Source organism: Bufo bufo, chromosome 7, assembly GCF_905171765.1.
Source record: "Bufo bufo chromosome 7, aBufBuf1.1, whole genome shotgun sequence".
NCBI classification, from domain to species: domain Eukaryota; kingdom Metazoa; phylum Chordata; class Amphibia; order Anura; family Bufonidae; genus Bufo; species Bufo bufo.
Window position 1 is genome coordinate 63015200 of NC_053395.1, and position 288358 is coordinate 63303557.

The 288358-nt window shown below is 42.8% G+C and overlaps 1 protein-coding gene across 1 annotated transcript; it reads left to right on the top strand.

Moving 5' to 3' along the window:
- The first annotated feature begins 102451 nt into the window (after positions 1-102451).
- Positions 102452-226720, top strand: LOC121008756. The gene is made up of 30 exons (XM_040441452.1): positions 102452-102562; positions 105470-105604; positions 107290-107439; positions 108153-108269; positions 110706-110879; positions 115895-116102; positions 121381-121541; positions 123523-123635; positions 139463-139544; positions 152224-152361; positions 153169-153331; positions 153456-153577; positions 170249-170389; positions 172975-173088; positions 174207-174335; positions 190868-191029; positions 191114-191275; positions 191875-192043; positions 194516-194700; positions 196746-196838; positions 210504-210708; positions 211915-212102; positions 212840-212934; positions 215735-215919; positions 217791-217993; positions 218102-218264; positions 219334-219443; positions 219604-219726; positions 222773-222914; positions 226514-226720. The coding sequence occupies exons 1-30, from the start codon at positions 102530-102532 to the stop codon at positions 226516-226518; spliced, it is 4170 nt and encodes a 1389-aa protein (XP_040297386.1). The 5' UTR covers positions 102452-102529; the 3' UTR covers positions 226519-226720.
- The last annotated feature ends 61638 nt before the right edge of the window (positions 226721-288358 follow it).

Genomic DNA, 288358 nt, shown 5'->3' on the forward strand with positions numbered 1-288358 from the left:
TGGTATTTACTAATCATTGGGAGAGTAGAATGGAAAGAATTGTACAGAAATGAAAGAGAAACAAACGAGAAACGGAGATCATGTTTTAAGGGGTTGTCCTCAGAACAGGCCATCAATATCTGATCAGCAGGGATCCAACGCTGTTGTACAGTACTGTTACTGGAAGTCAGCACCAAACTACAGCTCTGTCTACTGTGTAATGGACACCGTGCCGGACAGGGCTGTCTAGGGCCCACCAGTAAAATTTATTTTGGGGGCCCACCATATGGATACATCCAAATATTACCTTCTCACACAGCAGCTGAACTTAGGCTGGTTGAGGTGTTGTACACAGCCTGTCTATATGTAGTGCAGTAAGTCTACTGTGTTATGTGCCACTTGTGCAGGGGTTGGATGACAAGGGGCCCACCTTGCTCAGGGCCCACTGGGAAATCCACCTGTACCCCTGTGGGCCAGTCCGAGCCTGGAAGGACAAAGCTGGTTACTGCAGTGCTGCTCCCATTGGAGTCAATGCTGTAACCACTACACAATAGACTGAGCTGTAGTCCTGGCGCTGGAGCTACCGCAGAACAGCTGATTGGCGGTGGTTTGGTGTGTCGGACCTCTGTTATTGGTGGCCTATTCAGTATTATAGGACTGGAAAACTCCTATAAGGTAGTGGAAGTTTAAAATGAAAAAAAAAAAAATAGAGGATAAACTCCACAAAATATAGTACTGTGAACTGCAGATAGTAAGAAACCAGGTCTTTCTTCATTTCTTATGTCAGGGAAGAACATGAGGCAAATGTTCAGAGTAGAAATAACAAACCTTCTACAACATTCTGCAAGTAAAACAAATTTGTCTGATAGATGATTCACTCCAGTATTACTGTATATTTAAGCTACAACCTCGTTTTGTTTCTTTGGCAGACCATCATTACAGATGTAAGATTTATTCTGTTGCTCGGTCAATAATCACTTATCTCATAGCCTCTGATTAGGTCGGCTCTTACATGTTCCTGCCATTGCCATGGATTACATATAATTATTCCTCATGCAGCTTTGTTGGTTTCATATTATCCCTGTTGTCTTGGTTTGTCTTTTCTTTAACAAAAATTCTAATAAACCATAATGCAAATAAAACACATTTGCAGAACTACAGTACGCGTTTCTTAGGCCAGGTCCACGCTTGCACATGTTGCCGAAACCCCATCCACGTGTAGTGGCCAAGGGTAGCACAATTTTATGGGTAAACCCAATGTATTAATATCAAAATTGTGCATCCATTGGTTGCCAAGGAGGGTTATGGCCACATTTGGAACATACAGTATATACCTGGTCCTAAAGCAAAACAATAGATATCCTTCAAGTGTTAGTGGTAAGATACACCTGTGTTACTAGATATGTACCTACACATCACACATGGATGTATGTAATAGGGGCTTGTGTCTAAATAAGGAGGTCCTGGAGGTCGCTGAGGATTGCAAAGTCCAAACCAAAGTGTGGGGACCTTGGTATTGAGGTGCAGTATTCAGTTAGGTAGCATAATGGGCAGCAGTCCCTACTTTTCTGAAGAAAAAAAAACAACAAAAGAGGTCATCTCTGAATATTAGTTTAAACAAGTACCAGCTATGGCATAACATCCATTACATAGAAAGGCTACCCTTTATGAAATACCCCTTTCCCTTATATGTAGTCGAAGAGGGTAAGGTAGCCCTTTATTATAAAGTCCCTTAGGAGCATCCATAATGCTGGCCACCATGACTCTGCAGCGTATATGTGCTCTTATTTGATACCTATTCAGAGCAATGGTTGACCATATAATACATGATCATGCTGATCCCTTTCTATAGTATTAGATGTTAACAGTTAGTCCCAACAGGGTAAATTTAAAAGTCCTGATGGGACAGTCCTTCTTATAGTTTTAATAGAGCCCCCCAGAGGGCTGAAAAATAGCTTGGTCCTACAAAATGTAAAGACCTTATAATTGATTGGATGCTAATTTGGGCTGCCTCTTCTAGAATCTTTACTTGTTTTAAATGGTCACTGAGTTTTCTGAAAACTTTTGATATGTCATAGAGACATATCAAAGGTTAAACCGCCAACGATCACTAGAACGAGGAAAGGGAAGTGTTTTCATATCATGCGCTGCAGGAGATGGACAAGAGATGGGTCCATAGACTTTCTACTAAGTCTGTCTCCTGCAGTGAGGAGACAAAGCATGATGTGCAAACACCTCTTTCTCCTTGTTCTCTCAATTAGTGGAGGTCTCAGCATTAAAACCCCACCAATCAAAATTTTTGATATGTTTTTATGACATATCAAAAGCTTTTTGAAAATTCCGGGACACTTTAAGTGATAAGAGTCAAAAAGGATAGTTTTCCAAGAGTGGCAGCTTAGAGGGCTCGTCCGGGATAGAAAAACATGGCTTCTTCAAAAAAACCGTGCCACACCAATCCACTGGTTGTGTGTGGTAATGCATCTCAGCCCCATTCACTTCAGTAGAGCTGAGTCACAACCTGTGGACATGTTTCTAAACCTGGACAAACCCTTTAAACAATAAAAATAGGATATACATGTAACTACAACTGTTACTGTAATTTAGGTATTGATTAATTGATTGAATAATTGATAAAAAAAATCTGTGGTTTTTTTCATTGAAAACAGGAAGAATTGAATCATCAAGAAATTCTAGAATGGACACTTGAATTAATTGGTGGACGACAAGGAGATCTATTACATTAAAGTATTTGTTTTTCACATTTTTTTATATTATAAAACTGATATCTATTTCTAGTCTTAGAAAAGCATTCTATAATTATTTTATTTCTCTGCAGCTAGCATTTAGTTGTAGTTACAATTTAAAGGGTCACTATACTTTCATTAAACTTTATCAAAAGTTGATATCTTTAGACTGAGGAGAGAGAAGCACTTACAGCACACTCTCTTCCTCACTACAGGACAGGAAGCGGGAAGTACTCAATAAATAGAAAGTCTATGGGCCTGTCTTGCTCCCATCTCATGTAGTGAAGATGGAGTGTGCGCTAGGCAAGCGCTTCTCTACCCTCGTACTAGAGATCTATCTCAGCGCTCAGACCCCCACTGTGCTCAAGACATATCAAAAGTTTAATGACAGTACAGTGACCCTTTAAATCCATTGCCTAAAAATCCATATGAAAAAAAGAGAGAAGGTGTCCATGAGCCGGATGAAGGGTTGTATCCTCATAAGGTTGTATGGCTCACCAGCATTGACTTATTATTCCAAAGTATGAAGTGTTAAATAAAATCACTTGAAGCTTACCCTACATATGGAATGCTGTTCCTGTTCCATGCTTTTACTTTTTGGCTTTATGCTAGGATGGGAAGTAGTCGGCCCACCTGGTTTGCACCTCCATGTACCTCGACATTCTCAGTAGTCATGCTTGGTTTCTACAGTATTGTACGTACTACTGCTGTACTGGAATCCTCCGCTACTTCTGAATGGTTTAGGCACTTTTTGGTTTTCAGCACCATGATCTGTTCTGTTTAGGAATGGGGTCCCAATTTACTATCCCAAATACTAACCAGTAACATATTACATGGTGTAAGGTGGATTGCTATAGTAATGTGCAAAGTAAATTTCCAGCATTGTTTGATATCTTTGGACCTATGTTTACCGTGCTGCTGCAGTATGTTGACACTGATATCAACAGCATATACAGCATTTACAAGCAGAAATAACCTTTAAAAATATTAATCACATACTAAAACAAACTTGATAAGAGTTAGGTGATATTAAATTAAAAGAGTATTCCAGTCAGGAATATTTATTACATATCCACTAGAATGGTGGGTGGGTGACAGCTTGGACCCCACTGATCGCCAGAATAGGGTCCCCTTGTCCTCTGTTCCCCCAGCTGCAAGACTATGTCTAAGTGAATTTTAAAGAGGTATTCCAGTTGTTAGAAGTTATCCCTTATCCACAGGATAGGGGATAGCAATTAGATCAGTGGGGGTCCTACCGCTGGGACCCCCACGATCATGAGAACTGGGGCCCCAGTACCTCCTGCAGCCCCAGTGAACGGAGTGGCCAGTCGCACTATTCATTTCTATGAGAGTTCTGAAGATAGCTGACTACAGGGGTAGGACCCCCACTGATCTAATAGTTATCCCCTATCCTGTGGATAAAGGATAACTTCTAACAACTGGAATACCCCTTTAAATAAAGCTGAGGTCGAGCATGGGCACTACCACTCCATTAAGCATTCTGGCACATGCAAAATTAATTAAATACATTAGTTTATACCATAAAAAAGTAACTAATGATGGACTATGTATATGTAAGAGAGAAAAAAAATATAAATTACAAGACATATTGTAAGATTATATTCACTTTAAGTAATATCTGAGATTAGAAAAAGGGCGCCACTCCTCGCCGTTGGCTGGGTTTGGTATTGCAGGTTAGCTCTATTCACTTGAATAAGAGAGGCACTTTTTAGGAATAAACCCTTATAAGCATAGAACAGAATAGTTAAAGGGGTTTTCCTGGATCAGATTATTGATGGCCTGTCCTGTAGTATAGGTCATTAATATTATATTGCTGGGGGTACAACTCTTGGCACCCCTTATGATTAGCTGTTAAAGAGCTGTGGCCCCCATGCTGTGGCCTCTTAATTGTAAACAGGACAAAGCTACAATCTCCGGCACCACCACCACTAAGCATACGGGTAGTCAGACCGAAATAAGCGCCACTGACCCTTCAAATAGCTAGTGAGGGTGACGGGAGTCCATCAATCTGATATTACGGTCTATCCTGAGAAAACCCATTTAATCCCTTAGTGACTGCCGTAAAAAGGCATATTGGTGATCACTAACTTTTTTATGGCGGCCCAGTCTAAGCGCTGCATTGGTCCCCCATGCAGCAGGGAGTGGGGGCTCAGCTCTCACATGAGAGCCGCGCTCCTGCACTAACAGCCCAGACCGGCAGGAGTGCCGATCCGGGCTGTTTAATGCTTTACATGCCATGGGCAATGGCGCCCGCCACATTTAACGGCTGGCTGGGGTCTGATATAGGCCCCAAGCCAAACTTGAGTATTTTCCATCAGGCTGTGCCTCTTTGGTGCAGCCTGCTGGTCAATGTCAGTAAAGCACTGACATTAAAATGCAATGCACTGGATAGTGCAATGTATTTTGAAAGCAATCAAAATGCAATCAAAATGTTTTTCCTTGTTGCCATAGTCCCTTGTGGGACTATTAAGTGGTAAAAAAAAAGTTAAACAAAAAAACATTTATTAAATAAAAAAAAATTCTAGTAAGAAAATGCTTTTTTTTTTACATTAAAAATACGCTTTTTAATTAAAAAAATTAGCAAAATAAAATATCTCCCCAATCTCCTTAATGACGCGGAATACATGAATATCATGTAAATTATCCCCTAAGGTGAACACCGTAAAAAAATAAATAAAAAAAAGACAGAATTGCTCATTTATTCTTAGTTGCCTCCGAAGAAACTTAATAACAAGCAATCAAAAAGCATAATTTACTCCAAAATGATACCAATGAAAACTACAAGTCATCCCCCAAAAATCAAGCCCTCACACAACTTCATAGAAAGAAAAATAAAAAAGCTATTGGTCTTGGGAGGCAGCGATGCAAAAAGATTTTCTTCCCTTCGTAAAAAAATCTATATGTATTTGGTATCGTTGTAATCATACTGACCCATAGAATAAAGATATTATGTTATTTATACCTAAAAATTAACACCGTAAAATTTATAAAGTAAAACTCAGTGGGAGTATTGCTGTTTTTCCCATCTCCCTCCCAGAAGGAGTTAATAAAAGTTAATTAAAACTACAACTTGTCCCGCAAAAAACAAGCCCAAATACAGCTATATAGACCGAAAAATAAAAAAGTTATAGCTCTTGGAATGCGACAAGGAAGAAAGGAAGAAAAGCGCTTGGTCAGTAAGGTCCAAAACAGGCTGGTCACTAAGGGGTTCAGGATTATTATAATGGTTATTATTATTAATATTGTTATTATTATTAATATTATTACTGTTAATAAATGTGAGTAGATGCTGAGTCACTGAATGATAACAAGAGTCTGAAGAATGTGAATGTGTCCACGTCCATTGCAGGGAATGACAGATTTGCAGACAGTGGGTGGAGAACAGCGATATTCTGCAGTGGCAGAACTGAAGTTGAGCAGACACGGCAGCCCCATCATCCTCGCAGGAAACATTACTAAACAGCTTGGGAAGAAGATGGCGTTTTCTGCATCACTAAATAACTTACTCAAGGATACTGCCTTTATTACAGGTTTGAAGTTATTCTTGGTTTATTATTGTTGGTATATATAACTCTTTCGCTACGGCGCTGGAGCGATGTGGGAACATGATGCCCGCTCGCACGTGCAGCGGGCATCATGGCCGGCAAGTCTCTGCTGTTTCAAACAGCAGAGACCTGCGGATAATTACCGTGACCGGCAATAATGCCAATCGCGGTAATTAAAGGCTCTAGATGCCACGATCAAGAAGGATTACGGCATCTAAATGACCAAAAATCCGGAAGCTCGTGCTTCCAGGCTTCCAACCGACACCCCCCTGCAGCCAATGAAGGCATCGGTAGTTGCGCTGCACACTATGAGCCTCGCTGACGAGGCTGATAGTGTTCATGTTGCAATTCTTATTTTGGCCACCAGATGGCAGGCCAGGATAAGAAATGAGCAATTTTCAATCCAAAACCCATTTTTAAAATCCCTGATGCAAAATGAAAAATTTAAAAACATAATTTATAGGCTCATATATGAGCTTCAAAATCATCACAAAAAAATGAAAGATTTTGTAAAAATATATGAAAAAATATAAAAGAAATATAAACGTTTAAAACACCCCCTTTCCGTATAATTAGAAAATAAAATACAATAAATATAAACATCATGGGTATCACCACGACCGAAATTGCCCATTCTGTTAAAATATTTTAAAAAAATTTCAATGCGGCGAATGGCGTAACGGAAAAAAGGGTCAAAATGTCCGATTTGCTATTTTTTCATTGCTTCTCTTAGGGCTCTTTCACATGAGCAGATGTGGTGCAGATAATCTGCTGCATGCAAGACAGCCAAGCCCCGTTCCGGACAGCAGAGACACGGAGCATTAACATGATTAATAATGCTCCATGCCTCTCGGTGATCTTTTTACTACAAAATCAAGTTGTCACCGTGATTTTGTAGTAAAAAAGTCACAGAGAGGCAAAGAGCATTATCAATCTTGTTAATTCTCCGTGTCTCTGCTGTCCAGAGCGGGGCTTGGCTCTCTTTCACGCAGTGGATTTCACGCACGGGATCCGCTCGTGTGAAAGAGCCCTTACCCAAATTTTTTTTATAAAATGTGATTAAAAAGACTCTAAAATGATATCATTAGGGATTGTCCCGCAAAATTGAGTTCCTAAACAGCTCAGTAGACATAAGTATACAAAAGTTAAGGAGGTCAGAATATGGTGATTTATTTTTACACTATGTAGACATAAAAAACATATATATATATATATATAGGGTATCATTGTAATCGTACTGACCCAAAGAATAAAGGACATGGGTCAGTTTTGCCACAAACAAAACGCTGTGGGAACAAAACCCATAAAACGGTGGAGGAATTGCGTTTTTTCCAATTCCACCTCATTTGACATTTTTTTACCGCTTCCCACTACAATTTATGCCATAATTAATGGTGGCATTAAAAAGTACAACTTGTCCCGCAAAAAAAAAAAGCCCTCATACAGCTACGTGAACAGAAATATAAAGAAGTTATGGCTCAAGGAATATAGGGAAGAAAAATGAAAATGCAAAAACGAAAAAAAAAAAAAAAAAAACTCCGGTAGGGAAAGGGTTAAAGGGGTTATCTGGGATTTACCTATTAATGGCTTATACTCAGGTTAAGTCATTAATATGAGATCTGTGGCGGTCTGACACCCGGCACCCCTACCTATCACCTACCCCTATCTTTGAAGAGGCCCAAGTACTTCCGTGAGCGCCACAGTCTCACAGTTTACCAAGCCGTACGTTGTATAGTGGCTGTGCTTGGTATTGCAGCCCAGCAATCACATCACATGACATCACATGGCTTAGGACCGAGATCAGCAACTTCCGGCACTCCAGCTGTTCTGAAACTACAACTCCCAGAATCCTCCTTTTACTTGTATGGAAGTCTATGGGACAATTTACCCCAAAATCACAGACAACAAACATTTTTCAGTGGACAAGTTGGAAAACCATAATGAATGATAAAGGTTATAGGAAAAACCTGTATATACGTATATTAACTCATTACCAGCATTTGCTGTGAACTGTCAATAATGATAATTACATTCACGGTGATCTGTTCTAGTACCACCAGCCTCAAAAAATCACGGGCTCAACTTTTTTTTAACGGACACTGGAATAAAGTCTCTTATTTTCATGGACTGTCTAGAAGTAACCTATTATAGCTCCTTACAAAAACGAGCCATAATATAGCCATGTGCAGGAAGTCTTAAATAAAACCTGTCAACTGCTTGAAAACAGTGAAACAAGCACTTACTGGCTCATCTTATACATTGGGGGCATATCGCTAGGATATGTCCCCAATGTCTCATAGATGCAGGTCCCACCTCTGAGACCCACATCCATCTCTAGAATGGAGCCCGCAAAGTGAAGGTGAGCAGGCTGCCCATACGCGGCTGCCCTCCATTCATTTCTATGGGACTGCCCAAAATAGATGAGCGCTGGCTCAGCTATTTCTGTCTGTCCCATAAAGTAAATGGAGCGGTGACTGCACTTGTGCGGTGCGCTTCCCATTAATTTCTATGGGACTTCCAAAAATAGCCTAGTGAACTGCTCAGCTATTTTTGGCACTCCCATAGGAATGAATGGAGGATGGCCTTGCATGCGGGCTCTGTTATAGAGATAGGTGCGGGTCCCAGAGGAACCTATCAGACATTGCACCTATCCTAACAATATGCACCCTATGTAAGAGGATCTGGCACCGACATAAGTGTTCTAAATCTCGATAGCAAAGAGTACAGCGAGTCGCTGGTGCAGAGGAAGGGAGTGGTAATGGCCCTCATGAGGTGTTGATTCAGGGTGTACTACCTCAGGCTGTCGCTCCCTGGCGATCTGTACAGTGGAAAGGTAGTTTGAAGAATCAGGCCAGAAGTAAAAGTGTAACAGTCTCTCTATAAAACTTGTGAGGCATTCAGCAACAGTAAGTGCAAAGTTCAAGTTCGCTCACCAGGTGATGAAGTATGGTGGCTGGTTAGGTGGCAATTAATATCACAATGTGATATAGGCTTGGTGTTTTACTGGCCTAGAAGAGGTCTAGGTGATGGGTGTCTGAGCCATAGTCCCTCACCTGCAGAAGGGTCTGTAAAGCTGTGGTTTTGCTGATCACTCTGTTGTTTAGGCACACTGAAGCTTTTTTGGAAGCAGTTTTCTCGATTCTGACACTCTTCCTGGAGTGAAGGTCCCACAGGAGAATTGGTTACATTCACTTGGAGTAGCAGCTCTGGTGTGTGCTTCCTTTCTCCTCTCTGTCTGGATTTAAAGTCCCCCTCCTGACAGGATGTAGGAACAGCCCTCTCCTCCCAAGAGGGAAGGAACAGGGTGATTATCCCTGTTCCTGCAAACCATTGCTAACCATACCACATCGGCAGAACATAAAACATTATATAGCAATACATAATGTAACAAGCCCCCAGGTCTGGGGTACTGCACCAGCATCTCTGTTTTCTGGAAAGACGCTGCTGCGACACTGCCTCACTTATTGGATAACATCAAAACAATGAACCAGACTTCTCCTGAGGACAACCACAGCCCTATTTACATATAGGGCTACAAAAAAACCCAAAAAAAACAGGGGGGCCGCCGTACCACGGGAACGGGCAGACATGAGTCATAATAATAACTGCAAGACACTCAGAGGAGCAGTGGCAATTAAGGCAAGTGCTTGTTTCACTTTTTTCAGGCAGGAGACAGGTCCTCTTTTACAAATTCTTTTTGTATTCTCTCCTGATTTGAGCTGAAAAATCACAAGGGAAGAACTGCACTGTGTTAACCTGGTGGAAAAGCATTATTTTCCTTTTTTTGGGCTTTTTATAAAGCAAATGTTCTCATTAATTTCGGAATGCTAACATGTGAAACCATTCTAAAAAAAATTGATTTACACAGTATTAAGCCAAATCAGATTTTTTTTTATTTATATCAGTAAATATTGTGCTGTAATACACTACTACTGGTATGTTGTTTTTCATAGGCAGTTATAATATGGCACAGTTTTCTAATTATCCTTTCTTATCTTCTCCTTATCTTCTTATCCAGAAGACATTCATCACAACATTCACTTTATGAATTCTTATTGCTCCTGGTAACATCACGTGTATGTTGTATGTATTAGAGCACTACTTCTATTTGCTCTCAGCAGTTCCATATACCCAGGTTTGCATTTCTTTCCAAGGTCTGGATCCAGAGCAGTGCTCAGTGTAGGAAGCTCAGAAGGAGCTCTTTCTTCTTCAGTAAGACTTGAAGGGTCTTGCACTCTTCTTACTCAAACACAATTGCTGTTATCCCTTCATCTGCTGTAATCTTGTAGCACAGCTACTATCTAAAGTAGCTGTCATTTTTTCTTGTCCCATATCCACCACTTCATCACCATGACGGTCATCCTTTCTTCAGGACACTTTCTTTTTCTATAGACACCAACGTGGCAGCCACCTTAAGATAAAGGTTCTCTGTCACTTTGCATGGTAAAGAGCCACTTAGTTGTCAGACATGACCAGACTCTTCCTCCAGGACAGGAACTCTATATTCTTGATTGCTCATGAGTACCTGACATTGTTCTCCTCCTTGAAGGTAGTACTTGGTTCAGCCTTGTGTATGGAATGTTGTTTGCTGACAAATGGAGATGACATTGTCTTTAGACTGGAGGGCAAGAATGATGACGAAGATTTTGTCTTGATCCAAAGAGCCTTTCAAGAATAGCTTGCACCCTTCTGTCCATGCTGGCCACATCCATGAGAACTTCCATAAGTTCACTCTTCTTCCCCTGATACTTTTCTTGGTGCCTCTTCACTTTCTCCCTGTATTCCTGGTTATTGATGAGTCCATTCAGCTTCATGAGAATGTACTCTGCTGAAATATCACTGACTGTCTTCAGGACGTACCTTTCCAGCCAGAGCATTTTCTTCTCTTGAAGTAAAGCAGTCACTTTTGAGATCAAAGCAACAAAATCACCTGCTGAGCAGAAATGACTGAAGATCCTCAGTGACGGAGAACCTAGTGAGCTCACAGCAGTGACATCACAATACTTTACAGTTGGTAACCATGGCAACCAAATCGAGAAAGAGGCTGTAACCTGGTATATGTAGTCACCTGAATGTATCCAATGGTATATCTCAGCATGAATATAGTAATGGCTTACAGTAGGTTACCATGGCAACCAGACAGATAAGGAACATATATTCTAGTATACATGGTAATATACCAGTACTCCAACAATGTATATCCTACTATATTTTGTCTGTTTCCAGTTTTTGATGTGCTGATTGATTTCTTAATATCTCTTTATAGCACTTGGACATTTTACTGACAGCAGCACTTCTGCTCCTTTGTTTCAGGGATAGGTGGACGTCTCAGTGCCTGGACTCCCACAGATACCACCATGAATGTAGAGGAGGCCGCACATTTGTGGCTTTGTCTATTCACTTCTATGGGAGTTCAGAAAGTGTCCCTGGCTAATTTTGGGACTCCCATAGAAGTGAATGGTGAGAGCCGCCCATGTGCAGCCTCCTCTCCATACACAGTGGCCCCAAGACAGGGCCTTGTTGTCTAGATAGGAGCTGAAACCACAGGTGCGACCCCAACTATCAGACATTTGTGACCTATCCTGTAGATATGCCATACATGTCCTAGATGGGACATCCCCTTGAAGAAACTCCTTCTTATACTAATTAAAAGTGACATTACATGACATCTACAGTTTTACCTGAAAGACTGTGGTAATTTTAGGGTGCACTCTTTGCATACTGACTGGGCAACCTTGTACTGACTGAGAGCATTAGGGGCCCACAGCCAACCACACGAAACATGAAGTTTTAATATATGCAAATGAGCCTCTAGGAGCAACGGGTTTAGCTCTCTTTGTATGGGCAACGCCCCCATTGGTTCTAGAGGCTCATTTGCATATTTTAAAACATCAGTTTTCTCAGCAATGCGGGCACATATGAACATTGGACCAACACAGATGCCTTCAGCTGCCAAGTGCACATGTAACAGGTCAATTAGTTACACAGGTATAAATCTGCTGACAGATGCCCTTTAAGGGGTTAAATACAATTTGACTAAATTATTCACTGGCAAAACTAACAAGACTTTGAATTTGCTAACTGGCATATTTGTACTGTAATGCGGTAATTTGTATTGTAATTTACACTGTCCATTGTTACAAAAGTAATTTTTATTTCATTATTTTTACAGTTTTAATTGACAAGAAGGCTGACGATAAAATGAAGCAGTACTCACTTGAGAGCGAGGCCTATGTTCCAGGAGTATTTGGGTCACATGGGATTGGACTTCTGCAAAAACGAGGAAGTGTATGGTCAAGTGCCATGAGGGTCAAGTACGGACTTTTAGGTAACATGCCGAAAAATAGGCCACACTGGTGTATTTTGCCGCTATTCTTGTTTAACAGGTTGTCAGACTTTGATGAACAATGGTTCACTCATCGCATTCCTGAACATTCAGAGGGGCAGAGAATGAGAAAAAGAAGGCAAAGATGGTGGCTGCTGTCCTTCAGTCCTTTGATTAGTTCAGTGGTTCTACAAGTCTCCCACTTTCATGTGAATCATGAAAGCAGTGTAGTGGGAAAATGTAGACATAAGATACTGTAGTAGCATTCTCCAAATTGCTGTAGTGGGCCATAGGAAGCAGAGTAGATGAAATAGACATCAACGTTTTAAAATTTGCATTGTAAAGCCAAATGCCGACAGCCTTAAAGGGGTATAGGTAAAGACCTTGATTGCATTACACTAGGACATGGCATCAATGTCAGATAGCACCCTCTTCTAACTTTCTGCAGAGGCTGAGTCAGGATTGTTAACTCTGAATGATCTATACAAAGATATGTTGGGACATTACATGGCATTTACACATTAAATAACATTACATAACGAGAACAGTTTGCAAGTACCCTATACTGGGGTACTGCGCTGGTTTCTCCATTCAGCTAAATTGAAAATAAGTGGACCTGAGCAGCATTAATAGGGCCACGTTTATCAGTAGCTTTCCTCCATCAGCAGGCAGGAGCAGATCAGTATTGAAACCGGAAAGGGGGGGGGGGGGGGGTAAAGGGTGGAAGAATAGTGGCATACAATTTTACTTTATTTGCTCACATTATTGACCACTCCCTTGACTATATAAACCAAACTATCTACATGGACAAGTGCATGCTACCACCATGCAAGAATCAGTATAGCCAATAATACCGCCATACATTGACAATGCTGTGGTCCGAGTCCATTACCATGCTGCAGATGATGCAAGAGAATACCTTACTGATCAGACACAGTGACAGGAAGAATACAGAACACTCAGAGGACGTGCCAGCTCCCCTCTCACATGTCTATTTTATTAAACACTCGAGTTTTCCATGAAATAACTATTATGGAATACGTTTAGATGGTTGGCCGAACCCACTATTGCTGGGTTCAGCCAATAATATACTAATATGTATGGGGCCTTTACTGATAACAGAAGAACATCACAACACAGAGTAGTAAGTGAAGACGCTCTGGGATTGTTATTTCAGGGGTAATTAAATACATGTCAAGACTGGTGACAGGTCCTCTTTAACCCCTTCAGGATCCTGCCATTTTTCACCTTAAGGACCAGGCCATTTTTTGCAAATCTGACATGTTTCACTTTATGTGGTGATAACTTTAAAATGCTTTTACTTATCCAGGCCATTCGGAGATTGTTTTCTCATCACATATTGTACTTCATGACCGTGGTAAATTTGAGTCAAAATATTTCATTTTTACTTATAAATTTTTTTTAAGATTTACAAAAAAAAATTGAAAAAATTTGCAATTTTCTAAATTTCAATTTCTCTGCATTTAAAACAGATAGTGATGCCTCCTAAAATAGTTATTACTTTACATTTCCCATATATAGTGCTGCCCATAATTTCTCATACCCCAGGCAAATTTTGACTTAAAGTTACTTTTATTCAACCAGCAAGTAATTTTTTGATGGGAAATAACATAGGTGTCACGGATGATGTTGCAGATAGCTGGAACTTATAAATAAACATCCGACTGGCTTGATCCCAAACTAAGGAGCATATGGGTGAGCCCTATAAAACCCTAAGAGCTCTCCCTGACTGCTATACCCATGCAAGGGTCTGAATGGTAGACGATTGCATGCCTACGTACCTAAGACTGTGTGACACATGAAGACCCTATAATAGTGAGGGGACACGACCACCGGCTCCCTGCACTTAATACGGACGGAGTCAGGGTTACCTAGAATCAAGCCAGCAAGGAAACACAAATAAAGAAAAAGACTTATCTTAGCAAACAGCAGCAGCATTCTCCAGCAGTGAACACCTCATCCAGGAAGTAGAATAAACCAGAAAGTGAGGCATTTTGGGAGGGAATATAAAGGGAGACAATTAGTCTAAATAGGTGACACCTGGGAGAAGGAAAGGAGATGACAAAGTGAAACCAAAACAAAGAACGTCATGCAAGAGGTAGAGAAGAACGTCTGCCAGACCTTCTCACAGAACTGTCGGTGACAATAGGTGTCTCCCAAAAGATAATAAGACGATGTACAAGAGGCATTGTTGTGGGAAAAAAACATTTCTCAGCTTTTATTCACATTTGAGCAAAAAATACAAGATGTTCCACACTGTGGAAAATCTCAGAGGACGTGGTCGGAAGCCAAAAGTGACACCTGTGCTGGCCAGGAGGATAGTTAGACAGGTGAAAAAGAATCCAAGGATCACCACCAAGGCCATCCTCGTGAATCTGGGCTCTGCTGGTGGCAATGTCTCAAGGCAGACAATCCAACGGACACTGCACAATGCAGACCCAGGAGGACCCCATTCTCCAGATAAGGCACAGAAAAGCTCGCTTGGCCTTTGCAAAAGCTTATCTGGACAAAGAAGAAGACTTCTGGTCTTCTGTGTTATGGTCAGATGAACCAAAAATTAAATTTTTTGGTCACAATGATGTTTCCTTCATTTGGCGTAAAAAAGGAGAAGCCTTCAAACCAAAGAACACCATCCCCACTGTAAAACATGGTGGTGGGAACCTAATGCTTTGGGGGTGTTTTTCAGCCAATGGACCAGGGAACCTAATCACAGTAAACGGCACCATTAAAAAAGAGCAATACATGAGGATTCTCAACGACAACATCAGGCAGTCTGCAGAGAAACTTGGCCTTGGGTACCAGTGAACATTTCAGCATGACAATGACCCAAAACACACAGCAAAAGTGGTGAAGAAATGCTTAGCAGACAACAACATTAACGTTTTGGAGTGGCCCAGCCAGAGTCCAGACTTGAATCCAATTGAGAATCTGTGGAGGGAGCTAAAGATCAGGGTGATGGCAAGAAAGATTTGGAGCTCATTGCTAAAGATGAATGGGCAAAAATACCTGTGGAGACATGCAAAAAGCTGGTCTGCAATTATTGGAAGTGTTTGAATGCTGTAATAGCCAATAAAGGCTTTTCTATTGATTATTGAGAAGCGTATGAATAATTTTGGACTGGACAATTTTTGCTTAAATGTAAATGAAAGCTAAGAAATGTTTTTTTTCTACAATAATGCCTCTTGTACATCGTCTTATTATCTTTTGGGAGACACCTATGTCATTTCCCGTTAAAAAATTACTTGCTGGTTGAATAAAAGTAACTTTAAGTCAAAATTTGCCAGGGGTATGAATAATTATGGGCAGCACTGTATCTACTTCATGTTTGGATCATTTTGTAAATGACATTTTCTTTTTTTTGGGGACGTTAGAAGGCTTAGAAGTTTAGAAGCAAATCTTAAAATTTTTAAGAAAATTTCCAAAACCCAATTTTTAAGGACCAGTTCAGGTCTTAAGTCACTTTGTGGGGCTTACATAATAGAAACCACCCATAAATGGCTCAACTTTATGACGTAGACAGAGTACGTGATGACGTAGACAGAGTACGTCGTGCTCTCCGCTCTCCCCACGGCTCGGCTATCCCGCTACTCGGACCTTCCTGATCCTCCTGGCGTCTCTATGATGGTTCTTAGCCCTTCGTTCTCTATGGTCGCAGGGGGTATGTGCTGCTGCCTAGGCAGTGATTCCTCCTTGTCCGCTTGCTGAATGTGCCGCTTCTGCTGATCCTCCCCCCTCCTCTCTGCACCGCTGTGACTAACCAACTAACTCTGCTGTGTTCACCTCGACTGATGGGCTGCTGGATGGGTTGTCGGGCCTCACCTGGGAGCTCCGTCTGACCCCCCTCCTACGTCTGACCTCCTTCCTCATCCTCGTGTTTCCCGGCGCTGCCGATCCTCTTCCCCTCCTGTGATAGTGACTGTGAGTAAACTCCGTTGCGACTGTCAGGTTGCTGGATGGACTTTGTTTGGGGGTTTTATTCTGATTCCCCCGTCATACCTGACCTCCGCTTTGTGCCTCCAGTTCTTGTGGATCCCTCTCCCCTTATCATCTGTACTGCTGGGACTAACCTTGCTGACTAAACCTTGCTGAGATCACTTTGGCTGACGGGCTTCTGGAGATTGCGATCTCTTTCCTTTGTCTGCTGTTTCCCCTATGTCCTCTCCCCTCGATACCAATTATTAAGTAAACCTGCTTTTTCACTCTAGAGAACACATTTAAGGGCTTATTACCATTCATCCTCACTGTTAAGGAAAAAGTGAGGAAGCTATAAAACCAAATTAAAAGATAGCTCTAGATACAAATGAAAAAGGAATAAAGAATAAAGTATAAAGTGGAAAAAAAAGGGAAAAGGGTGAAGAGGAAAAATAAATAAATAAATAAATAAGGGATAAGAGGGAGGAAGAAAAAAAAAAAAAAAGAAGAAAAAGGCGAATGAAATAAGACGAAGAAAAGGGAGGAGGAAAAAGGAAAAATAAAAATAAAAAAAAAAAAATAAATAAAAAAAAGGAGGAGAGTAGAGAAAGGAGGAAAGGGGGAGAAGAGGAGAGAAGGGCGAGAAAAGGAAAAAAAAAAAAAGGAAAAGAGAAGGAGAAGAAAGGAAAGAGAAAAGAAAGAAAAAATAAATAAATAACAAGGAGAGAGAAAAAGGAAAACAGAAAACAAAAGGAGGAAAAAGAAAGAAGAGGGGGAGAAAGGGAAAAAGAAAGGAAAAAAAAAAAAAAAGGAGATCAAAGGATATATAACAACAAGGTATGGCTCCAAAAGCTAGTAGACGCTCGGCCGACTTCTCCGGTCAGAAACCGGGGTCAAAAACTTTTGAAACAACAAAAATAGACCAGTTCCTGAGGTCTCCGAGGGTAATACGAGGGGCGGACAAAAGGATTTGGCCTCTAAAAAAAATTACGACTCTGAGGTGACTGGGTTAGAACCACAAAAAGCCTCCAGACACCCTGAAGAGGAAGAGGGTATAATGGGAGAAGTTATCCCTAATGATAATGATAATTCCTCTCCGCTAGAAGAAATATTGCTAGCGGTCAAACAAAATGGGGATTTAATACAGGCTGTTACAACCCAACTCGGGTTTATCCAAGTTGATGTGGGACTAATAAAAGATGATTTGTCCAAAATGCGAGACAGAGTTACCAATCTGGAGAGCTCCGTCGCCCTGATACAGAATGAATCCCAAAAAACAAACTCTGAAGTCTCCACACTGAAATTAGAGTGTAGCCTTCTGAAAAAAAAGGTGGTGGACCTTGAGGTTAGATCACGAAGATATAACGTGAGAATAATAGGGATCCCTGAGGGTGTTAAAGAGAAGAACTCAACCGAATTCATACAGAATTTAATTTTTGAGAATTTTGGGAAAGATTCGTTCTCCCCACTGTTTCTGATAGAAAGAGCGCATCGGGTCCCAGGGGGCAAACCAATCCCAGGGAGACAACCTCGGACATTTCTTGTTAAGTTACTGGTCATAGGGGATAAAGATATGCTACTGAGAAGGGCGAGGGAATGTTCTCCGGTTGTATATAACGGTAATAGACTGGCCTTTTTTCCAGACTTCTCAAAGGACATACAAGAAAAGAGACGCACATTTATGACTGTTAAAAAGAGGCTAAGAGAAAGGGATATTAAATACTCTCTTATGTTCCCAGCAAAATTGCGGATTATTTCTAAGGATAAAACCCTATTTTTCGATACCCCGGATGAAGCCGTGGATTGGCTTGAACGAAATGATCTGTGATCTAATCGCTTTAGGATTTAGTGGGAACAATAATTGTTATGGGGGGCTTATACCCCCAATTCTGTTTTTCCTTGCTTCTTAATAGGGGTGGCCGAGCGCGGGGAGTGTTGGAGGGATGGTCATAGGAGAGAAATCCACTACAATATGTGGTGGATTACCTGTACGGGGGGGTGGGGGTTAGGGGTGGGGTTGGGCTGTGGTGCGTCAAAAAGAAAAAAGAGGAAAAAAATATTTTTATTTTTTTTTTGCTTTGTCCCACCTAACCGCTTCTGATAATGTCGACCAGAATTATTGCCTGGAATATACGCGGTCTGGGGGACAGAGGAAAAAAACAAGCGGTTTTTGATTTGACTCAGGTACATTTACCAGCAATAGTATGCTTGTTAGAGACCCATCTCACTGAAGAGACCTCCAGGGTGGTCGACAGGGGATGGGCTTCGCATTCGTATCATTCTACTTTTTCCAGCTACTCCAGAGGTGTTACTGTTTTGATACATAGACTGATTGATTTTTCCTGTGAGGCATCCTCTGTTGACCACCTGGGGAGATTCATCTTCCTATATTGTAGATTAAGGGGGAAGACATGTATTTTGGCTTTTGTCTACATTCCACCGCCATTTTCCTTTTCGGTTCTTAATTCTTTGTTATTATTTATGGATAAGTGGCCAGAGTGCCCAACAATGATTGTTGGCGATTTCAACTGTGTCATTGATCCTCTACGTGATAGGGTCTCTACGAGTGTCAAGGGAGATAGTCCGGTTCAGGGGTCTCCCCTGGCACGGTTTTGTTTGGAGGCTGGTTTTGAAGATGTTTGGGGATATTTAGGACAGGGGAAAAGGGCTTTTTCGTGCTTTAGTAAAGCAGGTAAATCTATGTCTAGAATAGATCTTGCATTGATAAGTAGTAAACATGTGAAATTGGTAAAACGAATGAAATATGAAACAAGGTCAATATCGGACCATTCACCGTTGGTCCTCGAACTCTGTTTAACCCAGGAAAGATATACACAAAAACCCCCTTTCAGATTAAACCCTTACTGGTTATCAGTGATAAAGACACATGAAATAATTCAGAATGAAATTGGCCGTTTCTGGGATAACAACTATGGCTCAGCAAAAACTCAAGTGGTATGGGATACCTTTAAGGCGTTTATGAGGGGAATGATGATTAGTAATATTGCGAACCTCAGAAAGGAGTACGGGAAAAAACAGAAAAATTTAGAAGAACTTGCATCATTGGCGACACAATCCTTTTATATGAATAAGACGGAGGAGAATAGGGAAAGTATGCAAAGAGCCACACAAGTATATTCTAACTTCTTATTGGATAAGGCCCAACAATCCCTTTTTTTTAAAGGGCAAAAATACTTTACGGAGTCAGGGCGACCTGGTAAACTTTTGTCCAGAGTAATCTCAAGTCAACAATCTAAAAAATACATAGATAATGTTCGACTGAGTAATGGTAGGATGGTTAGTGGACAGGGTCTGACAGAGAAGGCCTTTGTGGACTACTTCCTGGACTTGTACAAAGCTGAATCTAAGATCACAGATGATAAGATGGATTCGTATCTTGATGGGATTGCTTTTTCAACTATTACTGAGGCGCAAAAGGAAGCACTTGAACTAGAGATCTCAATTCAGGAACTGGAGGGAGCTATTAAATTATGCTCAGCCAACTCCACCCCTGGTTCGGATGGACTCCCATATGAATTTTATACTAAATACGGGGACTGTATTCTCCCCAGACTGTTGGAGGTCTTTTCTGAATCAGTGGAGGATGGGAAGCTGCCAGACTCTATGATGGAAGCCGTAATAACATTAATTCCAAAAAAAGGAAAAGAACCACTAGATATAGAATCTTATAGACCAATCTCACTGCTTAATGCAGATGTAAAGCTTTTTGCGAGGGTTCTCGCAACAAGGCTTTCTAGGGTTATTTCCTCTATTATACATCCAGATCAGAATGGCTTTATTCAAAACAAGGGTACCCATCATAATCTGCATCGGCTTTTTTCCAATATACAGGCCCCTGGGGGGACCGCTCGCTCCATCCTGTCACTGGATGCCTCTAAGGCCTTCGACAGGGTGGAGTGGCGCTTCCTCTGGAAGGTTCTGGCAAGGATGGGCTTTGGGGAAAAATTTATAGCCACTCTCACACTACTGTATAGATCTCCTAGGGCAAAACTAAGTCTAAATGGGATCTTGACTACTAGTTTTGATTTAAATAGAGGTACGCGGCAGGGCTGTCCACTATCCCCATTATTATTTGACATTTATATTGAACCCCTTGCGATGGCCATTAGGCAGGACGATCGGGTTAAAGGATTTGGTACGTTAGGAGTGCAAGACCGCATCTCCTTATATGCGGATGATGTTCTCTTTTTTATAGACCACACGGAAATAACTCTTCCTAGAATTATTCAAATGGTTAAAGCATTTGGTGAGGTGTCCGGTCTTCTTATAAACTGGTCTAAGACCAGTTTGATGCCAATAGACCCCCTGCCACAAGATGAGGTTCTCATGACACAGTTGGACATCGTTGACACTTTTCAATATTTGGGCTTGAATATATCACCTCGGGTGGAAAATTTTGTACAACTTAATTTGATCCCCATAATGGCAAGGATTAGAGCTAAAATAGGGATCTGGCTGAAACTTCCCCTATCTAGAGCTGACCGAGTTTCACTGGTCAAGATGGTGATACTACCACTTCTCTATGTGCTTAGGAATTCACCTATTTGGATTCAAGATAAATACTTTAAACTTATGGAAAGAATAATTAATGATTTAATATGGGGAAGAAAACGAGTGCGATTAAAGTTGGAATATTTGTATAAATCACTGGAGTGTGGGGGCTTAAATCTCCCTTACTTTAAAGGGTATTTTATTGCAGCTCAGTTATTGATGTGCTACGAATCAGAAAACAGTGCACTGTTAGGGAAGTTGGTAGGGAGCTATGCTCATAATAATATATTTACCCTGTTGGAATCCGGGCTATTGAAGACCTATGAGCGGGGCTACAGAGAGACTATAAAACTACTCCTGAAAGTGTGGGTTACTACTAAGACATGGTTGAAGGTAAAGGGCTCACTTACATTCACGCCTCTTTGGCACAATGTGTATTTACAAAGGTTAGATGATATTGCAGCTGACACATTTTGGCAAAGGAACAAAATTTTGTATATTTCACAGGTAATTAAGGATAGAGACATTAAGCCATTTATAGAGATGACACATAATATACAAAATTTTTCATGGTTTAGGTATCTTCAATTGCGTTCAGTACTATCTAGTCTGGACGATAAATTGGTGTTGGATATAGATAGTTCATCTTTTTTGAATGATTGGGTAGGGGGTACACTGTCTAAAATAAAGATTTCAAATATATATAAGCTATTACTCAAGGCACGTTTTAGTGATATACAGTCAACAGGACAAAGAGCGTGGGAGGTGGACTGTCCAAATTTACAACCAGAAGGGTGGGAGAATATTTTTGGTAATTTAGGTTCACTATCCCTGAACTTCAACCATGTTGTAGTACACTTCTATATTTGCCACAGATTATATATTACCCCTTTATGGATGAATAAATGTGGACTAAGGGACACGTCTAACTGCCCTAAATGTGACACTTTAGGAGCGGACTATCTCCATATGATCTGGACCTGCCTAGAACTTAAAAAATATTGGAATAGCATCAATAATTTCATCATATATAAACTAAAAATACGAATCCCTTTTTGAACCACAACTATTCTTGCTTAATGATTTTTCCAAAATAGATAATCCTAAGTATCAAAAGATCTTTCTGGGTAGGATATTGATGTTGGCCAGAGTTTTGGTCAGTCGGACCTGGTTTGCTCGTTATACTCCAGATATAAATATATGGATAAACCTTACTGATAAGGTAAAAAACTATGAGAAAATTATCTTTAAACAGAGGGGAGCCGATGACAAGTGGACTAAGATATGGGGTGATTGGAGGATTTGATTAGTTGTGATAAATGTTTGTTTTTTGTTTTTTTGTTTTTTGACGCACCACAGGCAGGGGGAAGGGGGGGGTTAGGGAATAGGGATATGGGGGGAAAACAGGGAAGGGAAAAAATAATTATTTTCTGTATTCTTTTTTGTCTTGTAATTTGTTTGATATACTAATTAATAAAGATAATTAATTTAAAAAAAAATAAATGGCTCAACTTTAGAAACTACACCCCTCGAGGTATTCAAAACTGATTTTACAAACTTTGTTAACCGTTTAGGTGTTCCACAAGGATTGTGGAGAAAATGGAGAATTTCACTTTTTGGCAGATTTTCCATTTTAATCCATTTTTTTCTGCTAACAAAGCAAGGGTTAACAGCCAAACAAAACTCAATATTTATTACCCTGATTCTGTAGTTTACAGAAACACCCCATATGTGGTTGTTAACTGCTGTATGGGCACACGGCAGGGTGCAGAAGGAAAGGAACACCATATGGTTTTTGGAAGGCAGATTTCACTGGGATAATTTTAAGCTGCCATGTCACATTTGAAGACCCCCTGATGCACCCCTAGAGTAGAAACTCCCCAAAAATTACCCCATTTTGGAAACTATGGGATAAGGTGGCAGTTTTGTTCATACTATTTTAGGGTACATATGATTTTTGGTTGCTCTATATTACACTTTCTGTGAGGCAAGGTAACAAAATATAGCTGTTTTTGCACCGTTTTTATTTTTTGCTATGTACAATGTTCATCTGACAGGTTAGATCATGTGGTATTTTTAGAGCAGGTTGTTACAGACGCGACAATACCAAGTATGACTATATTGTTGGTAGGTTCAGCCAACAATACACTAATTTGTATGGGGGCCTTTACTATATACTATAAATTATAATAAAACACACAATTGGTAATCACATTATTTATTGCACACAGAGAATAGGGGCATAAAACAACTAAAAAAATAATGCAGAAATTGCTGGCTTTTGTCTTGTTTTCACCTCTCAAAACATGGAAAAGTATCCTGCAATGGTATCAATAAAAACAGTAACTTATCCTGTAAAAAATAAGCCTTTGAAAATCTCTGTCAATTGTAAAATGAAAAAAGTCATGGCTCTTGGTATATGGCGACAGGAAAGCACATTTTTTAAAGTATTTTTGTGCATAAATAGTAAGATGTAAAGCTAGAGAATAAAAGTATAATGTTTTTATACTGCACAGTAAACATCATAAAAAAAAATAAACACAATGATGGATTTGCTGTTATTTTTCCCCGTAAAAAAAAAAATCATAAACATTACACAATGGCACTATTAAAAAATACATCTCAAAAATACATCTCATCCGCAAATAGTAAGTCAACAGCTACGCTGACGGGAAAATTTTGGGTTTTGACTGTTGATGAAAAAAATTGCAGGATGAGGACTAACGTGATAAATCCAGTCACTGACAACTGACAACTGATGTAGGGGTGGGTTCACATAAGCGTTATGTATTCCGTTATGGCTTTCCGTTATAACATGGTTATAACGGAAAATAACGGAATCCAAAAGCCTTTAAGAGGCATTCTGTTTTGATCCTTCATAATACAAGTCTATGGGCAGGATAACGGATCCATTATGCAGGAGTCCAGTCCTGCATAACGGAAACCAGGACAGATACGTTATGCTGCCCATAGACTTGTATTATGACGGAATGCAAAAGCTGATATGAACCCTCCCTAAGCTGTGATTGTAGGCATTCTCTTGCCTTTTCTTTTTCAACCAGTTCAGAACACTTTCACTGTGCAGTACAAGTGACATTACTTTTTTCGGCTGGTCATTGTGGTTACACCAATAGCACATTTATATATATTTATATTTTTTATGTTTTTCTACTTTTGCACAATAGAACCTTTTTTTCTTGAATTTTTTTGTCACTGCATTCAGAGACCCAGAATATTTGTATTTTACTTGACATATCTGTATGAGGGCTTGTTTTTGCAGGACAAGTTGTATTTTATAGGGACTGTTAACATTTCATGTTTAACATACAGTACAGACCAAAAGTTTGGACACGCCTTCTCATTCAAAGAGTTTTCTTTATTTTCATGACTATGAAGGCATCAAAACTATGAATTAACACATGTGGAATTATATACATAACAAACAAGTGTGAAACAACTGAAAATACGTCATATTCTAGGTTCTTCAAAGTAGCCACCTTTTGATTTGATTACTGCTTTGCACACTCTTGGCATTCTTTTGATGAGCTTCAAGAGGTAGTCCCCTGAAATGGTCTTCCAACAGTCTTGAAGGAGTTCCCAGAGATGCTTAGCACTTGTTGGCCCTTTTGCCTTCACTCTGCGGTCCAGCTCACCCCAAACCATCTCGACTGGGTTCAGGTCCGGAGACTGTGGAGGCCAGGTCATCTGGCGCAGCACCCCATCACTCTCCTTCATGGTCAAATAGCCCTTACTTTCAAAGTTTTCCCAATTTTTCGGCTGACTGACTGACCTTCATTTCTTAAAGTAATGATGGCCACTCGTTTTTCTTTACTTAGCTGCTTTTTTCTTGCCATAATACAAATTCTAACAGTCTATTCAGTAGGACTATCAGCTGTGTATCCACCTGACTTCTCCTCAATGCAACTGATGGTCCGTACCGCATTTATAAGGCAAGAAATCCCACTTATTAAACCTGACAGGGCACACCTGTGAAGTGAAAACCATTTCAGGGGACTAACTCTTGAAGCTCATCAAGAGAATGCCAAGAGTGTGCAAAGCAGTAATCAAAGCAAAAGGTGGCTACTTTGAAGAACCTAGAATATGACTTATTTTCAGTTGTTTCACACTTGTTTGTTATGTATATAATTCCACATGTGTTAATTCATAGTTTTGATGCCTTCATAGTGTTCAGTGTGAATCTACAATTTTCATAGTCATGAAAATAAAGAAAACTCTTTGAATGAGAAGGTGTGTCCAAACTTTTGGTCTGTACTATATATGCGGGGGAAAAAGGATGCAAAAGCATTGCATACTACACTTTTCCATCCTGCTGACTCCAGCAAAAAAATTAAATAAAAACTTATTTGTAACTAAATGCCTTTTTACACTATGAACACTAGGGTGAGGCATCTGTTTAATGTATACGTATGGGACAAAAACAAGATGTGAACGCAGCCTAAGGCTACTTTCACACTAGCGTTCGGGTGTCCGCTCGTGCGCACCGTTTGAAGGAGCTCATGAGCGGCCCCGAACGCATCCGTCTGGCCCCATTGCATTCTCAGTGGAGGCGGATCCACTGAGAATGCATCCGCCTGCCAGCGTTCAGCCTCCGCTCCGCTCAGTGAGCGGACACCTGAACGCTGCTTGCAGCGTTCGGGTGTCCGCCTGGCCGTGCGGAGGCGAGCGGATCCGTCCACACTTACAATGTAAGTCAATGGGGACGGATCCGCTTGAAGATGACACTATATGGCTCAATCTTCAAGCGGATCCGTTCCCCATTGACTTTCAATGTAAAGTCTGGACGGATCCGCTCTGGCTACTTTCAGACTTAGAAAATTTTCTAAGTAATAATGCAGACGGATCCGTTCTGAACGGATGCAAACGTCTGCATTATCGGAGCGGATCCGTCTGATGAAACATCAGACGGATCCGCTCCGAACGCTAGTGTGAAAGTAGCCTTACTTGTGTCATTTTGGGGCACATATGACTTCGGAATGTTTTTTTTAACCATATCTTGTATAGTGAACAGTGTGAAAAATAAAAAATAGAAAAGCACCAAAATTGTTGTTCTGCTAAAATCGCAACTCTTGATAGTAGATGTAGTCATGCTGAAATACAGCAGGTTTGGATTTCATCCGACTGTCATGTCGTGGTCACAGAACTTGCAGGTCCCAACATGGTTACAGTCACTATTATTAATTGCAACGTAGCAGCGCATCAAATTTTCGTGTGGCCTTAGCCTAATAGAACATATGGACCGGAGTTGACCTGATGGGGCAGCCCCTTTAAGGGAGGAAAAAAAATCTATAAGGAAACGTGGTAATTTTAGGTGCTTGCATCAGGCCTTCTGTAGTTGGAGCAAATTTTTCATTCCACAAATGGCTGCTTTAAATTGAATTTTTCATAGATTACATTACTTCAGGCTCATATATTCACCACATAGTTCGTGGTCCTTGGCACAAGCGCAGCTTTATAGCGTTCATTTATCGTTGATCTTGTGCTTGGCTTGTTCTGGGGAATCATTAGCTGTATTTTATAACCTCGGTTTCCAGCCAGATTCAGCTGTGGTTCAGTGGGATCAGTGCTGTCAAATCAGCTCTTGTAACACAATTTTGATTAATTTTCGTTTCTAGTTCATAACCCTGGACAACGTTCCAGAGGGCACTTTCCTCAGAATTAAGATACAATTGAATGCAGATCTCATTCATTTACATTTGCCTAAGAGTTTGCTAAAATTACGTGACTGTTGTGCGATAAAACTGTTAAGGTGACCTCCCCTCTTTTCCATATTTTCAATTTATGTGCGTAAGTGGTAAATCAATCTCATTTCCAGCTCCTTTAATATGTTACTATAATTTTTTTTAGGACCTTCTTTTCCCTTTTTTGTAGTAAATGCACATTTTTTTCTGAAACCAGAGTTTCTTGCGAGAAGTGTTCATTAGTTCTTCAGACTGTTTCATTAGGGTTCATGCACACGAACGTTTTTTGCGTTCTATATATGGGCCGTATTTTGATTCCGTATACGGTCCGTATACAGAACCATTCATTTCAATGGGTCCGCAAAAAATGCGGACAGCACTCTGTGTGCTGTCCGCATCCGTTGCTCTGATCCGTGGCCCCGCAAAAATGATGAGGCATGTCCTATTCTTGTCCGTTTTGCGGACAAGAATAGGCATTTCTATAATGGGCCTCCTGTTCTGTTCCGCAAATTGCGGAAGGCACACGGGCGGCATCCGATTTTTGGCACACCTGCGCCAAGGTGGTCTCAGTCAGGCAGGTTCTACTCTAAATCTACCTATGCCGTTGGGCATCTATGTTCAGAAGAACAGACTCTGCACATATAGTGTGCTGCTCCTAGTCACCTCTACACTGCGTGCAGAATTATTAGGCAAATGAGTATTTTGACCACATCATCCTCTTTATGCATGTTGTCTTACTCCAAGCTGTATAGGCTCGAAAGCCTACTACCAATTAAGCATATTAGGTGATGTGCATCTCTGTAATGAGAAGGGGTGTGGTCTAATGACATCAACACCCTATATTAGGTGTGCATAATTATTAGGCAACTTCCTTTCCTTTGGCAAAATGGGTCAAAAGAAGGACTTGACAGGCTCAGAAAAGTCAAAAATAGTGAGATATCTTGCAGAGGGATGCAGCACTCTTAAAATTGCAAAGCTTCTGAAGCGTGATCATCGAACAATCAAGCGTTTCATTCAAAATAGTCAACAGGGTCGCAAGAAGCGTGTGGAAAAACCAAGGCGCAAAATAACTGCCCATGAACTGAGAAAAGTCAAGTGTGCAGCTGCCAAGATGCCACTTGCCACCAGTTTGGCCATATTTCAGAGCTGCAACATCACTGGAGTGCCCAAAAGCACAAGGTGTGCAATACTCAGAGACATGGCCAAGGTAAGAAAGGCTGAAAGACGACCACCACTGAACAAGACACACAAGCTGAAACGTCAAGACTGGGCCAAGAAATATCTCAAGACTGATTTTTCTAAGGTTTTATGAACTGATGAAATGAGAGTGAGTCTTGATGGGCCAGATGGATGGGCCCGTGGCTGGATTGGTAAAGGGCAGAGAGCTCCAGTCCGACTCAGACGCCAGCAAGGTGGAGGTGGAGTACTGGTTTGGGCTGGTATCATCAAAGATGAGCTTGTGGGGCCTTTTCGGGTTGAGGATGGAGTCAAGCTCAACTCCCAGTCCTACTGCCAGTTTCTGGAAGACACCTTCTTCAAGCAGTGGTACAGGAAGAAGTCTGCATCCTTCAAGAAAAACATGATTTTCATGCAGGACAATGCTCCATCACACGCGTCCAAGTACTCCACAGCGTGGCTGGCAAGAAAGGGTATAAAAGAAGAAAATCTAATGACATGGCCTCCTTGTTCACCTGATCTGAACCCCATTGAGAACCTGTGGTCCATCATCAAATGTGAGATTTACAAGGAGGGAAAACAGTACACCTCTCTGAACAGTGTCTGGGAGGCTGTGGTTGCTGCTGCATGCAATGTTGATGGTGAACAGATCAAAACACTGACAGAATCCATGGATGGCAGGCTTTTGAGTGTCCTTGCAAAGAAAGGTGGCTATATTGGTCACTGATTTGTTTTTGTTTTGTTTTTGAATGTCAGAAATGTATATTTGTGAATGTTGAGATGTTATATTGGTTTCACTGGTAAAGATAAATAATTGAAATGGGTATATATTTGTTTTTTGTTAAGTTGCCTAATAATTATGCACAGTAATAGTCACCTGCACACACAGATATCCCCCTAAAATAGCTAAAACTAAAAACAAACTAAAAACTACTTCCAAAAATATTCAGCTTTGATATTAATGAGTTTTTTGGGTTCATTGAGAACATGGTTGTTGTTCAATAATAAAATTAATCCTCAAAAATACAACTTGCCTAATAATTCTGCACTCCCTGTATGTGCATACAGCAACCGACGAGAGGAGGAACTCGCACAGCTATATCTACCGCATAATGAAGGTTGCCTGTGGGATAGGCGGGGCAAAAGTGGACATAAAATGCTACTCCCCAGATAATAGGAGTGCATTCACACTTGAAGTTGCCACTCCTTCAAGAACACAATAGATGCAAACATTATACACTCACCTAAAGAATTATTAGGAACACCTGTTCTATTTCTCATTAATGCAATTATCTAGTCAACCAATCACATGGCAGTTGCTTCAATGCATTTAGGGGTGTGGTCCTGGTCAAGACAATCTCCTGAACTCCAAACTGAATGTCAGAATGGGAAAGAAAGGTGATTTAAGCAATTTTGAGCGTGGCATGGTTGTTGGTGCCAGACGGGCTGGTCTGAGTATTTCACAATCTGCTCAGTTACTGGGATTTTCACGCACAACCATTTCTAGGGTTTACAAAGAATGGTGTGAAAAGGGAAAAACATCCAGTATGCGGCAGTCCTGTGGGCAAAAATGTCTTGTGGATGCTAGAGGTCAGAGGAGAATAGGCCTCTGGAATTGGCCAGACTGGAAAAATGTTGCCTGGTCTGATGAGTCTCGATTTCTGTTGAGACATTCAAATGGTAGAGTCCGAATTTGGCGCAAACAGAATGAGAACATGTATCCATCCTCTGATGGCTACTTCCAGCAGGATAATGCACCATGTCACAAAGCTCGAATCATTTCAAATTGGTTTCTTGAACATGACAATGAGTTCACTGTACTAAAATGGCCCCCACAGTCACCAGATCTCAACCCAATAGAGCATCTTTGGGATGTGGTAGAACGGGAGCTTCGTGCCCTGGATGTGCATCCCTCCAATCTCCATAAACTGCAAGATGCTATCCTATCAATATGGGCTAACATTTCTAAAGAATGCTATCAGCACCTTGTTGAATCAATGCCACGTAGAATTAAGGCAGTTCTGAAGGCAGAAGGGGGTCCAACACTGTATCAGTATGGTGTTCCTAATAATTCTTTAGGTGAGTGTATATTGACTAAACCCTCACTCTAGCATGATAAAATCTGAGACTCTCAGCCAATATATTTTGATCAAAACACATCTGTGCCCACCTACCCGCGCCAAGGTGGTCTCAGTTGAAGCTGTAATACCCTCTAGCCCATTACTAAGTAAATTACATGTAGGTAGACTGGTACATGCAAGCAATGAAGATGTCTCAGTGCTCTCATGAGTGCCACAGCTCCTTCAAACAGCTCATAATCATGGGTGGGAATCTAACCCCTACTGATTTGATATTGGTTGGCCATCAATATTATGATCCCAGACAACTCCTTTAACTATGTGATTTTTGAAAGGTGAATGGATGAATGCTTTGCTTCCATTTTTAACACAATGATGTTGGAACATCACCCTTCTCTTACTTAGATGCTACTTTTAATTTTAATTTAAAATAATGTAATTTAGACTGAAAATCTGCATTGTTCAGTGGTTCCTCAAGTTACAATATTATTTGCTTCCGGAACGACCATTGTATATTGCAACCATTGTAACTGGAGTCTATATCTTTATGGAAAACAGATAATTGGTTCCAAAGCCACAAAATATCATCCCAAAATAAGAGAAAATTGAGATTTAAGGAAAATAAGCAGATAATTAATCCAGATAAAGCAAGTCTTTACATAAAAAAGTCAGGGATAGATACTAGAAGCTGTAAATCTCTTTCTATGATGAGAACAGTAGAATGTTTAGGGTCCTGTATAGCACACAGTGTACCAGAAAAATAAAGTGGATGTTATGGCAGTAGGTAAGAAAGACATGGACACTGAACCATAACTGGAACCCTGCCCGCTTTCCCTGCCTACCTGCAGTGAAAGCCCTAGGTGGCAAGTCCGCAACTGGTCGACGTTCCCTATACTACTAAGGTGCAAAACAGACTAAACACAGAGGCAAAACCACACAAAAGCACAGTCAGTGTCACGGCCTTTGCTGTGTGCGCCGTGACACTGGTGCCATGCTTGCTGCTGCCGGTGGCAACGTGTTGCTGTTATGACATGTGGTGGCAGTGTCTCGGCTTTGGCTGTGTGCGCCTTGACATGGTTGCCACGCATGCTGTTGCCGGTGGTAACGTGTGGTTTAGTTTGCTGGTGTGTGCACTTCCCCTTTAAGTGGCTTCCTTCCTCTGTCTGGTGTTGGAAGGGTTAACTCCCTTCCTAGTGTTTTGTGAACACTGGGTTTATGTGTTTGTGGGTGTGGCTGCTTGGGCTATTTAGTCTCTGCTGGAAGCCTGTAGCTGAGTGTTCCTCCAGGCTTGGTGTGTGCTGGTGGTTCACTGCTCCTGGCTTTACCATCTTTCCAGTGAGGGCCACACTTGTGGTCATAGATGTTCTTATGGTGTCTCACGTTTATTGCAGCTATGGATGTCCTGGGTTCCTGTGTGGTTTGTGGTGTGTGCTGTGTCCTTTAATGTTGGTGTGGACACCAGCACTTGTGCACGGGTTCCAGTCAGTTTCTGTGGCAGGTAAGTGTGTTATTGGTTTCGTTTACCTGCCATCTCCTTTAGCTGTATGTGTTTCCCTTTACCTGCTTCTAGGCCTTTAGAGACTCCTGTTCCTCCGTGTTGTGGATGAACAGGTCGTCTCTCCCCTGCTCCTGGGTGAGGGATTTCCAGGGCAACTCAGGATATTAGGTATCCAGGGTATGAGCCGTCCCACCATCAGGGTCCGCTTATACGGTTAGTAGTTAGGGAGAGGATTAGGGATGCAATAGGAGGTGACCTGCTCCCTGATTCCGACGTCCTGGCCTAGTTGCTACCATTATCCTTCTTACATTGTATGGTGGGGGGTTTCCCTCACTCCCCGCCATGACAGTCATACTGTCAAGGACGTCCCAGAGAGTGGCAGGAAATCTGTGAGACTGGCAGCACGTTGTTTGATCTGACATGTTTCCTTGAAGATCAATAGGCGTCTGTGTTGTTTCTGGAAATGGTCACACCTCTTGCCTCCAGGTGTTGCTATTGTGGTCATTTTACCTTCCTTATTTATTGTTGCTTCTCCCACAATGCTGTGCGGTTTATAGCTTCTCTTGGACCTGTGGATATTTGGTGGTTGGATCTTGGCTGAGTTCCTGGTGCTTCCATAGCCCCTTTGAAGTTAAGTCTTTCCTTTCCCTTTTTGTATTTTGTTTTGGTTATCTGTGTGTTACATTTCCCTAATGTTTGAATTAGGCCTGAGGGAGACCCCTGTTCGTCCTTCCTTTTGGAGGACAGTCTCATCCCTGCCATTAGTACCAGGGTCCTATAGGGCTAAATAGGACTCTAGGTATTCCTGCGTATGAACTCACTTACCTTTGGGGTCTGTTCATACTGGTAGTCAGTCAGGATTTTGGTTAGGGTTTTCACTAGGAGGTGTCCATCTTCCTTCCCTAGTTCTCAGGCCTGATTCGCTTTCACCCCCTTCCCTCCTATGCTCGGTGTGGTGTTTCCCTCCCACACCGAAGCGTGACACATACAGAAAGGTGTCAGAACCAGGAGGACTTATAGTACCAAATTCAGAGACAGAGAGTAGTCAAATAACCAAGCCAAGATCAGAACCAGACAGGAGACACAGTACCAAAAACATGAGGCAGAGAGTGGTCAAAAGCAAGCTGCGGTCAATAATATGAGTAATTCAAACGCACAGACATAACTGGACCCAGGAGCACAACTAGGCAGTCACAGACTATTACTGGAACTGGTATAACGCCAGGAAGGGGTTTAAATTGAGCACCGAGTCCCAGGATCATAACCTGACAGATAATGACTCGGCACTGCATTAGCCAGAACACTAGGAATAGATTAGCTGAGCAATTAGCCCACTGCTAGTCTCCTCCAGGACACGCCTGCTATGGGGAGCATCCTTTTGCTAAGGATGCTGTTGTGTCACTGTGGGGCTTGGCCATGCAGCGTGTCACAGGGGGGGGGGGGGGGCATTGTGTCTTGAAGGATCACTGTGATAAGTTGCACCTATCTGTGTAAACCATAGATTAGTTTTAGCATGCTCACATGTTTTTGAAAGTTCATGCTTTGACATTGATTTTGAAACGCCAATAGACATCTACTGTTAACTATTCTGCTATAATTTTGACGAATTTAAGAATTTCAGCTTTTGTAGAGCTGTAAATTGAAAAGCTATGCTTTATGTCAAAGTATAACTAAAGTTATCTATTCTTTGTTGCAGGTGATGCAAAATTTCTCCGCCATGAATGTGACACAGGCCAAAAAATAAAAATCGACACAGATTCTGAAGAACAGTACACTGCTGACTTTGAGCATGAATTTCATTGTACACAAATTCAAGCTTTTAACCACAAGGTACCAAACTGAAATGTATTGTCCTATTTATTTTACTGTACTATATTTATTCAAAATGATCGTTCAGCCCCACACACTAGTGATGATTTCTGCATTTACATGTGCAAATGAGCGGGCAGAGATCAGGAATGAACTTCCTCATCCCCATCACTTCCATCTCTACATAAAGGGTCCTAAAGGGTTTGTGTCAGCAGGAAAATGGTTATTAACCTGTCTGACATTACTGATGTACTGATGTCAGCTGAACATAACTATATTAGTGCCATCTCACTGCCTGCCGCCGTTATTGAGACCAGCGGCTGCCTGGCCTTGTCAATCAAGTGTAGCAGGGCGTGGCCAGAGGAGGGAGAACGGAGCCTCTAGGAGCAGGAGCAACGCCCCCCCCCTGCACCTAGAGGCTCATTTGCATATGATAAAAGTTATTTTTTCTCAATAACGGCGGCACACAGTGAGATGGCACTAATATAGTTATGTTCAGCTGACATTAGTACATCACTAATATCAGCCAGCTTAATAACCATTTTCCTGCTGACAAAAACCCTTTAAATTGAATCTGATGGTAATTGTAAAACATGACATGGTTATTTGTTATGTCTTAACCAATAAAAACTCATAAAGGGAACCTGTTATCATGAAAATGCAATGTGAGCCACAGGCAACATGTTATAGAGCAGAAGTAGCTGAGCAGATTAATATATAGTATAATAGGAAAGCATTCAGTATAGCTAGTATTTTAAACATTAAAATTCCTGCTCTTTCTGGGCTTTGAAGTCCAGGAGGTGGTCCTATCAGTAATTGACAGCCTTCCCTCTATGACTGTGTATACAGAGGTAGCTGTCAATCACTGAGAGCACCACCTCCTTCTGCTTAGCTTCTCCTGCTCTATAACATGCTGCTCTCAGCACAGACACCATGTTCAACATGACCGGTTCCCTTTAGCCCATTGAAAACACATGTACAGTGGATTTTATCTCTTTAAAGATGTTGCCCACTCCGGAGAGGACGCCACAGCCACCGGGTTCCTACTGTTTCACACAGCAGAACCCTGGAGCTAATATCTGCCATAACGCCGATCGCGGACATTTAACTCCTCAAATGCCATGGTCACTTGTGCCCCCAGCATCTAAGGTGGCGTTCCCCAGGGGCACTCTGCTATCACAGGTATATTCCAATGTAGGCCTGCAGGTGACAGTGCTGCATTGGAATATACTGAATTTCCCATAGACCACTGTATTAAATCACAGTAGTATATAGGAAAATCAATCTAATGTTTACAAGTTTAGATCCCTTAGGGGGGCTTAAAAAAAGCTTTAAAAAAGTTAAAAAAGGTTTAGAAATATAAAAAATTCAAATCACCCACTTTCACCATTTAAACAAATAAAAATTTGAAACAATAAAAAATAAAGATCATCTGCATCGCCGCTTCACAAAAATTGAAATATACCTTAGCGGAAAGAAAAATCAAAATGGACTATTTGCTAAGAATGTTTTGCTAAGATGATCTCCCAAGAAATTGAATAAAAAGTGATCAAAAAGTCATACACACTCCAAGATGGTATAAATAAAAACTACAGATTGCCCTGTACAAAATAAGACCTCACACAGCTTCATAAATTGAACTGTGCATTCTATTGCATAGGAAATGCTGTAAAAACTAAACCTATAAAATTATGGCAAAATTGCATTTTTTTCTTAAATGTAAATGTTTAAAGCACCTCAATAATGTGATTGCTATGTGCATTCACGAACCATCCATTATAGTGTACTCCATGATACAGACCCATGTTACCGGTAGATGTCATATTGCTTACCAGGGAACTCCACCTTACTCCGATGCGCCTTACGTCCTTGATTTCCGCATCCGTATGTCCATTCTGAATATATGGCAAAATGCGGGTCATGGACCCACTGAATAAAATAAAATAAAAATATGCGGACGGCACACGGTTGTGTGTATGAGGCCAGGGGCGTAACTAGAAGTGACTGGGCCCCACAGCAAATATTTGTAAGGGCCCCTCCAGCGCGCTTCGCACCTCCCTCCTCCTGTGTAAACCCCACTCCTTTGGCACAGTGTAGCGGTATACTGTATATTGTGTGGCACAGTGGATGCTATATGTGTATAACATAAACATATTTCATATGAAAACTTACAGTTACTTGACCCTTGGGGATCTCGGACACCACTTGTGAACACTTGGCCGGGGGCTCGGCGGAGCTGATGTTGTGCTTTATCCTAATGAGAAAGCTTTCATAATAAGGATTTGGAGAAGGGACAGAGGGATAGCAGAGCAGGGAGAGGCTGGTGCTGCTACTAGGGGGTCATACCATGGGGGAGTAATAAAGCCCACTATAATGCCCCCCCAGTAGTAATAATTCTCCTTATAATATGACAGTGCAAAAATACCCCCTTGTAATGCCCCCAGTTGAGCTAATGTCCCCATAGTGCCCCCATAATGTCCCAGTATAAAATACCCCTATATAGTGCCCCCAGTAAATTCCCCCATAGTGCTCCTCTCCCCCCTTCCTGCTAGTGTCCCCCATAATGTACCAGTATAAAATGCCCCATATATAGTGCCCCAGTAGATGTCCCTCAGTGTTCGGCCTCTGATAGGCTGCCGGCCTAGTGTCCCCCATAATGCCCCCCAATAATGTGCCAGTAAGTGTCCCCATAGATGCCTCCCCATCATCTGCCAGTATCAAGTGCCTCTCTCCTCCCCCCCACATGTCCCAGTATCATAGTGCCATCTCCCCCCCAATGTGCCAGTATCAAGTGCCTCTCTCCTTCCCACCCTCCATGTGCCAGTATCATAGTGCCAAACCCCCCCATGTGCCAGTATCAAGTGCCTCTCTCTTCCCCCCATGTCCCAGTATCATAGTGCCATTTCCCCCCCCCCCAAAAAAGTGCCAGTATCCAGTGCCTCTCTCCCCCCCATGTGCCAGTATCATAGTGCCAAACCCACCCATGTGCCAGTATCAAGTGCCAAACCCCCCCCACATGCCAGTATCAAGTGCCTCTCTCCTCCCCCCCATGTCCCAATATCATAGTGCCATCTCCCCCCCACAAAAAAAGTGCCAGTATCAAGTGCCTCTCTCCCTCCCCCCATGTGCCAGTATCAGGTGCCTCTCTCCCCCCCCAGGTGCCAGTATCAGGTGCCAACCCCCCCCCCCCCCCAGGTGCCAGTATCAGGTGCCTCTCCCCCCCCATGTGCCAGTATCAGGTGCCAACCCCCCCTCCCCCCCTCTCTCCTCCCCCCATGTCCCAGTATCATAGTGCCATCCCCCCCCCCCCCCCCCACAAAAAAAGGGCCAGTATCAAGTGCATCTCTCCCTCCCCCCCATGTGCCAGTATCAGGTGCCTCTCTCCCCCCCCCATGTGCCAGTATCAGGTGACAACCCCCCCTCCCCCCCAGGTGCCAGTATCAGGTGCCAACCCCTCTCCCCCACCCCATGTGCCAGTATCAGGTGCCTCTCCCCCCCCCCATGTGCCAGTATCAGGTGCCAACCCCCCCAGGTGCCAGTATCAGGTGCCAACCCCCCTCCCCCCATGTGCCAGTATCAAGTGCCCCCCGCTCCCACTGGCAGTAACAGTCGGGTATTAAAAAAAAAAATTATAAACACTTCTACTTACCTCCATGTCAGCGATGCGATGCAGCCTCTTCCTGTGTCCCGTCCTGTATGTCCATATATGGAGTCAGTGCTTGTATTTCAGAAAAGTTTCTGCTGGGATTCGAACCCACGACCTTCTGTATCAGAGGCAAAGCACTTAACCACAAGACCATAAGAGCTGCCTTGCTGCTGACTGAAAAAATATGAGACTTCTACTGTTATAGCTGGCTAAGTGTACATCTATACACATGACAGCTGCTCATACATAGAGATATAGCAGAGCTGAGTGTGCTGGGACAGCTGTCATATAGAGATATAGCAGTGCTGGGTGTGTTGGGGCAGCTGTCATGTGTATAGATGTACACTTAGCCAGCTATAACAGTAGAAGTCTCATATTTTTTCAATCAGTTGCAATACGGCCTTTATGGCTGTGTGGGTAAATGCTTTGCCTCTGATACACTGATACATTGGAGGTTGTGGGACACATCAGGAGACTTTAGGAGACAGTAAGATTAGATCACATTAGCGAGGGGGCCTGGTCAGCCGCTGCTGCTGTGAAGGGGCCCTGAACATTAAGACAAGAATCAATATTTAACTAACTTGAAAATAAACTGTCACACACGCTGCCGGGGCGCCGGGCCCCCTTGGCAGCCCGGGCCCCGAAGCAGCTGCTTCCCCGGTAGTTACGCCACTGCCTGGCTGCCTGTGTGTAGTGTCTATGTGTGTTAATAAAAAATAAAAATAAAAATGCGGTCCGGACGGGCCCCCAGTGGCGTAGGGCCCCATAGCCACTGCTATGGTTGCTATGGCGATCCCTACGCCACTGTATGAGGCCTAAGAGTAACGTAGGTTTAAATCTGATTTATGAAATTTCTTGATAATCTTTTTAATGTTGTATAGCTGATTTTGTCAAACCAACAGGGCGTCATTTGTCATTGCACATCATAATACATGCTGTGTTAAGTCTACATAGGACTGCAGGTAATTTTTTTTACTTGATCATGTGATAAATGTTGTTATAGGTACACTTACATCATGAAGAGTTTGCACCTCACATACATTCATACCTGGAGGTGAGCTATGGGAAACACTGGGATGAAATGAACAACAAAAAGAAACTGTTCATCAGTCAGACGTTCAAGAACAACTCAAATCCTTCATCATCCAGCTACTTTATGGAGGTAAGTGACATTTTTGCAACTGACTTTTATCTTTGGTTGATAGAAGTACAGCACAAAATGATCTGGATTTATGTATCTATTTTATATACGATACAAAAATATTCTCTTAGGACAATTACTTAAAATATAGATACTGTATAAATTAATAAAGAAGGGGCAGACTAGACATCAGATTTTTTGCATATGTTTTGTGTTTTTATTTAGAAAGCCCATAATTATGCATCTGAAAATAAGGTAGTGATTCAAGGCACAGCCAGTGTCTATTGGTGTCTTTTTGTATATTTTAACTTTTTAAGTTTTTTCAGTGGCTTTTTTGTATTAAGTATCAATTAAAAGTTTGTTACAACTGTGTTTATAATAATTGTCAAATTAAAGGGATTTTCCATTTTCACATTTGGGAGATATATGGCATATTGATTGGTGCATCTCCCACCTTTGGGTGCGCTTGCTCGGGTCTTTTCAGAAGTCTCATAGCATTGAATGGAGAGGACTCTGTACGTGTGCGCCACGCTCTCCATTTACAGCGGGGCCCTGTTCTTGAGATAACAGTAGGTCCTATCACTATGCCATTAATGTCTAGAGCAGATGACTTTAAAGATTTCTGCATCCTCACCTTCTTCTACTAGTGTAAAATATTTTCAGCTATTTTTAATCTGTTTTTGGACTTGGATCTATCTTAAAGACCCCAAAAATATTATTTCTGTTTTGCAAAGCAGTGCTTGGCTGCTTGTGTGCACAAGGCCTGACAGCGATTGCTTTAGAAACGTTAAAATGTATTTCTTTCAGTTCACCCTACAAGTTGCCGAGAAACAAGTGAACTATAGGACGCAACTTTTACATACTCATTCAGCTCTGGAAAGTAACACCAATTTTAAAGTGCAGTACAATGACCGAACGCCATTTGTTGCTGGACTGCAGTGGAAGGATACGTCGAAAACTGACCTCTACAAATGGGAAGGTAAAATGGAAAGTCTCTGCTAATATTTGCAGACAATATCAGTGGTGAACATATGACAGAACAGAATGGTGGCATCTTTGCCATGAAGAAAGATAGCCTAGGGACATGTTTTTAGGTGTTCTGCTGCTGATTTGCGACTGCGTGGATCAGTTCCGTGGGAATAATGAACATACCGTGGATTACAGAATCTGTGGCATGGTTTTAAATTAGAGATGAGCAAACCGATTCTAGGCGTCCATTGCCAGTTTACTGGGAAAATAGACAGAAAGAAAGAAGATGGAGAATCACATGACTGAGGGGTTGGGGGGGGGGGTTGCCCTGGTTAACTGAAAGACTGACAGACAGCCCGATTAGCCAATCAGGGGCAGAAGTCGTACAGGTCCGGCTGCTGAGAATGCAATAGTAGCACTCTTAGTTTCACTTGTGACCTGAGAGCATGTGCTTTGGGTGTGTCTGCCTAAAAGCAATTGGCGGTAATCAGGCTGTACTAGGGACACACTATAAGCAGAGAAGTAGGGAGATATAATTTGGTAGATTTTAGGGCTTTATTAGGGGAATCTTAGCATAGAGAGTGAGGGACTCAGTTGTGCGTTGTCTTATTGTTTATACAGCTTGCTTGCAAGTTCTATCATAGCTTATACAGCTTGCTGGCAAGTTACATCCTGCTACAAACTCATTTTTCCGTATATGCCAGGGATTTATTATTTTTTTTGTAAAATTAAAAATCTTAAGTTTCTACATTTCGTTAGCTTATTCAGCATACATCCTGCTGAAAATGCTGATCAATTGGCCCTTTTTATTTTTAACCTCAATTTATCATGTGTGATTGGACATTTTCAGCACACTTTGCATCACTATACCCCGTGTTAATGAACACATTGTATTACTGCAAGGTACCATTCAGCTACAGCACAGGCATTTTACTGCAATAGTACCATTAGTATACCATGTTAATGAACGCATAGTATTAGTGCAAGATAGCATTCAGTTACAGCAAAAGTATTTTACTGCATTAACGCCATTAGTATACAAGTATTAGTGAGCACATTGTATTATTGCTAACTACTATTCAGCTACAGCAACGGCATTTTACTACATTAGCACCATTAGTATACCAGTGTTAGTGAATGCATTGAATTACTGCAAGATACCATTCCGTTACAGCAAAGGCATTTTACTGCAATAATGCTACTAGTATACCCCTGACATTGAATGCATTATATTACAGCAAGATTGTTTTCAGTTACAGGCAATTTACTGCAATAATGCTATTAGTATACTTGTGTTATTGAACGCATTGTATTGCTGGCCAGATCTGCTTCAATTGTGCTCAGCTTTGAAACTGGTGAATCAAAATGTGCCAGACCTAGGCCAAGCTTAGCTGCTGCTACCTCTGTGCAGGTATCTCCCGTAATAACCCTACAATGAAAGGGCATAACAGGTGCGTCAGAGAAGTGTGTTTTTAACCATGCTGCCAACCCTGCATTTACCCATAGATATATGTGTCAGTGTCACTCAGTGTCATTGCATTAAACAGCTTAAAAATTCATTTAAAAAAATTAAGAAAAAAAGAGAGAACCACAAGATATAAAAATTCCTAGCAGAGCTCAGAGTGTCACATACCAATTTTCAGGCCAATTATAACACTTCATGTAGAATCAATTCAGCCACAAATTAAATTATTTTTTTTTAAAAATTGGAATCGGATACAACACGAATTTCAAGAAATTCACACATCTCTTTTGTAAATTTATTGTAGAATGGGTAAATGTGGAATCGATAAGCACACGGGCGTCCCGGATTTGCTCTGGGTGCGTCCCGTGTGCATTGCGGGAAAACCTTGTGAGTAGGCACGCAATTGCAATCAGTTTTGACTGCGATTGCGTTCTGATGTTCAGTTTTTTCCGCGCGAGTGCAATGCGTTTTGCATGTGCGTGAGAAGAAACTGAATGTGGTACGCAGACTCGAACCCGAACTTCTTCACTGAAGTTTGGGTTTGGATTAGGTGTTCTATTAATTTTATTATTTTCCCTTATAACATGGTTAAAAGGGAAAATAATAGCATTCTTAATACAGAATGCTTACTAAAATGTGGATTGAGGGGTTAAAAAATATAAAAAATTAACTCACCTCATCCAATTGATAGCGCAGCCGGCATCATCTTCTTGCTTCTTCTTTTAGGACCTGCAAAAAAACCTTTGACGTAATTTTCTATCTTCATTCAGCAGGACCTGTGCTCACGTCACCACACTCACCATGTGGTGAGCGCGATTACGTCATCAAAGGTTTTTTTGCAGGTCCTGAAAGAAGAAGCAAGAAGAATATGCCGCCTGCGCGATCAATTGGATGAGGTGAGTAAATAATATTTTTTTTAACCCTTCAATCCACATTTTTGTAAGCATTCTGTATTAAGAATGCTATTATTTTCCTTTATACCCATGTTATAAGGGAAAATAATACAGTAAAATGACTTTTATCAACTTACTAACATCATCTCCTGGCAACCATGCGTGAAAATCGCATTGCATCCGCACTTGCTTGTGGATGCTTGCGATTTTCACGCAGACCAATTCATTTCTATGGGGCCTGCGTTGCGTGAAAAACGCAGAATATAGAACATGCTGCAATTTTCACTCAACGCACAAGTGATGCGTCAAAATTACCGCTCATCTGAACAGCCCCATTGAAGTAAATGGGTACGGATTCAGTGCGGGTGCAATGAGTTCACCTCACGCATTGCACCCGCGCGAAAAAATCGCCCGTGTGAAAGGGGCCTTATTCAAAAATGAACATGAATCTGAAGTACCAGAGAGTATATCTATGTACATATACTGTACTTACAGATTTATGCAGATTAATTACATCAGTCATTGGCTCTTGTACCTCCCAATGATCAGCGGTTTTTGCCAGTGAAAGCTTAGATCAGCCATACAAACATAGTATTACAGGCCAGCTATTCAAATGAATGGCTGACCATGTAATCCATAGTTGGGCCAGGTTCACCAGAGCAGGAGTTGCTTTTTCATAGCAATTGTTTGTTCTCGAGGAAAGGACCTAAGTGGGGAATCACCTACTATAATGTTCATATTCCCTATGGACAATTGATCTGCTTAATTTCTTTTAGCTGGAAGAATGGACTCTCCACACTTAATGCTACATTTTTGCTTGTCTTCACTTAGGGGCATTCACTATGGACACACCTTGGCTCTATCTCTATTCAGCACTCAAACTTCATCAGCTTCAGCGATATGCTTACCAGACCATAATCGAATTGTCAGCTGGAAAAGCTCTGTCCATCAAGAACCTAGTGCTGGATGTGTTCTACAAAGACTCTGGAAGTGAGAAAGAGGGGAGAATTCATATACACACACCTACGGTTACTTACCTAAGAGTCAGTCTAAGTTTACGATTGTTTTATTGATTTTATTAAATGTGAAATCATTTATAATTCATGTTATGGACTATGCAGTGGCAGAAAATCCTGTCTATATTTGACAAAAAAGGTGTGGACACTATACTACAGGAAGATTATATTGTAAATAGACAATAGCATGAAGTTCTTGGATTCACGTCCCCACCTATTCCTATGGTTGAACTTGAAGGACTTATGTATTTTTTCAACTGTATTAACTATGTAACAAGGTGTGACTGATCCAGATGATCCTCATTAGGTTGCTTTTGTTTGGCTGTTTCCAAAACACCATTCCCCCATACATATGCTTGCTCAGCTCGGTTAGAGGGGAAAAAGCCCTTCCAGAATCATCTGTCATCTCCTGGAGAATAAAAAGGATCAGGCATGTTGAAATCCAAATGCCTGATCCTTCTGTCCCCTGACTAGTGCCATTGGGGAGAATCAGGAGGCCAAGTATACATTAGATATCAATGGGTTCAGTCAACATTTATCAATTGTGATCTACTGTGTTTGAGCAGCTTAAAGAAGTTGTCTAGCTTTTTTATACTTTTTGGTATAATAATGGAGGAAAGCATACAAACCTGCTCTCAAGCGCTCAGCTCTGGCTCCATCAGTCCACCTTTTGTGTTTGCCGCACTCCAATCCCTTCTTGTGAACATCAGGCATGGATAAGACTCACTTGAGCCGCTGCAGCCAATGAGATGGCTCCCAAACAGCATGTGACTGCTGTGGCCAGACATTGGATGTAGGGGCACATATGATCTCCATCCATGCTGGGAGTTTACAAGAGGGGACCAGAGCAGGCTGTGGAACAAAGGAGCTGGAGCTGAGCGGTGGAGAATACCTGTGTATGCTTTCCTCTATTAGACTGGCAAGGAGATGGGAGGTAAAAAGTGTTAAAAAGCTGAAGAACCACTTTAAGGCTCTCAAAAAAGACACAATAATGGGGGCCTCAAACGTCTAGCAAAAGGCAACCTCATTACTAGAGACAATTCCTAGAGTAAATCCACATAGTTTGTTTTGGATTTTGCCACAAATTCCACAGCTACTCTGATTTAACTGGGAATTTACCATAGATTTTATCGCGCTACTGTACATTAAAAGAGGCGAAATCTGCAGAAGACATTTACATGCTGTAGATGGGCAATTTTTTTTTCTGCTGCCTGTGGATAAGATTTATTAAAATCTCATCCACTTCCAATAAATGTGTACTGCTGTGGATTTTCCACTCACAAATCTGAACTCAATATCTGCAGAATTTGCATTATATATGAACCTACCTATTAACATTAGAATTTATTGATATGGCCTGTCTGCATAATACTGTAGGATGTAATTAAAAGTGGACCTGCACTCCTGCACATGTCCTGTGTAGATGTTTTACTCACAGTCCCCTCTAGGTATTCCAGGGCACGTCAATGTGACATTGGAGTAACGGAAAAAAAGATATAGGACTATAAAACTATAGGACTAATATATATATACATATATATATACACTCACCTAAAGAATTATTAGGAACACCTGTTTCTATTTCTCATTAAAGCAATTATCTAGTCAACCAATCACATGGCAGTTGCTTCAATGCATGTAGGGTTGTGGTCCTGGTCAAGACCAATCTCCTGAACTCCAAACTAAATGTCAGAATGGGAAAGAAAGGTGATTTAAGCAATTTTGAGCGTGGCATGGTTGTTAGTGCCAGACGGGCCGGTCTGAGTATTTCACAATCTGCTCAGTTACTGGGATTTTTACGCACAACCATTTCTAGGGTTTACAAAGAATGGTGTGAAAAGGGAAAAACATCCAGTATGCGGCAGTCCTGTGGGCAAAAATGCCTTGTGGATGCTAGAGGTCAGAGGAGAATGGGCCGACTGATTCAAGCTGATAGAAGAGCAACGTTGACTGAAATAACCACTCGTTACAACCGAGGTATGCAGCAAAGCATTTGTGAAGCCACAACACGCACAACCTTGAGGCGGATGGGCTACAACAGCAGAAGACCCCACCGGGTACCACTTATCTCCACTACAAATAGGAAAAAGAGGCTACAATTTGCACAAGCTCACCAAAATTGGACTGTTGAAGACTGGAAAAATGTTGCCTGGTCTGATGAGTCTCGATTTCTGTTGAGACATTCAAATGGTAGAGTCTGAATTTGGCGTAAACAGAATGAGAACATGTATCCATCCTCTGATGGCTACTTCCAGCAGGATAATGCACCATGTCACAAAGCTCGAATCATTTCAAATTGGTTTCTTGAACATGACAATGAGTTCACTGTACTAAAATGGCCCCCACAGTCACCAGATCTCAACCCAATAGAGCATCTTTGGGATGTGGTGAAACAGGAGCTTCGTGCCCTGGATGTGCATCCCTCAAATCTCCATCAACTGCAAGATGCTATCCTATCAATATGGGCCAACATTTCTAAAGAATGCTATCAGCACCTTGTTGAATCAATGCCAGGTAGAATTAAGGCAGTTCTGAAGGCAAAAGGGGGTCCAACACCGTATTAGTATGGTGTTCCTAATAATTCTTTAGGTGAGTGTGTGTGTATATATATATATATATATATATATATATAAAGACTATAAGACTATAGGACTAAAAAACTAGTCGGGATCCTCTGTCCGCCAGAGTAAGATGTGCTTATTAAATGTAGGCACATCTCTGCCATTCCATGCACCAGAAACTTGAATCTAGGAGTTAGGAGCAGGCGTAGACTGGAGCTGCAACTTAAGCCAGTTTCTGGTGTAAATTATAATAAATCCAATGGGCCTCGTGCCTCCATCTAAGTCCCACCTATTTTCTCGCCACTTTAGAAAAGTGTCACGAAGCTCAAAAAGTCACAAATTATGGCATAAATATAACGTGCACCATAATTTGCCACTTTTTAATGTCATAATACAATGTAAAACATTGATAGATGCAACTTTATATTTCTGTCTGTATGGAATAATTTTCAGAATTTGTATCTGGTATGCACTGAAATTGACTATTCTGTAGAAAATTACATTAAAAGGTTACATATGTATGAAATATTATAGTGCCACAATCATTTTGTCATTTTATGGCTATTTAATTATTTTAACCATGCTCTTCTCTGCTCCTCAGGCTTCCACAGTAAACTTTATTGGAGCCAGTTCCGTCAGAAGTTATAGTGAAATGGTGTCGATGTGGAATCAGCTGATTAAGAATGAGATCCACTTAGAAAATAGTGACAAAATTAAGATCTTCTCATTCAAGATCAAGGGATCAAAACAGGAGTTTAATGTGACAGTGGATTATTGGATCACTGATCTGGTATGCTGTATGCCGTGTGTAATTGTGCTTCCAGGACACCTGTATGTTGAGCAAATGGTGCAGTGCTGATTTGAAGGATATTGTTTATAATAACTCTGTATTTAGGAACATTATTATTTTTTCTTTGAAGGGGTTGTGCCACTAATATACATGTTTCTCGCCCAACAGATATGGCTGTTGTATAACTTTCCCAAATATGTACCACCATTTATCAAAACTGCCTTATTCTAAAGTTAATAACCTATAATTGCACCCTGCGGAAAATCAGTTTCCATATTAAATTTCTGTTGGTTGCGTCCTGCATTGGAGCCGTGTAATGTAGGACATAGGAAGCGTCATTTGTAAGAACAAGCAACGTGGTTAGTGTTACATGATCTCTGATGCCAGGACACATCTCACTGCCCTGGCATGATGGGACAGCAGTCACATAACAAACCAGGAAGTAGGATTCAACCATGTGAGATAAGAGAAAACTGCAAATGAGGTAAATTAGAAAAAAAACAAAAAAAAACAAGGAGGAATGGGAGCTAGAGCAATCGATTAAAACACACTTTAGAGCAGGGATGCTCAACCTGCGACCCTCCAGCTGTTGTAAAAATACAACTACAAAACTACTTTTGCAACAGCTAGAGGGCCGCAGGTTGAGCATCCCTGCTTTAGAGGAAAAGTAGTTTATGGCACAACTCCTTTAATTCTCTCCAGTCTAGTTTTGTACAGCTGCAACACAACTGTTTTAGAGTCTGCATTATGGCTGCAACACCCTGACCTGGGCTTAGATCACTATAGTGTTGTATGGTAGTTGCATTTCAGTTTAGTACAACCATCGTAAGTTAGGCTACTGCGGACATAATATGAACAGTAAACTGCTGCCCTATAACTGCAGCTTAAAGCGGTATTATCTTCAATATCCATGGCAACTTCAGGTAAACTTAAATGGGTATCAAAGATCATGTGTGAGTTCAGAATGATTGATTGGTACATTAGTACATATAAATACTTTTTTGTTATTATGTTTTTTATGTCCAGTATTAAAAATAAATATTTCCCTCATTCACCAATTTTTCTTTATTTTGCAGCCAAAGAAGTCTAATTTTTTAATTAAGTCAGTGTGGGCCGGCCAGAGGAACCCCCCTTTAGTTTTACAGCTGAACGGACAGATAGAAGACGTTAAAAAAGAAGTTCTGTTCTATCAGAAGCGTGGACTTATACATTTCAGGTATTTTTTTTACAAAGCTTACTTTTCATTCACATGCCCATTATACAAACGCTAATATTGTAATAGTATTACTGTTACATACTAACTCATGCACCACATTTAAAAATCTAATAATCCATATATTTATACTGAGAAACAACAATCATCTTTCCCTGAGAAATGTATGGGGGTTGGAGTACAGATGAAGCATATCATCATACACCACCCTCCTTAAAGAGGTGTTCCGGTTATTTAAAGTTATCGCCTATCCACAGATACTGCGTTGGGGGTCCTATCTCTAGAATCCCCACCGATCATGAGACTGGGGGTCCTGTACCCTGTGGGGATCCCCAAAGTGAATGGATTGGCAGATCGAGCATGCACACTGCTGCTCTATTCATCTCTACAGGACTGCTGGAAATGTCCAGGCTCCATACTATCTCCAACAGTCCTATAGAGATGAGCGGACCAGCAGCGCATATGTCCAACCTCCTGCTCCATTCATTTTAGGGGACTCTGCAGAGTATGTTCTTGGGATTAGTGGGGTCCCAGTGGTAGAACCCTCACCAAGTTTTTCTCTATCCTGTGGATAAGGGATAACTCGAAATAACTAGGATGCCCCTTGAATGCCTCACCCCCTGTAGTTTCGGACTGGGGTTCTATCAGACCACCAGAGGAAATTATTCTTGGGACCCAACCCCCATGTCATTAATAAAGTCTAATAGATTTTGAATCAAAGACATTGTCCCTGGTGGCAAGTTATTGACTCCAAAGGCATCTCCAAATGAGATCTTTCTCCTCGATGTCTGGAGCCCACTATAATATGAGAGCTGGGGCCCACCAGAGGATGGGCCAGGCCGACACTGCCAGTCACACACCCTTAAAGGGAGTCTGTCATCAGCATTTCACTTTTTTAACCCTTCCCATAGCTCCCTAGAATGCTTACATTTAATAAAAACGTTACCTTTGGCATCAATCCTGGACTTATAGAACCATCAAAAACGATCTTTATAACTTATGCAAATGAGGGCTCTCAAGTGCCCAGGGGCGGCGTTACACTCGTAGGTGCCCTGCTTGCTCAGCCTTTTCATTGCGTCCCCCCGCCCCTTCCTACCCTCCGCCCGCCCATCCTTTCCCTCTGACCGCCTTTCTACTAACTTGTTATTCCGTCAAGATCCCGTGCCTGCGCACTCAGTCCATCGGCCGGCGCATGCGCACTGCGATGCCCATTCCTTGTATGGCATCACAGTAATTAATGCGCATGCGCCGGCTTTGCGCCGTTAGCTGGCGCATGCGCAATAGTTACTGTGATGCCGTACAAGGAATGGGCATCGCAGTGCGCATGCGCCGGCCGACGGACTGAGTGCGCAGGCGCAGGATCTCGGCGGAATAACAAGTTAGTAGAAAGGCGGTCAGAGGGAAAGGATGGGCGGGCGGAGGGTAGGAAGGGGCGGGGGGACGCAATGTAAAGGCTAAGCAAGCAGGGCCCCTAAGAGTGTAACGCCGCCCCTGGGCACTTGCAAGCCCTCATTTGCATAAGTTATAAAGATCGTTTTTGATGGTTCTGTAAGTCCAGGATTGATGCCAGAGGTAACATTTTTATTAAATGTAAGCATGCTAGGGAGCTATGGGAAGGGTTAAAAAAGTGAAATGCTGATGACAGACTCCCTTTAAGTCCAGCCCTGTTTGTAACTATAGCCCTAAAAAAAATGTAACAAAAAACTTTAAAATAAAAATACCCAGGAGTCAGGGAGCTGGGCATTGGCAATTTTGTCTGAAAGTTCTAGTTGTGAGTGACAACACTAGACCTCTGCAAGGCAGCAGAACCTTTTTGTCACCCTCAGCAGCATCTTTTTGTTGCTAAGCATCAACCTGAACAGTTTAATGATATTACTAAGTGTTCTTCAAGTTACCCAGTCTGCAGGGCAGATGACACATGATTTGCAGTTAGCCTCAAGATGCTTTCTCCGGCTAATATAGAAAGGCATATTTCACCAGTGCTTTCTACGCCTCCTAACATGCTCGTCTCTAGCTCTAAATTTACTGCTCTGAACTTTTACACTCCGATAAACTGCAGAATTTCTCTGCACACAGTGAGGATATGCTCCGGATTAGCCTCTCCTATAGACATAGGCATTAAAGGGGTAGTCCAGTTGTAGCAAATAGTGATGAGCGTCAGGGGCAATATTCGAATTTGTGATGTTTCGCAAATATTTGGGCGAATATTCGCCATATATTCAAGAGTTCGAGAATTCGTTATCTCTAGTCATTATTTTCTTGATTGTGGAAATCGGCAATTGAAAATTCGCAATGAAAAATTTGCATTATGAAATTCGCATTACGAAAATTCGCAATCAACACTACTCCTAAAGTCAAAGATATTGCAGCCTTTGCATTGGCCCACAAGCTAGAAGCAGGGAGGGATCATGTGTACTGATTTAAAAAAATCTTGAATATTCTAAATTACGAATATATATCACTATATTCTAAATATTCGTGAATTCTCGAAGTGCCGATATTCGCGATAAAAATTTGCAATTCGAATATTTGTGATCAACACTAGTGGCAAATAAAGTTTATTTTTACGGATTATGAAAAGTTCTACAATCTACCCATATCCTTTCTGGATAAATGTCAAACGCTTCTCCAACTCTTCGCCTGTTGCCATTAAATACAAACCTTCACTATTTCAGAGGATAAAGTCTGTTCGGTTTATGTGATTGGCACTCACAGCCGGCTATGTAATATGTTCTAGGTATAAAATCTCCTCTGGACTTGGGTCTCCCCCACACTAAGCGTGTTAAGGATTGTAGGGGATTTGGTGCTCTGTGTGTCCACAACTATGCCCTCCATATTATAAAATAAAACTTAAAACAGAATTTAACCTTTTCCTGAAGCCACGATTTTCCTTTTTTGTGTTTTTTTTTTACTCCCTGCCTTCCCGGAGCCTTAACTTTTTATTTTTCCGTTCACATAGCCGTATAAAGGCTTGCTTTTTTGAGGGACATGTTGCACTTTCTAATAGCACCATGTAATATTGCATATAATGTTGTGGGAAGCTGGAAAATTCCAGTGGGGTGGTTTTCTTTTTACGGCGTTCATTGTGGGGTAAAACGGACTTGTGCTCCTCTTTCTCCAGGTTATTACAATTATGGCAATACCATATATGTATAGTATTGCCTGTGTTGTGGGACGATCTGTAGTTTTTGTTAATACCATTTGGAGTGTTTATGACTTTGTGATCACTTTTTGATAATTTTTTTGGAGAGGTAAAGTGATGAAAGAACATTAAATCGACCATTTTTTTTGTTTATACCTTTCACCGTATGGCATACTTTTTTTATGTTTTAATAGTACTGCCGTTTTTATAGGCGAAGTTGCCCATTAAGTTTTTTTTTTATTGTTAAGTATTTTGATTTTGAGCAAAGGGGGTGATTTGAATGTATATATATATATATATATATATATATATATATATATATATATAGAAAAACAAAAGTTCAGTGGCAGCACCGTCGATGGTATAAAGGTGGGTGCAGCTGGCCCAGTGTGGATATAAGCCAATCCAAATAGATAAAAATAGCAAGAGAAAGGCTCACATACTGAGCCGAAACGTCGCTTGTCCCATATGGGTAAATAAAGATTTTTAAATTTTTTACTTTCTGGAGTGCTGCCCCTTTTTTGCTATTTTTATATATATATATATATATATATATATATTTATTTTTATATTTTTTTTAAACTTTTTTTTTTAGGTCCTTAAGTGGACCACAACATGTAATCATCAGATTGAAATTTGTAGGATAATGGAACTTTCACCATTAGAAGTATTACTATTCAGTGCTCCACCTCCTGGACTGATTTGTAATATGCAAGTAATGAGCCTGGAAGCCTAGTACAGGCTCAGGCACGATACTTTCAAGGAATGCCTTCCCCGATTTCTGCCGGGTGGAGTTGTTCTTGCCCGTGATGCGCATGCTTCCGGGTTTCCGGCTTCTCAAATGCCATGGTCACATTTGACCACAGCATATAATGGGTTAAATGTCCACGATTGGTATTACTGCTGATTGCAGACATTAGTCACGGGTGTCTGCTGTATGAAACAGCAGGCACCCTCTAGCTATGGCGCTTTCTCTGCTCCAGAGCACACTGTATCTTTAGAGACACGACATCCGCCGTGAAGGGGTTAAAGTATGTGTACCACCTGCTTCCTTATGCACACAAGTTCACCTAGAGAACGAGTACCTTGACCCTGGAAGTTCAGTAGGCTAGACAAATGCTGGTTATCAGTGGTGACTAATGTCCAAATTATCCCTTAACTCGCCCCCGGGGATTGCTACCAGAAAGCAGGACTAGAACTCCCCAATACAATTAGGATGGTTAGGGGGTATATTTGTAACTCATATGGGGCAGGACTGGGGCCTATGCAATAACCAAGACCGAGATGTGAAAAAGTGATACTAGCCAAATTTTGGAAATAAATGGCCTCACATGCACTACCCTATTTACTGTAGCTTTGTACAACCCCCAAGTGGAGTCACAGTACAGCATCCATAGAAAACTATGGCTTTTTTCTGTACATCAATACTCCTCTGATTGAAGGGAAGAATAGCTCTGTAATACAGTGGCGTATAGAGTCACCCTACTTTGGCACGTTTAGAGCCTTTGGCAATGGCTGTCTAGTATGAGTGGTGATTGTGCATGTGTGCAGAAGCTCCACTCAGTTCTATTTGACCGCTGAAGATAGCTGAGCACAAGCACTTGGCTATCTCCGGCAACCCCATAGAGTTGAAAAGCAGCTCTAAAGTGTGTCCGCTGCACCATTTAAATGGGGGACGTGGATGCCGACTCTAATGATCCTGTGGATAGGGGTCAGAGATACGTTGTTGTAATGTAAGATTAAAGGGGTTGTTCCATTACATCTTTAGACTGGAAACCTGAGTGATCATTACTGAAACCTTTTAGTTTTAAAGAGGTTGTCTGGGATTTTAATATTGATTACATATCTTTAAGATAGCTCATCAATATCCGATGAGTGTGAATCTGACTTCAGGCACCTTCACAGATGAGCTAAAGTTGGACCTTCTCTTATCTGATATCCTCAGAATAGATCCCAGAAAACCATTTAAGTATTGATCTAACTTTAAGAGAAGAGTTTATAACTTTCTGTTTCAATGATTAAGATGCTCATATCTCCATAACGGCATTGAGTTTGGTGGCTGAATGGCCCTTTCCTCTAAAATGTCCCTAAGTCGTCATTGACTTTGCGAAGGACTACGTGATGAATGTTGGCTTCATGAAATACTTCAAAAAGTGCTTCATTAATTTTATTCTGCCACTTTGAAAAAAAAACAACAAAGTGAGTGGTATATTAAAGTTCGATGTTCTCCTTGGCTTTAGCATATTTATATATATATTTCTATATAGGAATGTCCTGAATCTATGGTATAGTACCCTCTAATATCAGGTAAATGAAATCCACTAGAGCCTTGCTGGTTTACTTGTTCTGAGTGTATTATAGATAAAATACAATGGCTAATTATCCGTTCAATGAAGTGCTGCTTTAATTGCACTTATTAACCCAAGTTTTTTTTATAGTAGAAAATAAATCTGCTCATTGTTCTGCCCTTGCTGGCTTAATTTGCAGTTTAAATGGAGTTCTTAAATGTGAAAAGTCATAAAAACCTCTCAGCAAATTGGCTGTATACCCTGCTTTGTAATGGGCTTATTGACTTAGAATACTTACACCCGTGTATAAGTGTGTGCTCATGTGTATGTGTATATACTGTATGTATATATATATATATATATATATATATATACATACAGTTGAATCACATTATTATGACCACTTCCTACTTTCAGCATCATGTAGCTCATGAAGGAAGCCATGTGTGTTGAGCTGGCTTGGTGGGTATACAGTGGGGCAAAAAAGTATTTAGTCAGCAACCAATTGTGCATGTTCTCCCACTTAAAAAGATGAGAGAGGCCTGTAATTTTCATCATAGGTACACTTCAATTATGAGAGACAGAATGGGGGGAAAGAATACAGGAAATCACATTATAGAATTTCTAATGAATTAATTGGTAAATTCCTCGGTAAAATAAGTATTTGGTCACCTACAAACAAGCAAGATTTCTGGCTCTCACAGACCTGTAAATTCTTCTTTAAGAGGCTTTTTTGTCCTCCACTCGTTACCTGTATTAATGGCACCTGTTTCAACTTGTGATCAGTATAAAAGACACCTGTCCACAACCTCAAACAGTCACACTCCAGACTCCACTATGGCCAAGACCAAAGAGCTGTCGAAGGACACCAGAAACAAAATTGCAGACCTGCACCAAGCTGGGAAGACTGAATCTGCAATAGGCAAGCAGCTTGGTGTGAAGAAATCAACAGTGGGAGCAATTATTAGAAAATGGAAGACATACAAGACCACTGATAATCTCTCTCGATCTGGGGCTTCATGCAACATCTCACCCCGTGGGGTCAAAATGATCACAAAAACGGTGAGCAAAAATCCCAGAACCACACAGAGGGACCTAGTGAATGACCTGCAGAGAGCTGGGACCAAAGTAACAAAGGCTACCATCAGTAACACACTACGCCGCCAGGGACTCAAATCCTGCAGTGCCAGACGTGTCCCCCTGCTTAAGCCAGTATATGTCCGGGTCCGTCTGAAGTTTGCTAGAGAGCATTTGGATGATCCAGAAGAGGATTGGGAGAATGTTATATGGTCAGGTGAAACCAAAGTACAGGGTGGGCCATTTATATGGATACACCTTAATAAAATGGGAATGGTTGGTGATATTAACTTCCTGTTTGTGGCACATTAGTATATGTGAGGGGGGAAACTTTTCAAGATGGGTGGTGACCATGGCGGCCATTTTGAAGTCGGCCATTTTGAATCCAACTTTTGTTTTTTCAATAGGAAGAGGGTCATTTGACACATCAAACTTATTGGGAATTTCACAAGAAAAACAATGGTGTGCTTGGTTTTAACATAACTTTATTCTTTCATGAGTTATTTACAAGTTTCTGACCACTTACAAAATGTGTTCAATGTGCTGCCCATTGTGTTGGATTGTCAATGCAACCCTTTTCTCCCACTCTTCACACACTGATAGCAACACCGCAGTAGAAATGCTAGCACAGGCTTCCAGTATCCGTAGTTTCAGGTGCTGCACATCTCGTATCATCTGAAGGCAATCGTCTATGCTGTGAAGATACGAGATGTGCAGCACCTGAAACTACGGATACTGGAAGCCTGTGCTAGCATTTCTCCTGCGGTGTTGCTATCAGTGTGTGAAGAGTGGGAGAAAAGGGTTGCATTGACAATCCAACACAATGGGCAGCACATTGAACACATTTTGTAAGTGGTCAGAAACTTGTAAATAACTCATGAAAGAATAAAGTTACGTTAAAACCAAGCACACCATTGTTTTTCTTGTGAAATTCCCAATAAGTTTGATGTGTCAGATGACCCTCTTCCTATTGAAAAAACAAAAGTTGGATTCAAAATGGCCAACTTCAAAATGGCCTCCATGGTCACCACCCATCTTGAAAAGTTTCCCCCCTCACATATACTAATGTGCCACAAACAGGAAGTTAATATCACTAACCATTCCCATTTTATTAAGGTGTATCCATATAAATGGCCCACCCTGTAGAACTTTTTGGTAAAAACTCAACTCGCCGTGTTTGGAGGAGAAAGAATGCTGAGTTGCATCCAAAGAACACCATACCTACTGTGAAGCATGGGGGTGGAAACATCATGCTTTGGGGCCTTTTTTCTGCAAAGGGACCAGGACGACTGATCCGTGTAAAGGAAAGAATGAATGGGGCCATGTATCATGAGATTTGGAGTGAAAACCTCCTTCCATCAGCAAGGGCATTGAAGATGAAACGTGGCTGGGTCTTTCAGCATGACAATGATCCCAAACACACCGCCCGGACAACGAAGGAGTGGCTTCGTAAGAAGCATTTCAAGGTCCTGGAGTGGCCTAGCCAGTCTCCAGATCTCAACCCCATACAAAACCTTTGGAGGGAGTTGAAAGTCTGTTTTGCCCAGCAACAGCCCCAAAACATCACTGCTCTAGAGGAGATATGTATAGAGGAATGGGCCAAAATACCAGCAACAGTGTGTGAAAACCTTATGAAGACTTACTGACACTTATCCTGTGGATAGGGGATGTGTTTGTCATGGGACAACCCCTTTAATAGAGTTATAACATAAATTATTTGGGGCTCTCTAGAGTAAGAAAACTGCCTGGAATCTGCAATCCTTCATGCAGGAAAGAAACTAAATATTGGAATCTTTCTGATTCACATCTAGATGTTCAATATGGAAACCAATGGGCAAATCTGGGGGACAGGAATTAATCTGCACAGTTGTGGCACACAAACACTTGTAAAAAGTGTACTGTTCAAATGAATCTCCTTTGAGATTCACCTCCAGCAAAACTAGAAGGTTTGCTTTTCTCTGAGTGTCTCTACCATTTGATTATGCTGCTAACAAAGTGTCTATATCTCAAGAGTATTAATTTCTACTGCAAATATGTTTAGACGTACAGTTGTGTATCTGGGTATATTTTATGTAAAACTTGATGAAGGATGACATATTTTTCTATGTGGAGTTCATGTGGATATTTTTGAAGTGTCTTGAATTCGTAGCCAGATATGATTTTTCTTGGCATAGAATAAATACACTGCTCAAAAAAATAAAGGGAACACTTAAACAACACAATGTAACTCCAAGTCAATCACACTTCTGTGAAATCAAACTGTCCACTTAGGAAGCAACACTGAGTGACAATCAATTTCACATGCTGTTGTGAATAAAGGAGTGGTTCTGCAGGTGGTGACCTGACCACTTCTCAGTTCCTATGCTTCCTGGCTGATTTTTTGGTCACTTTTGAATGCTGCCGGTGCTTTCACTCTAGTGGTAGCATGAGACGGAGTCTACAACCCACACAAGTGGCACAGGTAGTGCAGCTTATCCAGGATGGCACATCAATGCGAGCTGTGGCAAGAAGGTTTGCTGTGTCTGTCAGCGTAGTGTCCAGAGCATGGAGGCGCTACCAGGAGACAGGCCAGTACATCAGGAGACGTGGAGGAGGCCGTAGGAGGGCAACAACCCAGCAGCAGGACCGCTACCTCCGCCTTTGTGCAAGGAGGAACAGGAGGAGCACTGCCAGAGCCCTGCAAAATGACCTCCAGCAGGCCACAAATGTGCATGTGTCTGCTCAAACGGTCAGAAACACACTCCATGAGGGTGATATGAGGGCCCGACGTCCACAGGTGGGGGTTGTGCTTACAGCCCAACACCGTGCAGGACGTTTGGCATTTGCCAGAAAACACCAAGATTGGCAAATTTGCCACTGGCGCCCTGTGCTCTTCACAGATGAAAGCAGGTTCACACTGAGCACATGTGACAGACGTGACAGTCTGGAGACGCCGTGGAGAACATTCTGCTGCCTGCAACATCCTCCAGCATGATCGGTTTGGCATTGGGTCAGTAATGGTGTGGGGTGGCATTTCTTTGGAGGGCCGCACAGCCCTCCATGTGCTCGCCAGAGGTAGCCTGACTGCCATTAGGTACCGAGATGAGATCCTCAGACCCCTTGTGAGACCATATGCTGGTGCGGTTGTCCCTGGGTTCCTCCTAATGCAAGACAATGCTAGACCTCATGTGGCTGGAGTGTGTCAGCAGTTCCTGCAAGACAAACGCATTGATGCTATGGACTGGCCCGCCCGTTCCCCGGACCTGAATCCAATTGAGCACATCTGGGACACCACGTCTTGCTCTATCCACCAACGTCACATTGCACCACAGACTGTCCAGGAGTTGGCAGATGCTTTAGTCCAGGTCTGGGAGGAGATCCCTCAGGAGACCGTCCGCCACCTCATCAGGAGCATACACAGGCATTGTAGGGAGGTCATACAGGCACGTGGAGGCCACACACACTGCTGAGCCTCATTTTGACTTGTTTTAAGGACATTACATCAAAGTTGGATCAGCCTGTAGTGTGTTTTTCCACTTTAATTTTGAGGGTGACTCCAAATCCAGACCTCCATGGATTAAAAAAATTTGATTTCCATTTTTTTTTTTGGTGTGATTTTGTTGTCAGCACATTCAACTATGTAAAGAACAAAGTATTTCAGAAGAATATTTAATTAATTTAGATCTAGGATGTGTTATTTGTGTGTTCCCTTTATTTTTTTGAGCAGTGTATTACATGTAGGATTGTGAATTTTACAGTAACCTTTATACAGTGGTTCATGTCTTTTATGTTTTGTATTGTTAATTTACATTTCACTTGAGACTCCATGAAGAAAGCAGAAACTGAAAAATGTACATTGTGCACGCAAGAACACATGTTCAATTGCAAAATAGTAATATGAAAGTAAATTCTTTAAAAGCCACTAATGCACATATTTTTTTAAAGGGTCACTGAGTTTTCATTAAACTTATGATATGTTATATCAAAAGCTTTGTTCGACAGTGGTGGTCTGAGTAGGGTGGCCAATTGCATAACCCCAATTATATAGACATCATAGGCCATGCCTTTCCCCATTAAGCCAAGTCCACCAAACTACTAATCCACCCTCTCGCAGTAACAGTGTTGGCAAGAGAGAAGGGGGCAGGACGACTACCACTACAGACACAACCAACTTACATCTTCAGACCATCCTGTCCTCCCAAGACCTTAAGGTGAGCTGTCCGCAGACCCAGCTTGCTTCTCTGACCTTTAGTCACTCAATAGAGCGTCATCTCGTTCTGTTACTGGTTGAGTGTGATGATGCAAACTATTTTCTCACCACTGGATTGGCTCAGCAGTGAGTGAATATCTTAAGTCAGACCAGTCACAGAGTGAAATGATAGACAGCTCTAGTGACTGATAGTGGTGAGAAAATACCTCATTCAAGTCACTTTGTACCTGTAGTGAAAGTTGAATGCAATACTGTTGTCTGAGTGTGGAGCGACAGAAAAGGAGGACACCCAAGTGTCCGTCCAGGCCCTGTGCAGGATGGAGGACAGGGAGCAAGAAAACCAGACTGTCTGGCCTAAAGCCGGATGTTTGGCCACCCTAGTGCTGAGACCCCTACCAATAACTAGAATGAAGAGAGAGAAGTGTTCATATAGCGTGCTCTCTCCTCTCCGCAGGAGAGGAAGCAAGCCGCCCATAGACTTTCTATTGAGTCCATCTCTCTTCCTCTCCTGCAGCAAGGAGAATATAGCATTATAGAGATCGGTGGGGTTCTCCACACTCAGACCCCCAACGATGAAAACATTTTATATGTCTGTTTGACAAAAGTTTTATGAAAACTCAGTGACCATTTAAGGATTGTGACCATTGTGACTTGAAATGTAATCCTAAGGGCTTATTCATAAAAACAATGGCAATTACAGTATATGAATGGACTGACAATCAGGTAAAGGTGGGTTTACATAGTACAATGTACAGCCGATTGTTCGTAAGGAAGCGTTTCTTCAATACAGTCGGCTGCTCATTCAGTGAAGGAGAAAGCTGCATTTATATGCAGCGTTCTTCTTCACAGTATGCAATAGCTATTGCGATCGTTCGTCCCCATTCAGCTGCATTTTTTCTGGCCAGCAGATCGCTTTTTAGACCACATGATCTGCTGCCCAGAAATGATAATTCATGTGCCTGAAAGAACGACAGGATCAACTGATGAACAAGCGTTTTGCTTGTTCATCGGGTGATTGGCGTCACATTTAAACAAGCAGATTGTCGGGAACGAGTGTTCGCAGCAACGTTCATTCCAAATAATCAACTGGATATTCGGGCCATGTAAATCATATTTTATTATAAATATAAACCCAAATACCTTTCATTAGTTATAATGGTTCGCGAGCAATGATTAGGAGAAATAAAATAGCCGCCGTCCTATTATTACACAGAAAACCTGTCCTAATCACTCAGGACTCAGAAGGACAAGTTACTTCACAACACTGAGCCAAAGAACTGCCTCAGCCTCTCTGCTCTGCTTGTCAGAAATTATCCTGAATTCAGTTTAATATGATCTTCAGCTGAATCTCTGTAGAAATGGAGTTCATGAGGTGATGGACAGGACAGATGGTATTAATGTGGGACTGCATGCTGCTGCTCATTAGCCTCACCCCCACCTCCTATCTGTACTTCATGTCTCCTCATGAACTCCATTCTTACAGAGATTCAGCTAAAGTTCTTATCAGCTGTATTCAGGATCATAATCCCTGACAAGTAGGAGAGGAGGATGAGGCAGCATTTAGCTCAGTGTTCTGAATTAACTTGTCCTGCTGTGTGATTAGGACAGGTTTTGTGTTAACTAATAGGCTGGTGGCCATTTTACTTATCCTAATGATTTCTCCCTAGACAAAACAAGCCATCTTAAATAATAAAAGGTATTTGGGAATATATTTATAATAAAGTAACATTTAAATATTTTCATTTTCTTAATTCCGGGAGAACCCCTTTAACAGTAGAGCAAATCATCTCTCACACAATGGATGATTATTTAGGTATTTACAAGGAGAGCTATCATAATCCTTTGTAATGTCAAATCTCTTTAAATGTTTCTTATGTTGTTTAGGCATCCATTTAAGCTTCCTGTCCCACAGAGTATCCTTCTTCAGGAGACCTTCACAGTGGATAAAAGAAAAAAACATTACATACTGGAAACCAAGCTGGTTCTTGACCAGACTGATGAATGCATACAGACCATTGTGCTTGGGTACCAAAGTGACAATCCTTATGTAAGTAACATATCTGTCAATATATATACAGTGTATATATACAGTTATCCTTCAAGATACAATGGCCTCAGGATACAATATTTTCAACATGCAATGGTCTTTTCTACGCCATCATAAGCTGAAGCTAGACTCAACACACCGTGTCTCAGACTCAGATCCAACCAATCAAGGCCACTTCTCTGGTAAAATAGCTGTATTAGTTGCTAGTTATCAGCAATTCCTGACTGTTATATGTAAGGACTTGTTTTATCTGTCTTAGTTGTCTGCTTATTTTTCTTAAATCTTCATTTCCTCTTATCTTGGATGACATTTTGGGTCTTCGGAACCAATTACCCAACTTACAATAGTTTTAACATACAGGACGTCCTGGAACAAATTAATATTGTATCTTGAGGGACCACTTGTATACAGGTGAAACCCGAAAAATTAGAAATATACATTTCCTTTCATGTATGTTTATTCTGTTAGCAATATCGTTGAATACATTTTTGTCAGTTTTTTTTCTACTCTACAATGTCTTCTAGATCTGTGCTAGTCTAAAACATCCTTTCAAGCAATCCCTTGTATCCAGCAACATCGAAGCCTGTGCCTCAACACGAAGATACAACTCTGTACGTTGAGATCTGCTGTTTGTAAATTGTTCAATTGTAGTAAACCATCCAGTTCTCCCCCTCTGATGCCAGTGACCCAAACTACACATGAGAGGGGGTAGTGTGTCTTTATATATTATTTCATCTTATCCACAGGAGGCTTTAAAGGGTGGTCCTCTTTGGAGAATTATTTTTTTGTTAAAAAGTGCCCTCAGCATAAGGGAATCACGGGGTGTTTCGTATTTATGACCTCCCAATGATCAGCTGTAATTTGCTGGAGAAAGTGCCCGCAAATGTTCAAATTAAGTATTAAAACGTGTCCACTGAATGCAATGGTCTTCCTGTGTAGAACCAAAGACAGACTGGGTCCTCCAGAAGGAGATCCTGCAGCTAGTTGACAGAGGTCCTGTATTTAAATGCTCCCCTGTAATAATTCAGAAGGACCTAATTGGGTTTTGCAGAAGATTATACTTTATATATACTACAGGCATATCCTTGCAGCTTATAAATGAAAATAACATATGTATTGGTTTCTGTACCTCAAAAGGGCAAGCATGAAGTTGAAGCTGTGATTAAAGTTAACAGAAAAGATATCTTTGGTCTCACAGGAAAGTTTGAGAACAAATCCACCAAGAAAGAATTGCTGCAAGCTGTTCAAATTGATATGACACATGCTTTACAGGTAATATTATTTGTTTCTTAATGTATGAACTAATATATCACCTGTTGGTCTTTTACAATCCAGCGGAGCATCTTAGGCTAAATGCACACGATCAGGATAGTGTGCGGAAAATCCGCACCGTAGGTCATGTACATTGAATTCTATGAGAATTTGAAATTCTCAATGCACACGATGCAGATTTTTTTCGTGCGGATTTTAAAATCTGCAGCATGTCAATTTATTTTATTTTTCCTGATCGGATTTTCTCCATTCACTTAGTAAAATCTGCATGCGGAAAATCCACATGCAAATCCGCACCAATTGATGCAGACTGACCGCACGGATTTGCCTGCGAACACCTGCGGATTTCAGTGCGGATTCTCCGCACATGAATCCTGAACGTGTGCATGTACCCTAAAGGAGAAATTACCTGCACCTACCGAGCAGGCAATTATTGGGAAGGGAAGTACAAGTTTGTTGACGGGGCCCAAGATTTAAGCCTTGTCACAGTTTCAAGAGCCAGAAAATTATTAATATTTGTTTATCTATTTTTATCCATTTAAAAAAGGATCAGGTTTGAGGTTTTCATAGAAATCTGATAGATTAAAATGTGAGATCCTGAGAATAAAATGTAATCTGCCAAATCTTTCTGATGTTTTCTTGCTCCCTAACAGCTAAGGTTTCCACGCAGTCTGAGGTTTGATGGGGAGGTTTTCTCAAGGGAAAATAAGCAAGATGGGTTTAATCATGGACTACAGGGAAAAGTCAGAATCAATGGCAACAATACGTTACAGGTAGGACATATGATGGTGTTAGATTATACATTTTTAGAGGAGAAAACACAAGTTATAAAGGGCTGCATCACTGGCTTAACCTGAGTGAATAACTAAAATATATTAAGTTAAAGGGGTTGTCCAGCCGTTAATATTGATGAACTATCATCAGAATAGGTCTTCAATATCTGATCAGCAGGGGTCCAACTCCCAGCACCCCCACAGATCCGCTGTTTGAAGAGGAGGCGGGGCTCCATGCGAGCGCCGCTTTCCTTGTCATTACACTACGTCTTGTCTCCCCTGTAGCGGTGGCGTAGTGTAATTACAAGTACTAGCTCTATTTACTTGAATGAAGCAAGTACTTGTATTACACAGCACTTCCAAGACGACGCACAGTGTAATGAAGAGCTGATCTGCCAGGGTGCCGGGAGTCGGACCCCCACTGATCAGATATTGGTGACCTATCCTGACGATAGGTCGTCAGTCTTAACGGCTGGACAACCCCTTTAAGTGTACTGTTCTTCATACAGTACTTTAGAAAAATGTTGCGGATTAATTTAAAATCACTGTTTTAACACAGCACATTTTTGTTCTCTTTTTCTACTTTAATACATTGAGATCATTTTAGAGATGTGTATTACACTGACTGCATGCTTGTGACGACTGGATGTAATATATCACTGCAGTCACGATGAATGCTGTGGTCCTATGGGCTTAGACTGTGGCACTCACTTTTGGCGTACAATATTTTAGAAAAGAGAACCAATGTATATACTCATTTAATAAGGCTCTTCATCATACGATGTTTAGAGCCCCTTCATTTATTGCTGATTCTGTGGGCTTTGAAATATTTCATGTGAAGATTTGTATGTGTATTTTCTTTTACAGCTACATGTTCAGTTCAACAAGTCGCTCAATCAGGTGGGGTTTTACTCTCATCTGTCCCATCCGTACCAGTGGAGACTTCCCCAGAGTCTACAGGTAATGTTGTATCCAAACCCAAACATTTCACAGTCTTAAAGGGGTTGTCCGGGTTCAAAGCTGAGCCCGGACATACCCTTATTTTCACCCAGGCAGCCCCCCTGAGGATAGCATCGGAGCATCTCATGCTCTGATGCACTCCCTTGCCCTGCGCTAGATCGCACAGGGCACGGGCTCTTTTGTTTTCAATAACACACTGCCGGGCAGAAACTTCCGCCCAGCAGTGTGTTCGGTGACGTCACCGGCTCTGATGTGCGGGCTTTAGCGCTGCCATAGCCGTTTTACTGGCTGGGGCAGCGCTAAATCCCGCCCATCAGTGCTGGTGACGTCACCGGGGTTTCTGGCAGCCCCATGGAGAGCCCCGGTACGTCACCGGATCTCCAAAGAATGCCTTTGCCCTGCGCGATTTAGCGCAGGGCAAAGGAGAGCATCGGAGCATGAACTGCTCTGATGCTCATGTCAGGGGGGCTGCCGGGGTGAAATTGGGGATATGTCCGGGTTCAGCTCTGAACCCGGACAACCCCTTTAAGCTTCCATTAAGGGTATGTTCACATCTGCACTGGAGGCTCCATTCAAAAATTGTCCAGAATATCGGAGAGAAAAGTCCTACATACAATCCTCTCTGACAATCGGCTGTACTTTGCAGCATGTAAAGCCGCCTGTACTTGATTGTCAGTCCATTCATATACCATATTTGCCATTGTTTTTATGAATTAGCCCCTAGGCTAATTTTATGCAAAAAAATGTTCTCCAGAATGGAAACCGAACGGATCCCATTATAGACAATGGAATCGGTTCAGGGGCGTAGCTGTAGGGGAAGCAAGGGAAGAGGCTGCTACAAGGCCTGAACTCAGAAGGAGCCCACCCAGGAGGACTAAAAGATTTTATTGTCAGGGCTCCCTCAGCAGTATTATACAATGACATTATATACAGTGACAGTATATACAGTGTTTTGACATACAGTATATACATGTAGAGCGGCTGTCTCTAGTCTAGGAGAGCAATCTTGGCAAGAAACAGGAGTAGGGAATGCATGGGAGGATGGGGTTGCGAAGAAGTTGTTGGGGGGGGGGCCCGATTAAAAATCTCCTGTGGGGAGCTAATCATTTCTAGTTCATTTTAAAAACTACACCCCTCAAAGTATTCAAAACTGATTTTACAAACTTTGTTAACCCTTTAGGTGTTCCACAAAAATTAAAGGAAAATGTAGATGAAATTTCAGAATTTCACTTTTTTGGCAGATTTTTCATTTTAATAAATTTTTTCCAGTAACAAAGCAAGGGTTAACAGCCAAACAAAACTCAATATTTATTGCCCTGATTCTGTAGTTTACAGAAACAACCCATATGTGGTCGTAAACTGCTGTACGGGCACACGGCAGGACACAGAAGGAAAGGAATGCCATATGGTTTTTGGAAGGCAGATTTTACTTGGATAATTTTCAGTTGGCATGTCACATTTGAAAACCCCCTGATGCTAGAGTAGAAACTCCAAAAATGTTACCCCATTATGGAAACTATGGGATAAGGTGGCAGTTTTGTTTGGTACTATTTTAGGGTACATATGATTTTTGGTTGCTCTATATTATACTTTTTGTTAGGTGCAGGTAACAAAAAATAGCTGTTTTGGCACCGTTTTTATTTTTTGTCTTTTACAATGTTCATCTGACAGGTTAGATCATGTGTCATTTTTATAAAGAAGTTTGTTACGGACGCAACAATACCAAATATGACAACTTTTTTTGTTTGTTTGTTTCAGTTTTACATAATAAAGCATTTTTGAAAAAAATTATTTTTAGTGTCTCCATATCCTGAAAGCCATCGATTTTTTTAGTTTTTTGAGCGACTGTCTTATGTAGGGCTCATTTTTTCCGGTATGAGATGACGGGTTGATTGGTACTATTTTGGGGTGCATATGACTTTTTGATCGCTTGGTATTACACTTTTTATGATGTAAGGTGACAAAAAATGGCTTTTGTGAAACAGTTTTTATTTTTATTTTTTTATGGTGTTCACCTGAGGGGTTAGGTCATGTGATATTTTTATACAGCAGGTTGGTACAGACACTGCAATACCTAATATGTATCCTTTATTAATTTATTTATTTATGTTTTACACAATAAATGCATTTTTGAAACCAAAAAAATCATGTTTTAGTGTCTTCATATTCTGAGAGCCATAGTTTATTTTTTATTTTTTTAGCGATTGTCTTAGGTATGGTCTCATTTTTTGCTGGATGAGATGACGGTGTGATTGGTACTATTTTGGGGTGTGTATGACTTTTGTGATGTAAGGTGCCAAAAAACAGCTTTTTTTAACACAGTTTTTATTTTATTTTTTTACGATGTTCACCTGAGGGGTTAGGTCATGTGATATTTTAGTAGACCTGGTTGTTCGGACACGGCGATACCTGATATGTTTTTTTTTTTCACTTTTAACACAATAAAAGCATTTTTGAAACAAAAAAAATCATGTTTTAGTGTCTCCATATTCTGAGAGCCATAGTTTTTTATTTTTTGCCCGATTGTTTTATGTATAAGCTCATTTTTTGTGGGATGAGGTGACAGTTTGATTTGTTTCATTTTTTGATCGTTTCGTGTTGCAGTTTTTGTGATGTAAGATGACAAATAAATGGTTGTTTTAGCACAGTTTTTATCTTATTTTTTCTACAGCGCTCAGGTGAGGGGGTGGATCATGTAATATTTTTATAGAGCCAGTCATTATGGACGCGGCAATACCCAATATGTCTGTTTTTCTTTTTTTTTTGTTCTATTTTTTTTTTTTACAATTTTATGTGTTTAATTTGGGGAATCAGGCTTTTTTTACTAGAATTTTTATTTATTATGAAAAGCACATTTTTTTAAACTTTTTTTTAAACTTTTTATTTTTGTCCCACTCTGGGACTTCTACTTTTGGGGTCTGATCACCTTTGAAATGCATTACAATACAAGTATAAAATGCTGTCACAGGCATCCGTAAAATGCAAGCCCCGATGCCTATGGAAGGGATCAGGTGTGCCTTCTCTGCCATCGGGTCTCCGCCACTGCAGTGCAGCGACCCAATGGTGATGCGGAGGGCACCCATACACTCCGCAAACCCTCTGCATGCTGCAGTCAGCTTTGACCGGGGCATACACAGGCATCAGTGTTTTCACTGATGATGGCGTATGCAGCAGGGGCCCGGCTGTCAGTGACTGCCGGGTCCGTGCCACTCATCAGGCGGGTGCAGCTCCTGCACCCGCCCGATCATCCCACTCTACATGTACGGCGCTGGTCTATAAGTCACGTCCACCAGCGCCGTACAAGTGGGGGTCCTTAAGGGGTTAAAGTAACATCTTTAGTAGAGATGAGTCAAATCCGAGTTTTTTGCAATTCAGCCAAATTTCTCAACATGGCATCAGCCATTTTTCGGATCAGAAGACAAGAAAGATGGAGGATCATATGACCCCAAAAACTACATTTTGGACCATATTATTATTTTTTTTATTCTACAGTGCATTGTGTTTTTAAAGTGACTATTTGTTACCAACAGCAGCCATGCATTTACTTATATCCATATAACTTGCTGTCACTTTAAAGGTTACTAATGCTGTTTGAAAAGAGTTTGAAACGAGTTGCAGACAGTCCTAGCAGACCACAGAATGCCATTCACAACTTTTCAAGGCAATTGGAGCACTTTTAATTGAGGTTGAATTTATTCGGATTAGTGAGGTTATTGCACTTCCACAAATGGCATTTATCATGTAGACAAAGTTAATACAAGGCAATTACTAATGTATTGTGATTTTTCGTTTTTCCATCACACTATGCACTGCTCGTATCCAGGGGTTATGGCCACCTTGCAATCCAGCAGAGATGGCCCTGCTTATGCACTATAGGAAAAAATGCCAACCTCTCTGGTCGCTGGGACTGTGGGATTGCATATAGGCTGGCTCTTTTTCCTATAGTGTGCAAAAACTGCCACCACTCCTGCAAAGTCAGTGTCCTTTTATATTACTCCTTGCCCCTTTTCAGACTATGGGTAGAAAATCTAGATAGGTTCGCCAGATTGCTCCACTTTTTGGCACAATTTATGATCATAGGTACAGTAAATGTGGGCTAGTTTGTGAATCCAGTCTAACATTGACCTGGAAGGTACAAATTTGTTTAATGTCCTATAAAATGCTTCAGGAATAGACACCCCATAATAAAATGATAGCATAAACATATTGCTGTTATCACTTCGTAGGGTAGGTTCACACAGAGATTTGTTGGTGGAGGTTTTGAGTCTGATTTTCCTATGGGTTTTACTGACAAAGCCCGAAGTGGATGCAGCAGGAATGAGAAGTATAAGTCCTTCCTTTATATTTCTGATTCTTCTCGAATCCACTCATGGCTGTGGCTGAAACACTTGCAGGAAATCTGCATCAAAACCTCATCGAAAAACTGTGTGTGAACCAGTACAGTTATGGTTATCTCTGCTAAGTCTTCTGCTTCTGGTTTTGTGAAAATCTACACTATCTTCGGGTTCTGTGCCAAATAAAAATTTCCACATTGCCAATTTTTAGGAACGCTGGATATCCAGGATTGTTACTGTTTATACATATTCACTTTGGACGTTTGATCTAGGTTTATATGGAGAATTTTGAACTAATCTGCAAGTAACATTCACATTGTCCTGTATTTAGATCCAAGCATTAGGAAAGAGATATGGTGGAAGCGGTACAAATGGAAGCCTTATTCTCCACTGTGATGGTAAAGACGTGATATTAATTAAAGTTGATTTAAACCACGAAAGCCGAAAGAACATAAGAATATTTGATGTAAGCGTGTTCATGCAACAAGCTCTAACAGCTGAACTTCAGACTGCTGGCCTTAAAATTATTGGCAAAGTCCTACCATCAAGGTAGTGTAATGATATCAAGCATTGTGCTTTTGTAACTGTAATGATTTCATTCGGAATCATTTTTGCAATTGTTCTTTACTCTTTATCAAAAATTTTCAGCAGTTTTTGTGATACAGGGGTTAAATTTCAGTCTGTCACTTTCTGTTTACTCTGAGACCAGTCATATGACAGCTCATGTAGAGTTTTTATCTTTGATGTCCTGACTTCATAAACACTTATTATAGGTTGTTATCAAACTGATGAGTATGGCTCAAATGAATGTTTATAAGGTCAGGAGATCAGAGATAAGAGCTAAACAAGAGCTGGCACCTGACAGGACTGAAACACAGAAAGTGACAGACTGAAATTCAACCCTGTATCACAAAAAACGCTGTTTAATTTTAATAAAGACCAATTGCAAAAATCCTTTTTAGTCCAAAATCAGTAAATTCAATAATAATAAAAAATGCCCCAAAGGTGTTCATAGCATTTAAAGAGAACCTGTCACCACAATATGCAGTGCAGTCTGCAGGCAGCATATTATAGAGCAGGAGGAGCTGAGCAGATTGACATACTGTATAGTTTTTTAGGAAACGATTCCGTAAAATTTTTAATTTATACGTTCAAATTTCTGCTATATCTGGCTTTGGCTGTACAAGGGGGAGGTGTTATCAGTAATTGATTGCATTTACTATGTAATACTGGATTCACACGGCCTGACCTGGCAGGCAATTATCAGTAAGAGACTGTTCTTTACCGATAACTGCCTGCTGGAAGTGAAGAGCTGCTTTTACATGCTGCAATCCCCTCCACTGTATGGGGACGAGAGATGACTTCTACCGTTGTTTGTCCTTATATAGATTCATGGTTTCTGGGCAGCAGATAGCTGTTCAAACCACACAATCTGCTGCCCAGTAACGATGATTTAATATGCTGTATGAAGATTATTTAACCTGATAAAGAACTTTCTGCTGGTTCATTGGGTGATCTCGGCTGCACATTTACATGGGCAGATTATCTAGAACGAGCGTTCACAGTTATATTCATTCCTGATAATCGGTCCAACAATTGAGCAGCATTAGTGTGTATACAGAGATAGCGGTCAGTCAATGATAGCTGTTCACGGGGGTGTTCTTTAGTTCAGAAAGAGCAGGGATATAAATGTATAAATTACAAGTTTTACAGAATATTTTCAGACAAAAATACTGTATATATCAGTCTGCTCAGCTCTTCCTGCTGCATAAAATGCTGCCTGCAGATTGCACAGCATTTTGTGGTGACAGGTCCTCTTTAATAGTAATAGACGAACATCGGCCAGGACGGTTCGCGAACGTGCACTCGCAGCCAAATGATCGCGAACCGCGCGTTCGCGGCGAGCCCCATTGACTTCAGGTCATATTTGCAGCCACCAAATACTTACTAGAAGTGCACAAATAGTCCCACAACATGGACAATTACATACCAGAGGGGGATCATTGGCAAAAATTCCCACAAAAAATATGTATTTTAATCAGGGGCCATTTTTATGCGTCTTAAAGGGAAACTCTCAAAAATGTGCCCTGCTGCAGCCTAGAAAATTTTTATTTTAGGCCACGGGAGTACAGGCCCCAAAAAATAGGCATTGACCTGACAGAAAATAACTTGTGATTATGTGGCTGGAGGTATATTAGATGGTCACTGGATAAAAAAAATTCTGTAATCCAGTACAGGCCCCAAAAATTCAGCATTCACCTGACAGAAAAGAACTTGTGATTATGTGGCTGGAGGTACATTAGGCGGTCACTGGATAAAATTTTTACTGTAGGCCAGTACAGGCCCAAAAAATTCGGCATTCACCTGACAGAAAAGAACTTGTGATTATGTGGCTGGAGGTACATTAGGCAGTCACCGGATAAAAATTGTACTGTAGGCCAGTACAGGCCCTAGAAATTAGGCATTTACCTGACAGAAAAGAACTTGTGATTATGTGGCTGGAGGTACATTAGGCGGTCACTGGATAAAAAGTTTGCTGTAGGCCACTGAAGTAGAGGCCTAAAAATTAGGCATTCACCTGGCAGAAAAGGCCTTTTATGCCGCTGTATATACATAAGACAAGGACCATTCTTTGTGCTGGGTGGCGGTGGATATGTGTGGGCTGGCATGAGGAATTTCAATTACACGTGGTCATCACAGGTGTTGAATTCCTCAGAGATCCATGCCTCATTCATTTTTAGAAATGTGAGGTAGTCCGCACTGTCGTGAGCTGGGCGAGTACGCTTATCGGTCACAATCCCCCCTGCTGTGCTGAATGTCCTTTCGGACAAGACACTCAACGAGGGGCAAGCCAAGAGTTCAATGGCAAATTGTGCTAGCTCTGGACACTGTTCAAGCCTGCACACCCAGTAGTCCAGGGGTTCCTCGCTTCTCAGAGCGTCCACATCGGCCGTTAACCCGAAGTAGTTGGACACCTGTTGGTCTAGGCGTTCCCTGAGCCTGGATCCGGAGGGCGGCTCTCGATGGGTTGGCTGCAAGAATGATCTCATATCCGAAGTGACCAACACATCTTCAAACCGCCCTCTTCTTGCAGGCGCGGTAGGATTGGTATCCGCACTTGTGTCGCTGTGGGTGGAAATTCCTCTGCCAGCGCCCGCAACATTAGAATGCAGTGTCTCTCGCAGCAAGGCCTGGAAATTCTGCATTCTGCCAGCCCTCTGTGATGCTGGTAACATGCCCGCCATTTTGTGTTTGTACCGGAGGTCTAAGTACGTTGCCACCCAGTATTGGTCCTTGCCCTTTATGCTTTTTATACGGGGGTCCCTCTTCAAACACTGGAGCATGAAGGCCCCCATTTGCACTAAATTGGAAGCGGTGGAGTGCTCTGGCTCCTGCTCATCACCCAGGAGAATGTCAACCTCGGTCTCCTCCCCCTAGCCATGGACAACACCAGGGATCCCCGAAAAGTTTAAAGTCCCCCTCAAAGCTTGCTCTTCTTGCTCCTCCTCCTCCTCCTCCTCCTCTCCCCAGCCACCATCCTGCTCTGACTCCTCTTCAGACTCCTCTTGACTTGTCTCAGATGGAGTAGCCCCCATAGGAATCCATTCAGCATTGCGACTTCTTCATCTTCCAGTTCCTGCTCCTCGACGGCTTGATCAATGACACGACGCAATGCGCTCTCCAGAAAGAAGGCGTAAGGTATGATGTCACTGATGGCATCCTGGCTGCGACTGACCAGTTTGGTGATCTCATTAAATGGCTGCAGAAGTTTGCATGCGTCGCGCATGAGCAGCCACTGGCGCAGTGAAAAGAAACCAAGCTCCCCAGAACCTATCCTGCTGCAGAGTTCGTACAGGTAGTTGTTAACGGCACGTTGCTGCTGGAGCAGCCTATCAAGGATATACAAGGTGGAGTTCCAACGCGTCTGGCAGTCACAAATCAGACGTCTGACGGGCAGGTGGTGTAGCCGCTGAACGTCAGCAAGGCGAGCCATGGCTGTGCAAGACGTCCTGGACCCCGGAGTATTTGGCAATGAATCACTGCGCAACTAAGTTCAGGACGTGTGCCATGCACGGCACGTGTGTCATTTTGCCCTGTTTCAGCGCGCTCAGCAGATTGGCACCATTGTCGCACACCACTTTACCAACTGTCAAATTGAGCGGGGTTAGCCACTGATCGGCCTGTGACTGCAGAGCTGAAGGCAGTGCAGGATCGGTGTGGCTCTTGGCTTCCAGGCACAACAGCCGCAGCACAGCATGGCAGCGTCTCACCTGGCGTGTTGATTGGGTTCTGGGGAGCTTGGGGGGTGCAGTGGATGAGGTGGTAGCAGTGGAAAAGGAGGAGTCACCGAGGATGGAGTAGGAGGAGGAGAAGAAGTGGCATGCATGCACTCCATGGCGGTAACACCAAATCCACATGGGAGCCACGGGTTACATGCTTGACGGTCGTCAAAAAGTTCACCCGATGGGCAGTAAAAGTTATGTGCCTTCCCTGCCCGTGTTTGCTAGACCACATGTCTGTGGTCAGATGTATTTTGGCACCGACACTGTGTGCCAGAGATATATTCACTTGCCGCTGAAAGTGGCCATATAGCTCTGGGATGCCCTTCTGGTAGAAATATTTTCTTCCGGGGACCTTCCATTGCGGTGTGCCAATGGCCACAAATTTTCTAAAGGCCTCTGAGTCCACCAGTTTATATGGCAGTAGTTGGCGGGCTAGCAGTTCCCACAAGCCAGCGGTCAGCTGATATATCAAACCCCTTAATCAGTATTTTGTGGAACCAGATATATCACAGCCCTCAATCAGTATTTTGTGGAAGCAGGTATATCGCACCCCTCAATCAATATTTGGTGGAAGCAGGTATATCAAACCCTTAAAGTATTTTGTGGAAGCAGCTATGTCGCAGCCCTCAATCAGTATTTTGTGGAAGCAGGTATATCAAACCCCTTAATCAGTATTTTGAGGAAGCAGGTATATCACAGGCCTTAATGAATATTTGGTGGAAACTGGTATATCAAACCCCTAAATCAGTATTTTGTGGAAGCTGGTATATCAAACCCCTTATTCAGTATTTTGTGGACACAGGTATATCGCAGGCCTCAATCAATATTTGGTGGAAGCAGGTATATCAATCCCCTTAGGCCTCTTGCACACAAACTTTTTTTTTTTTTGGGTTACGTTCCGTTTTTTTGCGTTCCGTATATGGAACGTATACGGAACCATTCATTTCAAAGGATCCGCAAAAAAAACGGAATGTACTCTGTATGCCTTCCGTTTCCATATTTCCATTCCATTCAAAGATAGAACATGTCCTATTATTGTCCGCATAACGGACAAGGATAGTACTGTTCTATCAGGAGCCAGCTGTTCCGTTCCGCAAAAAACGCAATGCACACGGACGTCATCCGTATTTTTTGTGGACCTCAAAATACAAAAAAAGCCATACGGGGTCGTGTGCAAGAGGCCTTAATCAGTATTTTGTGGGAGCAGGTATATTGCAGCCCCTCAATCAGTATTTTCTGGAAGCAGGTATATCAAACCCCTCAATCAGTATTTTGTGGAAGCAGGTATATCACACCCCTCAATTATTTTTCTGCCACAACAGTTATATCACACCACCCTGTTTATTTGGGGCAACAGGTATATCGCAGCCGTCAATCAGTATTTTGTGGAAGCAGGTATATCACACCCGTTGCAAATAGTTGTTCCAATAGTGTTTGCCCCTCTGTATAGCTGCGGTATCGCAGCAGAACCGCACACAACTGCTGTACAATATAAATGCACTATAATATACTTTCTATCTTAGAAAGTATATTATAAGTATATTACACCCCTCAGTATATCACACCTATCGATAGCACACCTATATTAGTCCTTAAAAGGACTTTTGTGGCCCTATTAGCTAGCGTTTCGTGTCCCTAACAGCCTGTCCCTGCTCCACAAAGCAACCTTTCCCTACACTGGCAAAAACACAGAATGTAAAATGGCTGCCAGATCGGGTTCTTATAGGGTGGGGGGGGGGGGGTGTCCATGTGCTGAAACGTCTCAATTGGCTGTCCTGTCCCACCTCATGGATGTGTCATGGGTCAAAGTTTGGTGCAATGCAAAAGAATATGGCGCCGGCGAACATCGCCATATGTTCGCATGTTCGGCGAATGCGCAAAGTTCGCCGCAAAACGACCGCTGAGCGAACCGCAAGGCCATCTCTACTCTTTAACACATAATTGGTCAGAATGTCTGTTTCTACTGAGATTATTTCTGATGAATAACACATTTTTCTTCCTTTGACAGATTGTCTTTAACATCCAGGATTCATTTCAATGAGAAATCTTTGTTAATTGACTTATCGGGATTGAAAGAGCAGAAAGCGGGTCTTGTGTTGTCCTTTGCTGGGAATCTGGTGCACACCTTTGAAGGTTTGGCTTCTGTCCCACAGCAGCTTTCAATTGATGGAGCTTTGAAGCAAAAAAAGAACATTAATGAAGGTAAGATTCCTACATGAAAAATGCATCCACAAGACCATCCTCAGCTGCCTAAAGCAGCAAGGTATACCTCTAGGTTACACAGGTGCCATCTCTTTAGAAGCACATTCATGTATACTAGGTGGAGCAATGGTAAAGCCCTCATTGCACTAAAGGCTTAATTGCATATTAAGAAAAAGTATCATATCTCGGGAACGGAGCCTTGGATGAACAAAAGACAAACAGCCTTTTAATCAAGTGAACCACAGCTATGAGTCTATGCAAACAGCTAGATAGGGATTTTGCTGGTGACAGATCGCCTTTAAAGGGGTTGACTGCTTAGGCCCCAAATAATATGAAGAATGAAGTCCTAGAGTTCCTGGAGTAAATTCAGTGGCAGTCAGAATATGGGATTGCTGAAGAGAAGCCTAGTGCAACACTTCAGTATCTCTGGAAGTCCTCAGAGTTGAATAGAGAAGCTGCACACTTGCGTTGGGAACTCTGGCACCTCATTTTTATGATGAGTGGGGATCCCCATGGTGAGCCAATCAGATATTGATGGGGGATACACTTTTATGGTTGGGCAACCCCTTAAACTAATAGAAACTTAAAGGGGTTATCCCAAGAATAATGTAAAAAATAAAAATCTGATATCAGATCATACATGACAGTGTCTTTCCAACAAAGCTAGAACCAACTCTGTACCTCACATGGATCCAGAGATCTCCCTGTTCATTGCTTCAATTGCGCTGGTAGACTTATTTCAAGCTGGCAACTCAGGGGGCACGTCCTTTCTGCTGCAGCTGGTGGCAGTTGAAGGATGGAACTGAGCATGCACTTCCATCTCAGTTAGCAGGACCAGGGCTGGCTCCAGGTTCATGTGGGCCCTTGGGCGATAAATCTCAGTGGGCCCCCTTGTGGCAGGGGCGTAACTACCATAGCGGCAGACCATGGGACTGCTATGGGGCCCAGGGCAAGAGGGGGCCCAGTTGGGATCATCCCCTATTCTAATGGGGGTGAAAACTTGGTCAGGACTCTACCCTCTAAAGGAACAACTTTTAGTAAATGAGGCAGTGGAAAAATGGCACATGGGTCATTGAAAAGGGTTTAGGCAGAAACCCTTCTGTGCTGTGTGGGGGTCTGGTTTGATCCATGCTATGGGGCCCTTACTTCTCTATGTACGCCACTGCCTTGTGGCATCTGAGAGTGTTAAAAAACGGAAGCGCGGGGCGTGACTTCGACATGGCGGTCGTGAGGACACGTTCACTGAGAGCTCCGTGACTGCCCGCAACAGACTGGTCAAAGGGAGCACTTCACTAACTCCATTCTGGGCCATGACCAGGGGCAAGAGGTCCAGAAGCCAGCCTGCCGTCCCCTCAGGTCAGACGATCGGCCGGTTCCTCCACTCTGGCCCCGCTTACCCGCCTGCCGCAGAGTCGCCTAAGATGGCCTACTGCACCGCCCTTCTCCCCAGCGCTGGTGTACAGTGATCGCGCCCCGGGCGGAAGTTACCGCCCGGCAGTGTGTTATTAAAAACAAAAGAGCCCGTGCCCTGCGCGATTTAGCACAGGGCAAGGGAGCGCATCGGAGCATGAGATGCTCCAATGCTAGCCTCAGGGGGGCTGTCTGGGTGAAAATAAGGGTATGTCCGGGTTCAGCTCTGAACCCGGACAACCCCTTTAATACCTGGGAAGCCCATAAGTGTTTCATTAGAGGGATCTTCATTAGACTAGGGGCCCGTCTCAAAAAAGAGAGGGCGGAGACCTTGACCGCCCTGATCTCCAAGCTACATGATCTTGAACGGCAGCACAAGTCCACTTCAGTTGATCAAATAGGAACTGACATACGCCTCCTAAGGGAACAGATCCGCTCACTATGCCTGTCCAAAGCGAGAGCGTCCATAGTCAAATGCCACAGACATTACTATGAACACGGGAATAAACCGGGTAGGACTTTGGCTCGGGCACTACACAAATCGAGATTAAGCTCCTATGTCCCCTTTCTGTTTGATAACTCAGGCAACCGGGTTACTTTGCCCTCGAAATTAGCCAAAACTTTCAGGCAATATTACCACTCACTTTACAACATTGACTCTTCCCGCACTGATTCAGAGGGCCACACAGCCGCCATACAAACTTATCTCTCCACCTCTGGCATGCCTCGCCTCCCTCCCAAGGCAGTCACGGCACTGGATTCACCATTAACTGAATCCGAATTAGCTCTAGCCATCAAAGACTCACGCACAGGAACAGCCCCCGGCCCTGACGGCTTGCCATTGTCGTACTATAAGACGTTCAATGACCTACTAGCTCCACAACTCCTAACTGCCTTTAACAGTTTTGACACTCTACGGAACCTCCCACCAGACACCCTCATGGCACATATTAGTTCTACCCAAAGAAGGGAAAGACCTGTCGCAATGCCAGAGCTACCTTCCGATCTCGTTAATTAACGTTGATCTTAAATTATTCTCCAAGATTTTGGCTACCCGCATGATCCCCTATTCACAACACCTCATACATTTGGACCAGACGGGGTTCATGCCCATGAGAGAAGCCAGAGATGATACCACTAGAGCTATCAACTTGATATACCACGCAGTGTCAACTAAACTTCCCATGCTCTTACTTTCAACAGACGCTAACAAAGCATTTGACAGGGTGAGCTGGCGTTTTATGTTCGAAACATTGAAATATATAGGCATAGGAGAGACCATGATGACACGAATACACAACTTATACTCAAATCCCTCTGCCTCGGTTAAAGTGAATGGTCAGTTTTCTACCAGCTTTCCCATTACCAATGGGACCAGGCAGGGGTGTCCCCTTCCCCTCTGATATTCATTCTATGCCTGGAACCATTACTGGGACATATTAGAGCAAATCCTGATATCTCGGGCGTACGCATCAGGGGAACCCACCACAAAGTTGCCGCCTACTCAGACGACCTGCTCTTCTTTCTCTCAGACCCTAGAATTTCGATTCGGAACCTATTACAAGTTCTGAAAACGAATGCCCACTTGTCGAATTATAAAATCAACCTCCAGAAATCTGAAGCTCTCAATGTCACACTCCCCACCACCACAGTTGGTGACCTATCGGTCGGTTTCCCCTTTAGATGGGCACGGACATCTCTGAAATATCTGGGAGTTCGCCTAACTCCCACACTAGCTGATCTTTACCCAGAAAACTACCCCCCCCCCCCTACTCCGTCAAATACGCACTGATCTAGACAAATGGCACACAGGTACATTTTCCTGGTTTGGGAGAATCTCGATCTTTAAAATGAACATCCTACCCAGGATACTCTATTTATTCCAAGCGATCCCGATACACATCCCCAGGCTTTTCTTTCACACCCTGTTAAAAATGCTCACACATTTCATATGGGCTGGGAAAACCCCCAGGATTGCCCGTTCCCTCCTTTTCCACCCTAAACACAGGACTACCTAATTTTGTAGCCTATCATAGGGCATCGCATCTAACGCGCATTGTTGACTGGTGTCGGCACCAATCGCATAAACAGTGGGTCCAATTGGAACAATTCTTCAGCCCCACTCCGTTGCTAGCGACTCCATGGTTGGGTGCCCATGTCCCTCTGCAAGCACGACTCCATCCGACCATTGGTCCGACCCTTCGTACCTTTACCTCCACTGCGGATAACGCAGACATTTCCCCCTTCCCCTCACCGATGTATCCGATCTTAGGAAACTGTCAATTTGCACCGGGGCTCGACCAGGGCCACTTTAGGACTTTATTATCCAACAACACTTTCCGGGCACACCATTTTATTGTGACAAACTCCTGGACGATTCCACACTCGACTACTGACACGCTAGTCTTGAATGACTGGCAGTCTCAAAAACTCTGTCACTTCTTCTCTACGCTCCCCCAGGCGACCTTATATACTAGAAACAAAACTGACTTTGAGAAACTCTGTGACCAGAGGGGTACTCTCCGACACACTCTCTCCAGCATGTACAGTTTACTGAATTCACCTTCAGGTCTCCCACCCCCGAAATACATGACACAATGGGAACAGGACCTGGGAGTGACGTTCACGACTGAACAGAAAGACAGGATCTACATGTGTGCACATAAGACTTCTATAGCTAGTAACATACAGGAAGCAGGATTTAAAATACTTTAGAAATGGTACAGAGTACCCACCAGACTGAATGCCATATTCCCTACGGTTTCTCCACTTTGCTGGCGTTGTGGCGAAGCTAGAGGAACTTTATTACACATCTTTTGGGAATGCCAGGCACTGACACAATTTTGGGATAGAGTTTGGCAGGTCACATCTAAGTTCACCACAGTCGACCTCCCGAGGTCACCTCCGTTTTTCCTGCTCCACCAGTGCGACCTGTCTTTTGCGACTTACAAGAAATCTGTGATACGACATCTGGTTAACGCAGCCCAGGCCTGTATCCCATGCCTTTGGAGACAAACGACAATACCTACGATGTCTCTGTGGTTGGGTAAAATTCAGGAGATCATGAGGATGGAGGATCTAACTGCTTCACTACAAAACACTGAGAATAAGTTCCTTAAAACGTGGAAAAGCTGGATGACATTTCAAGACACCCAGGAGTATAAACTCCTTTTTGCTGCCTGATGCTGATGGTCTTCTGTCAACTGACCGGCCTTCCTTTTTCTTTCAGTTTTTTCTAGACCACTTTCTTTCTTGGTCCTGTCTCTTCCCCCCCCCTCACTTCCCTTCCCTATCTTCCCTATCTTCCCTAGTCCTCCCCCCCCCCCCCCCCACTAATCGTTCGTAGTTCCATGTTTACTGGACTGCGCCTAGTTGGATTGAATTCTACGATGTAATCTGGCATATGCTGGAATCAACCATTTAGCAACTTGGTCGCCATTGGCGCCTTACTGTTATTTCCTATTTGCTTATTTCATATTATACCTTACGTTAATATTTACGTGCCTATATGTCTTATGGGGTAACTCTCTTGGGCTGCGTCCCAGGGTGTCCCCTTCTTGTACTGTGTTAAAATAAAATATACCTAATAAAAAGAAAATTTGAAAAAAATAAAATAAACGGAAGCACCTTTCCCCAGCGGAGATCAGGGAAAGCACCCTGTTCTAAAAATGAGCCGCAGTCTGTACTGGGCTTCCAGGCTCATTGTTAGTATATGCCAGTTCAGGACATTAGATGGCATCACTAAACTGTGATTATAGTGATTTCTATAAAGAATAATGGAGCAATTTCCATTATTCTGTATAAGTTGCAATCTGATGAAAAGTAATAAAAAAAAAGTAAAAAAAAAAGTTCGGAAAATATTAAGACTTAAAATGCAAAATCACCCTACTTTCCCCAAAAATTTGCAAAAAAAGAATAAAATGATGGGCATCGTCGCATGCGAAAACACCCATACTATTAAAATATTTAAAAAAGTTAGCCCATATGGTGAAGGATGTAACGGAAAAAAATTAAAAAAGGCTAATTTGCCGTTTTTTTCATCACTTTATCGCCCAAGAAAATTGAATAAAACGTGATCAAGTCATACACACCCCAAAACGGCATTGTAAAAAAAGACAGATTTCCCTCAAATGAGCCCCCACACATCTCTGTAGACATAACTATAAAAAAAAGTTATGGGGGTCACTGGGGAGTAGGAGTTCTGTTAGGGTTGCCACCTTTCCCAACAAAAAATAATAGTTACACAAATTAAAAAGGTTATGGTCTATTTCAATTTTATTTAGCCTCTATTTTTGAAATGATTATGCTAGGATTCAAGCTCACAGCCTTCTACATTAAAGTCAAGAACCGTAACCACTGGGCTATAGAGCTTCATGTTAACCTGCTGTACATATATTATGGCTAAAAACCTCAGTAGTAGTTTCCCACATATTATGCATTCATATATATCAGAGGTATGATTTTATATATACAGTACAGACCAAAAGTTTGGACACACCTTCTCATTCAAAGAGTTTTCTTTATTTTCATGACTATGAAGGCATCAAAACTATGAATTAATACATGTGGAATTATATACATAACAAACAAGTGTGAAACAACTGAAAATATGTCATATTCTAGGTTCTTCAAAGTAGCCACCTTTTGCTTTGATTACTGCTTTGCACACTCTTGGCATTCTCTTGATGAGCTTCAAGAGGTAGTCCCCTGAAATGGTCTTCCAACAGTCTTGAAGGAGTTCTCAGAGATGCTTAGCACTTGTTGGCCCTTTTGCCTTCACTCTGCGGTCCAGCTCACCCCAAACCATCTCGATTGGGTTCAGATCCGGTCACTGTGGAGGCCAGGTCGTCTGGTGCAGCACCCCATCACTCTCCTTCATGGTCAAATTGCCCTTACTTTCAAAGTTTTCCCAATTTTTCGGCTGACTGACTGACCTTAATTTCTTAAAGTAATGATGGCCACTCGTTTTTCTTTACTTAGCTGCTTTTTTCTTGCCATAATACAAATTCTAACAGTCTATTCAGTAGGACTATCAGCTGTGTATCCACCTGACTTCTCCTCAACGCCACTGATGGTCCCAACCCCATTTATAAGGCAAGAAATCCCACTTATTAAACCTGACAGGGCACACCTGTGAAGTGAAAACCATTTCAGGGGACTACCTCTTGAAGCTCATCAAGAGAATGCCAAGAGTGTGCAAAGCAGTAATCAAAGCAAAAGGTGGCTACTTTGAAGAACCTAGAATATGACATATTTTCAGTTGTTTCACACTTGTTTGTTATGTATATAATTCCACATGTGTTAATTCATAGTTTTGATGCCTTCAGTGTGAATCTACAATTTTCATAGTCATTAAAATAAAGAAAACTCTTTGAATGAGAAGGTGTGTCCAAACTTTTGGTCTGTACTGTAAATATATATATATATATATATATATATATATATATATATTGTAATTACACATTTATTTTGTGCCTTATATTTTTTTATAATTACAAAAAAAAAATATTAAATTATACTTCTGCTGTATGGGAATATCTAATACATGAGAAACTACTATGAGGTTAGCCCAGTTTAGCATTGAGCTTCATAGCTCAGTGGTTAAGGTTCTTGCCTCTAATGTAAAAGGTTGTGAGTTCAAATCCCAGCAGAAACATTTAAAAAAATAGAGGCTAAATTAGACTTAAATAATACAATGGGTGTCCCCAAGCATACTGATCATGCTTGGGGTTACCCCCATACCCCCTTCATGTTCATAGCACTGACTCCATATATGTGGCTGTTCAGTAACACTGGGGGATTCCCTATACAGTGATCTTCAGTAACACTGGGGGGTTTCCTGAACAGCGATTTTCTGAGTAGGCCCCAGCACTTGCACGGGTTTGCTGGGTGCTGACGCAGGACAGAGAAATTAGATAAGGTGGAGCTATACAGCTAGATTTCATCGAATAACTCAGAGGCTACACTAAATGTTTAATTACATGCAGTTACAAAAGTATTCCGATCTAGGAGCTGGTTGGAGAAATATAGTGGTACATAACGTAATATCTTTGTGTTACAACTCCTTTAAGTGATCCTATTGGATAATAATGTTTTTTTTCTGTTTACTGGAAAACTGTTGGAACAGACTAACTTATTCCAAATAATAGCATTCATCTTCTAAAAACCCTAGAGGTCTTAATTGACAAGTTGGATAGTGCATGCTGCCTGCTAGTTGCTCTGTACATAAACCCTAATCCAATAAATTGTTCCAGAGCATTTGGCAGATAAGTGTTTTGCAATATCTGCAAAGCTACAACCATGAAGAATAAGATATGTAATATAATAAATCATAAATTTGGAACTAGGTCCACATGCTAACAATAATATAGATAGGAATTTGCAAAAGAACATACAAACACGCACAATCCATTTCAATAATATATATATTTTTTCATTTAATAATTCTCTAATTTTATTTTTAGGTTACATCATCTTTGCAAAGAATAAGAATTTCTATCAGATCAATATCCGAAATAGAAATATTTTTAGCAATGGCAGCCTTCATAATATTAGTATGAGTTTCAGCCAAAATGGAAGCCGTGTACTGCCTGCAGAAACCAAGCTCAGAGCAAATGTTCACCTTGAGGAACTACATAAGAATGGACAGGTCTGCATCCAGATTGATGCAAAACTCCTATGTGTGGACCTGGTGAACACAGCTGACCAAGAGCACTGTGTTAAAGGAATACTGTCACACAACATAGTTTCATTGCAGAATGCAGGTATGTTACAGAATACTTTAAGGGCTATTCCTATCTTTCACATTCATGGCATATCCGCAGCATGCTTGCGGACTCCAGCATAACGTAATCCTGACAGATCCATTATGCAGGCCATAGACTTCTATTATGACGGAATGAATAACGGAATGCCTCTAAAGGCGTGGTAACAGAATCCATAACGCAATTCAATAAATACCGCAACACTAACCCGCACATGAGCTTCAAAATATGAAATTCGCTCATCCCTAATCCAGATTCGTCCTGCTTTGGACAAATCTAAATCTTTTTGGTGCTTTCAGTAAACATTATGAGTTCCCAATTGCCATACCTTCATTATACAGTATTGGCTCCACTATGGCCAAATAGATGGCTGCCAGTAACGCAAGGCTATGTGAGTCTCATGCATGGGCTGTTACTGTACTGTAACTTGACACATTCCGTTTAAATAGTTATGGGGCCATCATCTTTCAGAAATTTATGGCATATCCTTGGAGAATATACCTTCGCCATTAGATGGGCGTGCTGGAGGTTTAACAAGAGATTTATGGTACAGTAGATACTGTATGTTCCATATGTCTTAAAGCATACCTGAGTTTTCAAAATAAGCTAGCATAATGGTTGTGCTTCTTTGTACAATCATAACTGTGAAGGAACAGTTTTTTGTGGGCTTCTCTAATTTTTTCCCGCCATATTATTCCCTGTTTCAGCTGCACAGCTAGATATATTTCTCTCACAAGCAGGGGGAGGCTCCGTTCTGTGGAATCTGCCAGCACTGTACTGCTGTGACGTCCTTTCCCTTACTTCCCACTATGTTTGTTTTCAGCTACGGAGCTCAGATAAGCATGGGGGAATCACACTTACAGACACACACCTATAATCTTCAAAAACTGTGTAGAAGAAGTTCTTTTATCAGGCTCAGGATCTCAGCTACCTCTGGCATGCCCCCATTTCTTCTCTGCTGTCTTCTGTGTCTCTGTTACTAGGGATGGATCTTGCCTGACACAGCGCAGTAGTGAACTTCTAATTAGGTGGAAGTGAGACCCCTAGTGGCCATGACTTTACAGCTTTTATTTCAGGTGGATACAGGCAGATTTTTTTTAAATGAAGTGATTTAGAAATTTGCTAGTTACACCATTCTCTTTGAAATGAAATGAAATCGTGTGATAGTACAGTGACACTTTAAATACTGTATTTCAGTTGGTTATATCCCTTTAAGTTTTATTTTTGGCCCTTGGGATTGGTTCAGTCTGACAATGTGGCCCCCAGACTGAAAAGGTTATGCACCCCTGCCATAGGGCAAGCAAGATCTGGTCACAAGAGGTTGAACCAAGTGTCTGAGAAGGGTGGTTATGCAAGCCGGGATTATATACCAGGGCAACCTGGAGTAAGGAACAGACTGAAATTCTGACATTAGCAAAAATGAACAAGCATAGAAAACAGGATGAAGGCAGATGAAGGCAGTAATAATATAAGAAAAAGGTAGTAAATCTGTGTAGGAAAATAATAATGTTTTCTCAGAAACAGCAGGAAGCATTAGTGAATCTAATAATGTAAATAAACTATGGGGCTCATTTATAACCAGATATACACCACTATATCTGGCACAGACTCTGTCGTATGCCATGGTGCGGCAGAATCTGCGACTTCTTCCCCGCTCACGCCTGGTTTAGAAAATGGTCTAAATGTAAGACAGCTATGAAGCTGTCTTACATTTTGAATCGACGGTGGATATACCAAGTTATGTATAGGCCGGAGCCTCTATGTAAATTTGGAGATCCACGGCCAGCTACAGGGCTTATTAAAGGGGTTATCTAACCCCTAAAAGGCCTCCGCATACACCTGCGTAGCTTCTCATGCTGGCACGGCCACCACTGATTCTTCCTGTCGCGCGGGTGAAAACCTCTGGCATCGGTGTGGCAACCAATAGCAGGCCACGGCGGGAACGAGCCTCCCTAGCAGTGATGCTAGGAAGGCTTTTTCCCATCGCGGCCTGCTATTGGCTGCCACCCACCCGACGCCGGAGGTTTTCATTCGCACAACAGAAGATGCAGTGGCAGGCGTGCGGGCGTCAGAAGCGACATGGGTGCCGGGAGCCGGATAAGTACAACCTCTGTGAGGGGCCCAGGCATATGGGAAGGCATTTTAGGGGTTGGATAACCCCTTTAAGACCAGCGTCTATATGCTGATATGAGCTTACAGAAAGCTGTGTATGAAAGGTGGCGTGGATAGGTTGACACCAAATCTAAAGAAGGTAAGTAACAGTACAGACCACATTATGGGGCCACCAATATCAACTAATACTTACCGTATGCCAACTAATATTTATCATGTTTTATACATGACGCAACCAGGGCTTTGATGTTGACTGAGAATGGAGTGTCACTACTTATGAGGTGTACTTACTGAGGTGCTACACAACCCACAATATCTGACTGACTGAGGTTGCTGGCCACCATGGTGCACTACACGTAACTGTGTGACTTGCAGCTTATAGAAGTCTTAAGTCTCATGCATACGACAGTGTCTGTTTTGCGCAAAATATGGATACGCTCTGTGTGGCATACGCATTTTTTGCAGACCTCTTGACTTTAAAGGGTCTGTGATCTATCCTTTTGCGGAATGAACATAGGGATGCAGAATGATCCATGTGCCTTTTCACATCCATATGTCCATTCAACAAAAAGATTGAACATGTCCTATACTTGGCCGCAAAATGTGGACCACAGACCCACTGAAGTCAGTGGGTCAGCCAAAAATGTGGATGCAACATGGGCGGTATACGTATTTTGCGTATGAGACCATAATCTGTGTGCATCCAGAATAGTAAGCCTACAACTCCCTCATGGATGTAAGGTTTGTGGACCAGAAGGTTGTACCTCTGCAGTCTCCATCATATACCATTGGAGCTTGGCTGCAATCCTACACTAAACCACTGGTTAAGGGTTCGTTCACACGACCGTATGTCTTTTTCAGTGTTTTGCGGGCCGTTTTTCACAGATCCATTGTTCCGTTTTTTGTTTCCGTTTCTGTTCTGTTTTTCCGTTCCGTTTTTCTGTGTGGCATATACAGTATACAGTAATTACATAGAAAAAATTGGGCTGGGCATAACATTTTCAATAGATGGTTCCACAAAAACGGAACGGATACGGAAGACATACGGATGCATTTCCGTATGTGTTCCGTTTTCTTTCCTGACCCATTGACTTGAATGGAGCCACGGAACGTGATTTGCGGGCAATAATAGGACATGTTCTATCTTTTAACGGAACGGAAAAACAGAAATATGGAAACGGAATGCATACGGAGTACATTTCGTTTTTTTGCGGAACCATTGAAATGAATGGTTCCGTATACGGCCCATATACGGAACGCAAAAAACGGCCCGTATACGGAACGCAAAAAATGTTTGTGTGAACGAGCCCTAACTGTGTAAACAACGAGCAAGCTTTGAGAGGCTTCTATTTTCGTTATAGAAAGCCAAATTAGATTACTACTGTGTATCAAAGGTGTATAAATCCACTATTTACCAGATGCAGTCTGAAATGTATGTTTTCGACAAACTCTCCTCTGAAGAATCAGAACAGAAGAACATCTTGAGTCTTCATTCAGCCTGACCTAAGTTTCTTTTGCAGGAATTCCAGCAGGGACTGCTCTTGAACTGACTTATAACAACACAAGTAACAACAAGACTTGTGGTCTGGTACTGGGTACTGGACCGAGTAGAATTGATGTGTCAATTGGAATAGAGAAATCCACAGTACACACCCAGCTTGGAATGAGCTTCAAGCACAATGTTGAAAATCTTAAACATTATAAAATCCCTTACACTTTGAATGGTGTCTGCCATTATCATGTAAGTAAATCTTGGCCACAGGGGCGTAACTAGAAGTGCCTGGGCCCCACAGCAAATTTTTGTATGGGCCCCCCAGCCCACTGCCCAAATTTTTTTACTATTTTTACCCCACCTGTCCTTTTTATTTTTGATAAAAATCTTTTTTATTTATATGCAAATTACCTTCCTAACGTGCCCAAAGGGCTGTCCCTCCGGCCGTTTGTGCCCAGCTGCGCCCATTATCGCCAAGCCCAGCGCCGTCCCGCTATTAATTATTCACTGCTGTCCTCGTCTTTTCTAAGTGCGCCGTAGTCTCGCGCATGCGCCGATGTTACTCACGTGCGGGCCCGCGCGGTGTCCTGGCAGCAGCCTCAAGTAATGTACTCGCGCATGCGCCAGAAAGCAGAGAAAGCTGGCGCATGCGTGATTACACTACTTGAGGCTGCTGCCAGGACACCGCATGGGCCCGGACGCGAGTAACATCAGCGCATGCGCGAGACTACGGCACACTTAGAAAAAAAAAAGAGACGAGGACAGCAGTGAATAATTAACAGCGGGGCGGTGGTGGGCTTGGCGATAATGGGCGCAGGTGGGCACAAACGGCCGGAGGGACAACCTCTTGGGCACGTTATAGGAAGGTAATTTGCATATAAATAAAAAAGATTAAACTTGACTGACACGCTGTCGGGCGCCGGGCCCCTGGTCAGCCCGGGCCCCGAAGCATCCGCTTCCCCTGCTTCCCCGGTAGTTACGCCACTGCTTGGCCATTTGAATGCAAGACAGAAATGTACTGTCACGCTGCCAAAAAGTAACACCCACCTCTCAAACTGTACGCCCTGCCTCTTGCTGCCTGTATCAAGACCCTCATCTGTGTAGCTAGGATGAATAAGCTGCCATCTGGAGTTGCTGGGCAGGGATATTAGGTAGCGCTCGATTGCCCACTTACCTGCGCTCTGCTGCACCACGGCTTACCGGTATCCGCCTCCACAGGTCCACTAGGAATTGCATGACGAAGGTATGTGTAACATATAAAATAACGACGAGGGAGGTCCTCGAAGCCCCAACAATTTTTGTTCAACTCCTCCTCCACATGGTACTCCATTTTGCCCCCAGCCGATGAGCGCCAGCTCAGAGGCACCACTGATGGAGCAAAACCTGCCATGAAAATACTACCATAGGAGTCCAGCCCCAACTATGGAGCCCTCCCATTCTCCAGAACCTGATATTCCACCAACTCCGAGGACCTCCAGCCGCCAAGCCTGCCATGATGAGAACCCTCTCACCACAAGCTGCGACCCTAAAACAAAAAACAACCTGTACTGATGATATACCCACATTACCCCGTACCCACTATAACCATAAAGGGAGGGAGGGTGGGGGTTAACACTCTGCACTATGCTTCAACCCACTGCTTGCAAATCTAAAATGGCTCCTTCTCCCCTTTCTCCAACCTACTTAAGACCTCCCCTCTTCCCCCCCCCCCCGCCCCTACTTCTTAAAAGCTCCTATCCTCCCTATCCTAACTCGCCGCCACCCCACCTCGTCATGCCGGCCTACCCTAAGGCTAAGCCCTCTAGTTCAGCCACACATGCTGTCCAGAGAAGGGTGCTTCATGATGACAAGGATAATGAACTGTGTAAATCCAGAATAGATGAGTTGACATAAATCCAAGTCACCAAAAAGTGTATATGCTCCAGTGCTGGGAGGTAATCCTGGGAAAGCAGCACACACAAGAGATAGAAGAAAAAATATGGAACACAGACAATCCGGCTGTGCACTACTCATGTAGCTCTGCTATCCAATGACTGGGACACTCCAATTTACAGGGTGGTCAAAAAGTATCGCGACACCTGAAAAAAGGGAACGCAGTGGTTGGGAATGCCATCCTGTGTGTGGCATGTATGTAAGGGGAAGGGTGCAAACCTGTCTGGGGCTATGTCCAACATGGTGGTCATTTTGAAAGCTGCCATCTTGGAACCAAGTTGATATTTTCAAATGAAAAGGCTTACATGTGACATAAGTATCCGACAGAGAATGTGATGAGGAATCCTACTCTGTAAATATGATGTACCTTTATTCCTGCCAAGCTTATTAACAATTGTCTCTTTCTTACAGACACAGATATGGCTGCGAGATTAACACGTGAAGAATGGACAGAGATTGTCCTGATCTCCGAGGAGCGCAGTATCCAAATCATTGCAGCTGATTTCAACGCTTGGCACTCTAACAGACCACCCATTTGCCATGGCACAAGGTTCTTTGTTGGACCTATTAAAAAGTGGATGTAACAAAACTGCCACAACAACGGCCATCCTGGCATGAGCCCACATCGTAGCACCTGTCACAGGAGAGCAGGGTTGGCAAGCAATTTGCCTACTGTGCCATGGCAGATGGGTACTGTACTCCCTTGAGTTCAACACAATTTCTGTCCTCTTTTTGCAGCCATATCTGTGTCTTTAAAAAAGAAAATGAATAACCTTGGCAGGAATAAAGATACATCACATTTAAGATTCAGGTTTGGATTCTTCATAAAATTCTCTATCAGATACATATGTCACATGCACCCCATTTCATTTGAAGATATTGACTTAGTTCCAGAACGGTGGCTTTCAAAATGGCTACCATGTTGGACACTGCCCCCCACATATTTCCCCTTAGCAACATGCTAAACATAGGATGGCATCCTCAACCACCATTTTCCCTCTATTTGTGTGTCTCCATACTTTTGGACCACCCTGTATATTTTTCTCATGACTTTATCCCTGAACTACTACAGAACGCAGTGATTGTCACCTATCTCTAATATCATGTGTTTTCTTTACCTAAAAATGAATCATTCAAAAACGGAATAGTCTCTGCCACCTACTAACCTACATAAATCCGATACTTCTCCTCTTAGTGTGTGGTACTACCATACCTCCCTAGCAGCGTGCCCGATGTCTCGATGTTATGTTTGACACTGATCGTTCCTTTACCCCTATATTCAATCACTCGCCCCATCATGTTGCCTGCATCTAAAAAAAAACATTTTTCTAAGTGCTCATTCAGACGGCCGTATGCCGTCAGCAAAAATGCGGATCCGTTTTTTTGCGGATTAGATGCAGACACATTCACTTCTATGGTGCCCTTTTCTTCCATTCCACGGCTCAGCAAAACAAATGAAACATGTCCTATACTTGTCAGTTAAAATCAGGACGTGGCCCCATTGAAGTCTATGGGTCCGCAAAAAACAAAATGCAGTCAGTTTTTTTGCGGACATGCTGAACTGTCCGCAAAAACAGATCCGCATTTTTGCAGACAGCATACGGCCGTCTGAATTAAACCCTAACTGTGGACATAGCAAAAAGTCTTTGTTAGGCCTCATGCACACGACCGTTGTTCAGGTCCGCATCCGAGCCGCAGTTTTTGCGGCTCGGGTGCAGACCCATTCACTTCAATGGGGCTGCAAAATATGCGGACAGCACTCCGTGTGCTGTCCGCATCCGTTGCTCCGTTCCGTGGCCCCGCAAAAGAAATAGAACATGTCCTATTCTTGTCCGTTTTGCGGACAAGAATAGGCATTTCTACAATGGTCCGCCCGTTCTGTTCCGCAAATTGCGGAAGGCACACGGGCGGCTTTCGTTTTTTGCGGATCCACGGTTTGCGGACCGCAAAAAACGGAACGGTCGTGTGCATGAGGCCTTATTCTGATTCATTCTTATCTTAATTACTGTAACTCATTACTAAGCGGTCTTCCCCTTACTAAACTCTCCCCTCTCTAATCTATCCTAAATCCGGCAGCCAGGCTCATCTAACTGTCCAACCACTCCACCAATGCCTCCACCCTGTGCCAATCACTGCACTGGTTACCAATCCACTATAGAATAACATTTCAACTTCATACAGTCGCAAAGCCCTCCACATTGCTGCACACCTACAAGTCTTCGCTAATCTCTACCACCCTACCTGTGCTCTACGTTCTGCCAAGACTAACATTCTCCATAATCTGAACCTCCAAGGCTTTTCTCAAGTTGCACCAGTTCTCTGGAATTTGCTACCCCAATCAAGTTAATTCTAAACATCCACAACATTAAGGCCCCTTGCAGACGAGCATGTCCGGATGTGTTGCGGATGCGTTCAGTGAAAACTGTGCGATTTCACAAACAAAGCCATTCAGTTTTGTTTGCGATCGCGTTCAGTTTTTATCGCGCGCGTGCAATGCGATTTACTGCGTTTTGCACGCGCGTGATAAAAAACTGAATGTTTACAAACAACATCTCTTAGCAACCATCCGTGAAAATTGCATCGCATCCGCACTTGCTTGCGGATGCGATGCGATTTTCACGCAGCCCTTTCACTTCTATGGGGCCAGCGTTGCGTGAAAATCACAGAATATAGAGCTTGCTGTGATTTTCACGCAACGCAAAAGTGATGCGTAAAAACCACCGCTCCTGTGCACAGACCCACTTAAATAACAAGGTCCGGATTCCGTGCAGGCGCAATGCTTTCGCATCACGCATTGCACCCGCGCGGATTTCTTGCTCGTGTGAAAGGGGCCTAAGGGTGCTCTAAAACCACATATTTTTTTAGGGTTGCCTATCACATTCTCTAATGTAACTCTTCTTGATCCACCCCTGTTACATTATTTCTCAAAACCCGGTCCCTTCATCCAACAGTATCCCCTCACACCGCGCACTCAAATGCACTTCATATCTGTGCATACACAAATACAGGTGGCCGGCTCATGTAGCTTTGTGTGCACCACTCATTTTCATAAAGATGGCCGGACCATTGTACAAAACAATCACTTTTACCCCAGCCCAATTTCCTCATAGATGGTCAGCACTTGCGAATAAATCATTAGTTTGACTCTGTAATGTCCGATGTCGTTTTTACAGGTAGCTTCTGATTGTAACGGGCTGTGGAATGGGTTGCCGCTACATAAAGATTATTATGATGTCCATTCCCAAAGGGGACAATTGTTTTTTACCAAGAAATTAAGTATTTTGTTTTTATTTTTTAGAGCACAAACAAAAAACTCTTTACAGGAGTTAACATTTCCATTGAAGGTGAACACCTCAACATCGACGTTCAGAAGAAAAGTGCAGGAAGCTCGTCTGATATCAGCCTCGTTCTCCATAACGACCTCAGTTCCATAAATGACTTCATACCATCAAGCATAAAGGTTGGCTTCAGACCCACAATAATCAGTACACGAGGCGTTCTGCGTTGTGTAGAGCCATTTGTCGCTCTCCGCTCTGATGTTAAATGGTGGGGTAGTGCAGAGGTCATGCTCATTAAACATATGTTACTGCAAGGGTAGCGCTGCACTCCATCTCTGTTAAATTTATGCTAAGGAGTGGGATCTAATGGTCATACTCGACCTGGAGCCGAGAAACAAACACTGTGCAATCTCGTCCAACAACCTATAAGTCATAGTAACCTTTCTCAGTGCAGTTCTATCCATGAGACTGGTGGGTGGTAGATTGATTTGGACAATGGGGGAGATTTATCAAAACTGCTGCAAATTAAAACCAAACCAAAGGAAAGCAACCAATCAGATTCCACCTTTCATTTTTCAGAGCTCCTTTTGAAAATGAAAGGTGGACTCTGATTGGTTGCTGTGGGCAGCTAAGCTAGTTTTCCATCACACCTTCAGTTTTGATAAATCTTCCCCGTTGACTAATTAATTGAATAAGAAATAATGAATTATAATCCTAGGATCAAAGTCATGGCTGTATGTTCATGTGAAATATGCATACAAATATTATAAACTCTAATCTCACATATTTATGCTGTAGACAGAATGAATAATTTAGGGTTAGTCCACAACATTTTACAATTCCTTTGCTTGCGTTTGACTATTTTTTTTCTCCATATTGTGCATAAGAATGGTAATCTCCATCATTTACATGAATTACATTGAAAGCACATCACAGACATGAACTATTATAATATAACGGTATGGCAGTTACTCATGTGCATTATATTTAGGTTCTACCAGTGATTTGCACCTTCTTCAGGCTGCAGATAAATGTGTATTTCTCTTCTTATGTTGTAGACCATTTGCAATGGCGAATTCACCCCTACATTATTTTATGGACATTGTCATGGTGAACTAACGCGGAAATATGTTGAGGTAAAAGAAAAGTGACCTTAAAATATCAAATGTTTTTTTTAGGAAAGTCTATAGAGATTTTACTGTATATAGAGGACTATAGAGAAATATGAAGGTTTAGTAGTGATTAGTGTTGAGCGACGTTTACAAAAATTCGATTTGGCTGCTTCGCCGAATTTCACAAAGAAACTCGCTTTGTGATAAATTACTTTGTCACGAAGCGCATTTCTTTGTAACTAGTGGGCGCAATGACAGGGAACAGCGATTGCTCCTCCCCTGTCATTGAAACCCTCAGATGACGCGTTCATCTCTGATTACGGCATCTGAGATTAAAAATGAGGGCTTTCAGGGGTTAAAAAAATAATAATACTCGCCTTATCCATTTGAGTAAGAAGAGGCTGCGGCCATCTTGGTTGAAGATCCCGCGCGAAATCTGGCGCAGTGCTTGATGACGTCATCACGCTGGCAGGCATGGTGATGTCATACGTCACCACACATGAGATTTTGCGTGGAATCCCAATCAAGATGGCCGCGGCAGCCTCTTCGCACTCAAATGGATAAGTCGAGTATGTATTTTTTAAAATTTTATTTTAGGGAAAATTGAATTGTTACCACGAAGCATGAGAAAATTCGGCTTTGCGGCGAATCGAGTTTTCCTTGAAATTCCGATCGCAGTCCACTTAGTATACCTTGGTTCGCTCAACCCTAGAAATGATGGAATAACTCCACAGCAAACCAAGGAATTCAAATCCAAGTGGTTTATTCATTCATGTCTATGTGCCGTTCCAGTCGTGTCACAGGACCTTAGTATAGTATAGTGATATATATATACAGTATATGTATATATATAGAGCAAGTCGATCACTACCGCTTATGGCTTTATTGTCTGCCAACAATAAAATACATTTGTTACTTTGCTTTTGACCGATAAAAGGCTGCTGTGTATTTATCAGAAGGCTACATTTAGGGCAAATCCCCACAACATATATATATATATATATATATATATATACCTAGTGTCCTAACTTACCCTACAGGACCCTGGTACTAATGTCTGGACTGATACAACCTGTTCCTCCAAAAGGTCTTAATACAAATGACAGGAAAGTGCAACACACAAAATAACCCTAACAAAATACAAAAGGGAAAGAAGACACTTAACTTCAAGTGGCTATGGCAGCACCAGGAACTCAGCCGAGATCCACACAACAGCTATCCACAACTTGAACAGAAGCTATAAACCGCATAGCATAGTGGGAGAAACACAATAAATAGAGAAGGTTAAATGACCCTAATAGCTACACCTGGGGAAAGAAGATGTGGGAAGCTCCAGAAACAACAGACAGTACAGATAGTTAGTGGGAGATAGTCAGTGTAGGTTATATCCTGATATAGTGTAGCTGATAGCTTCTGCTGTCCATACATACATGCTACAGACATAGTGCTGTGATGTCTCAAGTTCACAACAATACTTAGTGCACCAATCAGTTATATGTAGTCAGACCTTCTAAAATGTGAAGTTGCACGTATTGCGCCAAAATATGTGCATCATTAATTGCCAATTTGCGCAATCGTGAATATATTGGAGCACTCTATCTGCATATAAAGCTATTGTAATGTTCTGCCGTGCCAACCATTTTCTCCAGTCTCAGGAAACTTCTAGCAGCTTGAAAAATGTAGCAACAGTGACCCACGCCTGTATTGGGAGCGCAATACGAGCATATTACATTGCCGATTTTCGCAATCAAGAAGATAATGACGAATTCGCAAATTCGCTAATTTATTACGAATATTCGCACAATTATTCGTGAAATTTTGCGAATTCAAATATTGCCCCTGCCGCTCATCACTAGTGTCAGGTCTACTCCCCTTTTTTTTCATGACTATGTATGATATTATATGGTAAGCTAATGTAATAATATGCATGTTTTCTTAAGATTTCAGGTCCTGTGAAAGCTACATTCAATGGGTCACTTTTAACCACTGGCTACAAGACCAACCTATTTGGACTAGCCTCCTCAGGTGACACATTTGCCCGCCTAAATATGAACACTGAATGGGGCCTGCACAACTCTATTGAGATAGGTTTTAAACATGCCTTACCTCAACTGCAAAGCCTTGGAATAGCCAAGGACAGCAAGATGAGGATTGTGGCCATCAGACAGGGCAAAAATGCTGCCTTGCTCGACGTGACGGTTGGAAAATGTGTCTTCAAAGCCAGTGGTGAAGTACGGGCTGATAACAATGGAAGTGGGGCGTCAAATCTGAACTGGTCCAGCTCAATACTAAACTCGTGCAGCCTTCTTGAGGTAATACAGTAACTCCACTGTATTGGACTGTTTTGTTTTTTTATGAAGAAATAATCTATTTTGTCTATTCAGTGACATTGTGCAGACATGACCTGCGCTCCAGGAGTGATGTCTATAGAAACAACAATGAGGGTTGTCCTTCTCTGGGAACCTACACAGTATTCAGGCAGTGCTATCATAACTGATGAGCTGCATATGAAGTGAGCCCCTGAGGAGCTGGTGCAGAGGATGGGAGTGCTGGTGGCCCTGATGAAGTGTGTCATGTGTACTCCCTCAGGCTGTTGCTCCCTGGGGATCAGTGTAGTGGAATCTACAATCTAAGGCCTCATGCACACGAATGTATTTTGTTTCCGTGTCCGTTCCGTTTGCTATCCGCATCCGTATGTCCGTTCCGTAGCCCCACAAAAAAAATAGAACATGTCCTATTCTTGTCAGTTTTAGGCATTGTTACAATGGATCCGCAAAAAAAGACAGATGGCATACGGATGTCATCGTTAGTTTTTTTTTGCGGATCCACAATTTGCGGACCGCAAAACACATACCGTCGTGTGCATGTAGCCTAAGTTCCTTATCAGTATGTCTTTGGAGTGTGGGAGGAAACTGGAGTACACCCACGCAAACATGGGGAGAACATACAAACTTCATGCAAATGTTGTCCTTGGTTGGATTCTAACCAAGGACCTTAGCGCTAGAAGGCACCAGTGCTAACCACTGAGCCACCGTGCTGCCCTATAACAATATCTTTTTAATAACTGCAAAGTATAACTTCAGGTACATTAAATAGCAACAGATTCAAAGTGCAATTTCTGGCACCAGGAATATGGAGGCAGGTTGGATGGCTACAATTTAGCACTTATGAGTGTAGATGTCCACTAGCAGGTCTAGACCTCAGCTTTAACTGGCCTAGCAGTAGTCTGGGTAATGGGTGTCTGAACTGTAGTCCCTCACCTTATAGCAGTGTCTTTAATGCAGGAGTTCAGCTGTTTACTCTGCTAATTGATTTCTTAAGTATTTGCTTGAGCTATTTAATTATTCTAGAGATATGCAGTTTTATAAAGTATGACATTTTTATTTCTTCTTTTTCAGAAATTACGTTTACCAAAGAACTTGACTATGAATGGCTCATTGCAGAGAACTCATTGTGATTTTGGCCTCTCTATAAGGGTCGACTATGAAGGCAAATATGTCAAACTGCAGTTCAAAACCCTATGTGACCCTTACACCATACAGGGTATAGTGAACCATTCTGTGCCGTACCTAACCACCCTGGGATTGCCACGTGCAAACCATATCAAGCTTTCTGCATTGGCGGGATCCTCTGTTGGTGGCTCAGTCTTCTTTCATTCTGGGACCTGCAGAATTAATGCAAAAGCGGATATTAAATCTAATAATAAAACGGAATGGATATTACAGACAGAAAACGATTGCAAAGTGTTGAAGGTAATAATGTCTTATTCCTATCTTCTGTTCTAAATCTTTGAACAAGTCTGGATTGGACGTTAAAACAAAAATAAAAAATATTCAAAATTAATAATAAAACCAGGGCTTTACTCCCGTAAATGACATCAACCAGGCTACTTCAAACCCATACCCACTGTGTTCAATTGTCTCTCAGGAGATCTCCTCCACAGTGGATAGCCCCTATTCAATTGTCTCCCAGGAGTATTCCTCCACAGTGAATAGCCCTCATTCAGTTATCTGTCAGAAGTTTTCCTCCACAGTGAATAGCCCCCATTCAATTGTCTCTGAGAAGTATTCCTCCACAGTGGATAGCCCCGATTCAATTGTCTCTCAGGCGATCACCTCCACAGTGGACAATCCCCATTCAATTGTCTCTCAGATCTCCTCCACAGTGGATAGCCCTCATTCAACTGTCTCTCAGGAGATCTCCTCCACAGTGGATATCCCCCAAGGAATTATTTCCCTCACTAAAAAAATCCCGTGTGACTTAATGGGGATTAATCACATTCGCATTGTTCAGTCACTACAGTGTAACTAATAGCAGTGTAATAGCTGGCTTACAAGTTTATTGAAGTGAATGGGACTGCTTCTTGTAATTACACCTGCTCGCTGCTGCGATGTCGACGGTGAGCAGGTAAACAATGAAGGGAAGGCTCCGCTGGCACGGCATGCGGCATTCTCTTCAAACCTTCAACCAGCTGATCGGCAGGGGTGTCTGGTGTCTAACCCCCGCCAATCTGATATTAATGACCTATCCTGAAAATAGGTCATCAATAAAAATGTCTTGGAAAGACATGACTTCCCATCGTTAAATAGGGAAAGGCCCATCCACAATGGGTGTGTCTTACAGCCGGGAGCGAATCAAAGATGTCGGTGTGCCCTATGCACATTCTCCTTGTTTCTCACAGCATTTTGTCAATGATTAACCCCTTGTGATAGCGCTTGGTGGTTTGGTTATGTTTTCGAGGACAATGTACGGCGGTTGACAAATATATATGAGTCCTGTATCTGAACAGCAGGTAGGTTAGGGAAGACGTACAGTAGAACATCAAACTCCATAAGTGCATCCACAGCTTAGGTATTAGAAATGAGCGAAGTTCTGAAAAAATAAAATTTGATTTGTGACGAATTACGAAGAGCATTTCTTCGCGCGTAGCGGGCACAATGACGGGGAACAGCGATCGCGCTGCCCCACATCATTGAAATCCTGAGATTCATTGCTGATCGCAGAATCTGAGATTACCATTTGGGCATTTCAGGGGTTAAAAGAGTAAAAATAAAATAAACAAAATACTCACCTTATCCATTTGCGCACAACTGTCAATACGTACCCAAAAAAAAGCAGACAGCACATCCGTATTTTGCAGATCTACGATTTCCTCAACGCAAAACGGATACAGTCATGTGCTTTAAATAAAATGCAGCTCTGTTGGCTCAGAAAGCTGCCATGTGAAGAGCTGTTTGATGGCCCTGTGCCTGCCGGTGAAATGATGGGGACAACATGGTCCTCAGTAATTTTCTTTCCATCAGAAACAAAATTTGGGCGCACTGGGTCAAGGAGTAAAAACTATTTTATTTTACAGCGAAGTCCCATGGCCCAACTAAACCGCCTTACAGCGCATTCCTCCATACAACTCCTCACAGCTCAGCGTCCTAGGACCCTGTGAGTGTGATATGGGGAACATGGGCTATTGGAATTAGAGGGATTCTCAGGGCTACAGATATTGATTAGGTCATCGATATCGGATCGGTAGGGGTCGGATACCCGGCACACCCACCAATCAGCTGTTTCGGGCAGCCGCGGAACCAGGAACTATACAGATCCGTACAAGGTGTAGTGGCCATGCCTGGGTACTGCAGCTTAACTCCCATGCGAGTGAATAGGAGCTGCAGTAATGTACTGCATATGGTGCAGGGACTCCACAGAGTACGGAGCCTTCTGCTTCCGTTCTGTACACAGCGTAGCTTCTGGTGGGGTTGCCTGATGTTGAACCCCCATGATCTGGTGCTGATGACGTGTCCTGTTGGTTATTAATATCTGTAGACCAGACAACCTCTTTGATAGCTAAGGCTGAGTTCACATCACCGTTCAGCCTTTCCGTTCTCCTGCTCCGTTATAAGAGCAGGAGAACGGAAAGGACGGATTGGGCACATAACTGAGCCGAACGGAGCCAACGGACCCCATAGACTATAATATGGTCCGTTAGGGTTAACTCAGAAGAAGATTTTGGAGTGGAGATGAAAGTCCTGCATGTACTACTTTCGTCTCCGCTCCACAATCATCTTCTAAGGGTAAACCTAACGGACCCCATTATAGTCTATGGGGTCGGTAGGCTTCGTTCGGCTCAGTTATGTGCCCAATCCGTCCTTTCCGTTCTCCTGCTCCTGTAACGGAGCAGGAGAACGGAAAGGCTGAACGCTGATGTGAACTCTACGTGATGTTCTACCATATTGCGATAATGTGGCCATAAGATACAGACTCACATTGTGATGTACTCGATGTGCATTTAGAGAAGACCTGTCAGCTTTCCTGACCGGACATGTCTGTAATAATTATTTTCCTCAGAAATACTGTCTAACCATTTTGGTGCATCTTTTCTTATAACTATGTATTATGCCATTACTCTGTTATTCCTGCTAGAAATGTGTAACTAAATTAAGAGCTGTATGCTACATGTTGGGAGTGCGGCCTTACACCATTTGATGCTGTCTTATTAGACTGTGTAGGGAAACCCCTTGTAACATAAGAGAATACTAATCCAGTTGTCAATTTATTCATACTTTTTAAGGAGGAATAACAGAGGAACGATGCAACACAATTAATATTTCAGAATCTTTGTCATGTGGTATGCAATTAGTTACTAAAATTGGCATGTTAGGATTGCAGACAGGTCCCTTTCTATCATCAAAAATCTCCCTCCCGTGGCTGTCGCCCTATCTGTAGAACGACAAGCTCAGTTTTATGTAATCTGGACTTTAATCAGAGGTTGTATATTCTAGTTATGTGGCTTCCTTAGAATGGGCAAATGTCCAAGCTGTAATTAAAAACCAAGGCAGTGAAACATCTTACTACATGCCTTCGCCGTAACTGTCACTGTTGGGTTAGCGTAGTGATGATAATGTCTGTACAGCATTGCAGTATGCAGGGACTACACAGATCTCATAGGGCCCCACTGCAAAACTAAGTATGGGCCCCCTGCACCTAGTTTCCCAGTGTATGTGTGTTGCGCAACGGCCCAGATTTTAGACAAATTTCCTTTTTTTTCCCCTTTAATCAAGTGGAGGAAACTTTAAAGGGGTTCTCTCATCTGAGACAATGGGGGCATATCGCTAGGATATGCCCCCATTGTCTGATAGGTGCGGGACCTATCTCCTAAGCAAAGCCCCGAAAGTGGTGGAGGGTGCACTGTGCATGCGCAGCCTCCCTCCATTCATTTTCTATGCGGCCGATGAAAATAGCTGAGAGCTAGCTCGGCTATTTCCGTCGGGCCTATAGAAGTGAATGGGAGTGGTGGCCGGTCATACGCAGTGCGCTCCCATTAACTTCTATAGGGAGAGCGCTTGGTGGTGGCCGGACCGGAGTCCTCCAGGCACCACTTTGGCCCGCTCTGTTCTCGATATAGATGTGGGTACCAGTGGTGGCACCCACACCTATCAGACAATGGGGGCATATCCTAGCAACATGCCACCATTGTCTCAGATGAGACAACCCCTTTAAGTAAATACAAATTGTAATGAAAAAAAAAGTTGCCTTTGGCCTCACCCATTTTATCCAACTTTTATGTTGGGAAAAATGTAATAGGTGCTTAAAATATATTGCCCTCCTTTTGAGCACCATATTTCTTAAAGAGGACCTTTTACCTTGAAAAACATTGTGAACTAAGTATGCTGCCATGGAGAGCGGCGCCCGGGGATCTCACTGCACTTACGATTATCCCTGGGCGCCGCTCCGTTCTCCCGTTATGCCCTCCGGTATCTTCTCTCACTAAGTTATAGTAGGCGGTGTCTGCCCTTGTCCTGTGGGCGTCTCCTCCTCCTAGGCTGCAGCGCTGGCCAATCGCAGCGCACAGCTCACAGCTCACAGCCTGGGAGGTTTTTTCCTCCCAGGCTGTGAGCTGTGCGCTGCGATTGGCCAGCGCTGCAGCCTAGGAGGAGGAGACGCCCACAGGACAAGGGCAGACACCGCCTACTATAACTTAGTGAGAGAAGATACCGGAGGGCATAACGGGAGAACGGAGCGGCGCCCAGGGATAATCGTAAGTGCAGTGAGATCCCCGGGCGCCGCTCTCCATGGCAGCATACTTAGTTCACAATGTTTTTCAAGGTGAAAGGTCCTCTTTAATGTATTTACACCAGAAAACTGGCGAAATAATTGCCTGCAGCCACCACTGGGGGGAGCTCAGTGAATAGGAATTAATACAACTACAATAGAAGCTGTAATAATCTCTTTGCATTGTGCTCCCCCTAGTGGCAGCTGCATGAAACTTTACTCTTTATTTTTAAGCAGGGAAGAGAAGTACGAGTTCTGTGTCATATCTGAAATTCAAAAGCTCCAAAGTCTATGTAAAACTTGCATTGTCATGCTCAAGAATGCTTGGGAGTTTCCAAGGATCAGTGAGAACGTGACAAGACAAGTGCAATAGAGCAGGATATGGGGTAACGCTGACACCACTTATTCAGTGGGTCAGGATACGGGTGGTTAATAGTCTGTATTTTGTTTGTGACGCCAATTGCAGAGTGCGCAGGGTACTACTCCAGGGCCCTTCCAAGGTGTTATAACGCACGTCCCAGATTGCCAGAGTGGTGTAATGGCTTATAATGTCTCAGTATGGTGGTGATAATTGTGTCAACATTGTCTCCTACCTGGGTACGGCTGGACTCCTGGCTCCTAGCTCACTTGCAATAAATTTGAGTGTAGTGATAGTAGGAGTAATAGAGGAATTTGCAGCAGAAATGATGTCCAGATCTTTAGATAAAGTTCAAACTTTTCTTTACTGAAAATAACTTGTATCCAAGCAGTATACAGTTTTGGTCTCAGGTCTCTGGTCCCAGCAGGTTTTAGCAATGGTTGTCAGGAATGGGTGCTTCTGCACTTTAAATGTGAGCTTGCAGGATAGGACGTCTGCTTGGTAGCTCTGTAACTGTGGCAGGAATTAATCTTCTGCGCTTCTCTATAACTTCTGCTTTGTGGGGACAGACTAGCTGAGGAGAAATGGCTTCTCCTAGGTCTCTGGACTTTACTCACAGAACTCTGGAGATTGTCTGCTTTCTTCATCCAGCTGAGGCTGAAGGTTTTCAGACTGGGTATGTGATCAATGTCTCAGCCGAGGCAAGATCCTTGCTTTCTTCCCTATGCAGGGGGACTGCTGAAGGCTATCACACAGCCTTCCCCAACAGGGGTGGCTGGCATACACTGACTCTAACTTCCTTCTCCACCCAAGCTGCAGGATGTGGGTACAGTCCACACCTCCACAGAGGGGGAGCTAAGCTGGAATAAACCATTTCAGCCTAGATACACTAAACTCGGACTAATACCTGGCCAATGCATTGCTGCCACCTGCTGGTCAACCTGGAAAATTACAGGAAAACAATTACATTTAACATGGTTTTGTATGCACATTTGTGGAGACATAATGTAAATTATATCAGATGTATCGGGGTAGAGCCGTGTAGTAACACAACTCTGGGGTGTTACACATGGGATGCTCCATAGTTGGCCAGACCAGTGTGTAAGGGTGGTTTTTGAAGCCCACATAGTTCACAGCTGTCCACTTCAATGTTGGATACTAGCGTTCTTTGAAAGACATATTTTTGAGAACCATACCCTTACAAGACAGGCCTGAGGTCCTCTCCACAGATTGGCCAAGTAGAGCATACGTTTTTTTTAGCCTCTTGGATTCCATGATGAGCTATTTTGAGGGTGGGCTCAGAACAAAAATAGGTCAAAAAAGAAGTCATACTCACCTCACCATTCTCTTGCTGCTCCCATTCTGTTGCTTCCAAGGTCCCCAAACCGGTCTCCACTTCCTGGTCCCTCTTGACACAAAATGTGACAGCTCAGTAAATTATTGGCTGAGGGGGATCAATACTGCGGCCAGTGATTGGCTAAGCTGTCAAATTTTCTATGGTCAAAATCTCAACCTAAATCAGCGAAGACTGGGAAGTAGAGACAGGCAGAGGACCAATGAAGTATTGGAGTGACAGATCGGTAAGGTATGACTTCTTCTTTATTTTTACCAATTCTAAACCTTTTTGATAGATTTTAATACCACCCAGGCAACCCCTTTAATAAACTATCCTGTATGTATGATCTATCTGTCTCTATATCTATTTATCTATCTAAACACACACATGCTGCCCCAGGCAAACTCCAAACACCAGTTAGACAGATTTAATCCTTGAAATAAGTTATAATGATAGAAAGTTGGTCCAACCTTGGTCTTAAAATGTCCTGTCTCAGGTTTTGCCCCATGTAATCATTTTGAAAGCTTTCAAATCAGTTTGCTCGTCTATGAAGGTTGATCTGTATTATTAATGGGGTGATATTTCATCATAAAGATCACGCCCACTTCAACCATGACATCATCCAGTTGGAAAAGCACATGCCCGCGCCAAAATATAAGTGAACGAGAGGAGGCTAAACACAGTCCTCCTCATTAATCCTATGTTTTGGCAGCTAAATTCAATTAATAAAGCAAACACATTAATTTTTATGAGTGATGGAGATTAATATTCTGTGGTTTTATTCGCTTTGACAGGATCTCAATATCCCGTCTCATACTCGGATTAATGGCTCTGCTGTTATTAATGGTTGTGAAGCGGAGATGCTCTGCGCCCTTACATTAGATGACAACACATCTGTGCTTCAAATGAGGACCGAGTGCCAGCCAAAACTAAAAGTGGAATTTATATTCCGACATAACCTGGCCGTGCTGAAAGAAATCAGTGAGGAAAGCAAGCTGTCAATCGCTGTTGGCAAACAGGCGAACTACAACATTGACATCCTACTGAAGTCTGGAACCTGTGCCATCGAAGTAAAAGGAGATGTTAATGCTGACAATAAATTGCAATGGAAGATGGTTGCAGAGAACAAGTGCAAAGCTATCCAGGTAATGTGTATAAATCATAAGGCCCCTTTTAGACGAGCGAGTTCCACGCTCCGAACTTGCAGGGTGAGTATGCAGCAGTTCCTGTCCTGACCTCCCAGCGCTGATGGGGTCGTATAGCATTATATTGATTTGTGATGCTATGTAACCCTTACAGTTCTGGAATGTATTGGATAACACTGACATAATGCTGTCAGTGTTATCCAATACATTCCAGAACTCTAAGGGTTACATAGCATCATAAAGCAATATAATGCTATGCGACCCCGGCAGTGCAGGGAGGTCACGACGGGTGCTGCAGCATACTCACGCTGCGAGAAAGGGGCCAAAGAGTGAGTGTATGTCTCAGTGACTCGTGTGCATTGTGCAGCTGTAGGACGTTGTCGTGGTTGATGTGTAGAATGTTAAATTAATGGATTTTATATATTTTTAGACATAGGCCCATTTACACATATTTTTTAGAGGACCTCTACCATTTTCAGGTTCTCAATAGTTCAAAAGACATAATAATTCTGGCTCCTGGTTTGACATGTTTTCAGATTGATTTTAACAATCCTGGTGGATTCCAAAGACTTATAATGGGGTCCATCAGGTTTCCATTGGGATTCCGGAGTTTGTGGTGGCAAGAATATTGCTGAAGACTGCACTATACTGGAGGTCAAAAATACTGAAATCGATTAGTGTGTCTATATTTAATTGGAGCTGACCTCACCCTTAAGAGTTATTCTAAAACTGCTTTCTTCTGATCATTCTACCTCCTATATTGCTTGAAAGGATTATGCCAGGTTTTCAAGTTATCTAGTTCTAGTTATAGTGAATAACTAACTGATCGGTGAGAGTCTGACCGTGGGAACCCCACTAATCCCAGCAATAGGGCTCTCATTTCCCCATCCTGAAGGACGGGCAGGCTGTACATGCCCTCCACTCATTCTCTCTAAGACTGCCGGAGATAGGCGAGTATAGCATTAGGCTATTTCCGGCAGCCCTATAGAGAATGTTTGGCTTGCTACTCCTTCAGAATGGGCAACTGGGACACTCAGGATCGGTGGGGTTCCCAGCAGTTGGTCCCTCACAGATCAGTTAGTTATGCTTTACACTGTGGACAGGGGGTAACTTGAAAACTTAGCACAATCCCTTAAAAGGGGTTGTCTATTGGTCGACAAATGGAGAGGGTTGTGCATGACCCTCCAAGGACCTATCATTCTGATCCAGAACAGAGAGCTACTAACAAGAATGGTCCTTGCTTTGGGGAATTTGTATTCCATGATGACCATTCACTTGAAGGCTGCAGTTTGCCTGGGGCGTATGAGAAGCCAGACCCACAGCAATTAGCTGATCACTGGGGTAGCTTCCATCTGAAAAGGGGTTGTGTTTGTGAGTCAACCCCATTAAATCCTTGCTGTGCTGGATCCTGTTGTATCTGTAGAGCAGAACCGCTAGTTACAATATTTTAACCCTTTAAGGACCCTGACATTTTCCTTTTTTGCGTTTTCGTTTTTCACTGCCCGCCTTCCCATAGTCCTAACTTTTTAATTTTTCCATTCACATAGCCTTATAAGGGCTTATTTTTCACGGGACAAGTTGTACTTTCTAATGGCACCATTTACATTTGCATACCATGTGAAAAATGAATTCCAAATAAGGTAGAATTGGGAAAAAACGCAATTCTGATAAAGGTTTTATTTTTGTTTTTTTACACTGTACAATCTGGGGTTAAAATTGACCTGTTATCTTCCTTCTCCAGATCAGTACAGTTACAAGGATACTACAGTTGTATAATTTTTCTTGCATTTTAAAACTGAAAAAATAAATTAAAACCTTTGAGGGGAAAAAAAAATTGTTATAACCATATTCTGACCGTTATAACTTTTTTGTATTTAGGTGTACAGGGCTGTGCGGGACGATCTGTACTTTTTAGTGATACCAATTTGAAGTGTGTGTGACTTTTTCATAACTTTTTAGAAAAAAATTATTGGGTAGTTGAAGTTACAAAAAATGGCGAATTGGCTGTTTTTATTTATTTTTTACCTTTACACTGTTTGCCGTATGCCATTAATATTGTTATATTTTAATTGTATGGGCATTTCCGCACACAGCTATGCCCATGATGTTTATTTTTCTATTGGTTAAGTATTTTTATTTTAAAGAAAGGGGGTGATTTGAACTTTTATATTTTTTTATTTTTTTTTATATTTGTAAAAACCTTTTTTTACTTTTTTAAGTCACCTTGAGTGACAATAACTGGCAATCATTAGATTGCCCATTGTGTTCATTGATGGCTATATAGCCATTAGAGATGAGCGAATTGACCTCGGAAGAAACATCCAAAGTCGATTTGCATAAAACTTTGTTCTAATACTGTACGGAGCAGGAGCTTCGTACAGTATTAGAATGTATTGGCTCTGATGAGCCGAAGTTTTTACTTCGCGAAGTCTCACGAGACTTTGCATAATAACTTCAGAAATGTATTTATACTGTAAAAAAAAACATTTCCCGAACTCGGGTTCTGTTCCTAGTGGTACCCGAAAGTGAATGTGGGAGGAATAATCGCTACTGCAGGTCTTCGTCCCTCATTCAGTTCAAAAAATGATTTATCAGCAGCACATCCCTGATTACACAGGATGATATGCTGCTGATAATTGGGCTTCCTTCATTTTGATCATCCAACAAACAAGCATTTGCTCGTTTATTGGCTGATCAGCAGCACGATTATACGGGCCAGTTATCTGGAATGAGCGATCCTATGAACGCTTCTTCCCAATAATCGGCCCACAAATTGCTCTACTTTGGTACATAACCTCAGCTTTAGTTATACTGTGTATGGACCTATAATGGGAGGCAGGCTGTGTATAATATGTTTTGGCAGATTTGATTTGGAGGTGTAATAATAGTATTTCTCGTTTTCTGCAGGACCTTGGAGCACCCATAAAAGTAGAAGGTTCTGGCTATATAGTAATAAACAAGAAAGCAAATCTGGACTCACAAATGTTAGTGGTGGTTGATGAAAGCACCCTGCAGGGATTACTGATCCTAAAAGCAACAGAGGTATGCAAGATTCTACCTATCTACCAAAATATATTGAATCGTGATGACCATACAGCTATCTTACCAGGAATAACTAAATATTACTGCAGTGAGCCCCTGAGGAGCCTGTGCAGAGGATGTAAGTCGTAGTGTCCCTGTTGAGATGACATGTCACGGTGTACTCCCTCAGGCTGTTGCTCCCAGGGGATCGATGCAGTGAAAAGCAATCAGGCCAGAAGTAGAAGAATAAAAGTCTTTCTTTATTTAGTGCAAAATAGGAGTTGTAGCACATCCAGCAGTAGTTCTATACTGTATAATTTTTCTTTCCAGATGATGAGGTATGGTGGCTGTCCACAGGCTTTTAATGAGTTGGCCTGAACTGGGTGTGATCTAGGAGATGGGTGTCTGTGCTGTAGTCCCTCACCTGCAGCAGTGGCTTTCTGGTCACTATGCTGAATGTAAATGCTGTAGATTTTCAGGTATCTGTATCTTTGGTATTCTTGAAGTCTCTCTTGAGTAGTGATCTCACAGAAACATTTGAACAAGAACTGGTCGCTAAGACAATTGGAGTAGGAGCTCAAGCATGTGCTTTCACACACTTCACTAGCCTATCTAAGACGTTCCCTCCTGGCAGGAAGTAGGACTACTCCTACCAAGAGGGGGGAAATGGGATGTTAAGTTCCATTCCTAATGCTAATCATACCCCAACTGCTGTTGTACAGGGCATACATGAACATAGCAAAGCATATCATAACAAAGTAAACAATTGCAGATACCCCCAGGTCTAGGTTAGTTCATTACCATTGGAATGTTAACCCCCAGTTGTCAATTTACTCATACATTTCCAGCAGAAACAACAGAAAGAACAATTAATGTAATGCAAAGTTTTATAAAATGAGATGATGTAGGGGAATGCAAATACAATTAGTTGTCACTAAAACAAACATGTCACTGAAGTGGTCAGATCTTCTTCGAGGGTATGTTCACACATATTGTGTGAGAAAAACAAAGCGTGACACTTAGATTTCTTTCCCACGGTTGTGCAGGTTGATGTGCGAGATCCGCATGAAGATTAACCCGATTCAGTGGTGCTAATCTGTCGGCTTTCCATGTTGAATCTGTGGGAATAAGTAGCTACTTTCTCTTGCAGATCTTTATTAGAATGTGGATTGTCATTAGATTTGATGTGGATGATGCAGAAATCTGTGTAAAAATCGGACTTGTGTACAGGTCCTAAAGAAGGCACTACTACAAGCCACTACGTTGTGCACGGGTTTTATACTGATGACCTATCCTCAGGATAGGTCATCAGTATCTGACCTGCAGAGGTCCAACACCCAGAACCTCCACCGATCAGCTGTTTGAAGATGAGGTGGTGCTCCATGCAAGCACTGCTTCCTCTTCATCACACTGCCCGTCGTCTCAGAAGAGCAGTGTAATTACAAGTACTTGCTCCATTCACTTGAATAGTGATTACTTGTAATTACACTACGCCACCACTGCAACGGAGAGGACGTGTAGTGTAATGAAGAGGAAGCAGCGCTCACATGGCGCTCCGCCTTCTCTTCAAACAGTTGATCGGCAGATGTGCCTGAGAATAGGTTATCAATACAAAACCCCTGAACAACACCAAGTTTTTTTATTCTTTAAAAGAAAAACAATGCGGCTCTGTCAGTAATATTTATATATTTTGATTTTTCATACAGAAAAAACAAGAGCTAGATGCAATTCTCACCCATAACGTCCAACCTGCAATAACTCTTGGTATACCCACAAGGACCATGGTAGATGTGACAACAGAAAGAAGCAGTGAACTATATAAAAGGTCAATTCACCTTAGCTGGGACAATAAACAGGTATTTAAAAAGCACAATTAATATTAGCAATGCAAACATTAACTATATTTATCACCTGTCGATACAATTTGTTTTTACACATACATGTATATAAATAGTTGCGGTGTGAGGCCCCTAGAGGCAACCCATGTAGAAGAAGAGGGTTGAACCAGAGTATGTGCACAAGCTTAAAATGACCCTCCAGTTTAAGAAAAAAAAAAATCACCTTAACCTCAAAACACTTACATGGTGACCTCCTTTTCATCTGTTTAGCTGCTGATCCGCTAATTATCAGGTCCCTTTTCTGCCATCCAAGACGGCTGCAACTCTTCTCAGACTACCTGGTGCACACTATGCATTGGTAGTCCAAGATACTTCCTACTTGTCCAGCCCTGCTCTTGGATTGGCCAGCACTGTTCATATGAGCAGTACTGGCCAATCCAAGGGCAGCAGGAAGTGACATGGACTACCAAATAATGCACAGGATGCATCAGGCAGTCTGAGAAGCGGTGTGGCCATCTTGGATGGCAGAAAAGGAGCCCAGGAATTGGGGGATCTGGAGCAATTGTAAAGGAGGTCACCAGGTGTTCTGCATCAGTTAATATGCATTTTTATTTTAACTGGAGAATCACTTTAAATGACCTACAATGGTTTCTGAGCAACAGTAACAGTGCATCCGTTGGAAACTTGGTAAAATCACTCGATGATTCTTTTGGTTGAATTTGCGATTGCAGGTCAGTGAAGAAGTGAACTTTCTTCAGAAGGATGAACACGTCACTTTCAGTTACAAGATAACACATAATCTCGAAACCCTAAAAAGGTTCCTGCTTGAAGATAAAGTGGAAGTTCGGGTAAGTTATTTTATTCCACAAACCAACCCCTACTGCTAAGCTAGCTATAGACATTAGATAAATGTTGGCAGAACCTGACAATTTTGTGGGAAATCGGCTGACCTGTGTATTGGGCCTCCTGATGATTTCCCAATTACCGATGTTGGGAGAGATAAGGATCCGGTACGCTGCTGTTGAAGGTGTCTGGCAGCAGCTTTCCACCCTCCACTCCAGGGATCAGCAACCTCCGGCACTCCAGCTGTTCTGAAACTACAACTCCCAGAATCCTCCTTTCACTTTTTGGGCAGTTACAAGAACAGATGAGCAAGTGTGCACGTTGGGAGTTGTAGTTTCACAGCAGTTGGAGTGCCGAAGGTTGCTGACCCTTGCTCTACTCATTCAGGAACCATGCATACCGAGTAGGGATGTGTATTGGGGGAGGGGTCAGGAAAGATAGCTGTCAGCTGAAAAAGAGTTTTGCCAACATATAACAGGATGACTGCTTGTCATGAGATTTTCAAAATGTCAAACTATATCAATGTTCCCCAACCTCCAGCTCTTCAGCTGACAGATGCAGGCTGGGAGTTGTAGTTTTGCACAGGTTAGAAGGTTTGAGATCTCTATATCCTCCAGCTTGGGATCTTTATTTGAGATGTGATGCAACGGACGGGGTCAGCGTCTGGGGTATTCCTTACCCTTTAAGAGGTTTTTACGATTATATGTCCCTCTGACAGAGTAAGCTGTCGTGACACCAATTGCAGTGAAGCAACGGAAGCACAAAGCTCCCTTTAAGTGAATTGTTGGTACCCAGGTGTAGGATTGCCAGTGTGGTGTAGAGGTGGCCACAATATCCCTGAAGATGTTGTGTTGCGCATGTCACGGTGCTCCTTACCTGGATATAGTTGGATCCCAGACGTGGCCATCCAAAGCAGTTCAAAAGGGTAGTTAACTTGGATAGTGTAGGAATAAAGTTGAGTCCAGACTTGGTTGTATGGAAGTTCCATAGTTGCTTTACTTTGCATAAACGATAATCCAAACAATCCACAGAACTTAAAAAAATGGACAGGCACACTCACACATGAGGTCACGGGGAAATGCTAAAAATATATACTCTATTTAATACATAAAATCACATACACCATAAATTAAGTCACAATTGTAGAACTTGGTTAAAAAGAGTGATAAAACAATAATAAAACAATGATCCAGACTAGTGGTACTTGGTACTAACTTCAACTATATTGGAGTCCCGCTTTCTTTTGTAAGACTGACACAAATTGCATACGGACAAGTGGTGTTAGCAAAAGTAGGCTAGCCCCATATGGATGTGCGTGCAGCTAGCCGGGTTAGTTGGTTCAATATAAATAATTCCGATCAGGTTAATTTGTTGAATATAGAACAGGTTAGTTTGTTAAGTATAGAGCCTACTCACTTAACATTCACAATCCACAGAACTTGTCTTGGTTTCCAACAGGTTTTAGCAGGACTTTGGCAGGCACACTCTTCTGCAACAATCTCAGCTCTGCTATAGCTTTCTCAGCTCTACTATGCTGTAGCTTTCTCAGCTCTGCTATGTCAGCAATATTAAATAGGAATGCTTTCCTTTCTGCTTGATGCTGTTGTTCTAAGTCTGTCTCCCACTGTGATCCTAGGAACTTCTTGTCCTGGCTGGCTTTTAGGGAGAGCTCAGTCCCACCAGGGACGAGCGTCTGATTTCCTCCCTACAGCATGGGGTACAGGCACTAACTGGTTCTACCAAGATCGTACTTGCTCCTTGGAGGAGAGTATATGAGAGCTGGAAAGCCAGCTTCCACCCTCTTTAAAGTAGCACTGCCAAGTCTGCTGTCACCCCCTGGGGAACCAGGTTATTACATGAACAATACAAATGCATAAGAAGAAATGCACACTAAATGGAGGACCTGGAATAAAGGCCTAAGATGACATGGTTATTGCATATACAGACAGAAGTAGGGTGTAGGAGTGGTAATGCCACTTGGCAATATCAATTTTCAGTAGGACACAGGAGAGAGTCACTAATAACGTAATTTGTGATTCACATATTCAGATTTTTGCCAATAACAATTCATTTAGAGTTAGTCTACACTCCTCTCTCTATTCAGTACATAAATATGCTGTAAACACTTGAGATTTTCCAGATTATTCCTGTAATCACTTTATCTTGACACTACATGTACTGGAAAATGTCATAAATGCACCCAACCCTCAGCATTTAGGTTTTTTCCAAATTTCCTAAAACCTGCTAAACTCCAGTGACAGATAATGACATCTAGCTGCATTTCTCAGAAATATGCTCTTTTCATGAACACTTGAAACCTCCCATAATCTTCCTATTATTTATTGTAAACATGTTTTTTCCCATCAATGACCTCATGAAAGAAATAGTCAGCATGAGGTGTAATCTATCGTAATATATATATATTTTTTTTCCGTTCTTAGGCTGATATCGAACTCAAAGAAAATAGAAATATGACCCTGGCCACTTACTATGGACCCCACTTCATAAATACCACAGTGCGAATAAAGAGCAATGAGACAAGCTGTAACCTGACCGCAAGCGTCCAGCACAACTGGCCTTGGTTACTACGCAATGGAATTTCTGCTTCAGTACAGGTGATGCGCTGAGATGTTTGCATACAGTGGCATATCTGGCTTCTGACTTTGTACATTTTTCATACTTAATTGTTTTTTCTGTTTTTTAAACAAAAAAAAAGACAAAGACAAGCCAAGTAAATGCAAGACACAGTTCTAATTATTTCATGTATGGAAGGAAAAAGTTATTAAACACAGCTGACACCCCCTTCCCTTCCAAATGTAAAAGGGTTATCCAGCTTTATAAAATTGAAGGGGTTGTCTACTCCTTTACTATTGATGGCCATCAATATCTGATTAGCGGTTCCCACCCATCAGACCCCTACTGATCAGCTGTCTCAGAGTAGCTCCGGCTGTAAGCCAGTCCTGAAACTACACAGCTCTGTCCATTACGGGCCACTGCGCAAGCGTGACTAACCGTCATCGTTTGCTGGAGCTAGTGTCATCGCGTGACTAACCGTCATCGTTTGCTGGAGCTAGTGTCATCGCGTGACTAACCGTCATCCTTTGCTGGAGGTCGTCTCTGGCCCTTAATTTTTCCTTACCCTCGGTGCATGCGCAGTGGCCCGTATTTTTTTCCTACCCTCGGCGTGCATGCGCAGTGGCCCGTAATTTTTACCTACCCTTGGCGCGTGAGTGTGAAATTTGTCTACCCCGTCGTTGTGCGCCTGCGCCAACACACCTCCTTCTCAGCCACTCTGGTGGCGAGCAGCGAGACACACCTTCTTCCAAACCTTCCGGAGCGGCTACGTCACAACAGGAAGTGACAAAGGTAGCAAAATTTCACGGGTAGCAAAAAATAACGGAACACCGGCACTGGAGGTACTGAAGAACAACTCATAGGTGGGTGTGTGGGGTGTAGGATGGCTTATCCATCAGTAGTTAAGGAGTGGCAGACCCCTTTACCTGACTACAAAAATTATAGTGAAGTAGGAGCCAGCTTGTCACCTGATGTAATCATTGAAGAGGTTGCCTCATTCGCAGAAGCTCTGCAGCCCCTTCAAAAAGCTGATCTGCAGGGATGCCGAAAATCCAAACTAATACTGATGACCAATAATTTACAAAGCCGGAAAACCCCTTTAATATTTGCATGTATCACTTTTAGGCTTCTTCCACATCCGGCAGAGGATCTCAAAACCTGAATTAAAAGGATCCGTTCCACTTAAAAACTCCTAATGGCTCAGTTTCGCCCGGATCGGGTTGTATTAAGCCAAACAAACCTGATCAGGCATGAAAATCATTGTAAGTTAATGGGAGCCTGATCTTTGAGATCCTCTGCCAGTTCTAAAAACCTGAATTAAAAAACACAGATGTGAAAGTAGTCAGCTGCAACCAATCCCTCCAATTATTACATAGGTCTTTCTCATCACTGTGGAGAAATTTTTATCCTACTATTCTTTGCACAATTGCATTCAATTAGCCAGACTAAATGACTTTCAGTCATGAACTGTTTATGGTGCTGCTACAGCATTTCATTGGAGTCCAAAATTTACAAACCATAACCCTTTCAGGACAGGGCCATTTTCCATTTTTTACTCCCAGCCTTCCAGGAGGCATAACATTTTACTATTCCATTTACTTAGCTGTGTGAGGGCTTGTTTTTTGAGGAAAAGTTGTACTTTTCAATGGCACCATTTAATATTGCATAGAATGTAGTAGGAAACTGGAAAAAAAATCCAAATGGGTTGAAATTGGAAAAAGAAAAACTACAGTTTTATGGGATTTTTTATGGCGTTCCCTATGCAGTAAAACTTACCTGTTCCCTTCATTCTCTGGGTCAGTACAACAGGGATACCACATATATATATATAGATATATATATATTATATATATATATATATATATATACCGTATTTTTCGCCCCATAAGACCCATTTCCCCCCCCATCCCAAAAGTGGGAAAGAGGGGAAATGCCCCTGCATCTTATGGGCGAATACTAATGAAGCGCTTCCATTTTGGAAGTGCTTCATTAGTACCAGAGGACCGGGAAGTGGTGAAGGCTCTGTACTCACCGCTTCCTGGTCCTTGGCTGTCGGCTGCGCACAGTGTGAGGGAGTGTTGTGACCTCACGCTGTGCGTGCCGGGTCACAGCACAGCAGACTGAAGAGGAGGAAGACCGAGTGCGGGAGGTGAGGAGCGGCGGCATCCGGAGCAGGAAAGGTGAGTGTTTTTTTTGTTTTTTTTTCATATGAGGCTGATGGACGCTGCTGGGGGCATATATGAGGCTACTGGGGGTATATATGTGGCTACTGGGGGCTGAAGAGAGACTACTGGGGGCATATATGAGGCTACTGGGGGCATATATGTGGCTACTGGGGGCTGAAGAGAGGCTACTGGGGCATATATGAGGCTACTGGGAGCTGAAGAGAGGCTACTGGGGCTGATATGAGGCATGGGGCTCTTATCTGAGTTCTGATTGGGGGTCTGATCTGAGGTCTTATTGGGGTCTTATTAACATTGGGGGTCTGATTGGTGGATTGACCTGAGATGTCATGAAAATATTTTTTTTCTTATTATCCCCCTCTAAAACCTAGGTGCGTCTTATGGGCCGTATACGGTATATTTTTTGTGTTTTAATGCTTAAAAAATCACCTCTAAAATAAAATTATTTTGTGTCACCATATTCTGACCCCATAACTTTTTTTTTTAGTTATGTCTACAGAGCTGTTTGAAGGCTTATTTTTTGTGACCACAATAAAACCGTACCATATGGGATAAATATTTTTATATTTTAATAGTACGGGCTTTTAGAGGTGAAAAGTGCTCTCTAGCAAAGAAGCAGACTGGAACTGTATCGTCTAAAGTGGTGAATTCAGGTCCTGTTTGGGATTCCATGACTGAGTCTGAGCATGGAGTCCTTGTGGTAAACCTTTGCTGTGGAGCGACACACTGCCGTCCCCGTCTGTGATTGTCAGGGGAGCCATCACTTATGACATACCGTCACCCCTACTAGTGATACAAGGGACACTATGAGCGATATGTGCAGGACATCCTTGGGCACATGTGTTGCCTTTCATGGCAGGGCTTCCAACTGGCATTATTCAGCAGGATAATGCTCGCCACACACAGCAAGCATTTCCCAGGAATGTCTCCGTCAGATTGCAGCACTTTCTTCACCTGTTCTTTTTACCATATTTATCGCCATCGAGCATATATGGGACCAGCTGGGTCATCAGCTTCAGCAACCTATGAGTGGGCAAATGTGCCGCAGGATAGCATACAGAGCCTGTATCCCTCCATCCCTCCTGTATCCCTCATCTTGTATCCAGCTACAGATGGCCCAACTCTAGAGCCTCCTTTCCTTTGTACAGTTTTTCTCAATTAACTTATCCTTTCGCTCTAATATTGTATCATCAATACTAGAAATGAGCATAGTTTTCAAAAAATTCATTCAGCTGCTTTGTCGAACTTCGACAAGAAAATTTAATTTATTACGAATTACTTCGCAATAAATAGCATACCATTGCATGGAACGTTTGCGCCAAGACATTTAACCCCTCAGATGCTCAATGCTGATCATGGCATCTGAGAGTCACATTCAGCCAGGAGATTAATCAGGGGTTAAAACAAAAAAATACATATTCGCCTCATCCATTTGAGTCACCATGTCATCACGCTGGGCAGGCCAGTGACGTCATCACTGATTTGATCCGCTATGAAATGGATGAGGTGAGGTTGTTTTTTTTTTCTTTACTGCCATTTCAGGAAAAATTGATTTGTTACCACGAAGCGCAAGAAAATTCGGATTTGTGGAGAATCGAATGTTTCCTGAAATTTGAATCGAATTCCAGTTTAACTTCGATTTGCTCAACACTAATCAATACATTCACACATAGAAAGCTTAAATCGATTCCAACAATTCCTTCTTGGTGCATTATTTTTTTGTGTCAAAGAGTATTATGAGGTTGCTTCTAATGATTTACGCAAAATAATGTGAAAAGTACAGTAAGTGACCATTTAAAGGGAATCTGTCACATGGTTTGAGCATATTAAATTGTTACTACTGCCATGTACAACAAAATACCTTATTTTTTGCTGTAGTCTTCATTTTTTGTTTCCTGGTTTCATTAGCAATAAAATCCTTTTTCTGTTATGCAAATGAGTGTCCCAAGGTGCCCAGAGGGGCGTTATTATCCTACTCTGGAGCTCAGGAACTCCCCCGTACAGTGCCTAGCCCGCCTTTCTTTGGAGCCCAAGCACGCCTCTTCCAGCATAAGTAACTGCCCACACCCGAACTCTTTGCCGCCGCCGCCCTCCGCTAAGTTATTATTTGGATGTAACTACGCCCACAGATTCCTTTTGTACGCACGGTCTATAGCAAAGCAGCAGCGAGCAGGAAGAGAGAGACGGGAGACGGCACGTGCGCACGCTGTCTCCTCATGCAGCTGATCGGCGGGGGTGACGGATGTCGACCCCCTCCGATCTGATATTGATGACCTATGCTGAGGATAGGTCATCAATATTAAAGCCCAGATAATCTGTTTAAGAAACAGTCCAAAAATGATCTTTTTTTGGTGGCAGATGTCCTGCTCTCTATTTTCAAATCTGTATAAGTGGTGGTTGCAATTTTGAGAGATTTCTGCATTATAAATCACAAAAGTTTTGGATTTGCCAAATTAGAGTCTTTGGGAAATTCATAAGAAATTTGATTTGTGTAGAGTAGTTCTCATACACGTGGTTGTTCCATATCTGTAGCTGTAGAAGACATAGTAGCTGCAATGGATTCTGGAGGCAGTGGGTGCCACTTTTGCAGAAATGTTGGTAAAAACAATGTAGTAGCTTTCAACAACCTGGAACTTGTTTCTCTGCTAAGTACAAAAAGGTATGTTGCTACTTCCATTACTGCAGTTCAGTTCACAGTCAGTTTGGTGTTCGGCCTATTGGGTTCTTGTACTTGATTTGCATTGGGGTTCATTGCCATGTCAGAAAAAAATAATTTACGGATTACATGTAGAAATAGAAGGAATGCTTGGCCAATTTATCTAGTCACGAGGCACCATCATGAAACCAATAAATTGACTGATATTTTTCTTTAGAGTTCGCTGGACATACAAGCAATGGATGGCAAGCAGGAGGTGTCTGTGGAGGCCACAACAACACAGAACGCCTTTATGTGCTCTGTGTCCTCTCTGTCTGCAGCAAGAAACCACAAGATCCTCTTCAAAAGTGCCCACAACATTGACTGCTTTCTGAAATATGGATACCCTAAAGTCATCCATGTGATGGGAATATTGGCAAAAGAAGGTGTGTAGGTTAACAGACTTATAATGTTATCTTTACTCTTTATCTTGACCCCATGGGTCCCATAGCAGCCACATGGTCTGCCTGTTATGGTATGTATTCCCTTGGTTGTGGGGCATCCAAATGGCCATTTCTGGGTTCTGTAGCTAAAGACTAATCGTTGTTTAATGAAAGTTTATGCAACATACAAGACGCTTCGTGTTTCAGTTCTCCACTTTTTAAAGATCTCTATTTGTGAGGCTGAAACCCCCAGAGGCCTAGCACTACTCCGAGCTGGCCTTACTACCACTGTGTCAGTGCAGGTAATACTAAACTGATACACTTGACATTCAGGGGCGGACTGGCCATAGCCCTACGGGGAAATTTCTCGGTGGGCCAATGCCCAGACGGGCGTCAAAGCCACCCTCACGGCCGACAATCGGGTACATAGCGATCTGATGCTCTCAGCATTAATGAATGCTAGGAGTATCTCTGGTACTTATGTACAGGATGGGCAGAAGAAAGTGACTTCCTGCATTCAACTGTATTGCCATCCTCAGGATACTGCGGTGGGGGCAGCAGTATTTTGTGCTGCACTACGGTAATGCTGGCCCGGCCTACTTATATTGGCTCTGCCTTCTGTCACTTTGGACCTGCCTACAACATGGGGCCCGATTATTATTTTTTATAGTTTTTTTCCAGGGCCACTTAAGCTTCCAGTCCGCACCTGTTAACATTGATGAATTTTAGAAAACTATGAGGACATGAAGGGATAGAGATACTACTGATGTACTGAGCACACAAAGATGATAAATAGAACGGGTAAGAACGGGTCCAAAGGTGGTTTTAAAGGGGTTATGCCATTAATATAAATGTATCCCACCCAAAAGATATGCTATGATATGACTTTCCCCAAATACCACCATCAAACCTGCCCTATTCTAAAGTATTGGCTTATTATTGCGCCCTGTGGCAAATCAGTTTCAATTTCAGTTGCTGTTGGTTATGTACTGTAGTGGAGCCTTGTAAAACAGGACGCACATGCTCACATCGCTTGTTTTTTATATGTAGCGTCAATTATGGATGGATGGGACAGACGGCAGATAGATAATAGACAGACACATAGATAAATATGATGATGAATTTTAGTACAAGTTGTGTCTGTTATAAATCCAGTTACACAGAGCATTTGAATATGTGGAGATAGAAAATGAACTGGTTAGTGTCCCATGTCCTGCTGATGTCAAGACACTTTCACTGCCTTAAGACAAGATGGGACAGAAGAAGTAGGATTCAAGCAAGAACAAATGCAAAAAAAAATCCAAAGAGGAATGGGAGTTAGACTGCATGATGAGAATAAACTTTACAGTGAAAATTAGTTTATGGGACAACCCTTTATACATAGAACTTATTATGAAAAGACTTAGGCCTCTTTCACACGGGCGTTGCGGAAAAAATGTGCGGGTGCGTTCCGGAACACACGCGATTTTCCACTCGAGTGCAAAACATTGTAATGCGTTTGCACTCGCGTGAGAAAAATCGAGCATGTTTGGTACCCAAACCTGAACTTCTTCACAGAAGTTCGGGCTTGGGTTAGGTGTTGTGTAGATGTTATTATTTTCCCTTATAACATGGTTATAAGGGAAATAATAGCATTCTGAATACAGAATGCTTAGTAGGTGATCAATTGAGGGTTAAAAAAAAATAAAAAAATTAACTCACCTTCTCCTCTTGTTCGCGTAGTTCCCAGTCTCTTCTTTACTTCTTTAATGATGGAGGCTGTGGGCTAAAGGACCTTTGGGGACATCAGATCACATGCTCCAATCACATGGTCCATCACCGTGGTGATGGACCATGTGATTGGAGCATGTGATCTGACGTCCACCACAGGTCCTAGCCGGTAGTTCATCTTTTAAGAAGTAAAGAAGAGACCGGGAACTACGCGAACCAGAGGAGAAGGTGAGTTAATTTTATTATATTTTTAACCCTCAATTGATCACCTACTAAGCATTCTGTATTCAGAATGCTATTATTTTCCCTTATAACCATGGTATAAGGGAAAATAATACAGTGAATAGACTGTCTCCTAGCAACCATGCGTGAAAATCGCACCGCATCCGCACTGCTTGCGGATGCTTGCGATTTTCACGCAACCCCATTCACTTCTATGGGGCCTGCGTTGCGTGAAAAATGCAGAATATAGAACATGCTGCGATTTTCACGCAACGCACAAGTGATGCGTGAAAATCACCGCTCATGTGAACAGCCCCATAGAAATGAATGGGTCGGTATTCAGTGCGGGTGCAATGCGTTCAACTCACGCATCCGCGCGGAATACTCGCCCGTGTGAAAGGGGCCTTAGGGTACTTTCACACTTGTGGCAGAGGATTCCGGCAGGCAGTTCCGTCGCCGGATCCGTCAAAACGTATGCAAACTGATGGCATTTGTCAGACGGATCAGGATCCTGATCCGTCTGACAAATGCATTGAAATGCCGGATCCGTCTCTCCGGTGTAATCCGGAAAAACAGATCTGGCATTTATTTTTTTCACATTTTTTGTGGTCTGCGCATGCTCAGACCACTAAAAACGGATTCAGTTTTTCCAGAACACTCAGGGCCGGATCCGGCATTAATGCATGTCAATGGGAAAAAATGCCGGCATTCCGGCAAGTGTCCCCAGAATTTTGGACAGAGATAAAACCGCAGCATGCTGCGTTATCTCCGTCCTGAAAAGGCAAAAAGACTGAACTGAAGACATCCTGATGCATCCTGAACGGATTGCTCTCATTCAGAATGCATTAGGATAAAACTGATCAGTTCTTTTCCGGTATTGAGCCCCTAGGACGGAACTCACTGCCGGAAAAGAAAAACGCTATTGTGAAAGTACCCTTAGGCCCCTTTCTCACAGGCGGGTTTTCCGCACAGGTGCAATGCGTGAGATGAACACATTGCACCCGCACTGAATCCGGACCCATTCACTTCACTGGTGGTAATTTTTTACGCATCTCTTGTGCGTTGCGTGAAAATCGCAGCATGTTCTATATTCTGCGTTTTTGTGACGTTTGATGTCGTAATCGCGCTCACCACATTATTTTCCCTTATAACCATGTTATAAGGGAAAATAAAAAATCTACAGGACACCAAACCCGAACTTCAGTGAAGAAGTCCGGGTTCGAGTCTGGGTACCACATTCAGTTTTTTATCACGCGCGTGCAAAACACACTGCACCAGCGATAAAAAAACAACAACGCAATTAAATTGCGTGCGCACTCGCGTGGGTTTCCCGCAATGCCACACGCGACGCATCCGTAGCAAATCCTAGATGCCCGTGTAAAAGAGGCCTTAGAGAATGTCATTTAAATTTAAATATGTCAAAGGTTTAAAGGAAATGTGTTATCAGAAAATGACCAATGGTTTAAATAATGCATTGCCCTTTTCACACGAGCGAGTTTTCCACGCGGGTGCGATGCGTGATGTGAACGCACAGCACTGCACTGAATCCGGACCCATTCATTTCAATGGGTCTGTGTACATGAGCATTTTTTTTTCACGCAATAGGTTCTGCGTTGCGTGAAAAATGCTGCATTTTTCTTTATTTTGCATTTTTCACGCAGCCCTGGCCCCATAGAAGTGAATGGGGCTTCAGTAAAAAACGCATTTCATCCGGAAGCAAGTGCGGATGCAATGCCGTTTTTGACTGATGGTTGCTAGAGAGGCTGTTTGTAAACCTTCAGTTTTTATCACGGGCGTGAAAAACGCATCAAAACGCATTGCACCCGCGCGGAAAAAACTGAACAGCTCACGCAATCGCAGACAAAACTGACTGAACTAACTTGCAAATTGTGCGAGTTTCACTGAACGCATCCTGAACGCATCGGACCTAATCCGTCACGCTCGTGTGAAAGAGGCCTTAGGCTGCTTTCACATCTGCGCTTATTATTTCCGTTCTCCGAGCAATAGAATAAAATAATGAAGTCCCGGATTCGGCACATAGCTGAGCAAATGGAGCCTGACAGATCCCATTAACTATAATGAACATGCAGGACTTTTCTCTCCACTATTTTAATGAATTCTGTAACGAAGCTTCAGACGCAGATGTGAAATAAGCTTTAACGTTTGTTTGTTTTTATTAGTTTTGTCATTTCGGTTTTCATTTTCTGTGTTCCTAGCTATATTTAAAATATATCCCGTTCTTTGAGAGCTGCCACATGGGCCATACGCATTATAGACTGGAAGCTGCGATATCACCTATTGTGAATGGTGCACCCTGTGTTATCTACAGTAAACAGAGGTGATATCTGGCATCGAAATCCTGGCTGTGATGATAATGCGATGGCTACCGAAAGCTACATGTACAGAATAGGACGTCTCAACATATTAGACCTGGAAGACAGACTGAAAAGTGAAAACTGCATGATTTTAAGTTTAAAAAAAATATATAGATAGTGACATGGAAAATTTAAAAATCACCAAAAAGTTGTAAAAAATATATTTACATAAAAACATGATTTAAACAATATGTCAGTTTCTGATGATACGAAAGTAAGAAAGTACAGTTGTCCCGCAAAAAAAGGTCTTCATGCTGCTATGTGAATAGAAAAATAAAAAAGTTATGGCTCCGGGAAGGCCGGGAGTAAAAAACAGAAACACAAAAATGGAAAACCGCCATGTCCTCAGAGGGGAGCAGAGAAGGAAAGGTTGAGCATGCGTGTCCACCTCTGCACTTTTACTGAAGTGGACACACAGAGGCTGCTGAATAGAAACAGCAGGGAAATGCTAATGTTATTCCTGGAATATCTGGTAATACGTATAAATATTTAATAACTGTACAAATACAAAAAAAATTATAATTATGAGTTGGATTAACTATATAACTTCTTTCGTGTGGCAACTCTTTTAAGTTATAATAGAAAATTAGATAAATAATTAAGCTTTACTTTTTTTACAATAAGGAAATATTCAATCAAAATATGAGCTCTAGAAGCAGAAGTGTAATGACTCTTTCTCGTGAGCGAGTTTTCCGTCCGGATGCCATGCGTGCTGCAAATGGACAGCAGTCCAGACTGAATGCTGTACATGCGTATTGTTTATCAAAGATCAACTGTGCGATCATGAGAAATCTCAGCATGTTCTAGATTGTGCATTTTTTGCTCAGGTCTGCCTCAATAGTAATGAATGAGGCTGGATGAAAAACGGAAGGCATCCGGATGCAATGTGTTTGCCCTATGTTTTCTGCAGTGCAGGGGGAGACTTCAGAGCCTTTTTATGTCGCTGATCATGTTCTTGTTGTTTCCTTTCATAGGAGATAAAGTAAACGGTACCTTGGATATGGAATCTGATAAGAAAAAGTTAAGGGTTGATTTAAAATCCTTTATAGATTTTCATCATAACTTCGGCATTGCTGCAGGAGTGAAGCATTCAGTGCCTACGCTGGTCGCCTGGTCAATACCGAACTCAATGCAGGTAATTCATTGACTGCTGAATGTACCCTGTCATGTGTCACATAAATACACAGTGAGGGACATTTTTAAGGGCTGTTTCACATGAGCGAGTCCATTGCGGGAATCGCGCTCTGTGTGTGAGTGTGATCTCCGCTCTGGACTTGCAGGAGCGCACGGCATGATCATGATTTATAATGCTATGTGTCTCTGCATGGCCTTTTTTCCACAGAATCATAGTGACATAAAACTGTCAGTATGATTCTGTAGAAATAAGGTCAAGCCGAGGCACACCGCAATATAAATCATGATAATGCCGTGCGCTCCTGCAAGTCCAGAACGGAGGATCACACTCACACACGGAGCGCGATTCCCGCAATGGACTCACTCGTGTGAAACAGCCCTAAGTCTACTTTGACATCTGTGTTTTTGCTGGATCCGGCAGGGATCAGCAAAAACACTTCCCTTAGGATAATACAACCGGCTGCATCCGTTTTGAGTGGATCTGGTTGTATTATCTCTAAAATAGCCATGACGGATCTGACACTAAAACCACTGTAAGTCAATGGGTTCTGGATCCATTTTCTTTTGTGTCCAAGAAAACGGATTTGGCATCATTGTGTTTCATGCCGGATCCCTCTTGCTCCAGCATGGGAACGCAAGCAAACGGAACGGATTGCTCTCTAGTGCATTCTGTTCCATTCAGTTCAGTTGTGTCCTCATTGACAATGAATCGGGATAACACTGAAGCGTTTTCCTCCTTTAGTAATTGCCCCTCAGTGTGTATTACGCCTTTCACATTTCCATTCCATTCAATTTTTATACATTTTATTATCCTATATGTGAATATTTTATGTATTTTATTTTTTTTTTTAAATGGATGCATAGTTTTCTGTATATGATTTTTTGAAGTCACTCCATGTATTCCACTTTCTGTCCTGGCTCTTTAGCTTACTTTCTGTTTGGACTTTTAGCACAGCAAACAGCCTCACTAGAATTTCTCAGACCATTCACTGCGGCTATTGAGGAAAGGAGATGAGTGACTCAACAAGAGCACCGATAAGGGTGGATATCTTTATCTAGGTCTATCAAGAGAACAGTAGAGCTGTCATCCCAATTTTATGCCTACTATTATTGTGCGGATAACATCTTCCCCTCACAGCAGCAGTAAACTGACAGTGGATTACTGACCTGTTTAGGAGGTCTTATCATTTGTGCTGACTGCGGCAGAAGAGCAACATTTTGTACTTCATTTTCAATAGCAAAGTACTGCTGAAATGAAAAACAGCCACAAAAAATAGTTTGCTATGGATATTGAGTTTAACAAAGGAAACCTTTTCAGCTGATTGCCCCCGATTTGATACATATGCAAATTACCCTGAGATGAGTCCTGTCCCTGACTCATCTCACGTACAGGACTCATCTCAGGTTAATTTGCGTATGTATCAAATCGTTTTTTTATACAATAAAAGCACACAGAGCTATGGGGACTGGGTATTGCGGATGTGCTAGCGGCCATCCAGCAACCCATGTCCTCAGCTCTATACACAAAATCCCGGTGACAGGTTCCCTTTAAGGCTTCACATCTCCGTTAGGAGATCCGGCAGGTTGTTCCAGCACAGAGCTGGCGTTTCCGGATCCTCTAATTTACTGACAGTTCCCCATTGACTGCAATGAGGTTCGGTTGTGATCCTGCCGATTTCCGGCATAAATGCCTGGTTTTGGCCGGACAAAAACGCTGCATGCATCTGTTTTTTGTCCGGCTAAAACTAGGCGTTTTTTACCATATCAGGCAGCCAGATCTCCAAAATGGAGATGTGAAGACGGCCTTAAAAGAAACAGTGCTTTCTTTATTAGATTGATAAATCCACAGTCATACTTTAGAATGGTTTTATTAAGATATCCATGCCTATAGATTAGACTGGTACCTCTACCGCTGTTCTGCTCCAGACACTCACACTGAAATGTAAGATACATAGTAAAGTGAATTCTGTATTTCTATCCAGGTGCTGTTGCAAGCAGTTTTAACAAATGCAGATATTGGCGGAGCTTTGATATTTAACTGCGATAAGGGCAGCAATGTTTCCTTCACTGCCAATGTCAGATCCCAGCAGCAGAGGTCAGTATATTCATTACATTCTGATTAACCCAAGAAGCACCGATACACTCTACGTAGCATGTACTACTTTGACAGTAAAGATTAGCTGAAGTGGAGACTATGGGGGGCATTTATCAAATCAGATATGTCAGTTTTGTGGTTTGCAACTGCACCGTTTTGTGTGATATGTGGTGGATTTTTGCGACATTTGGTGTTCCTTGCCACTTTTCAATGTGGTCTATATTTAAGGGCTAAGGCTGAGTTCACACGGGCGTGACGGATTTGTTCAGGATGCGTCCCGGGTGTACTGCGGCAAACCCGCGCGAGTAGGTACCCAATTGGAGTCAGTTTTGACTGCAATTGCATTCCGTTGTTCAGTTTTTATCGCGCGGGTGCAATGTGTTTTGCACGCGTGTGATAAAAAAACTGACTGGTACCCAGACCCGAACTTCTTCACTGAAGTTCAGGTTTGGGTTCGGTGTTGTGTAGATGTTATTATTTTCCCTTATAACATGGGTATAAGGGAAAATAATAGCATTCTTTAATACAGAATGCTTAGTAGGTGGTCAATTGAGGGTTAAAAAATAAAAAATAATTAACTCACCTTCTCCTCTTGATCGCGTAGTTGCCGATCTCTTCTTACTACTTTAATCATGAGCTGCTGGCTAAAGGACCTGTGGTGACGTCAGATCACATGGTCCAATCACATGGTCCATCACCACGGTACGGACACGGAAAGAAAATGCGTTCGTGTGCATGAGCCCTAAGGCCTCTTGCACATGAACATTTTTTTTTCCGTTCCATTTTTGCGGATTCCGCTTGCGGTACGTATGCTGAATCTGTATGCATTCCGTTTCCGTATTTCCTTATATCCGTTCCGCTGAAAGATAGAACTTGTCCTATTATTGGCCGCAAATAACGATCCGTGGCTCCATTCAAGCCAATGGATCCGCAAAAAATACGGAATGCATACTGAACACATCCGTATGTCATCCTTTTTTTGCTGATCCATGCCCACTTTGCCCATGTGTATACTGTTAACCCCTTCAAGACCAAGCTCATTTTTACCTTGAGAACCAGGCCATTTTTAGAAAATCTGACATGTGTCACTTTGTGTGGTAATAACTTTACAACGCTTTTACTTATCCAGGCCATTCTGAGATTGTTTTCTCATCACATATTCTACTTCATGACACTGGTAAATTTGAATCAAAGCATTTCATTTTTATTTATAAAAAAAATACCAAATTTACCAAAAATGTGGAAAAATTAGCAAATTTCTGAAAGGATTTGGACCTTTCTGGACCTCTACGACCACCTTGGTTTGATGTCACTGACGTCAGGAGAGATACTTCTCAGCTAGCAATAACATGACACACACACAGGTATCACTGAGAAATACTCTGACTTTATTATGCTATCGCTTGGCCTTATATAGGCAGTAGAAAAGTTTGCATAACATCAGCATTAAACCAATCATAAAAGATAAACATTGGTGCTCATACACATACTACCGGAACATCCTTATATGGTATGTGTACGTGCAGTAAGCAAAAATAATAGGTTTTAATCAGTCACATATAAGAATGTACACAGTTGTGCCGAATGACCCTGAATAAGGCAAGAACGTTTGTACTAGTTCTGGGGGATTCCCAGAATCTGTCCTGGGACAGATAAGCTAACCTAACTCACAGCGGGGGAACTTGAAACAGTGCGTGGGTGAGATGTTATAACAATTCTTTACATATTTAAGGTAAACAAGATGGATTCCCATTTCTCTTCAATCCCCTCTTAGAAACAAATTTCTTAGATAATATGGTTCTTACCCTTGCCCTTTTCCCTGTATACCGCCAGATATTTTCTATATCCTTCAGGTAAGTTGCCTTCAGGATTAGGCAGCAGAGTCTCATAAAATGACATATTTGATACTCCTTTCATTATCAGTTTCCGTACACATGGTATGATACATGCTGCAACTATTGCTATTACTATAATCCTACTGACCCCCAGTATGCGCATCTATTACCCCAATAAGGGTCAGTAATACAGATATAAGCCTGTCCATTCTTATAGTGGTTGCCGCATCTCGTGGAAGGACTGCACTTAATTATGCTGCATAAACAGAAGGAGTAAGTTGCAACGTGAGTACTGGAGGAATTGTACCAGAAGGTAGTGATTCCACCTTTCTGAGTTATAGCAACTTAGGCTACTTTCACACTTGCGGCAGGACGGATCCGACATGCTGTTCACCATGTCGGATCCGTCCTGCGGCTATTTCGCTGTGCCACCGGACCGCCGCTCCGCCCCCATTGACTATAATGGGGATGGGGGCGGAGCTCCGGCGCAGCACGGCGAAAGCCGCCAGACTAAAAAGCCTGACATGCAGTAATTTTAGTCCGGCGGCCTTTCGCCGTGCACCGCCGTGCTGCGCCGTGCTGCGCCGGAGCTCCGCCCCGTCCCAATTATAGTCAATGGGGACGGAGCGGCGGTCCGGCGGCATGGCGAAATAGCCGCAGGACGGATCCGACATGGTGAACAGCATGTCGGATCCATCCTGCCGCAAGTGTGAAAGTACCCTTAAGCTTTGTTATCCTCCGGCCGAGTCATTAGGATCATCAGTAATCCCACAGTCCAAGTGGACAGTCTGTGCCATCTTCCAGAATTGAGGGAGTGCATCCTGGTGGAGGTCAGAGCTGTCTGCTCCTGTTAGTACCTCACTTTGTCCTTTTTCGAGGTCAGGACTGTCTGTCTCCGTTATTACCTCCTTTTGGGGTGCCTCCTTTACCAGTTTTACTGTGGTGGCGTTGACCCAGGTAGGTGCTTCTGTAAGTACAGCTGTGCGGGTCACGGCTACCACTGTAGTCGGTGGTCCGTAGGTGAAGTCTCCTGCGAATTTTCCTTTCTTTAATTTCTTTATCAGCACGATATCTCCCACTTGGAATGGGTGAGTTGGTTCCTGTGGAAGACAAGGAGACTTACAAGCAACTTTTTCCTCAATTTCACTTAGGGCTTTAATCAATCTGGTTACATATTCTTCTCTAATAAGGTCGAGGTCCCCTTCCTGTACTACCAGAGGGTTCTTTGCCCATGGTGTGGGAGAAGGTCTCCCCATAAGTATCTCAAATGGTGATATCCCTAGCTTTTTATTAGGGGTCATCCTGATCTCAGCTAAGACTATTGGCAGTATATCTTTCCATTTCTCAATTGTGCCCCCTGTTGCCTTTCTCAATTTATCTTTTAGGGTTCTGTTCATGTGTTCCACAATGTCGGAGCTTTGTGGGTGGTATGGTATATGAAATTTCCATTCAACCTTAAGGAATCTTGCCAGCTCATTGTTTACCTTTGAGGTGAAAGCTGGCCCTTGGTCAGATTCAATTACCAATGGACACCCCCACCTTGGAATGATGTCATTTGTCAGCATCCTTGCTACTGTTTTGGCATCTTCTTATCTTGTAGGGTAGACCTCTGGCCATCTTGAGAACATGTCAACTATTACCAAAGTGTATTCTTGTTTACCTTTCTGTCTAGGTATGTGTGTGAAGTCTACCTGCAGATGTGTAAAAGGAGTGGTGGGGTAATCAAGGTGTTGATGTGGGACTTTGACATTTGTGTTTGGGTTGTTCCTCAAACATGTGATACACCTTCCCACATAATCTGACACTAACTGTTTAATGTCTGTAATATAGAAATTCTGTGCTAGCAGCATGTGTGTTGTTTGAATGCTGTTGTGTCCTACTCAACATAAAAATGTGCAATGAACAGAGGGGAGCTGTGCTGTGGTATGCATGGTTTCCCCTCTTTGCAGATTAATCCTGTCCTAGGATTCTTCTGCAAGATTGGATAACACCAATCGGCCATTTCATCGTCAGTAGCTGAGGACTGGAGATCCACAAGCATCTGAGTTAACTCAAGTGAAGGAGGTACTAAATTCACCATTTGCAATGTGGCTGGGGCCATCAGTGCAGCCTTCTTGGCCTCCGCGTCTGCCAGGGCATTGCCTTGGGACACATGATCTTTACCACCAGTATGCGCCCTGCAGTGGACAATTGCAATCTGTGAGGGCAATCTTATGGCTTCTAAAAGTTGTATGACAAGTTGTGAATGTGAGATGTGCTTACCATCAGCTGCAATGAATCCTCTCCTTTGCCAAATGACCCCCTGGTCCCAGACCACTCCATGTGCGTACCTGCTGTCAGTGTAAATGGTGACTGGCTTGCCTTCATGTAGTATGCATGCTCTCGTGAGTGCAATTAATTCTGCTTGTGCAGATTGGCATGTGATGGGTCTGCTTCCAGGACAACATCGGGTAGCATAACAATAGCATATCCTGCATGATAAGTGTTGTCATTTGGTCAGCTGCAGGATCCATCAACAAAAACATCAGGAGCCCCTTCTACTGGTACAGATTGTAAATGATGGGGTGATGTCTCATGTTGTATGGCGTGCATACAATCATGTGCCTCTGTCAAGTGATCCTCAGGTCTTTTAAGTCCTAATAGGGCATTCAAGATAGGTGCTGGACCTGAGGTGTGTGTTGCGTATTTGATTTGGAGGGAGGGATTGCTGAGGAGTAGAATCTCATATCCAGATAGTCTTTGTGCAGACATGTGCTGTGTGTGTATGCCTTTGAGAAGGCCTATTACATCATGTGTGGTGTACAGGATAGTCTCATGTCCCATTGTGAGTGGCGTTGCAAGCTCAACCATCAGGCTGCAAGAGATCTCAGACAGGCCGGCATTCCTTGGACGGATGCCGGAACCACCTTTGAGAAAAAGACACAAGGACATAACTTGCTTCCGTGATATTGTGTCAGCACACCCGCCATGGTTTTACAATTTTGTCGAGCATATACATGGAATGTGAGCTTGTAGTCAGGGAGGCCCAAACCCGGACTTGTCATTAAAGAACATTTCAAATAATCAAATGCATTAAACATTTTTTCAGACCACCTGATGAGATCTGGCATGTCTGCCAGAGTGGCTTGTCTCATTACATTGTCATAGTAGGAGCAATCAGGAATCCATTGTCTGCAGTAGTTTATCATACCAAGGAAAGATAACATTTCTTTCTTGGTGTGCGGGGTGACCAAGCCCGCAACAGACTGGACTCTTTCTGTGCTGATTCGCCTTTCTCCCTTTGTGAGAACAAAGCCCAAGTATTCAACTTGCTTTTTACACCATTGCATTTTCTTGCGTGACACCTTGTGTCCACATTCAGACAGCCATTTCAACAAAGATAAACCATCTGTTACATTGGCCTCCTCTGACACACTGCACAATAACAAATCATCAACGTATTGCAAGAGTACAGAACCCTGGGGGGTGCCATCGTTTTAAACTGGCTTGGAGGACAATGCTGTACACTACAGGTGAATCAGCATATCCCTGGGGCATCCTGCACCAGGTGAGTTGACGACCCTCAAAGGAAAAAGCAAAAAAGGAGTCTGGTCTGCTTGTCAATCGGGATAGAGAAGAAAGCATTCTTCAGGTCTATCACGCTGAAACAGACAGCATCTGCAGGGATGGTTGAAAGCAACTGAGAAATGTCTCGGCTGTCTCTGTTTGCTCACAGTGTTGGCTCCTGAACTTTTGTAACTATGTGTGGGGGTCTGTATCTTCCTGATCTCAAAGCATCCCGCTGCCTCCTTCTCATATGTGTTTCTCAAAGTCTTGTATTTTGTCTGAGGTCCATGAGGAAACACTCTGCTTTACAGTCAGCATGAGACTGGGAAGGAGAAGTAGGCTGTCACTATTTGCAGTCTGCATTCCCTATGTTGGGAGGGGGAAACTCACATTTAGATTTTCCTCCACCTACAGTAAGAAAATTCACCAAATGACTGAGTGATAATATTACAGTGAGATATGTTCTTACACTTACCACCAGAACAATAACTCTCACACAAACAGAGGAATCTTAACACTCTATGTATCTTATACTCTAAATATAGGTATGCGTCAAACCAAGGTAAGTCAGGTCTCCCCGAGACTGTTCTCTTACATGTACCCCTGGTACTAAAAAATCTCTGTCGAGAGTTAGATAAAGTAAATAGGTCTCTCTGAGATCCTATAATGTGTCCCTGACACAAAACAAGTTACGGATAGATCTCCCTAAGATCCTTTGCCGTGCGTGGCACTCCAAGTGCCGGCTTCATTCATGAAAGTACTCCAAGTACTTATTATAAACTCCCTGAGTCTATTTTTAAGGCTTAACAATGTATCCCGGATACATAATAAAAAAAAAAAATCACGGGTAGAGATGTGGCCAGTGCCCTCGGACCGGGCAGTGGACAAAAGGGATGTCTCTATGTCTCTCTTACCGGACACGAGGATGGCCTTCTCTATCCCGGACGGAGCCCCCAAACTGAAAGGATTTGGACCTTTCTGGACCTCTACGACCACCTTGGTTTGATGTCACTGACGTCAGGAGAGATACTTCTCAGCTAGCAATAACATGACACACACACAGGTATCACTGAGAAATACTCTGACTTTATTATGCTATCGCTTGACCTTACATAGGCAGTAGAAAAGTTTGCATAACAACATAATACTTCTATAATACATAGTAATACCTCCAAAAATAGTTATTACTTTACATTCCCCATATGTCTACTTCATGTTTGGATCATTTTGGGAATGATATTTAATTTTTTGGGGATGTTACAAGGCTTAGAAGTTTAGAAGCAAATCTTGAAATTTTTCAGAAATTTTCAAAAACCCAATTTTTGGGGACTAGTTCAGGCCTGAAGTCACTTTGCGAGGCTTACATAATAGAAACCACCCAAAAATGACCCCATTCTATAAACTACACCCCTCAAGGTATTCAAAACTGATTTTACAAACTTTGTTAACCCTTTAGGTGTTCCACAAGAATTAATGGAAAATAGAGATACAATTAAAAAATTTCACTTTTTTGGCAGATTTTCCATTTTAATAATTTTTTTACTTTTACAAAGCAAGGGTTAACAGCCAAACAAAACTCAATATTTATGGCCCTGATTCTGTAGTTTACAGAAACACCCCATATGTGGTCGTAAATCGCTGTACGGGCACACGGCAGGGCGCAGAAGGAAAGGAATGCCATACGGATTTTGGAAGGCAGACTTTGCTGGACTGGTTTGTTTGACACGATGTCCCATTTGAAGCCCCCCTGATGCAACCCTAGAGTAGAAACTCCATAAAAGTGACCCCATCTAAGAAACTACACCCCTCAAGGTATTCAAAACAGATTTTACAAATGTCGTTAACCCTTTAGATGTTCCACAAGTTATTGGCAAATAGAGATGAAATTTCAGAATTTTGGAATGCATTGGCTGTATGGAATGCATTGGCTATGTCACATTCTGTATTGGAATGCATTGGCTGTATGAGTAATACTGTGTGTATTACTCATACAGCTTCCGGCCTGTAAGATCCAGCAGGCATCCTGTTCCTATTAACCCCCGCCGCGCCGCAATGTCTTTTTAAAGTTAGGACGTACCGGTACGCCCTGGGTCCTTAAGGACTCGGGAAAGAGGGCGTACCGGTACGCCCTAAGTCCCTAAGGGGTTAAGGACCGGTTCAGGTCTGAAGTCCCTTTGTGGGGCTTACATAATAGAAACCACCCAAAAAAGAATTAAAGGTAAATTGAGTGAAATTTCAGAATTTCACTTTTTTGGCAGATTTTTCATTTTAATCCATTTTTTCCAGTAACAAAGCAAGGGTTAACAGCCAAACAAAACTCAATATTTATTACCTTGATTCTGTAGATTACAGAAACACCCCGTTTGTGATCGTAAACTGCTGTATGGGCACACGACAGGGCGCAGAAGGAAAGGAATGCCATATGGTTTTTGGAGGGCTATGTCACATTTGAAGATCCGTGATGCACCCCTAGAGTAGAAATTCCCAAAAATGACCACATTTTGGAAACTATGGGATAAGGTGGCAGTTTTGTTGGTACTATTTTAGGGTACATGTGATTTTTGCTCGCTCTATATTACACTTTTTGTGAGGCAAGGTAACAAAAAATAGCTGTTTTGGCACCATTTTTATTTTTTGTTATTTACAATGTTCATCTGACAGGTTAGATCATGTGGTATTTTTATAGAGCAGGTTGTTACAGACGCGACAATACCAAATATTTTTTAGTGTCTCCATATTCTGAAAGCCATATTTTTTTTATTTTTGGGCGACTGTCTTATGTAGGGTCTCATTTTTTGTAGGATGATATTACGGTTTAATTGGTATAATTTTGGAATGTGTATGACTTTTTGATCGCTTGGTATTACACTTTTTGTGATGTAAGGTGACAAAAAATAGCTTTTTTGACACAGTTTTTTTTTTTTACGGTGTTCACCTGAGGGGTTTGGTCATGTGATATTTTTATATAGCAGGTGATTACGGATGCGGCGATATCTAATATGTATACTTTTTTTTATTTATTAAAGTTTTACACAATAACAGCATTTTTGAAACAAAGAAAATCATGTTTTAGTGTCTCCATATTCTGAGAGCCATAGTTTTTTTTATTTTTTGGCCGATTGTCTTAGATATGGTTTCATTTTTTGCGGGATGAGATGACGGATAGATTGGTATGATTTTGGGGTGCGTATGACTTTTTGATCGCTTGGTATTACACTTTTTGTGATGTAAGGTGACAAAAAATTGCTTTTTTTACACCGTTTTTGTTCTATTTTTTTTACGATGTTCACCTGAGGGGTTAAATAATGTGATACTTTTATAGAGCAGGTTGTTACGGACGTGGAAATACCTAATATGTCTACTTTTTATTATTTATTATATGTTTTATACACTAATATTTTTGAAACAATAGTCTTCCATAGTCTGAGAGCCATAGTTTTTTGTTTTTTTTTGGGCGATTGTTTTTGGTAGGGGCTTATTTTTTTCGGGATGAGATGACGGTTAGATTGGTACTATTTTGGGGGGCATACGCCTTTTTGATCGCTTGGTGTTGCACTTTTTGTGATGTAAGGTGATAAAAAATGTTTTTTTAGCACAGTTTTTATTAAACTTTTTTTATAGTGTTCACCTGAGGGATTAGGTCATGTGATATTTTTATAGAGTCGGTCTATACGGACGTGGCGATAGGTAATATGTCTACTTTTCTTTTTTTCACTACTTTTTGCAATTTTGTTTTTACTTTATTTTGGAAAAAGGACGCTTTTTATTTCCTTGAAACTTTAATTGTTTTATTATAAAAAAAGATTTTTTTTTCACTTTATTTTACTTTTTATATTTGTCCCACTGTGGGACTTCATCTTTTCAGGGTTTGATCCCTGTTTAAATTCAGTACAATACATTCAGGGTGGTGGTGGGGGGGGGCGATGGAGTCAGAGAGAGCCCCCTCCCTCTGTATAACCCACCCGTCCGATTCCATCACGTTCACATTCGCTCACGTACATGTATGTGATAATGCAGGAAGGGGTTAAAACACATTACTATACATTACATTAATTATTAAAAATGTTGTGTTTCGGTTTGCGATCCGCAAACAACAGATCGGATATGGAAACCATACAGAGATTTTTTTGCGGATCGGAAACGGAAACAAAAAATGGAACAACGGATCCGTTAAAAATGAACCGTATAATACTGAAAGCCATACGGTCGTGTGCATGAGCCCTAAGGCTGATCCGTTTTTCCCTTTTTTTTGTTTCAGTAGTGTTTCCGTTCCGCTTCCGTTCCATTTTTCCGGTCCGTTTTCCATTTGGTTTCCATTTGGTTTCCATTTGTGTGTGTGTATATATAGGGTAAGTGTAGTCTATATAGTTTGTATAATGAGTAAGTATAGTTTACATAGTGTGTATATAGGGTAAGCGTAGTCTTTATGATGTGTATAGGGTAAGTGTAGTGTATATAGTGTTTGTATAGGGTGGCTGTATGGTGTGTGTAGGTGAGGTGGCTGCACATATGCTGCTCTTGCCATTCAATACTCGCCATGTTCATCATAGCCAGGGATATTTTCAGAACTCCCATAGAAGTGAATAGACAAAGCCACAAATGTGCGGCCTCCTCTACATTCATGGTGGTATCTGTGGGAGTCCAGGTACTGAGACGTCCACCTATCCCTGAAGCAAAGGAGCAGAAGTGCTGCTGTCAGTAAAATGTCCAAGTGCTATAAAGAGATATTAAGAAATCAATCAACACATGAAAGACTGTCTGGAAACGGATGAATTATAGTAGTATATACATTGTTGGAGTACTGGTAGATTACCATGTATACTAGATTATATGTTCCTTATCTGTCTGGTTGCCATGGTAACCAACTGTAAGCCATTGCTATATTCATGCTGAGATATACCATTGGTTACAGGCAGATGACCACATATACCAGGTTACAGCCTCTTTCTCAGTTTGGCTCCATGGTAACCAACTACAAAGTATTGTGATGTCACCGCTGTGAGCTCACTAGGTTCTCCGTCACTGAGGATCTTCAGTCATTTCTGCTCAGCAGGTGATTTTGTTGCTTTGATCTCAAAAGTGACTGCTTTACTTTAAGCGAAGAAAATGCTCTGGCTGGAAAGGTACGTCCTGAAGACAGTCAGTGATATTTCAGCAGAGTACATTCTCATGAAGCTGAATGGACTCATCAATAACCAGGAATACAGGGAGAAAGTGAAGAGGCACCAAGAAAACCATCAGAGGAAGAAGAGGGAACTTATGGAAGTTCTCATGGATGTGGCCAGCATGGACAGGAGGATGCAAGCTATTCTTGAAAGGCTCTTTAGATCAAGAAAAAATCATCATCATTGTCACCCTCCAGTCTGAAGAAAATGTCATCTCCATTTGTCGGCAAACAATATTCCATACACAAGGCTGAACCAATTACTACCTTCAAGGAGGAGAACAATGTCAGGTACCTATGAGCAATCAAGAATATAGAGTTCCTGTCCTGGAGGAAGAGTCTGGTCACTTTACCAGGCAGCTCTTTACCATGCTAGCCTTTATCTACGATGGTGTATATATAACGACGACAGTGTCCTGAAGAAAGGATGATCGTCATGGTGATAAAGTGGAGGATATGGGACAAGAAAATGTGACAACTACTGTAGGTACTCGCTGAAGAGGGGGAAAAGGCAATAGTTTCTGAGTGAGAAGAATGCCAGACCCTCATGCTACAAGTCTTGCTGAAGAAGAAAGAGCTCCTTCTGAGCTTCCTACACTGAGCACTGCTCTGGATCCAGACCTTGGAAAGAACTGCAACCTGGGTATATGGAACTGCTGAGAGCAAATAGAAGTAGTGCTCTAATACATACATCATACACGGGATGTTACCAGGAGAAATACGAATTCATGAAGTTAATGATGTAATGAATGTCTTCTGGAAGGGAAGAAGATAAGAAAACCTGAAAGTTATTTGTAAAACCGTGCTGTAACATAACTGCCTATGAAAAACAGCTCAGTAGTACATTACAGAATGTTTTCTGAATTCAATAAAAAAAAAAATCTGATTTAGTTTAATATTGTGTCAATCACTTTGTTTTAGAATTGGTTGACCTGTTGTAAGCAGTGTAAAATTAATGTGGATATTTGTTGTGAAAAAAACAAAACAAAAAAAACAAAACACTTTGGTGAGGTTTGGAGCAGTTTTTTCCTTTATGATTTTTCAGCCAAAACCAGGAGCAGATCCATAAAGAGAAGTAAAACAGGACCTGTCTCCTGCCTGAGAAAAGTAGAACAAGCACTTGCCTTAGGGGCTGTTCACATCTCGTTTTTGCTGCACATCGAGCAGATACGTTGGTAAACAGAAAAAAACTTATAGAAACAACATATGGCTTGACCTACCCATAGACTGTATTTTGGCAAATGTAGTTCAAAAGTGCATACTTTTGACTCAGTTTGTCCTTGTTTACGTTTCCGCATGATTTTTTTGAATTTTTTTTGATGGATAGAATAACGTAGCCTTTCTGTCCGCAAAAAAAAAAAGTATGTTTTTTTGTTTTACGTTGCAGGTGACAATTTTTTCAGGTGATGCCTTAAAAGTTTCAAATCTTTATTTAAAAAAAGAAATGTTCCACAAAAACGTTTGTTTTTTGTTTAAAATAATGGAAGCCGACATATTGAAACATATGCACATCCATCAAACGTGTATGTTAAAAAAAAGGATGGATAACCACAAAATTTCATGTTTGTGTACTTTTTTTTACTGTATGTATGCACTTAGGCGCTTGACGTACAGCAAAAATGAGATGTGAACATCCTCATAAGGGTGGGATTCACACATAGGTTTGTGCCAGTGGCGTAGCTATAGGGGGTGCAGAGGTAGCAGTCGCTACTGGGCCCAGGAGCTTAAGGGGGCCCAAAGAAGAAGACACCAGTATTATAGAAAGTGCATGCTGGTCAAGTTACACCTCTGGCTGGAGGGAAGGAGTTAGTTCAAGAATTTGGCATGGAGGAGATGCCATTTCAATTTTTGCCTCAGGCAGCACAAAAGGGGATGTGCTTCCCTGGCCACAAAGCACTGAGGGAAGGGGGGCCAAAGCTGAACTCTTGTACCAGGGCCCATGAGGATTTAGCTACGCCCCTGGTTTGTGCTGGTGCTTTTCAGCACTTTTGTGTTGAGTTTTTTTTTTTTTTGCACTGGCATTTTGTGGTGTGTATTTGTGGTAAAAACATTTGTTAAGCAAAGGTCTATGGGAAATATGAAATGCAGGACATTTGGCATTTTGTTCATTAGGAGGTGTTTTTTATCTTTCTGGCTTCTTTTAAGGCTACTTTCACACTAGCGTTTTTACTGGATCCGGCAGGGTTCAGCAAAAATGCTTCCGTTACTGATAATACAACCATCTGCATCGGCTATGAACTGATCCGGTTTTATTATCTTTAACATTGCCATCTTCATGAACTCCATTGAAAATCAATGGGGGACGGATCTGTTTTCTATTGTGTCATAGAAAACTGATCCGTCCCCATTGACTTGCACTGGGGGTCATGCTGGATCCGTCTTGCTCCGCATCCCAGGACGGAAAGCAAACTACAACATGTTGCGGTTTGCTCTCCGGTATGGGAACGCAACTAAACGGAACGGAACGGAATGCTTTTTGGAGCATTTCGTTCTGTTCAGTTCAGTTTTGTCCCCATTGATAATTTTTTCCGGTATTGAACCCCTATGATGGATCTCAATATCGGAAAACTAAAACGCTAGTGTGAAAGTAGCCTAAGAAAATCAGTATCCTGTAGATTTTGGTGTTTTTCAGACATATTTCCGTGCTAAGCCCCACCCGTCATGCTAATCTCCACCCTTTTTTTAGCCACTTCAGAAAAGTGGCGAGAAGCTTAAAAAGTGGCAACATGGTGTGTGCTGTAATTTGTGACTTTTTTTAATCCAATCATTTTTTTATTTTTATACAATCCATAATGTTCTACCTATATGTGCCATTAGTCGATATATATCTTAATGAAAATTCCTTTTTTTAACTTAAAGAGATTTTCTCACTTCAGCAAATGGCATTTATCATGTAGAGAAAGTTAATACAAGGCACTTACTAATGTATTGTGAGTGTCCATATTGCTTCCTTTTCTGGCTTGATTCATTTTCCCATTACATTATACACTGCTCGTTTCCATGGTTACGACCACCCTACAATCCAGCAGCGGTGACCTCTCCTCTCTGTTTTAGTAACTACTTTCATTCTCCATTTAATAACAACAGTAGAATATTTTCATGTAACTGCTGTGCCATTCCTCTATTATTCCTGCTAGAAGTTTATGAATTTACTGTCAGCAGTCTGTAAGTTGTGGGGTGTGCCACTGCAGAGTCTACAACTATCCAGTCAGGGCTGCCAGGGTCAGATTGTGCAGGGACGCCTCCCTCCCCCCTTCCCCAACTGGTAAAACTCAGTTAAACCTTTACTGTAGACGCCTGGCAATTCATTCATAAACAACTAGTAGGAATAACAGAGGAATGGAACTACACAGTTATATGAAAGGATGCATTACATAGAGAATGCAAGTTGTTACTAAACAGACGTGTCAGGAGAGGTGAGAGGTCCTCTTTAATTTCAATGTATAGACAGTATGCAATAAGCGCCCTCTTGTGGGGAGTGCAGGCAATTGGAAAGTTTGCCTTTTGCTCCTTGTCTATGCAGGAGACTTGGGACTCAGTATGAGAAAAAAACTTCCAACTACTGTTCTATTAGGTAATCTGTCAGCTGGCAATATCAAGTGTTGTTATTCTGAAGTACACGTGCCTAGGAGAACAAAATAGCTCAGATGTGAAGCAATGGCCACTCAAGTTTATAGAACAGGACCGCTGAAATCCGAAACACGCGTCATGTGCAAAGGTGACAATGTCAGCATAAGCAAAGTGAAAAAAAGACTAGGCACTTAGTGTGCGGTAAGGTTTAAACGCCACAGAGATGAGTGTTTCAGATCTGTATAGGGTAAAAAGGCTTGTAGGATACATTCACATGACTGTATGTACCGGTATTTTGTGGTCCGCAAAATACGGATGACGTCCATGTTGCATCCGTTTTTTTTTTTTTCTTTGCGGACCCATTGACTTTAGTGGGTCCATAAATAGGCCAATTATAGGACATGTTCTATCCTTTGCGGAATGGACATACAGATTGGGAAAGCACAGGCACCGTGCAATAAAATAATGGCTGACAAATGACCACATTTACACTCCCTCCACCCAAGCTTGCCCTAGGTCTGACACAGCTTTTCAGCTTGCACCAACAACCAATACTCAGGTTAGTTACAACATCCATGACACATCTTGTGGCTAAAAGATGCCAGTATCCACAGCCATATTGCAACAGGTTGTGGAAAGCTTGATAAAAGGGAGTCTGTCAGTAGTTTATACAATGCAAACCTGTTGCCATTGTGACGCACGACAACGGTCATGGGTCCCTTAAAGCAAATGTTTTTTGTGACGCCAGTTGCTCTGAAGCAACAAGGGCACAGGGCCTCTTTTAGTGTAGTAGTAGATGGTACCCAGGTGTAGGAATGCCAGAGTGGTGTAGGTTGGCCTAAATTTCCCTTAATATTGGTGCACGTGTCATGGCACTCCTACCTGGAAACACTGGATCCGAGGTTAACCAATAAAGACAGTAGCAGGGTGCAGAAGTGGTAATGCCGCTCTGGGTCATTACAACAGCACTAGGTAGGAGCGGGGAAAGCAGGACAAATATTCATTTTGCAGAATGTTTATTATCAGGACTAGGGTGAATATAACCTTTTATTCTGCTTGGCACTATTCCTGCAAGTGCACTGAAGGCAGAGCTTCACTGTGACGTGTCCTCTGCTCTCTGTCTTGAGTATCTTCATAGACCCTGCCCTCTGCTCTGAACAACAGCTGTTGTGGTCTTCTGGTTGGATGCTACAGCTGTCACACAAACAGAGGAGAGGGTTTGTGAAACAGCTCAATACAGAGAGCACTTCAGTGAAGCGCTGCTTACTGGGTACTAGCAGTAACAGCAGAATAAACATTCATATTCACACTACTCCTAATAAGAAAATATGTCCACACAAGTATGTTTGTCCTGCTCTCCGCAGCTCCTACCTAGTCCTGTCACCAGTTTTGCAGGTTTGAAAAATTAAAAAATAAGAAGTAGCTGCAGGATCAGACTAGACACAGAGTTTGTAGTCTGTAACTATGGAGACAAAGACATCTGCATCAGACCTTTAGACACAAAACGCTAGATAGTTTCTTCATATTTTATTTTTGAATTTTAGATGCCAAAATAAATAATACAAAGATAAATTCTTTACATTTCATGTAAATAACTGACTTGGTTTTTATTCGCCGTTTTATTTTTCCATGATGTGAAGATGTTATATAATAAATGTATTATAATGTAATATATTATTCATCTCATCAATGCTTATTATTTTGTCATCTAGTGAGGAACTAATTGTGAAAGCAACGCACAGTGTACCAGCCCTGCAACCCTATATTCCGAGCCCCAGCACCTTCATCACAGGGGTAAGCATCTTTCTAGTGATGGATGAACAGACAGCAGAGATAAGTGAATTTCTGTAAATTCGGGTTCTGATTCTATAGAATCGATCCGATCATCGCTAATTGAAAATATTGTTATATATGACATATACAGATTTTTCTATCAGGTAAGGCCTATATTTTTTTCCATGTGTGCAGTATTATGGAAATTATTGCGGTTAATGCTGCTATGGCAAAAATATTCCAATTACATGATGTGGATGGTGGCTGATTAGACTCACAAACTGACAGCTAATTTTCCAAGAGGCATGTACGCCCAGAGCAGTTGTCATTTTGCTGGTCATACAAAATGCATTTCTTGGCACATAAAAATAGTGAACACTAAAGCCATTTAACCCCTTAATGACCAGGCCTTCAGAGGCAATTTTTGTTTATGATTGCATGTTACTCATTTTTAGCTACAAATATTTTTTTAATTGGCCTTTATTAAAAATATTGAGCCATTCTGTTACAAAGGGTTACCTGTTTTTCTAGCTGTGTGACTGGTACTTTCACTTTTACTTTGTGCTGGTCATCTAATAAACCTTATCTGTAAACTACTAAGAGGTTATAAACACTTATTGAAGCCACATTCTTATCAGTAAGATAAGAACTGAGCTATAATGAGTGTTTATAAGGTCAGAGAGCAGAGATAAGAAGTCCGTCTGCTCTTGGTCTGACGGAAAAGACAGAAAATCCAAAGGGTGCTACTAGAGCATGTCAGCTCTGTACAGAAAAAGGGAAGCCATATTTCCCATCTAGGACATTGATGGTATATCACTAGGATATGCCATCAATGTCAGATAGGTGCAGGTCACACCTCCAATCTCCAGAACAGGGGCCTCAAAAGTGAGTAAGAGCACACAGTGCATGTGCTTGCTCTTCATTCACCGCTATGGGACTGCCAGAAATACCAAGCCAGTGCTTGGCTATTTTCAGAACTCCCATAGTGATGAAAGGAGGGTGGCCACCCATGCACAGTGTGCTCTCCCTTCACTTCAGAGGCCCCCGTTCTGGAGATTGGAGGTGTGACCTGCACCTATCTGGCATTGATGGTGTCCCTGATGGGAATACCGCTTTAATAACCAGCAATATGTTTTCATTTTTGCCTATCTACATTTCAGCAGTCATAGCTTTTTTATGTGCTGTCTGAGGCCTTGTTTTATGCAGGAGAAATGGTATGGTTTTTTGGCATTGTGCAGGACTAAAAGTAAATGATGGTGTAATTTATATAGGGAGATATTTATTAACAGCTATACACCTCAATCGTTGCGTATTTAAAATGGCGTGCAACAAAATTTGCAACTTTTCCCCACTCACGACACTTTTCTGAAGTGGCAAGAGAAGAGGATGTGGTGTGAGCGGGGAAACGGGCAGGCCGGCAGGCCCAGCTCATTTATCATTTTCCACGCCAGTTTTTGACATGGAAAAAGTCTTAAAGGAAACCTGTCACCATGATTTTGCGCATAGAGCTGGGGACATGGGCTGCTAGATGGCCACTAGCTCATCTGCAGTACCCAGGTCCCATAGCTCTCTGCGCTTTTATTGTGTTAAAAAAATGTTTTGAGTGATATGCAAATTACCTGATATGAGTCCTGTAGCCGGAGATGAGTCAAGCGGAAAGGAGCCCAGCACCGCCCCGCGTCCTCCGAATCTCCTCCTTGCCGGCTGACGTCACAGAGCTGGAGCGCCGAAATCTCGCGATGCGCGAGCTAGCGCATGCGTAGTTCGTTCCCTGTGCTGATGCCAGCACAGGGAATGAACATGATGCCGACACTGCGCATCGCGAGATTTCGGCGCTCCAGCTCTGCGCAGAGAGCTATGGGACCTGGGTATTGCAGATGAGCTAGTGGCCATCTAGCAGCCCATGTCCCCAGCTCTATGCGCAAAATCATGGTGACAGGTTCTCTTTAAAGGAAATGTGTCAACAAAAATTGTATCTGCCAGTTTAAACCAGATAGTAACACACATCTTTTTTTTCTGATTACCAATTTTTTTAATTTCTGAACTTGATCATGGGGCGGCCATCTTGCCTGAGCCATTCTTAACAGCACTTCCAAAGCATTAAAAAATGACTTTATGGGCCATAGACACAATGGTAAGGAGGAGACCTCATTGACTTCAATAGGAGAGTTTTCTAGGCATGCTCTGTGACCTGTGCAGAGGTCATTGTACAAGGAAAGAATAGAGAAGCTGTGACATCACCTATTGTGAATGATGGATCCTGTCTTATCCATACACAGAGGTGATATCATTACAGGCAGGATTAGAATAATATATAACTGCTGTAAAGTAATCTCTACAGACCAAGAAGTGGCGCATGTTATTAGACTTAGTGGTCAGTGTGAAAACTGCAGGATTTTATGATTTTTGTTTTAATATAGATGCTGACATGGAAAATTGAAAATAACATCATTAAAAATTATTTAAAAATTCTTATGTAAACAATAGGTGATTTTCTGATGACACATTCCCTGTTACCTATGCTTGCTGGAGGAAGTGCTAAACATATGTAGAGACCTGTGCCTCTACATAACTGTGGTGCTTCGCAGAGGGACTTAGGCTACTTTAATATTTTCCGGTATTGAGATACCGGAAAAAAAATGCTTCCGTTTTGTCCCCATTCATTGTCAATGGGGACAAAACATAACTGAACAGAACGGAATGCTCCAAAATGCATTCCCTTCCGTTCTCATAATGGAGAGCAATGCTGCGGTTTGCTTTCCGTCCTGGGAGGCGGAGCAAAACGGATCCATCATGACCCACAATGCAAGTCAATGGGGACGGATTGATTGATAAACCCTAAGGTCTCAGAGCTTGAAGCGATGACCCAGGGATAGCAAGATGCACTGCATTTAGCTGCTTTATGCTCCCTTCAAAGTGTCATGCACACAAACATATACGTTTTGCAGTCTGAAAATCGCAGATCCGCAAAAACAAATGTGTTGTCCACGTTTTATTTGCAGACCCATTGTATTTATTGAGTCCACGGTCCGTATTTTACAGACATAGGGGTTAGTTTATTAAAACTTGCGTTGCGCCACAATCCGTCACTGAAATACACCTTATATAGGCGTATTTCAGGATTATAAATGACCACCATAGTCTATCTTTTTGCAGAACGGACATATGGATGCAGAAAGCAAACTGATGATCTGTACTTTCCGCATCTGTATGCCCATTTCGCAAAAAGATATTACATTTGCTACACTTGTCTGTAAAATGTGGACCCATTGAAGTCAAGAGTGGCTGAAGTGCATGCACAGTTTCCTGGACATTTTTTACAGCTCTTGCAGTTCAGTGGAATACTTGAGGAACCATTTGACAATCAGATTGAAGACGTGCGCCATGCAGGGCACATGGGTCAGCCCTCCCTGATGCAGCGCAGCGTTCCTATGTCCATTTGGCGAGGAGATTTCTTTATTGGTGATGTGGAGCAGTTCTTCCCCGGTGTGGCTCAGTTCACCAAGGCTGACCAGGTTCAGAACCGCATGACAACGCCTAGCTTTGCATAGGTGATGTGCAGGAGGACCACTGTGAACTGTGCCTAGAAGGTAAGGACAAGGTGGAGGATGAGAAGGGACGTTGGCGCAGAAATCCCAGCATTACAACTGGGAGGTGGCATTGTCATCACCTGGCCAAGATGCTGGTGTGCCTGGTCTGGACATATATTGTCCTTAACCATAGTTACAACTCCATACGTTAGCGCTGGCGTGAACTATACCAGACACCGAGAGGCCCAAGGACTGGCCCAAATTTTGCTCAACATACGTGTGCATGGCTGGTACAGCATTTTTGGAAAAGTAATGTCTGCTTGGAACTCTTTTTGGCAGAGCAGTCCTGTTCATAGAATTGTAAACTGTTTAATTTCTCTATGAGAAATTGTTGACACTGCTGTGGCTTGTGTGGCTTCTTATTATAAAATATTATTACACTAGTGGTAATGTTTGTCCCGTTTTGGAACCCAAACCATCTGATTTCTAAAGAAATGTGACTTGATGTGGTATTATAGCTACACTTACCTGGTCTTAAACACGTACACAGCTTTTTGACTTGAATAATCCCACAAGCTATAAATGTAAATCATAGACGCTTGCATTATTTTTCAATTTATTTATTTATTTTTTTAAATTTTTATAGCTTTTGCAAACAAGCCACTAAAGACTTACATTCATTGGGAGATTGTGCTGCAAGATAGGAACTTTTCTAGTTGCATAATGTTTATATTGCTTTATAGTTCCCACCACAAATGTTCCATGGATAATCTGTGAATCAGCAGTGATATGTGGGAGGTTTGCATCAGCAATTGATTCGTGTTAAGTCTCACACACATTGGGAGCCTCTTAAAATATTTTCTGTCTAGAGAAGTTTGGAAGATATTTTCATTAATATTTTTTTTATCAAGAATACAATTAGTACTACTATACTACTATTATCCATTGCCATGTCGGTAAATAATAATTGTATAAAATATCACATTCTGATGTGAACACATGACAATTTACAGTGGTGCTACAGTGACTCTGCACTCACAGGTCAATTTTACAGGAAGTTCTATTGATTATCTAACATGTGCCCTCTCTTTAAAAAAAAAGAGGTTCTTCAGCAGCTGCAGTGTGCATTATACAGTGCTGTCCCCAACTGCTACAAAACAGCATAAAAGGGATCCAAATGAGCTCCGAACAATCTCTGCCTCTGATGCCACCAGACGTAAGGCAGCTATCCTATAAGTCAGTGTTCGACCCTTTATATAGGCCTTGAGACATGACTCTGATATTAAATAATCCAGCAACTCATCTGCAGGCAGCTGTTTCGGGGTAAGGCCTATTTAAAGGGTGGAACATTGACTTATAGGATAGTTGTGTTACATTTGGTGGCATTAGAGGAGGAGCTTGGTAAGAGCTCATTTGCATTTACTCCCAGAATTCCAGAGGAGCATGTATGGCCTATACGTCTCCTCACACTGATTAGGATGCTCTCTCTCCAAGGAGAGATAGTACCCCCAAAACAGCATAATGCACACTTCTGTAGACCTTAAAGGGGTTGTCCACAATTTACTTTTTAAAATTCTGCCCCTACCCTGCAGGACCTGTAAAGAGAACTACACTTACCTGCTTGACTTGATCAGTTCTGGCCTTGGTTGGTCCTGGCTGTCTTCACTGCACTTCCAGTCCCCACTGTGGAATACAGGCGCACACATGCATGGGCATATTACAAATCCATGTGTTGTGGATCATTAATATGGCACCCATAGAATGCTCAGGGCCTTTAACGTACTGCCACATGCCTCCATTTTTATATGGGGACATTTGCAGATTCCTTCTGTCAGGAGTTCACCTGAAGGGCTGTACTGGGAGGGATGCCATGCAGACCAGACAAGCCCTGGCTGATGGACCTGTCAGTGTGACTAGAAACCGTCATTGCAAGGATTAATTTCTTCACGATTAAGGAGTCATTCCTGAAAACTTTGGGACAAGACCCCACGCCATCTGATCTCTTCAAGGGCATCTCTATCTACTCAGACCTCTCGGCAGCAACATTGGCCAAAAGAAAGGAATTTGCTCCCATCACCAAAATACTGAGGGAACATCAAGTAAAGTATCGGTGGGGTTTTCCAGTGAAGTTGTTGGTCACCTACAACGGGTCCCTACAAGTGCTCAACTCTCCGAAAATGGCATCCCGTAAGCTACTGGATTGGGGCCTTACTGACGAAGAAACACAGCTGTTGGGGGACGCCACCGCCCGTCCAGACAAGATTACCCCAGACTGGGACACTGCCTGATGCGTGAGTTGCAGAGGTTTGCTGGCGAAATAAAAAATGACCAGATCTAAAGTGTTGGTCCGAGGCAGGGGTGGTTTTCTTTTTTGGCCCACCACCTTATCTTTTTCCTGACCACTGGGTCAGAAGCCCTGATAGGGCTATCTTGCCATGTTGGCTTTTTGTTGCAGATCACCTTTTTTGTTTTTAACTTCCATTTTGAGTTGTTCCTTTTCATTTCTTAAATGTGTTCCTATGATGGAGTCATGCACCAAGTGACATACAACATCAGGCTCCACTCTGTCACTACAATGAGGAGGGGTTGTGCTTGTCAAAGGGAATGTATGATTATATGTCATGGGGTTAAAGGTCTATTTGCTTAATGTGAGGGGTTTGAGTTCCCCGTACAGGCGTACGCAGCTGTGGACAGAGATCCTGAAGTCTAAAAGTGATGTGGCCTTTATACAAGAATTACACCTGCTGGAGGCGGATAACCGGGGGTTCCCCAGAATATTCCACTCCCATGCTGTCAAAAGAAAGAAAGCGGGGGTTATGATCTGTATAAAATCCACATTCACGTTTTCTTTGATAAGTGTATCATCCGATTCCTATTGACGATATGTCATCCTAGTTTGCACGATTGATAGTAAACCATATACATTGGTGTCAGTGTACGCTCCCAATGTCGTCAGCTGACCTTCTGCAGGAAACTATTAAAAAAGTGCAAAAAGAAGCTGTTGGGAAGTTGTAATAGGTGGAGATTTGACATCCCAGTTAACTCAGACCTTGACTACATCTCACCACACGGTAGTCGCCGAGTGGATCTACAGGCTATTCTCCATGAATCGCCTTATCATGATATTTGAGATATCAACATGGAGGAGAGCGCGATTATATGTTTATCTCCTCAGTACACATGTCCCAATCACGGATTGATTATATATTAGTCCTCTAAAAACCTGCTTCATAGGGTGTTGCGGCTGACATTGGGAGCGCTACGTGGTCAGATCACGCGCCTGTGAGCATAATGATTGAAGATGAACATCCTATCCCCCTCCTCCACAGTGGAGAATGAAGCCATACTTACTCAAATGTCCTAAGAGGGTTGAAGGATACTCTGCTACATTACAGGAATTCATGAGCCTAAATGATACTTCAGGAATACATACAGACACTATATGGCTCACACATAAAGCTATATGAGAGGTATGCTTTTATTGTGTAAAAAAACGATTGATACATATGCAAATTAACCTGAGATGAGTCCTGTATGTGAGAATGAGTCAGGGACAGGACTCATCTCAGGTTAATTTGCATATGTATCACATCGGGTTTTTTTACACAATAAAAGCACACAGAGCTATGGGGACTGGGTATTGCGGACGTGCTAGTGGCCATCTAGCAACCCATGTCCTCAGCTCTATACACAAAATCCCGGTGACAGATTCCCTTTAAAGCAGGGGTGCACAACCTGCGGCCTGGGGGCCACATGCGCCCTTGATACCATTCTGTGCGGCCTCCAACCATCTGGTAACAGACATGTATGTCTATGTCTTGTGGCTGCTCACATGTATTTTTTAATGTATTCTCCCATTAGATGGAGTCCTAGAACTGTAACTAGACATTAATGGTATATACCGTATGTACAATATGCCATAAGTACAATATTTCAGTTGTTAATACCCTTTTCAATTTTATTTTCATCCCTTGTCTTTGGTTCAGTCTGGCAATGTGGCCCCCAACCAAAAAAAACATTGTGCACACCCTGCTTTAAAGTCTGCTACACGACTGAAAGAAGCAGGGATCTGGCAATGCAGGAGCTGCAAGCTGCAGAGAAGAGCATAAACTACCTCAAAATGCCTCTTCGTTAGCTGAGTTACAGGAATGCAGGCTACATATCGACAAGAGCTAGGAATGAGACGCCTCAAAGCAAATTTTTTACCATAGGTTAAACCGAAAGCAGGCAGTGGGCTAGGATTGACAGACTGAGTTATGCTAACTCGCTAGTCACTCACCCACAGGAAATAGCCAACGCTTTCGCATCTTACTACTCCTCCTTATACAATCTAGGTCAGATCATCATATCCATCCCCCAGCCCTCCTCAGCTAGCATATCCTCTTTTTAGACTCAATATCACTCCCCACTTTGTCTCCCGTTGCCTTAAACACCTTAAACCAACCCATAACTAAAGAGGAAATATTGAGAACCATTAAAGCAAACCCCAGCTAATAAAGCCCCGGGACCAGATGGTTTCCCAGCAGAATATTATAAAACTTTCCATATTACGTTACTCCCATACATGGCTTTATGACGTCTGGTAATATACCCCCTGACATGCTCTCAGCCACAGTGGTCACCTTGCCCAACCCAGGGAAACCCCCTACTGCTCCGGAAAACTTTAGGCAATTTCTTTACTAATGCTGACTTAAATTTTTTTGCCAAGCTGTTAGCTGCCCGAATCAATAACTTTCTGCCCTCCCTAATCGCCACTGACCAGGTAGGTGCCCGGCAGACAATGCAGGGATGGTACTAGACGTATGATAAACTTACTTCAGATTGCACATTGGTCCAGGGCCCCCACAGTCTTTGTCTCCTTAGATGCTGAAAAAGCGTTCAACAGGGTTCACTGGGGGTTCCTGTACCAAGTGCTGAAAAAATTGGAATTCCAGGGCACATATTAAAAGCTATATCTGGTTTATACTCCACCCCCTCTGCAAGGGTTTTTGCCTCAGGTTTTTTATAACAGCGTTTTTTAAATTACCAACAGCAGTAGACAAGGGTGCCCACTATCACCCCTTATGTAAAGATAATATGGTTATGGAGCCGCTGGCGGAAAATCTCAGGTGTATTGGTAGGCGAACGTTCCCATATAATCAGGCTTCATGCCGATGATGTTATTTTGACACTATCAGACCCCCTAAGATCCTTAGAGGCAGCCTCAAAGATTATCACTCAGTATTCCTCACTCTCTTGCTACAAGCTTAATGTCAACAAAACCAATGTGCTACCTATCAATGTTCTGGACACCCTGAAAAGCAGATAAGTACACTTTCAATTTAATCTGGCTGAAAAATCATTGGCTTATCTGGAGTGAGCTGACTCACTCTATGAATGGGTTGGTTACCTCCAATTTCAAAAGTCTAAGGTCAGAACTGCAGAAGGATTACGCTAAGTACTCTAAAGTGCAATTATCCTGGATTGCAAAAATAAACACAGTTTAAATGTTAATTTCTGTCAAAGGTTTTGTATAATTTCGCTGCATTCCCCTTAAGATACCGAAACAACTAATTGAGCAACTGCAAGAGGATATGACACGTTTCATATGGAACAGTTCCCGCCCCAGAGTCACCAAGAAGGCATTACATATCCCCCCCCCCCCCCTTCGTTTGGGAGGCTTGGAGTTCCGGACTTGTATTAATTACTATATAGCTAATCTGCTGGATCAGGCCAATGGAGTGATGGTCTTCGGCCGCAACCCATCAATGGTTGCATATAGAGGAACACTTTGCTAAAAGGAAGTCCCTGAAAGCACTATTAGCGGCACATGGGTTAAAACCGTACAAATATCTCCTACGTCTAAATACCATGCAAGCCACTTTCTTCGCTTGGACTAGATTACATAAGTCCAGAGCACACACATATCTGGATTTTTAGGTCTTTCCTTTCACGGTCCTTGAATACCACATCCCTATACTTTCTCTCACCAAATGGGTTGGATTGTGGCGCTGACACCTTGGGCTGCCTCTTCGACAACTCAGTCCTAGCTGATTTTGAAACATTACACTCCAAATATACATTTCCCTATTCCCTCTTCTATCAGTATTTGTAGATTCGTCACTTGCTATCTAAAAAATCCCCACAGACAGCGTTGGATAGAGATGACCCACTGTACGGGTTATTTAAAGTTGATGCCACGCACCGCCTCAGCATATCTGTATGGTACTCACCCCTACTCTCAACTAACAGCGGGGAAAACAGTCATTTATGTAAAATGGAGGCTGAACTGGGAAGGAATTCCCACTGACCTCATGGACGCGCTGCTTTATATTGGACTATGAAATGCTCTAGGTGTATAATCATACTGAACAGAATATGAAAATACAACTCAGATGGTACTTAACTCCTAACAGGTTATCCCATATCATTCCAAACTATCCCCCTCTATGTTGGAGGGCTGTGGACACATAGGTACCCCAATCCATGTGCGGTGGCAATGCCCATCGGTCAATAGCTTCTGGGCAGCTATATTAAATATTCTGAAAGAGGTGACGAGTCTGTAAACAACATTAGAGCCGGAATAGGCTATCTTAAGCCTGGGTCTAGACAAAGTCCCATACGAAGCTAGGCGGATTGTAGCCCACATTCTCAATGCTTCAAAAAAGGTAATAGCTCGACACTGGAAGATGGCACAAACTCCCTCAACAAAGGAAGTAGTGCAGCCGGTAAATTATTATATGCACTGTCAACTGATTTTTGCCTAAACTATGCATTCCAGGATAGTAGCACACAATATGTGGCTTATGTGGTTATCAAGCACTTATGCCACGCCATTGCCAATAAGTGTCACGTACGCATAAGATATTAGGTGCTAAAGCTTAGGGCCAGTGAGAATGAAAATGTAGATGACAACTCATTATGGTATCTGAGTATACAGTACAGACCAAAAGTTTGGACACACCTTCTCATTCAAAGAGTTTTCTTTATTTTCATGACTATGAAGGCATCAAAACTATAAATTAACACATGTGGAATTATATACATAACAAACAAGTGTGAAACAACTGAAAATACGTCATATTCTAGGTTCTTCAAAGTAGCCACCGTTTGCTTTGATTACTGCTTTGCACACTTTTGGCATTCTCTTGATGAGCTTCAAGAGGTAGTCCCCTGAAATGGTCTTCCAACAGTCTTGCAGGAGTTCCCAGAGATGCTTAGTACTTGTTGGCCCTTTTGCCTTCACTCTGAGGTCAGCTTACCCCAAACCATCTCAATTGGGTTCAGGTCCGTGACTGTGGAGGCCAGGTCATCTGGCGCAGCACCCCATCACTCTCCTTCATGGTCAAAAAGCCCTTACTTTCAACGTTTTCCCCAATTTTTTGGCTGACTGACTGACCTTCATTTCTTAAAGTAATGATGGCCACTCGTTTTTCTTTACTTAGCTGCTTTTTTCTTGCCATATTACAAGTTCTAACAGTCTATTTAGTAGGACTATCAGCTGTGTATCCATCTGACTTCTCCTCAATGCAACTGATGGTCCCAACCCCATTTATAAGGCAAGAAATCCCACTTATTAAACCTGACAGGGCACACCTGTGAAGTGAAAACCATTTCAGGGGACTACCTCTTGAAGCTCATCAAGAAAATGCCAAGAGTGTGCAAAGCAGTAATCAAAGCAAAAGGTGGCTACTTTGAAGAACCTAGCATATGGACATATTTTCAGTTGTTTCACACTTGTTTGTTATGTATATAATTCCACATGTGTTAATTCATAGTTTTGATGCTTCAGTGTGAATCTACAATTTTCATAGTCATGAAAATAAAGAAAACTCTTTGAATGAGAAGGTGTGTCCAAACTTTTGGTCTGTACTGTATGTATGTATGTATGTATGCGCATGACTTTTTGACTAAATGTGTAATAAGGAACACTCCTTTATTATGTTGTCTTTATAAGTTGTATTATTTTATCTTATTTACCTGTACAACTGTCCGTACATGCACACTTAGAAAATCCTCAATAAAAACTTATTGAAATTATGAAAGGTATGCTACTAGTGTGCCCACACCAGTATTCTGTTATTAAGCTCCACAGACATACGGTACCTTGGCTCCCTAGCAGCCAAGTCTATACTGCCTCGCGGCAGGCTCTAGTGAATACGTAGGGTTAGCCTTAATTTCATACTAGAGGTTTCAGAAGGCTGATTTTGGGTTCACTGGCAGTGGTCTGGACGGTGACTGTGTGCTCCCTTACACCTTCTTCCAGGTTCTTTGAGAATCACTCAAATTATAAATCAAATTGTGTCATGCCTCTACCCACACCATATTATGGACATTTTCATTGCTTATAGTGCATAATAGGGTACAAAATGTGTTTTAGCTGCCTGACTCACCCACTGTAGTGAATGAGTCCGTGAGAAAAGCATACCAAACACAGGTGGCCCTTTAAAAAAACTAAAAGGTTAAAACTCATAGGGCTCATTCAGGCAAGCAAGCTCCAACTCATCCATAGGACTTTTCCGTTTGATGAAATAAAAAGAAATCTACTTACAAAAGGCACAGCTGCTGGAATTCAATTTGTCAGAATCCAACTCATCCATGCACCGCCTGGAAAAAAGGACCTTATGTTAAATAGACCGCACACGGATGGTGTCAACGTGGTCCTTTTTTGGGGTGGGAGGGGGGGGGGGATTGAACCTAAATGAGACATGCTGTGATTTTCCTGCGTTGACTGAATATGCGTGTGGAAAATCACACATGTGTTTTGGTCCATTGACTGTAATGGATCAGCGTTCAGTCCGTATGCAGTCTGTTCTATACTGGGACAGCACCTAGATGTGGACATTACTCATCTGAATGAGCCCTTACTGTGGTTTTTCAACCATCATGTTTTAATGACTGTTGATAGGACTACAACCAGTCTGTTCCCTTAAGTAAATTGGGTAGAGCAGGCAATGTAAGTGCGGTCGCTCCACAATTTTACATGAATGGAAGTGTGTCTTTTGGTGCAGGTCCAAGTAGGCAAACACCTACAGACTGCCAAGGTTGTACTTGATCTATTCTGTTGTTGTTTTTCTCATGGACCGCTGTAGATAATATTAGGAATAGGTCATCGTAGGCATTTTCATAGGATTATTGCTATTACATTGTATATCATTGATTTAAGAACATTACCTAAAATTATTTTGTAGGTCACCTACACCACAAATGAAGCAGAAGGAAGGGTACATGTCAAGATGGAAGAAAAAGAATTGAATTTCTCATCAAAGCTACATTTTACAGAAAACGCTTGTTTAAACGTTGTACAACTGAAGCATTCTTTACTACAGGTTGGTAATGGCAGTCTGGAATATTTGATAATCCAGCACTTATCTAGGTCATTCCTGATGGATTAGGGGGAACCTTACTGTGTACATCCTTTAAATACAAGCTCTTGACATGTTTTATCGATCAGTAAAGGAGTATTCTCTGCTTCCAAAATATACTAATTAAGTGTCACGGGGTTCCGAAGGTGCACTCGGTCCCCCATTGCCCGCAGAACTGTTGCTTAGCTTTTGGAATGAGGTTCTGTGTTTGACCTCATTCCCAGGGCGGCTTTACTAGCTGGGTGGCTCCCTGCTCCTAGTCTGCCTTGAGTGCCGAGCTGATCACTCGGTGCTCGGACTGGTTGGTCTGTCGGTCATGTGACGCTGGCCACGTCACATGACCCTCACTCCCCACTATAAATACAGGCAGCCTGCTGGCTACAGGTTGCCTGTTAATTTCTAGGTTCCTGGCTATTTGTTGGACTGCTGAATACTTACCTGATCCTGTTCCCTGACCATCCTTTTGCCTGCTCCTCCTGTACTGCGCTTCCGTCCTGGTATTGTGACCTCGGCTCCCACCTGACTACTCTCTTAGGACTCCTCTTGTACTTCTCTGCTCTCCTGGTATTTATGACCCCGGCTTCTCCTGACAATTCTCTGCTCCCCTGTGTGTGTGTGTACGCGACCGTTACATTAAGATCACACTATAAGGATAGGGAAGGGATTACAATGATAATTTCAAACTAAAATTTAAATCTGCAAGTTGTCTGTAATCTAACTAGCAGTTAGCTTTAAGGTCATTGTCTAACACAAATGTTCCTACTATTCCAGTTGAAGAATCTTCCAGCATTAATAGAAATGAGAACACAATATGAAAAGAGACATAAAACAGTTGCTCTCGAACATAAAACCATGTGGGGCAGAAAAGAGTTGGATTTGGCAGCATCGTACAATGGACTGTTTCCAAAGTTATCTGGAGGACATGAAATAACAGGTGAAATCCCCTTACAAACCAATGCAGAAAAACTGTGGGGACAAATATAGTATTTATCCTACAGTACATCTAAAATCTGGGGCTAAGAAATGCATTGACTCCTACCAACAATTTTTTGTTGCAGGTGAATTTTCCCAGTCTCTTTTCCTGGCTGCTCTTCGACAGGCCAATGTTAGTATCGGTATAGAGCACTCAGATAACAGCCATCAAGATCATATTGTCCTTGGCTGGAACACTAAAAACCAGGTATATCATCTATCTATCCATCTCCATCTCTCTATTTATCTTTATATATAAAGACTGAAGTGATTTTGGGTCCACATATAAATTACATAGAAGCCATTTGTTGTTATTCTGCATTATTAAAGAGGACCTGTCCCCTCTCCTGACACGTCTGTTTTAATAGCTTCATGCATTCCCCATGTAATAACAATTCTGGAACATCAATTCTTATGGTGCTATGTTGTGCCATTCCTTTATTATTTCTAATAGAAGTTATGAATAATTGCTAGCAGTCTGCAGTAAGGGTACAGAGGGGTGGTAACCAGTTGGGGGTGTGTCCCTGTGCAGTCTGAAAATGGCAGCACTGATTGGCTAGTGTGAGTCTGTGCAGGTACACACCCCCAACTGGTTACCACCCCTCTGTACCCTTACTAAAGGCTAATAGCAATTAAAGGGGTTGTCCCACGAAAAATATTCTACAGTTTTAAAACCAGCACCTGGATCTGAATACTTTTGTAATTGCATGTAATTAGAAATTTTGCATAGCCACTGAGTTATTCAATATAATATATCTGTATAGCGCCACCTGCTGTTTGTTCTTTTTATTATTTCTTTGACCTGTTCACTGAGAAGGCCGCACATGCTCAGTTTCATCCTTCAACTGCCTCCTGAGCTGTGATAGGGAGAGCTGAGACACGCCCCCTGAGCTGCAGCAGGAAAGACACTCCCCTTGAGCTTTCAGCTTTATATAAATCTAGCAGAGCAATGAATGTGGAGATTTCTGGATCCATGTGAGGTACAGGGCTGGTTCTAGCTTTGTTAAAAAGGAGCTGTCATGTACAATATGATGTCTGATTTTTATTTTATACATTATTTATGGGATAACCCCTTTAATTCACAACTGTTCAGTGAAATAATAAAGAAATGGCACAACATACAGTCATAAAAATAGATTTGCCAGAATTGTTATTACATGGGAAATGCATGAACCTACTAAAACTGGCATGTCAGGAGTGGTAACAGGTCCTCTTTAAAGGGGTTGTCTCACTTTAACAAATGGCATTTATCATGTAGAGAAAGTTAATACAAGGCACTTACTAATGTAATGTGATTGTCCATATTGCCTCCTTTGCTGGATGGATTCATTTTTCCATCCTATTATACACTGCTCATTTCAGGGGTTATGACCACCCTACAATCCAGCAGCGGTGGTCATGCTTGCACACCATTGGAAAAATAGTGGCCTCTCTGGTGGCCGGGACTGTGGGAGCATGCATAGGCACACATGCACAGCATCTCCCGACCGGCCACCTCATATTTGCGCTGCAGCAGTATATATATATATATATATATATATATATATATGAGCGGTGTATAATGTAATGGAAAAATGATTTAAGCTAGTGAAGGAGGCAATATGGACAATCACAATACATTAGTAAGTGCCTTGTATTTACTTTCTCTACATGATCAATGCCATTTGCTAAAATGAGACAGCCCCTTTAAGGGAAATGTGTCACCAAAATTTTTATGTTGTGATTGTAGATTTTGTTAATTTTATTTCCTGAACATTATTATGGGGGCAGCCATCTTGTCTGAGCTGCTCTTAACATCATTTACAAAGCATTTAAAAGAAATTGCTTTATGGCAGCCTCATGGGCCATAGACACAATGGTCTGGAGGAGACTCACTGACTTCTATGGGACAGTTTTCTAGGCCGCTCTGTCACCTGTGCAGAGGTCACTGTACAAGGAAAGAAGAGAGAGGCTGTGACAATCGCCTATTGTGAATGATGGATTCTGTCTTATCTATACACAGAGGTGATATCATTACAGGCAGGATTAGAATCAGTTAACTGCAGTAAAGTGATCTGTACAAAGCAAGAAGTGGCGCCAATTATTAGATATAGTGTCCAGTGCAAAAACTGCAGGATTTTTGTTTTTAGTTTAAATATAAAAAGTGACATGGAAAATGAGAAATGACATCATCAAAAATTCTGTTAAACATAAAGAAGCGATTTAAACAGCAAGTCATTATTCAGAGGACATATTACCTTTAAGTGTCAATACTTTTCCTTTGAGCTCTCTAAAGTTCACACAATTATCTTTGATCTGCATGTTACCACTCAAGACAACTGATAATTGACATAAATTTAACCTACATGGAAAGTTAAGCAAGTTTATAGATATTCCTTGACCAGTCTTACAGCTGCCATCAGTGCTGAGATATGCTGTGCAAAATGTTACATATTTGATCTTATCAATGAAATAATTTATTTAGCAGTCAGACCCCTGAAGACTATAGAAAATTGTAGGGTCTTGATCAGACATTTTCTGTAGTTTAGCAAGGGAGCAGGAGTGGATTGTCCCTTCCTCCAGCAGTGCACCACGGTCGTTCAAGACTAGGGACAGACCTAATATCTTCCCAGGTCTATCCACATCAGTGGCAATAAATTGACTGCAGATCACAAAGGCACCAGGCTTCTTATAGTCTGATGTTGGGTTTATTATCCATCATTTTAAAGGGTATCTGTCAGCTCATCTTACTATATGTAACCCAAGCCAATCATAGCGTCGCAGTGGATTGGGCAGACTAGATGGCACAAGGGGAGGTACAAGGAACGAGTAAAGAGGCGGGTCTGGGCTCTTAAAGCAGGTGGAATTGAGGGGGGGGGGGGAGAAATTGGGGGGGGGGGGAGAAAACCATACAAGAACATATTGTGTCTCAATGACACCATGAGGGGCAAATGCCAATACTTCCCTTGCCCCTGTCATTCTAACTTAGCTGAGCTCCTCTAATGAGGACATTTCAGACTTCTGTACAGTACCTGGTCTAAATATGAACTTTGTCAGGGAACAAGAAATTCTGGAAGCTTTGAAACCTGAAGAATTAGGAATATATCGCTGGATATCAGACATGTCATAAAAAATTCTAGTGGTTGGATTTCAATGTACCTCACCAATAATGAAAATCATCATGTACCCGTTCCCGGAGAGGAGGTTGTGATAACTACCGTATGATTGAGGTCATCCCTAAACTAAATTAGGACTTATGTACAGTCCATTGTCTTTGTATGGCTCCGTATAACTTCGAAGTTGCACTGAGCTGTAATATTAAACTCAATGGGGCCATTTATCAAATTGGTGTAAAGTAGAACTGGTTTAGTTGCCCACAGCAACCAATCAGACTCCACCTTTTATCTTCCAAAGGAGCTGTGAAAAATAAAAGGTGGAATCTGAGTGGTTGCTATGGACAACTAAGCCAGTTCTACTTTACACCAGTTTCATAAATCTCTGAATCCGAATCTGAGAAACTCACGGCCGAACGAGAGACTAACCATATGCTGTGAGCCTCTGAGTGAAAGCTTATGAAGTGGCATGGAGCCAATATGTGAGATTCTCAGCTTTCTTCAACAGTCCAAATATCCAACTAAATGGCTTTGCCAAGTGGTGGAAAGCCCTGTAAGCAAAGCTGTGATGGAAAGTTTAGAATTGAACAATAGTTTAGAATTGATTAATTAATATTGCATTCTTGGATGATCATTTATATTCATTGAACTTTCAATGTGGCCATCTTCTTTTTCACTTCAATAAAAAATAGATTTTTTTGGGGGGGCCATGGAATGACGTGCGGATGCAGACAGCACACAGTGTGCTGTCCGCATCTTTTGCGACCCTATTAAAATTAATGGGTCTACAAAAAATGTGGATCAAAAGTGAACCAAACATTATGTCCTGTGCATGAGCCCTAAATGTCAGTTCCCTTTTAACCCTTAGTATACCAGAGGTTTTTTTGTTTTTGTGTTTTCATTTTTCTTGCCTGTCTTCCGGGAGCCTTTTATTTTTTTTTCCCATTCACATATCCATATGAGGACAAGTTGTACTTACTAATGCCACCATTTAATATGACATACAATGTAGAGGGAAGCGAGAAAAAATTCCAAATGTGGTGGAATTGGGAAAAAAAAATAATTCCTCAAAATTCCTCCACATTTTTACAGGTTTTGTCCCTATGGCGTTACCTATGCAACAAAACTGACCTGTGCACTATATTCTCTGTGTCAGTCCGATTACAACACTACCACATTATGTGTCGGTTTTATATGTTTAAATACTGAAAAAAATCTATTAAAACTTTGAAAAAATATTTTTTTTACATTGCTATATTCTTAATTCCATAACTTTTTTTTTATAGTTATGTGTACTGAGCTGTGTGGGGGCCCATTTTTTGCAGGATGATCTTTAGTTTTTATTGATACCATTCTGGAGTGTGTGTGTCTTTTTTATTACATTTTATTCAATTTTTTGGGGTAAGAGAAGCGATGGAAAAATGGCAAAATGGCAATTTTGATACTTTTATTCTATTACGCCATTTGCCGCATTGGAATATATTTTTATATTTCAGTAGTACAGGCATTTTTAGACACAGTGATGCCCTGGATGTTTATATAATTTTTTTTATTATTTATGTATTTATTTTTGTATTCTAAGGAAAGGGGGGGGGCGATAAAACTTTTTATAATTTTCAATTTTATTTTTTTACTTTTTTTTTAACTTTACAAATTTTTTTTTTCCTAGCCCCTTTAGGAGGCTCCAATGTCCACTAGTTTGCTTTTTTAATATTACTATACTCCCATAGAAGTATAGTAAAATCTCTAATTGCTGCTCTCCTATGTTGGCCTGACACCTGCAGCTCTAATACGCTGGATCTCTTCAGAGAGACTCAGTGTATTAGAATGAATGACTGACATCCCCGATCACTGCACGGAAGTGCCGGTCTTAACCCGGAAGCGCATTCATCTGGGTTTTTCGGTATTTAGATGCCGTGATCACAAGGATTTCTACAAGCTCTATTTAGGCGAATGACACAGATTTTCAACAAAATTTTTTTGCAACAAAATCTGCCATGTGTGAAGGCGTTCTTATGCTTGTATCTATTTTATTTATAATTTTTTTTTTTTTTTTTAGTATCTTCTACCCCCCTATTATTATTTTTTATTTCTCTTTGTCACAACCATTATAAGTCCACTAAAATTACAGATTTTAATTACCTCACGGCTTTTATAATTTATATTGTGTGTTCTTTATAATCATAATCTCACTATACTAATGCAAGTATAATGTATATCCAAAATAACAAGTTCCCAAACAATACTAAACGAGCATACAGATAAAACCAGCCCTTGCATCCAGTGAAAATATACAACAAAACATGTGGGTCAAAAAATGTAACCAATAGTGACCTCAACCTAACTTTAAAACATATAAACATTTTGTAACTTTAATGTTACTATGTCTAAACAAACCTACAGGATGTACCTTCATTCTGCCAGTAGCGATATAATAACGTTAGTACATCGACACTACATGCAGTGACCGATAGTATACATTCCCACTGCCGGTCATCATCAAACACCATCCCCTCTGGATCCCTCTGATACCATCTCCTCAGGATCCCACTAGAAGATCCGGGCTGGCGCTCTGCTACGGGGAACTGCGCGATCCGCCGGCAACCCCTGCCCCAAAAAGTCAGTATTCTGAACCAACCGACAGGATGCACTTCTCCTTCCAAAAAAGAGGAGCATAAAATCTTATCGCGTCCATACCCTATGCTGCGATCTGTAGTACACATCCCCCGGTCAGTGCCAGATTTGAGTACTGCTGATAATGCGATTCCCTTTGGATCCCACCTGCAGATTTTAGTTTGCACCCTGCGGTAGGTGACAGCGCTACCTACGTCTGACCTCTCTGCTTTACCCTGCTGTCAGTAGCTCAATAAAAATACAGCAGGAGATCGTGAGTATAAGGATAGGACTGCCCGAACAAGTCCCCTTCCCGACATATAAAGATGGTCAATACTTAAAAATATAAACACATCTCCGCTCTAATCTGCAAATACACAAACCATATAGATAGTAATCAGCGAACATAAAACAATTAACCTTTTACCTCTGATGCCATGGGCGTTTTCTTCCTGACATCACTAGCAACGTCACACATACAAGCTCTCCACCCACAAACCACTGGCCTGCGCGCCAAAATTCTGTTTAAAAGACAATCCTTTGACATTATTCTGTATATGCCATTATTGTCCTGATGAAGAGGGCTGTGCGCCCTTGAAACGCGTTGACTAAAGAATAAAAATCGACTTTCTTTTATACAAAATTACGCGGAACTATTCCTCCTGTTTTCAGCGCCGCTAAAAAAGGTTCCGAAAAATTACTATTTTCTATCTCCAAAACTTTATCTCTCTTGCCGGATCTGGGGCAGAGAAAAGAAACCTTGGCAGCAGTACAGGACCCCGCACGCTGGACGGGAGAATACCAGCAAAAGCGTCATACAGTTGTTGTGGCTTCACACAACAATAAATGGTAAGCGCTTCTTGTATATAGTGCCGTAAAACTGTCATACAGCCACACACACGAGGCGCGGCCTCCTGTCTCCTTTTTCTTCTCTTTTTTATGCTTGTATCTAGAGATGAGCAAAGTTTTGCAAAACTCAATTTGGCCGATTCGCCGAAGTTCACCAAGAAATTTAATTTGTTATGAATTAATTTGTCACAAATCGCTATGTCATGTATACCCAGGCCACTCTGCCTAATAATATTCTTCCTATTTGGTGGCCCAATCATAGTGTGAAGGCTTGGAAGTTAACCCATTCCCGACTGCCAATAGTAAATTTACCTTGGCAGCCCGGCATTTATTAATGGCCCCTGCTGGTGCATGCAGCGGGCTCCATGGCCACCGGGTGTCTACTGTTTTAAAGAGCAGATATCCCGCACTAATGTCCGCAACTGGCGATAATGGCAGTCGATGACTTCTAACCCTTCAGATGCTGTAGTCATCTGGGTGTGCTCCGGCTCCCCCGGCGGGAATCGGGGGAGCCGGAGCTTGTATGCAGCAGCCCCTATCCTCCTGTGTGATGGCATCAGAGATGGTACACAGCATTGAGGCAGGAAAACCTTCCTCAAAGCAATAACATTGAGGGATCCACAGCAGGGATGACCATAATCCCATGGGATCCAACCATAAGGTCCATGATCCCTCCCTACTATGAACCTAGTGGTATTTTACTCTTTAAATTAGGGTTCAGACCAGATGGACGAGCATGGTGGATGGATCAAACATGGCCGCTGGATTATTGCAGCAACAATGTCCCTTGTCACCTGCGGACACCTCAGCCAGCTCCTTCACTCCCTGTGGGACCCATAAGCATCTGACACGGGCCGATCCTCATTAACGATGGGCACGCAAGTACAGAATATCTAACTAGGGTGCATTCTGCACCAGGCTATTTATGGCCATAACACAATGGCATGGTCGGGATTAAGGGTTAACTGTCTTTATCCATATAAACCGGTATGATTTATATTGAACTAACAGGTCCAACATTATCTTGTTTGAATTCATCCGAAGCTAGATCAATTATTTGAGTGCATTCATAGGTGAAGTATCATTATTGGTGGAGGAGAGTTTTGGCATATTATATATGTTGGGCATACTTTTGGTCATCATAGTTTAGAGCACAAACTGAATTCTGATTAAGTTATCAGCTATCTAGCTGTCCGTTATCTAAATAACGGGTATTGTGCTCCTGGTATCTGGTATTTTTTGTTTAAGTGACTATCCTTTAGGTGACAGGTAACTCTGGTGTTTGAGTGTCCCCTGAGGAGCCTGAAATTAACTAGGTGAAACGCGTAGGGACGGTTTAGGACATTTTTTAGTATTTACTTTTTCAATTTTTGTTCCATTTTTCTTCATATCACTATTCTTTCTTTGTTGTACATTGTTGGGTGGTTCTTGTCACCCCATATGGGGCACTAAATCGGTTTGTTATTTTTGGCAACTTATAGTAGTCCAGGTCTATATTTAGGGCCAGTATTCCATACTGCTGGAATACATCCCCGTGTCAGGGCTATCCTAGGGTTATTAGGAGGCACGAGACACGGGATCGCCCCTATCGGGGTGGCTATTCCGTTTGTAGGCAGGGTGGCAGAGATAGGGACATTAATAGGGACACTGCCCTACACCCTATACTATTGGTATGTCCACTATACCTACCTACAACCATATGTGGCCGGAATAGGATTTTGCTTTATTTTTATTTTATTTTTTTCTCCTTATTGTATATTATGAGTGATATAGTTTTATTATTATTAAATTAAAGGTTATGTTTTAAAATAGTAGAAATTTAGGGGGTAATTTATTAGACAGAAATACGCTTATATTAGCGACTGCGACTTTTCCCCCGCTCACACCAGTTTACCATTTACCATTTTCTATGCCTGTTTTAGTGGTCTAAATGTAAGCCAGCAAGGAAGCTGTCTTACATTTAGAACTGGCGGCCTGCACCTCTACATAACTTATTCTTTTTCCTGTTATAGCCCTATTAAATGCTTGAAGTGAATCTCCACCATTTATCATCTTATCACTTTGAGGAATAATGTAAAAATAAGTGAAGAAATTGACACCTGGGGTGATACCATTTCTCTGGTGAGAGAGGGCCTGTATATGGACAGTTTGACAATAGAGAAACATTACAGTGGCAAACTGTACAAACACCCCCTCCAACTGGTAACACCCAGTTGGCAACTTATTCATAAGCTTTTAGTAGGAATAACAGAGGCACTATACCATATAATAGATCCGCAGCATTTAACCACTGTCTTCAGCCAGAGCACCATTTTTAAACAAAGAAAAAAAAATTCTGTTTAAGGATTTCTAGTATTTTATTCAGTTGCACACCACTCATATCAAAGTTTTTAGATTATTTATTTGTACCACCTCATCATCTTTTGACCCACTACCTCAGCAGAAAATTAGATACTATTATCAGATTATGCCCTGTTCCTCCTGGACCTTAGACTAATTGCCTATCTCAAACCTTCAAATACCTAGAAACTAAATGAGACCTTGCTTATGTGCATTGCTAACAAACAGCACATATCAAATAAGTGTAAGAGTATTTTAAATTAAAAGATGCCTCAGACATAGGCCTCCTGCACACGAACCTATGTGTCCCATTCCGTGCATTGGGGACCGCAATTTGCGGTCCCCAATGCACGGAGAACGTTCGTGCGGCCTCCGGGACGGATCCAGACCCATTCAACTTGAATGGGTCCGTGATCCGCCCATTCTGCAAAAAGATAGAGCAAGCTCTATCTTTTTGCGGAATGGAAGTACGGAACGAAACCCCACAGAAGCACTACGTAGTGCTTCTGTAGTGTTCTGTTCCGTGCTTCCGTTCCGCACCTCCGGATTTCCACACGGAACAGTGCCCGTGTTTTACAAATCCGCATATGCGGTTCGCAATACAGCAACGGGACACCAACGTTCGTGTGCAGGAGGCCATACACTCCTCAACACCAAGAAGAACAAGCCATAAGGTTATGCAAGAAGGAGCAGATAGCAAAGAGCTGCAAGTGATCAAATTTTCAAGCACCTAGCCCCAATCTGTGGCATGTTGGTGAGGCATAAAAGTCAGATTGAAAGCAAAGGTTTTTTTTTGTCACATGTAACCTCAAAAATTGGATCAAGTCTTGTGGGATGATTGTGCGATGCCTCCTGTTTGTCGATGTGCCAGTTATTGTCACATGTCGCAAAATGAGAGGGACAGAATCCTTGAACTGAGAGAGGTTGGTTTATCACTCTGCCAATTCACTACATGCCTAGGCCAAGATGTCAGCACTGTTCAGCATTTCATGTCTCAGTGGTTGGGAGAATAACAAAAAACTAGAATGACAGCAAAAGGGGAACCTCTGCGTGGATGGATTGTCTGATAAGAATGGCGTTTAGTGATCCATTCTGTACTGCAGGTGAAATTGGACATCACATCCCAAGCCTAAGGTGGCAAACAGTATCTACACAAACCATCAGAAGGCATTTGCATGACATTGGGCTATAAGCCAGATGTTCAGCCACAGGTGTTCCATTGACCTCATGCAACGACTTTCAAAGCCTATCATGGTGCACAGCAAGACAATAATTGGGGTGGAATGAAGGTCTATCCTCTTCAGTGATGAGTCCCACTTTTGTGTTGTATGCAATGATAGCCAGAGATTGGTCTGGAGACCACATGGGTAATGCCATTTCACAAGGGAATGTCACTGGTTCACTGGTCTGGAATTTTGGTGTGGGGTGTCCTAATGTACGGTAGCCGGGCCCCTCTAGTCTTCATTTCAGGTATACTAACAACTCAGTATTACATTTATTTGGTCATGGAAGCAGTGGTACTACCATTTCTCCAGTGTCCCAATTTTCAACAAGACAATGCCAGGCCACATGTTGCTTATGCTACCATGATGTTTACACTACCATGGCCTGCAGCATCTCTGGACTTCTCCCATCGAGCACATCTGGGACGTCATTGGTCATCAAATGCAAAGGGAGCTGCCAGGAATGGATCTTGATGATTGGGGTGCCCAAGTGCATTCAGTCTGGCAGAACATTCCTCAAGCCATTAATACCCTCACTGATAGCATGCCAAGGTATGTGTATATTTCTGCGCATGTCACTCATACTCTTTATTTAATCCTGAATACATTGAACTGTATGACTTAAAGTCCATACTCCATACTAAATGTCCAAACATTGTCTTACTCTTCCCAGACTAACAGAAAATCAAGCTAACTTGTTGTCGACAGCATTTACATAGGTGGAAGTTTACACTGCATTAAAGCAAACCCCCTTAAAGTGTAAATGTAAAAAAAAATGTATTTGCTAGTTTATTAGAATTAGGCATGTATACCTTAGTCTGCCAATAATTGTCAAAGTAATGAATGGTTTGTGTGCTAGCACACGGTGTGGGTACCTCTTTGGCGCACAGAGACGACCTTGATTCAGAGACTTTTGGTATAAATGCTATTTATTGTTCAGTGGACAACGCGTTTCGGAGTTTATAACTCCTTTCTCAAGTCTTGGGGATGCCAACAGCAATAGTGGCCAGATGGCTGGAGACTCCCTGTGGTGCGTGCTGCTGTGTATGGCGCCATACACAGCAGCACGCAACACAGGGAGTCTCCAGTTATAAACTCTCAAACGCGTTGTCCACTGAAAAATAAATAGCATTTATACCAAAAGTCTCTGAATCGAGGTCGTCTCTGTGCGCCAAAGAGGTACCCACACCATGTGCTAGCACACAAACCATTCATTACTTCCTCAACAGTCCTCAGGAGTTTTGGCAACTCCATTCAAAAGGATTGAACGGGTACTGGCAGCACCGACCCCCTCCCCTTGTGTGTCTGTCCTTACGGACGTTGTGCCCACACACGCACAACACCAAAAGGTGAGCATACTCCTTACACTATGCTAAGCTTATTATCATTGCTTACTACCCTATGAGCGCCTCTCCCTATTCTCTCTCTTGCCATAAATTATTGTCATCTGTAATTACCTTATAATAACAGCTTTAATTAATGTCCCCCGACCCTTTCCATTGGTTCCTTAAAAGACCGTTGCTGGGGCTTGTCTGTCTTTCCTTTAGTATAAACAGAAGACAGAGGGGTATTGCATGCCTGTGTTAGGCTTTAGAGTGAGGAGAAGTGTCTCTCAGTAATACAATCTGATTGGCTAGCAAGAAGCTGCTAGCTAAAGCAAGTGTGTACGGGAAATGAGGGAAGGCAGTTTTGGCCTCGGAAAATTGGCAGAGGAGCCATCTTGAGAACATCCTCATATTGTAGAGGTTAAAACAGCTGTAACTAAGGGAAAAACTAAAGGAAAACAGTGGCATGTGAAGAAACTAAAGATTTAGGCATAATGCTGCAGCAGCAGTAACATTACTAACATATGCTAAAATGTATCTTTTTCGATGAAGGCCCAGACAGCCTCTAAGCTTTGTGTTATATTACTTTTAAAGATTTGCTTTTACCCTGATTCCTCAACGTATGCAATCAAGCTTTTAATTGACAGCCCCTCCTACCCAGAATGTAAGAACCTAGAATCACAATAATTCCCAAGGAATAAAAAGATAAATCATACTCTACCTATCGACCTATATCCATATTGAATAACCATCTGAAATTGTTTGCCAAAATGATGGCCAACTGCCTCAAATTCTTTTATCCTTCTCTGATAAATCCAGAGCAGGTGGGGTTGGTCCTGGGTGAGAGGGCAAGGAAAATACTGTACTTGCTTAATACATCTGATCCAGTTTGCTGCCGATGGCCCTCCTCAGCACTGTTGCTGAGAAGCCTTTTTAATAGGGTTGATTGGCAATTTATGACTTTGGCATAAGAAAAGATATTGCACCCCTGCCTGTTTTATCAATGCCATTATGTCCATTTATTATTTACCGACCGCAAGGGCCCTAGTTAATTGCACCCTCTCTCCATATTTCACCATCACTAACTCAACCTGCCAGGGCTGTCCCCTTTCCCCATTACCTTTTGTCTTCACAGAGGAAACCAATTTACAGGCCCTACAGGAGAGGACACCAGCATAACGTAAACAGGACGGATCCGTTATGCAGGCCATAGACTTCTATTATGACGGAAAGAATAACGGAAAGCCTCTAAAGGCATTCTGTTATGGAATTGCGTTATGGTCCGTGGTGACGGAATCCTTAACGCAATTCAGTAGGTACCACAACACGAACCAAAAACAAACTTCAAAATATGAAATTCGCTCATCCCTAATTAGAGGGAATATAAGTGAGACTACGATCCCACCAACTCTTAGCTTTATCTGATGACCTGCTATTTATAATGACTAATCCTCAGAGAGCTTTCTCAGTAATAAAGGAGCTTCTTGACCTTTTTGGCTGTTGGTTGTATTTTTAAGATAAATTTACATAAGTCACAAGTAATTAACTATACCCTGGATGCCCAATCAGAACAGTCCCTAATGGCGTCCACCTCCTGTATATGGATCTCAGAAATGTTTAGAGGCTAATATAATATCAAATCTGGTCAACCCAGAATTTTCCCACCTTTGTTAAAGATTGACTTGACTCCTGGGAATTCTTTTTTGCTTCATGGTTTTGCTTTCAGATATTGCCATTCCCCCTTCAGAGCCCCTTCTTTCATCATCTCCGCAAAATCATTTCAGATTTTCTGTGGAAAAAAAAACACAAACCAAGACGTCTCCATAAATGCCTTGTTAGGGCTACCACAAAAGGAGGGTAGGGGTTTCCAGACTTGTATATACTACAAAGCTATACAAGGGTCGAGAGCATTAGACTGGCTGAGCAGGGGCGTAGCTGTAGGGGGTGCACAAGAAGACACTGGTATTATAGAAAGTGCATGCTGGTCAAGTTAAACCTCTGGCTGGAGGGAAGGGGTTAGGTCAAGAATTTGGCATGGGGTGAGGGGAGTGGGGTGCCGTTTCAATTTTTGCCTCAGGCAGCACAAGAGCTATGTCCTTCTCTGCCCATGGCCACAACGCACTGAGGGAAGGGGGCCCATGCTGAGCTCTTGCACCAGGGCCCATGAGTCTTTAGCTACGCCCCTGTGTCTGAGGCTGTCATTATAGAAGTGAAAAACCTGATGTCCCCACTCCCATTACAAACTCTTTTGCTCTGAACTTACAAAGCTATTATAAAAGGGGAGATACTTCATAGCGACTTGATGACTGCCTCCATGATAGAATGGCATTTGGCACAGCTAGACAAACGTTTAGCGCCCTTTCCCTCTGTCCTCCTGCAGGTTCGAATTGTACTCTTAGGCTCCATTCACATATCCGCAAATGGGTTCACATCCGTTCCGAAATTTTGCGGAACGGGTGCGGACCCATTCATTCTCTATGGGGACAGAATGGATGCGGACAGCACACTGTGTGCTGTCCGCATCCGCATTTGTGGAGCGCGGCTCCGATCCTCGGTTCCGCAGCTCCGCAAAATATCGAACATGTCCTATTCTTGTCTGCAGCTGCGGACAAGAATAGGCATTTCTATAGGGGTGCTGGGCGGTTGTGTTGCGGATCCGCAATTTGCGGGTCCGCAACACACCACAGACGTGTGAATGGAGCCTTAGGCTCAAAAAGCTCAGAAATGTCTTACCATATGGAGACCCTGGGCAACGTTCAAAGAACTTGAACTGAACTGATCCTGTAATGTGCAATTAACCTCTAAGTTGGCAAATATACATATAGATACAAGAAACAGCACCTCACTCACCAATCTAAATGTATATTTATTAATAATTCCTCAGCAAGTTGCTAGAGACAACTTTCGGGATAACATTGTTGATGCTCATTGCAAGAACTTCCACCTGTCCTATTCCCTCCCTCTCCGTATGTCCCCCCAGTTGGTTTTCTCCTTTGGTATTGTTCAGGGAACTCTTTCCACCAAATTGGCACAGTAGACCTCTTTGTATAGCACGGAAGGTCCTCTACTCTTTGCTTATCCTGAACATCTTTTCTGACTCACATGAGGAAACAAATTAAACAAGCATTTGTCATTATACTGGAAGATATTCATTTAAAATTCTACATTGTAATGGTATGGTCACACAGCATATTTTTACAAGTATTTCAGCCTCTAATATGCATGTATTCTGCCCCAAAACACACACAAAATCCACTAACAAAATGCATCCCAATGGCTTTCAGTGGCAATTACACGCCATAGTGACAAGTTACTGGACTGTGATGTCCTAAAGTAATTACTTAATCCAAGAAATGATTAGGCCTCTACCAAATATCTGTTATGTATCAAGTAATTTGTAATCAACTGGTAAGAAGGTCTGAAACTTATGAGTGTGGCCTACATGGCTTAGTGGGTAAGAATAGCAATATGGAACATGTGTTCTATATGCAGGTTGTGAATTATATCTACAGGCAGCTGCCAACAGCCTCTGGTAACAGGATAGTCTGGGTACTCTGCCAACAGTTGCTACTGGTATTGGCACTGTGCCTCTCCTGCTAAGCCTCATCCACTTTTTTGCCACTTTTGAAAAGTGAATTGAGATATGGTTGCTAATTATGTCACAAATATGACATGCACCTTAATTTGCACCTTTTCTATGCCATAAAAGTGACATAATTGCTTGATATATCTTCATTAACTGACTGAGCACTATTTGTGACCTGGCCCCACCTAGGTCACAGCCCATGCAGCGCAGTGCTACAGCATCCGCACCTATAGTTCCTGAGATTAGCCAAGCAGTGCGCACACTGCTACTGTAGTGCTTGCAATAAAAAGCATGTTAGTCTTCACATACAATCCTCTGTCCAGCACAACTTTGTTTAAAGAGTTTGTCTAGGTGTTTAATAGTGATAACCTATTCTCAGGATAGGTAATCAATATCTGATCAGTAAGGTCTGACTACCGGGATCCCTCCCGATCTGCCGCTTGAAGAGGTCGCTGCACTCTTGTGAGCGCCGTGGCCATGTGACATCACATTCATCGGTCATATGGCCTAGGTGCAGCTCAGTCCCATTCAGTGAATAGGGCTGAGCTGCAATACCAAGGATAGCCACTATCATATGGGTAACACTGCACTTGGTATGCCATGAGGAGGCTGATGCACTCAACGGAGCGGAGTCAGTGGGAGTATCAGGTCTTGGACGGATCAGGTCTTGATGACCTATCCTGTATTAAACACATGGACAACCCCTTTAACATGGTATATCAGATAAAGTATATATAACTTAATATGGCAAAACCTAACATAATGGTGGTCACCAATTACTTCACTGGTGGTTACAAATCAAGGATACAGTTTGCTGGAGATGATGGTTAAAGAGGCTCTGTCACTAGGATCAACCCTATTAAACCAGACATGCTGGCTGGTCGGGTTCATCATGTGCATTATAACAATACCTTTCTTTTGTCTGTATGATAAAGAGCTGCAGTGAAATCTGTGTTTTTATTCATATGCAAATGAGTATTTGGAGCACCAGGAGGCGGGGCTGAATAGTCTGAGCACTGTTTGTAACACCCCCTGTGCTCTGCACACTCCTCCCTTCCCTTGATTAACAGGACTAGACATCAGGCTGAGGGCAGAGTTGTGTCCAAGAGCTGTGTGCTAGCATGTAAATATCATATCACTATGTACTATAGCTTCACCACAATGAGATCCGCTCAGAAAGCTAATCTACATATTTCTGCTTTATTTACAGGCACAATAAATGATTATAAAGACATCAGTAACATGTGAGAATATATATAATTTTTAGAAAGCTAATAAATATTACTGGTTTCTATATAATCATATTTTGTGTATGTGAATGAACTAGTAATAGCTTTTAGCAAAAAAACTTAAAAAAATGGTTTCTCAATATAGCAAGTCATTATTATACATTCATGGTAGACCACTATACCACTAAGCTAAAAGACTACCTCATAGAGAAGCTTGTTTTGTCTATGCTTATAAGCTAGCACATATTACTGGTGTCTTTCTAATCATATATTGTGCCTGTGAATAAAGCAGTAATATGCAGATTAGTTTAAAAAAGTTTTAATCAGCATGATGAGCCCTACCAGGCAGCATGTCTGGTTTAATAGGGTTGATCCTGGTGACAGAGCCTCTTTAAGTACTCTGATAATCCTGATTGAGCACACATTCAAAAACATCCCTTTAACTTTTGAGGTGCATTTCTTAATTTGCTACCTAGGGTCCTATTTCCTTTACATCTAGTCCTGCAAGTACTGGATATTTTAGAAACATTGTAATAAAATAAGATTTACTGCAGTCTCAGGTAAAGAGAAAAGTTATTGATGAGCCCAAGTAATTTAATGACCACCATGTTTTCTTCTGAAGGTCAACCTCTCCTCCTCCCTGAAGATCGGGAAGGAACGCCTGTACTACAGAGCCAGCTTCTCTCATCCTTTCAATTTTGCTATAAAAGAGATGGAACTGAGTTCTTTATCAGAATGGAAAAACGACCTGTATAATCAAAAGGTAAATAAATGTGCACACAAAAAATCCGAGAGAAATAGAGAAAGATATGCAATAGAGATAATGAGATATAGACAGATAGATAGATAGATAGATAGATAGATAGATAGATAGATAGATAGATATAGACAGATCCTGTCCTCTTCTTCATTATATGTATAGTGCATATTGCATTATCAGGAAATATAATGAAATTAAGAAATACCTGTAATTAGTGAGTGCTGCACGTTATTAATTTCTTCACATAACAGTAGGTAAACTTAAAACATAAAGTGTCATTTTTTCCATTCATATGTGAAAATTATTTCAAAATCATTCTGGTTGCCATTGGAAACAGTGGTTAACCTCCTCTCCACTGTCATACGTATAACGCAGCAGCTTAGTTCACTGTAACTGTTGTCTCACCTCCCACAATGCACTGCTCTTTGAAAACAGCAGAATTCTGAATTTCGTTTTGTATTAAACTGAAGTCATAAACCAGTGGCTCAAAGTTATAAAAAGATAGGGAAAGGTAAGTATGACAGTAACATGTTTTGTTGGTTTCTTATGCTGAATGATCTAGGAATGGAGGTTCTCTTCAAACAAACATACAGGAGCCACTCTAGGAAATTTTTCTGGTGATAACAGCTGATGGCTGGTGGGTCCTCATAGAAGAAGGGTTGTCCAGATGTAACAACAACACCTTCAATATATGATGTTACAGAGTCCATTCTGTGTGTCTTTTCTTTTACCACTTTTTGAAAAAGCTAAAGTACCCTTTTATTATGGATTTTACTAATATAATCACTATTAATAACTCATTGACTGTGGCTGTAGCATTACCAGAACATTAACTATATACACCAATCAGTCATAACATTATAAGTGAATATGAAGTGAATATTTTAGGCAAGTGACCACTTTTTGAAATTGATGTGTTAGAGGCAGGAAACATATGCAAGTTTCAGAACTTGAGTGACTTTGACATTGGCCTAAGTATGATGGATAGATGACTAGGTCAGAGCATCTCCAAAATGACAGATCTTGTGGGGTGTCCCCATTATGCTGTGGTTAGTACTTACCAAAAGTAGTCAAACAAAGGACAACTGGTGACCTGGCAGCACTATCACTGATGTGTGTGGATAGTGAAGTCTTGTCTGTGTGGTCCACTACTTCAAAAGAGCTGTCGTAACACAAATTTCTGGAAAAAAAAACAATCTCCTGTGGTTCCTGTTTTGACACAGAAATGAGAACATTTGGCCAGTCACTGGAGTGGGGACCCATTACAGCCAGTTAAGGCGAATGGTCACAGCTCAAAGAGTCAGATCCTTGGGTGCAAAGGGTATGTTTTAGGATAGACTTAATACTGATGATGAGAACTGGCACAGCTTGAAAAAATGTCTTGGAAACAGGAGTGAGACGTTTGGATTATGGAGGATGTTAGTCTTAGATCTCAGAACGTAGAGCATGGGTAGGATGGTAGATAGAGATGAAGAAGGAGATATAGGGGGTGCCCCGCTGTGAGTGTGAGAAGGTTGAATCCAACCAGGGTTGCCAACCAGAATATTTCTTTTGGACAACTTATATTAAAATCATGGACATCCAAAATCTTTTACGGACAAATTGGAAAACCATAATGAATTATAACGATTATAAGTAATACATGTCTATAGATCAATATACTGATGAGAACTCATCACCAGCATATACTGTGCTCTGTAAAATTATGGTAATTACCACCAAAATAATCTAGGCAACATCACCAGCCTCAAAAAAATCCCGGACACATCTATTTTTTTCACGGACACAGGAAAAAAGTTGCCTATTTTTACGGACTGTTCAGAAATTTTTGGACAGTTGGCAACCCTGAATCCAACCAGGGCAACCAGTGCAGTGACTGGCACAGGGTGGACGCATCGATGTAGCATTTGGACAGAAAGATGAGTCGGTCTTGTTAGTAGTGATTTACAGGGCTGGGACAAAATCAATATTAGTAGATATTGTAAAAATTGGACATAATTCACATTCTACATTGCTGTTTATGTACTAGATATGATTTCCCTATTAAAGGGATATCTGCCTTAGAAAATCTTTTTACACATGTTCTATTAGTATATACAGATTTAGGGAGGTTTATCCTGCTCAGGTCTCCATCTATTAGCCAGAGTGTTGAGTCCTTACAAAGAGTGTCAGTGGCTCTTGGATGACCATGGATATAAAGGGCAATATAATGATCCATTTCAGCTGCAATGGCACATCTCATTTCATAAGAAATTACCACTATTATAAAGGGACCTATGCAAATGGATAGATACATACAGTACTTCATGACAGATGACCAGAGGTTCCTGCACTATGTCTACATAGTACTTACACAGAACCGCCCATACTTTTCTGCTCGGGACACACAGAACTACCATACCAATATTATTATGCCAGCCAAGAAGCAGCTTCTATAAAATATCCTCACTCACATGGCATCGCCACAGCTGATTCTGCTACAATAGTGCCCATAGATATCTACCGTATAGTCGAACAATATATTAACTGAAAGCTACTTTTGAATGATTTCCTTTTACAACTACTCACTGTATTCTTATGTGTTGTAGACACATCTCACTTGGAATAAAGGCCTTCCAGTCAATATCTCAGTCATCTTAGAGGACAGGGTTTCTAATCTGTCTAGTGTATGGAACGCCTGTGTGGACATTTTACCAGGTCAGGTATGAACTATGTGATTGCAAAAATGTTTGTCTTAACACTGATTCTTACATACATACATAGGCATAGAGAATGCACCTATTGATAACTAACCTATACTCTTTTATGCCTTAAACTGGATGACTTGTTTGCCAAAGGACTTGTGAACACATATTATGGATCCATGTTGTAGGGTTGTGTAACATGGGACGCATACTGTAGACTATCCTGTACTGTACCTATTATATGGAGGTGCACATATCATAGAGCTAAAGAAACGTTTGCTGATAGGGAAGAATGCAATGTCTCATACTGTCACACATGGGGTCTGTAGTACTGACCAGTGTGCTGTACAACGTCTGCATATATGGCTTTACCTTTTGCATGAGCCCTTTATATAAACCCCCCAAAGGTTGCTTTGTTTTTGTAGGAAGTAATTTGGCCCACTGTAGGAATAAGTGTAGAGCATACAGAGCTCAACGTAACAGAGAAACATAGACAACACAGGTAGGTGGAGGAAATCGAGCACAAAGGCAAGAAATTAGAGTTTTACGGGGTTGTCTAGCCATGAAAAAAAAAATTCAACCCCTCAAAATTATGTCAAATAATAGAAGTAATCCTCACCTTACCAATTCCATTTCGACACTAGCGGCTCTCCTGCAAGTCTCTGTACTACCTGGTCTTCCTAGTCATGGACATGTGTCTGCTGCAGCCAATCACCTGCTATAGCAGGCTGTCTATGTGGCCAGTGATTGGCTGAAGCATCACATGTGTGTGTCGAGAGTGAGTAAAAAATATAGAGACTTAAAGGGGACCTTGGATGCAATGGAATGGAAGCAACAGGTCATACGTAAGGTGAGGACTACTTATTTTATTGTTTTACACCATTCAGATTTTTTTTATGGTTGGACAATGCTTGTGTCCCTCCACCTAAATGTAAAATGTGTTTGTGTGCATATGGATGATACCTGGGTATGAATTGTAGGAGAAATGTTTAGTCACACATATACTATGATAAGTAGATGATAAAGCAGCCCTCCCTTTTTTAAATAGTTCATAGTTATGGCATTTCCTTTTTTTTTTTCTTTTTATTGTTAGGGAATTTCCAGTAATAATTCATTTTATGTACTCCTTGCAACAGATGCAGCATGACTTGATCACGAGAAACCTTCACGTATGTGGATATTTGGAGACTACATCAAACACAATTACCGAAAATGTGAACTTAAAGTGGAATAACAAAAAAATTGTACAAAATCTACTGTACAAGGTAAACTACTATTCATTTTTGCCCAGGGTAACTTTTATTACTCTAGATAGTTCATCAATATCAAATTGGTGGGGGTCTGACACCCGCCATCCCCACCAGTTAGCTGTTTGCGGCATCTGCCAGTGATGGAAACAAAACATCCCGCGACGGGAGGAGCAGCCAATAGCAGGCTTTGAGGGGGATGAGCCTCCCTAGCGCCACTCGCGATGCTGCATCTCTCCGTCGCGCAAATGCAAACATCCGGCGACGGAGGAAGCAGCCAATAGCAGGCTGCGATGGGGACGAGCCTCCTTAGCATCAGCCACGATTGGGAGTAAGTATATTGTATACGAGGGACTTTGCCCCACTCATGCCAGGTCTAAAATTGTGGACGGGGAAGGGGATGGGCATCCAGCATGCACACTTCATTGAGAGGGGTGAGGGCACAGGCACATTATATAAAAATGTTAAAAAATATGGATGGGCACTCTATATGAAGATATAGGACACAGTTTATTTAAACATAAATTCTATAACAATAAAATGCAATGGATTAAAAATGTATATATTTAAATTTCTTGCGAAATAAAACTTGATATCCTTTGACTGGAGAAAAAAAGCACAAAAAATCCTCAATCCTCACCAAGCTATCCCCATAAAGTTTGTGTAACCTATGAGGAGAGGGAGAGAGGACAATTGTGCAGTAAATCTCAATCCAAATAGATAGTGATCATTCAAAGTGTATCAAACAAATATAAAAAATGGCATATATATCCAGTTTATAAGAACGCATTAAATATTACATATATGTCCTATATTCGAATATAAAACGCACACATGTGCTGAATTGCCGCTGACTGATCCTGGTTTGGAAGTGTATCAAAGATATACCACTGAAGAAGGGGAAAGCGTCTCCCCGAAACGCGTCTGGTGAAACCTTGGATTAGTACCCCGTTTCTTATGGACATAAGTGCACTACAAAGAAGAAGAGAAAAGATTTGCTGATATCTTTGAAAGACCTCACTACGTCACTGACCTGCGCCTAAAGCTGCAAGTGCGCAACTCTCGTATTGAGCCAGCGCTTGAAATAAGCCGGGAGGCACACGTGGGACGCGATACACTCCACAGCCGGGACGCCGGCCTCTGAAACGGAGTAGGAACCCACTCACAAGACCCCGCAAACAAAGAACTAGGCAAAGGTAAGCCCAGATTCTGGGTACAAAATCTATGAGGCAGAATAGCAAAGTTACTCTAAGGAGAAACAACGAACTGCACTTAGCAACATACTAAGGACTTTTCTGTACTAACAACTATCAATAGGTTGAATTGCAATATTCTCTCTGTCGATACAACGGAGATTAGATACACTTCGCAAAAAGAATATCAAACACAAAGGAAACATAGCACATGCGGAACGTTGTTTGTATATCTTTGATACACTTCCAAACCAGGATCAGTCAGCGGCAATTCAGCACATGTGTGCGTTTTATATTCCAATATAGGACATATATGTAATATTTAATGCGTTCTTATAAACTGGATATATATGCCATTTTTTATATTTGTTTGATACACTTTGAATGATCACTATCTATTTGGATTGAGATTTACTGCACAATTGTCCTCTCTCCCTCTCCTCATAGGTTACACAAACTTTATGGGGATAGCTTGGTGAGGATTGAGGATTTTTTGTGCTTTTTTTCTCCAGTCAAAGGATATCAAGTTTTATTTCGCAAGAATTTTAAATATATACATTTTTAATCCATTGCATTTTATTGTTATAGAATTTATTTTTAAATAAACTGTGTCCTATACCTTCATATAGAGTGCCCATCCATATTTTTTAACATTTTTAATCCAATTTTGAGGGGTGTCTCAGATTTTGGTTGGTGCACCTGCCTTGAGAGAGCAGAGGTGAGCGGATCTCTTAAAAATCTTTTCAAGTACATTATATAAAAAGCAGCAACAGCAGCAGGCACAGTTCATGGGGAGAGGGTATGGCACACTATATAATATGCATCAGAAAGCACCGTTCATGGGGGTATGGTACACTATATAATATGCGGCAGAAGGCGCAGTTCATCGGGGTTATGATACATTATATAATACGCAGCAGGCACAGTTCATGGGAGTATGGCACACTATATAATATGCAGTACGCACAGTTCATGGGGGCTATGGAACACTATATAATATGAAGCAGGCACAGATCATGAGGGTAAGACACACTACATCATGGGTTTCAAACATGCGGCCCGCGGGCCACATGCGGCCCGCAATGAATATCTTTGCGGCCCGGCAAAGTTATTCATTGCTCTGGTTACCTGGAGGCGGGCGGAGATAAAATAAAAAAAGTCAGAGGCGGTCCAGGAGCGGTTAAAGGATGGCGGAGCAGTTGGAGGCGGTCCAGGAGAGGATGGAGGCTGGCGGAGGCGGTCCAGGAGAGGATGGAGGTGCGCAGAGGTAAACGTCACGTCCTGATGTGACGTCATCAGGCTCCGCCTGGAGTTCTGACATGCTGCGGACGGCGCCATTGCGGCTATAGACGCAGGGTACCAGATTCACAAGGTAAGAAAAGTACCGTATTTTTCGCCCCATAAGACGCACTTTTTCCCCCCCAAAAGTGGGGGGGAAATGCCCCTGCGTCTTGTGGGGCGAATGCTTCCATTTTACTGCTGCAGCATCGCAGACTGCTATGTATGAGCCGGGCGAGAGGAGGGGCTGGAGTCCGTAACTAGGGGTGGGGCCCGGTGTACTCTTACACCGGGCCCCGCCGCTCACCAAAGTATTTATAAACGTGAATACTTATCCTGTTATTAAGTTGAACTAACGCTGCCCTCTCCCATGTTCCCATGTTCCCTTGTATCCCCATAGCACTTACTTAAGCTTCAATAGCAGGCAGAGCGGACGGCAGCAGTAACGTCACTCACTGACGTCGAGCGCCTGCTCCGCCCACTTTATGAATGAACGTTACTGGTGCCGTCCGCTCTGCCTGCTATGGAAGCGTGTTCGTAAGTGCTGTGGGGATACAGGGGAACATGGGAACATGGGAGAGCGCAGCGTTAGTTCAACCTAATAACAGGATAAGGATTCACGTTTATAAATACTTCGGTGAGCAGAGGGCCGGTGTATTGGAGGACACTGTTATGAGGGGGATCTGTGGATGACATATAGCAGTGTCATCCACAGATCCCCCCCATAACAGTTCCATCCACAGATCCCCCCACCTCATAACAATGCCATCCACAGATATCCCACCCCATAGCAGTACCATCCACAGATATCCCACCCCATAACAGTTCCATCCACAGATCCCCCACCTCATAACAATGCCATCCACAGATCCCCCATAACAGCACCATCCACAGATCCCCCACCCCATAACAATGCCATCCACAGATTCCCCCACCCCATAACAATGCCATCCACAGATATCCCACCCCATAGCAGTACCATCCACAGATCCCCATAACAGTGCCATCCACAGATCCCCCATAACAGTGCCATCCACAGATCCCCCATAACAGTGCCATCCACAGATCCACATAACAGTGCCATCCACAGATCCCCCATAACAGCACCATCCACAGATCCCCCATAACAGCGCCATCCACAGATCCCCCATAACAGCGCCATCCACAGATCCCCCATAACAGTGCCATCCACATATCCCCCATAACAGTGCCATCCACAGGTCCCCCATAACAGTGCCATCCACAGATCCCCCACATGACAGTGCGTCATCCACAGATCCCCCATAACAGCGCCATCCACAGATCCCCCATAACAGTGCCATCCACATATCCCCCATAACAGTGCCATCCACAGATCCCCCACATGACAGTGCGTCATCCACAGATCCCCCATAATAGTGTCATGCACAGACCACCATTAATTCAAAGCCCACCAAAAGCACAACTTTTGGTTAAAAATATTTTTTTCTTATTTTCCTCCTCAAAAACCTAGGTGCGTCTTATAGTGAAGTTTAATATTTGTATATATATATATAGGTCTCACTTGTGTTATTGGGCAACGGGATGTTGGGGGTCAGCAGTCATGAAACAACAATGTTGTTCTATGAAAATGTACGATTTTTTTTTTTATTTTTTTTTTTTTTTGATGCGGCCCACATAAACTTAAATTTTGTTTTTTTGGCCCATGTTAGCCTTTGAGTTTGACATGCTTGCACTACATAATACTCAGCAGGCACAGTTCATGGGGGTGTGGCACACTATATATAAGCAGCACTAGACACAATTCATGGGGGTGTAGAACACTATATAATACGCAACAGGCAAAGTCCATGAGAGGTATGGCACACTATATAATATGTTCCATGCACAGTTCATGGCAGGTATGGCACACTATATAATAAGCAGCAGTCGCAGTTCATAGGCAGGGCAGAGAAGGAGCCAGGGCAAGGTAGAGGGAGGGACCAGGGACTGGTAGTGGGAGGGGCTAGGGATGGGGCATGGGGTCCCAATTAAGATTCTTGCTATGGGGCCCTATTATTTCTATGTATGCCCCTGTATTCCTAAATCATATATATATATATATATATATATATATATATATATAAATATACTGTGTATGCATAGTGTGTGTGTGTATATATATATATATATATATACCAAAAAGGATGCAGCACTCCAAAATTGTGAAAAATGGTGACCCAGTTTATTCCCAAGGCAACGTTTCAGCCCACACAATGAGGCCTTTGTTTTACATATATATATACATATTGTAAGGGATCGTCTACTCTTAGGGGGGTCACGTCACAGACTTCCTCTCAGACCACGTATTTTCATATCAAAACTGTGCTTTATTGTGACATAAGCACCAATAACAAAAACAGTACAAAATGAAAGCCTGCCCTTCTGGGCTCTACCTAAACACATAAACGTCCCTACCTCTCTTGTAGTCCACCGTTCACATACGGTAGTCACATGCGGCTTTCTCAGCCTAACAGTTCCGCAGCCTCCAGGCTGTAACAAGTCCAATACCTTAATAGGGGAGTATAGCCCAGTAGTCCTCCCGAATCTGGCCGTGCGACCACCGCTCTAGCAGGCAACGCTGAGTTCCCCCAAACTTCAGGCTATCGCCTAGTCTCGTGGCCCCTTAGCCAACCTGGCTGAGACCACTAACACAGAGCCTCACCAGGACTCTGCTTCACAAAAACACTCCCTTTCCCCAGACTGACACACTAGGAGGTGCTTTATACCAGCCTGATTACAGCAGGCCTCACCTGCGATCACCTCAGGTAGAAGTGAATACCCGTCCTGGAAGGGTGTGGATTGGCACAATCCAACTAAAATCCAGCCTAGAATTAATAAACAAAACTGTCTCAGCAAACTATGCTTTTCTGAGACGACTGCCGTTCTCTGGAAGGCATGTCAGCTGAGGTTCCTGACACGCCTTCCAGCACTGTTCCTATTACCAATATATATATATATATATATATATATATATATACAGTCAGGTCCATAAATATTGGGACATCAACACAATTTTAACATTTTTGGCTCTGTACACCACCACAATGGATTTGAAATGAAACAAAGAAGATGTTTTTTAACTGCAGACTGTCAGCTTTAATTTGAGGGTATTTACATCCAAATCAGGTGAACGGTGTAGGAATTACAACAGTTTGCCTATGTGCCTCCCACTTGTTAAGGAACCAAAAGTAATGGGACAATTGGCTTCTCAGCTGTTCCATGGCCAGGTGTGTGTTATTTCCTCATTATCCCAATTACAATGAGCAGATAAAAGGTCCAGAGTTAATTTCAAGTGTGCTATTTGCATTTGGAATCTGTTGCTGTCAACTCTCAAGATGAGTTACAAAGAGCTGTCACTATCAGTGAAGCAAGCCATCATTAGGCTGAAAAAACAAAACAAGCGCATCAGAGATATAGCAAAAACATTAGGCGTGGCCAAAACAACTGTTTGGAACATTCCTAAAAAGAAGGAACGCACCGGTGAGCTCAGCAACACCAAAAGACCCGGAAGACCACAGAAAACAACTGTGGTGGATGACCAAAGAATTCTTTCCCTGGTGAAGAAAACACCCTTCACAACAGTTGGCTAGGTCAAGAACACTCTCCAGGAGGTAGGTGTATGTGTGTCAAAGTCAACAATCAAGAGAAGACTTCACCAGAGTGAATACAGAGGGTTCACCACAAGATGTAAACCATTGGTGAGCCTCAAAAACAGGAAGGCCAGATTACAGTTTGCCAAACGACATCTAAAAAAGCCTTCACAGTTCTGGAACAACATCTTATGGACAGATGAGACCAAGATCAACTTGTACCAGAGTGATGGGAAGAGAAGAGTATGGAGAAGGAAAGGAACTGCTCATGATCCTAAGCATACCACCTCATCAGTGAAGCATGGTGGTGGTAGTGTCATGGCGTGGGCATGTATGGCTGCCAATGGAACTGGTTCTCTTGTATTTATTGATGATGTGAGTGCTGACAAAAGCAGCAGGATGAATTCTGAAATGTTTCGAGCAATATTATCTGTTCATATTCAGCCAAATGCTTCAGAACTCATTGGACAGCGCTTCACAGTGCAGATGGACAATGACCCAAAGCATACTGCAAAAGCAACCAAAGAGTTTTTTAAGAGAAAGAAGTGGAATGTTATGCAATGGCCAAGTCAATCTCCTGACCTGAATCCGATTGAGCATGCATTTCACTTGCTGAAGACAAAACTGAAGGGAAAATGCCCCAAGAACAAGCAGAAACTGAAGACAGTTGCAGTAGATGCCTGGCAGAGCATCACCAGGGATGAAACCCAGCGTCTGGTGATGTCTATGCGTTCCAGACTTCAGGCTGTAATTGACTGCAAAGGATTTGCAACCAAGTATTAAAAAGTGAAAGTTTGATTTATGATTATTATTCTGTCCCATTACTTTTGGTTCCTTAACAAGTGGGAGGCACATATGCAAACTGTTGTAATTCCTACACCATTCACCTGATTTGGATGTAAATACCCTCAAATTAAAGCTGACAGTCTGCAGTTAAAGCACATCTTGTTTGTTTCATTTTATATCCATTGTGGTGGTGTATAGAGCCAAAAATGTTAGAATTGTGTCAATGTCCCAATATTTATGGACCTGACTGTATATATACAGGGTGGGCCATTTATATGGATACACCTTAATAAAATGGGAATGGTTGGTGATATTAACTTCTTGTTTGTGGCACATTAGTATATGTGAGGGGGGAAACTTTTCAAGATGGGTGGTGACCATGGCGGCCATTTTGAAGTCGGCCATTTTGAATCCAACTTTAGTTTTTTCAATAGGAAGAGGGTCATTTGACACATCAAACTGATTGGGAATTTCACAAGAAAAACAATGGTGTACTTGGTTTTAACGTAACTTTATTCTTTCATGAGTTATTTACAAGTTTCTGACCACTTACAAAATGTGTTCAATGTGCTGCCCATTGTGTCGGATTGTCAATGCAACCCTTTTCTCCCACTCTTCACACACTGATAGCAACACTGCAGGAGAAATGCTAGCACAGGCTTCCAGTATCCGTAGTTTCAGGTGCTGCACATCTCGTATCATCTGAAGGCAATCGTCTATGCTGTGAAGATACGAGATGTGCAGCACCTGAAACTACGGATACTGGAAGCCTGTGCTAGCATTTCTCCTGCGGTGTTGCTATCAGTGTGTGAAGAGTGGGAGAAGAGGGTTGCATTGACAATCCAACACAATGGGCAGCACATTGAACACATTTTATAAGTGGTCAGAAACTTGTAAATAACTCATGAAAGAATAAAGTTACGTTAAAACCAAGCACACCATTGTTTTTCTTGTGAAATTCCCAATCAGTTTGATGTGTCAAATGACCCTCTTCCTATTGAAAAAACAAAAGTTGGATTCAAAATGGCCGACTTCAAAATGGCCGCCATGGTCACCACCCATCTTGAAAAGTTTCCCCCCTCACATATACTAATGTGCCACAAACAGGAAGTTAATATCGGATAATTGAATGGAGTGGCTCACTGTTGCTAATGGGTGGTACGGTGCTACAAACTAAAAATCGAGGACGCCCTGCCTCAAGGTATTGGATATAGTAAAAAGTAATGAAGCGAGCACTCGCTCTATGGCAATACTCAGAATTTAATAGTTAAAATGTAAAATAATTAATCTTCAAAATAACAATAGTACAGTCATAAAACACAATGGTTAAAACACTATATAATTAAAAGGTCGACCATGTACCAAATACTGATGAGATTGGTGCTATTTCATATAAGGGGCTTATTCAAGCATATAGGAGACTCAACCATAAGCAGTTGTCCAGTGGTGTCCAAATACATAGGTGATAAAGCCAATAAGTGAATCAATAAGGTGATAACAATATTCCTAGTAATAAAATGGTGAAAAAATAATGTCCATATTAAACAATAGTGCTGACAATGTGAAAATTGTGATATATAAAACACAAAAAGAGGGCACCAGATGGAGAGCTGCGTGTAAATACACGCTAATGAAGTTGTGTTGCTTCCTATAGCAACCGAAAACGTCCCGGACACTGTATATTCACTAAACCGCCACAAACAATGTGGTCCGTTGTCTGTACTTTGTTAATAAAACTTCAACACAGTCTATGGTGTCCACAGTGATCTTACCTCTATCTAGAGGATAGTCTTTCCTAGACAATGAACAGTCTTACCTCCTGTAGAGGAACTCCTTGCTTTGCACGCTGAAAGAAAGCTGCTGGGGGGAAAACTACTATACACGCCGCTGCGTCTTCACGGCCTGCAGGTTTCCAACAGTCCAGCTGAATCTCGCGATACTCCGAGTGGGACTGGCGTCCGATCTCGATGTTCACTCAGGTAGTAACAGCTATTCAATCAGTCTTCAAGGTGACGATTCTTTAGTAGATATTTCTCTTTATAGCATGGCCATGCATAGATCCTTTTGTGTGGAGGTATAAGCAGAGTGTCTGATCGCCCAGACGCGTTTCGGGATAATTCCAATCCCTTCCTCAGTGGTAAATCTTACACTCCTAACCTCCTCCTTTTTATACGTTCATAAATTCTACATAAATCCCAGTTTCCAAAATCCAGGATTAGAGAATTTTTGGCCATTTCAGCCATGTTGCGGTTTTAATGCGTTTTTGTTGCGGTTTTGCTCTTATAGGTGCGTTTTTACTTGATTGTTGTTCTAATGATTATGCTCAATCAGTAGACCCCGGTTAAAAGGTACATATATTTACTAATAGCTTAAAAAACTGTATATAATAATAAAATTAGATAAAAACAGCACAGGATAATAAAAATCAATAATTACTAATAAAGATGAGTGCTAGACAGTGATATTGTGTTGACTTGGAGATGGTCGGATCTAGACAGGGTCCCAAACCAGAGGGGGGGTCCCAGCACCGATGAACGGTCAAGCTAGGGACCTCCCGTCGGGGATGGGGCCCTGCCCTTAAATAAAACCAAACAGCTCCATGTCAGAATTCAGTCCAAATGGTAGTAAGGAACCGAATTCATAAATCTGCCTAGATTCTGCTCTAGACATCTTCTGAATAAAATCTCCTCCTCTCCAATGTTTTTCAATCCTCTCTAATCCAACAAATTTTAGGTTACCTGGATTACTATTGTGTACGTCTTTGTAATGCTTCGACAATGAGTGCTTATCATACCCTTTCTTAATGTTCGAGATATGTTCCCTAATCCTTGTTTTTAAAGGGCGTTTGGTCCGTCCTATATATTGACGGTTACAGGGGCATTGGATCAAATAAATAACCCCTGACGTATTACAAGAAATACAATCGTCTATTATCCATTTGTATTTATTTTGGGTTGAGCCAATCTCTAGGGTTTTACGTGGTAAATTGTTGGATTTGCATCCTATGCACCTGCCGCATTTATAGAATCCTTTCATTTTCATAAAAGAACCTAATGTGTTGTCTTTTTGGATTCTATTTGGGACTGATGGGGCTACTTTTAAACCCAAATTCGGAGCTTTAGTAAAAGTAATTTTTGGTGTATGTGGTAGGAGGTGGCCTATAGTTTTATCATGTAATAGGTGTGGCCAGTGGGACCTAATCATCCTTTGAATCTTTTTGTAATTAATGTTGAAAGGGAGCACAAGTCTGATGTCCAGAAAAGAAGAAGAAGACGGATCCGCTATCTGCGGCTGTTGTTTTTCCTTGAAGAATTCCTGTCTGTCTAGTTGTCTCACATTGGTTAGGGCTTCATTAATTACTCCCATGGGATATTGTTTCTCCTCAAAGTAGGATTTCAATTTCATAGCTTCCTCCTCAAATTGCTCATCCTCCGTGCAGTTACGTTTAATCCGTCTGAACTGCCCGGTGGGAACATTAATCAACCACCTTGGGAGGTGGCAACTGGAGAAAGGAATAAAATTGTTAGTCGCCGTGGGTTTCTGGAAAGTACTACATTTATATCTCCCATCAAGGACTTCTATTGATAGATCCAAATATTCTGTCTTGTTTTTAATATTTGAGGTGAAAATCAAGCCCTTATTATTTATATTCAATTCTTTCAAAAAAACTTCCAATGTGGTCATATCTTCTTTCCAAATAAAGATCACGTCATCAATATAGCACCGCCATAGGACCAGGTCCCCCCCCAGCTTGGGATCAATGGTGGTCATTTCCCAATCCGCCAATAATGTGCCCATTATCCAGTTAGGCTCCACCCTCAATTGTTCCAAGATCTCTATAATGTGAGTGGTGTCCTTCACATAAGATAGAGATTTCTTCACCAATGGTTGTAGGTGAGTGTCAATATACTTGGACAAATTTGAGGTAATGGAGCCTATACCGGACACTATAGGACGTCCAGGGGGGTTCACTAGGTTTTTATGGATTTTGGGCAAACAATAGAAGGCAGGTAGCCTTCCCTGAGTTCCCAGTATAAAATCCAATTCTCGTTGGAGAAGGATCTTATCTTGTAATCCTTTTTGGCACAGTTCTCCCAATTCCTGTTTAAACTGTATCAATGGGTCCTTTAACAACTTCAGATAGGTGTTTGTATCCGTCAGTTGTCTCCAACACTCATCATTATATTTCCCAGTATCTAATATCACTGTGGCCCCCCCCCCCTTTTCTGCAGGACGTTTAGTAATTTCCTTGTTCTTTTGTAATTCCCAATCGCAGAAATCTCCCTTGTGGACAAATTGTTATTCTTGATCTTATCTTTCATCTTTCTTAAATCCCCTTCCACGCATTTTTGGAAGGTGGCCATTTCTTTACTGATTTCGTTGCGTGGGTACATTTTTGACTTGTTCTTAAGAGTGGTATATTGGAACAAATTAGTCGGCTGACTCCTTGCTGTTTCTAACGGATTTTTTTAAAAATGTTTCTTTAGGCAAATTTTCCTAATAAATTTCTGCACTCCTATGTACGTGGAGAATTTATCTGTTTTGGCAGTGGGAGCATATTTTAAACCCTTACTTAATAATGTAGCTTGTGGTTCTGTAAGTGTAATCGAGCTGAGATTTACAATGACATTTTTGTTTGGTGTTAATGATGTTTCCTGTACCTCATTTCTTTTTCTTTTGCTCCTCCTAGTTTTCCCTCTTCTGACGATTTGTGGTATTGGGATCTTTTGTTGTTTATTTGTTCCTCCTCTTGTCTCCCATAATATTTCCGAGGGGGGGGGGTATGATAAAAATTCTCCTCCCTCGGTATTTGGTGTGGGAGATTTTTGTGCCTCAGGTTGTAATGGTGGGTGGGTGATTGTCGGCGATGATAACCCGGTGATTCCTCTCTCTGTCTCATCCGGGTTTTGTGATGCGCAGGAGTATGATCTAAAAAATGATGTTGTTCTGATAATAGGTCATACCTATTACTAGTTGGTATCGTATGGTGTATTTCCCTATTATCTTCCTGCCTATCCATTGATCTATCTTCATTCACATATGTCTGTTTTTTAGGTATGTCAGATTTATGTGCACTCCCTCCATATTTAATTCCCTGAGTCTCTGTATATTTCTTAGTTTTCTTATTTATTATATCTGCCTCTGTTTTATCCAACCATTCCCATTTTATTAAGGTGTATCCATATAAATGGCCCACCCTGTATATTGGGAGTTAGCTTTACAAATGGTAGGCAGTCGGCAGGATTGGATGCAACATAAGGGTTTTACTGGAAAGACAACAACAAAAATTGTTTCAACAAGATGGCTTGGCGTTAGCCCATTAATGTGTCATAAAACGGTTCATGTTTAAACAGGCAGAAATACAGGAGTCACATTTGTGCAGAGTCTTGTCTCTTTCCTTCTCTGGAGCACTGTGGAGAGGAGTGCTCCTAAGTCCTCTCCAGACCAACACCACACACTCTGGCCTTGTGTCTTTTAAATTAGCTTCCAGCTGGGTGAGGTGGTAACACCCGAGATGGAGTATGGGAGTGACCTTCCCACCCGAACTCTTCAGTCACTCCTAAATCGCCGACCCAAATTCCATCTACCACAAACTCAGCGATCTAACATCACTGGTTGCCATTTACCTCCGGGATTTACATCACTGAGAGCAGCAACCTCAATGACACATACTTGCCATCAATAACCTCACACCTTGGATGCTTACAATATATATACATATACATACCTATATATAAATATATGTATGTGTGTGTATATATATATATATTTATAATATATATAGTATATATATTCATATATATATATATATATATATATACACACACACTATGCATACGCAGTATATCTTTTTGTGGCGGCCCATGTCGTGGCACATGTTTTTGTGTTTTTGTGGTGGCCCACTGTACTGGACAGTGCTCGCCTATACAGTTAGAAAAAAAAGCTAAACTGATGTATACCTGGCCAATGGAGACCACAAGAGCACCCTTTTGACCAGCATCAGATGAATGGAGCCCTTTTGATACATTTCATGTATATGCTGGTAGCTTTCCCCAACATACACTTACAGTATTTTTGTACGTAAAGGGGTATTTTGGCCTCATAATATTCATGATGTATTCTCAGGATTGTTCATCAATATCAGATCGGTAGGGGTCTGACTTGTGGCACCCCCACAATCACCTGTTTGAAGTGGTGCAGTGTAATTACAGCTTTTTATCCCTGTTCACTTGAATGAGAGAGCTGTAATTACCTTATAATGTAGACGGCGTGATGTTAACCCCTTAGTGACCACTAATACACCTTTTTACGGATGTAAACAAAGGGGGGTTGAGCTAAACAGCTGGCTTTAATCAATCATTACATGTATCTAAAATGGTGCATTAAAAAGTATAACGTGTCCTGCAAAAAATAAAACCTCATACAAGTACATTGATGAGAAAACAAAAAAGTTATAGCTCTTGGAATGCGATTTTAAAAATATTTGCGTAGTCACTAAAGGGGTCATACATTGAAAAGGACACAACACGAGCACCACAGCTGATCAGCATGGGTGTAGAGATTCGGACCCCCACCCGTCTGATATTTCTGTAAACAAGGGTGCAACACTGGATAGAAGAAAAGGTGCCTAATTTCTTTATTTTGCAGATACTGATGACCCATCTTTCTTTAATATTTATTTAATGAATTAGAATTTCATCAACCTTTCAAGAATTGTAACTGTAATTATTTGGAAAAATATCTTTATGTTCATAATGGCTGCTTTTTATAGTCACTCTGTGGTTGATTTACCATTTACATTTTATAATTATTGGTTTTGATGTTTTCACATTTAACTATGAGAAGTGAAGCATGTTTCTGTGTGAGGTACCTTATGTCAATATAATTGAATGCGTAGAAGATAAAATTCTGCTGAAAAGGTGCAGTGTTTCATAGGAAGTGGTGTTTTACTCTTAACAAAGAGTCTTTTCATGCCAGAAAGTGGTGTCACATTGTTAACCTCAATAAAGTCAACCTAATATGCACTATTATATATTCTGTAATGGAAAGTATTTTCATAGCTATCACTCAACCTATTGTTTAAAAGTACTGGCACATATTTTTATATACGAGCTTTTTATCCACATTTGTGTTTGTGAACGATAAAGCATAAAACATGATCATAAGTGATTTTAGTTAGAGCAGCAAGTTATTTTAGCATTTAAAAAATTTTGGCTAAAATTTGTCTGCTGGGCTGAGTAAAAGAACGCATGGCCTCAGGATCTTTCCTCCATACGTTCCTGGCTTGTGCACTCTTCTACTCATCCCAGCAGGTATGATGATGTCACTGCATCCCACCTACTGGGGAGGCATAATGTGGTCCTTTTAATTGGGGAATGGAGCTAGGTAAGTATTCTTTTTTTTTTTACTACATTAACGCTACAGAGGCAGCGCTACTGTACTAAGGCACTAAGGGGGCAGCACAACAGTAAGGGTAACACTAAGGGGCCAGCACTACTGTTAAGGGTCACTAAGAGGCCAGTACTACTGTGAGAGGGCTCTAAGGGGTCACCATCACTGTAAGGGGGGCACTAAGGGGTCAGCACTACTGTGAAGGGGGAATGACTACTGTGAAGGGGCACTAGGAGGAAATGACTACTATGTTGGGGCACCAAGGGAGCATGACTATGATGTAGGGACACTTAGTGGTCATGACTACTGTGAAGGGGGCACTAAGTGGACATTCTACTGTGTAGGGGCACTAAGGGGGAATAAGTACTGTGCAGGGGTACTAAGGGGACATGAGTACTGTGATGGGGCACTTATGGGGCATAACTGCTGTGTGGGGGCATAAGTGGAAATTCTGCTGTGAAGAGGGCACTAAGAGTGTATAACTAATGTGTGGGGGCACTAATGACTACTGTGAAGATGGTCATAACTACTGTGTGGGCACTAAGGTGGCATTCTACTGTGTGAGGACACCAAAATGGGGGTATGACTACTGTGTGGGGGCACTTATTGGTCATGACTACTGTAAAGGGGGCACTAAGAGGAAATAACAACTATGTGGAAGCACTAGGGGGACATGATTACTGTGAAGGGGGCAATAAGGGGCCCTAACTACTGTGTGGGGGCACTAAGGGGACATTCTAGGGGATGGTCCTGCAAAAGATAAGCCACTATACAGCTATATTGAATAAAAAAGAATAATAAAGAGGTTATAGCTCTTGGTGTACGATGAAGAAAAGAAAAAAAAAAATGAAAAAAATGACTTGGTCATTTAAGGCACAAAACAGGACAGTCATTAGGGGTCTGTAGTATAAATAAGGAGACTTTTACTGTACATTTCTAATGGATAATATTTAAGCAATATGGTACAGACATAGTGCCCCAGTGATCCACCACCATGCCAACCACAGTACCATACTACTATACGCCCCACTAGAATGCCACTTACAATGACCCATCATGCTCTCATCCTTCCATGAGATCCTTGCAGCTGAGTACTGCACAGATTTACTGTCTTACCTACACACAAATCAGTCAGATTGTACAGAAGTCTGTGTGTGAGATCTGACTGTGCAGTTAGCAGGTAACAGTGGGAATTTTTCCATTTGGGCAATTTTCCACGTGGGGAACTTTTTGTGGGCATTTTTCTTGTGTACATATATGACAGTGTTTTTTTTGTTTGTTTTTTCTGTGCACAAGTTTTGTTGGCTTTTTTTATTGTGCTTTTTTCACAAAACGAATTTTAATAAGGCGTCATAAACTTGACACATTTTAATCCAACAAACTTCAGTTAAGACTGGCATGTGAAATAATCTGAATCTCATATTTCAGAGACTTGAATCTTGATTGTAAATAGGACTGGTTAAACTGGTGAACAAAAAGTTTTTCAGAACCCGGCACAATGTTAATGGGATGTTAATCTAGGCAAAAGCTGCTGTGAAAAAAGCATTTTCCTGGAATTTCAGTTCCTCAATGCTGCTGTGCTGTTTTACGAGAAACACTTCTGCTAGTAAAGGGAACACTACAGATAATACCACTGTATAATACAGTTCCCTAATGTAATATTTATTGAGAATCTCCATGTTTATCATCATGTGGTCTTAGGTCCAACATTCTGTGTTTTTAATATCTTAATATATATTAATAGCAGAAATCTGAGCTCTGTTCTGGTACAGTGCAAAAATGTCCTGCATAGCATTAAATGGTAAAATTCAGGCAGCCTGCAACCACCACTAGAGGGAGCTCACACATGTTATTGCGTGCAATATAAAACAAGAAGCTCTTAAACTCCCTCTAGTGGCAGTGGCAGGTAGACAGCATGGTATGTTTTAAATCTTTATGTATTGGAAACAAAGAGCTCCAACCACTTTAAAGATATAGTAAGAAATCTGTCTGCACAGATAGCATTTTATCTAAGGTTCTCCAAGGTGATTCCCGAATTAACTATGCCACGTACTTGCAGTTTATTTTGGCCTCTTCCACTCAATTTGAAACCACTGAAATTTGGGATGTCAGGCAATGCATGATTCTTGTGGCTATAGAGAAATACTATAGGCATGCATATACAAGTGAAGAACCTTTTGATAAACCAAATATTATTTTACATGAACTGTAGTGGTATTTACTATCTTTATTGGTAATGCCATATTGGTATCTGGTTTTATGACAATTTTTTCCCCTCAAAATATTTCAGAAAGATAACAAATTGGGTCCTGACAGTATCCAGCTAGAAGCCACATTTGAAAACCTCTTTATAACCGGCTGTAGCCAACAACATATTTTGACTAAAATAGACACGAATTACATGGACACCATGTACCACTTCCTGAAGCTGGAACTTTGTGATCTTTCACATGTAAGTCTGCCTTTTTATTATTGCAATTGCAAAAATTTATATTCTTCTTTCTTCCAGTAAAAAAAATTTCCATCTTATTTTTAGCCGATTGTTTTTTCTGGAAGTCATCGTCTCGGCAAAGAAGAACTTTTACAATCAAAAATTCAGCTAAGTGTCTCTCCAGATGAGAAGGGTGACACAATATTGGCTTTGGCCTTGGATCATTATGGAGAAAGACAAACACAGAATTATTCACTAAACTTACAGGTAAAAATATGGGTTCAAGGAAGACAGTTTAGGACAGAACAACAAAAATAATGTAAGTGTTGGATTCAGCACATAACTGAACTGAATGGATCTGAACAGACGCCTTTGACCAAAATTGGTTCTACTAGGTTTCCATTTTTGAATATGATTTTTTAGCAAAAATAGAAGTCCTGCATGCAGGAATTTTATGTCTGCTCTTTTTGGTAGAATATGTGATGGAGGCTCTGAAAGGAGCCTCCAACATAGATGTGAACAATATTACTTGATCTCACGTTAGTGATATGCACAATGAATCTGAGACCATAACCACTTGAAGTTCACTGGTGACAATGGTGTTTTCAGCATTTAATTTCTTCCTTGACCACAGTGAGAATTACATGGGAGATGGTAGTGAGAGAGTATGCTGGTCCCCAGCGAAGTCTAACAATTCTTGTTTAGTTGGATGCTAGCGAAGTAATATTTTTCTTGTGTTAAGGGGTAATCATAGAATTGGGCAGTCTTGGGTTTATTGCTGTATTGAAAATATGAGGAAGACATGAGGCACAGATCAGTTTGTTGAACCCTATAAGGCATTTTCTCCTAAAAATTGTACATTTCAGCTGGAAGCCTCAGCTGCTGTTTGGCTTGGTTTCAATGGAAAATATATGTCATCTCCTGGCATCCGGCAACTCTTGCTAGAGGGGATAATTCATGACAATGAAAAATGGACCATAAGTGCTTCCAGTGAACAGAGGTGTTCTCAGCTGAAATTTGGTCAGCATGTACCAGGTAAAGTATTTCAGTATCTCAGTAGATGTCATTTTTGTTGAACCTGCATAAATTCTTTTAGATTTCATTGACATAATTTACAAATGATTTGCCAATCCCAATGTTGTCACGTTGGTTGAATTTGTGAACTGAGATCTCATTCCCTACCAATTTTGCGCCTTCTGAATTTCGTTGGTGTCTCTTAAAGTATTTCTTGCACAAAGGACACCATTTACTAAGCAGATTATACCATTTTCTGTGTAAACTGTGAATTTCAAATGATAACTTTTCTTACCTGTCGCCAAATATGAAAAGTGAGGAAAAAGTGGCTTTCAAGGTGACGTACGGTAGTTTAGGTGACATTTATAAAGAAGACAGCCTAAAAATTGTGCAAAAGCTTGAAGTTTTGGCTCAAGTGTACACCTGGTCATAGCAGGCATAGATTTGCTCTTTTGACTCTAGAGATGTGAGCAATACATTTGGCACAAATCACCCTAACCAGCTACTTTTCTAAAACTGGTGTAAGACGTGCCAGTCTCAGGAAAGATAGGCCAAAGTTAAATCAATGGTGCTTACCTGAAAATGAAAATCTATGACTAGTTTTAGCTGTGGTCCTCCATTGTGGTGGCCTGGGCATACAATGTCTAGACCTATGATATGTCAGAAGATGTTTGGCTGCTTTGCTCCTTTAATCTGTTGAGCTAAACATTTAAACTTATTACAAATGTCTTTATTGAGAGGATTTCTACAATAAAGCAATGTTGATGTCATCCTTGCCAGCATTTAGTAACTGAGCGTGTACATGTGAGCATTTACCTGTAAATAAAGTAAGTCATTTCTACTGTACAGTACATGACCCACGGGTTACCAATGTCTACACTTTCTCCTGGGTGCCAATGCAAAGCAGTAATAGGAGCCCCAACCAACCAAATGCCTATTGTCATACTGATGTTTCAGAGTAGCCTTTGGGTCCTTCTCAGAAATTAGGGTCTGTGTTTGACTGTTACTCCAGCATTCCTGATAGCTACACCTCTGACTGAATTAAAAATAAAATATTTAGAAGCACTGGTGGGTCTTAGGATAAGTTACCTCTGTTAGGCTAGGTTTACAACCCTGGGGGGAAGGGGGGAATTGCATCGGGCTGTTCCAGCAGACAATGCCGGGAAACATCTGGACACAAACCGCAGCATACAGTTAATAGGGCCGTCGGGAATTTTCTCTGCATCCGGCGGTGCCGAATCTGGTGAATTCCAGCAGGCTGTTCTCTGTTGGAACAGCCTTCCGGAATTCACACCGCAGGTGTGAAACTAGCCTTAGGCTATAATAAAATGGAAAATGGAAAGTATATCCCATTGGATAAGGCCCATTGAGTGGGGAAAAAAGTCACTTTTTCCCAAAATGCAGAAAAATGTGTCAATGGAAGATAGATTTCACAGGGATTCATTTTAAGTTTAGTGTGGAATATCTGCCAAAATCTTCATGCAAATGTTGCTGTGTCAGCATACCCTAAGTCAACTACAGAAGCGTTTCTCTCCACTGATCTATCAGACGGGAATGGAGACCAAGCTAGCTTAACGGTGTTGTGCAGGATTTTTACATTTTATATATAAATATATATAATTTCTGATTAGTGGAGGTCCGACACCCCACACCCCTACTGATCTGGCGCTAGAACTTCACAGCTTTGTCCATTGTGTAGAGAACTGAGCTGGTTACTGTAGAACTGCTCCTATTCACTTCAATAAGAGCAGTTCTGCAGTTACCAGCTCCGTCCACCACACAATGGATAGAGCTGTGTAGTTCCATCAACTACTTCAGGTGCTGGAGCTACTGCAGAACAGCTGATCAGTGGGGGGCTACTGCAGAACAGCTGATCAGTGGGGGGCTACTGCAGAGCAGCTGATCAGTGGGGGGCTACTGCAGAACAGCTGATCAGTGGGGGGCTACTGCAGAACAGCTGATCAGTGAGGGTTTGGTGTGTCAGACCCCACTGATCAGAGGATAGGCCATCAATTTAAAAATCCTGGACAAACTCTTTAACTCAAGCCAAGATGGAGCGAATCAGGTGGAGACTTCTCAAGCAGTTTTGTACAAAATTGTTTAAGCTTTTGATACTGACAAGTAAGAAAGTATTATTTCATTCATTTGTAGGTTTAAAGTCCCTTTAACAGCAGGTGCTCTTTAAAAATCTTTAGAAGGCAAAGCCAAATTTATGGCACAAAATGTTTTGCTGTCAGGAAAATGACAACATTATCTGATTCAGAACATTAAATGCCAAGCACAAGTCTATCAAGTAGCTATTCAGAGAACTGAAGGAACAGAACATGATGTTGCCCCTGGAGGTGACGATGTTCTCACCTACTACATGCTGTGACATAGGACATTGTCTCCTTTGCTAAACTTAGTAATCTCAATTATGGCTTAAAGAGGGATCATTTTACAACACTTAATGTTTTGTAAACAATACTGCATTCAATTTTTTGTATTTCTTAGGAAGTTCTGAGGAAAAGGGGATTGCGCTGAGAGCTTGCATGGATTCCAAGCATTTAGCTACGGTGGATACTTATGTGAATATTAACAGAACACTAGAAGGATTAGGACATTTTGTCCTTTCTACAGTAAACCAGAGTCTGAGTTTATCTTACCAAGGATGTGGAGAGAATATTGCCAAAGCCGAGGTGAAGTATACATACTTAAGGGTTTGCTATGGTTTTGTGCTGTAATGTGTCTTATAAAGTACGTTTCTCATGTAGACCGTACTGTATATTTTTTCTAAAAAGGATGCAAATAATCACATTCAAAAGTCCTATGGAATTTATATCTTCGATTAGTTCAAAAATGAAACATGTGAGACATGTACCGTATTAAAGTCACAAGGCCTGGAGGAGTGGGAGCAGAGGATGAGAGTGGTAGTGGCAGTCCTGTCATCGATGCTTTCTAGGGCCAGGCAGTGATAGGAGGACACACCCTTTCTTCCCTTAGGCCTCACCCTGATGTTGGGGCTCCTGCCTGATGATAGTTGGGATGCCTTTGGTGTTATGAGTGTTGTATGGGTGCAAGGCAGAATATATAGGTGATGTTGCCCACAAATAATGCTGGAGTCATTGTAGAAAATAAACATCTCTCTTTAAAAAAGTGCAGAATGGGAGTTGTAGTACCTCAAAAGTTATCAAACACAGTTCCAAACAATTCTCAGTGCAAATATTCCCAGATAGCAATGTATAGTTAAAGGCCAGGATGGGGATTATAGTACTCCTTCCCTCTATCTCTCCAAGTTTCTCTCTGAAAAATCAGACTGGCAATATTATTCTTGCAATGGTGGCTGTAATTGCCAGTGGAGTGGCACCATGTCCAAGTGTGAAGGATGTTTTAGCAATGTCTGTCTCTGCAGTCTCCGTCTCTTTAAACAGTAAATATCTTACTGACTGACTCCAGTGCTTGGTCATGCAGATTCTATACCTTCTCTGTCTTTCTTTATTTCTGAAGTACTTTTGGATAGCAATGACTTTCTTGTTTAGAAATCCTTATTCTCTGGAAACCAGGCCTGGTTTTCTTGGGACTGAGCATATGTAGCTTTGCTCCCTTTCTAAGCCAACACACTACAAACTGACTGAGCTAGAGGGGGATCTAAGTCTCTCCTCGAACTTCCTGCAGGGGCTGAGTTAGCATAGTTAACCCTGACTGATCCATACAGAGATATGCAGGGACATTACATGGCATTTACATATCAAATCACATTACATGACAAGTTCTCAAGTATCCTATTCTGGGGTACTGCACATAGAGTAGGTCTGACCCGTACAAAGGAAAATAACCAATAGTTCTAGAGACACGCAGCTAAATTTAGAGACCCCCCTTCCCACACTGTCACAGGTACGATCATTGGCAAGCAAGCTCAGTGTCCAAGATCAATGAGAAGTCATTTTACGCAGAGAGATATATGTTCTGAATCACCTTACTTACTCACTCTCTGAACTCACCAGTGAATGAGAAGAGCGAAACCTTTTACATTCACATTGCACCCAAATGAGACAGCTACACATTATATTAATAATAATACTAATAGCTCAAAATAAATCTTTAAAATTAGTTTTCCAGTTTCAGCAACTAAAGTATATGTATGGGCGTAACTATAGTCATAGCAGCCACAGCACTTGGGGCCCAGAGGTTGGGGGGCCTATCCGGTGCAAGACCATTGTACCTTTTTGTGGGGAATAACAATATGGTGGCTTTTTGCTACAACGTGAGTTTTCTGATATACGATACTATTATATGTACCTTAAATTTTTGCTATTGATGTTGCTGTTTTAATATTCTTACACTAGGTGGTGGGGCCCCATCTTATTTTGCTACGAGGCCCTATGAATTATAGTTAAACCCCTGAGTTACACCTCTCTGTGGCACCCACATCCTGGAAATAGTCCATGGTGTACCAATATGCCTTAGACTTTTCCTGCCATTCATCAGCGCTAGGTGCACTATGAACAGCACAGGCAGCGCACTGAATGTAGGCAGGCTATTATAGCTAAATTATAAAGTACATGGAAGATATACTATACTGGTATTCAGGTTAAATTGCTGTGTTGGGTTGCCGTTTGGGCTCTCAGTCTCTAAATGGTTCGCCATCACTGGTTTAGAGCATGAAACCTCCATTTTGTAAGGAACATTTCCATCTTCTTTGGATGTACAAATGAATTAATAAAATGTGTCTCTCTTGTCTTAGAACATACTGGGAAGCCTTGCATCTAGTTTTAAAGTAAGACTTGCGGAAATGAATAAAAAGGTTGAAATACACATCGCCGGAATCCAGAAAACTGTGAGTAATGCCTGAACAGATAATGCTTAACATTTGTTCTCCCACAGTTAGGGCTCACTACATAGCGTAGGATAGGAAATCCCAGTTCAAGTCTTCTTGCTTTCTCTTTTCCACTTAAAGGGTATGTCCACTGAACATACTTTTACTCTTATATACAGATGTAAGTTACATAAGACATTCAGGAACTTTGTAAATACATTACTTTATGTTAACCACAGCCAACGGGGAGCTTGGACCCTCTAGGCCTCTAATGAGGGATTCTGCTTTCTGCACGGTTGGCAGAGGGTTAATCAGGTCTCCATCAGGCGCAGCATGAGGAACAACAGGGTTTTATTCAGAAATAACAGCACAACAAATGAATATGACTTTTAGTAAGATCAGAATCTCTGCTTCTGGCTTTCTTCTCTCTCAGCTTGCTCTCTCTCTCCTTCTGTACATGTGCAGCAAGTCCCCGCCCCTTCCTGCCTTTTCTTTTTAGCAGTACTTTATTAACAACATAACAAACAAGCAATCACATATTGTAGTTGTTGCAATAAGCATCTATCCTTAACCGCTTCAAGATGTTATACCTGTGGCACTGTTTTTGGAAGAAGAAAACCATGTTTTTTTTAATGCTAGATAATTCCTATAAAGGGCATCTGTCAGCAGATTTGTACCTATGACACTGGCTGACCTGTTACTTGTGCGCTTGGCAGCTGAAGGCGTCTGTGTTGGTCCGATGTTCATATGTTCCCGCATTGCTGAGAAAATTGAAGTTTTAATATATGCAAATGAGCCTCTAGGAGAAACGGGGGCGTTGCCGTTAAACCTAGAGGCTCTGCTCTCTCTGCAGCTGCCACGTCCTCTGCACTTTGATTGACAGGGGCAGGGCTGATGACATTTTCACTGTCTGGCCCTGTCAATCAAAGTGCAGAGGGTGCAACAGTTGTAGAGAGAGCAGAACCTCTAGGTGTAACAGCAACGCCCCTGTTGCTCCTAGAGGATCATTTACATATATTAAAACATCATTTTTCTCAGCAATGCGGACACATATGAACATGGGACCAACACAGATGTCTTCAGCTGCTAAGCGCACATGTAACAGGTCAGCCAGCTTCATAGGTACAAAACTGCTGACAGATGCCCTTTAACTTGCATTACCTCCTTCTCTGCTCGTATGCCAGCTACATATAACTCTGCAAGCACATTTTGTAATTTTGGCCCAATGAAACTATGAGAAAATATATTATTTTCTATTTTTATGACTGTTATTACTTGTATGTATCTTAAGAGACTGGGGCTGTGCAGCACTTGTTGGTGTCCATTGGGTTAATAGATAAGGATTCTAGGAACTGACGGCGCCTTCACTGAATCACTTCTTCCACACTTCTATGAATTACCAGTGTAAAAAGGTACATTCTTGTAACCTGATCACCATGTACTCAGAAGAGGAAGTGAAGTTCCGTGGGGCATGTGCATGAGATTGGAACATCTACTGTGGTTGAACGTCTAATTTCAGCTTTAATAAGCTCACAATAATGCTTTCATTTTTCATACTATGTTGTTGTTGCTAAATCTTGAACACTTGCTAGAATATTAGTCAGTGCATGGTTTATAATGTCATTATAGGTCAAAGGTATTTTATGTTGAGTTATTTTACTGGCAGACTAAATAAAGGAACTGGCGTGTTGGACTGCAATAGATTATATAGGATAGGACTATGTGATTTCTCTTTTGTCACCGAGGATACTGAATATAGTGCTCCCTCAAGTTCCAATATTATGATGTTCCGGAAGGACCATTGTAACTGGAAAATACTGTAGCTTGAGACCATAATCATGTAGAAAACCAGTAATTGATACTGAAGTTTCATAATTCCAGCTGAAATAAAAAAAAAAAAAAGATTTGAAGGAACATAATGATTTAACTAATACAGGTTTAAGCAAACCCTTAAAAATCGGAGAAAGATGCTGGGAGCATGTTCTGTGTAGAGGACAGGAACTTCTTCTGGGTTCTGTACTGTATAGAGTATACACTAAAAATATGTGAAAAGAAGATCATACTAATGTAGAGGGCAGTAGAGCACAGTACAGTACATGTAGTACAGATAGAGAGAAGTACAATACATGTAGTACAAGTAGAGATCAGTACAGTACATGTAGTACAAGTAGAGAGCAGTACAGTACATGTAGTACAGATAGAGAGAAGTACAATACATGTAGTACAGATAGAGAGAAGTACAATACATGTAGTACAGATAGAGAGCAGTACAGTACATGTAGTACAGATAGAGAGCAGTACAGTACATGTAGTACAGATAGAGAGAAGTACAATACATGTAGTACAGATAGAGAGAAGTACAATACATGTAGTACAGATAGAGAGCAGTACAGTACATGTAGTACAGATAGAGAGAAGTACAATACATGTAGTACGGATAGAGAGCAGTACAGTACATGTAGTACAGATAGAGAGCAGTACAGTACATGTAGTACAGATAGAGAACAGAAAAATACATGTAGTACAGATAGAGAGCAGTACAGTACATGTAGTACAGATAGAGAGCAGTACAGTACATGTAGTACAGATAGAGAGCAGAAAAATACATGTAGTACAGATAGAGAGCAGTACAGTACATGTAGTACAGATAGAGAGAAGTACAATACATGTAGTACAGATAGAGAGCAGTACAATACATGTAGTACAGATAGAGAGAAGTACAATACATGTAGTACAAGTAGAGAGCAGTACAGTACATGCAGTACAGATAGAGAGCAGTACAGTACATGTAGTACAAGTAGAGAGCAGTACAGTACATGTAGTACAGATAGAGAGCAGTACAGTACATGTAGTACAGATAGAGAGCAGTACAATACATGTAGTACAGATAGAGAGAAGTACAATACATGTAGTACAGATAGAGAGAAGTACAATACATGTAGTACAAGTAGAGAGCAGTACAGATCTAGAACTTTTCAGTATATTTCGTAAAGGTAGATAGCAGTACCAGGGGCATAGTTATAGTGGAAATAAGAGAAGAGGCTGCTACGGTGCCCGAACTCAGAAGGGGTCCACTTGGGAGGAGGACTGAAAAATATTATTGTCAGGGGCCCCTCAACAGTATTATACCATAGTATTATACAATAGTATTATATACAGTGACAATATATACATTGAAATGACATACAGGATATACGTGTAGGAAACAGACCGAGCGGCTGCCAGACCTGGCTGAGAGAGACACAGGAGTGGGGGGTGCACGGGAGGAGGGGGGTACTGGGGAAAGGAGGGAGGTGTTCAAAAATTTGCTGTGGTGCCATCAGTTCTAGTTACGCCACTGAGAAGTACAGCATATGTCTACATTGCAGTATATGTAGCACATGTAAATAGCAGTACAGTACATGTGTAGCTGAAGTAGAGAGCATTGCAGTGCATGTAGTACAGTTAGAGAACAATACAGTACATGTAGTATACATACTGTAGATACCAGTACAGTACACATAGTACAGATGGAGAGCAGTACAGTGCATACACTGCAAGTAGAGAGTAGCTCAATAAATGTAATATAGATAAATAGCAGTACAGTACAAATAGTAAAGGTAAAGAACAACAAGTTACACATAGCATAGGTACGCAGCAATACAGAACATGTAGTACAAGTAGACAGCAGTACAGTACATGTAGTACAGGTAGAGAGTAGTACAGTGTATGTAGCACAGGTATAGAGCAGTACAGTACACGTAGCACAGGTAGAGAGCAGTACAGTAGATGTCGTATAGGTAGAGAGCAGTACAGTACATGTTGTACAGGTAGAGAGCAGTACATGTAGTACAGGTAGAGAGCAGTACAGTACACGTAGCACAGGTAGAGAAAAGTACAGTACATGTTGTACAGGTAGAGAGCAGTACATGTAGTACAGGTAGAGAGCAGTACAGTACACCTAGCACAGGTAGAGAAAAGTACAGTACATGTTGTACAGGTAGAGAGCAGTACATGTAGTACAGGTAGAGAGCAGTACAGTACACCTAGCACAGGTAGAGAAAAGTACAGTACATGTAGTACAGGTAGAGAGCAGTACAGTACATGTAGTACAGGTAGAAAAGACTTACAGTACATGTAGTACAGGTAGAGAGCAATAAAGTACACATAGTACAGGTAGGTCAGCAGTACAGTACATGTAGCTCAGGTGGGGAGCAATACAGTACATGTAGCACAGGTGGGGAGCAGTACAGTACATGTACACTATACTGTACTGCAGGCAGACAATGCTAGGCAGCCAATTGGTACAATGTAATATGCTTATTAGTTGTTAAAGGATAACTGTCACATTTAGACCCTAATTTAAATTTTCATATATGCAGTTACTAATAACATGATATTCCAGAATCAGTTACTATTAGACTGACTTACCCCATATTTAATAAGATTCAGCCCTTAGCAACCAGTCTGCATAAAACTGCAATTTCACTATTCAGTTAAGATGGCCGCCACTGCCCTCACCCTGAGGCCAATCCCGCCTGCCCTCACTAGCCAGTAACAATAGCTCCCCAAAAGTGTCAGTAACCAGAGCCCTCCCCCTAAAGGGTTAATCTCCTGCAGCACAAAGGGGTCCTCTTACCACATGTTGCTTTCATTTATACACTGAGCAGACGGCAGATCTCCCTTCCCTGGTCTGCGCTGCTCCGACTCTGCATTCTCCAGCTCTGCTGAGTGAGGGAGCGTCTGCCAAGCGCAGGGACAGGGAGAAGTGCACACAGCCCAGGCACTGTTATCAGCTGCTGGGGAGGACCTGGCTTTAATCATTTACTTACAGTCCCTGGATGTCAGTAATGTGACCCTGCACGCAGCCTGCTTCTGCGTCCTCCGTCCTTCAACAGATAGACGGACCATGCCTAGCAACCCTATTTTAAGCACAGGTAAAAGTAGGCAGTACAGGGAACAAAAATGTGGAATTAAGGGGTAATTGAATACACAGTGAAAAGTTGAAATAGGGCCACCAAGGTGATATTAATCACCACAATCCAATACTCCAAAAAAATAAATAAAATACGACAGTTATACTTTAACTTTGGCCCACCACAAGCATTTTATCAGACAGATAAACATACTACAGATAAGTGAATTTCTTGAAATTCCTTTTAAGTTTTGTGTCACCGAATCATTCCAAAAACGTTATTCTTGTCTGAATCGATTCTACCCAAATCAAGAGTGCTCCAATGGGCCTGAATATTGGTATATGACACTCTGAAGTCTCCTGGCACTCATATTTTTTCTCTCTTATCTTTCTCTTTTTTTCAAATTTTTGCAATGGCCAAAAGTACTACTGCCTGATAAAAAAAATAATAATAAGGTTGAAGGCGTGGAACTGTGCCACAGATTTTACGGACAGCTGGCAAAAATTACAAATGCCATACAGAAAAAAACATTTGGGTGAAGGCGCGAAAGTATGCAAAATTTGCATAATGACAAGACCATTTTTTACAGATATCTGGCCAGAGGTTGCAATGCCTGATAAATTAAATTTTGGTAACTGTGCAGAAGGTTGCCACATCAGCAGAACGACATGTTTTACGGACAGATAGCCAGAAATAATAATGCTTGCTAAATTAAATTTTGGTGAAGGCGCGGAACTGTGCCACATTTACTACAGCTTTCTTACTAGCTAATTGCTGGTCGCAAATGGTCTTCTCATGGCCACATATTCTGTTGTTGATGTCTAACAATGGAGCAGACGGTGAGGTGGAAGAGGACACTGTACTGCTCGGGGATGCAGGCCGGCTACCACAAAGAAGACTGGGAGAAGAGCAGACTTGTTCCAAATGCTGGCCAGTTGTATTTTCCCATTGGATCTGATGATGCGCCTCATGTTCTACAATAGAGCCCTGGTACCTATGTTTGTGTTTGACTGCTTATGAATTATTTTAATCCTGCAGATCTTGCACATAGTGGTTTTATGTGTTGGGCTTGTGGTGAAAAACCACCAAACAGGAGATACTTAAACAGAGCTAGCATCATCTGAGCTTGGCCTAGGTCTGATACATTGAGAGCCTGCGCCCACAGTATCAGCGGCATCACAGTTCCTGAGTTGACCACAATAGAAGCAGATCTGGACAAGGCAGTTTTGGGGGAGTTGCCTCCTGATGCACTGAAATGCTTAATTATAAGAGTCAATTCAGACGTCCGCAAGTGTTTTGCGGTCCGCAAATTGCGGATCCGCAAAACACCGGACCGCACATGGCAGGCACCCCAATAGAAATGCCTTTTCTTGTATGCAGACAAGAATAGAACATGTTCTATTTTTTTGCGGGGCTGCGGAACGGAAGTGCGGATGCGGACAGCACACTTCCGTTCCGCGGCCCCATTGAAAATGAATGGGTCCACACTGTTCCGCAAAAAATGCAGAACGGATCCGGACCCATTCATAAGGACTTGTGAATGGACCCTAAATGGTAGCAGAAAAAGAAAGGGGGCAATTGTGCAGCATTTGCAGGAAAATGTATGTCGCTGGTGCTAGAAAAAAAACTCTTATGAACTGTTCAAACTTGAGGGTTTAAAAAAAAAAAAAAGACTAAGTGCAGGATTTTGATGATTGTAGAATTTGCAGTTCATACATGAACTTCTCACTTGCCCCCAGCATCTGTCTGCAATATGAAACACAAAAAGAACCACAGTGACCAGCCTTTGCTTTCCATGTTAAAACCCTTACTTTTCTACCCATTGATTCAATCTACCTAAATAAATATATCCCTAAACTGTGCAAAAAGTGAAAAAGAGGAATATACGTGCTTCTAAAATTACCTTTATTATTAGATCAGGGTAATAGGACACGCTACAGTGTTAGGGGTTGAGCAGCTCCTCCAGAATTGCCACTATATTTCTGTGTTTTTGTAGGGTAATAGGACATACCTATTGATACAAGAAGTTACACTCACCTAACAATAGCCATATAATAGATAAATTAGCAGGGATGGTGTAGGTATAGGCATAATCTCTGGGGAGGCAAATATACGGCAAACTGGGTGGATGATAAATCTAACCCTACCCGACCCTAAGGTAATCTATGCCCAGGGATGGACTAGCCAGCTCCCCATATCATCGATGGATTAGGTTGTGTGGGCTCCATGCCACTCTATACTGACTGGCATTTTTGCTCCATCTCAACTCCTCACACTGACCTCAGAGAGCTAAGTAACCTTTTCTCTATCTATTTATTGAATTATCCCTACTATATTATTTTTTCAAGTGATTACCTCCTGATGAGCCGCGAGTTGTGGAGGAAACGCGCCGGGGTCGCAATAATTCTATATAATTCAGTACCTTCAGCAGTGTATATTGGTATGCTGGGTATTTTCATATTTGTAGGGTTTAATAGGGTCTGGTCTAGGGCCTAGGCACGCAACAGGGTGCCTCCACCATTAGGTGGCATCCCTGGACATAGATTACCTTAGGGTCGGGTAGGGATAGATTTATCATCCACCCAGTTTGCCGTATATTTGCCTCCCCAGAGATTATGCCTATACCTACACCATCCCTGCTAATTTATCTATTATATGGCTATTGTTAGGTGAGTGTAACTTCTTGTATCAATAGGTATGTCCTATGACCCTAATCTAATAATAAAGGCAATTTTAGAAGCACGTATATTCCTCTTTTTCACTTATGCTAAGTTAATAACTTTGTATCTAATATCCGTAACATTTTCTACTGTATTCTAATTTGTCCCTAAACTGTCCCTACAACACCTAGAATGCAAGCTAAGCTCGGAATGAGCAAGCCCAGACTGAAGGATCACTACCTCTCTGTCCGCTCCTGAGCCAATCAGGGCAAACCCCCCCCTTCCTTCCAGGGTCATGTGATCCTCTATATTCTCTCCCCCATCGCCCCAACATTTACCTTGCTAATATTCACAGTAAAATGGAGCTGGCGCTGTTTTGCATGGTTTGTCCTTAGAGAATCGTTTGGCAGCAGAATGTTTGAGCAGTTCGTAAAGAATTCGATTTGTTTCGAATTGATTCCCTCATCTGTAACACATATTGAATCTTCCAGCCATTCACACACAACATGTCTCCGAGTTTGTATATGGTTTGAAAGTTGAAAATATTGTAAACCGAGGCCATTGACGTCAAGTGTCATGCCTTTTGCTAGGGGCTTTCTGGCGTATTCATTATTTCTGAAAATGTATGTAGTTGATCTGCTTTCTCTTCCTCTTCCAAACACAACCCCCAGTGAATATCTGATAATGTGTTTTATATAAGTTACTGAACCTGCAGAAAGGCTCATTTGTGCACTGTGTGGAAGGTTTGGATTGATTCCGTCAATTATACACTTGTCTGCTTTCATTATTGATGGCACCTAAATTTAATGCCATCAGTGCGTTTCCATTCCCTCTGTTTTATGGTCTATTTTTGCATCCATAAAGAGCCCTAGTAAATACTATCGCCAACACAGGTCTAATCTTTGTTGCTGGGGTGTAGCTAAAGGCTCATGGGCCCTGGAGCAAGAGTTCAGATCGGGCCCCACTTCCTTTAGTGCTTTGTGGCCAGGGGCAGGGAAGCACATAGCCTTCATGCTGCCTGAGGCAAAAATTGAAACGGGACCCCCCACGCCAAATTCTTGACCTAACCCCTTTCCTTCAGCCAGAAGTGTAACTTGAAGATTCTGGGCCCCAGTGCAAAATCTATGACAGAGCCCTCCCATCATGCACTTTCTATTTTACAACTGTCTTCTTATGTGGCTCAAGGGTCTTTTGGCCCCTCGGGTTCTTGGACGTGGTAGAGACTGCTACCTGTGCACCCTCTATAGCTATGGCCCCTGCTTTGTTGCTTACAGACATATCAATACATTTCACTTCTAGGACTCTAGTCCTTTCTTTACTCAGTGCTAGTCCCAGTCTTTGTTCAGTCCCAGTCATTCAGGGACCAACATCCAGGGACCAAAGTCTTGGTTGCTCAGACTTGTCAATGCGCCTTGAATTTCTTCATAAAACCTTATGCTCTATTGATCTCAGGACATAAACAATCACGATTATGACGTTTAAAGATTGTCTGACGTTTTATCTACTGACATCAGTTGCTCATTCACAACATTTAATATGATAGTCTTAGTAAATATTACTTTATATTTTTCTCAAACCTGAATAATATTACAGGGAATCTGTCAGCTCCAAAACACCCCCTAAACTAGAGTAAGTGGTGTATGGTGTAACTGGTACTGAGTCTGAATATGTCATTTTTAGTCCTCTGCATTATGTGTGTGAGCTCAGGAGTCCTCTCAATGCACTTTACTGCTGGTTTATTGGAGCACAATGCTGGAATGCAAGTGCGTATGGCTGGTTTCACACGAGCGAGTGTCGCGCTCTGGACTCGCAGCGCAGCTCCCGTCCTGAACTTCCAACACTGATGGGGTCGTAGAGCATTATATTGATGCTATGTAACCCTTACAGTTCTGGAATGTATTGGATAACACTGACAGCATTATGTCAGTGCTATCCAACACATTCCAGACCTCTAAGGGTTACATAGCATCATAAATCAATATAATGCTATGCGATCTCGGCAGTGCTGGAAGTTCAGGAGGGGAGCTGCGCTGCGAGTCCAGAGCGTCACACTCGCTCGTGTGAAACCAGCCTATGAAGATAAAAATTGCATAACTGGACACAGCGTCACTTACACTATACACCTCTTACTCTGCTTTGGGAAGGGGGTGTTTCAGAGCTGACAGATTCCCATACCACCCAACTTGTTAGTCAAAGAGGAACACTTGTGAAATACCTACCATATTTTTGGCTTTATAATAAGACGCACTATTTTCCCCCCAAAAGTGGGGAGGAAATGTCTGTGCATCTTATAAAACGAATGCTAGTGAGCGCTTCCATTCTGGAAGTGCTCACTAGTATGCATTAGGAGCGGGTAGCGAAGCGCCACAAGCGCAGGTAATACCCTCCCTGGTCTGCGCCGCGGCTCCTCTTCATCTGTCGCGCTCCCATCTTCCTGGCCTGTGCTGCACTGTCCTGACCCCGTACAGCGTCAGGACGTAGTGCGCGCACTATGACCCGACGCTGCACGCAGTCATGTGACAGTGCAGCGCAGGCTGGGAAGATGGGAGCGCGACAGCTGAAGAGGAGACACGGCGCAGGACAGGTAAGATGATTTTTTATTTTAGTCTGATGGGGGTACTAATGGGCTATTCTGAGGTCTGGGGTACTGATGGGCTATTCTGAAGTCTGGGGGTACTGATGGGCTGATCTGAGGTCTGGGGGTACTGAAGGGCTAATCTGAGGCCTGATGGGGGTCTGATGGGCTAATCAGAGGTCTGATAAGTGTCTAAGTGGGCTGATATGAAGTCTGATGGGGTCTGAGTGGGCTGATATGAAGTCTGATGGGTTTCTGAGTGGGCTGATATGAGGTCTGATGGGGGTCTGAGTGGGCTGATATGAGGTCTGAGGAAAAATATTTTTTCTTATTTTCCTACTCTAAAATCTGGGGTGCGTCTTATCATCAGGTGCGTCTTATAAAGCAAAAAATACGGTAATTACTGGCTGAAGCGGGTCATTGCTGAAGCCAGTAAGCTACTGAGAGCCATTTTCAAGAGAGTAGCAGTAAGTAAGGTCCAGCAGAGACCTGACATCATAAGAACGGCAGCGGCTGGAATCAATGAGATGAGTTCAATATCCCTTAAAATATTAGCTTACGCATCAATATTCCTTTAAATATTAGCATATAAATCCTCTGATTATACATATTCCCAATTGCACCTGAAGTTGAGGTCTAATATACAGATAGAAACCATACAGATAGTTTAGTAAGGAGCAATTTAGTAAATTTATTAATGCACATTTATTTCCCAGGTCAAAAAGATGGACATTTACGGGGCAAAGAGGGACAGAGGGTCAAAAAGAGGGACTGTTTGTCCAAAAGAGGGATACTTGGGAGGCATGGATTCCCTTTAAATGTTCAATCCACACCTTGTTCATTTGCTCATGCAATACGTTTTTGCCAGGAATAGAAAAACATGTATGTTATCGTTCAGAAACAGCGCCACACCTGTTAATAGTTTATGTCTGGTATTGCAGCTCAGCTCCATTGGAGTGAATAGGGCTGAGCTGCAATGCCACATACAGCCTGTGGACAGGTGCGGTGGTGTTTTTGGAGGAAAGCAGGCATGTTTTTTTAATCATGGACAGTATTGACTATGCAGCGGGCCGTTCCCGCGCCAGGGGCCTCTTCTATGGTGGTATGTGAGGTTTTTTTAAGTTTTTGTCATGACGCCAGTGTCATTTCAGCAACGAGGGACTAGGTCCCCCTATGTAGAAGGTGATGGTGGAACCCAGGTGTAGGAATGCCAGAGTGGTGTAAAGGCGGCCTATAGTGTCCATTTAGGTGTGGCTTTGCACTTGTCACGGTGCTCCTACCTGGATTTCCAGGAACCCCAAGCATGGTCGTCCGCAGAATTCTTGTATTAGACTTGTATTAAAGTAGTTAACAGCTTTAGGCCTCATGCACACGACCGCGTTGCCTTCCGCAATTTGCGGAACGGAACGGGTGCCGGCAATATAAATTCCTATTCTTGTCCGCAAAGCGCGGACAAGAATAGGACATGTTATATTTTTTTTAGCGGGGCCGCGGACACGGAGTGCTGTCCGCATCTTTTGCGGCCCCATTGAAGTGAATGGGTCCGCATCCGAGCTCTGTCTTTATCTTGATCTGTACCTTTGTCTTTATCTCTGTCTTTATTCAGGGAGTCTTTACTCCTGACTCTGGAGGCACAGCTTAGGCCTCTGGGCCCAATAGAGCAGAACAAGCTCTGCTGGCTTGAACACAGCCTTCCCCTTACAGGGGGTAAGCTCGACTGACTGCTGCAGGCTCACCCAGCAAGGCCGAGGACCTGCTGCTTCCCCATACAGGGGCTACTCAGAACTGCTCCTCACCAACTAAAACTCCTCCCTCCCTAGAGAGGGCTAGAATGGATAGGTTCCACTCTAGGGAAACCAGCTCTGTCATTGCTGCCGCCATCTGCTGGTGAACCAGGCACATTGCACTTGAACATGACATTTACCTGGAACTGAAATACACATTTTGCAGGATCTGAAATAAATACATTTGATGACACAGGATCCCCCATAAGAGATGGGGGGGGGGGGGGGGGTGCAAAAAGGTGGTAATGCCACTCTGGGGCGTTACAAATACTTCAGTTCTTCAGCTTTTCTTTCTCACAGCTATTAAGCAGCTAATCTAACTACATCATACACGATAATTTATTCTGAGGAGTTCTTAGAACTTTCTGGCATTTCTGGTTATTCTGGCAGTAGAAGAACATGTCTTCTGTCACTCCTACACAAATGATATTCAGGTGTAGTTCAGAAATGGTTGCCTTCCTCCTTGTAGCTTTAAAGGTCTTTCCAAGGAGTACAATATCCTCAGGATAGTTCATCAGTATCAGGCCTCTTGCACACGACTGTATGCCCTCTGAGACATACGGTCTGTGAGCGGGCCATATGTCCCGGAGCGGCATTGATCATGCGCACGGTAGCGCACAGCATCATAGGTTACAATAATGCTGTGCACGTCGGGCCGCCCGCGGGGCTATTGTCCCGCACTCATATGATCTTATGAGTGCGGGACAGCGTACAGCGGCTCCGCAATACACGGGCATCGGCTGTGTGCACCCCGCATCGCAGGACCCGTTCACTTAAATGGGTCCGCAATCCAGGAGATGCGGTGCGGAACAGAGGCACGGATCAGAAGCCGTGGGTTTTCTGTCCATCCCTCCCCACCGCAAAAAAAGTAGTACTTTTTTGCGGTGCGGACCATCGAATGCGGATCGCAGACTTCATTCAAGTGAATAGGTATGCGATCAGCATGCGGCGGGCTCACAGTCGATGCCCGTGCATTGAAGACCGCAATTTGCAGTCCGCAGCACGGACCAGGCCAGCACACAGTCGTGTGCATGAGCCCTCAGATTGTGGAGGGTCCAACTCCCAGCAAACCCATGATCAGCTGAAAGAGCTGCAGGACTCAGTCCAGTGCTGCAGCCTCCCCACAGCATACCAAGCACAGCGCCACACATTGTATAGTGGCTGTGCTTGGTATTGCAGCCATTTACTCAAATGGGATTGAGCTGCAAATAAGCCGATGAACGTGATATCACTGGCCTAGGAAGAGGCCGCAGTGGTCAACAGAGCGCCACTGCCTCTTCAAACAGCTGAACGGCAGGATGCCGCGACTTGAACCACCACTGATCTGATATCGATGATCTATCCTGAAGATAGGTCATCAATATTTGACTGCTGGAAAATCCCTTTAACTAATTTGTTATCAGCTGCTTTGATACAGTCCTGTCTTGCTGCTGCCCCATATACAGTGTCATGTAGATCAGGGGTCAGCAACCTTTGGCACGCCAGATGCTGTGAATCTATAACTTCCAGCATGCACAATTGCTCGGCTGTTCTTGGGAAGTGTAAGGATTCTGGGAGTTGTAGTTTCAGAACAGCTGGAGGTTGCTGATTCCTGATGTAGACTTTATCTGGTTATTTGCAAGCCTTCTTGCACGAATGATACATGATGAAGACATTTCAATAAGGTTAAAGTAAGCAATTCAGCAACATATGCATTCTGCTGTAGAACAGAAAAATCCTTAGAAATGCTCCTAGCAGTGCACCGTGATGTTCTTCTGAATTGTCTTTTGCAGATGCAAAAATATCCCTTTCTCCATGAAGCAGCTGGGTGGCCTCTGGCGGTGTCCCAGGAGGTTGCGGAAATCCTACAGTATGGACCAAAAGCATTTCACCAGATGTGGAAGCAGAGCAGTCTAAGACAAATGCTGCGACACGACCTTCCTTTATACTTGGAAAAACTCAACAGCTTGGTTCAGCAAATGCAAACTGAACTGCAAAGTAAGAAAATGGAGTAGCGATGATTTTAAAACAGACCAAGACACGTCCACTTTAGTAAATACTTGTATTCTCCCTGAACTTTGTGTTGGACCATTCATTACTTCATTCCTCCTGGGTATTAGGAATAAATTGGACATTACAATTCCCCTTTTTTAAAGTGTGGCATGTCCCTACACTGTAAGATAGTGTCGCTACTGACAGTCAGTATTAAACTAAATTCTAAGTCAGAATGGTAGCACACAGTTGTGAATTAATTTGTACATTTCCAGGAGGAATAACTGAGTAACAATGTAATGCAGCACTCTATGAAAAGAGGCTCCATGATTTGCCAGTACTTACTAAACACAAGACATGTCAGGAGAGGGGACAGGTCCTCTTAAAACGGGTTCTCCAAGGATGACTTAAAGTGGCCACCAGCAACCTTTCCTAGAATGTGAGCAGGAATGGTTGCCTCCACTTGCAGAGCTGCCTGCGGAGGGTGAGGGGTCGGGACCTCACTGCACACTATCATATACTACATATTGGTGAGTGTTCCTGTCAGACTGCTCAGCCATAATGGCATATCATAGAAAGGATCACATCATTACCATCTATTATAAAACTATCTCTGTTATCTGTCTATCTATCTATAATTTGTAGTTTGTGTTATTAAAAATGAAAAATAATATATAGATAATAGAAAAAAAATAATAGAAAAAATTAATAAAAATAATAGATCCCATGAGGGAGATTTATCAAAATTGGTACAAAGGAAAACTGACTTAGGTGCCCATAGGAACCAATCAGATTGATTCTTTTATTTTCCAAAGGACGGCTAAAAAATGAAAGGTGAAATCTGATTGGTTGCTATGGGAAACTAAACCAGTATTTCATTGCACCAGTTTTGATAAATCTCTACCCATGTACTATATCACCGAAAAAAGACACAAAAATTATTTAAATAACCAAACAGAAAAAAAATGATGGTGCAAAACTGAAAATATGTGTCTGGTCAGGAAGGGGGAAGGGGGAAAGGGGGGGGGGGTGTTAATAACCAAGTCTTGGTTGATTTTCTTTATATTTTGGTAACTTCATCCCTTAATATTATATTGTCATGTATTGTATTGAAATGTGTTAGGACCTTATTTCTGTATACATCTGCTTGATTGATAACGTGGTATGGTATAGAACAGGAGCCAGCATAATCATTATACTGTTTGATTTTAGAGCCTCTTTCTACGTTAAAAGATGCCTATTACGACGCCACCTTAAAACCACTGGATGACGTTTGGAAGGAAAAGACGGATACTAGCCTTCACCTGATTAATGCCTATCTCCCAAGTATTGTTAAGGATGAATGGTTAATGGAACCTATTAGACACATTTTACATGGCATAAAGGCTGGTGTAGATTTGGTAGGTATAACAGCAATATCAAGTCTGAAATGCGTGAGTGATTGGATCCCGTCTGGCGATCAGTTGATCTCTGTGGGTCTGGATTCGGAAACCCCCAGCTTTTACCACGACTGGGATGCTGCAGGGAGAATGTTTCATTACATGCTGGTGATTCAGAGGAATGGACAACCATGTTTGGATGCTCAGGGGATGGTCCTTATGTCTCGTTGGCCTCCCACCATGGCTGGTTAATGGTTATATTGAAGTGGTTTATCTTTATAAGAAGAACTGGAACAGATACCTTTAAGAATATCTGGACAAGTTGGTTCTCTAGACCTGGGATGTCGACCTGCGGCCCTCCAGCTGTTGCAAAACTACAACTCTCAACATGGCCTGATAGCTGCAGAATATCCAGGCATGCTGGGTGTTGTAGTTTTGCAACAGCTGGAGGGCCGCAGTTTGGGCATCCCTGCTGTAGACAGTTGGTGGATGATAAGTGGTACCTCCATGAACCTGCGCCCATCCCCAGTTTAGTCAGGGGATGCCATGTTCTAATTATCTAGTTGTATCTGTTTGTGTGATATTAATGAGAGGAACCTGTACATTACAAATTGTGTACAAACTGATAGGACCGGTAATATTATGATGGCACGCCCTACATTTACCTAATATTTTACTTTTAATTTGCTTTATGTTTGGAAATAATGTTCATGATTACTACAGTATATGATTTTCAAATAATTCACTTATTAATCTAGGGCATCCATCAGATACTGAAGTGGACAGAGAACAAGCTCTCCAGGGCAGTAAGCAGGATTCGGAAACCTCTGACAGGACTGTTTCATTACTCCAGGTACAACCATTAGCTCCTCTGTGTACCGTATCTAAATGTGTGATTATTGTATGTAAGATATTTAGGAGACATTTAATAAACAGAAATAAGCCTAAATTAGGTGCATTTCTGGTGCAGATTGCCGTGCAAAGGGTGTGTCATGGTCGGGCAAGGGGAAGGGCCGGCAGGCCCGTATCATTTACCATTTTCTACACCTGTTCTAGGCGTAGAAAATGGTCTAAATGTAAGACAGCTTGGAAGCTGTCTTACATTAAAAAGCGGATCCACCGCCAGTTATAGGGGGTTATTAAGACTGGCGTCTAAAACGTCGGTCTTAATTAATGTGCCCCTAAGTCTCTTCTTAGATTTGTTTTACTGATCTTGATACTTTAACTGGTTGATATTGATAATCCTGTCTTTGATTAGAGTAAAATGGCTACTGAAAACGAATCTCTACAGAACAGGGATTATCAGCCAATTAATAGGCTTAGTGGCCAGTATGAAAAATGCAGGATTTTAGGATTTTTTTCTTTAATATGGGGACATAGAAAAATAAAAATTACATCATCAAAAATTCTTTAAATTGTGCTTAACACAAAAAGCTAATTTTCTGATGACACACTCTCTTTAAGGAGGACCTGTCACCACGAAATGCTTTGCAATCTGTGGATAGTTTATTATAGAGCAGGAGGAGCCGAACAGATTGATATATATGTTTGTGGGAAAAGATTCAGCGAAACGTGTAATTTATACATTTAAATCTCAGCTATTTCTGATTTCACTGTTCATGGGGGAGGTATTAACAGTGACTGACAGCTGTCTATGTATACACACATAGTCAGACAATGCTACTAATCGCCCCTGTGTAGAATTATCAGTGACTGACCCAGAGAATGCTACTAATCACACCTCCCCTGTGTACAATGAAATCAGAAACAGCAGAGATATAAATGTATAGATTACAAGTTTCCCACAAATATATATGTCAATCTGCTGAACTTCTGCTCTATAACTTGGTGCCTGCAGACTGCACTGCATTTTGTGGTGACAGGTCCTCTTCAAGGATCAAGTGTAGGGCCTGCAGTGCATATCAGGTGTAGTATGGCTTTAGTGGTTGCTAATGAGCTCATGACGTTTAATTCCCAGATGTCCAGATCTACAAGCATTAGAACAACCAGCCCAAATGCAGTATGTAGGGTGGGTAGCAAACAAGCACCCAACCATCCTGTTCTGACTTGGTGGAACTGAATGAACCAAAACCAGAACCTCCTCTGTTTATGTCCCTGGTTACAAAATAAGTGATACCAATAAATTCCACAGATGCGTTCAGATGAATAGATGACATTACCATGTTAGTCACTGAACCCTGTCATGCAACTAAAGTTATACAAAATCATCTGCTTCCTCTTTCTCGTTTATATCTGATTTCCAAATAGTTTTTATTTTCATACAGTTTTGTCACGTGGATTTGATCTTGCTTTCTTCCTCAGTCTGCTTTCATAGAATATTGCCTGGACCAATGTCTGGACACACGGGGCTGGATTCTAATAAATATTGTCTTAAGTCTTATGCATGGCTGCACCCCCTCAAAATCATGGTCCAAAAATATTTTTAATAACCAAACAATGGTTCTCATAGTTAAGAGGGTTTTCCGAGATTTTTTTCTTTACGGATGATCTAGCATCTGCATAGGTCATCAGTATCTGATTGGTGGAGGTCCGACACTTGGAACCCCTGCCAATCTGCTGTTTGGGAAGGCAGCGGCGCTCCTGTGAGCGGCGCAGCCTTCTCGCAGCTTAGGCTACTTTCACACCTGCGTTTAGGTGCGGATCCGTCTGGTATCTGCACAGACGAATCCGCACCTATAATGCAAACGCTGGTATCCGTTCAGAACGGATCCGTCTGCATTACTCTGTCAAAAATAAATCTAAGTGTAAGTCAAAAGGATCCGTCCTGACTTACATTGAAAGTCAATGGGGGACGGATCCGTTTACAATTGCACCATATTGTGTCAATGTAAACGGATCCGTCCCCATTGACTTACATTGTAAGTCAGGACGGATCCGTTTGGCTCCGCATCGCCAGGTGGACACCAAAACGCTGCAACAGCGTTTTAGTGTCCGCCTCCAGAGCGGAATGGAGGCGGAACGGAGGCAAACTGATGCATTCTGAACAGATCCTTATCCATTCAGAATGCATTTGGGCTAAACTCATCCGTTTTGGGCCGCTTGTGAGAGCCTTGAAACAGATCTCACAGGCGGACCCAGTGTGAAAGTAGCCTTACCAAGCACAGCGCCGTAGATTGTACAGTGGCTGTTCCTGGTATTGCGCTCAGCCCCATTCACTTCTATGGGACTGTGCTGCTCCTATGCCATGTGAAAGATTAATGTGTCGTCACTGGCCTAGGAAAAGCTGGAGAAGACCGCAGCACTACATGTACTGTGAGCGCTGCTGCCTTCTCAAACAGCTGATCATGTGTCCGACCCCACCAATCAGATACTGATGACCTATCCAGAGGTCAGGTCATCAGTATTAAAATCTCGTGAATTGCTGGCATGTCCCACGTAAACAATTGTTTTATTAACAGGAAACTTCTAAGACACAACATAATGTTTTGCCAGTTTTTTCATAGATTTGACACTGCAGATATGAGTGGACGTTCCAAGAAAATATGAAAGCACTTCCACATAATTGGTGGCTGACCATGCATTAGCGCTCACTTGTATTACACAATCTAGGGTTAACATCCGGGTATTGTTGGAAATGCTGGTGTTGTAACTACTACAGAGCAATTCATTTGTCCATTTCTTGTATTTTGCAGTAACTGCTCTGTCACACTGAGTTTCCCTGTGCTTCCAATGGAATACCACTTAACAGACCTTGCAAATGTCACACACTACATCATTGAGGAGAAGTTAATGAAACCACTAAGAGAGCTGTACAGTGTGAACCCTGTAGCAGAGCTTTACCGATTTAAGCGAAGGATGATGGAGAGCCCATTCGAGTGTAGGTGACAAGCAGTTATACGGTGCAGTTCACTATGTAAATCTGTATGATTTGAAATGTGGTTAATCAATAGTAAAGATACATTTGCAAACAAAACGAGTCCAGAGATGAAAGAAAATCCAACTTGTGCTTCATTAGTGTTGAGAATAAAACCACAGCAATACAAAATTGAGGAAACGGCACCCCTAAAAACTGCTGGCGCCTTTCAAACAGTTACCTGTCCTTAATCATACGGAATGGCGGTAGCAGCTTCATATATAGTTTTGTGAGAAAAGATTCAGTACAACTTGTAACATTTAAATCTCTTTTCTGACTTCAGATGTACCTGGGGGAGGTGCTATCAGTGATTGCTAGCATTCTCTGTGAAAGTGTGTATACAGAGATAGCTGTCAGTGACTGATAGTTGTACACAGGGAGGTGTCATCAGTGATTGCTAGCATTCTCTGTGTAAGTGTGTATATAGAGATAGTTGTCATTCACTGATAGCTGTACACAGGAGATGTGTTATCAGTGATTGATAGCATTCCCTGTGTAACTGTGTATACGGAGATAGCTGTCAGTCACTGATAGCTGTTCAGGGGGTGGTCTTAAAGGGCTTCTGTCACCCCACTAAAGTCATATTTTTTTTTTGGGCTAGTTAAATTACTTATAATGCGATATATGAAAATATAATGGTCTTATTTACTTTGATTCAGCAGTTTCTTCTAAAAACGAAGTTTTATAATATGTAAATTAGGTCTCTACCAGCAAGTAGGGTGGCTACTTGCTGGTAGCAGCTGCAGAAATCCGCCCCTCGTCGTGTTGATTGACAGGGCCAGCCGGGATCTCCTCCTCCGGCCAGCCCTGTCGGCATTACAAAAATCGCGCTCCTATGTTCATTCGGCGCAGGCGCTCTGAGATGAGGAGGCTCGCCTCCTCAGCACTCCCTCAGTGCGCCTGCGCCGATGACGTCTTCTATTTCGGTGATGTCATCGGCGCAGGCGCACTGAGGGAGTTCTGAGGAGGCGAGCCTCCTCATCTCAGAGCGCCTGCGCCGAATGAACACAGGCGCGCGATTTTTGAAATGCTGACAGGGCTGGCCGGAGGAGGAGATCGCGGCTGGCCCTGTCAATCAACACGACGAGGGGGCGGTTTTCTGCAGCTGCTACCAGCAAGTAGACGCCCTACTTGCTGGTAGAGACCTAATTTACATATTATAAAACTTTGTTTTTAGAAGAAACTGCTGAATCAAAGTAAATAAGACCATTATATTTTCATATATCGCATTATAAGTAATTTAACTAGCCCAAAAAAAAAATATTACTTTAGTGGGGTGACAGAAGCCCTTTAAGTTTAGAAAGAATAGAGACATTTATATCAATCTGCTCCACTCCTCCTGCTCTATAACAAGTTGCCTGCAGATTGCACTGTTTTGTGGTGATTTTTTAAGAAGTACAAACCCTGAAGGATTCTTGGATAATAGAAAACATGAGATGATAGATTTGTCCCTTGACTTTGTAACAAGCTCAGTGGTTAGTGCTGGTGCCTTACAAAAATGGGGTCCTAGGTTCGAATCCGACCAAGGACAACATCTGCATGGAGTTTGTATGTCCTCCCCGTATTTGCGCGGGTTTCCTCCAGGTACTCCAGTTTCCTCCCACACTCCAAAGACATACTGATAGGGACCTTAGATTGTGAGCCCCATTGGGGACAGTTGGATGCTAATGTCTGTAAAAAGCTGCAGAATATAGTAGCACTATATAAGTTCATAAAATAAATAATAAAAATAAATAAAGCTGTAATTAATATCAGAATGATCATCAAAAGTAAGTCAAGTGATCAGTGTTCTTCTTCTGTATACTGAATTATATCTATCTATCTCTTGTTGCTAGATCACGCAGTTTTGATTGGAAACAAGCACATCGTGACCTATGATGGAAATATTATTGACTTGTCTTCAAAATGTAGCCTTTTGTTGGCTAAGGATTTTGTCCACAATACATTCACCATAGTACTAAACCAAGGTACTGGTGGGCAGAGATCATTACACATAGACATGAATCAGGTCTCCATTGACATCTATCCAGGACTAAAGGTAAAACTATAAATCTCCATCTCGCTATGAGGTTTAATATTAAAATGATATTTTATGCAAATGTTCCACAGTGTTGCAGTACACGTTGATTTCAACATTTCTCCACAGATAGAAGAGAACTGCCAGAACCTTGATGTTCCTGCTGTCAAGAATGGAGTCTCAATCAAAAAACATGCTAATAAAATTGGGGTGTCAAATCAAGAGGGAGTAACAGTACAGTGCGACAATCACTACGACCTCTGCAGTATTACCCTAGAAGGATGGCATCACGGTAAAATGAAGCTACTATGCAACCTTTGCTAAATATTCATTGATTGGAATAAATGCTCCTACATGCATGGAGCTCAGTCCAATAAGTACAGTAAAATTGCGATAATCTGGAATGTTTTTCTGGACCACGACAGTTGACCTGCTTCTCCAAAAAAAAAATCTGATCTTAACGGAGTATTCCCATCTCAGAATGGGCCTACCTGTACCCTTCACGCCTGGATTTGGTGGCCAGAGGTGGTAAGGACTACATTAAGAGCCAAGCAGACTGTGCTACACTGGCTTCCATAGCTCCCATAGAAGTGAATGAGAGACACAGAAACAGGGTAGCATGGTGAGATACACTTTCTGCATCTCACAAATTACCTGAAACAGAGTAGCTTGTTGTGCTTTGCTGTTTCTGTAACTCCATTCACTTAAATCGGAGTTGAGGTCCAGTACGTTGGCATGGCCACGGCTCCATCCACTGTTTTCTCCCAGGAGTGGTAGCTGCCAAAAACAGTTGATTGAGGAAGATGCCAGGAGTCGTACCTCACCAATCTGGTATCAACACCACATCCTGAGAACAGGTCTTCAAAATTTACAGACTAGAAAACATCTTTAAGCTTTATTTGACTTAAGGCTGAAAAGCCAGAAGACTCTACTGTAGTTCTCGCAGTAACAGCATCTCCTGTTAGGGTACGACAGCTTGGCCGCAACCTTAGAGGTTAGAGCATAGATATAAGCCTCCACAGGCTATGCTGTCTTATATTTGTAAGGATCACTCATGAACGCAGAACATGAATGTGGCCATAACCTTAGTTTTTTCTGTGGTTTAGGATTTTTATGTGGAACAACTACTAGCTTTGATGAAACATGTGAATAATAGAAATCAATTTTCATTATTATTTAGTTAATCATAAAGGCTAAAAATGTAAATTCTTTCCAATGATAAAACAGAAGACTGTATATCTCAGACAGTTCCTCTCTCCAGAATTCTCATAGAAGCTGAGTAATGGTAAAAGTGTTTCTCGAAGAATAGTTTTTTAATATGTGGACTGTGGAGTAAAATGACCTAACTTTTTTGATTCCAGGAGTCTCTGCTGGACTTTTTGGCACCAATGACAATGAAGCTGGAAATGATCTTCTGCTACCAGACCATACTCGTGCAAATGGCACACATGACTTTTCACTAAAATGGCAGGTAGTTATTCATTCTGCTTTGACTTTTTATACAGTATTTGAAATAGTGTTGTTTAGTATGTATTGGGGGTATTCATACTTTTGTTCGTCTCTATCAGTCCATCCGTACCCTTACCACCAAGACTCTCCCCTCCTGACCTACACCTTTACTCTTTCCCCAGGTTGACAGCCAGTGTAGTTCTGGAAGAAAGAAGGTGAAGGCCTGTACTACTGCTCCTCATCAGAAGCTATGTAAAGCTTTCTTCCAAGGCAGGCAGTCTGTGCTCAGGAACTGCTTCAAAGTTGTAAGATCTTAGAAACACCATGATTATTTCTTTTGCAGTATATTTCAAAAAGGAAATGTGAATCAGTTTCGCAGTTGGGTAAATAAGCATAGATATTCTGTGCTATGGTTAGATAAGGGTACTTTAACATTAGTGGTTTTTGCGGATCCGTCATGGATCTGCAAAAACGCTTCCATTACCATAATACAACCGCATGCATCCGTCATGAACGGATCCAATTTTATTATGTCTTATACAGCCATGACGGATCCGTCATGAACACCATTGAAAGTCAATAGGGGACGGATCCACATCGCGGACAGAAAAACGCTGCAGTCAGCATTTTGGTGTCCGCCTCCAGAGCAGTATGGTGACTGAACGGAGGCAAACTGATGCATTCTGAGCAGATCCTTTTCCATTCAGAATGCATTAGGGCAACACTAATCCGTTTTGGACCGCTTGTGAGAGCCCATGACAGATCTCAGAAACGGAAAGCCAAAACGCTAGTGTGAAAGTAGCCTAAGATAGAAGATAAGTGGCCTGGAGCAACAGTAAGAAGAGTGGCAGGTCTGTGTGCAAAATGGTACAGAGTGTGATGATCTAAATGGTATAGGTCACTCAAAGGTGACATTATGTGTCAAATCTAATTTGCAGCAAGGATATAAGGCTACTTTCACACTAGTGTTAATGTTTTCCGGTATTGAGATCCGTCATAGGGTCTGAATACCGGAAAAAAATGCTTCCGTTTTGTCCCCATTCATTGTCAATGGGGAAAAAAAACATAACTGAACAGAACGGGATGCACCAAAATGCATTTGTTTGGTTGCGTTCCCATACCGGAGAGCAAACCGCAGCATGCTGTGGTTTTCTTTCCGTTCTGAGATGCGGAGAAAGACGGATCTGTCATGACCCACAATGCAAGTCAATAGGGACGGATCCGTTTTTTCTGACAATAGAAAACAGATCTGTCCCCCATTGACTTTCAATATAGTTCATGAAGATGGCCATGTTAAAGATAATACAACCGGATCCGTTCATAACAGATGCAGATGGTTGTATTATCAGTAACAGAAGCGTTTTTGCTGAACCCTGCCCGATCCAGCAAAAACGCTAGTGTGAAAGTAGCCTAAGTCTTCCATGTAACACCAAATATTACCCTACAAGTCTTTAGTATGTCTCATACAGGGAGTGCAGAATTATTACGCAAGTTGTATTTTTGAGGATTAATTTTATTATTGAACAACCACCATGTTCTCAATGAACCCAAAAAACTCATTAATATCAAAGCTGAATATTTTTGCAAGTAGTTTTTAGATTGTTTTTAGTTTTAGCTATTTTAGGGGGATATCTGTGTGTGCAGGTGACTATTACTGTGCATAATTATTAGGCAACTTAACAAAAAACAAATATATACCCATTTCAATTATTTATTTTTACCAGTGAAACCAATATAACATCTCAACATTCACAAATATACATTTCTGACATTCAAAAACAAAACAAAAACAAATCAGTGACCAATATAGCCACCTTTCTTTGCAAGGACACTCAAAAGCCTGCCATCCATGGATTCTGTCAGTGTTTTGATCTGTTCACCATCAACATTGCGTGCAGCAGCAACCACAGCCTCCCAGACACTGTTCAGAGAGGTGTACTGTTTTCCCTCCTTGTAAATCTCACATTTGATGATGGACCACAGGTTCTCAATGGGGTTCAGATCAGGTGAACAAGGAGGCCATGTCATTAGATTTTCTTCTTTTATACCCTTTCTTGCCAGCCACGCTGTGGAGTACTTGGACGCGTGTGATGGAGCATTGTCCTGCATGAAAATCATGTTTTTCTTGAAGGATGCAGACTTCTTCCTGTACCACTGCTTGAAGAAGGTGTCTTCCAGAAACTGGCAGTAGGACTGGGAGTTGAGCTTGACTCCATCCTCAACCCGAAAAGGCCCCACAAGCTCATCTTTGATAATACCAGCCCAAACCAGTACTCCACCTCCACCTTGCTGGCGTCTGAGTCGGACTGGAGCTCTCTGCCCTTTACCAATCCAGCCACGGGCCCATCCATCTGGCCCATCAAGACTCACTCTCATTTCATCAGTCCATAAAACCTTAGAAAAATCAGTCTTGAGATATTTCTTGGCCCAGTCTTGACGTTTCAGCTTGTGTGTCTTGTTCAGTGGTGGTCGTCTTTCAGCCTTTCTTACCTTGGCCATGTCTCTGAGTATTGCACACCTTGTGCTTTTGGGCACTCCAGTGATGTTGCAGCTCTGAAATATGGCCAAACTGGTGGCAAGTGGCATATTGGCAGCTGCACGCTTGACTTTTCTCAGTTCATGGGCAGTTATTTTGCGCCTTGGTTTTTCCACACGCTTCTTGCGACCCTGTTGACTATTTTGAATGAAACGCTTGATTGTTCGATGATCACGCTTCAGAAGCTTTGCAATTTTAAGAGTGCTGCATCCCTCTGCAAGATATCTCACTATTTATGACTTTTCTGAGCCTGTCAAGTCCTTCTTTTGACCCATTTTGCCAAAGGAAAGGAAGTTGCCTAATAATTATGCACACCTGATATAGGGTGTTGATGTCATTAGACCACACCCCTTCTCATTACAGAGATGCACATCACCTAATATGCTTAATTGGTAGTAGGCTTTCGAGCCTATACAGCTTGGAGTAAGACAACATACATAAAGTGGATGATGTGGTCAAAATACTCATTTGCCTAATAATTCTGTACAGGGTGTAGATTGGAGGTGTATGAAAAAACCTGAGAGTACCATGTAATGTAATACCAAGTCTGGGCTGAACAGGGGTTATACCAACAGGACAACACCTGTTTATGAATGTCAAGGGGGGGGAGGGGTCAACTGCTTTTATGGACCTGCTTTTTTGGTTTTAAATAACCACGTGATACAACATAGTCCCTGTAGAGGCCGCTGCAGGTAAATGTATGGCTGGCCACAATTTCACTGAAGTCTTACAACCCAGGCTTAGCTTCATATTGATCATCTTAAAATCCATGAGGTTACTATACAAGAACTTACGGTTTCTCATTTTTTCTTCAGGTTCAACCTGCTCCATTTTATAGAATGTGTGTAGAAGACATTTGTGATTCAAATGAGATTAAGACCATCTGTAACCTGGCAGCTGCATATGTCCATTTATGCAACAGAAACTTTGTTCCTATAGAAATACCTTCCCAATGTGGTAAGTATAGTAACCATACCAAAAACGTTCCTGAGATATGAGAGACTGTGTTTACCATAATCCAGACCTGGGGTGGACTGGAAACTTAAAGTGGCCCTGGAAAAAATACTAAAAGTGGCCCCGTTTTGTAGTAGGGTCCAAAATGATGGAAGGCAGGGCCAGCAATACCACATTGTGTCACATTATACAACCCTAACAGAGCCAAATACCACAGTCCATCATAAAACACTGCCAGCAGCACAAAATACATCACCAAAAACTTCCAGTGGACGGCCGTAAGTAGGGCTCAGGCGGCCCCCTGGGCATTGGCCCACCTGGAAATTTTCCTGTAAGGTCTATGATCCAGACACAGGTTTAACTGAACTAGGCTGAACTTAAAGATAGCTGTTCATTTACAGTCCGCATGCAAATTACATGCATTTAGTTCATGAAGTCCTGGAAACCGCCACTCCCCATCACTTTTTCAGAATGACACGTGCCATTGATATAAACAGAGAAGCTCCATTGACGTCTCACTGAAAGAGAGCCTTAAAAGCTATATACATCTTTGGGGGAAATATTTTTTTATTAGTACATTGTACTCCATTAGGAGCTAAAAATCGTTTTTTCAATTGGTCTTTATTATTTATTATTATTTGTAGAGTCCTTTTCTGTGTACAGAGCTGAGATTCTCTACTAGCAGAATCTGAATTTTCTCTCTGCTCCTCTAGGACTGGGAACTAATGGCTCCTTATCTCTGCTCTCTGACCTTAAACACTCATCAAAGCTCAATCCTTATCTTATTGATAAGAATGTGGCTTAAATAAGTGTTTATGACCTGTTAGTAATTAAGAGATAAGGTTTATTGGATGACTGGCACAAAGTGAAAATGAAAGTAGCATGCACACAGCTAGAAAAACAGTTAACTCTTTGTGACAGAACGACTCAATATGTTTAATAAAGACAGATTGAAAAAATTATTTTAGCCTCAAATGAGTAAAATGCAAGCATCAAAATTGTCCCCGAAGGTGTACATAGCCTTTAAAATAATTGTTTAAAAAAATTCAGGGAACCTATTAGAAGATTTTAAAAAAATTTATACTTTCCTGTTAACTTCTTTTTACCTAACAGTAGAGAAGACTCAGGTCACCAAGGTCCTGATTCACAGTTCTGTGTTCAGCACCTGGGACAACACATTGAACACATCAAATAGCTGTGCATCACAGGGAACGTTCCCGGTTGTTGTTGCAACTTTCTGTGGGGATAACGTTTGAACCGCTTGCAGCAATCAATTTCTGAGAAAATTCTGGTCTTCTTTCATATGCTACATGACCTCCTTCCCATTGGAAACAATTGCCCTTCATCCAATAAGATGGCTTTCAAGATGGCGACCATGTTCTGGACATAGCCTAAAATATAGGCCCCCTCACCCATTACTTGCTGGGGTATTCAGATATTTAATTTTCCCTTTTGTTTCTGAATAAAAGGGTGTTCCAAGACTGTTGACCCACCCTGTAGTTTTGTAGCCCGGGTTATGGGGGTTGAAGTTCAACACCTGCAAGGAGACTCCATGTTCTTTCTCCTATTACGCTCTGAAAATATACCAATAGGTTAGGTGGTTTCCTATAAAAGTGGCTCTAGTGTGAGTCTGAAATGTATTGGAAGGTGCACTGGTGACAGGTGTACAGTGCTGTGGAATATGTTGGTGCTATATAAGCAATAGGATATACAGAATAGCAATTTGCCCACCTCCAGTAAGCAGTCTCCAACACTGCCGCATATTCTACAGTAACATCTACAATCTCCGCAGGGTATTCCAGTTATCACCTACTATACCGCCACATAATGTGCTGTATACAGTATGTCCAGATCTTGTTTCTCTGCTGCTTAGCCCACTACTCATTGTGACAACCTCATCACTTGTCCTTGATATATAGATAATGTTTTAGATGGAGGAGGCTGTAATCTCTGTGTTGTTGTTAGTGCTCTATTTCTGACATCAAGTCCATTCACTATGCCAGAAAACATAATGGTCTTCCCACGGTTTGTTTTTCCTCTAAGCTGCACGGCATTTACTGAAAGTAATATATTGAAGTACATATCAGTGCCAGGTGCTGTAGTGATGTAATGGGCACTTCATTGTGCGGTGGTAATGTCTGCCCTCATTACTAATATGCAGCGCTGGCTTTCTGGTTGGAAGATAATAAAATGCAATCCTATCTACTGACCTCTCTAATCTATGTCTCCACAGTGTTAGAAGATTAATCACCCAGGGATCAGTTTGTCTTCTATATTGTAGGGGACATTCGCATGAACGTATTCCTGACCTAATAGTCATCTTTATTAGGGCTCATGCACACGACCGTTGTTGTTTTGTGGTCCACAAATAACGGATACAGGCCGTGTGCATTCTGCATTTTACGGAAAGGAACGGCCAGCCCCTAATAGAACAGTCCCATTTTTGTCCTAATGCGGACAGGAATGGGACATGTTCTATTTTTTTGCAAAATGGCCATACGAACACTGTGAAGCGAATGGTTCTGCATACGTGGCCCCCAAAAAACGGAACGTACAAAAAATAAGTTCATGTGCATGAGCCATTACTCTTGTGTGTCATGGTCTGACCGTGTGTTTAACTGATCCAAACTCACAGCACCATATTGCAGAACCCTATGATGCTGTGAGTTCTGGTCAGTTAAACCTGCAGTCAGAATATATGGCCGTACAATACATGTCAGAATACGTTCTTGTGAATGGTCCCTTAAAGGGGTAATGCCCTGATTGACATAAAACATGACAACCTCTTTCTAATAAAGCTAGAACCTGCCCTGTACCTCAACATGGACCCAATTGCTCTGCTAGATTGATTTCAAGCTGGCAGCTCAGGGGCATGTCCTTTCTGCTGCAGCTTCTAACAGAAGATACAGCTGGTGGCAGGTGAAGATTTATTGTCCGGCTACACAGCGCCACTGGTCACAGAACATTTGCCATGGCCAGGATAGCAAAGTAGCGGTGATCCCATAGAAATGGTATCACCGCTACTTTGTGATCCTGGCCGCAACAGCTGTCATGCAAACAGTGGCACCATGTAGCCATACCCTTAAACTGAGTGCATACGACCACCTCAGTGAGGTGGACAAGAAATAAGGGCTCATGCACACGGTCGTTGTTTTGGTCCGCATCTGAGCCGCAGTTTTGGCGGCTCGGATGCGGACCCATTCACTTCAACAGGGCCGCAAAATATGCGGACAGCACTCCGTGTGCTGTCCGCATCTATTGCTCCATTCCATGGCCCCGCAAAAAAAATATAACCTGTCCTATTATTGTCCGCGCTTTGTGGACAAGAATAGGCAATTATATTAAAGGCCGTCCGTGCCGTTCTGCAAATTGCGGAACACGCACGGACGCCATCCGTGTTTTGCGGATCCACGATTTGGCGACCGCAAAACACACCACAGTCGTGTGCATGTAGCCTAAGTTTGTGTTTTCTGAGGTACTGTAGTGATTTGTTCTCCACCATTTCTAAGTACACATTGTCACTTCCATAAGTTCTCGAGTTATGTGAATGTACTGAGACGTTATATTACCATGTTTTAAATTGGACTATCTTTTTCCTGCAGTGTGAAGCGAGCCCCATCCACAGGAGCAGTGAAGACTGACACGCCCTTGTTGTATGGTATCTGAGGAGTAGTAACAGACAGTGCTTATATGTCACCTTTGTAAAAACTTGTACTCACCTGATGAGATAAAAACTAGTTCGTTACTAACTAAATATAAGACAGGGTATTAAATTGAATGTATGGAGCATCTTAAACACTGCCCATGTTCTGCTGGAAGTAACACTATTTTATTTTTAATAAAGAAGATTCTTGTTTCATATTCCAACTGTGTCTTTCTCTTTATTGTCGTTTTTCTAGGAAGTTTTACTTACATTCAGGGGTGAACTGGGAGCTGAAAGAGGGCCCTGGGAAAAAAAAACAACAAAAACTAAGTGTCCCCAGGAGCATCAGATCACTATGTACCCGACTGGGGGCTGTGAGGAGGGCTTGGGTGACCCCCTGGGCATTGGCCCACTTGGAAATTTCCCTGTAGGGTCTATGGCCAGTCTGCCCCTGCTTGCATTGGAAGTTGCAGGAGTTTGACCATCACCGAACCAGTCTGTGGGGAGGAGCTTGTGGAGTTGTTCAGGAAGGTCTTTGACCAATAACAATGTCTGTTTTTGGAGTTTGAGGTCTCTGTCAGCCAGAGCTACAGAGAATGGGGAAGATTTATCAGAACTAGTGTAAAAAAAAATTGCCCATAGCAGCCAATCAGATTCCACCCTTCATTTTCCAAAGGAGCTCTTGCAGCACACCAGACCTGCAGGGTATTGCGAAGTGAGGTCACGGTTATGGGCAATCGAGGGTTACTCACTGTTCATAGGAGAACCCTGGGCAGGCATGCGACAGTGAAGGAGAGGCTGACACAAAGTTCCTCTGGGGCACACTCTGTATGTAGGGACCAGGCCTGATGGTGGATGAGGTGCCCTGGATGTTGCAGGTGTTTGGAGTGCCTGGGGCAAGGTCCCTTTAAGGATCGTGACGCCAGTGCCTGTAACGGTGGCATACCGGTTTCCAGTAGCAATAAGTGAGGTACACAGGTGGTATAGTAAACCAAACGTTGCTTTACTTTAAACAGTCCAAACTTTGTACATCAAGATGGTAATGCAGTCCCTTATATCATATGCTTCACAAGCAGGCTTATTTCAAATACTGGCAGGTATAATCTTGCAAGATACTTGGAGGGTAATCAACAACACACTCAGAATCAGGTTGTACCTTCTCCTCAGAAATAGTGTACACTGTTCTTTAGAACTCCTGTCTGGTTTCTATCCCAAGGCCCGGATGCCTAAATGCTGTCTTTAATCCTTGGTAAATAATCTTCCTCCCGTATTGACCCTTGCTCCTACTTTATAGTTCCTCTGCCTCTCAGCTTACTTATCTTAATTGGATGCAATGGCACTGCTTGGCTTGAGGGTAACTGCAGGATTCTCCCAGGAGGCACATCTCTTGTCTTGGGGTAATCTTCTGAGCTTACTGTGGCTCACTTTATCCACAGGCAGGCTATAATCCTTCACTAGCCTCCTGGTAGCAACTAGCAGCCTGGACTATCTAGCTGCATGTCAGGAGGAGGCCCTCAGCATATCTCTGGCTAAGATGCGCTCTCACTTCTGTGTCCACAGACTCCTGACTACAGACTAACTCCTCCCTGTCTGGGTCTTGATATATATACTAAGTGTTCACTGGCTCCCTCTAGCGTCTAGGATGCCTAACTACACCCTAATAGGCCTGCTGCACATCTCACAGGGAAAAATACACATTAAATACACATTAAAATGTACTGTGAAATACACTGCCACTGTTCCACAGGAGGTGGAGTACAACGTGGCCCAATTGACCCTTGTGTAGTGCCCACATTCACCTAGTGGGACACTACACTCTGGCAAATGAAAGGTGGAATCTGATTGGCTGCAAGGGGCAACTAAGCAAGTTTTCCTTAACACCAGTTTTGATAAATCTCTCCCAATGTCTTTAACAATGGAGGACCCAATATGCCCATCCATGCATTACAAAACAGCTCACAGATTTCAAAAGGTAATGTATAATACTTAATTTCTCCTTGGGAGGAGCTGCAGGAGAATTAAAAACTTTTTGCTGGTTTCCCCTTCAGATTAGACAATCGCTAGTGGTCAGGGGATATCCTGTTATTAGCTTGTTGGTGCAGAACCCTTCTAACAAAAAAAAAGCCTTGTCCAACATGGACAACCCATTTAATCAAGATGACCCATCCTAAATTTTCTATGAAATCAAATACAGATAATATTCAGAAGGCTCACAATTGCAAGATTTACCGAGAAAATCACTTTTACACATTACATGTTGATGTACTGTACATGCCCTTTAACTTTCTACACTCATTTATAGAACACTAGCTGAAGGACCCGGCTTCGCTCGGGTATATTTAATTTATTTCATTTAATGTTTGTGTGTGTTGTTAAAAGATATCAACACTATCCACTATACCAGTGAACTCCACAGCCCCCCACCCCTTAACACAGACCCCCCACAGTGCCCCGTCCCTTAAAATTGGACCTCCACAGCAGCCCACCCCCTTAACTTTGACCTTTACAGCAGCCTTTCCCTTTAACAGTGACTTTCACAGCATACCACCCCTTTGACAGTGATCGGGGGCATGTCCTTTTGAACAGCTCACTCTAAGACAGCAGCACTGTACTGTTTGAGTGTGAGCTGAAGGGAGAAAGTCACCCTCCCACCCACCCCTGCAGCTGAAGTTGATTTTTACCTTCATTTTTTCAATCCCCGTCGGCTCAGGAGTGGGAGGGGCGTGACCTAAGCAGATATGGGCGTGGCTTAGCGGGACCTAGAAGTTAATTTTTAACCAGATCAGGGGTGTGGCTTAGTGGCACCTGGGCTCCGGAGTTTTAAGTCTTTTGAGGGTGGGCACATTGTGCCAAGGGGTGTGTCTGGGCTCCTTCCTGCAAGAGTGACACCCCTCTGGGCACCTTACTGGCTCATTTTCATACCAAATAAACTGGATTTTCAGAGGATAAAAACATCCATTGCTGGAACAAAGGCACATCTTGAAATAAGGTACTGTGCTATTAGGCCATGGCTTGACTTCAATAGCTATTATCCTGGTGATAGATTTCCTTTAAAGCTCTCCTACAGCAGTGAAGATAAATGGCTGGGTTGTTATGGAAACCTGGATTAAAACTGTGTATCTGGAGGCTGGAGGACCTGCAAGCTTCTATTGGCTAAGGGTCATGTGACCAGGCTTCTATTGGAGAATGCATTTTTTGGGAATATCTCAGGAACGGAATATTCCCGGATACTTTCCAGGATACTTGATGTACCTGTGTGGCAAATTTCGGGATTGTAAATGGGACGGTGCGGATTCCTTTAGCGGACACATACACTCAGCTTTATACACTGCTCAAAAAAATAAAGGGAACACAAAAATAACACATCCTAGATCTGAATTAATTAAATATTCTTCTGAAATACTTTGCTCTTTACATAGTTGAATGTGCTGACAACAAGATCACACAAAAATAAAAAAATGGAAATCAAATGTTTCAACCCATGGAGGTCTGGATTTGGAGTCACCCTCAAAATTAAAGTGGGAAAACACACTACAGGCTGATTCAACTTTGATGTAATGTCCTTAAAACAAGTCAAAATGAGGCTCAGTAGTGTGTGTGGCCTCCAAGTACCTGTATGACCTCCCTACAACGCCTGTGCATGCTCCTGATGAGGTGGCGGACGGTCTCCTGAGGGATCTCTTCCCAGACCTGGACTAAAGCATCTGCCAACTCCTGGACAGTCTGTGGTGCAACGTGACGTTGGTGGATAGAGCGAGACATGATGTCCCAGATGTGCTCAATTGGATTCAGGTCTGAGGAACGGGCGGGCCAGTCCATAGCATCAATGCCTTCATCTTGCAGGAACTGCTGACACACTCCAGCCACATGAGGTCTAGCATTGTCTTGCATTAGGAGGAACCCAGGGCCAACCGCACCAGCATATGGTCTCACAAGGGGTCTGAGGATCTCATCTCGGTACCTAATGGCAGTCAGGCTACCTCTGGCGAGCACATGGAGGGCTGTGCGGCCCTCCAAAGAAATGCCACCCCACACCATTACTGACCCAATGCCAAACCGGTCATGCTGGAGGATGTTGCAGGCAGCAGAACGTTCTCCACGGCGTCTCAAGACTCTGTCATGTCTGTCACATGTGCTCAGTGTGAACCTGCTTTCATCTGTGAAGAGCACAGGGCGCCAGTGGCGAATTTGCCAATATTGGTGTTCTCTGGAAAATGCCAAACGTCCTGCACGGTGTTGGGCTGTAAGCACAACCCCCACCTGTGGACGTCGGGCCCTCATATCACCCTCATGGAGTCCGTTTCTGATCGTTTGAGCAGACACATGCACATTTGTAGCCTGCTGGAGGTCATTTTGCAGGGCTCTGGCAGTGCTCCTCCTGTTCCTCCTTGCACAAAGGCGGAGGTAGCGGTCCTGCTGCTGGGTTGTTGCCCTCCTACAGCCTCCTCCACGTCTCCTGACGTACTGGCCTGTCTCCTGGTAGCGCCTCCATGCTCTGGACACTACGTTCACAGACACAGCAAACCTTCTTGCCACAGCTCGCATTGATGTGCCATCCTGGATAAGCTGCACTACCTGAGCCACTTGTGTGGGTTGTAGACTCCGTCTCATGCTACCACTAGAGTGAAAGCACTGCCAGCATTCAAAAGTGACCAAAACATCAGCCAGGAAGCATAGGAACTGAGAAGTGATCTGTGGTCACCACCTACAGAACCACTCCTTTATTGGGGGTGTCTTGCTAATTGCCTATAATTTCCACCTGTTGTCTATCCCATTTGCACAACAGCATGTGAAATTGATTGTCACTCAGTGTTGCTTCCTAAGTGGACAGTTTGATTTCACAGAAGTGTGATTGACTTGGAGTTACATTGTGTTGTTTAAGTGTTCCCTTTATTTTTTTGAGCAGTGTATATTAGATAATATCTTCCAAACAAGAAAACCTCCTAAAATGATGCACTGGAAAGTCTGGTAACAAGAAATACTACAAATATTAACTATAAATTATTTGCAAATGCATAAAATATTGCTCAAGCCATGAAAGTCAAATACTTGTCTCAGTATCTAAATCAAACGAGTTGTAAATATGATGGATTTTTCTATTGAAGAACTAAGTAACAATGGACTGTATTGTATGGCAGATGGGTAAAGCCAATGGGGAGAGCACAGTTTTTCTTTTAAGTTCATTTGGTGGAGAACACCCTGTGAGAGGAGAATTTCCCCGCACTGAACACTGCTCCTGTGACATGAACTCAAAGCGTTATGATTTATTGTGCTGTGTGTTCCTGGCCGACCTCTGCTGTACTGAATTGTACTGATTGGTATTATGTGTGCAGTATTCAGAGCAGCCAAGGTCAGGCCGGAACTCACAGCATCATAAAGTATTATTGTATAATGTGATGACTTTGTGTCACACAGCAGCGTTCAGTCTGGGACATACTGCTGTCACACTGAGCATATTTCCACACTGAGTACACTCGTGTGAAATTGGCCTGATAGTGGAATTGGTGCAGATCCTAAGAAGGCTGAAGGAAGACCCTAAGACTACTTTCACATCTGCTGAATTGTGATCCAGCCGCCAGTTCCATCAGAGAATGCCAGGAATCAGTGAGACACAAACCGCAGCTTGCAGTGGTTTCTCTCCAGCCAATTCTCTGCATTTTTGCCAGATGTCTGCCGGACCCCATTATAGTTAGTGAGGACGGCGGGCATTCCGGTTGCATCTGACAGTGCCGTTGCAGGTGTGAAACTAGCCCAAGAAGGCTTAAATGTAGAAGTAGCTTTCAATTTAGAAGAATCTCCATCCAACAAGATGGTACCTTCCATAGTCCTAAAATCTCAGGTAGATGGTGTGCAGGTAAACTGTGAAGAGAATCCAGACACTTCAAACAGCTGATCAGCAGGGGTGCCGAGAGTCAGACCCCCATCGATCTGATATTGATGACCTATCTGGAGAATAAACCTTTAGGTAATTTATTGAATATACCGTAAGAAATGATGATGGAGGTTAAAGGAAAATCCTCTCTCTGAGGTATGTCTTACAAACAAAAAAAGACTGCAGGACACAGGATATGAGCTCACAGAAGAGGAGGAGTTACAAGATGAATGACAATGAATTACAACCATAGATAACTTCATAAAACCAAATATAACAATGGCTACTAGATGACACCAAAGAACACTGACTATAGTGGATAAATATATAAATAAATGCAATTATATAATTTCTATGATAGACGAGAACCATTAGCTGGAACAGCACAATTGTAATTTTTATATCAAAGGAGTTGTTAACCCCTGGGAACCTTTTATGTAGAACATGCCCTTTATTGTGGGTGGAACCGTGGTGGCAAGCATACTTACTTGATCCCAGTTCTGGCTTGTTTGCTCTCCCTCAGGCACCACAGACCTCAGCACGTCCCGTTTGACACATCACATGACTGGCCACAGCGGTGGTGTTTACCCAAGTTTCATGTGATCCAGTGACATGACGCATGGGTGTAGCCTCAGATGTTAAAGCGAGAAGAACTGAGACCTGCATTACCCAAGGCAGAGCGATGGAGCCAGAAACCAGTGGCGGGTATCAGGTGAGTATGATTGCCACCTCAGGTCCAGCCATGCTGGGGGTCTGCAAAAAAGGTCCCCAGGGGTGAAGAACTCCATTAAAGTCAGTGGCGTGAGAGAAGGAAAAACTGATATAAGTGAAATCTTGTCATCAGTATTTTACTTATTTTTTTATTTTACTAAACAAACATCAGAATGAATAGCAAATAGGTATGAAGTATGCTATTCCTAGACCACGCTCTGTTGATGGGCAGCTGCACAATACAATTTCTGTAATTCTAAGAATTTTATTACTGTGTGGTCCACTACATGCAGCAGTCTTGTTATGAACAGCACATGTGATACAATTCTTAGAATAGGTTCTCAGATGTATAACTAAGAACAGTTCTGTGCATGTGTGCGGTGCACTTCAAAGTACATATATATTCACACTTTGTCAGTCAAAACTCACAGGTACATACCAAGATATATAAACAGTGACCAAAGGGTGAGGTCCAAAAAATACATTTGTGAAAATGAAAAAATATATACACTCACCTAAAGAATTATTAGGAACACCTGTTCTATTTCTCATTAATGCAATTATCTAGTCAACCAATCACATGGCAGTTGCTTCAATGCATTTAGGGGGGTGGTCCTGGTCAAGACAATCTCCTGAACTCCAAACTGAATGTCAGAATGGGAAAGAAAGGTGATTTAAGCAATTTTGAGCATGGCATGGTTGTTGGTGCCAGACGGGCCGGTCTGAGTATTTCACAATCTGCTCAGTTACTGGGATTTTCACGCACAACCATTTCTAGGGTTTACAAAGAATGGTATGAAAAGGGAAAAACATCCAGTATGCAGCAGTCCTGTGGGCAAAAATGCCTTGTGGATGCTAGAGGTCAGAGGAGAATGGGCCAACTGATTCAAGCTGATAGAAGAGCAACGTTGACTGAAATAACCACTCGTTACAACCGAGGTATGCAGTAAAGCATTTGTGAAGCCACAACACGCACAACCTTGAGGTGGATGGGCTACAACAGCAGAAGACCCCACCGGGTACCACTCATCTCCACTACAAATAGGAAAAAGAGGCTACAATTTGCACAAGCTCACCAAAATTGGACTGTTGAAGACTGGAAAAATGTTGCCTGGTCTGATGAGTCTCGATTTCTGTTGAGACATTCAAATGGTAGAGTCCGAATTTGGCGTAAACAGAATGAGAACATGTATCCATCCTCTGATGGCTACTTCCAGCAGGATAATGCACCATGTCACAAAGCTCGAATCATTTCAAATTGGTTTCTTGAACATGACAATGAGTTCACTGTACTAAAATGGCCCCCACAGTCACCAGATCTCAACCCAATAGAGCATCTTTGGGATGTGGTGGAATGGGAGCTTCTTGCCCTGGATGTGCATCACTCAAATCTCCATCAACTGCAAGATGCTATCCTATCAATATGGGCCAACATTTCTAAAGAATGCTATCAGCACCTTGTTGAATCAATGCCACATAGAATTAAGGCAGTTCTGAAGGCAAAAGGGGGTCCAACACCGTATTAGTATAGTGTTCCTAATAATTCTTTAGGTGAGTGTATATTAAGCCATACATTTCAGTAGAGGACAGTCTTTTTTTATCAAAAAATTAACAAAATGCAGACTATATTTCATTTGGTACCTGTGACGAATACCACCCCTCGTGCCCGCTTGACATCAACAAACGTGGTACAAACATGGTTAAGCAGAACAAAAGTCAGTTTACCAGATGGATGAGTCCTTTTGGGTTGTGATAAGTTCTTAGCTGTATTCACATGGAGGGCAGTGATGTCACAGGTTGCAGGTCCCTCTAAACACATGGCACGATGTGACCCTCCTTCAGAGAAAAGACACGCCTGCCTGCTGGCACAAGCCTTTTAAACTGTAGCCGGCCCCTCCTCTTCCCGCCTCTGGGAAGAGTCTCTCCCCCCTCCCTGCTGATCCTGCCAGCTCAATGACCCACAAAACCCTTTAGGGTTCATAGCTCCAGACCAGAAGGTCACAGGGAGATGGTTCTGAGACCAACAGACCCGCCTGGGTTCCGGCTACAAGTAGAGTCCAAGCATGGTACCATTATTTTGTTTCTGTGGGGAGATATGTATATCTCCCTTCCCTGGCATCCCACCACCAAACCATGGGCCTGTTCATCGTAACCACAGGGACACAAATATGTATCCGGTTTGTGCCTGTGATGGCCGGGCGATTCATAATTCCTTATGAACTGCCGGCCCCAGAAAGTCTGATCATTTCCATTGAACTGGGAAATGGACTAGACCTCCTGCAGAGAGGTCTTTCCTGTTCCATAAGCTGGGTGTAATGACCGGCGACACGCACAGGGAGGGAAAAGGGAAAGCCCTGCCCAAGGGAGAGGGAAAGGTGGTGACCCCTGACTCACCTTGCGGCTGGCACCTGACTGCCCGGACGTCCCTAGACGGGTTCCTCACCCGTGCGGCGATCACGTGCCTAAACCCTGGCTTTCCCTAAAATGAGCCCTAGATAGTGAACGGGCCGGTGGGATCGCTAGTCCGCACCACTGACACTAAGAGGGAAACACCAGGGAGAGGACAGACAATACAGACAAACACATACACCCAGGTGGGCGACCACAGCAGACCACAAAGGTCCAACAGGGATCCGGAGGGTAGCGTTCTGGACCAACAACCAGAGAACGCAGCAACACAGCTCCAAAGGGTCAGAATAGATGTCCAGGCAGGAAGCTCTATATCTGGCAACCAGAGAAGTGTGAGAGGGGAATATAAGGAGGTTGCGAGTGCTGGACAAGGAACAGCTGAGGAGAAGGAGCTACGGATCCCTGAGTGAGCCAAAAGGGTTTGCAAAGCAAACCCAGAAAGCTACCATAAGGAAACAGCCCTATCTTACATAGAGCGCGCAGCCAACTGCTGCGACTTCCTGACCCCCGGTATAACGGAGTCAGGCGTGGTTCTAGACACCCTTGTGACAGTACCCCCCTCTCTACGAGGGGCCTCCGGACACTCAGGACCAGGTCTCTCAGGATGAGAGTCATGAAAAACCCGAACTAGCCGGTCGGCGTTTACCTCAGACGCAGGAACCCACATTCTTTCCTCGGGACCGTAACCTCTCCAATGCACCAGATATTGAAGAGAGTGGCGGACCCGACGAGAATTAACAATTTTGGATATCTGAAATTCTAGATTACCATCCACAACAACAGGAGGGGGTGGCAGCCTTGACGGTTCTAGAGGTGGAACATATTTCTTGAGTAACGACTTATGAAAGACATTATGGATTTTAAAAGTCTGAGGTAACTCCAGGTGAAAAGCCACGGGGTTGACGATGGCTACAATTTTGTAAGGACCAATAAACCTAGGACCCAGTTTCCAAGAGGGAACCTTCAATTTAATATTCCTAGTAGACAACCACACATAGTCATTCACTCCTAGGTCCGGACCTGGCGACCGTCTCTTATCAGCCATGCATTTGTATTTACCTCCCATATTTTTCAAGTTAGCTTGCACCTTCTGCCATACCGATGAAAGAGATGACGAAAACCGTTCCTCTTCGGGAACCCCAGAAGACCCCCCCTCTTTGAAAGTACAGAATTGGGGATGAAAACCGTATGCACCAAGAAATGGTGACTTGCCAGTGGATTCCTGACGACGATTATTTATGGCAAACTCAGCTAACGGTAAATATGATGACCACAACTCTTGGTTTTCAGACACAAAACATCTTAGATATGTCTCCAGGTTTTGGTTGGTACGCTCAGTCTGTCCATTCGACTGAGGATGGAAAGCTGAGGAAAAGGACAAGTGTACCCCCAAACGGAAACAAAAAGCTTTCCAAAATTTAGAAATAAACTGGGTACCCCGATCCGAAACAACATCGGAGGGGACCCCGTGAAGCTTCACGATTTCACTGACGAATACCTGAGCAAGAGTCTTAGCATTAGGTAGTGCGGGTAACGCAATGAAGTGTACCATTTTGCTAAACCTGTCCACTACTACCAAAATAACTGTTTTACCCGCAGACAAAGGTAAGTCAGTGATAAAATCCATTGACAGATGTGTCCATGGTCTATTGGGAATGACGAGTGGTAATAGAGACCCTGCAGGACGTGTATGTGAAACATTTGCGCGCGCACAGGTAGAACAAGAAGACACAAAATCCAATACATCCTGACGCAACCTTGGCCACCAAAAACGACGAGACAATAGCTCCAAGGTTGCTTTACTACCCGGGTGCCCAGCAAGTGCCGAATTATGATGTTCCTTTAATAATTCGAAACGCTGGTTCAACGGTACAAACAATTTCTCTGAGGGGCAAGAGACCGGGGCGTCCCCCTGGGCCTCTAACACCTTCCCCTCCAGAACAGAGTGTACCGCAGAAACAACCACTCCTCTTTGAAGAATGGGCACCGGATCACTCACATTACCCCCTCCAGGGAAACAACGAGATAGTGCATCAGCCTTGGTATTCTTTGCCCCAGGACGATAGGTAATCACAAAGTTAAACCTGGTAAAGAATAGCGACCACCTAGCTTGTCTAGGGGTGAGACGCTTAGCTGATTCGAGGTACAGAAGATTTTTGTGGTCCGTAATCACAGTGACGGGGTGGACTGCCCCCTCTAAAAAGTGACGCCATTCTTCAAACGCTAGTTTAATAGCTAATAGTTCCCTATTGCCAATATCGTAGTTCTTTTCTGCTGCAGATAGTTTTTTAGAAAAGAAAGCACAAGGACGCCATTTGCCAGGAGACGGACCCTGAGACAGCACCGCCCCCACTCCCACCTCTGACGCATCGACTTCAACAATAAAAGGCTGAGAGACATCAGGTTGGACTAGTACAGGTGCTGAGGTAAACCTCTCTTTTAGAGAGGAAAAAGCAACTTTAGCGGCGTCAGACCATTTAGAAAAATCAGTCCCCTTCTTAGTCATGTAAGTAAGGGGTTTTACAATAAGTGAATAATTTTTTATGAATTTCCTATAGAAATTCGCGAAGCCCAAGAACCGTTGCAGTGCTTTGAGGTTCTCAGGAAGATCCCAATTAAAAATTGCCTGGACCTTCCTAGGATCCATACGGAAACCTGAAGCAGATAAAAAATAACCTAGGAATTGTATCTCCTGAACGGTGAAGACACATTTTTCAATTTTAGCATATAATTTATTCGTCCGTAGGACCTGCAGTACTTGTCTGACATGCACCTCATGTGTTCTCAGATCAGACAAATAAATTAAAATATCATCTAGGTATATTACCACAAACCTGCCGATTAGATGACTAAAAATGTCATTAACGAAATGTTGAAAGACGGCAGGAGCATTGGTCAGACCGAAAGGCATAACAAGATTTTCATAATGCCCCTCAGGGGTGTTAAAAGCTGTCTTCCACTCATCCCCCTCCTTAATACGAATCAGATTGTAGGCCTCCCTAAGATCAAGTTTGGAGAACCACCTAGCACCCGCAATCTGGTTAAACAGGTCAGGAATGAGAGGAAGAGGGTATGGGTTTCGGATGGTTATCCGATTTAATTCGCGAAAATCTAGGCAAGGACGCAGGCCCCCATCTTTCTTTTTAACGAAGAAAAACCCTGCAGCCACGGGTGAAGAAGAGGGTCTGATGTGTCCCTTAGCCAAGCTCTCGGAGATATAATCTTTCATGGCTTGTCTCTCTGGACCTGAAAGATTATATAACCTGGTTTCGGGTAATTTTGCGCCGGGAATAAGGTTAACCGGGCAATCATAAGGACGATGAGGTGGTAACTTCTGACAACCCTTTTCAGAAAAAACGTCCTCAAAATCCGAAATAAATGTAGGTAGGGTAGTTATGGAGGCGACTAAGCAATTGCTATTTAAGCAATTTTCTCTGCACTGCTCACTCCACTCCAATATCTCCCTGGCCTGCCAATCCACCACTGGATTGTGCGCTACCAACCAGGGAAGACCCAGCACTACCGGAGTGGGAAGCCCCTCCAGAACATAACATGAAAGCATCTCGTTATGGTGGTCCCCTACCCGAAGGTGTAAATTACGAACAATGTGGGTGAGGTTTCTCTGAGACAGAGGAGCAGAATCAATAGCGAATATGGGAATGGGTCTCTGTAACGTACAGAGAGACAAACCCATAGTGCGGGCAAAATGGGCATCTATCAAATTTACCCCTGCTCCACTGTCTAGAAAGAAAGAAATAGTCTCCGTCTTATCACCAAAAACAATAACCGCTGGTAACACAAATTGCGATGTAGATGTACGTATGGAGGAAACGTATACCCCCCGGCTGACATCCTCCACACAGCCTGGGGTTAGTAGTTTTCCGACGGTCTTTTGTTTCTGAGGAAAGAAGGACAGACATTAATGAAATGACCCCTCTCCCCACAAAAAAAACAAACCCCACGCCTACGGCCAGTGCGACTCGGTCAGGGTCGTCATATATGAGTCCCAAGGCCCCGAAAAACTCATCCACTGACCGAAGAGCCTGGGAATCAGTAGGTAAAGAGAACGCCCAGGACTGCGGGTCCCCCTGCAGCAGGGAAATAACAACCCCCACCCGCTGTTCTTCATTACCAGAGGAGTAAGGGCGCAGTTTAAAATATAATTTACAGGCCTCACGGAATGTCAAAAACTTGTCCCTTCCCCCAGAAAATCTGTCAGGGAGAGGGACCTTGGGTTCCGCAACAACCTGGTTACCAGTAGCAACCGCTGGGCTTGCAGTCAGTTGTAATTGCTGCTGTTGCTGGAGGACCGACGCCTTCAATCCTGCCACCTCCAAAGACAGGCCATGAAACTGTTTGGACAGAGCAGCAAATTGATCCATACTGGATTCTAAGTAGGTAAAAAAAAAAAAATATGTATTTTTTTTTTTTTTACCTACACAAAATAAGTGCCAGATATAATGTAATGACCGGCGACACGCACAGGGAGGGAAAAGGGAAAGCCCTGCCCAAGGGAGAGGGAAAGGTGGTGACCCCTGACTCACCTTGCGGCTGGCACCTGACTGCCCTGACGTCCCTAGACGGGTTCCTCACCCGTGCGGCGATCACGTGCCTAAACCCTGGCTTTCCCTAAAATGAGCCCTAGATAGTGAACGGGCCGGTGGGATCGCTAGTCCGCACCACTGACACTAAGAGGGAAACACCAGGGAGAGGACAGACAATACAGACAAACACATACACCCAGGTGGGCGACCACAGCAGACCACAAAGGTCCAACAGGGATCCGGAGGGTAGCGTTCTGGACCAACAACCAGAGAACGCAGCAACACAGCTCCAGAGGGTCAGAATAGATGTCCAGGCAGGAAGCTCTATATCTGGCAACCAGAGAAGTGTGAGAGGGGAATATAAGGAGGTTGGGAGTGCTGGACAAGGAACAGCTGAGGAGAAGGAGCTATGGATCCCTGAGTGAGCCAAAAGGGTTTGCAAAGCAAACCCAGAAAGCTACCATAAGGAAACAGCCCTATCTTACATAGAGCGTGCAGCCAACCGCTGCGACTTCCTGACCCCGGGTATAACGGAGTCAGACGTGGTTCTAGACACCCTCGTGACACTGGGTTCCTGGTTGGCTGAATAGAAGTGTGAAAAGTTGTAAACACTGGTGGACTGCTAGAGGTCCTCTGCCACCTGCTGGCTTTAAAGCAGTGCCCCCCTGTGGAGCTCACTACCTCTGCTACCTTTCAGCAACATGGCTGACAGTAAATAATAATCTATATTCCTCACACCTCCCCCTTTTAGAGGGCGCCAGGGGGCAGCACATTCTTGTGTTCCCCCATGCGCCCAACCACACCCTCTCCTTGCTGGGATAGCCCATTGGCGTTCCCGTGGTCACGGCCCTTCTTGTGGCGAATGTTCAAGTGATACTGCTAAAGCATGAGGCTCCAGCGTAGCGGCCTTCCATTCGTCCCTGAGACGGTGTTTAACCAGCTGAGTAGGTTGTGGTCCATCTTCATAGTGAAGCGGCGCCTGTATATGTAAGGCTGCAACCGTTGCAGTGCCCAGAGAATGGCCAGGCACTCCTTCTCTATGGTGGAGTACACCACCTTCCTTGGCAGGAGCGTCCGACTCAGGTACAAAACGGGGTGTTCCTGGCCCGTAGTGTCGACCTGGCTGGGTACGGCACCGAGGCCAAAATCACTGGCGTCGGTCTGTACTATAAACAGCTGCGTGAAGTCAGCTGCTTGTAGTACAGGGAAGCTTGAGAGGACGGCCTTCAGCGCCCGGAAAGCCGTCTCACAGTCGTTTGTCCAATCGACTGTGGAGGGCAGCTTCTTCTTGGTGAGGTCCGTCAAGGGCTTCACCAGGCTACTATAGTGGGGGAAGGACATCACCTGTTTCTTGGTCCTGGTGGTGGGCTAGGATGTGATGGCATCCACTTTTCCAGGCTCTGGCCTCAGCAACCTCTAGGTGTCCAGCCATTGGAATCTCATGCGCAACCCGCAACAACTCCGCCCTGAACTGATAGGGTACCACTAGCTGTCGGTCCCTAGGCCACGCCTCCAGTGAGCCCAGCTGGACCATGACCCGGTACAGCCGTCCTTGTTCCCAGACCATCCGCTTGAGGTGTGAGTCCGAAGGGGGTTGTGCCGCCTGCTCCTTGAGAGTGGTCAGGCTGGCATCAGCCACTAACGCTGCCTGAAACTCCCCGGGACCTGTCTCCTGGCCTCCATCTGACTCGGCAGCTACTCGGTCGGAAGGGGGAAAGCCATCAGACCCCTGAGGGGCCCCTAGGGCCCCAGCACTCCCACTGCACGTGACAGCAGCTATGGCCGCTGCCACCACTGGTAGTGCCTGCTTCCCTTTGTCTTTTGACCAAGTTGCCAGTCCAGACGGACTAACCTGGCCCACTGACATCCCGGTTGTGGAGGAATCCTGCACTGAGGCTTTACCTGGGAGCCCTACTTCTCCTGGGACAGCCCAGACCTCATTCGCATCCTCCTCCCCCGCAGCTGTCTGCCCCCTGCTTGACCCCTCAGTAGCCACACCTGAGGACAACAAGTTCCAGCATGCTTGCTGGAAACACCCTGGGGCCTCAGCACAGCTGGCTTGGATGACCCCCTCCCCACTGAGGGGAGAGGCACACATTAAATCCCCCACCCCCACATCCCCATCAACAGGCATGTGTAACATCCCAGAGTATGTCACTAAAACTCTATCACCCTGCTATATCATGTTAAAGTGTCAATGTGTTAACATCTTGTGTAATATGACATTGCATTTATATTATCTGGATTTTCTATGACTGTTTAATATGTATATGCTGTAATTCTTGATGTACACCAGCAGGTGGCAGCAGTATGTAGGCAGTCTACAGTTAGTTAGTTAACAGACCTAGGCTGGAACAGACCATTCCAGGCTAGCTTCCCCCTATCTGAGGAGGAGTGGAATGTTCAAACATCCTACTTCAGAGGGAGGACAGAAAGTTTTAGGCAGTGTACCAGCCACCCCCTGTTGGGGTAGGCTGCATCAGTAGGAGCTCCAAGAAATAGGGACCCCAACCAAGGATTCAAGCCTCCCTGGGGCCCAAGATCAACCTTCCCAGCCTGAGTCCCTTACCTCAGCTGGTGGACAAGAAAGCAGCCATCTTCAGAACTATCAGATCTCCAGGAAGAAACCACCATTCCCTGAGAGCAGTCCTGTAAGTACAGATTCCAGAACAAGGAGAAGATAAGTACCTCCACAGTTAGTCAGGCCCAAACCATGCAGAACTCAAGACAGAGCAGAAGACAGATATCTGCCAGATTCTTAAAGGCTTATGTACTAGATGCAGAATATATATATATATATAATTCCTGCCACATATTGCCAATACCTGCTGGGATCCTAGACTATTGCTGTAACATTGTATGGATCTAAAGCTGCATATAACAACATCAAGTAAAGACAAGTTGGACCCTATTTTCTGTGTGGAATTCCATCATTCCTCAGTTACTCCTATTAACAGCACTCAATTTGTTGCATGTGAGCCAGGATACAGGAGTCCAGCCGTACTACAGGTAGGAGAAACCGTTGACACAATACAGAGACAATATCCCCCTCTGGCATTCCTCACCTAGTACGTTTGCTCATACCATCTTAAAGGGCCCTTCTACAGTACCTGCGCAAGCTGCAACTGGCGTCACGAACTTATTTACACCTAAATCTGACCCACTGCATAGCAGGCCCACTGACCCAGTGTCCTGCTCATTGCACATGTTAGGTACATTAACAGTATCAATGGGGGTGGACATGACATCACATTCTGGGGGATCGGACCTCGGGGTGTCAGCAGCCTTGTACGTAGGCACAAGCTGCCCCAGGTCCGTCCCCAGCAAAACACTTCAATCAAAATTAGACAGCTCACCACTCTTTAGTGAAAAACGCTTGCACAGGAAGGGGTCGTTCCCAATTCCAAAATCAGATAAATCCCAGCAGGCGTGCTTGTTTCTATATTCAAAGTATGAATCTAGAAACAAGCATGCCTGCTGGGATTTATCTGATCCCAGCAAAACACTGGCAGGGATATTTGAGGATACCCCCACCTCCCTTACTCCTCAACTGGCACCCCAGTCCAAATAGACCTTGGCGACTGGCAGCGCCAGTTCTACTCCTCCAATCCCAGAGACAGTAAGGGATCTCCCGGGCAATAAATCATGGAGTGCCACCAGTTCAGGCTATACCAGAGTCATCTCAGCGCCGGTGTCTCTAAGTCACATGGCCACCGCCTGGCCCGCGGTGACCGGTTCAAAATTGTCAAGGGACCTCCCATCACCCCCACCCATACACAACACAGTGGAGAGCTTCCGGGTTGATGACTGGGGCGCTGGGGACACATGGCCTTGAAGTGTCCTGGCTGTTTACACAGGTGGCAAAGTCAGTGTTCCCCAACCGACGTGGAAAGTGAAGCCGGGGACGGTGCCCACTTGGGCCTAGGGGCAGGGGCAGAGTGTGTCTTACCCCCTCTCCAGCCGACAGGTTTCCAGGCCTCTGAAGTCCGGTTGTTGGTGTACTCGTCGGCCAGGGCTGCTGTTGCAGAGGCACCCTTTGGCTTCCGGTCACGGAGGTACTGCTGGAGGTCCTTTCGGGCAAATCCACAAGAACTGCTCTGTGGCAATGAGCTCCTTCAGCTGCTGGACGGTGGTGAGCTCCAATCCTGTGGTCTATTGGTCGACTGCTCTCAGCAGGGCCCGCATGTGATCAGCCCAGCTCTGGGTAGGACCCCGCTGCAAACTTCGGAGCCTTTTCTGGTACGACTCAGGGGTTAAGTTGTACTGCCGGACCAGAGCCTGCTTGATGTCCTCATAGCTCAGAATGGTCTCGCTGGGCAGATACCCGAAGATTTCAAGGGCTTTTCTCCTGAGAAGTGGTGTTAGGAATTGGACCCACTGGTCCTCCGGCAGCTGGTACTGATGGCAGACTGTCTCGAACGGCAACAATAAAATGTCCAAGTCCCCATCTTTATCCAGCAGGGGGAAGTCCTCCGCCCACAGTTTTGGAATCCGGATCTCTGGAGACTCACATCGGGCTTAGGAGGGCTGCTGGAGTTGGAGATAGAGCGCTCACAGCTGATGCTCACGCTCGGCCTGCTCATGACATTGGGCAGCCTTTGCTTGCTCGCGACGCTCTGCAGCCTCTGCTTGCTCGCGACGCTCTGCAGCTGCCATGAGGATCTCGTAGGAAGTGTGGTCTCCGGCCTGGAGACGGTCTAGGGCAGCCTGTAGGAGAGCAGCCGAGCCTGTCTGGCTGGGGGGATGGGCAGGTGAAGTGAATACCACCCCTTGTGCCCGCTTGACGTCAACTACGTCAAGCTTACGAGATATGGTATGGTCACTGGTTACCAAGACGTGATGTTACGCCCTCCTGGAGGAGCGGGTAAGGTCAGTCTTGGTACAGTTTTCACAGATTCCTCCTGTCCACACGGGCAAAGAGAGGCAACAAGCAGAGAGAGCCTTTTCACTGCCTCAGTGAAACAGCGCGTTCTCAGCCCCTGCCACCAGTTCCTTGTTTGATATAAGCCCGGTCTGCTAACGGGATTATTTTTTTTTCATCAATAAAGTTTTTATTGAAATAAGAATTTTGTTCTGAAGTAAATTTAACAAAATAGACATAGTAGACATAAAGGAAAAGAAATAAATAATAAAAGGGTTCCATACAGGAATACAAAGTTTTGGCAAATTGAGAATGTTACATTGACCATAAGCAAAATGTGCTAAACAATTGCAATTTACAAATTACAGTAGTCTTATGCAACAAACATTGGTAGTGTACTAGTGCAAATATAGCCTTTGCTGACAACTAGTTAGATTCCTCCAGAGCATTCTAGTTATAGAAGGCAATATGGAAGTGGGTTTGCATACGGGCTAGATACCCAGAGTAACCATGAGTTATGCATTGCTATTCTATTTTTCATCGAAGAGGCGAAGGTAAATTCACATTGCATATGGTAGTTAACCAATTTGAAGAACTCACTAATTAGTGGGGGCGTCAATCCTTTCCATTGGCGAGCAATCACTTTTTTTGATGCAGAAAGGATATGTGCTACTATACCTCTACTATCCCAGGGAATTTCCACCAAGCCTATGCTCAGAATTGCTAGCTCTGGGCTTAGTATTCCTTTAATCCCAGTTATCTCTTCTAAGACCCCCGAAACTGAAGTCCAAAAACAAGTTAGTGAAGGACATGCCCACCACATATGATACGGAGAGCCTACTTGACCACATCCCCTCCAACACAGTGGAGAATAGCTTGGGATAGTATGTGCCAGACTATTTGGCGTCAAATACCACCTCAATTGAATTTTCCTGTTCTGCTCTGTGTGATTTATACATTTTGAACATTTCATGGACCAGTACATAGCGTCTGTCCATTTTTCTAATGGGAATTCTTTCCCCATTTCAGCCTCCCACCTAGACATAAAGGGTTTTTTACATTCTTTACCTGCTGATAACAGATATGAATACCAAAATGAGAGGCTGGAAGGGGGGGAGGTGTCTGCTGTGAGTAGCCTACTGATTGTGTCACGCTAATTCTCTGCTACATCCAATTTGAGGGGGGAAAGAAAATGGTGGATCTGCAAGTATTGGTAAAAGAGAGAGTTAGGTATATTATATATAGAATGCAGTGTCTCAAAAGGTTTTAGGGTGGACTGTTCAAATAGGCTCCCCAATGTACAAACCGGATTCCCAAAAAGTTGGGACACTAAACAAATTGTGAATAAAAACTGAATGCAATGATGTGGAGATGGCAAATGTCAATATTTTATTTGTAATAGAACGTAGATGACAGATCAAACAATTAATCCGAGTAAATGTATCATTTTAAAGGAAAAATACGTTGATTCCAATTTTCATGGTGTCAACAAATCCCAAAAAAGTTGGGACAAGTAGCAATAAGAGGCTGGAAAAAGTAAATTTGAGCATAACGAAGAGCTGGAAGACCAATTAACACTAATTCGGTCAATTGGCAACATGATTGGGTATAAAAAGAGCTTCTCAGAGTGGCAGTGTCTCTCAGAAGCCAAGATGGGTAGTGGATCACCAATTCCCACAATGTTGCGCAGAAAGATAGTGGAGCAAATCAGAAAGGTGTTACCCAGCGAAAAATTGCAAAGACTTTGCATCTATCATCATCAACTGTGAATAACATCATTCGAAGATTCAGAGAATCTGGAACAATCTCTGTGCGTAAGGGTCAAGGCCGTAAAACCATACTTGATGCCCGTGATCTCCGGGCCCTTAAACGACACTGCACCACAAACAGGAATGCTACTGTAAAGGAAATCACAGAATGGGCTCAGGAATACTTCCAGAAACCATTGTCAGTGAACACAATCCACCGTGCCATCCGCCGTTGCCAGCTGAAACTCTACAGTGCAAAGAAGAAGCCATTTCTAAGCAAGATCCACAAGCTCAGGCGTTTTCACTGGGCCAGGGATCATTTAAAATGGAGTGTGGCAAAATGGAAGACTGTTCTGTGGTCAGACGAGTCACGATTCGAAGTTCTTTTTGGAAATCTGGGACGCCATGTCATCCGGACCAAAGAGGACAAGGACAACCCAAGTTGTTATCAACGCTCAGTTCAGAAGCCTGCATCTCTGATGGTATGGGGTTGCATGAGTGCGTGTGGCATGGGCAGCTTGCATGTCTGGAAAGGCACCATCAATGCAGAAAAATATATTCAGGTTCTAGAACAACATATGCTCCCATCCAGACGTCATCTCTTTCAGGGAAGACCCTGCATTTTTCAACATGATAATGCCAGACCACATTCTGCATCAATCACAACATCAAGGATCTGGGTACTGAAATGGCCAGTCTGCAGTCCAGATCTTTCACCTATAGAGAACATTTGGCGCATCATAAAGAGGAAGGTGCAACAAAGAAGGCCCAAGACGATTGAACAGTTAGAGGCCTGTATTAGACAAGAATGGGAGAGCATTCCTATTTCTAAACTTGAGAAACTGGTCTCCTCGGTCCCCAGACGTCTGTTGAGGGTTGTAAGAAGAAGGGGAGATGCCACACAGTGGTGAAAATGGCCTTGTCCTAACTTTTTGGGGATTTGTTGACACCATGAAATTCTGATTCAACATATTTTTCCCTTAAAATGGTACATTTTCTCAGTTTAAACTTTTGTTCCGTGATTTATGTTCTATTCTGAATAAAATATTAGAAGTTGGCACCTCCACATCATTGCATTCAGTTTTTATTCACGATTTGTATAGTGTCCCAACTTTTTTGGAATCCGGTTTGTATCTATCCCACAATTCAGCCAGTTTGCGATTTGAAGTGTAGGAATGTGGTACTCTATGGCCGAAATAGGAAAATGTTTCTTCTCCAAGGGAAAAGGTGTTTTAGACTTGAATACATGTGCCCATGCAAATATGGAGGCTTGCATTGTGCTTAAAGGCAAGGAAAAAATAAAAGGCTTTAACAAATAAGCTGCCAGTAGTGACTTCAGGGATCTCCTTTTGGCGTAGTTCTCTTCAATACTAAGCCACTTATGGGGTGAAGTTGGGGACCACCACTCCATAGCCTGATCTAACAAGTTGGCCAAGTAATAACTGTATAAGTCTGGAACCCCTAGGCCTCCTTTGCGAAGAGAAGGGTATAGCACCTTTTTATTAACCCTAGAGTGAGTGCCTCCCCAAATGAAACTGAGCATGTCATTTTGCAATTGTTTGATACATGTTCTAGGGATTTTCACTGGTATACATCTGAATACACTGCTAACAGGATTATATAGGGTAAGAAACCAACCAGCGGTAGCGTATTACTAGGCTGAAACACGGACGTGGGGATTCGTGATCGAGATACCAGACAGCACAAGATTAAATTATATATGTAATCGCCTTAAAGGGCTTCTGTCACCCCCTGAAAGTCATTTTTCATTTTTAAGCTAATTAAAATCCTTATAGTGCGATTATTCAATATATAGTGCTCTTACCTTTTTCTGTGGCTTAGTTTCTTTAAAAACCGCACTTTTATAATATGTTAATTACCTCGCTACCAGCAAGTAGGACGGTTACTTGCTGGTAGCCGCCGCATCCTCCTTTCAAAAAAACGCCCCTTCCTCCTGTTGATTGACAGGGCCAGCGAGCACTCTCCTCCTCCGGCTGGCCCTGTCTGCAATTCAAATCCCGCGCCTGCGCCTTGTGTGTCTTTATTCGGCTCAGGCGCTCTGAGAGAAGGACGCTCGCTTCCTCAGCACTCCCTCAGAGCGCCTGCGCCGAATGAACACACGTAAGGCGCAGGCGCGGGATTTGAATTGCAGACAGGGCCAGCCGGAGGAGGAGGGCGCTCGCTGGCCCTGTCAATCAACTGGAGGAGGGGGCGTTTTTTTGGAAGGAGGATGCGGCGGCTACCAGCAAGTAACCGCCCCACTTGCTGGTAGCGAGGTAATTAACATATTATAAAAGTGCGGTTTTTAAAGAAACTAAGCCACAGAAAAAGATAAGAGCACTATATATTGAATAATCGCACTATAAGGATTTTAATTAGCCCAAAAATGACTTTTGGGGGGTGACAGAAGCCCTTTTAGACTATACACACAAGGAAAATACAGTGAGGAACAGAAGTATTTGAACACCCTGTGATTTTGCAAGTTCTCCCACTTCAAATTGTAGGTGAATTCCCACTTAATTAAAAAAATTAAATAAAAAAATCAGGAAATCACATTGTATGATTTTTAAAGAATTAATTTGTCTTGCACTGCTGAACATAAGTATTTGAACACCTGAGAAAATCAGTGTTAATATTTGGTACCGAAGCCTTTGTTTGCAATTACAGAGGTCAAACATTTCCTGTAGTTTTTGACCAGGTTTGCATACACTGCAACAGGGATTTTGGCCCACTCCTCCACACAGATCTCCTCTAGATCTGTCAGGTTTCGGGGTTGTCGCTGAGCAACACAGAGTTTCAGCCCCCTCCAAAGATGTTCTATTGGATTTAGGTCTGGAGACTGGCTAGGCCACTCCAGAACCTTGATATGCTTCTTACGGAGCCACTCCTTGGTTATCCTGGCTGTGTGCTTCAGGTCGTTGTCATGTTGGAAGACCCAGCCACGACCAATCTTCAATGCTCTGACTGAGGGAAGGAGGTTGTTGCTCAAAATCTCACAATAAATGGCCCCATTTATCCTCTCCCTAATAGAGTGCAGTTGTCCTGTCCCCTTTGCAGAAAAGCACCCCCAAAGCATGATGTTACCACCCCCATGCTTCACAGTAGGGATGGTGTTCTTGAGATGCAACTCATCCTTCTTTTTCCCCCAAACACGACGAGTGAAGTTTAGACCAAAAAGTTCTACTTTGGTCTCATCTGACCACGTGACTTTCTCCCATGGATCATCCAGATGGTCATTGGCAAACTTCAGACGGGCCTAGACATCTGATGACTTGAGCAGTGGAACTTTCCGTGCAATGCATGATTTGAAACCATGACGGCATAGTGTTCTACTGACAGTGACCTTTGAAACTGTGGTCCCAGCTCTCTTCATGTCATTGACCAGCTCCTCTCTTGTAGTTCTGGGTCGATTCCTCACCTTTCTTATCATCAGTGATACCCCACGAAGTGAGATCTTGCATGGAACCCTAGTCTGAGGGAGACTGACAGTCATCTTTAGCCTCTTTCATTTTCTAACAATTGCTTCAACAGTTGATCTATTTTCACCAAGCTGCTTGGCAATTGCCCTGTAGCCCTTTCCAGCCTTGTGGAGGTCCACAATTTTGTCTCTGGTGTCTTTTGACAGCTCTTTGTTCTTGCCCATGGTAGTAGTTAGCGTCTGACTGACTGTGGGGTGGACAGGGGTTGTTAAAGAGCTAAAGGTGCTACTAAGTTAAATTAATGAGTAGAGTAGAGGTGGACTTTTTTAAAGGCACAGTAACAGGTCTTTGAGAGCCAGAATTCTTGCTGTTTCTCAGGTGTTCAAATACCTATGTTCAGCAGTGCAAGACAAATAAATTCTTTAAAAATCATATAATGTGATTTCCTGAATTTTTTTTTTTATTCTGTCTCTCAGAGTGGGAATGCACCTACAATGTGAATTTCAGACCCCTTCATGATTTCTAAGTGGGAGGACTTGCAAAATCGCAGGGTGTTCAAATACTTCTGTTCCTTACTGTATACAGTGGTCTGAGGTTACAAATACAGGTGGTATGGTACAAACAGGGTTAAGCAGAACAAGAGTCAGTTTACCAGATGGATGAGTCCTTTTGGGTTGTGGTGAGTTCTTAGCTGTATTCACATGGAGGGTAGTGATGTCAGCAGGTTGAAGGTCCCTCTAAACACATGGCATGATGTGACCCTTCTTCAGAGAAAAGACACGCCCGCTTGCTGGCACAAGCCTTTTAAACTGTAGCCGACCCCTCTTCTTCCCACCTCTGGGAAGGGTCCCCCCCCCTCCCTGCTGATCCTGGCAGCTCAATGACTCACAAAACCCTTCAGGGTTTATAGCTACAGACCAGAAGGTCACAGGGTGATGGTTCTGGGACCAACAGACCGCCTGGGTTTCGGCTACAAGTAGAGTACAAGCATGGTACCGTTACTTCGTTTCTGTGGGGAGATATGTATATCTCCCTTCCCTGGCATCCCACCACCAAACCATGACCATGGGCCTGTTCATTGTGGCCACAGGGACACAAATATGTATCCGTTTTGTGCATGTGATGGCCGGGCGATTCATAATTTCTTATGAACTGCCGGCCCCAGAAAGTCTGATAATTTCCATTGAACTGGGGAATGGACTAGACCTCCTGCAGAGAGGTCTTTCCTGTTCCATGAGCTGGGTTCCTGGTTGGCTGAATGGAAGTGTGAAAAGTTGCAAACACTGGTGGATTGCTAGAGGTCCTCTGCCATCTGCTGGCTTTGAAGCAGTGCCCCATGTGGAGCTCACTACCTCTGCTACCTTTCAGCAATTGGTGGGTGTGGGAACATGGCTGACAGTAAATAATAATCCATATTCCTCACAGTACCTTAAAGTGTAACTGCCATTTTACTACCAAAAATGAAATTCTTAACATGTGATGCCGAAGGGAAGATATTAATGAAGCTTTATTTTTCAGTTAATTTTACCTTTCTGATGTCTGTATTCAGCCCTTAGCAAACCTATTTCTCTGTGCCTCTATTTCAGCTTCTTCCTAAGATGGCGTCTGCTGCACTTCCTGTGGTGATTGTTGCCCTATCCTTGAGGGCATCCAGTATTTCCCTCACCTCCCATAAGCCCTTGCTTTCCTCACATGAACTAGCAGGACCAATCAGAATGCAGATAACATCCTCCACTACACCAGAGCAGTGTGTATCCTCTCACATACAGCTAACCAGAGACAAGCCCGGCAATTACATGAAATCATTAAGCATTTGTTTTAGCCTCTTAATAGTCACCTCTGCAGCTGCTCCCTCATTCTCCTCCACACTGACGGGGGGGCTGCTTTTGCTGCTCATATCTCTGGTTTGGTATGAAAGCAATATGTTCAGTACAGGGGAAGATATCACTGATAGAAATCGGGATACTGTGAATGCAGCTGAAAATAAAAATAAAAGCTGATTTTACCCGCTCTTATTCCCGACTCGATTTCTAACAGTGATTTCTCCTCTGTTGCTTGGACTTTAGCTCTCATTCTGGTCTTGTATGAAAGCATGGAATGTCTTTCAAACAAGACCAGTTGCATGTTTCTAGCTGCTACCATTCAAGAGAAAGCAGCATGTAAAGCAGCCCTCCCCCCTCCACTTTCTGCCCGAGCCCAGGCACTTAGGGCTGTGCTTCTCCTCCCAGTGCTCTCCCATCTCTTGTTTATAATACAAAGGAGACGGCTGCACATGACAACGCTGTGAGAAGAGGATGCAGAATAGGAAAGTAGCACACATTTCTGGGAGTTATCAGGTAAAACTGAAAATATTAATATTAAGATAAAATTTTAAAGCACAAAAGCATTTACACAGCAGGGTGTACTATACCATTAGGGTAAAAATAATGAAACAGCACTTACACTTTAAGAGCTCATTCAGATGCAATTTTGCTGAATGGGTGCGGAATTGTTCATTTCAATGGGGCAGCAAAAGATGCGGACAGCAGACTGTCTGCTGTCCACATCCGTGGTTCCGCTCCATGGCCCCTCAAAAAAAATAAAAATGTTTTAATATAGTTGCCGCCATGTGTGGTCCGCAAATTGTGGAACGCAGACGGCCGGTATCCATGTTTTGCTGATCCGCAAAACACTATGGTACTGTAAATGCGCCCTTATTTTGACACTGCACTACTCAGATTTAGCAGATTGCCAGAACCACTTCTCAGACTTCTGATATAGATACAGTGCATCAAAAGCCAAAGTACTTCCTGCTGCTCATGTGAGTGCCATCAATCCAAGAGCAGGGCTAGACAAGCAGGAAGTGTCTGGAAATGGTGCAGCCATCTTGGGTGACTAAAGAGGAGTTTAGGTATCAGCAGATCTGCAGCTGAAAAGATGAACAGGTCACCATGTAAATAATCTGTTTATTCCCAAGTTAGTGTGAATAACACTGTGTTGCTAAGGAAAGCCCATCTTCAGAATTCTACTGAATGCTGAAGACAATTGTGTGGAACAAACAGGGGCAGACTTCTCAGCCTGCCTCTTATCTCCCTATTCTAGTCTCTCTATATTTGCCCTCTGACTGTGTCCCAGCCTGAGTTTGCTGTCAACGCTGACTACTGGAAGCTTCGTACCTTTCTCTCTTCCCTGCACTTCTGGAAGAGATAAGAACGTTTAGCAATGACAGTAAGCGTGCTATATTCAAGTATACCTACTGTCACAGCTAAACTCTTGCAATCTGGTTCTTCTGTCACTTGTTAATTATTGAGTGCAGGAAGGAGAAGGATGGAACTGCCATCAATTAGCACTGACAGTGTGTATATAGGAACATAGCACCCTGTCAAGCACTAAGCATAGTTTAGTTCTGTTCTCTATCAGTAACTAATAGAAAGGCACAAAAAAGAGATAAATGTACAAAGCGGTCAGCGCAGGCAGCAAGTCAGACAAGCAGTGATACAGGCAAAGAGGGCACGCATAGAGAATAGAGACAGGGTTAGGGAGATAAGAGGCAGACTTTTATGTTCCACATAATCATCTTCAGCGTTCAGTAGAACACTGGAGACAGATTTAGCAAAACTCAGAGTGTTGCTCAGGAGACTCTTTATACCTTGTTTTCTAGTAAAATAAACACCTTCTACTAACAAAGTATATTGCAAAATGCTTTGCATCCCTGTCCCTACACAATATTAAAAATAAACAGAAATTACATTTACACTTTAAGGGGTTGTCTTATAAAGATAACCCATGTTAATATGGTTTGTTAGGAAATATAGAGATTATCGCAGTCGTTCCTGGACTTGGGACCCGTCTTTCTAAAACAAACACTGAATGATAGAAGTAGGAGGAATATAGCCATATACTGTATTTATTCTTATCACTTCATAAGAATATGATTCATAGGAATGGTTACCAACTTAAATTAGCATTCGTGCCCATCATTTTACTCACAGAATGCAGTCACCCACATCAGTTTCTGTTGTAATCCTATCATCACATGCCATGTTTTTTTTGTTTTTGTTTTTTAAAAGCAAGCTAATAGATGTCCCAGTATGCTTGTGGGAATAAATCTGACTAAAGTGGATATGACAGGTTACCTGTGCTTCCTATATGTATATATAGAATTAATCTGCATAACAAGTTTAGTAACATTGTAAATACATGACATAACTTATCTTGTCCTGATTCTGGTTACAGCTGGTAGCCCAGAGCTGCGCTCACTTTTCCAGTAGTGAGACAAGCTATCTTGGAGCCGAAGGCAGGGATGTGCCAATCCCTTGGATCCTGAATTAAAAGAGCTATGTAGCATATATGTGGAATTCCTATGCCACGTATCTTTGTGACAGGAGCTGCTTCCTCCATAATATATTCAGACCCTAGCACCTACAGTATAATTATCTGCCAGGACACCACATCCAATTGTTTTACAACAAAATCAGGTTAGAGGTTTAGCCCCCCTCTCAACACTGCCCTAGGCGGCCACCTACCTATTCCTCCTCTTGTCCCTAAATAATTTAGCTCGAAAAGCTTGTTCACAGACATCCCTGATGGTATAAACCAGATTACTATACAGTCCCTTGTCTTAAAAGGACACTTTCCAGAAACCAGATCACTAACTTAAGCCCTATGTAGATACAGAGAATGTTAAAGGGGTTATCCCATGATTAATTTAAAAAGTAAAAATCAGACATCATATAATACATGACAACCTCTTTCTATCTAAGCTAGAAACAGCCCTGTACCTCACATGGATCCAGAAATCTTCACATTCATTACTCCAATTGCTCTGCTAGATTTAGTTCTTTCAAAACCTTCTTTATTATTAGCATATCATAAATGTACATTAATGCCAATTTATACAAAGTAGAACATACATAAAACATGTATAACAGAGGATCACAAGGCATGATGAGTGAAATTGGTATAATCACATATTGCTTTAAAGGTGAGACAATAGACTGCTGAGAGCGTGCAAACAAGGTACCGGAGTAGGAGTCTGAAATGGGTTTGGGGGGCAGGGACCCTTATAGAGTCAGGTGTAATTAGGTGCCGTAGGGGGTACGCTACTAAGGGATACCAGGCGCTGGGGACCTGCTCCTCGTAGCTTCACACCAGAAGAACCACGGGGTCCAAGTTTTGAGATAGGTCTCATGGGACAGAGACTCCCAACTAGAAATTTCCTCTAATCGGCTAAGTTCGTGCACTTTATCTAACCATTCCTCCCTTGAGGGGACGCGAGAAGAGAGCCAATAGCGAGGCACTAAGAGCTTGGCAGCCGCCAAGAGGTGAGACACCAGCGAGAATTTATTTAACGGGTGTCCCTGACTGGGTAAGTTTAGGAGTACTAGAGAGGGAGACAGAGAAGTGTCAACAGAGCAAATAACACTGATATCTCTTGATATAGATTCCCAATAAGGGGTTATCATGGGGCAGGACCACCATATGTGGTAATTTGTGCAGAGGGCGTCAAGACATCTCCAGCAGCTTGGTGATATGGCAGGGTCCATCTTATGCAGTATAGTAGGAGACCGGTACCACTGCGTGACCAGCTTGTACGCATTCTCCTGTATCCTAATACATCTTGAAGCGCCATGGGAGTTTCGGAGGATACTAGCAGTATCCTTGGGGTCAAAGGTGGTGGACATATCTTTTTCCCACATTAGAATAAAGGACGGTTTGTCATTAGCTCCTCTCTCAAGAAACTTGGTGTATAGAAAGGATAGCAATTTTTTCCTAGGGACGGTGGAATTCAGGAGGGCGTCGTACTAGGTGTGGACATAGTTATCTTGGGCCCCCTCTAGGTATTTTTTACATATGGATCTAAAGTGAGCAACATGCAGGGACGACCATTTACTTGTCTGGAGCGATGCCCGGAGGTCTGCCAGCGAGGGGACTACTTTATTTTTTAGCGTGTCACCTACTGTAACGTCGCCAAAGGCAGACCACAGGCTGTACACATCTTCATATTTGTTGAACAAAAGGTACGGGAGAAGTCTGATCGGCATGAAGGGAGAAGGGACTCTTGGGAAGCTGAAGCGGGATGTCAGCTTCAGCCAAGCCGCGCACAGTCCCTGATAGGTTGAGGAGACGGGGGATGAGGTATTGTTAAGGTATCTGGTGCCCTCCGGTGTCCCCCATAGGCTAGCCATCTCAGGAGGAGAGAACACCAAGCGTGCGATCTGACAGCCTAGTTTGGAGTTGTTGGGATTCAAAAGCTCAGAGTGCAATCGGAGGAGAGATGCCCAGTAATAAATCTTAAGGTCAGGAAGACCAATACCTCCTCTACCTGGGTTTGGACTGTTTCCAGACAAAGGCCGAAAACATTCTGCGAACCGCTAGGAAGAATGGGTCTGGTATAGGTACTGTTTGAATTATGTATAGAAGTTTGGGAAGCAGGTATGTTTTGACTAAGTTTTTCCTTCCTAACCAGGACATAAAGGGGACACGGAGCTCCTGAATCTGATTCCTGATATTGGTCAGCAAGGGCGAGAAGTTGAGACTAAATAACCTAGAGGGGTCACTGGGAATGTTCACCCCCAAATAATGTATATGGGAGGGGGCCCAATGGAAGGGATATCTAGCTGCCAGATCAGAAATGGTAGTAGCTGGGACATTAATACCTAGGGCGTTACACTTATAAACCAGTGAGGTTTATCTTGAAATTTGACAATTGACCAAAGGTGTCCAATAGGTTGAGGATAATTGGAAATGCCTCTGTTGGGTTGGTCAGGAACAGGAGCATGTCGTCGGCAAATGCCGCCACTTTGTGGGACACCAACCCCACTTGTAGGCCTTTTATGTTATTCTCCTGCCTTATAGCTTGTATCAACGTCTCCAAGCATAATATAAATAGAGTAGGGGAGAGTGGGCACCCCTGGCAGGTCCAAATTGGAGATATCAAATGGGGGGGACATTATGCCATTTACTCTAACCCTGGAGTGGGGGGAGGAGTACAGGAACATGATAGCTGGGATGAATTCAGGAGGGAATCTAAATTTGGAAAGAGTGGCTTGCATAAAGTTCCAGTCCACTCTGTCAAATGCTTTTTCCACATCCGTACTGAGCAGAGTGAGTGGGGTATTGTTCTGTATGGCATAATCAATTGCTTGTATAACTCTAAATGTACTGTCCCTGCACTCTCTACCCCCCACAAAACCTGTTTGTTCGGGGGAGACTAGGTTCTGAAGGAGAGGGGCTATCCTATGCGCAATAAGTTTTGCCCATAGTTTCGCGTCCGCGTTTAATAAGGAAATGGGTCTGAAGCTGGAGGGGATTTTGGGATTTTTATCGGGCTTGGGAATCACTACTATGTGTGCTTCTAGTGTTTGTCTCATAGGGGTGCCGCCGGACAGGAGGGAGTTGAAGTAATTGACCAATTGCGGGCCCAGAATAGGGAAGAACTTCTTGTAGTACACTATGGGCAGTCCATCTGGTCCGGGGCTTTTGCCTTTAGGGACGGAAGGTAGGATCCCACTAATCTCCTCCAGCATGATCGGAGCCAATAACTTTGCCCCCTCCTCCTCAGAGACACCGGGAAGACTGAGCCTCCCAAGGAATACATTCATTTTCTCCGTCCTGGAGGGTAAGTCTCCCACTCCGAGGTTGTACAGAGAATGGTAGTAGCGTGAGAAGATGCTCGCTATCTCGGAGGAGGAAGTCCTGGTCCCCCCGTCTCGGTCTCTCATCTGCCCAATATGAGAACATCGGGCCTGTTTTTTAACTAATGCGAACATTATCTTATTACCTCTATCTCCATGTGCATAATGTTTATGTTTTATGAGGAGATATGAACGGGCTGCTTTGGCATTGAGGATTGATTTAAGGTCACTTCTCAAATCAGTGAGTGAGGTCAATACCCCCGGGTCAAGGTTTCTCTTATGGGTTTTCTCCAGTTTAGATATTTGTGTAAGGAGATTAGCGACTGGAGCAGAGCGTTTCTTTTTAATGTAGGAACCCAGTTTTTTTTTTTTTTTTTTTTTTTTTTTTTGACGCACCACAGGTATGGGGAGGGGGGTGGTTACGGGGGCAAGGGGAAAGGAAAAAAGGAAAAAAATACTTTTGTACTGTAATTCTCTGTTCTTTTATATACTTCAAGTAATAAAGATATTAAAAGAGGAACCCAGTGATATCAATTCCCAGCGAATGACAGACTTATGGGCCTCCCAAACTGAGGCCGGGGAGGCACCTGAGGGTGCATTTATCTTGAAGTAATTTTGAAGTATATCATTTAGAGAGGATATGTGTGTGGAGGACTCAAGGACAGTAGGGTTAAGTTGCCAGGACCACTCTCTATCACCCAAACCCGGGAGGTCTAATGAGAGGAAGATGGGAGCATGATCTGAGACGGTTATCCCCAGTATGTCTGCTTTGCGCATGGTATTTATAAGTCTATCTTGTATGAAAAAATAATCTAATCTTTGATACGATTTGTGGGGGATGGAATAAAAGGTGTAGTCTCTGTTCTCTCCGTGAAGGGACCTCCAGGCATCGCTCAGACCTAACTCACTTAGTTTGCCTCGCACGCTCCTAAGGGCTCTGAGGGAGATAGCAGCCTTCCCAGTGGAGGAGTCCAAAGAAGGATTCAGGGTCAAATTAATGTCCCCGCCCACTATCAACAGACCAGAGAAAAACTGGGAGATGGAGGTGAGCACCCCATGTAGCCATGGGACCGTGTTGGAGTTTGGAGCATACAGGTTGCACAAAGTGACCTCCACATTACCCAACCTGCCTTTCAAGAGTATGAATCTGCCATTGGGGTCTACAAAATCAGATATGTGCACAAAAGGTGTGTTCTTATGTATCCCTATACTGACCCCCCTAGAGGATCTGTCATAACAGGCGTGGAACCAGGTGGTGTAGCCTGATTTAGCTAAGTTTGGGGTTCGCCCTTTTTTAAAATGGGTCTCTTGTAGCATGAGAACATCCGCTGATTCTCTCCTGAGTATCTGCATTACTCGGCTTCTTTTAACAGGGTTGTTGCAAGCTTTTTCATTGAAGGACGCTAGCTTTAAACTTACAGGGGCCATAGCAGATAGCCAGGGGAGAAGAGACTGAGTAGCAATCTGTCCACCATTCTTATGATCCAAAATAAAGAACAAACATTAACATAATTTGGAACTTTGTAAACAGAATACAGAGCTCCTAATGGAGCAAGAGCGAGGGCGGGAAATAACAATGTAAAATGAGCCCAATCTGCCCAAGCTCTCAAACCTATAAGCCCGGTGTTACAGTGCAGTATAGTATATGAACTAACCCCTATAATGGATAGAGGAGAAGCTTACTGTAGCCTAAAGTCTTATAGGCCAAGCCAAGGATGGAAGGGAGGGGGGGTGTAGGGGGCAAAGTAGTGAGCAATACTAGAGGCAGAGATAATAACACTACTACCAAAAACACCCCTCGTGGAGTGTGAGCTGGGGTCCAGCACTGGTTCTATAGTGGATAAGCGTCTCACACGGCATCGAGGGGATAAGCCCTAACTCTAATGCAAAGAAACATGGCTGCATATATGTCAAGCATGCTGATACGGGGAAAAAGGGGGGGGGGTGAAGGTGGCAAGTTAACAAACATTCCTGACATATGACATTACATTGGATTAGAGTGCATCAAGAATGGGATATCAAAACTATTTTAAGTGCGTTCCCTGTGACGCGTGGGCCGAAACCCAAGGCAGGGTCCTCAATAGATAATCGGCACACGCGGCGACCAAGGAACACACACATTAGTGCAAAAATACATGGCAATTTTTTATTTCAACCGCGTTGGTCACGCTGACATAACTTACAAACGGCCCTATACCATGCCCTGACTAGTCGTGTCAGGAGGGCCCAGGATAAAGGGAAGAGAACCCAAATATGACAACATGAGATCCCTCAGGCATCTCTCCCTCTAGAGTAGGATCACTCAATGGCGTCGGGCATGGAGCTTCTTTTGATTCTGGCAGGCCTCTGTTTGCGGGTGTTGGACCATCCAATCGGGGTCTTTACTGCAGGTAAACCTCCTTCTAGGGTAACGGGCATCCAGGAGGAAATCTTCATAGGTGAAAGACCTAGAGGCTCCCAGAGCTGTTGCAGATCTTCCAGGGAGCGTACAGTGAATCTCCGATTCCCCGCAGAGATGAGGAGACCAAAAGGGAATATCCAGCGATAATTAAGTCCCGCTTCTCGAAGGGCCTCGGTGAAGGGCCTCAACAGCTTCCTCTTCTGGAGTGTAGAGGGAGAAATATCTTGGAACACTTGGACCGCGGAACCGGACACAGAGATGTCGGATACACCCCGGGCTTTATATAGTAGGGCTTCAGTGTCCCTGTAGCTTAACAGGCCGCAGATAATGTCCCTAGGGTTCTCTGTGGGGGACGGTTTGGGCCTAAGAGCCCGGTGCACTCGTTCCGCCACATCGGAGGAGGCACGTTCTGAACCCAGGAGAAATGTAAAGAGGTCCTGCATGACTTTAAACAGGTTTTCTTTATCAGAAGCTTCAGGAAAGCCACGTATCCTCAGGTTCTTCCTGCGGCTCCTGTTTTCCTGATCCTCAATCATCATAAGGGAGCTGTTTAGAGCGTTCTGGTACTGGTTCAGGGTGTCTTTAACTGCGGCATTAAAGGTGCATAGATCATTGCAAGTCTGCTTCAGCGTGTCCCCCCTGTCTCCAATATGGCGGACGTCCGCTTTAATGGTGGAGAGGTCGGCGGCCAAGGGGGCTAAAGCCCTACTCAGGGCTCTGTCCAGATACTCGGTGGTAAGGGGGTGTATATCACTCACCCTGTGGCGGGGAGTAGGAATCTCCGCATCGGAGCCCTCTTGCGAATCGACAGCTGCCAGGTCCCGCGTGTCTGTGTCGGGAGGCCCCATGCTGGATGGGCCCATAGCCGCGCGCGGCCTCGGTTTGCTGAGGAATTTCTCCCTCTGTCTGGACGGCTTTGGCGGTTTACTCGCTCCTAGCATCTCCTCTGGGCAAGTCTTATGCTGGATTTTCACCATATTCGGGGGAAGTGCAGTGTTTCTCGGGCTTAAAGAGAGCTCGGTGGCGGGAGCGCTACTCACGAGCAGCCGCCATCTAGCGAGGTCAGGCTCCGCCCCCTAGATTTAGTTCAAGCTGACATCTGTCCTTTCTCAGGAGACACGTCCTTCAGCTGGTGCAAGTTGAAAGATTTGAACTGAGCATGTGTGTCCTTCTCAGTGAGGTGGAAACAGAAATAAGAAAAAGAACAAACAGTAGGTGGCGTTATACAGATAGATTTTATTGAATAACTCAGTAGCTTTAATAACCGTTTCATCACATGCAAAAACTATTCGGCTAGAGGTGCTGTTTTTAAAACAAGAATATTTTTTGTGGGACTGCCACTTTAAGAATGCTGAGAGATTGTTAGCTCTGAAGCCTGTAGACGTGTGAATGCAGCTTTGAATTACATAACCATCTGTAACTCCCTATCAGTACTGGATAAATATTATTAGGTACTTATAAAGTTATCACGTTTCTTATGAGGAGTTTTTACACAGCTTGTAAAGTCATTAGCGGACACAAGAAAGAGTCACAATTTAAATTCCAGGTGCACAATGTGGCTGTATGCCTACAGGAAATTATTATTATAAGTCTACAGGGAGTGCAGAATTATTAGGCAAGTTGTATTTTTGAGGATTAATTTTATTATTGAACAACAACCATGTTCTCAATGAACCCAAAAAACTCATTAATATCAAAAGCTGAATATTTTTGGAAGTAGTTTTTAGTTTGTTTTTAGTTTTAGCTATTTTAGGGGGATATCTGTGTGTGCAGGTGACTATTACTGTGCATAATTATTAGGCAACTTAACAAAAAACAAATATATACCCATTTCAATTATTTATTTTTACCAGTGAAACCAATATAACATCTCAACATTCACAAATATACATTTCTGACATTCAAAAACAAAACAAATCAGTGACAAATATAGCCACCTTTCTTTGCAAGGACACTCAAAAGCCTGCTATCCATAGATTCTGTCAGTGTTTTGATCTGTTCACCATCAACATTGCGTGCAGCAGCAACCACAGCCTCCCAGACACTGTTCAGAGAGGTGTACTGTTTTCCCTCCTTGTAAATCGCACATTTCATGATGGACCACAGGTTCTCAATGGGGTTCAGATCAGGTGAACAAGGAGGCCATGTCATTAGATTTTCTTCTTTTATACCCTTTCTTGCCAGCCACGCTGTGGAGTACTTGGACGCGTGTGATGGAGCATTGTCCTGCATGAAAATCATGTTTTTCTTGAAGGATGCAGACTTCTTCCTGTACCACTGCTTGAAGAAGGTGTCTTCCAGAAACTGGCAGTAGGACTGGGAGTTGAGCTTGACTCCATCCTCAACCCGAAAAGGCCCCACAAGCTCATCTTTGATGATACCAGCCCAAACCAGTACTCCACCTCCACCTTGCTGGCGTCTGAGTCGGACTGGAGCTTTCTGCCCTTTACCAATCCAGCCACGGGCCCATCCATCTGGCCCATCAAGACTCACTCTCATTTCATCAGTCCATAAAACCTTAGAAAAATCAGTCTTGAGATATTTCTTGGCCCAGTCTTGACGTTTCAGCTTGTGTGTCTTGTTCAGTGGTGGTCGTCTTTCAGCCTTTCTTACCTTGGCCATGTCTCTGAGTATTGCACACCTTGTGCTTTTGGGCACTCCAGTGATGTTGCAGCTCTGAAATATGTCCAAACTGGTGGCAAGTGGCATCTTGGCAGCTGCACGCTTGACTTTTCTCAGTTCATGGGCAGTTATTTTGCGCCTTGGTTTTTCCACATGCTTCTTGCGACCCTGTTGACTATTTTGAATGAAACGCTTGATTGTTCGATGATCACGCTTCAGAAGCTTTGCAATTTTAAGAGTGCTGCCTCCCTCTGCAAGATATCTCACTATTTTTGACTTTTCTGAGCCTGTCAAGTCCCTCTTTTGACCCATTTTGCCAAAGGAAAGGAAGTTGCCTAATAATTATGCACACCTAATATAGGGTGTTGATGTCATTAGACCACACCCCATCTCATTACAGAGATGCACATCACCTAATATGCTTAATTGGTAGTAGGCTTTCGAGCCTATACAGCTTGGAGTAAGACAACATGCATAAAGAGGATGATGTGGTCAAAATACTCATTTGCCTAATAATTCTGCACGCAGTGTATATGAACACGAGCCAGCTTTCTCCCTTGTGCCTTTTGAAAGTTTCTCTAGATCCTTATCATTGTACATGATGGCAGGTAAATGTGTTTGAGGTCAGGTTTACCATCACAGACTACAAAGCAGTACACAGTGAAGAGGTTGGACACACTTTACTCACCTTCACCGTTTTCTTTACCCTGCAATACAGATTATTTGTATGGAGCATTTATAATCAGTTCCTGGGAAGTTCTCAAATTCTGGACTTTCCCCTGAACACTATGGTGACATTCACAGGACAGTGAAAAATAGACGTGTAATGGATTTTTTTTTTTAATAACCATCACACGTTCGTTTTGAGCACAGTGGTAGTCTATGGGGTTATTCACACACGCACACTTTTTTTTCCAGTGAATAATGGACATTAAAAAATAGAACATGTTCTATTGTGTCTGTTTTCACTGACCGACAGCCCCCATTCAATGGAAGGGGACTATTTTTAACGTTTGTTTCTCAGAAAAGCACCTGTGAAAAAAATGTCTGTTAAAAAATAGCAAAAATGTTAGGCTAAAGGTCATAGCACAGTGGAAAAATGACCATTAAAAACAAACACGCTGTCAGTTTTTTTATGGCCAATTTACATCCATTTTCTGTCCGTTTTTAATGTCTATTTCATTGGCTTTTTTTTTTTTTAAACAACCCAACCCGCGCAATGCCCTCGCAGTATACATAATGCCTCCATAGTGCTCCCCAGTATTATGAATGCCCTCATAAGTGGCTCTCAGTACTAATAATGCCCCATCAGTGCCCCCCAGCTCTGCTTGTGTTAAAAAATAAAAAATGACTCACTTCACCCACTTGTATGTGCGGGTACAGTCACTCATCACTTGATGCTGAAGAACCTGCACTCCCAGTGATAATGTTATCATGCTGGGAGCGCAGGTCCTTCTGCATCAAGTGAGGAGAGACTGTCCCTGCACATACAAGTGGGTGAGGCGGGTAATTTTTTTTAATGTTACCCCTTAATGAACATAAGACAGGTGCACTCCTGTTTAAACTGATGTTAAAAACAGGCCCATTGATTTAAATGAGATCCGTCTGGTCGAGAAAACGGTCAAAAATAGGACATAAATAGTGATGAGCGAATCGACTTCGGATGAAACATCCAAAGTGGATTTGCATAAAACTTTGTTTTAATACTGTACGGAGCAAGCGATACGTACAGTATTAGAATGTATTGGCTTCGATGAGCCGAAGTTATAAATACATTTCCTGAACTTGGGTTCGGTTCCAAGTTGTACCTTGGAACCGAACCTGAGTTCAGGAAATGGTTTTTTACAGTATAAATCCATTTCTGAAGTTATTATGCAAAGTCTCGCGAGACTTCGCAAAGTAATAACTTCGGCTTATTGAAGCCAATACATTCTAATACTGTACTGAGCGCTCGCTCCGTACAGTATTGAAACAAAGTTTTATGCGAATCAACTTCGGATGTTTTTGATGTCCACTTTTTATTGACCATTAAAAAAAAGGCATGTCAATAGCCCCATTGACTTCAATTGGTTCTGAAAACTGCCATTTTTCAGTTGCGTAAATGAAGCCTTGGATGTGACTGGTCAGTCAAAATTTGCCCAACGGAGCGTATATGATATGAGAGTCAGGAAAGATAGCAGTCAGCCAAACAATCATTCGGCCGACAGCTATTGAGTGTGTATGGCCGGCTTCAGGGTACCTTCACCCACAGCAGATTTTCGTGCAGAAACTTCTAAATCAGTTTGTCTGAATGGGGCTGTCTTGGCGAGAACCACATGGATTTCTGCAAGCTCCATTTAGGTGAATGACCTGATGTTTAGTGGCAGTCTGGCAGAAGTTTTCTGCAACAAAATCTGCTGCCTGTGAAGGCACCCTATATGTTAAGGAATCATTTGTCAAATCAGTGCTAAGGTCTTGAATGCAACTTTAGCCTTACATTAGATAAGAAGCTGCTTAAAGAAGAAATCACTTATAGACAGGATAGGAATATGACTTCTGTGTAACATTCTACCTTATATGTCCAGAAGGTGGCAGTGTTCACAAGTCTGAGCTCAGTATACAATCACTATCAAACTGAGCCTTGTACATACAGCCTAATGCAGCAAGATAGTGTTATTGGTGTCTGTCACTAGATTGTAGCCACCGGCGCCTTCTTAAACAGCTGATCAGTGGGGGTTTTGAGTGACGGTCCCCCACAGATCAGATACTGATGACCTATCTTTAGGATAGGTCATCAGTATTAAAATGTTGGAAAACCCTTTTAAATTTTATTATTCCCGTATCATTCTATATTAATATTTTTATTTAACCTACATTTGGAAATGGTGTAAGCTAGTAATGAAAAGTCATGCATTTTGAGATTTTATCAGATAGACCAACACAAAGTAGCAAGTTTTGTGTGAAGTGAAACGAACACATGGTTTTCAAAATTTTTAATAAATAAAAATCTGAAAAGTGTGCCATGCATTTGTATTCAGCCTCCTGTATTCTGATACCCCTAGGTAAAATCAAATGTGACCAATTGCCTTCAGAAGTCACCTAATTGAAATGGAGTCCACCTGTGTGTAATTTATTCTCAGGATATCTACAGTTGTTCTGTGAAGACCTCAGAGGTTTGTTAGTGAACATTAGTGATCAAGCAGCATCATGAAAACTAAGGAACACACCAGAAAGGTCAGGAATAAAGTTGTAGAGAAGTGTAAAGCAGAGTTAGGTTATAAAAAAAAATATCCCAAGCTCTGAACATCTCACGGAGCACTGTTCAATCCATCATCCGAAAATGGAAGGAGTATGGCACAACTCCGAAGCTACCAAGATATGGCCGTCCACCTAAACTGACAGCCCAGGCAAGGAGAGCACTAATTAAAGAAGCAGGCAAGAGGCCCATGGTCACTCTGGAGGAAATTCAGAGATCCACAGCTCAGGTGCGGGAATCTGTCCAGAGAACAACTATTAGGCCTCTTTCACACGAACGTGTGAGCTCCGTGGCCGTATTGCGGACTACATTTGCAGATCCGCAATACACGGGCTCCGTCCCGTGGGCATTCCGCATCACGGATGCGGACCCATTCACTTGAATGGGTCTGCAAATTTCGCAATGCGGAACGGAAGCACGGAACAGAACCTTACGGAGGCACTACGAATTGCTTCCGTTCTGCAAAAAGATAGGACATGTTCTATCTTTTTGCAGAACAGGCGGATCGCGGACCCATTAAAGTGAATGGGTCCACGATCCGCTGTGGCTGCCCCACGGTTGGTGTTTGTGCATTACGGTCCGCAATTTGCGGGCCGCAGCACAGCCACGGTGCGCACGTGTTCGTGTGCAAGAGGCCTTAGTTGTATACTCCACAAATCTGTCCTTTATAGAAGAGTGGCAAAAAGAAAGCCATTTTTGAAAGCAAGCCATAAGAAGTCCCATTTGCTACAAACCATGTATGGTAGCGCTAGTGCCTTCTCAAATAGCTGATCGGCGGGGGTCCTGGGTGTCGGACCCCAAGTCTGGGAATCTCAGCTGAAGGAGCCTAGCTCCCCCCCCCCCCTTCATGTACAACCAAAGATCGCCTCTTCTCAACGTATGAAAGACACCCCCTTCTCCATTATGTACGCCCCTGCTACGTCACAGAGGCGAGTTTGGGCTCTGCATGAAGGCGGGCTTGGGCACTGGCAAGAGGTGGGCCTGGGCTCCTTCAGCCAGGATTCACAACCTGCTGGGCACTTTGCAGCCTCATTTGCATTTCAAGTAAAGTTATTTTTCTGACGATAGGAAACACAGCTGGCAATAAAAAAGGAATATTTGTGAATAAGGTACAATGTGCTACTATGCAATTGCCTTACTTAGGTAGTGATGACGGAGGTGACAGATTTAATTTACCCGTTTTCTGACATCGATATTTGCAAATTCATTGCTCACAACCCACCTGTTTTTTTATTAAAGTGGCAAGTGTGAAGTACACGGGCAAAAAGTTGAGCATTTTTGCGCAGAAGGGGGCTTGCACAGAAATTCCTGATATTTCGACACCAGAAAATTGAAGCTTTAAAGGGTTTCCTTTATCAGAAATAACGTTACGTAGCTGACTGACATTAGCGATGCTAATCAGCAGAACGTAACTGTATGATTTTTAACTCCCTGCCTGCCGCCGTTCCCTCAATATAAAGACTTTTATAATATGCTAAAGAGCCTCTAGGTGCTAGTGGGGCGTTGCTGCAGCACCTAGAGGCTCCGTCTTCTCACCCTTTGGCACGCACATGTCCAGTTGATTGATGTCCTAGTTCTCCTCTGTGCCTGTAAAATCCTGCGCCATCCCGTTTAGTATTCGGCACAGGCGCAGTGAGTGAAGCAGGCAGCAGGAGAGCGTCCTTCACTCACTGCGCCGAATAATAAACAGGACGGCGCAGGCGCGGGATTTACGGGGCACTGAGGAGAATTAAGACGTCAATCAACTGGACATGGGCGTGCCAAAGGGTGAGAAGACGGAGCCTCTAGGTGCTGCAGCAACGCCCCACTAGCACCTAGAGGCTCATTAGCATATTATAAAAGTCTTTATTTTGAGGGAACGGCGACAAGCAGGGAGTTAAAAATCATAGTTATGTTCTGCTGACATTAGCACATCTCTAATGTCAGCCAGATACATAACGATTTTTATGATGACAGAAACCCTTTAATAAATTCCCCCCAATGTATTTTGGCTGCATGCTGAAGTTATGGTGTTTTTTCCAGGCACTTGGCTGTTCAATATAACAGAAATGGCTAGAAAAAAAAAAAAAGACAAAATACCCACTATACACTCACCTAAAGAATTATTAGGAACACCTGTTCTATTTCTCATTAATGCAAATATCTAGTCAACCAATCACATGGCAGTTGCTTCAATGCATTTAGGGGTGTGGTCCTGGTCAAGACAATCTCCTGAACTCCAAACTGAATGTCAGAATGGGAAAGAAAGGTGATTTAAGCAATTTTGAGCGTGACATGTTTGTTGGTCCCAGACGGGCCGGTCTGAGTATTTCACAATCTGCTCAGTTACTGGGATTTTCATGCACAACCATTTCTAGGGTTTACAAAGAATGGTGTGAAAAGGGAAAAACATCCAGTATGCGCAGTCCTGCGGGCGAAAATGCCTTGTGGATGCTAGAGGTCAGAGGAGAATGGGCCGACTGATTCAAGCTGATAGAAGAGCAACGTTGACTGAAATAACCACTCGTTACAACCGAGGTATGCAGCAAAGCATCTGTGAAGCCACAACACGCACAACATTGAGGCAGATGGGCTACAACAGCAGAATACCCCACCGGGTACCACTCATCTCCACTACAAATAGGAAAAAGAGGCTACAATTTGCACAAGCTCACCAAAATTGGACTGTTGAAGACTGGAAAAATGTTGCCTGGTCTGATGAGTCTCGATTTTCTGTTGAGACATTCAAATGGTAGAGTCCGAATTTGCCGTAAACAGAATGAGAACATGTATCCATCCTCTGATGGCTACTTCCAGCAGGATAATGCACCATGTCACAAAGCTCGAATCATTTCAAATTGGTTTCTTGAACATGACAATGAGTTCACTGTACTAAAATGGCCCCCACAGTCACCAGATCTCAACCCAATAGAGCATCTTTGGGATGTGGTGGAACGGGAGCTTTGTGCCCTGGATGTGCATCCCTCAAATCTCCATCAACTGCAAGATGCTATCCTATCAATATGGGCCAACATTTCTAAAGAATGCTATCAGCACCTTGTTGAATCAATGCCACGTAGAATTAAGGCAGTTCTGAAGGCAAAAGGGGGCCCAACACCGTATTAGTATGGTGTTCCTAATAATTCTTTAGGTGAGTGTATATACACCATACATAATGAATGTCAAAAGCCCCGTGTCAACCTGGCCTAAAAGAGGAGACTCTAAGTCCATGGGCCCATTCTGTACATGCTATTTGAATGTAGATGCAATTTAAAGATAGCAGCTTTCTGTATACACTTCTAAAAATGCATTCATCTTGATCCCATGGCTTCAATACAGTGTGAGTGACTCAGAGCTAGCGTTTTGAGTGTAGAAGTGTTGTGTTCAGACAGTCACAAGACGGGACCTGAACAGCAACGTTTCTCCCACTCAGCAATGTAAAGTTACAGTACAACCGGAAATTGTATTTTTTGTAGAGTGAAATATGAAAGGCAATAGAGGTTCATTGGGATTTGGGACTTGTGCTAATGGCAGTTATCAATTCACTACAATGTCTCAGGGCTGCTCAGCTTGTGCGTACAGGTTTTATGTGTACATAAAGGTTGCGTTCATGCATGTGGTTATTTGTAGTTCTGGTGAACTGAGAATGTGTACAACATCTAGTTCTCAGTAGATTACTGGTAGAAAAAATATATCACTACTTTATCTCATTGGCATCTTCACATGCAACGCAGGAAATGTCTTAAAAGCACTGTACTACTTACAGCGAAATACAAAAGTTTTCTCACCTAGAACAAGGCACAACATGCTAAATAATTGAGTATTTAAAATAATGGGGAGGGAATTACTAAATGATTTTTGCCACTCTTGTGGCAATAAAAAAAAATATCCAAATTTTAATGCATGTGATTTTTGGGCACAAATTTGCAACTCCGAGATAGCACAATATGGAGTGAAAGATCATTTGCCCTCAACAACAGCTATATATTCACCTAATCCACAAGTCAAAATACAGACAATACATCTCCTGTCAACGGGATTTTGTGTATAGAGCTGAGGACATGGGTTGCTAGATGGCCGCTAGCACATCCGCAATACCCAGTCCCCATAGCTCTGTGTGCTTTTATTGTGTAAAAAAAACGATTTGATACATATGCAAATTAACCTGAGATGACTCATCTCAGGGACAGGACTCATCTCAGGTTAATTTGCATATCTATCAAATCTTTTTTTTACACAATAAAAGCACACAGAGCTATGGGGACTGGATATTGCGGATGTGCTAGCAGTGATCTAGCAACCCATGTCCTCAGCTATATACACAAAATCCCGGTGACAGGTTCCCTTTAACCCCTTAGTGCAGAACGCCGTACATGTACGGCGGGGAATGCATTGCCAGAATGCATTCCGCCTTACATGTACGGCGGGATGATCGGGCGGGCACCGGAGCGGTGCGCACCCGATCACTGCAGGGGTACGGCAGTCCCTGGTAGCCGGGCCCCTGCTGTATCCGCCGGCATCGCTGTTTACAGCGATGCCGGCGGATTAACCCCTTCTATGCCGCGGTCCGCGCTGACCGCGAGATAGAAGTTGTTTGCGGCAGGTGAGTGATCGCATCGAGTCCCCGCGCTGCTGTGGCGGGGACGCGATGGGTGACAAGGCAGCCCGATGCCGTGCAGAGGCTGCCCAATGCCCTGCACGGCATCAGGAACTGCCTTCTACGGGAGCCGAGGAGATCCAGCCTCAGGCTGGGTCTCCTAGGCAACCAGTTAGTGTATGACTCAGTGTCATACACTAACAGGCAATGCATTACAATACAGATGTATTGTAATGCATTGCAGAAAGGATCAGACCCCTAAAAGAGTGGGACAGAAATAAAGTTAAAAAAAAAAAAGTAAAAAAAAAGTGTTTGGAATAAAAAAATAAAGTTTCAAGTAAAAAAAAAAAAAAGAAACGCCCCATTCCCCTGATTTTCTAATAAAAAATTTTAAAAAAAAGACACACATATTAGGTATCGCCGCGTCCGTAACGAACGGCTCTATAAATATATCACATGATCCACCCCATCTGATAGGCACCATAAAAAATAAAAAATAAAAACTGTGTATAAAAAAGCCATTTTTGTCAACTTACATCACTAAAAGTGCAACACTTAGCGATCAAAACGGCATATGCCCCCAAAAATAGTACCAATCTAACCGTCACCTCATCCCACAAAAAATGAGCCCCTACATAGTACAATCGCCCAAAATCTGAAAAAACTATGGCTCTCAGACTATGAAGACACTAAAACATTATTTTTTTGTTTCAAAAATGAAATCATTGTGTAAAACTTAAATAAATAAAAAAAATATTTATATATTGGGTATTGACACGTCCGTATTAACCTTCTCTATAAAAATATCACATGACCTAATCCCTCAGGTGAATACCGTAAAAATAAAAAATAAAAAACGGTGTAAAAAAAAGCCATTTTTTGTCATCTTACATCACAAAAAGTGTAATAGCAAGCGATCAAAAAGTCATACGCACCCCAAAATAGTGCCAATCAAACCGCCATCTCATCCCGCAAAAATCATACCCTACCCAAGATAATCGCCCAAAAACTGAAAAAACAATGGCTCTCAGTCTATGGAGACACTAAAACATGATTTTTTTTGTTTCAAAAATGAAATCATTGTGTAAAACTGACATAAATAAAAAAAAGTATATATATTAGGTATCACTGCATCCGTAATAACCTGCTCTATAAAAATATCACATGATCTAACCCCACAGGTGAATACCGTAAAAAATAAAAAATAAAAACGGTGTAAAAAAAGCCATTTTTTTGTCACCTTAGATCACAAAAAGTGTAATAGCAAGCGATCAAAAAGTCATACGCACCCCAAAATAGTGCCAATCAAACCATAATCTCATCCCGAAAAAAATGAGCCCCTACACAAGACAGTTGCCCAAAAAATAAATAAAACTATGGCTTTCAGAATGTGGAGACACTAAAGAATCTTTTTTTTCTTCAAATGCTTTGTTATGTAAAACTGAAACAAACAACTAAAAAAAGTTGTCATATTTGGTATTGTCGCGTCCGTGACAACCTGCTCTATAAAAATACCACATGATCTAACCTGTCAGATGAATGTTGTAAATAACAAAAAATAAAAATGGTGCCAAAACAGCAATTTTTTGTTACTTTGCCTCACAAAAAGTGTAATATAGAGCAACCAAAAATCATATGTACCCTAAAATAGTACCAACAAAACTGCCACCCTATCCCGTAGTTTCTAAAATGGGGTCACTTTTTGGGAGTTTCTACTCTAGGGGTGCATCAGGGGGGCTTCAAATGGGACATAGCGTAAATAAACCAGTCCAGCAAAATCTGCCTTCTAAAAGCCACACGCCGCACCTTTCCCTCTACGCCCTACCGTGTGCCCGTACAGTAGTTTACGGCCACATATGGGGTGTTTCTGCAAACTACAGAATCTGGGCAATAAATATAGAGTTTTGTTTGGCTGTTAACCCTTGCTTTGCTACTGGAAAAAATGGAGTAAATAAAAAATTTGGCAAAAAATTAAAATTCTCGAATTTCATCTCCATTTGCCAATAACTCTTGTGGAACACCTAAAAGGTTAACAAAGTTTGTAAAACCAGTTTTGAATACCTTGAGGGGTGTAGTTTCTTAGATGGGGTCACTTTTATGGAGTTTCTACTCTAGGGGGGCTTCAAATGGGACATGGTGTAAATAAACCAGTCCAGCAAAATCTGCCTTCTAAAAGCCACACGCCGCACCTTTCCCTCTACGCCCTACCGTGTGCCCGTACAGTAGTTTACGGCCACATATGGGGTGTTTCTGCAAACTACAGAATCTGGGCAATAAATTTAGAGTTTTGTTTGGCTGTTAACCCTTGCTTTGTTACTGGAAAAAATGGAGCAAATAAAAAATTTGGCAAAAAATGTAAATTCTCAAATTTCATCTCCATTTGCCAATAACTCTTGTGGAACACCTAAAGGTTTAACAAAGTTTGTAAAACCAGTTTTGAATGCCTTGAGGGGTGTAGTTTCTTAGATGGGGGTCACTTTTATGGAGTTTCTACTCTAGGGGTGCATCAGGGGGGCTTCAAATGGGACATGGTGTAAATAAATTAGTCCAGCAAAATCTGCTTTCCAAAAACCACACGGCACACCTTTCCTTCTACGCCCTATTGTGTGTCCGTACAGTAGTTTACGGCCACATATGGGGTGTTTCTGCAAACTACCGAATCAGGGCAACCCATATTGAGTTTTGTTTGGCTGTTAACCCTTACTTTATTGCTGGAAAAAATTGAAAATTTTCCAAAAAATTGAAATTTCTAAATTGTTTCTCCATATGCCGTTAACTCTTGTGGAACACCTAAAGGGTTAACAGAGTTTGTAAACCCAGTTTTGAATACCTTGAGGGGTGTACTTTCTTAGATGGAGTCACTTTTTTGCAATTTCTATTCTAGGGGTGCAACAGGGGGCTTCAAATGGGACATGGTATAAACAAAACCAGTCCTGCAAAATCTGCCTTGCAAAACCCATATGGTGTTCCCCTCCTTCTATGTCCTCCCGTTTGGCCAAACAGTAGTTTACGACCACATATGGGGTGTTTCTGCAAACTACAGAATCAGGGCAACCCATATTGAGTTTTGTTTGGCTGTTAACCCTTACTTTATTGCTGGAAAAAATGGGTTAAAATTGAAAGTTTTCCAAAAAATAGAAATTTCTAAATTGTTTCTCCATATGCCATTAACTCTTGTGGAACACCTAAAGGGTTAACAAAGTTTGTAAACCCAGTTTTGAATACCTTGAGGGGTGTACTTTCTTAGATGGAGTCACTTTTTTGCAATTTCTATTCTAGGGGTGCAAGGGGGGGCTTGAAATGGAACATGGTATAAACAAAACCAGTCCTGCAAAATCTGCCTTGCAAAACCCATATGGTGTTCCCCTCCTTCTATGTCCTCCCGTTTGGCCAAACAGTAGTTTACGACCACATATGGGGTGTTTCTGCAAACTACAGAACCAGGGCAACCCATTTTGAGTTTTGTTTGGCAGTTAACCCTTGTTTTTTTCCAGGAAAAAATTGATTATATTGGAAAATTTTCAAAAAAATCAAAATTCTTAAAATGTATGTCTTTTTGCCATGAAGTCTTGTGGAAGACCTAAAGGGTTAAAAAAGTTTGTAAAAACTGTTTTGAATACCTTGAGGGGTGTAGTTTCTAGAATGGGGTCATTTTTGGGAGGTTTCTATTATCTAAGCCTCACAAAGTGACTTCAAACCTGAACTGGTCCATAAAAAGTGGGATTTTGAAGATTTCTGAAAAATTTCAAAATTTGCTTCTAAACTTCTAAGCCTTGTAACATCCCCAAAAAATAAAATATCATTCCCAAAATGCTACAAACATGAAGTAGACATATGGGGAATGTAAAGTCATCACAATTTTTGGGGGTATTACTATGTATTACAGAAGTAGAGAAACTGAAATTTTGAAATTTGCTAATTTTTCCAAATTTTTGGTAAATATGGTATTTTTTATGCAAAAAAAATAACTTTTTTGACCCAATTTTAGCAGTGTCATGAAGTACAATATGTGACGAAAAAACAATCTCAGAACGGCCTGGGTAAGTCAAAGCGTTTTAAAGTTATCAGCACTTAAAGGGACACTGGTCAGATTTGCAAAAAATGGCCTGGTCCTTAAAGGGTTTCTGTCACCCCGCAAAACTCATTTTTATTTTTTTGGATAGTTAGAGTCCTCATAGCGCGATATAGGAGAATATAATGGTCTTACTTACTTTCATGCGGCCGATTCTTTATAAAACGAACTTTTATAATATGTAAATGAGGGCTCTACCAGCAAGTAGGGCGTCTACTTGCTGGTAGCTGCTGCAGAAATCCGCCCCCTCGCCGTGTTGATTGACAGGGCCAGCCGTGATCTCCTCCTCCGGCCGGCCCTGTCAGTAATTCAAAAATCGCGCGCCTCTGGTCATTCGGCGCAGGCGCTCTGAGATGAGGAGGCTCGTCTCCTCAGCACTCCCTCAGTGCGCCTGCGCCGATGACGTCTTCTCTTTCGGTGATGTCATCGGCGCAGGCGCACTGAGGGAGTGCTGAGGATACGAGCCTCCTCATCTCAGAGCGCCTGCGCCGAATGACCAGAGGCGCGCGATTTTTGAATTACTGACAGGGCCGGCCGAAGGAGGAGATCACGGCTGGCCCTGTCAATCAACACGGCGAGGGGGCGGATTTCTGCAGCAGCTACCAGCAAATAGACGCCCTACTTGCTGGTAGAGCCCTCATTTACATATTATAAAAGTTCGTTTTATAAAGAATCGGCCGCATGAAAGTAAGTAAGACTATTATATTCTCCTATATCGCGCTATGAGGAATCTAACTATCCAAAAAAAAAAAAATGAGTTTTGCGGGGTGACAGAAACCCTTTAAGGTGAAATAGGGCTGTGTCCTTAAGGGGTTAAAGGGGCTGTCCCATGATAAAGACTAATTCCCTTTACGTGTCTGTCAGTAGGGGACCAACCACTGAGGCCCCCGCTGATCACAAGAATGGGGGATCCAGTGTTGCCTGTTTGATTAGAGTGGCAGTCATGCACACGCGCTGTTGCTCTGCCGAACTGTACGGGACTGCCGGAAATAGCAGAGTACAAGCACTCGGCTATCTCTGGTGGTCCCAACGAGTTAGATGGAGCGGCTTGTGTGACCACTGTTCCAGTCAAACCCTTATATGTGAGGATTACTTAACATTATCAAATGTCCAGCATGGCACATGCATAGCATTACAGCGCAAGCGTAATGACCATATGAATCTAATTTATGCAAGAAATTTATGCTCAAACCTGTGCCTAATTTATTAGCTCATTAGTGACCGCTAACATGTCTTTTTACAGCAGTCACTAACCGGTCTTAGACTAGGCCATCACAAAAATGTGCGACCAAGTATAAGTACTGCAGGGGTCTCCCGTGCATCAGGGAGCAGATTGTGCAAAAGTAGTAAAACGACTGTGCTCGCTATGACCCAGAGAATAAAGTTATGTTATGAATGTTATTTATGCTGAAAAATGGAAACAATTTTTTTTATATGAAAACTCAGTGGCATGTGCTATTTTTTCCCCATTCCCCCAGAAAGGTAAAGGTAATTTGTCAGCAGATTTGTACCTATGACTCTGGCTGACCTGTTACATGTGCACCTGGTAGCTGAAGACATCTGTGTTGGTCTCATGTTCATATGTGCCCGCATTGCTTAGAAAAATTATGTTTTAATATATGCAAATTAGTCTCTAGGAGCAAGGGGGCATTGCCATTACACCTAGAGGCTCAGCTCTCTCTGCAACTGCCGCACCCTCTCCACTTTGATTGATTGCAGAGGGAGTAACAGAAACGACCCCGTGCACATGTAACAGGTCAGCCAGTTTCATAGGTACAAATCTGCTGACAAATGCCCTTAAACAAAAATTGTAAGCTATAAGTACCCCCAAATGGCCCTATTAAAAACTACAACTTATCCTGCAAAAAATAAGCCCTCACACAGCTACATGGAAGAAAAAATATAATAATTATAGCTCTTGGAAAGCGATGATGAAAAAAATTGCTTAGTGACAAAGGGGTTAAGGCCTGCGTAATTTAATAAATTAGGCACATCTTACACCGGCGCAAACTATGGAACACCAGTCTTGATAAATTTACCCCCCAAGGTTCTGAGATCAAAAATGGGTCCTGGAAAATAAAAGTAGACCTCAATCATTTTTTTGCGGTTATCACAAAAAAAAATATATAAATATACTCCAACCCTACAAGAGACACAATATTTACTTTAAATTATTTTTAAAAATCCTGTGTGTTACCGCTGGGGATTCCCTTTTGCCCTGACGGTCCGTCATCAAGGAAGAATAGAGACTCTCCGTTCCTTTTCGGATCTTCGCCCTTTCTGCGAATCACTTGGAATTCCTATCCCTGACATGTCGGACTGGGAATTTGAGTCTCCAGCACTTCCGCCGCCCCACATTTGGTCTCCTGTAACCAGGAAAAGAAGGCCTGGTCCAAGTGCGTCCTCTTCCCCGCGGTCTCCACCGTTATCAGGACATCGTCCATCTGCCTTGACCGCCAACGGCTGGGGGGACTTGGTTGTCCAGAACTTGCCCTTAACCCTTTTCGCCCTCAGGATTGATGGTCCCTGAAGGGCCCCCATAATGATCAATTATTTCCTCTGTTAAGCCAGTTATTGTTTTCTTGTTGCTACATCACGGTGCAGACTGTCTAAAGGCTCCACCTAGTTGTAACTTGTTTTCGTTTCTCTCAGATAATTGTAGTTGGCTCCTTGGCCAGCCTTAATTTGTTGGTCTCCGACACTTACACCCCCAAAGGGGCTTCTTATTTGCCCCTAGCAGGGATTACATCCCTGGGAATAGCTGTTTACTGCTATCTGTTTGTCTGTCTTTGTGTTGTCCTGTCCTGTCTTTCCCCCCCCCCCCCTGTGTTCTCTCTCCTGTTGTAGGTACCTGAACTTCCTTGCCTGCGGAGATCGTGTACTTCAGTTCGGCCTTTGATCCGTTGCCCGACCAGGGCGAACCTACTGACATATACGGACTCCCTCGGTGAGCAGTACCCTGCATACATTGTGTACCATCACATATTCACATGATGCGGTGCATAACCTTTAATGTCAAGGGGCTTAACTCCAACGCCAAGAGGAAACTCTTGCTTTTGGAATTGAAATCCCTTAAAGCGGATATTGTGTTCTTACAGGAAACACACTTTGATGGCAGCTCCTCTTTCCGTTTCATCTCTCACCTGTATCTGTATCCCACCGCCTATTCGGCTACTCATAGCCATCGGAGGGCAGGTGTTGCCATCTTGGTGTCTGCACAGTGTCCCCTCAGGATTGAATCTTCAATTATAGATCTAGCTTTTGGTCGTGTCAGCAAGTTATTACTTTACACACGACAGCGTTATTATGCTTGGGGGAACAAGCCCCACACTTTGCTGGCCAGACAACTCAGGAATCATAGTTCCCAAACGGGCCCGAGTGCTATTAGGGGGGCTGACGGTACAATCCACTATGACCCCCGGGTGATAGCGGAGAGGTTCTCGGCCTATTACTCTTCCCTGTATAACTTACCCTCCGATCTTCCCACAGATGAGAGACTGAGAGATAGTACACTCCAGTCTTATTTGGCATCCTGTCACCTTCCTACCCTATCGACTTCCGACCTTGCTGCCCTTAATAGTCCAATTACGCCGGAGGAAATTGGGGAGGTGGGAGAACATCTTCCTGAGGGTAAATCCCCGGGGCCTGATGGCTTTTCGTACAAATACTATAAGACCTTTAAGACTGAACTAATCCCCCACTTAGTAACCCTATTCAATCATTTTCTAGCTGGCAACGCGGTACCTCCCCCAATTTCTCACTCGTATCTCACGATGATTCCGAAACCTGGGAAATATCCGCACGATTGCCCTAACTAGGCCCATTGCCCTACTTAACTCAGACCTTAAGATTTTCACCAAAACCCTAGCTACCCGACTAAACGTCTTCCTCCCCTCCCTGATTCATAAAGACTAAATGGGATTTGTCCCGGGCCGTCAGGGGTCCGACAACACACGAAGAAACATTGACTTGATAGATGTCTTATCTCGCTCGGGTGAGGAGGCATTACTTCTTAGTTTAGATGCAGAAAAGGCATTCGACCGTTTAAGTTGGCCTTTCCTCTTTGCTACCCTACAGGCTTACGGCCTTTCTGGTCCCTTTGTTAGAGCCATTCATAGTCTATACTCCTTCCCCACAGCGACGATCAGATTACCTCATGCTCAATCTCGACCCATAAGCATTGCTAACGGAACGAGACAGGGTTGCCCCCTATCTCCCCTACTCTTTGCCATGTGTATCGAACCCCTGGCGGCCAAGATCAGGGCCTGCCTGGACATCAGAGGTGTTATGGTCAAGGACAGGGAGTTTAAGCTATCGCTATATGCTGATGATATCCTCCTTACCAAGCGTCACATTTCCCTACCTAACCTCCACTCCATCCTACGGGAGTTTGGTCGTCTCTCGGGGTATAAGGTCAACACCCAAAAAACTGAGGCCCTGGGCTCTCTCAGGGTTAACTTTCCTTTCCATTGGAAGACGGATTCCCTGCGATACTTGGGTGTTGACCTCACTCTCCGATATGGAGAGCTTTACAAAGCTAATTTCCCACGTATACAGTACAGACCAAAAGTTTGGACACACCTTCTCATTCAAAGAGTTTTCTTTTTTTTTCATGACTATGAAGGCATCAAAACGATGAATTAACACATGTGGAATTATATACATAACAAACAAGTGTGAAACAACTGAAAATATGTCATATTCTAGGTTCTTCAAAGTAGCCACCTTTTGCTTTGATTACTGCTTTGCACACTCTTGGCATTCTCTTGATGAGCTTCAAGAGGTAGTCCCCTGAAATGGTCTTCCAACAGTCTTGAAGGAGTTCCCAGAGATGCTTAGCACTTGTTGGCCCTTTTGCCTTCACTCTGTGGTCCAGCTCACCCCAAACCATCTCGATTGGGTTCAGGTCCGGTGACTGTGGAGGCCAGGTCATCTGGCGCAGCACCCCATCACTCTCCTTCATGGTCAAATAGCCCTTACTTTCAAAGTTTTCCCAATTTTTCTGCTGACTGACTGACCTTCATTTCTTAAAGTAATGATGGCCACTCGTTTTTCTTTACTTAGCTGCTTTTTTCTTGCCATAATACAAATTCTAACAGTCTATTCAGTAGGACTATCAGCTGTGTATCCACCTGACTTCTCAACGCAACTGATGGTCCCAACCCCATTTATAAGGCAAGAAATCCCACTTATTAAACCTGACAGGGCACACCTGTGAAGTGAAAACCATTTCAGGGGACTACCTCTTGAAGCTCATCAAGAGAATGCCAAGATTATGAAAAGCAGTAATCAAAGCAAAAGGTGGCTACTTTGAAGAACCTAGAATATGACATATTTTCAGTTGTTTCACACTTGTTTGTTATGTATATAATTCCACATGTGTTAATTCATAGTTTTGATGCCTTCAGTGTGAATCTACAATTTTCATAGTCATGAAAATAAAGAAAACTCTTTGAATGAAGGTGTGTCCAAACTTTTGGTCTGTACTGTATATGCTGAGATTAGGGGTCTTCTAGAGAGGTGGCATCCTCTCCCACTCTCTCTCATGGGGCATATTGCTGTGACTAAAATGACTTAAGGATTTGAGATCCACTCAATCTCACCTCCTTAGATTCATATGGGCGGGAAGGCGGCACAGAATCCCACGGTCGGTCCTCCTATCTAGTAATTAAATGGCCAAAGAGAAAAGGGGAGAAGGCGCTCACTGGCTACACGTGCAGAAGCGCTACCACTGGAGGACACTCACCGGCCGCATCACCAAGCAGTGCGGACCGCCATACACCCCCCAAATAAGGGATCTCCAACAAGAGTGACCTCCAATTAGCCTACAGTGACAAGGATACAGACTTGATAAAGGGGTCTGCGTACCCCGAAACGCGTCGTCTTTGCTAATCAAAAAATAAAAAATACTTCGTATCCTCTACTGGGTTGTGAATTGCGCCTTGTGTCTACCCGCTCACTGCATGTACCTAGTGCAGACGAGCCCCCTCCCCATACTCCTATCTAGTAGGCACAAGGGCGGTCTAGGGGTCCCGGATCTGTCCAAATATTACTGGGCAGCTCAGCTGCGTTCTGTCACAGCCTGGGCTTCCTTGCACCCATATTCTGTCTGGATGCAGGTAGAAAGACTCTGGCTGGCTCCTGTACATCCTAATTCCATGCTATGGTCCGGACCGGATGGGACCCTGCCAGCCAAGGATCTCCTAGGGCCCATGGCTTGTACCAGACGCATCTGGCAGCAGTGCAGTAGCAGATTCCCTCTGGAGTCCATTCACTCCGCCATGACCTCCTTCTTATATCACCCCACGCTCCCTGCTAGTCTTTTTTTTTTTTTTCTTAACAATTTTTATTGTTTTTACTAGATAATCACAAATATCCATGAGTAGAAATCAGACATTCAATCTTGTACATGCAAGTTACAGATATAAGTGTAAGAAGCGTGAATAAACCTATGACAGTCCCAACACGGGGGTATAGGTATTATATCCAATACAATTAATAACATAACTGTAACAACAAAAGGTAGACATGAAAAGGTACCAGTAAGTTCTTATCGGAGTTAAAGTGCATAGCATACCACTTGTCAATAATGTTGCAGACGAAGACATTCAATGTAGGAAGATGAACTATGAGAATTCCCTATATTTTCTCCAGGGTGACCATATTTGAAGAAAAATGTGTCTTGATCTTAACTCCCAATGGGAAATCTCTTCTAATCTATAAATCTGGTCAACTTTGTTGATCCACTGCTGGATCTTTGGAATTTCGGGGGAGAGCCAATGAGAAGGCAGGAGGATTCTGGCAGCTGCTAGAAGCAGAGAGAAAAGGGAGGATTTATGTTTATTACTACCCTCCAGTCCCAGAGTGAGTAGTACCAGTTTCGGGGTACAAGGGAAGGATGTTGTGCATATCTGGTTGCTAATTTTAACTATCTCTGACCACCAAGTACCTATTAATTTGCAGGACCACCATATATGAAAGAAAGTGCCCTTCTCCTCCTGACATCTCCAGCAGGTATCAGAAGAGCCAGGTTTATACAGGCTCGTTTTGTCTGGGGTCTTATACCAACGTAGCAGTACCTTGTAGCTGTTTTCCTGTATACGGATACACCTAGAAATCTTGTGAGGGGTAATTAGTATCCTTGTAATTTCAGAAGTTGACAAGGATCGCTCCAAGTCTCTCTCCCATAGGCCAATTGCCGCAGGTTTGGTAATGGAATGAAGGGACTTAAGAGATTTATAAATTGTTGATATTACTTTGGGAGGAGGGCGTAGGCTGGCTATCAACCTCTCAAACCAGTCTGTATCTTTCGGACGGGGAGTGTTTTTTGTGAGGCTGAGAGTTTCTCTCTTAATAAAGTGTATCAGCATGTAATTATGAGCAGATAGCCCCAATTTTTTGTGGAGCTCAGGGTCAGAGGGAATACATCCCTCAGAGTCCAGGATGTCAGAAACAGGGAGCTTAGAAGTTCTCAGGGTAATGGGACAGCTATCTAAGTTCCTTAGGAGCCAGATCTAAGATGTCTTAAGAGTAAAAGGGGGGATGGCAGCGCCAGGGCCCGACCACCAGCCAAGAACCACCCCCAAACTCTCAGTGTGTTACATATCATGGGGTTAGGTATAGAGCTGAGAGTCGGAGGTGATCTATTGGCTAATAGTAGGGCCCGAGCCGGAGTGGGTAAAAAGGAGTTTTCCAGGGCAATCCATGTTTTGTGGGGTGGGCTTCTTATCCAGTCAACTGCTCTGGAGAGCTGGACAGCCTTCATATACATTTCGGGGTCAGGTAACCCAATGCCACCCTGTATTCTGGGCTTAGTGAGCGTGTGAAAGGAGATACGCGAACTTTTCCCTTGCCATATAAATTTGAGGATTGTTTTGTTTAGGGAAATAAAGAACGCCTTAGGAATCTCAATGGGTAGTACCTGCATCAGGTTAACCTTGGGATGGCTAAGGACATACAGTAGCTGAACCCGATTTTGTGTCAATCTCGCTCTCTTTCTCGGCGAGATTGAGCACCTACGAGCCCCATCGCGGGAGCCAGCGCCGAGCTGGCTTGCCGCGATGGAGACAGAGCCGTCATAGAAGCGACGGGAGATCCGACTTGGATTCCCGCCAATTCTACACGTGTGCGGCGTTTGTTATGAATCCTGAGGGGGAAGTCCCCGCCGGATTTTAAATAAAAATCCGGCATGGGTCCCCCCTTCAGGAGCATACCGGGCCCTTAGGTCTGTTATGGGTTGTAAGGAGAGCCCCCCCTACGCCGAAAAAAACGGCGTAGGGGGTCCCCCTACAATCCATACCAGACCCGTATCCAAAGCACGCTACCCGGCCAGCCAGGAAGGGAGTGGGGACGAGCGAGCGCCCCCCCTTCCCCCTCCTGAGCCGTACCAGGCTGCATGCCCTCAACATGGGGGGGTTGGGTGCTCTGGGGCAGGGGGCGCACTGCGGCCCCCCCACCTCAGAGCACCCTGTCCCCATGTTGATGAGGACAGGGCCCCTTCCCGACAACCCTGGCCGTTGGTTGTCGGGGTATGCGGGCGGGAGGCTTATCGGAATCTGGGAGCCCCCTTTAATAAGGGGGCCCCCAGATACCGGCCCCCCACCCTAAGTGAATGAGTATGGGGTACATCGTACCCCTACCCATTCACCTGCAAGAAAAGTGGTAAAAACACAAATAAACCACACAGTGTATTAAAATATTTTATTTTTCTGCTCCGGAGGCCGCCCCCTGTCTTCTTTATTAGCTCTTTTACCAGGGGGGGCTCTTCTTCTTCCGCTATCCCGACGGGTCTTCTCCGCTATCCGGGGGGTCTTCTCAACTCTCCGGGGTTCTCCTTCTGTCTTCGCCGCTCTCCGTTGTTGACTCGGCGCACCCCGGTTCTTCGTCTCGCGAGATCTCGGATTTTAAATAAAAATTTAGCGAGACGAAGAACCGGGGTGCGCCGAGTCAACAACGGAGAGCGGCGAAGACAGAAGGAGAACCCCGGTTCTTCGTCTCGCTAAATTTTTATTTAAAATCCGAGATCTCGCGAGACGAAGAACCGGGGTGCGCCGAGTCAACAACGGAGAGCGGCGAAGACAGAAGGAGAACCCCGGAGAGTTGAGAAGACCCCCCGGATAGCGGAGAAGACCCGTCGGGATAGCGGAAGAAGAAGAGCCCCCCCTGGTAAAAGAGCTAATAAAGAAGACAGGGGGCGGCCTCTGGAGCAGAAAAATAAAATATTTTAATACACTGTGTGGTTTATTTGTGTTTTTACCACTTTTCTTGCAGGTGAATGGGTAGGGGTACGATGTACCCCATACTCATTCACTTAGGGTGGGGGGCCGGTATCTGGGGGCCCCCTTATTAAAGGGGGCTCCCAGATTCCGATAAGCCTCCCGCCCGCATACCCCGACAACCAACGGCCAGGGTTGTCGGGAAGGGGCCCTGTCCTCATCAACATGGGGACAGGGTGCTCTGAGGTGGGGGGGCCGCAGTGCGCCCCCTGCCCCAGAGCACCCAACCCCCCCATGTTGAGGGCATGCAGCCTGGTACGGCTCAGGAGGGGGGGGGCGCTCGCTCGTCCCCACTCCCTTCCTGGCTGGCCGGGTAGCGTGCTTTGGATACGGGTCTGGTATGGATTGTAGGGGGACCCCCTACGCCGTTTTTTTCGGCGTAGGGGGGGCTCTCCTTACAACCCATAACAGACCTAAGGGCCCGGTATGCTCCTGAGGTGGGGACCCATGCCGGATTTTTATTTAAAATCCGGCGGGGACTTCCCCCTCAGGATTCATAACAAACGCCGCACACGTGTAGAATTGGCGGGAATCCAAGTCGGATCTCCCGTCGCTTCTATGACGCGCTTGCTGGGATGTGCTGTCACTATTCCAGTGAGTGCGAGATCTCGGCACCATGTCGCCGAGTATCAGCGCGACGCTGTCGTGCTAAAAGCACAATATCACAAACACCTACTGTAAGCATGTTCTTCCGCCCGAACCACGATAAATATGGGAGGTTCAATGAGTCCAGTTGAGTAGTTATGGATTGTAGTAATGGTTTATAGTTAAGATTAAATAACTCTGGTAGGGAAGGAGTAAGTTTCACTCCGAGGTAGGTTAGTTGTTGAGAGCGCCAGTTAAAAGGGGAGTCTTTCTGAAGAGAAGAAAGAGCAAGGGGAGAGAGGTCAATATGAAGAACCTGGGACTTGGAAGGGTTAATTTTAAAGTTAGACAGGGAGCCGAAGTGGTTTAGTATCGATAGGATAATACCTATAGATTTACGGGGATTGGTCGTGAGGATTAGTAAGTCATCGGCAAAAGCAGCTAGTTTAAGTTCTAAACCCTTACCAAAAAGACCTCTGATGTCCCTCTTCTCCCTAAGAGCCTGTAATAAAGTTTCCATGACTATTACAAAAAGGAGGGGGGACATCCCTGCCTCGTACCATTCCTGATCCGGAAGGGGGAGGATAAAGTTCCATTGACTGACACGGATGCCGAGGAGCAGCAGTACATGGAGAATACTGCATTAATGTAGGGCTCAGGGAACCCGAATTTAGCCATGGTTAACCTGATATAGGTCCAATCCACTCTGTCAAATGCTTTCTCGGCATCCGTGCCCATCAGAACTAGGGGGATGGATTTATGGGAAGCATAAAATAGAGCATCAAGTACTTTCATAGTGTTATCTTTTCCCTCTCGCCCCTTGACGAATCCCACCTGATCCGGATTAATTAAATGGGGTAAGAAATTCAGATTACTGTAATAGTGGCTCTAGTCATATCTGCAGAAATGGGATGATTGAGCATAGATAAGTTGCATAGAGGGAGCAGAAAAGGGAGAAGGGAATTTTTAAAGACTGAGTAATAGGATATGGGGAGGCCATCTGGGCCCAGGCATTTACCTTTGGAGTTAATGGCTCTCGTCAGCTCTTGAATAGTAAACGGTTTTGTTAGGGAATTACGCTGGGTCAGTGTGAGGCTCAGTAGATGGAGAGAGTCCAGGAACTTGCTGATATTGGCCTCTCTTCCCAAGGAGGGGTCAGGGAGATCAGAGGAAGGCAGATTGTACAGCTCCGCATAAAAAAAGCTTGAATTGCTCAGCAATCTCTTCTGCTTTGAAAATTAGTACTCCACTCGGAGCTTTAATGGATTGGACATGTCTGGAGTCCCTTTTCTGTTTAATTCTCTGCATCATAAATTTAGATGCCCTCTTTCCGTGGGCATAAAACTTTTGCTGTGCAGACAGGAAATATTTAGCTGAGCGCTCATTTAAGGAGGTTCTTTAGTTCAGTCCTGAGAGAAGTGAGTTCATCTAACTGTTAAGCAAGAAGAGATTGTTTGTGGGCTTTTTCAAGTATGTGAATCCTTGCTAGTAAGGATGTGTATTTTTTTTCGGATTCTTTCTCCAGGAAGGAGCAGAGTCCAATTAGCCTGCCCCTGATATAGGCCTTATGAGCATCCCACAATGCTTGGGGGGAGATGTCTGGAGTGTTGTTAGTTAAAAAATATTCATCAAGGTATGAAGTGATCTGGGAAACGTACTCTGGGTTTCCCAGTAGGGACTCATTCAACCTCCAATTAGCAGTTCTCTTTCTCCCATCGGGGGGTTGGATGTCACAGAATACCGGGGAGTGGTCTGAGAGGGTGATGTCTCCAATCCTGGCTAAAGTGCAAAACTGTAAATGCTCCCTTCGAAATGAAGATGTAGTCTAATCTACTATAAGAGTTATTTGGTGCTGAGCAAAAGGAGTAATCAATTGAGTTAGGGTTAATACATGTAATGACCGGCGTCACGCAAAGGGAGGGAAATGGGAAGGCCCTGTCCAAGGGAGAGGGAAAGGTGGTGACCCCTGACTCACCTTGCGGCTGGCACCTGACTGCCCTGACGTCCCTAGACGGGTTCCTCACCCGTACGCCGATCACGTGCCTAAACCCTGGCTTTCCCTAAGATGAGCCCTATGTAGTGAACGGGGCGGTGGGATCACTAGTCCGCACCACTGACACTAAGAGGAAAACACCAAGGAGAGGACAGACAATACAGACAAACATATAATCCCAGGTGGGCAACAACAGCAGACCACAAAGGCCCAACAGGGATCCGGAGGGTAACGTTCTGGAACAACAACCAGGGAACACAGCTACACAGCTCCAGTGGGTCAGTATAGAAGTCCAGGCAGGAAGCTCTATATCTGGCAACCAGAGAAGTGGGAGAGGGGAATATAAGGAGGTAGGGAGTGCTGGACAAGAAACAGCTGAGGAGAAGGAGCTACGGATCCCTGAGTGAGCCAAAAAGGGTTGCAAGGCAAACCCAGAAAGCTACCATAAAGAAACAGCGCTATATTTCTACATAGAGCGCGCAGCCACCCGCTGCGACTTCCTGACACCGGGTATAACAGAGTCAGGCGTGGCTCTTGACACCCTCGTGACAGTACCCCCCTCTCTACGAGGGGCCTCCGGACACTCAGGACTAGGTCTCTCAGGATGAGAGGCATGAAAAGCCCGAACTAACCTGTCGGCGTTTACCTCAGACGCTGGAACCCACATTCTTTCCTCGGGACCGTAACCCCTCCAATGCACCAGATATTGAAGAGAGCGGCGGACCCGACGAGAATCAACAATTTTGGATATTTGAAACTCTAGATTACCATCCACAACAACAGGAGGGGGTGGCAGCGGTGACGGTTCTAGAGGTGGAACATATTTCTTGAGTAATGACTTATGGAAGACGTTATGGATTTTAAAAGTCTGAGGTAGCTCCAGGCGAAAAGCCACGGGGTTAATGATGGCTACTATTTTGTAAGGGCCAATGAACCTAGGACCCAGTTTCCAAGAGGGAACCTTTAATTTAATATTCCTAGTAGACAACCACACAGTCATTCACTCCTAGGTCCGGACATGGCGACCGTCTCTTATCAGCCATGCATTTATATTTACCTCCCATATTTTTCAAGTTAGCTTGCACCTTCTGCCATACCGATGAAAGAGATGATGAAAACCGTTCCTCTTCGGGAACCCCAGAAGACCCCCCCTCTTTGAAAGTACAGAATTGGGGATGAAAACCATATGCACCAAGAAATGGTGACTTACCAGTAGATTCCTGACGGCGATTATTTATGGCAAACTCGGCTAACGGTAAATATGATTACCACACCTCTTGGTTTTCAGACACAAAACATCATAGATATGTCTCAAGGTTTTGGTTGGTACGCTCAGTCTGTCCATTCGACTGAGGATGGAAAGCTGAGGAAAAGGGCAAGTGTACCCCCAAACGGGAACAAAAAGCTTTCCAAAATTTTGAAATAAACTGGGTTCCCCGATCCGAAACAACATCGGAAGGGACCCCGTGAAGCTTCACGATTTCACTGATGAATACCTGAGCAATAGTCTTAGCATTAGGTAGTGCGGGTAACGCAATGAAGTGTACCATTTTGCTAAACCTGTCCACTACTACCAAGATAACTGTTTTACCCGCAGACAAAGGTAAGTCAGTGATAAAATCCATTGACAGATGTGTCCATGGCCTATTGGGAATGACAAGTGGCAATAAAGACCCTGCAGGACGTGTATGAGAGACTTTGGCACACGCACAAGTAGAACAAGAAGACACAAAATCCATTACATCCTGACGCAACCTTGGCCACCAAAAACGACAAAACAATAGCTCCAAGGTTGCTTTACTACCCGGGTGCCCAGCAAGTGCCGAATTATGATGTTCCTTTAATAATTCGAGACGCAGGTTCAA

Excerpts from the sequence above, each read along its gene's own strand:
- LOC121008756 (XM_040441452.1), top strand. The coding sequence starts at position 102,530 with ATGGTTGCAGAGAACAAGTGCAAAGCTATCCAG. Across the intron at positions 139,545-152,223 it reads CCAGCACCTTCATCACAGGG|GTCACCTACACCACAAATGA; the intron begins GTAAGCATCTTT and ends ATTATTTTGTAG. Across the intron at positions 196,839-210,503 it reads TCGCCGGAATCCAGAAAACT|ATGCAAAAATATCCCTTTCT; the intron begins GTGAGTAATGCC and ends TGTCTTTTGCAG.